The sequence below is a fragment of the Silurus aristotelis genome, assembly GCF_946808225.1.
Source record: "Silurus aristotelis genome assembly, chromosome: 10".
Lineage (NCBI taxonomy): Eukaryota > Metazoa > Chordata > Actinopteri > Siluriformes > Siluridae > Silurus > Silurus aristotelis.
In genome coordinates this window covers 27,622,412-27,910,769 of record NC_139583.1, presented here as the reverse complement: position 1 = coordinate 27,910,769, position 288,358 = coordinate 27,622,412, and the positions used below count along the sequence as shown (strand labels likewise).

Sequence of the window (288,358 nt, the reverse complement as noted above, 5' to 3'; positions counted from 1 at the left end):
CGGGTGGTTTGTCTGCGTTATGTCTGCTACTGTCTGCACCACCACAAATTAGAACATCCATCTCCGAAACGGTGTACGTGGACTTTGGGATTAGCGCTCTGTCCTCCGCTTGTACAGCACCTGTCCTGGTGCTCACGAAGGGTTTGTGTTAAAGAGGCATTTTAATTACTGTTTTGACATCGGGTATCCCTCAGAAAAAATGAGGACGTCTGATTGGATTAAGTGCGATTTTGGAAACGAGAAAAGACTCCAGCTGGGCATGGAGTCACATTCCACATGAATGCTAAGTGTCTGTGGGACCTTGGGAGGAACTCTGGGAGGAACTGTGGGACATTTCTACAGGATAGTCTGTAGCTTTAATAGATGAGAGTTCCATTACAAAACATGTACTGTTTTAAAACTCGGGCTGTTTTGCTTTTGATTTGGGTTTTTCCGGGGGGGTTTTGAGTTGGTGGTAGACACGACAAGCATGCTGGGGGTTTCCTCTAGAACGTTTCATTAATAAAGAGCTCTGGCACCTGTCCAACAATGGAGCTAAAGGGAGATCCTGGGAAATATAAGAGAGGAATAGCTCGCCTAGCTAACCAATTATTTTATGATTTGAATTTCTATGTAGCAGGTGATTGATTTTCACATAAAAGCATTTTAGTGACTAAATTCACTTCCTGTAAAACAATCGAATTCGCATCTCGACATGCGCCTTCATTTAAGCCATTATTAACCTGCCTACTGAAATCTGTGGTTTTTCCACTGCATGCACTTTGGCAAAAAGGAACAAAAAGCACTACATCTTTCATTCACAGTCACACTTGAGTTCTTTTCTGACAGTAAGAGCAGGATTATGGTTTAGCAGCAAATCAAAGCAAACCTACCATTTTCTGCATGTTGGCCGCCATGGGCTCGACTCGACCCCGCAGCCGATTGTGTTGTGTAACGATCTGAAAACGTTCCTTCGCCCCAAATCCTGGAAAGAAAAGCAAAGCGTTACAATTACCCCAGTACACCTCTACATCAGATCTCAGTGCAAATGTGAGTTCGGGGTTAAGCTCAGGGGTCAAACCCATTGTGCAGATGATGACAGTTTGATAAAAACAATGACTGCTTCTAGTGCTACAACAATAAATTAATCACACTGACCTGTTCTTCTTTCTGCATATTGTACATCACATCACTGATATCAACTTTCACGCAACTTACAACTTTTCCGGGCATAATAAAGAATAGAATAAAAACGTTTTTGTATTTATTTTCTTTTTTTATTTAAATTTTATTGACTTTGAAAAAAAAATCTATCTATCTATCTTGGACTTATAGGCACTTATAAGCTTCTACATTCTTTTATACAATGTTATAACCTGTTTATCTCTGTAAACCTGCTTTGATGCAATGTCAATTGTAAAATGCTAATAAAAATGAATCGAATTGAACTGAATAAAATGTTTAAACCTGTAATGGTCACAAAACAGCAGAAAATGTCGAGAAAACATACTTCCGGTCATCATTTCATCAGTTCGTTGTATAGACTACGATGTTTTTAGCTTTTGTAGGAGAAAAATATTTTTCAACATGTTTATTTGATACATAAGGATTTTCTTGCAATCAGCATTTTTATTTATTTTCCTGAGTAACTTTACTCCATGCATTAGTTAGTTGATTTTTTATATTATTATTAATAATAATTAGTAATAATAATAACAATTATTATTATTATTATTATTATTATTATTATTATGATGCATTAATGCATGATGATGCAAGTTTACCTGGAGGACTGATCAGGCGCGTGCAACTCACCGCTCTCAGGTGCATCGGCTCTTCGGGTTTCTCCGTCAAGCGCGCGGCTCGCGCAGGTGTTCAGCAATAAAAACACCGCTACAAGCAGCGCAAAGGAAGCCAGAGGTTTCATGGTAGTGAGAAGTTTCCGAACATACTGTAGGGCTAAAAAAAAAGGTAACGAGGGTCTGTATTCTTTACCCCTCCTCATTTACTCGCTCACAACCCCCTAGTGCGCTCGAGCTCCTGTTTTCCCTTGTCCCCGTGACGTCACGGCACCGCTGCGTCCATGGGGGGCAGCACTACCGCCCCAACATCCAAACCTTGAACAGTTTTACAGTTATACAGTTCCTGTATAACATCATATTTAATGGCTTTTGAGAAACCCATGCATGTTCGTCTGTCAGCTCCTCATGAGACAGAATCAGATTCTGATGAAAGCAACTGTGAGAGGAACATGCATGAAAGGAAACACAAACACGACAGCCTCCAAAGCTTAAACTTTCAACCGTGAAACACCATCATGCTCATCATCATCTTTGACTTGGTGGCATCTTTTTCTTCTCTGGACTTCTCATGAATATTGTCATTTAAGGAAATTCTTCAATGTGAAATTGCATTCTTTATGCTGGAGATCAGTCAGTTCTCCTGGTAGTACTGTGTCAGTGATGAGAAGGTCACCACTGTAATGTTTTCTCACAGCAGGAAATGAACCCCAGCACAGTTTTAGTATTTCCTGATATAAAACTACAGTTTGGATTCCAATGATTAAAAAAGAACGAGGCTAATCTTCTGTTTGGCATCTATGAATTTCAGAAGCACAAATGTATTTATTTGACTGCATATTTGATTTATATTAATTGCACAAGACCGAACAGGATTCACACTTTTACCGTATTGTAATAGCGTGCGTTTATTTCCTGGTTTTTCATTCATTTTTAGATTTTGTAATTTTATGTTTTGCTCTGTTGCCAAATAAAAGGGCACAAGATTCACCTTTGACCTGTTTTACAGAACTTGTTGATCATTGTTCGATCTGATGCTGTTCACTCGCCTTCATTAGTGACGTTCAAGATTCATCTGCACAATTCATCAATTCTACACATTTACCAAAAAAAATAAATTTTAGGTGACAGATGATTAAAACTGGTTTGATTATTGTGCCTTCAATGACATTTACATTGAACTGATGCTGAGATGTTTTGGGTGTTAAAACTATTCAGGTGAAACCAGTAGAATATATTTTGATCAACATGAACATGAACAACTGATAATGTAGGAAACAGCAGACAAATACACAATACAGACACAATCAGTTAAATTAATGTACAAAAGCGTTCGCGATTTGATCAAATTTCATTTCTGATCTGAGAAACGCTCAAAAGCAACTGAGAAAAACTGTAAGACAGAAATCCTAAAAGGCCATAAATTCACATTTAAATTAAGCTTTCTGAATTTATACCTAAAGTTTGGACGGATATGATTTAACAATAAAAAAATATATAAATATTTTCAAGTATTTATTGTGTAAAATACACTACATCCTCCCAAAGCAATTGTGATCTTTCTGTGAGAAATCCTCTGATCACAAAAACATCTGGACATAAATTAAAATCTTCTGCATGTACACATCATGCATCTGGGTGTCAGGCTGAAATCCCCTGAATAAAGAATCTGTGATGAAGGAAAGATTTTGCAGTGTGAAGTTCATAACTTCTTTGTCCAACATCCTGCAAGTTCTTCTGATCTAATATGCACTTAGGAGAGAAAAGATTCCCCTGCAGAGGGCAGAATGTTTCTACAGTGTTGGTAGAACCTCTCAGGGACAGTGTTGTTCTTGGGCAAAATCTCTCCTGTGATTATGGAAAAAGGAACATGTCTGTTATGTCTTATATGTTGTATTATTACTGTAACATATTTGATATTTAATATCATTAAAATAAGGGTTTACTTGAGTACTTTATGTGGATAGATAGATAGATAGATAGATAGATAGATAGATAGATAGATAGATAGATAGATAGATAGATAGATAGATAGATAGATAGATAGATAGATAGATGGATGGATGGATGGATGGATGGATGGATGGATGGATGGATGGATGGATGGATGGATGGATGGATAGATAGATAGATAGATAGATAGATAGATAGATAGATAGATAGATAGATAGATAGATAGATAGATAGATAGATAGATAGATAGATAGATAGATAGATGGAGACAGACAGACAGACAGACAGACAGACAGACAGACAGACAGACAGACAGATGGACAGACAGACGGACGGGCGGGCGGGCGGACGGACGGACATACATACAGACGGACGGACGGACGGACATGCATACAGACAGACAGACAGATAGACAGACAGACAGACAGACAGACAGACAGACAGACAGACAGACAGACAGACAGACAGACAGACAGACAGACAGATAGTAATGCAATACACATTTTATTATATTGTTTAAGTTGAGTAATCAATTAAATTGGCACAAATTCATGCTCAATTGAGCATTGTACCACAACAGCACCAAATCTGTACTATAATGTTTCAGAACAATTAGACTGAAACACTTAATGCTTGTTATTCCCACTTACAGTGAAAAACACAAGAAAAAATAGGACCAGTGCTGAGATACGTGCCTGAAATGTTGTTGAAAAGCCGATTTTATATTCCTCCAGGTTAACAAATGGGCTACTAGAACTGAGTGGCTTTTATGAGGAGAAACTTTGGCATGTGCTTTCCAGGGAAAAAAAAGGAAAAGAAGAAAAACAGCAGTCGACGGTGGCGGGTTATAAAAATGAGCTCTGCAGAGGGCTTTCATTTGGACGGCTTCTGAAATGTACATTGTATGGACTTTCATGACTTTTCCTGGATTTCCCTGATTGTTTTGATCACAGTTTTAAAAAGAAAAATGAGTCAACTTTGCATCCTATTCCTGATCTTGTGTATTAATCAGATTCACAGCATCTATAGCCAGGTGAGTAATACAGATACCAAACTTTTATTCTTCACTTTTGTTTTTTATTTAAACTTTGAAACATGTTGCTCATGATGCAACCAAGAATTTGTGTCTGTACTTTATTCATAGTCTTAATACTAATGAAATAATGCTCATAAATGTCAACTTTTCAATAGAAAAATTGTACAAATATGTTATTTTGGCTATGAATAAGACTAGAATATCCAAAAATATATACCTAGATTCACGTCAAAGCAACATTCATGCTTTTAGGATTTCACGTGTAACCCTGGCATGTAGATTAATATGTTCTGCTTGAGGCAAAATATTTGCACAGGAAGTGTTTTAAGGTCAAAAATAGACCTCAAGACTGTGTGTGTGTGTGTGTGTGTGTGTGTGTGTGTGTGTGTGTGTGTGTGTGTGTGTGTGTGTGTGTGTGTGTGTGTGTGTGTGTGTCTCCGGAGAGGACTGTCACTCATGCAGTTAGAAAAGTCTAACTTTATTTTTTGAGCATATTTATTAGTTAACAAAGTAAAAATCTGAGTAATAATACATTTATTAATAAATAAAAGCAATAACAAAATTTAATAAAACAAAAAAGAGTAAATTAATAATAATATATTATAATAAACTTCCCGTGGGCTCACCACCTGCAGGAGGGACCGTAAGGGACGGTGCTATGAGGATTGGGCAGCAGTTGAAGGCGGGGGCCTGCTTAGACTGTTGCCCCCGCGACCCGGATTACGGATAAGTGGGAGAAAATGAATGAAGGATGAATGAATATTATAATAAACAATATTATTTTATATAGTATATAAAAATATAATACATATAAAATATATATTTAATATAATATTATTTCATAGAATTGTATTATATTTTTATATAATACATTTAAATAATTTTTTTTATATATAAAATACAATTATACAATATATAATTGTTTACTTTATATTATATAATTTTATATATACAGTATATCCGGAGAATATTCACAGCGCTTACTTTTTCCACATTTCTTTATGTTACAGCCTTATACCAAATCATGTCCAATCAGCTGAATTTACCACAGGTGGACTCCAATCAAGTTGTAGAAACATCTCAAGGATGATCAGTGGAAACAGGATGCACCTGAGCTCAATTTTCAGTGTCATGGCAAAGGCTGTGACTACTTATGTAGATGTGAATTTATTTTGTATTCATTTTTTTATACATTTGCAAAGATTTCAAACAAATTTCTTTCATGTTGTCATTTTATTAAATGAATTAAATCTATTTTGGAATAAGACTGTAACATAAAATGTGGAAAAAGTGATGGCCTGTAAATACTTTCAAGATGCACTGACAATAAAGTTCTATCTATCTATCTATCTATCTATCTATCTATCTATCTATCTATCTATCTATCTATCTATCTATCTATCTATCTATCTATCTATCTATCTATCTATCCATTCATTAGCCCACCCACCCGCCCACCTATCCATCCATCCACCCACCCATCCATCCATCCATCCATCCATCCACCCACCTACCTACCTACCTACCTACCTACCTACCTACCTACCTACCTACCTACCTACATATCCATCCATCCATCCATCCATCCATCCATCCATCCATCCATCCATCTATCCATCCATCCATCCATCCATCCATCCATCCATCCATCCACCTACCTACCTACCTACCTACCTACCTACCTACCTACCTACCTACCTACCTACCTACCTACCAATCTATCTATCTATCTATCTATCTATCTATCTATCTATCTATCTATCTATCTATCTATCTATCTATCTATCTATCTATCTATCTATCTATCTATCTATCTATCCATCATGTTTTTTATAACTATGCTAATATACGCAGGCCTTGGAAAGAACACTATTTCTAAATAATATTCACAATCTACATTAGGAATACTCTCATCCCCCACTCCCGTCTGAGCATTCTCAAAAAGAAATGCAGTAGATGTTGTGCAAACTGCCGAACTAAGACCTATAAATATTTCTGACTAAATTCTAATAAATGAGGTTTAATGTCATTAAGATACTCAGGACAGTACGATTCCAAGAACAGTTTTAGTATTCTGTGATTATGGGTACTTAAGAAGACTATTTGCGTAAATGAAATGTTACAGGCTGAGTCGTGTGTAGTAATTGTACTGTAAATAAAATGAAGTGTTTCTAAAAAGTAAGCAGTGTGTCACCCTTCCATACCCCTCCCCCCCTCTCTCTCTCTCTCTCTCTCTCTCTCTCTCTCTCTCTCTCTCTCTCTCTCTCTCTCTCTCTCTCTCTCAAAGCAAGAGTGTCCACTGATCCATCATAACTCCATGCTTTTTAATCAAGGAACAAGATGTTTTCACAGGATTGGCAAATATTTAGCTTACTTACATAAGTAATGTACATGTGCAAAAAAAAGTGCCCTTCCCCTTGATGGTAGCCAATGAGAAGCTCTGCATGTACAGTATTGTGAATTAAACTAAAACTCTTCATCCCAGAGCATTTAACAAGAAGAACATGCTTTAACACTGACTCCATTTAGAGTCAGTGATGTTTCCTCAATCTGTCCCAGGAACATTGCCTTCAAGACTGCTAGTCCATTCATAGTAGTAGAGTTTCACATCTTCTCCCAAGTGTCTGTTTGGGTTTCCTATAGTTTCCTCTAAGATGGACCACTGTACTTGATAAATTACACTTACTGAAGATGAAGGAGTAAGAACACTATATGGCCCAAATGTGTTTTTTTCACAAACAGTTGCCATAATATGAAATGTCAGTGAACATTGTAGTATTTTCTGAATTTCCCTTTATGAAGAGGAACTGAGAGGCCCAAAGCTGTTTATCTATGACAATGTGCAGGAGCACCTCCTAAATTTCTCTTTGACGTCTGATTTCCTCAAACCCCAATTGAACACCTTTGGGATAAACTGGAAGACCTTTTAAACCCTAGACCTCCAACCCAACATCAGTACCTGATCCAGTGATGGATGAAGTACTGAAACCATGTAATTAAAGTAGATATACACTCTGTAAAATGTGACTTCAGTAACAGTAAAAGTGTCCCTTTGAACATTCACTCGAGTAAAGGTACAAAAGTTTTTGCCTTCAAATGTGCTTAAGTTCAAAGTACAATCATTTATGGCTATAAAGTTCCTATTGTCATTTTTGTCACAAAACTCTTTACTTATTCAACTCAGTAAGTGGATTTTCAACTAATGCTGATACATTGGGCCAAGTATTGCATTTTCAATCAACTCCATTGGAAAATCAATCAGCAAAACAGAGTGATTCCTGTGATTGGATGCCATGTGCTGATTAGTGCTGATGATGTAGAAAAAGTACTGATGATATTGATGCCAAATTTTTTTTTAAATGTATTGATTATTTTTATGTCAATTTATCTTCATTTGCACCAATCCCAATGTGTTCCCAATACTCTGTAGTTGCAGGTTGAGAGTCTCACATTTTGACACAGCACTGGCCCTGTTTCCAACTTCAGAGCAAAATTATCGCAGGTTCTTCAGCTGAACCGCATCATGACTGGCCTTCCTTTCTGTAAGCGGCAAGAATTTTCTCGGCGCGTATAAAGTTCTGTGTACACTCGGTCCATTCATCTCACCAGCACAATCTAGTCTTTCAGCCTTTAGCTCCATCCTCCACTTACAGGTGACGTCATGCACTACATAAGGCCAGACACTGCATCATTCACGACTGAACAGAGTCCATAGAATGAAACCACCTCCAGCTTTAATCGTTCACAGAACTGCCAATTAGAGGGATAGGGAAGTGGAAAAGGTAAAGTTGAAATAAATGTATATGTTTTATTGCTTAATCCCAAATAAGAACCTAATTGTGCGATAATACCCACTGATGTAGGAATATGACTCAGTGCTTTTAACACTGTGATAAACAAATATATCCAGATCCAAACAGTGGTCCGCTTTCATACAGGTTTGTATTAACGAGCTTGTTTTAATAAGTTAGAAATCTCCAGTGTCCACATTTGTTCTTATAATATCCTTCCCGCTTCTGGGAAGATGTTTCACAATATTTTGTAGTGTGCTTGTGGAGATTTGTGGCCATTTATTCAAACACAAAGGTGTTAGCAAAGGTACAGATGTAGGTGAGAAGGTGAGGAGGTCTGGGGGTGCAGTCAGCGTTCACATTCATCCCAGTGGTGTTCAATAGGGTTAGAGCTCTACAGCAGGAGATCTTTTACTTTAAGTCATGTAAATAATATCTTCATGAAGCTGGTTTGTGAACAGATTTGGTGTCCTAATTTAATTGAAGGAAAAGCTGCATGCTAGCACATCCAAAGACGTCTTATACAATCCTGTTTTGTGGAAACGGGTTAAAAAACGAACCACGTGTTGCCTGAAATGTTGGCATTTTGTCCATAAAGTGAAACTAAATTGAATTTTTTTTTAAAGTATATTTCATTAAAACAGGACAAACCATTGGCAAATTGCTGCTATATACACCGCAAAGTGAAATAAAACACTTCAGGGCATGCTGTTATTGACACACCTTCATATTGGTCCATTGGGTTTTCCTACTTTAAACCCAATTCAACTTCTAAAAACTGTGGCTCCAGATTTCATTCCTATTAGTTACAAACAAATAACACATTTGTAAGCCTGGAGCTGAAGGAGTTGTAATTATGATTATCTTGGCTGCTTAGGATATCACAACATTGCGTCTGCTCCTGTAGGAATGTCCCAGCACTCAGGAGCTGCAAAATTCCCTACGCCAAGCCCAAAAGCTGCTTGCATCCCACGAGGCCTCGTACCTGCAGGGTCTCCGCAACCTGAAGAGGAAAATCAGCCAGCTGCAGAACAGCACGACCCGAGTGACCAGACCCAGCGATGGTCAGAGCTTCTCTAATGATTATATACTGTTGTTTGTAACGGATGTGATAATACGTTGAGTTTTTTTCTTTTACAGCTTCCTGCACAAAACTGGATGCTCCTCTCAATGGACGAAAATTAGGAAAGATTCTACTGCCAGGTCATGAGGTTCACTTCCTGTGTGACTCAGGCTATGAGTTGGTGGGCTCTGAGACGCGGCAGTGTAAAGACTCATTCACTTGGAGCGGCCAACAACCCGTCTGCAAGGGTCAGTGCGGAAATGAATATGTACAGCAACATTATACCAACAAGAAGTTGTTATAAGAATACATGACCCTGCATGAGCTTTTTTGCATCAATCATGCAATTTATTTGTATTGATTTCCTGTCGAAAAATTGTTCGGGGCATAAGTTATGACACTGTGTTCATAAGGCTACATAAGACCTACTTATGCCCTATATAAGTTGTTTTGTGGTATGACGCTTGTCTGTGTTTACATTCTTATATTGCAGCCAGACAATTAGACATAAGGTTGACATACATCTGTGTGACATCATAATATACAGTGGTGTTATGACATTTGTGATCTAGAGCTACACAACACCTACATAAGACCTATATGACAAGTGACATAATGTTATTTAAAACAATTGTAAGTGTGGTTTAAATGTTTTGGCGGTTTTGACACTGATATAACAACCCAAAGATTTGGGGTGGTGGTAATTAGTGGTAAAAGCTTCAGACTTTGGATGTAAAGGTTGTGAGTTCATGTCTCTTTATCACTCCTGGGCCTCTGAGCAAGACCCATAACCCCATAGCTGGTCAGTTAAATGAAAGAGATAAATGTAAGTTACTTTGGTTAAGGACGTCTCCCAAATGCCATGAATGTAAATTAATTTATAGTGGCATGAAGCTTTTATGATATTTGGCTGTCAAAAGACAAGACAAAATTATCTTGTTATAAGGTCCACATGGCAACTATTTAACTATATAACAACTGACATGGTTAAGACATTCAACTTTTGATCAGAAGGTCATGAGTTCAAATCCCAGCACTACCATATCGACATTGCTGGGCCCTTAAACAAGACCTCGTACGTCTGGATCTGATTGTTAGCCATAGTTCATTTAAGACTATAACGTTTTTGTTTAGCGATGTCAGAGCTCGCAGAAGATTGTTACGCAAAAGCTGCTTGTGCTCGCAACTCTTTAGCTCCGCCCACAACACGCCTCCAGGAGCTTGGCTGTTTCTGCGGAGAAGCGTAAAGTTGTATCTTTCTTTTATAAATCTGATCAAACTAAAATCTCTTCAAAGATAAGAAGAATGGAGTGCTACTCCTCAAGATTAACATGAAACTCGATGTATGTCCCCTTGACATAAAGCAACATAAACCGACATAGGGCAACCTTAATAAAGGTTTATAAAGTGTCATTACATAACTCTTATGTATGGCCATTATATCTATAATCTAACATATCCTGATTAAGATGAGGACGTTTTTATGACAGCTATTGGAACTAGGCTTTATAAACGTTTATGCAGGTTTATGTCATTGCCATAAAGATTTCATGCGGCTGTTTGAACACCACCCTGGAGTTTACTTTTTATGAACATCTACAGAGTTACAAAAGCCTATCTTATTTTGGAATTAGGTCCTGGTCACAGATGCTTCCAAACTCTTCATACTCGTCTAGCCTCATTACTCATCTTTTGTTTAAATCCACCCGTCACCCTCATCGGGGCTTTTATTTTTTCCCTGTCTCTAAAATGCTCCTTTACAAGTTGCTTATGTTATCGCCCACATTACTCCTCAGGAACTGGCGTTTTTAATTTCACATGCTCCTCAGCATGACTGAGTTTCATTTGGCTTCTGTGGATTTTTTTGGCCCGGCGCATTCTTTTACACACCATTTCATCCCAGATAGCAGTCCAACAAGTCGATTAGTTTTAGCAAACGCTCCATAGACACAAGAGCGTTTGGCTGTGAAAGCTCGGAGCACGGGACATGCTTTACTTAATCTCTGCATCAGTATCGCAGTATAAGGTTACATAAAGCTGTCAGAGCTCTGCATACCTTAATGCATCTGCTTGGTGTTAGGGATAGATTAATGACCGAATTCCTGTCTTTCCACAGAAATAAACGAGTGCGCCTCTTCACCCTGTGCCAATGGGGGTTCATGCACTGATGAAGTGAATGGATTCACATGTGCATGTGCCAGAGGATGGGCTGGACCTACGTGCCAATCTCCAACACCAATATGTGAGGCTATTGAGAGTCTTTTTTAAAAACAATTCATACTTCATATTTCATACATACTTTTATTACAGGACACTACTCATTTCTACTCATAATGTCTTTACAACACTAATATATATATATATATATATATATATATATATATATATATATATATATATATATATATATATATATATATATATATATATATTTAATATTATATCATTTTAGTGCTGTAACCCAGAGCCTTAACTATTAAGCTATATTTTGTCATTTTATACAACTGAGCACAGTTGAGGGTTAAGGGCCTTGCTCAAGGGCCCAGCAGTGGCAGGTCTATTTAATATTCATTAAAAGATTCATTTTTTTTAACCTTTAATAGACCTTAAAGGATATTAATAAACCTTTGATAGCCAACATAGCGATCTGTCTAGCATCTCTATTTTAGACTCCTGTTTCACATTCTTCTGGAGAGGAAATGAGCTTCAAAGTTTCATTCATTTCATTCTCTTTATCTAGTTTTTGCCACCACAACAAACATCTCTGCTGCCACCACTGGAGCTGCAACTTCTACCTCATTCCCTTTAGCCACCCTGCTTCCATTTGTCCAGCCGTCTAAGTGTAGCCAAGTCCAGGGCACCACGCACTGCACCTGTGAGGCAGGATATACCATTTCAGGCCGAGACACCAGCACATGCACAGGTAAGTGTTAATCAGACGAGATAAAAATCAAGATATCACTGTTAAAAACTACACACACATATTCTGTAACTCTTCCAAAATATTCCTGGCCAAGGCTCTTGAAAAAATCTTGACATCTGGCAGAAAAATCCTGAAGAAGTTTGTTCTCGAGAAGTTATCTATAATTAACTAGTTTGACTAGCTAACACTTCAAATGCCATTGGACGTAGTTGCATCGTTAAGATGTCACTGATTGTGTATTTGTACAGACATGGACATTTACACATCTTCTGTTTTGGACCAAATCAACACGTCATTGACAATGTCACCACCGTCAACACGTGAAATGTTTTCCTGATCATTATCTGCACTTGTCAATTTGAACAGTTGCTACAATTTGAACTGGTAGATGGTAGATATATCTATCTATCTATCTATCTATCTATCTATCTATCTATCTATCTATCTATCTATCTATCTATCTATCTATCTATCTATCTATCTATCTATCTATCTATCTATCTATCTATCTATCCATCCATCCATCCATCCATCCATCCATCCATCCATCTATTTTGTCGATTAGTGTGAATTAATAATAATTAAAAGAGGATAAGGATCTTCACCTTACTGCAATCTTATTCATTAATTAAGTTCTGGATAAATTCTTCGGTCAGATTATACTCATCGGGCTGCTAGGATACACAAGTCAAAGTTTTATGCCACATCTTGTTTTACTTATAAATACATATGCTGTGTAACTACACAGCTGGATTATGGCCTCACTCATTCCAGTTCTCTTAAAGATTAAACAGGGAACATTGGGGGGTTTTTTTGGAATTGGAAATGGTATTTCTTTCCCGAATAAAATTAGAAGCACAGCCTCTTTAAACACATGTTGACGATTTCAAGGCCCAGATCATCAAATCCTTTAAAATCCTCTTGTACATCTTCAAACCTACTGTACGTTAGACTGCAAACCTGGGATTATGTGTAGCGACACTTTGAAAGAACGCCAGCCTTCCTAAACTGGATGACAGACATCTGGGTCAGAAACCAGATCAGGATACACAATATCCTTTATTTATAGTTCATTACAAGTTACATAAAGTACATGTCATCCATGGATAGTATTATGCGCAGGATTGTGGAAAAAGGATTTAGTCTGATAGATACAGAGTGTTGTGAGAAGCTTGTTTGAAGACCCTCACCCTAACACTATAGCAGAGCTTTGGAATAACTTGGAATCTGCTTTGTGGCTCACCATGTTTCAAACTCTAAAGCTATGGACTTGACTTTGACTCTGCTTCTCAGAACTTGGGAACATGGTTCGGATTCTACTGCTTGGGACTGTAGGCGAAATTCTACAGTCTATTTGGAATAAAAAGCTCTAGATTGAATTCCAACTCTAGAGGTTACTATAGACTTAATCTGCTTATATACAATGTGACTTAACTTGAGTCTACTTCAACTCTGGACTCAACTCAGACATATAATAGACAATTGATTTGATAAACTTAGGTGAATTCGGGTCTTTATAAATATGACCTACTGATACAGAATAAAAGACAAAGAAATGTGTCCTGTCATTTGGAGCTACAGATCATTTAGCTCAGCAACATCAAAATACTGATCTTGTGTCACTGTTTCTGATCATCTCTCAGACATAGATGAGTGTGAAGTGTTCCACAATGGGCCAGCAGGTCGTCTGTGTGTGCATGCTTGTATTAACACTCCCGGTGGCTATCGCTGTTCATGCCCAGCTGGCTACGATCTGAGCCGGGACGGACGAAACTGCAAAGGTGAACCACCTCATTCTGCCAACATTTGCATTCTTTTATGTTAGGCAGAAAGTACAAAACCTAGGAGTTACTTGTTGTGCACATAAAACACTTTCTCCTGATCCTGAATCCAGATATCGATGAGTGCACGACAAGGCAGCACAACTGCACTCGTGATCGGCTTTGTATTAACACATATGGAGGTTTCCGGTGTGTTAAGGTGGAGTGTCCACGCATCCGAAATGCGACCTACGGCAAAATTTCACCCACGTAAGTACTTTCTGTGACACAGAAATTTACTGATATGTTTAGAGAAGTATAGTTCAGTGTCTGTCAAACATATTGCAGACCGATTCATCTGGAGTCAAATCCAAACTTATTTACTTATTTACTTTAACTTATATTACAGTTTTTCTCAGCTGCATCATTTTTAATATTTGCAAAGCAGTAAGTACATTTTCAAACAGCACAATACATTGGATTTCTTGCAAAAACCTGTACTTTTCTCAAAATCCTTAGTTCATCTCTCAAAAGTAAGTATTTGTGCTCGTGAACATCTCATTGCCATCAAAATGAAAAGTCATTTTGTCATTGTGCACAAACAAGATCGTCATGTTGTCAGTATATTTCAATGTTTCTTGATGTAAACTACAGTTTGGATTCCAATGATTAAAAAGGCACGAGGCTGAATTTCTTCTGTTTGGCATCTATGAAATTCAGAAGCACAAATGTATTTATTTGACTGCATATTTGATTTATATTGATTGCAAGAGACCGAACAGAATTCACACTTTTACTGTACTGTAATAGTGTGCGTTCATTCGTCCATTTTAAGTCATTGTAATTCTGTGTTTTGCTCAGTTGCTAAATGAAGGTTCACAAGATTCACCTTTGACCTGTTTTAGAGAACTTGTTGATCATTGGTCGATCTGATGCCGTTCACTCGCCTCCATTAGTGACGTTCAAGATTCATCTGCACAATTCATCAAATAAACACATTTACAAAAATATTATATATTTTTATATAATATATTAATATATTATATAATATAAATTTTAGATGACAGATGATGAAAACTGGTTTAATTATTGTGCCTTCAATGACGTTTACAATGAACTGATGCTGAGATGTTTTGGGGTTAAAACTATTCAACTGAAACAAGTATAATATATTTTGATCAACATGAACATGAACAACTGATAATGTAGGAAACAGCAGACACTCGTACACAATCCATTCAATGAATGTACAAAAGCGTTCGCAATTTGACAAGAAATTGCTTTTATGATGTGCACAAGTGATGACATGAGGTGGAGGATGACCAAGTAGTTTTAAGAACTGAGAAAAACTGTAATATCAACAGCATCAATTCTCAGTTCTGATTGGTCAGAAGGTTTTGGCTGCAATTCAGATTTACAATTTTTCCCAGTTGCTTTGGAGCATTTCTCAGATCGGAAATAAAATTATCCAAACTACTTGTTCAGCCTCCACATCATTTGTCTGCTGTTTCCTACATTATCAGTAGTTTGTCATGTTGATCAAAATATATTATACTGGTTTCACATGAAAACTGTAATGCATTGTTGCAGTGCATTATTATTTGTGTGGAAGTTCACAGAGACACTGGTCTTATGAACTTCATGAGAGAGAATATTAGAGTTGTTGAGTGTTTCATAAGTGATAAAACCTCAGGGACATTCCACAACATGAATGTAACTGTAAATGGATAAAAAAGCATAATGTACCATTGTTTGATAAATATAAAAATTGAATGCATTGAATGCATAATTTTGCTATTCGGATTGTTTTGCTCGAACCAGGCACTGTGAAAGGAATCCCTGCCCTGTGGAAAACAAAGCATGTGCTCAGACTCCCAACTCCATCTCCTACCACCACATGGCTGTGGTGTCGAATCTCTCGGCTCCGCGGGTCTTGTTCCGGGTTTCGGCAGTGCGGATGATCGGAGATACTCTACGTTTCGCTGTGCTGGGGAGCCGCGGCAAAGGCCATTTCAGCATCCAGCGTTCAGACCGGCAGACCGGTGAACTGCTGCTGCTCAGCCCCATGAAAGGTCCTGAAACCCTTGAGGTGGAGGTAGAGATGAGCGAGCTGGAGAAGCGGGTGGTGATCGGGCGCTACATTACAAAAATCACCATCTTCATCTCACAATATGAGTTCTAGATCCAGAGTTCAAAAAGAAAACTCAAAAAAGAAGAAGAAGAAGAAGAAGAAGAAGAAGAAGAAGAAGAAGAAGAAGAAGAAGAAGGAGTAAATCAGATATTTTGTATGACAAGTCCAGTTGGAGTTCTGGCTTATATAAGGGTCCAAAATTTTGAGTCCAGTCTTTATTGAGTCTATTACTCCATTGAAATCACATTTCTTTGCTGGTAATTTTGTATATATATATATATATATATATATATATATATATATATATATATATATATATATATATATATATATATATATATATATATCAAATTTTATAGCAAATAAAATTCCCAATTCTTATATTACATCATGTTGTTCTTATTTAAACTAATTATTTCTATTTTTTTTTTTTTTTTTTTTTTTTTTTTTTTTTAAAAAGAAATTAGAGGGCTGAGTATCTCTGTTCAGATTGGAAATAGTACCAATATATAGGCCATATAAATAAAATAAAATTCAATTCAATTCAATTCAATGTAATGAAATGTAATTTATATATATAATAAAATCAAATTAAATAACTGCTTGGCAACATTGCAAATCTTTCTTTCTGAATTAAAAAATTTTTTTATTCACGACATTGTTGATTTCCACTGATCTGTAAACACTTTCAGAAAATGACAAACTGCTCTTTTAGGTCTCAAATATTGCTTACACATTTAGTCGTTATCAGGTGATGATCGTTAACTCTAATAATAATAAGTAATACGATGAGAATGTGTGTGTACATGTTGCCAGTGGAATAAAAAGAAAATCCTATAATAATAATAAGATAATGAGCGCAAGATTTCCTCAGAAAAGTGCTGTGATTTGTGTGTGAACCGGAACAATCAGTTTCAGACTAGTTTTTAGTGTGTGTGTGTGTGTGTGTGTGTGTGTGTGTGTGTGTGTGTGTGTGTGTGTGTGTGTGTGTGTGTGTGTGTGTGTGTGTGGATTCAGACAACTGGACTTTTAGTAAGCATTTAGTTCTACATTTAGATCTTGTTCAACAAAAAAAAATTCACATTAATTATTTACTTTTTGTGTTTAGTTTTTTTCTTCAAATGTATTGTTTTCTGTGTTAGAAAGCAAATTAGTGTGTTACTCCAACATTTGGTGACTTCCATTCGGATTAAAGCTTTGGCTGACATCTGGATCACCTCTGCACTTAATCAGAGGAAGAGACTAACCCTAGACTTGTGGAATGGGATGTACAAAAAGTACAAACCAACCTGGTTAGGTGTCCACAAACATTTGTGCATATAGTTGTATATATGTATACATTAATCTGCCATAACTTTGTGTGAAAATGTTCCTGAATTTTATACAGGACACATGAGACAGTAGTCTTTTATAGCTTTTCGTGGCTGAGATATTCTACAGATGTAAAAAAAATCAAAATCAAAGCTTTTTTTTGGGAAATTGCAGAAACCTAAGAGCCTGAAACAGTTCACATTGTGGTCATGTGCAGGATGAGAAAATACATGCATATGTTTAAAACTCAATACAAACAGACCAATCAGAATGTGGCCACTGAAAATCGCAGATGTTTCTGGTCAGTCAGGGGTCATTTGAGTTCTTTTTTTTTTCATGGCACCTAAAACACAGACTTGTGGTAGTGTTACATGAAACATTGGACACCACTGGATATACTACATAAATGATAAAAAAAAAAAAATGAGTAATTCTGAGAAGTAGAAAAAGGCTGTATGATTGTGCTTGAACATGCAGGAGGAGATCTTCGTGGTAAGAGATCAGACCAGGCACACAGAGCTCCGCTTTACTTCACTCAAAGAGCTGCTGTGTTCTTGCAGTTTTGCACGTGTTTGTGTAACGGCGTTTGTAAAAACAGTGTTGCTCTGAGGGATATTTCCATAAATCTGAGCTGTGTGTGGTGTCCGTGAGGGTCATTGAAAATGTGTGTGTGTGTGTGTGTGTGTGTGTGTGTGTGTGTGTGTGTGTGTGTGTGTGTGTGTGTGTGTGTGTGTGTGTGTGTGTGTGTCTGTGTGTCTGTGTTGACATGACGAAGAGGTTTTAGTTTTGACTCAAACTATTAGTCTGTGTATGAAGGTAAAGAATGTTTGTAACCCCTCATGAACCCGAAACTAGTTTGGAAACGTAATAGGAAAAAAATGTGAGCTAACGTGAGGTCGTTAACGTGTGGTCGTTAACGTGAGGTCGTTAACGTGAGGTCATCATGTGTTGTATGATCATTATATTTTCAGCACATTGGGACAAATATTTCAGTTTTATGATGTGACGATCTGTCTTCTCCATAACGAAGGAGAGAAAGAAGACAGGGAGAAAAGTGTGTGAGACAGAAATATGGAGCAAGAATTGTAGACAGAGAGCGAGAGGTGGAGAAGAAACAGAGAGAAGTGGGAGAGAAAAATAGATAGATAGATAGATAGATAGATAGATAGATAGATAGATAGATAGATAGATAGATAGATAGATAGATAGATAGATAGATAGATAGATAGATAGATAGATAGATAGATAGATAGATAGATAGATAGATAGATAGATAGATAGTGTAAGACAGAGACATGAAAGAAAAAAGCGCAAGAATTATAGAAAGATATAAAGAAAGAGAGAAGACAAATAGAGACAGAAAAAGACAAGGTCTTTTAAAGAGAGATAGCAAGAGAGAATGATAAAAAAAAGACAGAGGAACAATAAAAAACTGAGAGGGAAGAGAGATAGATGAACAATGGTAGAGGAAAAAAAGGAGACAGACAGAGAGAAAGAGAGAGAGAGAGAGAGAGAGAGAGAGAGAGAAAGAGAGAGAGAGAGAGAGAGAGAGAGAGAGAGAGAGAGAGAGAGTGAGAGAGAGAGAGAGAGAGAGAGAGAGAGAGAGAGAGAGAGAGAGAGAGAGAGAGAGAGAGAGAGAGAGAGAGAGAACAAATTAAAGATTTAAAAAAAAACAAAAATTTGATGCCATATATATATATATATATAAACTGGTGTATTTGTTGTGATTTCTTTTCCCTCCATCTTCCCCTGATCTCTCTCTTTATTCATTTACCCCTCTCTTATCACCCCACTGCCCCTCTCTAAACCTGTCTATCTGCTTCGCTGAGAGAGACGGAGGGAGAAGAAAGCGTCTCTGCAGCACACCTGCCCCGTCCCACTAACCTGCTCCTGATAGTAATCCGACACCAAGATTCCCACAGCATGATGGGAAACCTGGCACACACAGGCTTCCTCCCTCAGCACGCCTCTGACCTCCACAGCCACCCGCGACGTGATCCGATCAGAGCCGGATCAGATTTAAGGTGAGACTCATCACGCTGTAGCGCTGCCGGAAATCCTCACTGTGGCAGGACAGTAACGGGGGGAAAGTGCATGTGAAGATGTGGAGATACCAAAAGGTCTACAAAGGAAACAATGAACACGGCACAGAGAGACGAAGTAGAAGCAGGAAAAGTCTCAGAATTCGAATTTGGACTGTTTTTAACACTGGTATCGGCAAAATGCCTGTAGTATTGGAATAACTCATCCTGAGGCTTTTCTTTATTGCTTTATTTGATTTCCGATTTGAGAAACGCTCCCAAGCAAATGAGAAAAACTGTAATACAGCATCAATAATTCTCCGTTCTGATTGGCCAGAAGGTTTTAATTGCTTTTCAGATTTACAGTTTTCCTCAGTTGCTTTTGAGCAGATCGGAAATGGAATTTTCTTGAATGCTTGTTCAACCTCCACCTCATTTTGTCAAATTTGCTCATCATAAGAACATTTTGTGTTGCTTTGATCAAATCGCGAACGCTTTTGTACATTAATTTAACTGATTTTGTACGAGTGTCTGCTGTTTCCTACATTATCAGTTGTTTATGTTCATGTTGATCAAAATATATTATACTGGTTTCATCTAAATAGTTTTAAGCCCCAAAACATCTCAGCATCAGTTCATTGTAAACGTCATTGAATGCAAAAAAAAAATTCTATTTAGCTTTTTTGGTAAATGTGATGAATTGATGAATTGTACAGATGAATCTTGAACGTCACTAATGAAGGCGAGTGAACAGCATCAGATCAGATCGACCAATGATTAACAAGTTCTCTAAAACAGGTCAAAGGTGAATCTTGTGAACCTTCATTTGAAATGGCAAAAAGTGACTTTGTTAGATAGTGTGTAATGTTTTGCAAAATGTGTGAGGCTGAAAAATAGGCTTTTTGTTGGGCATATCTGGGCTGAGGTTTTGATCATTAAGTGTAAGGTTTCATTAACTGTGTTATTCTTGATTTTAGTGTGTAAGCAATCGTGAAAAACTGTAAACACGTGCATGTTGAGTTTCAATCATTTTAGGCGAAGTTACACTGCCCCCTACAGGAAGAATCAAGACAACACATATCAAACTAAATACAAATAAAATGCAGATCTCAAGAATTATAGGTTTAAAAAAAGTGTGTGGGGTTTAAGATACACAATATATGCAAAAGATAGGTGGGGACCAACAGAATATTAGGCCGGTGTCCATAAAGCCTATGTGTGTGTGTGTACAAGTGTGTATTTATACACATATACACACACACTGATTTGCAGCAAAAACAGTCCTGAACCATCGAGCATTAACAGCATGAACTTCTTCAGCAGTTAGAGCTACAGGAGCTCGTCTGTTGGATCAGACCACACCGACCAGCCTTCGCTCCTCACGTGCATCAATGATCCTCGGCCGCCCACGACCCTGTCGCCGGTTCACCACTGTTCCTTCCTTGGAGCACTTTTTGATAGACACTGACCACTGCAGAATCTCTGCAAATCTTTACGCTCACCCATTTTTCCTGCTTCTAACACGTCAACTTTGAAAACAAAATGTTCACTTGCTGCCTAATACATAAATCCACCCACTAACAGGTGCCATGATGAAGAGATCATCACTGTTCTTCACTTCACCGCTCAGAATGTCAGTGTTATACCTGATATATAAATATATAAGAGGAAAAAACACACATCTTTAAAGTTTTTTGTAATGGTATGTTTTAGCATTTCTTTCCTCTTCTAGTTCCCAAACACCTCAGAAGGTGAGCCTGTAGTTAAGGCTTTGTGAAGGGGACATTGAGTTTCAGGGGTGCTGTATCACGGTTGACCCTGCGCCCTGACCCCCGCTTCCCAAAACAGACCTGTTGTATAACCTTGATTTGTATATCATAGCTTTAAATCCCTAATAATTGTATTTCCAGTTAAACACCAGATCATTGATTTGTTTGTTCATTGATTTATTATACAGATACAAGACAACTGTACAGTATAGTATGAATATATGAAATATGCTGAACAGCCTTAACGTGTCTCCGTTTAGAAAGACAAAAGGACAAAGAGTTGAATCTAAAATGGCCTTTACAGCAGCCGTATAACAAAAACGGGACGGACGTAAAACACGTGTCTGAGACAGTGGCGAATCCCCACACGTTTTATTTCTTTACAGCTCAGTTTACCAAATACTTTGAAAATATTGAATAATGAACAGGTTGCATCATACAATAATGTATTACAAAACAAAGCCACCACATCCTGGGTGTGTTTACTGACTGTCATGAGCAAAAGATTGCACCCCCCGCAGGGTGTGGGTGGAGTTTACCATTGTTTATGGTAAAAAAAAAAACTTTACAAAATGTTAAAAATGAAATCGGACCGCAATCTAACCACAAAACAGCCTGCAAATGTATTAAAGATGATTTATTCTGTATTCAAAAAGAGAGATTGTCTAGAAGATTCATATATGCATTCTGGAACGTCCCATTCCACATTCAGTTTCCATTTACTGTTATAAAAAGCTCCACTTTTCTGGGAAGATGTTCCACTAGATTTTGGAGTGTGCTTGTGAAGATCTGTGCGAGATTGATTCAGCCATCGGTGTGTTAGTAAGATGGGAGGAGATCTTCCGTTCCAAACCATGCTAATCTTCATGGAGCAGGTTTTGTGCACACGTCATGCTGGAACAGGTTCAAGTTCAAGTGAAGGGAAAATTTCATGCTGCCACATTAAGAGACGTCCTATGCAGTTGTTCCTACAACTTTGTGGGAAGGAAACACAAATGGCTGAAAAATTCGGGTGTCCCAATACTTTTGACCAAATAGTGTATCATTTTTGTGCGCTATGAAAACTAATAGCAACAAATAGCATTCTTGACCATGTCACAAGGGGGTGCAAACTTTTGCACTCAACAATATCACCAAATCTGAAAGGTCATGTATTGAATATTTAAAATGTTTAAATGGGAAACAAACACACACACTCGAGATAGGAGACTTATAAAATGATGCAAAAATGGTTTCAGTGATGTCAGAAATTTTCTATCATTTAAAAACCAAAGATAAGAAAAAGACAACAAAAATTTATATATATATTTAAATTCTTGACAGTGCCATGTTGTCATTCATGTACAAACCTATCACTTGTGTAGAATCAGTCACACACCAACACATACTGTACACACATACACGCATGTATGTGTATATAATTTATACACACACACCAACACACAGACACAGAGAGAGAGAGAGAGAGAGACGTTACTAAAGTGGCTCTTCAATGTGTAAATGTAGGAGTTGAATTTGAAAATAAAAAGACAAAACCCATAGAAGAAGAAAGAAAAAAACGAACAAAACAAAAAAAAAAAACGCACGATAAAATCCAGACCTTGATGCACGTATACGACCGAGATTCTCCTCAGTCCATCACTGTGCAACAAAACCAATACACCATTCAATACAAAAACCACTTCAGACATCACAGTGCTTCAGTCCCTAGTAGGAGCTCTACGATGCATTATAACACATTATATACAGTATAGGGTTGCAAAATAAAAAAAATTATCAAGACAGGAAAATTTCCATGGGAATTAACGGGAATTTACTAAATTATAACAAACAGGGAAGTTAAATGTAGTGTAATTTTGGTAAAAAAAAATAAAATAAAAAAAAATGATTTAATGTGATGAAATTCAACCTTTACATTCATCAATCACATGCGCACATCGACTGCAATGCATGTGCGCTAATACCCAAACCAAATGTTTATGTTCCTTTTCACGATACCGTGTATTTACATTTCCGCAAATTTTCTAATCAATTTTCTGTAAATTGTTTCCAACTTGGAATATTTTCCAAAATCCCCATATAAAAATCCCCATAGAAATTTTCCACCCCTTTTGTAACCCTAAATTTATTAAATAATACAATATTAATATTAATGTGAAGTGCATGGAGCAGGCATGGGGATTAGCTACGAACGCAGGATATACAGTAAATACACTAGTCTTCGTTCCATCGGTGTGCAGGATCTATATATAAAAATAAATCTTTATTCGATATGATTTTAAAATGAGATCATGTGCACCACTACAAACCCCTCACACTCCGAATTCAACTGTCAAAAGTTTAAAAAAAGAAATATATGTAAACTATAATTTGCTGTACCAAAACAGAAGAACGTCTCCTTTATCGGAGAAAGTAAAGACCTGGTCAGATCGCAGGACGGATTATTAAAAAAAAAATTTTTTTTGTTCATCTCATGGTTTAACCATGGACATGAATTAGAGCTCAAACAGAGGTTATATAACATTCTTATAACATACGACAGATCAGATTCTCAATCCGGTCCTCGGACCGCCAGCTGGTTCACCTCCAGTCACACCTGAGCAGGGAGAGAAGATTGTGCAATGTAAATTGATGTGTTTTAGAGATCGAAAGCTGGCGTTCCAAAGGACAGGATTGAAACATGAATTCTACAACACATATAAAGATGTGTATTGCACTTAGGAAGCAGGAAGGGAGAAAAAAAAAAAAAAAAAAAAAAAAAAAAGAAAAAAATGTAAATAAATAAAAAGACAATGCTGAGGTCGATTTCTTCCTCTTTAATCCCTTACTTGCCCTGAAAGTTGCTAAGGCCCATGTCGTCTTTGCGGCGTTTCTGCTGGGCAAACAGCGAGCTGAAGGGGTAAAGCTTGGCCTTGGCGGGGTACCGGTGTCCGGCGATGTCCACTTCATACTCGCCGCGGTTGATGAAATCGGAAGTGACGATGTTGGTGCTGCCGTGAGCGCCTGGGGAGGTGACGAAACCCAGACACACGTGGCGCTCCAGTGTGTAGCTGAAGGCGCTGCTAGTGGTCACGCCCACCAGCTCTCCGTTACGGTAAATGGCTTCGCCCCACCACGGCCACAGGTCCAGCTCGGCGTCGTGATCTTCTAGGACCAGCATGATGAAGCGTCGCGTCAGTCCTTCCTGACGCTGTCGCAGCAGAGCCTCCCTGCCCAGGAAATCCGTGTCCTGGAGTGAAGCGAAAAAAAGATTGGGTGTGGCCTTAATCAGTAATTAATATTAATTAGCAATTAGCCTTAAGTAATGAATTAATTAACTGTAAAGACAGACAGACATTCATTTACTCAGCTTTGAAGCTGTTCTTTGATTATTTATATAAAGAATTTTTATAATTTTATATATATATATATATATATATATATATATATATATATATATATATATATATATATATATATATATATATATATTAAATAAAAATTCTTGACAGTGCCATGTTGTCATTTATGTACAAACCACATTTTTAGTTCACAGCATCATGGAAATGCCTTCAAAGCACGAACCTTGTCGAATTTGACACGAAACTCGCGACCGCATTCGAGAGGCGTCGTGAACGAGTCCAGATCCTGCCCCCAGAAGGCGAAGAACTTTTCGATGCGCAGGCTGCGCAGGGCGTAGTATCCTGCGTTCCGGATGCCGTACTTCTGCCCCACCGACACCACCTCGTTATACACATGCAGTGCGTACTGGGGAGAAAAAAAAAAAAAAAACACATTCGGATATTAATCCAGTGCATGGAGTCGGTGTCGATGCAGGATATTTAATATCGCCGTACCTCTATAGGGATGTAGAGCATGAAGCCTGGCTCTCCTGTATGAGTCATACTCATTACTCGGATTCCATTAGCATAGCCCACACTCATTTCCTGTAACAAACACAGAAAACAAATAAATAATAAAATAAAATAAATAAAAAATTGATGAGACCTGAGCGAGACACATTTACCTTACAAAACAGTGAGGGGAAATGCTCCGGAGTCATCGAGACGTAAGAGAGCTCAGACAACACGTCCGTTGCCCGAGGACCAATCAGATTAAGCGCTGAAAGGTGCAACAGATGAAATGGCATCACGCTATCATTTAACAGATGATTAAAAGTTAATAAATTAAGTCTATTAAGCATCTGGTGACGTACCGGTGTATTTCCAGCTGACGTCCTCTAGATGGAGCTGTGGGTCAGCCGGCATATGCTTCTTAATCCAAGACCAACAATGGACTTGCTGATCCGTCGGCGAGATGATGAAGAAACTACAAAAACAGGAAACACGTGTTTGAATTATTATAGATAGTAAACAGGTTTGTGGCCCTTTCACCCATTTGTGCTTCGTCCCAAAACTATTGCTTTGAATTGGAAGTATAAAAACTATAGAGAAGGTCTTTGCGAAATTGTGTCTATAGTTTAAAAAAATAAAAAAAAAAAGAGACTTGTTTGTTAATATCAAACACTCCTAGTGAGAAACCTTCCCAGAAAATAACGCTTATTAATACAGTAAAGACTCTTCCCCATCAAACAGTCTGGATTTGTATTAAATCTGTAGATATGTTTAAAGTTTAAATGCAGAATTTATGTATTAAATCCCTCTCTATGTCTGTACAATTCAACCCTCAGCTTCTCCAATCAAAAAGTCCTAGTCGTTAGAATTTTCCATTCAGTTAGTATAAATTTTTCTGTGTGCTCCGTTTCTTCCTCCTGACAAACCTGTTCTTGCTCAGGCGTACCACGCTGCAGTCATTCTCGTAGCCCCCTTTCTCGTTCAGCATGCCCGTGTGCACGATGTGTCCTACTGGAACATCCAGATCATTAGAACACAGCCACTGGAGCAGCTCCATGGCCTGGTCGCCGGATGACTGGAGGTCAGGAAACACAAGGGGAAACATCAGTGGGTCGATGATGCAGTTGCATAGAAATACATTTTTTAATTTAAATATAAAGAAATAAATAAATAACTTACTGTGAGCTCAAACTTGGTGAAGGAGGACATGTCGATGACACACGCGGCCTCCTTACAGCACTTCACTTCCGCACCAACGATATCAAACCAGTCGGGCTTGTAGAAGGTTTTACTCTGATCCAGGGCCAGCAAATCTGAATTAAAGGCAAAATGTCTATGCAAAATCTGAAGCACATGCAAGAAATGTTGTAAGGCGAATCTACCTTATATGAACGAAAGTCTGTGGGCACCTGACCATACAATTTGTATGTGCTTTTTAAACATTCCAGTAATAACCTCCACTCTTCTGGAAAGCCGTTCCACTAGATTTTGGAGAGTGTTTGTGGAGATTTGTGAGATTCATTAAGCCTGAGGATGTTAGTAAAAGTCAGGTGTTGATGTAGGTTGAGAAGGTGAGGAGACCTATGGTGCAGTCAGCGTTCACATTCCTTCTAAAGGTGTTTAATAGTGTTGGAGATCTATAGCAAGAGATCTTCCACTTCGACCAATGTAAAGCAGATCTTCATGGAGCAGGTTTTGTGCACAGGGGTATTGTCATGCTGGAACAGGTTCATTCCTCCGCATCCAAAGACGTCAAATACAATTGCGTGCCTCTGACTGTGCTAACAGTTTGTGAAAGAATAAACAAAAAAAGGCTAAAAACCAGAAAAAAAAAAGCCAGGTGTCCCAACACTTTTGTGCATACAGTGTAGCTTCAAAAACAATGCTTCAACATAAAAGCATGTACTGTCCGAAAGCTGCAGAAAAGAATGAAAACTCGGATCCCTTTTCCAATCTCAAAGTTCACAAAAAAGAAACAAACTTCAGATAACCTCACCCTTTCCTGGAGGGACGAAGTATTTAGCCCGCTCAAAGCCGTGCTTCTCCATCCAACGAGCCCCTTGCGTGTCCAGACGATCATAAAGGGGGCTGGTGCGCAGCTGTCTGCCCGTCTGGAAGTCCCATCTCGGCACTTTCAGCTCATAGAGCAGGGCTTAAGCAAAATGAGGGGGAAAAAGACAGAAAACTGTAACGCACGGAGGTGTGGAAGTATCTTTCACATTTTAGGGAAATAAGTGGTCAATTATTTTCTTACACCGTTTCTCAAAGCTGCTCAGGCGCAGACGCAACCTGGAAAAACTATCGGTATGGATTTTTTTTTACAAAAGCGAAAGTTCCAGCAATCAACTATTGACCTCTAAATATAAATACTACTACTTACGCATGACCTCCATCACACGATGGCGTAGAAACGTACGACTGCTCTGCAGATTACCGAAGCGCTTGATATCCAGAGGCCACACATTGGCGCTCGGATAACCGTAAGTCATCCATTCTGCCAAATATCTGAGCACAAGAAAAGCACAAAATTTCAACAGACATAAAAAAATAATAATAATTAAGGAGTAGAATTTTACAGCGTAGCTTCTTGCTTACTTGCCAGCTCCTCCTGCGAAAGACAGACCCGAGGAGTTCATGCCTGCCAGAACAAAGTAGCCGTGCACCCCCGGAGTCTCGCCCATGAGACAGCGCATGTCTGGGGTGAAGGACTCGGGGCAATTCACCAGCTGATGGATCTCGCATGAATCCAGGCTCGGCATTCTCCTCAGCAGGGCGCTCAACATGGGTTCTGCAGGAAGATAGGATTTAATAATGATCATACAAGCTTCAGTGTGACTGTGATGGTGCTTTAGAATGTATTAATCGGTTTCTTCAGCTGAAAATCAAGCAAAATTGACACCTTCAGTTCATTTATTTGGTCTGGATTCAGATTTGGTGGAATAAAACCACCCAAGAACAAAATAAAGAACACACAATGGATAAAACACTAGAACTGCTCTAAAGGAACCTAAAACATATCAAACATCTCACAATGTTAAACTCACCAAAGTGGTCCCAGTCCTCCTGCATGTTTTGGATCTCCAGCTGATTACGACCCTCAGTGAAGATGGGTTTGGGGTTCTTCTCGAAGCCTCCTGCCAGAATGCCGCCCTGACAGCTCCGTACATAGATCCTCCCATCCATATCCATCACCACTGCACAGATTCACATTCAAGCACGTTCAGTTCAACCTCCACATCAGCCCAGTAATTTTTACTCACATTCAATGTAGAATCTAAAATTTTTAGATTAAATTAAAATAATGATGTTAGTTAGATAATTAGAGTGTATGTGTGTGGTGTTTTACCAGGTGTTGTGGGTTGCAGAGGTTCCTGTAGAGGTTTGGTGAGGAGATAGAAGTGCTCACAGCCATGCAGAGGCACAGACACCTTTACTTCACTGCTCTGGCCCAGTTCATACGCCCACTGCAGGAACACCAAACGCGGCGAAACGCAATATTAAGCTGTACTTAATAACTAGTCATCAATTTCACTGGATGTACAATATTCTTTTATTTAAAAAAAAAAATAAATAAAAAATAAATAAAAATAAAAATAAAAATAAAAGATGCAACAGTTCGGTTCGTAACTGAGAGGAAGCTCCTTTTTTGGTGACTGGAACTAAAAGTTTGCACTTGTATCACCATGGTTTCATTTTTAACATCTTTATTAACATATGCATTCAATATTCTGTGATATTATTAACATGTATTTAACAGTATTACTTATTAATACTATTAAAATCACTAAAAATGGGTAAATATCAGCATGTTTGTTTAAAATGATTTTGCAGATACCGATAGCCAGGTTGGATCAGACTTGCTGATAACCGAATAATCAAATGACCATTTTTAAAATGGATACTGGATTTAAAAAAAAAAAAAAAAAAAAAAAAACTCTTTGAAAAATAACTCAATGTATTACTTCACAAAAATGAAATAAAATAGTACTAAATCATAAAAGTGTGCTAAAAATATCTACTGTAAATATGAATATATGAATAAATAAATAAAAAATAAACAGTTACATCCAAAATAAAAAAAAAATAAAAAACTTCAAATGAACAGAATGTGGCAGTGATTCGCCTCTAGAGGCCGCTCTCGTGCATATATAATGCATTCTGGAAAAAACTATCAATATGGATTATAGTTCCAGTTATCAACTATTAATGCTGATTAATTGACAAAAACAATTAATTGGTCGACCTCTAATACTTTCCCCTTTAATTTTTTCCAATTAAAGTGCACAAAAGTATTTGTCCATTAGGCACCGTCATTCAAATATATTTTAATTGAAGAGTTTCTATATTACATTGTCCCAACTTTTTGGAACTAAAACGACTCACCTGTCCTGCACAGTTGACAAAGTACTCGCACTCAATGGAGCCTCGGTCTGTCTCTACCGCTTTGACGTGACCCTTTTCAACAAGAACTTGGTTCACACTGGTTCGTTCGTGGATCTGGACTCCTGAAATGAAATTATAATGGCATGTTTAAGAAATAAAAAGTCGCTTGAACTCTTTTTTTTTTTATGTAACAGTGAGGTTTAGAGACAAAAACGTCACGTATCTTACCGTGCCTTGCTGCTGCCACGGCCAGGGCATGATTGACGTCTGGAGAAGACACGACGGCGTCTCCAGGCAAGTGTAGAGCTCCCACCAGGTCGTGAATGTTTACCATTGGGTGAAGCTTGGAAACGTCTTTGGGTTTGATGATGTTACAGGTTATACCCAAGACACTAAAAAAAGTAACCGAACAAACGACATAACAATCGAAGAAAGTTTTATGCTAAGAATAAACCATTTTTATTGACGTTTTCTTATTTGCCTCCCAAAAAAAAAAAAAGACCTTGATGTCATTTGATGAGTGAAATCAACCATAGTATTTTTTTCGCTTTCTGTATCCAAACCACAAATGACTCAAAAGTACTGATTTTTTTTTTTCTCCTACCTGAACTATGGCACAGAAACTTACTTGAGCCTGGATGCCAGCCGCTTCAGCGACAGGAAACGGTCCTGATTCTGAGCCAAACAGAGCGATCCCGTCCGGGCAAAAGCTTTAAAACATGCACACAAAACCTCATCACAACCCCATCGCCTGTATTTATTACAGAAAGGTGCGTCTTTCACACGCTCATGAAAGTTATACGCACCCGTTTTAACGCCCGTCTCCTGCTCCAAGCGCTCGTACAGGGCGTTCGAATAGTCTGCCATCTGGCTTTCAATAAAAATGGGTTTGGCGACACTTACTATGCCTGCACACAGCCGAGTCGTGCCAGCTCCGAGTCTACACGAAAAAAAACACACAAACACACCAGCTTCCTTGTTAATGGAAATTGCAAAGCAGCCTTAAGGAAATCTGAAATGATCTGTATGAACCCGAGTGTTCACAACACATTTCCAGATCCTACTTATTTGAGTGAATTGTTGACTCTAATGCTCGCTCAATATAACAGAAAAGGGAAGATTTAATTCATGAAAAGAAGCTGGAACACAAACAAACCTGGGTAAAACTAAATGGAAATGGAGGGAAAGAAGAAAAAATGCAATAATATGAAAGAAAGACAAATAATAAAACAAAGAGTAAATACATGTGCTAATAAAAATACTCAAATAATACAGATTAGACTAGAACTAAGAACTATATAACACCGCAGTTGGAACCAAAACCCTTTGCCCAAGCACCACATTCACCTCCCCTGCTCCAAAAGCACGATCTCCGTCCAGCCTAACTTGGCCAGATGATAGGCGACCGACGTTCCCACGATTCCGCCGCCACAGATAACGACACGGGCCTGGCCGGGCAGAGGTGCGACCTGGGCGTCCGGAGCCGTGCTGAAAAACTGGACCGAGCTCCACAGGCCATTGCAGACCGCACGGGTTCTACAGCACAGAGAGTGGGAGAGGAGCCGGGGGAGCAGAGCTGGAGACAGAGCTCGAAAGCTCGACACACAGCCACGCATGGCACCTACACCTGTAATAAAACAACACACACGGTTACAGGCAACATCATTGCTTAATCAAGTCAGATTAAATCAACTTATGGCTCTTTTTTATGTTTTAGAAAACACCTCTCTAAATTATTCTTTATACACTCTCTCAGCATACGGACAGTTCGTTTCCCTAAACATTCAGCTGAAACACTCCGCCGTGCCTCTTGGAAATTTCGCCAAAGTTGGAAATGACGTTCTTGTGATCAAGTTCATCCCAGAGCAGTTTGATTTAGGTGCAGTCACCGGGCAGGCCGTTCCCTGATAGATATCACTCCAGACGACTGTCTGCTTTCTATATACAGAGCTCGGATGTACCTTCGGCTCGTCGTCTAGCTGTATGGTGGTCCCTTCCAGTGACATTTTTGCAATACGATGAAGTACGGAATGGTTGCCATGTTGATTCCTTTCACCTCGAATAACTCTCCAACCTTCTCCGCTACAAAACAACCATTAATCTTCCACCTCCATGTTTAACTGTGGGGGTAAGAAGGTCTGTCAACATCTTTTCTGTTCTCCGTCTTACAGAAGTTCTATTGTTACAGGTGACATTAAAAATTGGACTCATTTGTTCAAAGAAACTCCTTCCGTTCTATCATTGTCTGTTTTGTTTGTTTTTTGCATAGAAACAAACAGAGCACGGATGCGTCTCGAAAAAACTAAAAGTGTTTACATGCAACTATAAAATAAACCAAAACAATTTTGATTTTCTTTTTACAGGAAATTCATTAATAGATTTATAAAATATATCTAGTTTATAATGTACTATAAATGTATGCTGTATCTACATGACAGCTTGATTCTATCTTTAATGCCATTCCTTATTATTTTATTCGAAAGTTATTTGGTTTATAACTTTAAACTTTGGGTTAGAAATTTGGGGAAATATGTTTAGGAACTGTTGTCAATAGTTAGCCTGCTAGCTCACAGAGGTCGAGCGAAACAAATTCCGAATACATGGTTAGCATGTAAGCTAAGCAAGGTCATATTTTCTTTTAAAAAAATGTTTAGCACTTCCATTAAAAAAAAAAAGTCCAAAATAAAAATTAATAAATGATTAGCCAAACTAGCTTTACCGCTAACCAACGCTAATGCGTATAGGAGTTGGCTAGTGCTAGCATTCTAATGCTAACATGCTAGCCAGCTAGCAACCATGGGAATAAATCCAATGTTGTTCAATGCAGGTTGCTTTCTAGGAGCAGTAGAAGTGCTTACCTGGTTTGGCAGCTCGAACTGAGTAATTTTCTATCCGTTTAGTGTTACTTCTGACCTCAAATCTTATTATTTATTCCTGGACGATGAGCAAAAGCTGAGACTTTTACCACCTTGGTTAGTTTTGCTCCTTGGGGTTACATATCTACAGGTATTGGTCCTGCATGCATGCTTTGCCCTGCTGCAGTATAAAGTCATTAATAATGGGCTTGAGATCTTCTTTTCCTCTCCAAACTGTTTGCAGATTCTTCAACGCCCCTGTTCAAGCATTCAACCAATCTCATAGGTGCCCTAAGTAGTGCTTACTAGCAAGGGGAGAGCTTTTTAAAGCTGTATGCACAATGCAAATTTAAAAAAGCATCAGGTTTATGAGAAGGTGTTGGTTCACTTTTCCATACCAGAAGCTCAGACTCAAGTTCCAATAAGAACATGTTGTTCAGGAGATAAAAACGTGTAATCAAGTTAAAACCAGTTCATTTTACTGTTAGGGAAGGAGTCTCCAGTCTCAGCACCATCGGAAGAGTTTACCACTTCAGTTTTACACCTCATGATTTGCAAGTTCTCAAATGTTATTGCTTTATTAATCCCTAAGGGAAGGTATAATCTTTCGAGGGTGACACTTACCTATTAATATCTATAACATTTGCATTCTACATAATACACATATCCCAACAGGGTCAGCTATGGTGCAGTGCCTCTTGGAGCCGTGAGCTTTAAGTGCCTTGATCAAGGGCTGAACGGTGGCATCTTGGAGGTGCTGGGGCTTGAATCCTCAATCTCATGATCAATAACCCACAGCCTTAACCACTGACCTGCAAACGTGTAAGTCATTCATATTTTATATAGAAAAACTAAGGATGAATGAAAAGTTTTATTGAATGCAAAATGTAATTGCTGTCATGTAAAATTAATAAAACAATTCAGGATATGCTGAAAAATAATAAAGTTATTAAAAGAGAAAGACTGGTGAAAAAAACTATACACCAACCAGCCACAACCACATTAAAGCCACTGACCAGCGAAGCAAGTAAAACTAATTATCTTGTTATCCAGGCATCTGTCAAGGGATGGGAGATATAAAGCAGCAAAATACACATAGGTATAAACTATTCAATTGAGATGTTATTCTGGTTCCTGGGTACGAGTGCTTGGACCCCAAAATTGCTATTACTGATTACAGTGCAAATCTACATTCAGAAGTATTTAAGTCAAAACCTTGATTTGTGTTTTTGAAGATGCTGTTTTGCTCATCATGGTGATTGTGATTGTCTGAGTGATTGCCTGAGATATTTTTATCCAATATATACATATATATGATCATACGTTTCCTCTTGGATGTTCAATTGTTCAATGTGAAGAGGTGAAATAAATGCTCATGACAAACAAATGCATGCATTTTTTGCCTGCTCCTGCTACCAAATTATTGTCTGGTTGGATTTAGGAGGTTTACAGGTGTTCCTAATAAAGTGGTGCCGAGCATACTGTATATCACCTATAGAAATTTTTTTTTAATATAGATAATATCAAACTATATCATTACCATTATAGTCAGAGTAGGCTGTGTATGATATTCTACTATTTCTGGGCCCTTGAGCAAGACCCTTAACCCAATGGTTGCCCAGTTAGATGAATGAAATAGTCACTACATTTGTAAAAGCTGAGAGCATGCTGTGATTAGTTCCTGCCTGTAGGGGGAGCTCAATGTCTATTAATTAAAAAAATTAAAAGAAAGAAATCTGGAATAAATTGAGTCTAAATGGAAATAAATATTTTTTTGAAATCATTCCAATTCTATACAGTATAGCAGGAGGTGGGATTTATTGATAGACCAATATGGAATTATGACCTTTTGTTATCTGTATTGACTGTAAATGCATATTGTCATTGTTTTTTCCCAAGTGATTAGTTATTTTCCATAATGACATTTATATTTCTCATAATCACGGTTACCTTTCAGTGTCATGACTGTTTGAATTCCACAAAAAAAAATCGATGTTAATTTGTATAAATTTCCTGAAGAATTGCAATTTAAAATGCTCCCGAATTTTTGGCAATAAACTTTTGATCTTCTTCTTCTTCTTCTTCTTCTTCTTCTTTCGGCTGCTCCCATTAGGGGTCGCCACAGCGGATCATCCGTCTCCATACCACCCTGTCCTCTATATCTGCCTCTTTTACACCAACTACCTGCATGTCTTTCCTCACCACATCCATGAACCTCCTCCTTGGCCTTCCTCTTTTCCTCCTACCTGGTGGCTCCATCTTCAGCATTTTTCTACCAATATAATTCATGTCCCTTCTCTGCACATGTCCAAACCATCTCAATCTCGCCTCCCTCACCTTGTCACCAAAACATCCTACATGTGCTGTCCCTCTAATAAACTCATTTCTAATCTTGTCCATCCTCGTCACTCCCAACGAAAACCTCAACATCTTCAGCTCTGCTACCTCCAGCTCCACCTCCTGTCTTTTACTCAATGCCACTGTCTCTAATCCATACAACATCGCAGGTCTCACCACAGTCCTATAAACTTTCCCTTTCATTCTTGCAGATACTCTTCTATCACAAATCACTCCTGTCACTCTTCTCCACCCACTCCACCCTGCCTGCACTCTTTTCTTTACTTCCCTAACACACTCTCCATTACATTGCACTGTTGACCCCAGGTACCTGAACTACTCCACCTTCTCCACCTCTTCTCCCTGCAACCGCATCACTCCACTGCCCTCCCTCTCATTCACACACATGTACTCTGTCTTACTCCTACTGACTTTTATTCCCCTTCTCTCCAGCGCATATCTCCACCTCTCCAGGCTCTTCTCAACCTGCTCTCTACTCTCACCACAAATCACAATATCATCTGCAAACATCATAGTCCAGGGAGACTCCTGTCTGACCTCGTCCGTCAACCTGTCCATCACCACTGCAAACAGGAAAGGGCTCAGGGCCGATCCTTGATGCAGTCCAACCTTCACCCTGAACCAGTCTGTCGTACCTACTGCACACTTTACTGCCGTCACACTGTCCTCATACATGTCCTGCACCACTCTCACATACTTCTCTGACACACCTGACTTCCTCATACAATACCACAACTCCTCTCTCGGCACCCTGTCGTACGCTTTCTCTAAATCCACAAATACACAATGCAGCTCCTTCTGTCCTTCTCTATACTTCTCCATCAACATCCTTAAAGCAAATAAGGCATCTGTGGTGCTCTTCCTTGGCATGAAACCATACTGTTGCTCACAGATGGTCACCTCTTCTCTCAACCTGGCTTCCACTACTCTTTCCCATAACTTCATGGTGTGACTGATCAACTTAATTCCCCTGTAGTTACTGCAGGTCTGCACATCTCCCTTATGCTTAAAGATCGGTACCAGCACACTCCTTCTCCATTCCTCAGGCATCCTCTCCCCTTCCAGAATCCTGTTAAACAATCTGGTTAAAAACTCCACTGCCATCTCTCCTAAACATCTCCACGCTTCTACCGGTATGTCATCTGGTCCAACCGACTTTCCATTCTTCATCCTCTTAATCGCTGCTCTCACTTCCTCCTTACTAATCCTATCTACATCCTGCTTCACCAACTCCACATCCTCCAACCTTCTCTCTCTCTGATTTTCCTCATTCATCAGCTGCTCAAAATACTCCCTCCATCTTCTCAACACACTCTCCTCACTAGTCAACACATTTCCCTCTCCATCCTTTATTGCTCTAACTTGCAGTACATCCTTCCCAGCTCGGTCCCTCTGCTTGGCCAATCGGTATAAATCCTTTTCTCCTTCCTTAGTGTCCAACCTCTTATACAGTTCCTCATATGCCTTTTCCTTGGCTTTCGCCACATCCCTTTTAACCTGCTGCCGCATCTCCTTGTACTCCTGCCTACTCTTCTCATCACTCTGTCGATCCCACTTCTGTTTTGCCAACCTCTTTCCCCTAATGCTCTCCTGCACTTCCTCATTCCACCACCACGTCTCCTTGTCTTGCTTTCTATTTCCAGATGTCACACCAAGTACTTTTCTAGCTGCCTCCCTCATCACTCCTGCAGTAGTTGCCCAATCATCCGGCACCTCTTCACCACCACCGAGCCCCTGTCTGACCTCTTCCCTGAACCTCACACTACACTCTTCCTCCTTCAGTTTCCACCATCTTATTCTTCTTTCAAACCTTACTTTCCTCCTCTTCTTCTTCGCCTCCAAAACCATCCTACAGACCACCATCCCATGCTGTCTAGCTACACTGTCCCCCGCCAACACCTTACAGTCTCCAATCTCCTTCAGGTTGCATCTTACACAGAAGATAATCCACCTGTGTGCACCTTCCTCCACTCTTATACGTCACCCTATGATCCTCCTTCTCCTTAAAATACGTGTTCACCACTGCCATTTCCATCCTTTTAGCAAAATCTACCACCATCTGCCCTTCCACATTCCTCTCCTTAAAACCATACCTACCCATCACCTCCTCATCACCTCTGTTCCCTTCACCTACATGCCCATTAAAGTCTGCCCCAATCACCAATCGTTCTTTCCTAGGTACACCATCTACCACTTCATCTAATTCACTCCAGAATCTTTCTTTCTCCTCCATCTCACAGCCAACTTGTGGAGCATAGGCACTGATGACATTTATCATCATCCCTTCAACTTCCACCTTCACGATCATCACCCTATCAGAAACTCTCTTCACCTCCACTACACTCTTACTGTACGCTTCCTTCAGAATCACCCCTACACCATTTCTCTTCCCATCCACACCATGATAAAACAGTTTAAACCCACCTCCAATGTTCCTGGTCGTACTCCATTTCCACTTGGTCTCCTGAACACACAACACATCTACCTTTCTCCTCTCCATCATATCAGCTATCTCTCTCCCTTTACCCGTCATAGTACCAACATTTAAAGTACCAACCCGAACCTCTACTCTCCTACACTGCTCCTGTTCCTGCCGTCTCTGTAGACGTCTTCCTCCTCTCCTTCTCCTCCTTCGGCCAACAGTAGCCCAATTTCCACCGGTACCCTGTCGGCTAACGATACCTGTGGCGGTTGTTGTTAACCCGGGCCTCGACCGATCCGATCTGAAATTCTCATTTGTGATCCGCATATTTGATTTGGCACATGTTTTACGCTGGATGCCCTTCCTAACGCAACCCTCCCCATTTACCCGGGCTTGGGACCGGCACTAAGAGTACACTGGCTTGTGCCCCCCTAATGGCTGGGTTGCAATAAACTTTTGATAATATGTTGAATTTCAAGAAATAAAAAAAAATTTAAAAAATGTCTCTAGTGATGATTTTGGATTGAATGGTTTATTCTTTTGTCACCTGATGTTTATTTCTTGCATTTCCTGATTTATAAAGTAAGTTAAGGCAGCCATTTGATTTCATTTCACTCACTTACAATAAAAAAAAATAAAAAAATATGCATCCGTAAAAAAAAATGGATTGCACCAAGAAATATCATAGCCATTCCAAAAATATATTTCTTCTTTATTCTGGCTCTGTAAATGCTAGTTATCTGTTCGAGGCATGCCTTGGCCTTTAAATGTCATTGATTTTTTTTTTTGCCCTTAACAAGCCCTCACTCCAGTCAGTATGAACTCGTGAGTCACAAACCACAGCAGGGAGGCTAATTAACTAAACTTTAAGCCTTGGGCAGAAATGATCGCATCTCTAGGGTGGCTATTCGGGTCAGTATAGACTTTATTTAACAATATCAGGTACAGAAAGAAAAACACTTGTGATCTTATTGAGATAAAAGAATATAGGACTCTTAAAAAATACAGCAGAAGAGGAAGAAGTGTCCACATTTAGAGTGCCTGTCAAAAGTTTCTTTCTATGCAGAGATCTGGGTAAACGGCAAAAACACTCAAGAAACAGAATAACTTGCATAAGACCAAAAACAGGAGAGAAGATATTAGCAGACTGCCTCACCCCCTTAGTTAAACATGAAGTTGGAAACTTTTATGGTTTGTGGTTGTTCTGGAGCAGGGAAAGTTGAAGAATTAGTCCATAACGTGAAAGGAATACTGAACCAATATGCGTACCATTCCATACTTCAACACCATACAATTCTAAATAAACTGCAGCTCATTGTAAATGATTTACATACAGCACACAGCCAGACAATGACTCGAGCATATGTCCATCTCTAGAAGCATTATTTAGAGAGCAAACAGTCTGGAGTGTTATCTATCATAGAATGACCTCCTCAGATACAGCACCTAAATCTTAAATATACACACACACACACACACACACACACACACACACACACACACACACACACACACACACACACACACACACACACTATATTTCCAAACGTATTGGGTCACATGGTCATAATCATGGTATGTGATTTCTGAGCATTGCATTCCAAATTTAGTCCCAATTTGCTCATATATTTCCCTCCACTCCTCTCTTCTGGGAAGATGTTTCACTGGATGTTGGAGTGTGCTTATGGAAATTTGTGTTCATCAGCCACAAGGGTGTTACGAAAGGCAGGTACTGATGTAGGTGAGGAGACCTGGGGTGCAGTAACCATTCACATTCATCCCAAAGGTGTTCAGTAGGGATGAGATCAGAGCTCTATAGCAGGCCAATCAAGCTCTTCCTCGCCAAAGCATGTAAACCAGACATCCAAGGAGCTCACTTTGGGCACAGGGGCATCGCCATGCTGGTTTGGGTTTCTAAGTTCAAGTGGATGCAAGATTTAATAATAGCGCCATCTAAAGACAGCTGTACAATTGAGTACCTTTAGCTTTGTGGTAACAGTTTGGAAAAGAACCACATATAGCAGGAAAGGTCAGGTGACCCAATACTTTTGGAAATATAGTGTGTGTGTGTGTGTGTGTGTGTGTGTGTGTGTGTGTGTGTGTGTGTGTGTGTGTATGTGGGTGTGTGTGTGTGTGTGTGTGTGTGTGTGTGTGTGTGTGTGTGTGTGTGTGTGTGTGTGTGAGTCTGAAACACTAATATACTGATAATTCTACTATTATTAATACTATTAATATTACTTCTATAACTAGTTTAAATTAAGTCAAGACAAGTCACGTTTGTTTCTATAGCGCTATTCACAATGGGCGTTGTCTTGAAGCAGCTTTACAGAATTTAAGAGTTCAGGGGAACGATGTGTATTTACGATCTTTTACAATTAATACTACTGTTACTCTAATCAGGCTCCAGCTACCAATCTTGTATTGTACTGCATTTTCAGTGCATCACTGAAGTACTTGTGTCCCATTACTCAGGAAGCTCTGCTCACCCTGTCCAAGTTTTCCTCAACAAGCACTAATGAGTCTCTGACACTCGAGCAGCACTCGCCTCTGCTTGGAGGAAAGATAGGTGCTTGATGATGTAACCATGGTGATCACTCAATCCCTCACTCTCAGTGCACTAGGAAAATCAGATATTAAAACCTTAAGCAAAAAATAAAAATAAAAAGGAAGAGAAGCAAAGATGAGTGTGTAAAATGAAATAGATATGTAAACAATGAAGCTCTTTGTTTTTACCCCTGTACATATATAAGGCTGTGTGTGTGTGTGTGTGTGTGTGTGTGTGTGTGTGTGTGTGTGTGTGTGTGTGTGTGTGTGTGTGTGTGCTAGCTTTCAAAATTGTATACAGATTTGTTTTATTTTTATTTATTTATTTTTGATGTGGTTGTAATATGCTAATTGTGTAATTGTGTATATTGTGTACGGTAAATTTTTACTCTGTGGACAATAAATGTTTTTAACCTGCTTACTAACTAACTTAAATATAATCCACGTCAATGACAATTTCAATAAATCGAACAAAATTTTTTTGAAATACGACTGTACCTCAGATTAGTCTGAACTGCTAATGCTAGCAAAAAACTCCCATCTCATGCTAGTATGCTAATGTTAAATATTCACATTAATGTTAATAGCTAAAGTTTTTTTTGTCATTAACAATTAAATAAAGCATTCAAAATAACTAAAACAAAACAAAAGAACTATGTACATTGAGTTTAGCCTGTTAATGCTAGGTATTTAGCCAAACATGTCACCAATATTCTACTTTAATACATATTTAATGTTTGTCTACATGATAAAAGAAGTAAATTTGGCTAAATTGGAGACGTGACTGATTTCCTGCTTGAATGTGAATGTTTCATATTTCCTCTTGCAATCATTTTGTCTCATGTTTCAAGCAATTAAATTATTACTGTGATAAATATACATATAGACATGAATGTAATAAACATTTCTTTATCCTAAATTAACTTCCTAAATGAATCCATACATGTATCATTTTTTACATTTTTTTTTCCTACTTGTCATTTTTTTTCATTTTTTTTGGTCTTTGTACAGTGACCTTTAAAGTGTCCATTACAGGAAAACGATTAATTTTTTTCCTCTCACAATTTCGCCAATGAATTAATCATTAAATTATTTTAAATACAAATCGTATACCAGTGTTTGTGTGTAGTAACATTTAACATCTTGAAGCTTCTTCATGATTTGTTAACCTACAGCAGTTTTTAATGTATGTATTACAAGCATCCGATTGCGTAGCATCAATAAATCCTTGCATTTTGCCTTAAAGCCGGCACTACTCTATAAGCTGCTGTCAATCAACATCTTCTGCTTAATGAGCAGCTTATTATTAAATAATGTAAACGACAAAAACAGGAAAGGGCAGGTGCCCATAATCCTTAGAAAAAAAAAAAATCTGTCAAGCGTATACATTACATGCACATACACTGTCGGACAAAGACAAACAATTTCTTCACGTTTTTTTTATTGATATAAATATATTTTGTATGTACACTATTTCAAGATGAATATTGATTATGTACAGATTCACTATACAGTCAATGCTTTTACAGTGTGCGCATTAATGCCTAAAGTCTTATGGTACGATCTACAGGGGCCTTCAATAGCACTGAGGAACAACTAACAAACTGATACGACGTGAGGATGTGATGAGTCTAAAATACTGGTTCAAATAAAGACTAGAAGAGTAAAACTGTCCAGACGGTTGTCGTGAATTAGAGTGCTGTGCTGTGCGCAGAGCTAAGAGCATTGCATTGGATTTTAATGGTGTATCTGATGCTCATGGAAATTTTGCTGTCAAATTTGAAATCTGTTGATGTGGAACAGGGTTTGATGTTTTTTGGGGTTAAGGCTTTAAGCAGGGGTGTCAAATTTACAGTCTATAGGCCAGGACTGATCCGAAACTGATTGCATGGTAAGAGGGTAACCCTAACCAGGTACCCCTTTAAAGATCATGTGATGACCTCCCTTTAAAAAAATCAGTACTGCATTGTCAGAAGTTTTAGACGCAAGATTTTCAAACACCAAACAAAACTTTTGAAAAAGTTTTCTTCATAATTAAGTGTATTTTGTAGGTCATTAAACATGTTCAAATTGTTTGTATTTATTCATATAAGCTCTTTTCATATATTCATATAAGATCTTTTTGGTCCATGACATCTTCAATCTTCTGACTTTACAGAGAGATTCTTCATATTTCATAAAAATGATTTTTTTTGTTTCAGGAAGCCACACCTCATGTTTACATATAATTTTATGAACAAACATTTCTCCGCAAATTTTACAAGGTTTTCGGTAATTAGTTCGATAAATAAATAAATATGACATACAAATGAATACAAAATCAAATAAATGAATATAGGAAATGTACTGAAAATGAATACATAATAATTTAAATATATAAATAACAATTCAATTCAAAGTTTTCGTTCTGGGAATGTCGTTCAGGTTTTAAAGTAGCATAAAGATATAAAATGTTCATAAAAAATAGACTTGTTATTCATTAATAACCGCCAGGTCAAAAACTCAAGCTGCTGTGCAGATGTGCTAATAATACTGTATGTAGTTCTTCATTAGCAAGCGAAAAATTCATTCGATTGATTTATATTAGTGATTCAATCCAATTCTGGTCCAGTTTTTAACACAAAACAGAATGAAGTAAAACTATGATTTGGAGAAGTTTTCTTCATAATTAAGTGTATTTTGTAGGTTATTAAACATGTTTGTATTTATTCATATAAGCTCAAGAAATATAGCTTTCAGAGCTTTCGCTCATGTGTTATCTGATCTGGGTTTCTTCTTTACAGAGAGAGTTACTGAAAGACCATATAAATCTAGGATGGAGACATGCTTTTCTCAATGTTTCTGTACATGAGAACTTACTAACGATCCTCTAGAGCCCAGATAATCCGCCTACTCACTTTGTAAACACTTCGTCTGGCGTGATTTGTTGTTTTTTCAAAAAGAAAAAAAAAACAAAGTATCGTCTCCGATTGTCATTTGATTACAAGCCCCTCTCTGTAATGTACACTGTAAAAACAAAACTGGCTTAGGGTTGCCAGTACTGTCAAATTTACAGTAACAACCGCAAAACATATTCACTGTAAAGTTTCGTAATGTTTTACAAATTATAAAAAACAAAACCTAACCTGGTGCATGTGCTTATTGGGTGGATGTGTTGAAATAATCGCAGGTGACTTACACAATAAGTGAAGGATTCAACAGAGGATGCATTAATGAACATTCAATTCAGTTTCTTTTCTAGACTATGTGCCTTTAGATGCATTTTTATAAACTTTACAATCATAGGTGTGTTGTTTACAGTAAATATAATTAAATAATTTTTTCAAAGTTTACTTAGTAAAGTTTTTACTCCAATTTACTGTTTTATATAGAAGATAAGCCACTTTACCTGCATATGATAACCCTATATTATCAAAAAAATGCAATATTGGCAATTAAAATTAATTATTACAAGTTTTGTTTGTATAAACATATTATATAATTGTTGTTTTTAAATTTGATTTGCTATTTCCACATTAAATATTTGTAACTGCATAAGATTGGCAAAGCATAAAAGGGTTAAGAAATCAACCATGACAGTATGTCAGTTCAGGGATTTGAACACACAACCCACAACTATTCATTCATAACAATCGACTTCTACTACTGAATTAATTGACAATCAAAATTGACTGAATCAAAGAAATCCATGATGATTTTAGTGCTTAAAGTTTCTAAATTATAGATTAGAAGGTTGTATGTTCAAATCCCTTCACTTCAGAGCATCAGCCAAACGAGCAAATGTACTGGATTGTGTGTTAATTTATACTACACAATACATTAAAGTGCATTACAATAAATATATGCCAATGCTTGCATTTAACACTATTTTTATTCAATTTTGTTCCATTATAATGTTATTTACTTTTTTAAATGATGTCTATTTGATAGCGATTGCACATTTTTATGGCCTATAGCATTATTCGTTTGTTTGCTGTGTATATATGTAACTATATGGACATATTCAAGCCTGCATTTTGTTCATTTGTACAACTATTTGCACTTTTGGTTGCAGTTAAATTGCATTTTTTTTTGCAGTGGAATGGCAGTGAATATGGTTTGATGTTGTTCAATGTAGATAGTGCAGTACTGTACTGCCAATATATATATATATATATATATATATATATATATATATATATATATATATATATATATATATATATATATATATATATATATATATATGTATAATATTATGTAATTATTATTGTTTGTTTTTTTTACAGTGCATTAATACTGAGTTAGAAGGAGGCCCATGGATTCATTACATCCACAAAAGCTATCAGATTAACTTCTAAATAATTTCAGGTCCAAGACACACACACACACACACACACACACACACACAAACACATATACACACACAGGTGAATATGTGGGCTGCAATAAATCCTGCAGGTAACCTCCAATTTTTGGTGTTTTTTGCTGTTCACACAATTCATTTTCAAAGATTGACGACCAGATACCCCAGAATACCGGCGATGAGTAAAACCACAGTGAAAATGATGCCTGCAAAGATCCTCATGACTCCAGCTTCAGCTTCACCTTCATCCTTGGGTTCTTCTTCGCAGATGGAGATGACACCAACGGACGAGTTTCCCACGCTGACTGTGGATTTGAGTTCAGCTCCAGCTTCCTGCTTGGCCTCCACTGCCCACGGCGCCACCTGCACCTTCATCTCCATCTCCTCCATCATCTGATCGAGCTGAGCGATCTCGGCCTCCAGGTCTTTTAAATCGGCAGTGTCGATGCCCGGGTCCGCTTCGTACTTCATGCTCTGCATGCTCATGGCGCGGGCCGCCACCGTGCTCGTGCTCCCGGTCATGCCGGTCTGGATGAAGTGTCGCGTGGGCACCTTGATCGGAAAATCGTGCCCGATCTCCAGCGACCTCCTCATGTCCACCTCGAGGACTTCCACGCTGCTCGTGAAGAGCACCCACAAGCGCTCGTACTCGGCGCGGTCATCTCCACTCACGCTCTTGTCTTTGAGCAGCGCGGTCAGGCGACTCCGGTTGGCCGCCGCCAGCTCCTGCGCTTTTCGCCGCGTCCTCCGCAGCTCCTCGCGCAGGTTCTGCGAGTCCGAGGTGCTCCCTAAAGCGGACACCAAGTGCCTGTAGCAAGCGGTCACCTTGTTCAAAGCGTCCAGCATGGTCTTACATTCGTCTTTGCCCATAATGGTGGAAAAAACACACACACAAAATAAACGAATAGATGGAAAGTCGTGGATGAGTGGAGTGGAGTGGAAACGCGCCTAGTTTCCACGGCAGCACCGCATCCACGCAAATCCACTCAGCGCTCGCGTCACGGCCGATTTCTCTCCAGCCATGTTCCTCCTCTGGTTCTTCACCAGGCAGCGCACAGGCTTGGTCTGTAAACAGATTTACTTTTGTCCTTCGGAGATTACAGTCGGTTTCAGTGGCCTACACAACACCACCACCCCACCCTATACCCCACTATAATGTTCCATAATACACAACACTACTCCACAGTGACACCTCCAATTCCAACATGATCAGGTTCAACCTGGATCAAAAACAATCCCTGGATCATAATCCTAATAAAAAAGGAAATAAAAGACGCAACGTGTCCTCAGATGCTCATAAAAAACCTTCTACATCCCAATAAAATCCTTCTGATGGATGTGCATGAAACCATCTCCCTGGTGCGCGGTCTCCTTGTTCTCCTTTCCCCCTGAAAAAAATCGTGCAAATCATGGATTATATATCTCCTGTGTTTCTGCTTTGTTTCAGGGAGATGTTCACTTTCCAGATGCGCTCCATTAAATACCGCTGGAAAGCTCACGTGGACGCGCATCACCGACACAACCAGTCAATCTCGCGTTCACGAAGAATAAATAAATAAAACGACGTCTATGAAATACTACAAGCTGATTGGTTGTCCAGGACGATCTTGGTTACACCTCGATACTGATTGGCTCATGTGCATGTCAAGCAAAGTATCACGAGCAACTGTTGGAGTGTGTGCTAATTTAAGAGTGTGTTTATTCCCATCATCAACATTGTGAAGTGTGTGCATGAAGGCAATGGCGGAAAAATGATAAATAAATGCAATAAATTGTGGCATGTAGAAATGTTCTTATTTATTGTTTATTTGCATTTTTATTTATTGCTGCAAATTGCTGATGCTTTTTCTAAGAAAAAAATATTTATCAAGTGCAATGCAATGTCATATTTCCATGTTTTATGCTAATATATCTGTAACAAATAATATATAATCAATATATACATTTATTTACACACTATGCACTAAATATATACACACACAAGAGGTTCAAATTGGAAGCATGAAGTGTTTTTTCCTTATGGAGAATCTTTAAAAGTTCTTTGTTGAACTGAGACGCTTCCAAGCAGCAATGTATTAGGAATCCTAAAATAATCCCAGAAACCTCAAATTCTATTTATTATTAATTCAGTCGATTTACACTGAAAAAAAAATATAAGCAAATATATAACAATAACTTTTTAAGCTACATTTCACCAAACTTAACACTGCCCTCGTTCCAGCTGGTTCTTCAGACTGATGTTTTATTTTCTTTTTCTAATGGATCACATTCACAGTTTTCCCACAGCAAACAATCTATATCTCCAAAACTCCCATAGACGGACACTAAAGGAACGTTTGGTTTGAAGTGTTCAGGATTCTAACTCCAACTGCCAGAACCCTCACACACACACACACACACACACACACACACACACACACACACACACACACACACACACACACACACACACACACACACACACTTAAGGTCTGAAGCACCGTTCTCTTCTTTACACTCTGTTACTCTACCTGTAAGACACACTTTTACATCATCTAGCATTCTATCAATCTACTCTCTCTACTCTCTCTCTCTCTCTCTCTCTCTCTCTCTCTCTCTCTCTCTCTCTCTCTCTCTCTCTGTCTTACTTCATCTTTCTATCAATTAGCATCTTTCTCTCTCTCCCTCTCTCTGACTGACCTGTAACACACACTCTTACATCATCTATCTTTCTAACAATGTTACACACTCTCCCATCCATATGTCTCAATCTATTAGGTTTCCAATCTCTCTCTCTCTCTCTCTCTCTCTCTCTCTCTCTCTCTCTCTCTCTCTCTCTCTCTCTCTCTCTCTCTCTCTCTCTCTCTTATTTTTACACATTTCTTCCTTTCCTTACCTATTGTTATTAATATAAACTTATTACAAATTCCTAAGCCATCAGAAATCATCTTTAATCTTGAATTTATTATTGTGTGTATGTTTACTGTGATTATGTTTAAGTCCTGAGACAAGACTAAAGAAATCATCACTGTTCAATAGTTTTTGTGATTTATCTATAATTCTATAAAAATGTATAAAAAAATAAGATTTTTAATTGTATATGGTTCACGTATTATAACATATTACACTTATGTTAGACTAAAATGTAACACTGCAAAAGCAAAAACAAAAATTTCATATTTTATTTTACTACAAAAGTATTAGTAATTAGAAGATAACTCATTAGTAAATAAATTCCTTAAGACTCATTTGAAGAAAAGAAAAAAAATCAGTCAATACACAAAATCTTCTTGTAAAACAATCACATGGCATCAGTTCAGCTCTCTCTGTATGACTAATCAGTGATTTTAATCTCTCCATGCCTTCATAGACGACACAGTACTCTGGTAACAATTAAAGTCGTGATGACTAAGAGCCAGCCTCTGCTGGGACGCCCTGAAGGTTCTGCACAGGGGAAAGAGCTCCACATTAACCTGCTGCGTTCATGCAGAACAGAATGCCGTCCCTGCTCTCGCCTCATGAGGGGAAAAACAGCACGTCCCTGCAGGCCTCTGCCTGAGCCTGCTTCCTAAAGCACATTTGCCAGCTGTGCCACCCTGCCAGCACGGCCTTCCGAAAGTTTGAAAAGGATTAAGATGACTATAGAGAGAGATGGTGTTTACTGATTCATCTCTACCTTTTAGTGCTGCAGTATTCACTAACCTCGTTTTAAAACAAACCACCAGGAAGAACCAAGAAGGCTAACTGTAAATACACCGATCAGGTATAACATTATGACATCATAACATTCTGAGCGGTGAAGTAAGTAACACTGATTATCTCCTCATCATGGCACCTGTTAGTGGGTGGATATTTTTATTAGGCAGCATGTGAACATTTTGTCTTTAAGGTTAATGTTAGAAGCAGAAAAAATGGGCGCGTGTAAGGATTTGCGAGCTTGACAAATTGTGACGTCTAGACGTCTAGACGTCTGGGTCAGAGCATCTCCAAAACGGCCACTCCTGTGAGCTGTTCCTGCAGTCATCAGTGTCTATCAAAAGTGCTCCAAGCAAGGAACAGTGGTGAATTAATAAACTTAACTTGGTCCGTGTGGTCCGGTCCAACAGACGAGCTCCTGTAGCTCAAACTGCTGAAGAAGTTCATGCTGTTAATGCTCGATGAGACGGAATTGTTTTGGCAGCAAAAGGGGGACCAACACAATATTTGTCAGGTGGTCATAATGTTATGCCTGAGTGGTGTATGTAATGGGTGAGAGTTAAATATTGTGAACTATATTGTGAAGACTCAGCTTTCTGCTTGACCCATAAAAAGCAGGAGCATCTCACTGCCTGGCTTCATGAGACGCGTAAAGATTTATCCATGCTGCCGTATTAACAAACGGTTCGAGTGTTTGCTCCAGCATCTGTAACGAGGTCACAAACCTTGTGGTTTAAATGTGAATTTGGAATCACGTGTACAGTGGAATGAAGAGACCTCTCGTCCTGTCCTTAGGGTGAACTTCAGGTGCTGTTAGATAGATTAACAGGTTCCTAAGACTCCTGGGATTAGCGCTATAATTCCCTCTAATTACACTTTTAACAGAAACAGCTTCTGTTTCTATGTAGTTGTTTCTTTACTCAAATTCGGACAAAACTATTGGGACACCTGGATTTTCCAGCCACATGCAGTTCTTATACAAACTGATACCCCAAAGTTCAAGACATACAACTGTCTTTGGATGTTAGATATTTCATTCACTTGGAGTAGGAGATCCAAACTTGTTCCAGCATGATACTTCTCCTGTGCAGATCTTCTGCTATAAAGCACCTATTGAACACCTTTAGAGAAATAATAAAAGTATAGCACATCTACTAATAATTATATATAAATAAATCGTTTTTTACCGATGTAAGTATGTTAAAAATGATGCATCGCAATATAAATTCCAACTTGTATTTGATACATACGTTTTAAAATCTGTAAATCACACAGTTACCTTTTATGCCGATGAACAGATGCGAATCGATGAATCTTACCATCTCTAACATAGATTTTCTACATATGAAATGCTGTAGAATGTGGACCTTCTAATGATTTTCAAACACTTTAAACAAACAAACAGTTTAGTTTTTATACTTTACATGACTCCTGTGAAAAAAAGGAGAAGTGCACATTAGTCCTTCATTACAGTTATAAACATGTCATTGGTTTTAACCTGGTTGACTTATGTGCTTCTTACATAATAATAATAATAATAATAATAATAATAATAATAATAATAATAATAATAATAATAATAATAATAATAATAATAATAAGTACTAGACATTGTATGAAGATTATGCATTTGTCATTTCTCATTTGTCAAATACAAAATTGGTCCAATAAACTAAAAAAAATTGTTTTGCTAATTTGTGGTCTCTTATGTGTTAAATTTGAAAGCTTAGCGGATAGCTTCGGTTTTACCATGCGAACTACAGAGATGTTTCATAATACGGGATCAGGAGAAATAATGTTACTGAATGTACACGCCAAGAGTAAAGTTACAAGCTGTTATAAAGCCTAATATAATCCGTTAAATTATTAATGCCCTCCCACCACTCAGGAAAGGCGACCCGGTTGATAGATGGAAGATTACATGAAGAGGCAGTCTGATAACATCTTCTCTCCTAATTCAAGGTCGTACAGAAGTGCTTCTGTTTAAAGACTTGGATTAAACTGAGCACAGAATTTTCTTCATCCAATTCTTGTGTTTTTGCCTTTTAGCAAGTTTGTTGCATAGAAACAAAAGGAACATGCATACAATGGTGCTTTAAACGAACCCTATTGATGTAAAGTTGTTCTTGATTGATACAGATTCCACTGATTTGCACAAAAAAAAAGAAGGCATTTTATTTGCATTATGCAGTGCTGTAAAGTATTTGAATAAATTTACTCATTTACTGTACTTAAGTCATTTTTGCCTACTTTCTAATTTTACTGAGTATGAAAGATTTAAACGACATTTACTCCCTACTGAAATACATTTATGATTTGATGACAATCGTAACCAATTACATTTTGCAATCAATCATTCAGCCCTGAATATTTGTTTTTACTTTATCTAAAATGATTCACTTTATCGAATGCTATTGGCTTTTCTACATTGTGATACTGTCATTTTATTTGTGAACTGAAGATCCTTTTTTTGAAAGACTGCTTCACTACTTTGTCTTTGTTTTGTTTCAATTCGATTTGTATTTTAGGAAATAAAACCGCACAAATCAACTGTTTTTGGCTTTTCACTAACATGCGTCTTGCTGTTGAAGACTAGTGCATATTTAAACCTACGTTTAATACGAGTCAAATATCTACGTACTGTTCAAATCAGATACTCAAAGACTTTTACTTAAGTCATATTGGAATTATTGACTGAGTAAAATTTTCAGGTTCCCTTTACACCATATGTAAAATGTTCTCATATAAAGCCCCTAAATAATTGATCTATTCACTGTATTCTAAGGTGATCTGTTACTTTAAATAAACCTCCTCGCTGGGATTGAGAGCTTTACCCTCTAAACCCAGATCATCCTAAAGGCTCTGCTGCTTCCAGTTTAAGTGCTAATCCAATCACACATTCAATTACAGCGAACAAAACTCCTCATTCTTTTTCTATTCCTCCTCTCTTCCCTTAATTCATCCTTCATTCACTTGATCCATCTCTACGTTTTCAGTTTCATCCCTGACGGAAAACTGCTGTTGGCCGTTTCTTTGCATTTCAGCTTGAAAGAAAATATCGAGCTGTGGCCACAGAAGAATTGTACACCAGGCTGTGTGTGTGTGTGTGTGTGTGTGTGTGTGTGTGTGTGTGTGTGTGTGTGTGTGTGTGTGTGAGAGAGAGAGAGAGAGAGAGAGAGAGAGAGAGAGAGAGAGAGAGAGAGAGAGAGAGAGAGAAAGTTGCCTTTATGTTCTAAGATATATATTTACTCCATGTTCAGGATTTATTTTTGTCATTTTCTCTGCACAGCTTCATAAATATTGGCACCCACTCCCTTATAATAGACCACACTCTAAAACATGAGTCTGGCAGTAGGTAGCATTTACATTTTGTTATAATGTAGAAGTTACTGCATTAAAGGTGAGAAGGCCTGCGTTCAGTGAGCGTTTTAATTCATCCCAAAGGTGTTCAGTAGGGCTTATAGCAGGAGATCTTCCACTCCAACTCTTGTATCTTAATGGAGCTGGCATTGTGCACAGGGGCCTTGTCATGCTGGAACGGGTTTGGTTTACCACATCCAGAGACATTCTATGCACAGAGGTGGGAGGTGGTAGCTCAGATGTGTGTGTGTGTGTGTGTGTGTGTGTGTGTGTGTGTGTGTGTGTGTGTGTGTGTGTGTGTGTGTGTGTATGTGTGTCCTGATGTCTTCATTCCTTCCATTCCTTATTCATTTATTCCTTTGATATGCAAAATTGTCAGGATTTTTGACCTTTTAAGAGAAATTCTTGAAGCTAGACATGAAAGGCAAAAGAATCCATATCGCAAGACTGTTGTAAAAACTGAAGTGCCACGATTTCGCACGTGTGCTAAACAAAATCTCGCACTACAGATCGTTTTTCTGGTACTGAGTGAGTCTCCACAGTGACACTGCGCTAACTATAGTTCCTCAAAGTGATAGACGGCTTCTAAACAAATTTGCCTTCTGCCACTTTTTACGTTTTTGAGGGAACTCAGATTTTAAATATGTTCCGAACATAGGAAAAGGAATTGCATGTGGTACACATGTGCACCGAACCTAAAACCCTGTACAGAAACGATTCGCTACAAAGATTCTGCACACTGATCCTACGGCTGCAATTAAATGAACATGGATGGCAGTAACAAGCTGAGATATTGATCTATCACCATGGTGGAAGAAGGCATCCTCTGGTGTAAATGATTCATAAGTAAACATAAAGCACTTTTATACCGATGCGGTGTTAAAACGCGGATTCTCGGCAGTCACGTGATGCGAAAGGGTGTGAAAGATTTCATACGCTGTATTAGCTCGAGGAAAGGAACTCATAATGCAGAGCGAAGCATTGAATTAGCGGGACAGTTTATTATCCACCAGACCGAATGTGTGTCATGGATGTGGACAGCTGCGAATGCTGAAAGTGGCAAATCTGAATCAGTAATGAGCACATCATCATCATCATCCTCTTCATCATCATTAGCATCCACATCATGATTATCATTAGGACTGCTTGTGAAAAAATTACTGAAAAAAATCCCTGTCGCTAATCTCTAAAGAGATGCCCAAACCTTTTTTTTTTCTTTCCAGTCCATACTGGTGTGATTTCTGGCATATTATTAGGCTACAGGAATTGATTCTGGATTCGGATTGAGAGTCCATCCTGGAGTAATCGAGAGTGGCAGACTGAGAAAGGACTCTTCAGCCTTTAATCTGCTTTTTGCTGGATTGCTAATGCATGTCTGTAAGGGGAGAAGGAAAAAAGAGAGCAACTGTCAGGTCACGGTTTATCGTGTGTAAATCCTCTGGGTGACGGAGAGAGGAAGAGAGAGGGAGGGGAAGTAGTGACAGGAATTTCCAGAGAGTCAGATCATTACAAGTCACTGCTATATTTTGATCATTAAGGACATTAGTGTGAGGCTGAGGACCCCAAACTCTGAGTCATGACCCAGTACCAGACCATGGAATAGATGCTATTGGGTTGTTCTAGAAAAAAAAAGTCTATAGATACGACACTGTGTTTAAAGAGCCACCAAACAAACTGTATGTGAATTTACACCAATCAGGCATGTCATTATAACATTATAACATTATGACAGGTGAAGTGAAGAACACTGATGATCTCTTCATCATGGCACGTATTAGTGGGTTGATTTATTTATTAGGCAGCAAGTGAACATTTTGTCCTCAAAGTTGATGTTAGAAGCAGAAAAAATGGGCTGGTCTGCAGTGGTCAGTATCTATCAAAAGTGGTCCAAGGAAGGAACAGTGGTAAACAGGGTCATGGGCGGTCCGAGGCTCAATGATGTATGTGGGGAGCGAAGGCTGGTCCAACTGGTCCGATCTAACAGAGGAGCTGCTGGAGTATAGGTTTCCTTTAAGTTCTCCAGTTTCCATCTCCTACACCAAAAGCATGCCTGAAATACTCAAATGAAGAATCTAGGCTTCATTAGGTGTGAATGTATGAATGTGTGTGTGTGTGTGTGTGTGTGTGTGTGTGCGCGCGCAAGTGTTTTGTGTTTGTGTGTATTACAGTATATTGTTATAGATTTCAATTGAATTGCTTAATTATTTTTTTCAACTGTCCAAGTTTTTTTTTCAGGTCATTTATAGCTTGGTAGCGCCACCAAGTGAAAAATAAGTACATACACAATCCAGGGCAAAAAATCCCCAAAACAAATAAATTGGTGAAGCAATAAATGGCAAATATTAAGTTTTTTTATGGTCTAAACAGAAATAATTAGTCAAAAAATTAACAATGAATCATCTGCTCTCATGAGACTCTCCTTTTTCCGTACTCTTGTCACAGTAAAGTAAAGAGAAAACGCTAGAAACGAGGAAATAACCTGATTTCTTGTACACAAAAGTAGAACTTATTATTATTATTATTATTATTATTATTTTTTTTTTTTTTTCTGCTGCTCCTGTTAGGGGTTTGGGACCATTTTTTATTCTGGACAGTTTTTCTAAATCAAAGCATTTTATATATAAATTGCTTTCAAAAAACAATCCAGGAACCAACAGCCAAATCACAGGTGGAGCTGGTTAGAGTTGAAGACCACCAGTTTGACAGATGCATATACTATATTAGTGATGTGCATCTCCATAACTGAGGCTAATGTGATTCGCATTTTGATGCATAGCCAAAGATACAATACATTAAAAATACATACTGTATGAAGTAGCTACCAATGCCATGCGATAAGATTCCCCCTAATACGATGATTTTTATTCAATTCAACACTATGCGATTTATTGCAATATGGAAATATGATGGTATGCAATTCAATATGGTACAAATAGTTCACTTTTATAATTTTTTTGTCCAGACAGACAGCAAATCATCAATTTACTAAAAGGCCTTCTGACTTCTAACGCATGACCCCTTAGACAAACAGTTTAAAAAAAAAGGTTAAATAAAACCAGACATTTTTTTTTTGTTCTGTCTCCAGAAAGTTGCAGCTCTACCTCTGCCATGTTGATCTGTATTTTATGTGATTCTCATTACACACTGAGAGCTCGAAAAAAGAGGGGAAAACGATCTACTTAGAAAATATTGGTCACAAATTATTATTCACTTTCTATATGATACAATTATAGAACATCTACTAATAATTATATATAAATAAATCTTTTTTACTGGCACGAATATGTTAAAAAACGATGCACCGTGATACATTTTGATCATGTGACGAATAAATCCAGCCTGTGGCTCGGCATTTAAAATGAAAAGAGTCAAGACGGTCAGATCCAACTTTCAAAATTTTACAAAATTTGGTTCAGGAAGTCAATTCAGTTTTATTTGCAGAGCGATTTTAACAATTGTCCCAATGCAGCTTCACAGGGATACAAAGGTTATAACATTTCTACATAAGTGCGGGTTCGGGAACCTTCTCCATATGTCCAGTAGATACCGCAGACCTGTCTTTTGTTTTGCAAAACAAATTATTAAACTACCAAATATCCACACACACACACACACACACACACACACACACACACACACACACACACACACACACACACACACACACACACACACACAATGGTAAATGTAAAGCCATTATTTTTATTAGGGTTTTTTTTGTATACAGTATGTAGGTCCTCGAACCCCCTCAGATCAGCCATGTGAAACCCAAAACAGCTGAAATATGTCTGGAGCTTTTACGAGACACCTTATAAATCAGCTTATTCACATTAAAAATGAGTGTTTTCAGTGAAGAAAGAAAATGATAAAATACAGTTCCAGACAAAAAGTTTTGCCAGTTTTTCTCCTTCATGGCTTTTTCTTTATTTGTATTATTTTTAACATTGTACATTCAAACTATTAAAGAACACGTATACTGTAGTAAACAAAAATTCAACAATTAAAGATTGTTTAATTTTGGAATGGTTTTCAGCTCTCACGTGTGTTTTATCGGGAGTTCATTTGTAAAATTTCTTGCCTTTTAATATGATTTAGACCATCAAGTGTGCAGAGGAAATGGCGAGTCATATTAGTGCTACTACAACTACTGCACAAATCCATATTATGGCAGAAAACACTCAGATAGAAATTAAGGTCAGTCATTCCGAAAAAATCCCAATAACTTTAAATGTATTTCTAAGTGCAGCCTCCAAAACTATTAAATGCTATGATGAAACAGTCTCTCACAAGGACCACCCAGGAAAGGAAGACCAGGAGCTACTTCTGCTGCAGAAGATGAGTTTGTCAGGATTACCAGATTCAGAAATAAATCTGTCTCGGAGTTCAAGTAGCAGACATATTTCATAACATCCACTGTTCAGAGAACACTGCGTGAGACAAGACACAGAAATGCACATTAGATGAGTGGAAAAGTGTCCTATTCCAGGAATTTAAGTGACAATTGTTGTTCAACACGTTTCCTTTTACTTCATAATTCCATACGTGCTCTTTCATAGTTTGGATGTCTTCAGTATTAATGTACAATGTTGAAAATAATTTTAAAAAAAATACAGAAAACCCCCTGAAGAAGAAGAAGAAGGTGTGTCCAAGCATTTGACTGGTGCTGAAGATCAAACTGAACACAAATCAGTTTCATAAAGCCTGAAAAGAGCATAGCAGATGGTGCAGCATCACTAGAAGGCCAGTAGATGGCAGCGTGGCGCTGTTTATCCTCTCAGCTGCAGGAAGAAGAAGAACCGAGAGGAGAGGAACCCGGAAGTGTGTGCCTCTCGTTTCTAGTCGTTTTTTCAAACTATCCGGGCTGACTCTAATGATGAAATCCGGTGTGCTTGTTTATCTTTCGCAGATTTCGACAATCAGGCACCGAGCGAATTATTTCGGTAAGCAAAAAATGCACATGAGAGATTTCCTCCAGACATCATCGCGTGTCCTGTCAATAGGTAGAGCATTTTTGTAGCCTAATAGTTAGCTTCGTGGCTAACACAGTGAATATCCGGGTCTGATTAAATACCTAATTTATAATCATTATGCCTGCGATGATATTTTTAGTATTATTTAATTGATATTACATCAGTTTGATGCTGTCAGTTTGACCACAGCGTTTGACTATAAACCGTGATTTAATCATCGGATCACTCTCAAATGGATTTCTCGTGTGATTGTAGTGCACTACGTTGCCATTATATTTGACCCCTTTATAGGGCGCCTATGAAGGGAGAGTGGTGCTATTTGGAATAAGAGGGCAAGATGGTTGTTTCATTGTTGGCGAACGGCTCGATGAGTGTGTATGGTTATAATGAGCAATATATAATTTTTGTTTGTTTGTTTGTTTACTTATTTATTTGTATATAATAAAGGATTTAAGCAGCTAGCAAGCTAATACAAGTGTCTGTTTTAGTAACTTCCCCTGGTAATATAATGAACAGGCAGCAAGCAACCATGTTTGTAATAGGAGATGTCATAAATGAAGGGTGTGTGTGTGTGTGTGTGTGTGTGTGTGTGTGTGTGTTGTTACAAAACCTGAAAGAAAAGCTAATAAATATTATCTGTATCGACACATTTGGTTGGAAATATTGTATTTCTATTTAAATAAACGAAATGAACTAGTGTGTGTGTGTGTGTGTGTGTGTGTGTGTGTGTGTGTGTGTGTGCGCGCAGGTTGATCCTCGTATCTGCTGTCCACTTCATCATGTCAGTGTGAAATCTTCTGTCTGAGGTAAACCCAATGCTATTCATTAGTTTATAACATCACAATAAATGTCACGTCGAGGGAAATTTCCGAATCGACTTCAAACTCGACCTTCAGAAACCCGAGCCTAAAATCAAGTTCACTCGTGTGTGTGTGTGTGTGTGTGTGTGTGTGTGTGTGTGTGTGTTTGTTTGTTTCATACCACATCATATTCTTTATCATATTTAATCTTTTGCACTGGTCAAGTTCCTGTTTTTTTCTGGGCCAGATTGTGGTGCAGCATAGAAGCATGTTATGATTCATTAATTATATATATTTTATTTATTTATTTTTGGCCCAAGGGTGAAGAGGTTCGAGTATCCTCCCTGGGAAATATTTCCTCCTATGCAAATCCTGAGCGCTCGAACCAACTCATGTGCAAAATATAAACACATTCAAGTGTGTCACATTCAAGACTTTAGTTATTTCCTATTCATTATAAATTCCTGCCACAGCGTTTATTCATGAGCACTTATTTATACGACATTATCCATCTTGTGTTTAAATATTAGGCAATTCTTTACTTTAAAAAAAAACTTAAGTACAGTTTTTTTGTCTCTCCTGCTGTTGTTGTTTTGTTTTTGCTAATTTGGCTTTTGTCCACTGGTCTTTCTGTTTTGCCCTCTGGCATTTCACTTTGCTCTCTGGGTTTTTCCCTTATGGTTTAGTTTTTGCCCCTATGTCTTTGTGGTTGTGCCCTCTGGCTTTTGGTGTTTTTTCTCGTGGTTCAGATTTTGCCCTCATGTCTTTGTTGTTTTGCCCTCTGTTTTTTGCTTTTGCCCTCATGGTCCAGTTTTTGCCCTCATAGCTCTGTTTTTGCCATCATGGTCCAGTTTTTGCCCTCTGTTTTTTAGCTTTTGCCCTCATGGTCCAGTTTTTGCCCTCATAGCTCAGTTTTTGCCATCATGGTCCAGTTTTTGCCCTCTGTTTTTTAGCTTTTGCCCTCATGGTCCAGTTTTTGCCCTCATGGTCCAGTTTTTGCCCTCATGGTCCAGTTTTTGCCCTCATGGTCCAGTTTTTGCCCTCATGGTCCAGTTTTTGCCCTCTGTTTTTTAGCTTTTGCCCTCATGGTCCAGTGTTTGCCCTCATGGTCCAGTTTTTGCCCTCTGTTTTTTAGCTTTTGCCCTCATGGTCCAGTGTTTGCCCTCATGGTCCAGTTTTTTGCCCTCTGTTTTTTGGCTTTTGCCCTCATGGTCCAGTTTTTGCCCTCATGGTCCAGTTTTTTGCCCTCTGTTTTTTAGCTTTTGCCCTCATGGTCCAGTTTTTGCCCTCATGGTCCAGTTTTTGCCCTCTGTTTTTTAGCTTTTGCCCTCATGGTCCAGTTTTTGCCCTCATGGTCCAGTTTTTGCCCTCTGTTTTTTAGCTTTTGCCCTCATGGTCCAGTTTTTGCCCTCATGGTCCAGTTTTTTGCCCTCTGTTTTTTAGCTTTTGCCCTCATGGTCCAGTTTTTGCCCTCATGGTCCAGTTTTTGCCCTCTGTTTTTTAGCTTTTGCCCTCATGGTCCAGTTTTTGCCCTCATGGTCCAGTTTTTGCCCTCTGTTTTTTAGCTTTTGCCCTCATGGTCCAGTTTTTGCCCTCATGGTCCAGTTTTTTGCCCTCTGTTTTTTGGCTTTTGCCCTCATGGTCCAGTTTTTGCCCTCTGTTTTTTGTCTTTTGCCCTCATGGTCCAGTTTTTGCCCTCATGGTCCAGTTTTTGCCCTCAGGTTTTTAGTTTTTTTTTTCTCTCATCGTTTAGGTTTTGCCCTCATGTTTATGTTGGTTTGCTCTCTAGTGTTTTGGTTTTGCCCCCTGCTCTTTGGAACGTAAATATTTTATTATTTTTTTGTTTCACCAAAACAAATTAATACATAAATTAAACATTTAAAAATTAACAAATTAAATAAAACCCACCTTCACATCAGCTTCAGAGAAATCTGATTCATCACTGCTTGTTCTGATGTATCTGAACTCGTACCAGGGAAAAGAACCAGACAAAGTGAGTGTTTTGGTGGCAGAGACTCTTCCAGGTTTATTGGGATGGAGATTGCAGGATAGATTGAGAATCTGGAATACACTAGTTTATCAAAACCACAGTTAAGTGAAAGTACAGAGAATCCAGAGATCCCATTTTACTGCTAAAATCCAAGTCGATTCATTACATAATGAGCTTCTCTGAGCTTCGATTGTGAATTTACTGTGAGCTGCATCTTCTCAGTTCAGAGATTCCAGAGAGGTCAGCTCCTGGTTTTCTCCCAACGCAGCAATTCTTTCTGCTGTTTCTTGTGCGGAAAACAGACGACAAAATGTAGAAACCTGACAAACAAACCAGCAGAAGGAGGACGAATCCAAAACTGTTTCTGGTTATAACTTGTGTTTTAGACTTTGTCATTGCCATTGCTCTCGTTATTGGTGTTCCCCTTTTATCTTTTTTATTTTTTTCCTTTAGCCTTCCTTCCTTTTTTTTTTTTTTTTTTACCCTTTTTTCTATTGATTTATTCTTATTTTAGATTTTCTCCTATGATTTTGTTGTTTTGCTCTCTGTTATTTTGGCTTTGCCCTTTGGTCTTTTGGTTTTGCCCCTGTGGTCCAGGTTTTTCGTTCATGTTTTTGATGTTTCCTCTGGTCTTTGTGTGTTGCTTAATGTCTTTTGGCTTTTTCCCTCTGGTCTTTGATTTTGCTTTATGACTTTGGCTTTGCCCCTTCAGTCGTTTGGCTTTGGGTTTTGCTCTTGTGGTCCAGGTTTTTCCTTCATGTTTTTCTTTTGCCCTCTGGTCTTTATGTTTTGCCCTCTGTTATTTTGGCTTTGCACTTTAGTCTTTGGGTTTTGGGTTTTGCTTTTGTGGTCCAGGTTTTTACCCTCTGGTCTTGGTGTTTTACCCTCTGGGCTTTTGGTGTTGCCCTCTGGTCTTTGTGTTTTGCCCACTGGTCTATGTCTTTTGCCCTTGTGCTTTAAACAATTTCCCTATTGGATCAATAAAGTATTCTGATTCTGATATAGTCTTTGGGTTTTGCCCTCATGGGTCAGGTTCTTGTCCTCATATCTTTGTTGTTTTGCCCTCTGGTCTTTGGTTTTGCCTTCCGGTCTTTTGGCTTTGCCCTTATGCGTTTGGATTTTGCAACAGGACCCTCTGGTCCTGTTAAACCTTTTTACCACAATTTTAATATCTTTTCCTTTGGTTTGCACTCTTTTGTTTGTTATTGTGGTTCCAGTGGGTTTTTTTTGCTGTAATATTGATGTGTTAATAAATTTACTGCTGCAAGTTTGACCAATCAAAATCCCCTGAAGCAGGTCTTTTATTACTTTTTTTTTTTTTTTTTTTACAGCTTAGAGCAGAATGCAGACTTCAGGGCACCGGCTACGGGATGTGGAGCAGCACCATCCCTTGCTGTCTAGCGGGGAGGAGGAGGTGACCGTGGGCCGGGTCTGGTTCATCCAGGATGGCTGCGGCATGGTGTGCGCCTCCATGACCTGGTTCCTAGTGTTGTATGCAGAATTCGTGGTGAACTTCGTCATGCTTTTGCCCTCCAAAAGCTTCTGGTACTCGCTCACCAACGGCGTGGCGTTCAACTTCTTGGCCGTGCTGGCTCTGGCGTCCCACCTGCGCACCATGCTGACCGATCCGGTAAGATGTAGAAGTAAATGATTCCGAGTGGGAATAAAAAGTCAGGAAGGAGTGCAGCGATCGACGGCAGGCAACACGGACGCTGAGGTCATACAATACAGCAGTTTTTACACCGAGCTTCACGAAGGGCAAAAAATGGTCATTGTTTCACGTGTTTTTCAGCCACGCTGGAAAATGACGTAATTCCAAGTTCCTATTTCCGAACTTTTGAGTCATTTTTCTGGAACTGTGGTGCAACCCTGAGTTTTAGTCACTCATTCGAGGAGCTTCATAGGTGGCAAAGTTGTCTTCATGATTAAGTGGAAGACCAGAAGAGTGGATTATTTGACCTTTCAGCAACCATTTTTTTTTAATTATATCTTCTCAAGGGAAAATGGTGAATTTCCGGAGGATTAAAGGACATTGCACATTGACTAAAACATATTCAAGCTTCATTTCTATAGTATTGTCACTTGAGAAGATACTGAAATGGTTGCTGGGTGATACTGAAATGGTTGAAGGGTGTACTTACTTTTGTGAGATGCTGATTTATTTATTTATTTGTTCATTCCTTTTGAACACCAAGAAATCTTCAGGTTGCAATTAGACGACACAAAATAATCCCTATTTGCATATACACATTGAGCAGAAACTTTTGTTGTGTTTCAGGATTTGAAAGTCGAGGCAGAAGGAGGCGGCGCCGGAGCTCATTTGCAATTCTTAAACGTTCGCATCAGGAAAATGCGCTCCTGGGGTTCGGCCGCCGCCGAGTTTCTCTGTAGCGCAGTTAAATATATCTCGTGCCGGAGAGGTTTTGCATAGGCACCGAAGGACAGGGTGCATTAAATACAATACAGATTCCACACCAAACTCAGATTATCAATCGTGTTTTAAAAGCAACCGCGCTGTTTACTCTGGGTGAATAATACCGGCTGTTTAATCACGTGTATATACACACACACACACACACACACACACACACACACACACACACACACACACACACACACACACGGAGTTACATGCAGTATCATATTTACAGTAGGAAACTGTAGTGTTTCGGATGGTAAATGTTAGTAATCTGTTGCTGTTAAACAAAATTGTCAAAATCTCGTTTCACGTCTGTGGTTTAGGGAGGTGGTTTTAACTCTGTGGTTAAGGCTCTGGGTTACTGATCAGAAGGTCAGAGGTTCAAGCCCCAGTATCACCAAGCTGCCACTCTAGGGCCCTTAACCCTTTGTGCTCCAGAGGTGCTGTATCATGGAAGACAATGCACTCCGACCTATTTCCTAACATGGTGTATGTGAAGAAAGAATTGTACTGTTCTGTAATATACTCATCACATGTACAAAGCACCTTTTACCTTTCTGACCAATCACATGGAAGCCTTCTGGTATCATTAGCATTGGTTTATTAATTCTTCTTCTTCTTCTTCTTCTTTCGGCTGCTCCCATTAGGGGTCGCCACAGCGGATCATCCGTCTCCATACCACCCTGTCCTCTATATCTGCCTCTTTTACACCAACTACCTGCATGTCTTCCCTCACCACATCAATGAACCTCCTCCTTGGCCTTCCTCTTTTCCTCCTACCTGGTGGCTCCATCTTCAGCATTTTTCTACCAATATAATTCATGTCCCTTCTCTGCACATGTCCAAACCATCTCAATCTCGCCTCCCTCACCTTGTCACCAAAACATCCTACATGTGCTGTCCCTCTAATAAACTCATTTCTAATCTTGTCCATCCTCGTCACTCCCAACGAAAACCTCAACATCTTCAGCTCTGCTACCTCCAGCTCCACCTCCTGTCTTTTACTCAATGCCACTGTCTCTAATCCATACAACATCGCAGGTCTCACCACAGTCCTATAAACTTTCCCTTTCATTCTTGCAGATACTCTTCTATCACAAATCACTCCTGTCACTCTTCTCCACCCACTCCACCCTGCCTGCACTCTTTTCTTTACTTCCCTAACACACTCTCCATTACTTTGCACTGTTGACCCCAGGTACCTGAACTCCTCCACCTTCTCCACCTCTTCTCCCTGCAACCGCATCACTCCACTTCCCTCCCTCTCATTCACACACATGTACTCTGTCTTACTCCTACTGACTTTCATTCCCCTTCTCTCCAGCGCATATCTCCACCTCTCCAGGCTCTTCTCAACCTGCTCTCTACTCTCACCACAAATCACAATATCATCTGCAAACATCATAGTCCAGGGAGACTCCTGTCTGACCTCGTCCGTCAACCTGTCCATCACCACTGCAAACAGGAAAGGGCTCAGGGCCGATCCTTGATGCAGTCCAACCTTCACCCTGAACCAGTCTGTTGTACCTACTGCACACTTTACTGCCGTCACACTGTCCTCATACATGTCCTGCACCACCCTCACATACTTCTCTGACACACCTGACTTCCTCATACAATACCACAACTCCTCTCTCGGCACCCTGTCGTACGCTTTCTCTAAATCCACAAATACACAATGCAGCTCCTTCTGTCCTTCTCTATACTTCTCCATCAACATCCTCAAAGCAAATAAGGCATCTGTGGTGCTCTTCCTCGGCATGAAACCATACTGTTGCTCACAGATGGTCACCTCTTCTCTCAGCCTGGCTTCCACTACTCTTTCCCATAACTTCATGGTGTGACTGATCAACTTAATTCCCCTGTAGTTACTGCAGGTCTGCACATCTCCCTTATGCTTAAAGATCGGTACCAGCACACTCCTTCTCCATTCCTCAGGCATCCTCTTCCCTTCCAGAATCCTGTTAAACAATCTGGTTAAAAACTCCACTGCCATCTCTCCTAAACATCTCCACGCTTCTACCGGTATGTCATCTGGTCCAACCGACTTTCCATTCTTCATCCTCTTAATCGCTGCTCTCACTTCCTCCTTACTAATCCTATCTACATCCTGCTTCACCAACTCCACATCCTCCAACCTTCTCTCTCTCTGATTTTCCTCATTCATCAGCTGCTCAAAATACTCCCTCCATCTTCTCAACACACTCTCCTCACTAGTCAACACATTTCCCTCTCCATCCTTTATTGCTCTAACTTGCAGTACATCCTTCCCAGCTCGGTCCCTCTGCTTGGCCAATCGGTATAAATCCTTTTCTCCTTCCTTAGTGTCCAACCTCTTATACAGTTCCTCATATGCCTTTTCCTTGGCTTTCGCCACATCCCTTTTAACCTGCTGCCGCATCTCCTTGTACTCCTGCCTACTCTTCTCATCACTCTGTCGATCCCACTTCTGTTTTGCCAATCTCTTTCCCCTAATGCTCTCCTGCACTTCCTCATTCCACCACCACGTCTCCTTGTCTTGCTTTCTATTTCCAGATGTCACACCAAGTACTTTTCTAGCTGCCTCCCTCATCACTCCTGCAGTAGTTGCCCAATCATCCGGCACCTCTTCACCACCACCAAGCCCCTGTCTGACCTCTTCCCTGAACCTCACACTACACTCTTCCTCCTTCAGTTTCCACCATCTTATTCTTCTTTCAAACCTTACTTTCCTCCTCTTCTTCTTCGCCTCAGTCTCCAATCTCCTTCAGGTTGCATCTCCTACACAGAAGATAATCCACCTGTGTGCACCTTCCTCCACTCTTATACGTCACCCTATGATCCTCCTTCTTCTTAAAATAAGTGTTCACCACTGCCATTTCCATCCTTTTAGCAAAATCTACCACCATCTGCCCTTCCACATTCTTCTCCTTAAAACCATACCTACCCATCACCTCCTCATCACCTCTGTTCCCTTCACCTACATGCCCATTAAAGTCTGCCCCAATCACCAATCGTTCTTCCCTAGGTACACCATCTACCACTTCATCTAATTCACTCCAGAATCTTTCTTTCTCCTCCATCTCACAGCCAACTTGTGGAGCATAGGCACTGATGACATTTATCATCATCCCTTCAACTTCCACCTTCACGATCATCACCCTATCAGAAACTCTCTTCACCTCCACTACACTCTTACTGTACACTTCCTTCAGAATCACCCCTACACCATTTCTTTTCCCATCCACACCATGATAAAACAGTTTAAACCCACCTCCAATGTTCCTGGCCTTACTCCCTTTCCACTTGGTCTCCTGAACACACAACATATCTACCTTTCTCCTCTCCATCATATCAGCTATCTCTCTCCCTTTACCCGTCATAGTACCAACATTTAAAGTACCAACCCGAACCTCTACTCTCCTACACTGCTCCTTTTCCTGCCGTCTCTGTAGACGCCTTCCTCCTCTCCTTCTCCTCCTTCGGCCAACAGTAGCCCAATTTCCACCGGTACCCTGTCGGCTAACGATACCTGTGGCGGTCGTTGTTAACCCGGGCCTCGACCGATCCGGTATGAAATTCTCATTTGTGATCCGCATATTTGATTTGGCACATGTTTTACGCTGGATGCCCTTCCTAACGCAACCCTCCCCATTTACCCGGGCTTGGGACCGGCACTAAGAGTACACTGGCTTGTGCCCCCCTAATGGCTGGGTTAGCATTGGTTTATTAATGTTAGTTATAATATGTGTGATTAAACATGAGCATGGATTGTCTTTTTTGTGCAATTTTTTTCGTCCCCTCTTTACTGAGAGAGGTGTGTGTGTGTGTGTTTGTGTGTTAGGGAGCTGTGCCAAAGGGAAATGCCACTAAGGAATACATGGACAGTCTACAGCTGAAACCAGGGGAAGTCATTTACAAGTGCCCGAAATGCTGCAGCATCAAACCTGAGAGAGCTCATCACTGCAGGTGAGACGGGACGGGGCAGGATGAGACTGGACTGGACGGGGTGTTGTGACCTGCTGAACAACTTTGTATAGTATTAACGACAATCAGCTGAACAAAATATAGGCTGGGATCCCCAGGTGGAAATCTTTCTGGTCTATACCAAGGTTATAGTCTGAATAACTTGGACAGAAATCTTAATAGTGTCTCTAAAATAATAAAAAACAAAATGTGTGGATGGTGTCTGTCTATCTGTCTGTCTATAACTCTAATTTCAAACACTGTGCACAAATGTAAATAAAAACAGAATGCAATGATTTGCAAATTTCAAAGTCACGCTATTGTAATAGATGCAGCATGCCGTTAGCATTGTCTTGCTCAAATATGCAAGGTTTCCCTGAAAGACATTTTCTGTATGGAAGCATTTGTTGCTTTAAAACCAGTATATATTATTCAGCATTGATTCCACAGGCACTAATGCACTTTTTTGAACTGAGCGCTAATAAGAAACCGGATGGTCCCTCTCCTCTTTAGTCTGGAGGACGTAGTGTCCATGGTTTCCAAAAAGAAATATAAAAACGCTTCACGCATGCCTTCTTTTTTTGCATGATCGAGATTAACGCTGCATTTGTGAATGACATGGCAAACTGTGTTCACGGTCATTGATTTCTGGAGGTTTTAATGAGCCCATGCAGTAATTTCCATTACAGAATTGTGACCGTTTTGAATTCTGTGCGGCCAAAGAACATCCAATATTGATTTTCCGCCTCGTCCCTCGCGCACAAAGATTTCTCCAGATTCATGAAAAATTTGAAGGATATTATGTTCTGTAAATCACGAGATATTCAACTATTTTGCAATTTGATGTTGAGGAACATTATTCTGAAATTGTTCCAGAACAGTCTTTTATCGATTGGTGAAGCTCCGCCCATCTTTACTTCTGAGAGACGCACTATTTATACCCAATCATCTTACTGACCACCTCATTAGAAAATGTTTCTCTAAATTTAATAAGACAAAAGTTTCGACAGGGCAACAAAAATCTGGAAAAATGAAGTGAGACGCGTTGCAGCCATCAGTGACTTTTCCTTAGAATGGTACATTAATTCAGTTTAAATATTTGATGTTTTCTATGCTTTATCGTGAATAAAATATGGGTTTAGGAGACTTGCAAGATCATTGCATTCTGGTTTTATATACATTTTACAAACTTTTTTAGAAACCGTCTGTCTGCGTGTTTGTCTGTCTGTCTGTCTGCGTGTTTGTCTGTCTGCGTGTTTGTCTGTCTGTCTGCGTGTTTGTCTGTCTGTCTGCGTGTTTGTCTGTCTGTCTGCGTGTTTGTCTGTATCGTTTCCACCTGTAACGGTACAAAAATCCCCCCCCCCCCCCCCCTCCAAAATTTGTTTCAGCATCTGCAAGAGATGCATCAGGAAAATGGATCATCACTGTCCCTGGGTGAACAACTGCGTCGGAGAAAACAACCAGCGATACTTCGTGCTGTTCACCGTAAGCATCTCGACAAAGTCATAAACTTGGTTTTAACTGAAAGCCTCCTGTGTACGTCCTCCTTCCGTCCGTCCGGCTCGTACTAGTCAAATAATGGTTACACAACAGGACCGGAAATTTGTATGTTTGCGTTGCGATTGCTTTGATGGGCTTTATTTGGTATCTAAATGCTTTAGATAAGTGCAGGAAGTACGAATGAGGTCAGGGTTTTGACACCTCGTTTTTTACACACACACACACACACACACACACCCACCTTGTCTTCTCAGCTGCGAACGCATCCGCCTTATGTCTTTGCAGATGTACATTGCTTCGATCTCCCTGCATGCCCTCTGCCTCAGTGGGTTCCACTTCTTCACCTGTGTCAAAGTCCAGTGGAACGGTGAGTCATTGGGGTATTAATGATTTATTGAGGGCATCTTCTGGTTGTTTCTCATCTACAACAAATGGATGATGGAGCACTGGTGAAAAAACTATTTCAAATACAGCAATCAAGACTTTATGGCCAAAGTTTTGGGCCACCTGATTCATGTGGTTCTTTCCCAAACTTTCCACAAATTTAGAGGCACACAATTATATTGGACGTCTTCGGATAGATTTTCCCTTCACTTGAACTAGGAGACCCAAAACCCGTTCCAGCATGGATTAAGTGTATGTGGAAGATCTCCTGCTATGAAGCTATAAAACCCTATTGAAACAATTTCATGCCGATTTCACCTACATCAGTGCCTGACTTTACTGAGTGGCTAAATGAATCTCCACAAGCACACACTTAAATCTAGTGGAACATCTTCCCAGAAGAGTGGAGTTTAATCTCACAGCAAATAAGAACTAAATGTGGAATGGGATGTTCACATACTAATCTTATGGTCAGGTGTCCATAAACTTTTGGTCTATATAGTGTATATATTGCTCAGATCTCGTTGTCTTTCTGTGGTTATGTTCTAGAAGCCTAACATCAGCATTAAAAAATTTTGCCCTCCGGCTCTGTTTATTTATAGAAAACAACCGAGAAAAGAAAAAAAAAAACACAGTGTGAAGGCAAAAGAAAATCCTTTAAACTTCATCTTTGGCAGATGTGTTGCGTCAGCTGTTTAAAAAAACAGAAAGGTTGCTTAAAAGGGTAATGAACGAGAAGTCGGGTCTAATTGCGGGAACGCGCGCAGCGAGGCGGAATAAACGATTTATTGACGAAGGAGGTGAAACGTACGCCGATTCCGACTGTATCGCTTCTCCCCACGCCGATTTTCATATCGATTTGCTCGTGCATCAAATGCTCAGCATTAAATCTATCGGTTTCACGATATCATAAATCGATTAAATTCGACTGTTTATTAAGAAACATTTCAAATAAAAAAAATTTTAAAATACCGAAAATTATGAATTAAGTCTAAACATTTTTGAGTGCATGGAACTGAATAAGTTTAGGAGGCTGAAAATTGGACAAAGGATCACTAGATTCCAATAAACAATTCTTCACAAAAAAAAAGTTTTGCGTTTGGTAGCATTGAGTGTCATTTTAACCGCAAATAGAGCTCCAAAGTCGTCTAAAATGGCAAACTTCTGTGCATGCGCTCTTGGGCTGTGTAGACTGCACAACGTTGGGGTTGCGGACTTTTAACTATGTTGAGTTAAAGTCAACCCTTCTTTACATCAACACCTTCTGACCAGTCAGATTGAAGAATCTGTGCTTGTATAAAACAGAGTAGAGTCACAGAAACGGCTTCTTGCTTCCGTTTGAAGACTGGAACAGGCAGCTTTACATCGACCGGTGCATTTTTATCATCAAAAGGAGCAGTTGACGGTAATTGTGTACGTTACAGAGTGTAGTGACTTCTCCCCTCCGGTGGCGGTCATGCTCCTCATTTTCCTGTGTCTGGAGGCTCTTCTCTTCCTCACCTTCACCGCCGTGATGTTCGGCACCCAGATTCACTCCATCTGCAACGACGAGACGGTGAGTCGCTCTGAGCCCAGTGTTCTGACTTTACACCACGTCGACTGCTGATGGAAAATTGTCCAATTAGTTTCATTTACTAATATTTAGTTGCGTATATAGTTTACACTCTCTTCTCCTCATTTTAGAGTCCATGTACTGAGTCAGAAGGTAGTGGGTATCTTTATTAACTAGTGCCTCAGTACATTAGATTGTACAGCGAGTACTAGTGTATATCAGTACTAGAAAGATATTGCGATACCCTGCTTTTAAATACGATACGATTTCCTCCCGTACTTTACAGAATGACAGCTGTAGTTCCGAGTCTTCGACAATAGAGGGCAGTGTTTGGGCAGCGAGCGCCCTCAGATGCACTCCGACTTTCATGGTGAAGAAACTAAAGGCATCAAACTTAATCCAAAATTCACATTTTTGTATTAATATATATATATATATATATATATATATATATATATATATATATATATATATATATATATATATATATATATATATATATATATATTTTTTTAGCTTTAGGGAGTTTATTAATAAATAATAACTATTTTAATTTTAATTTTTGGCATAGTATCAGTCTGGTATTTTTATCATGATATTTAATTTAGGTATCATATCGAGGATATGATACCACAAATTTGCCACTGCTGGGCCCTTGAGTAAGGCCCCTACCCTCTCAACTAGCGCTGGATACACAGCGTCTGCCAAATGCAAATGTTATGTTACAGCTTTATTTCATTTTGGAGATGCACTGTAAAGTAAACCCTTCAATTGTTCTAAATGATTTATAAATTTAATAAAAGGGTAGGAAAAGAGCATAGAATAGTGCTAATATACATATTGTTGATTTATATATTTACATTTTTCTCACGTGTACACATTCTTGTGTCTGTTTTATGCTCTTTTTTTGTATTTAAATAAAAATACGCTGTGTATGGTTGTGTCTGACAAAATATCATTTTAAGTTAATAATTTATTCCCCACTGAATAAAGTAATATTCAGAGGTTTAGTAATAATAATAAAAAAAAATAGTTAATAAGAATATGATTAGGATTTAAAACAGTTGTGATTTTACCGCCCTCTGCTGCCTGTGGAGTGAATTGCACCTGCCGTCCAACCATAAACAAACTCTCTTTTTCACTATTCTGTTTTCTCTGACTTTTTGACTCCATGTCTCGAAATCCTAATTGATCCTGTGATTTACTCAAAGATGGAATATGGAAGAAGAACTTTTGTCCATTTGTGAAAAAGAATAATTTGTATACAGCGTCATTTTATTAGTCAGGAGCTGCTTGTAATATTCGTTTGTGCAGTAAATGAAAGATCGTGCATTTCTCTCACAGCCTCGTTCGTAGTTTGGGACATGCCTTGTCAAAGCAACCGGTTCATCTGATCTAGAAGGTCGATCTAATACCCGGTGTTGAATTTTCCCTCCCGTAGGAAATCGAACGTTTGAAGAACGAGAAGCCGACATGGGAGCGGCGAGTGCGCTGGGACGGGATGAAAGCCGTGTTCGGAAGCCCTCCGTCTCTGCTGTGGTTCAACCCGTTCGCCGGACTGAGACTGCGACGCCTCCTGATGGTCCACGCTCGGAAGGGAGGCTCCGAGTTCGCCGTCTGAGCCTCCGAAAGCTCGCGTTTCTCCGCACGTCATCCGCGCCGCCGTACCTGTTTTAGACCCCATGCATAGAGGACACGACCACGGCGCAATGACGCAGGTACTGCGAGCGACCCCCCGGGGACGAGAACATATAATCAACCCCGGAGCCCTGGTGTGGAGGAGAAGGGCCTCAATTTGACAAACTACCTGATAAAAACCACTGGACCTCAAACGCAGGATCGCTTTTAGTTCGGCTTTTCTCGGCTCAGTCCGCCTTCTTTTTGTTTTAGTTTTTAATGGATTTTTGTCTGGGTTTTTTTTGTCTTTTTTCTAACAGCATTAATATCAGGATCTTAATCAACCCACCAAATCTCACCTGCCAAGAACGTTCTGGAAACTTCTTCTGCGTTAAGATTTATCTTAAAGAAATCTTAAAAAAAAAAAAAAAAGATTATGAAAGAATTATTCCTAGATTTAGAATCAAGAACAATGAAACTTATTTAACTTTATAATAATATAGTAGAGATGAAGAAGATGATGATAATGATGAAGCTACCTTTTTTTTTCTTTCTACATCCTACTAGACGGCACTGAATATATATACAGCGAAAGCGTTTACCTTCCGCGATGCTGCACGCGAGATCGTTTTAGAAATCATGCCGTAGTGACGACACGTGACTTTTTTGCACACACCGGGTTCGGAGCGTCGCGAATCGATTTTGCCGAGTCGTTCGGAACCGACGTTTACTGAAGTTGTTCCTTTCGCAGAGTTTCCAAACGGTATTGCGTTCCGACGTGAAGAACCTTAAAGAAAGCGTCCGTTTTAGTTTGAAGTTGCGTTGTGTAAATACAAAGAAAAGGGAATACGTTTATTGATTTACACTTTCCTACACGGAAAGCTTCAATATTTATAATCTACGCATCTCTCCTCCTTTCTACTGGGACGTCGGCTTCTTCCGTGCCATCGCATTTTAACAGTATTGGTTTCTATTCGTTCTGCATATGATACATTATAATGGACAAAAGTATTGGGACACCTGACTTTCCCAGCCATGTGTGTGATTCTTTCCCTTTAGTTGACTTAGGAGACCCAAATCTGTTCCAGCATGACGATGCCCCGGTGGATAAGATCTTCCGTACATGGGTCGAAGTGGAAGATTTAATGTGAACGCTGACTTTAGTACCTGACCTTACTAACACCCTTTTAGCTGAATGAGCACAAATCTACACACAAACATTCCCCAACATCTAGAAGAGCATCTTCCCAGAGCAGTGGAGGGAATTAGAAGAGCAAATTGGGATGTGGAATGCGACGCTCAAAAAACACAAACTGTATTAATGACCAGGTGTCTGCAAACTTTTGGCAATATAGTGTATATGGGTTTATTTCTCCCTCTATCGGTGTAGACCCAATATTTCCTACCTCCAGTCCAGAATGAATTCTCCCGACCTGGATTTTACTTTTCAAAAGTTGTTTCGTTGAATCCCTCATTCTGCCTTCACAAAAACATAATATTGAAGAAAAAAAAAGAAAAAAGGGTTGTGATGGATTTTCGTTTCTTCAAATTCTTCCCTGATCTTTAGAAATAGAACCAAAAACGTCAAATATGTATAATGTATAAACCGCTCGAGTCGCATCTTTCACAATTCAGCCACTTCTTTTACACTGATGTCAGTCTATACAAATTCATAACTATTGGCACCCTCTAATAATAAAAATGGGTGTAAAAATAAAAATTACAAAAAAGTGTGTGGGGGGGGGTGTTTTGCATTGCGGATAATTTGCTTCGTCTCACAGTGAGATTGAGACACATTAACCTCTGATTGTAGTACAGTAATTCTACGTACTTGTGTGCGTAATTTCAATCACGGGTAGAGCTCCAAGGTCGGCTAAACCACCCGACTTCTGTGCACGCTTTCTTAGGCTGTGTAGACTGCAAAGGGTTGGGGTCTGGGGTCGTTTAGAAGCTACTGAAGAACTCATGTGGAGTCGACTCTTTTATTACAGCTGCTAGAATAAAAAATAACGCAGCACCTTCTGACCAATCAGAACGAAACATTTATAACCGTATAAAACGCAGTGTCACTTCCTTGTTCATCAGAAAGTCATCATTAGGCTTCGTTCTTCTGTTTGAAGACTGGTCCAGCTTTTCATCATAAAACAGCGGCGTTCAAACGTTTCAAGACGTGTTTACAAGAAAGTGCTTTATTTACACACTATCACCTTCAAAACAACCCCCTTTCACAGTGTTCCTGCCGCTTCCAAAACGTGTCCTGAAACACGACCTTCATCTTCGGGAAAAGGGGGGGGCGAAGTCCGCAACGTTTTTAGAATAGCAGACTTGGTAACGCAGAGAGTTGCACTGCTCCTGATGTACACAGGACCATGTCTCTTGGCGCACTCAGGAAGGTTGGCGCTCCCTGTGACTGTGCCATCTGTTACACAACTAGTCTCGAAACTTCTGATTGTAGTACAGTAATTCTAATTACTTGTGTGCGAAACCTGAAGCTCCACACTCACGTTCTTCCCCCTCGTTCACACTCAAGGCAGGATTTAGGAATCCCCCGGTTTTCCGACTGGACTTTGAAGGGAATAAAACGCTATAAAGGCTGTTCTAGGATCTGAATTTACATTATATTATATTCGAATGATCTCCTGACAACTGAGCAGTTGAAAAATCAGGGCCTCGCTCAAGGGGACCTTGGTGTTGAGGGGATTTAAACTCGCAACCTTTCGATTAGAAGTCCAAAATCCGAGCTAGCACTTCCAACAGTTGATATTAAAGTACAACATGAAGTTGTTTTTCCTTAACCGCATTCCAGCTTTATTCTGCTTGTACGACGCCACCTTTCCACAAGGTTCACTTTTTTTTTTTGTTGGTTATTTTATTTTGACTCCTACACCAAGACATTAGGAATTCTATTGACGAGAAATATTTCTATAAGGAGACGCCTCGCTCACGGATCGTCTTTATGTCTATATCAATAAAGAAAAGGGGAAGGTTGTGTGTGTGTGTGTGTGTATGGGGGGGATTATAAGGAAAGTGTAAAATCCTGTTGATCAGCTGTACGCTTTAGACAATGTTTTAAATATGAATGTTTGCTGGAATACAGGACGTGTAACGTGCTGTCTGGTTGAAAAAAAAAAAAATCCACTTCCTGTTCACAATCTGAACGTCAAAACCATTAAAGGATTTTTTTTTTTTTTTTAGCATGTCCGTCTTTAAGAATGTATATAGTGCTTTTTATTACATTTTATTGCTAAAGGAATAAAAGGATGAACCATGTTGTTAACACTAATTTGCAACACCTGCTTTCCGATCGAGTTCCTGATGATTTCCTGAAAAACGTGTAGCAGGAGTGTGTAAGTGTATTAATATATATGTAACGTCAGTATACAAAAAAAAAAAAAAGAAGTCAAGGAATTGATTACAAATGCATCAGGCTTCATCGATTTATTCTAAAACCCTGTGATGAGTGGAATCACTGTTCTGTATGATGATAATGGAGATTTGGTCAGAACGTTTTCAATTAAATTCCTTAAAACTGAAACGTGAACGCAGGCTGTATGACATGCGGTGAAAACGTTTCTTCGTTTCTCTTTCATTTGCCATTGAATAATTGTTTTCATATGTGAAGCTCTTTTGCATAATAAAGTCGTTAGGTTCAGAACTAGTCGACTTTTTTTTTCCCCCCTGTTCACCTTTAGAGATGTTTTATAAAGACAAAAGTATTGAGACGTCGCACTTTTTCCAACCAGATGTGGTTCTTTCCCAAAAAATACATCTTTGTGGAGCTATGAACATGAACTAGGAGACCCAAACCTGTTCCAGCATGACAAAGTCCCTGTGCACAAAGCTAGCTCCATGAAGTTCTGGGTGTGTGTGGAAGATCTCCTACTATAGAGCTCCAGCCCTATTGAACACTTTTGGGAAGCACGTAAACCCTGACTGCACCCCAGACCTTCTCACTTTTCCACCTACCAAACTACCCGACTTCTCACACACATCCTCACAAGCACAGTCCAGAAGAGTCAAGGTTACTTTAACAGCAGCAGGATGTTCAAGAAGCATATTCTCAGCTCAGGTGTCCACAAACTTTTGTCCGAACTGAACTGATCTATGATTTAACAATAAAGTTCCTGCATTTGAAATTCAGTCACTGAAATCGAAAACTTTCACATATGAAAGACACATTATTATAAAGTCGTATTAAAATAGCACACGTGACCATTTTGGAGAAAACAAAACAATATATTTAGAACAGAAAAGCTCCATTTGAGAGAATGTTGACGATGTTGCAGTCGGTCACGTGACACTTTTTCCAGCAGTGAGAGAAGATGATCACTGAGTTAAATGAAAAGAAACAGTCTATTACAAAAAAAAAGGAAAAAAAAAGCGCGGTCCGAGCGCGTTAAGTGAGGGTGTCCTCATTCCTGATGTACTCTCCCACATCGGCCTGATGAAACACCACGATGGCCATGGGATCCACTCTGCGGCATTCCTGTGTGGTCTTCGCTGCGACTCCAAAACCCTGTGGAGCGACGCAACAGTCAGAAAACATCCTCTAAATGTGTACATTTTCGATTATAGACACTACACATTAATCAGGGATGACATTATAGCATTATAACACCACGAGCGATGGAGTGAATAACACTGATTCTCTCTTCATCATGGCACCTGGTCAACATTTCAACAGTGAACATTATATGCTCGAAGCAGGAAAAATGGGCGAATTGTGAACGTCTAGACGAATCATGATGTCTAGACGTCTGGGTCAGAGCGTCTCCAAAACTGCAGCTCTTGTGGGATGTTCCTGGTCTGCAGTGGTCAGTATCTATCAAAAGTGCTCCAAGGAAGGAACAGTGGTGAACCGGCGACAGGGTCGTGGGCGGCCGAGTCTCATTGATGCACGTGAGGAGCGAAGGCTGGTCCGTGTGGTTTCGATCCAACAGACGAGCTCCTGTAGCTCAAACCGCTGTTGCTGTTAATGATCGACGGGTCACGACTGTTTCAGCATTACATATTAAACGGGTGGTCTTAATGTTACGCCTGATCGGTGTATATTAACGTGCTACTGACCAGTGGAACGTCTGCCATCGAGTAAACCACCACTCCTTGGTACTGAGCCGTGTTTTCCGTGATCCTGCCCAGACCAGACTTCATGACGTGGTTGCCGTATAGGAAAGACTGCTCGGCTCCGGGCTTCACCCACACTTTATACTGTACACGAGACACAGGAAGAGGGCATTAAAATACATGTGAGGATATTAGAATTGACGTTAGTGATGCAGTAAGAACATTTCTTTCCTGATTTGACACTATTATAGACCTACACTATATGGACAAAAGTATGTGGACACCTGAGGAGAAGATTGGTATGTGCTTCTGGACATCCAAATTCACATTTAATCCCCATTTATTAAAATAGCTCCACTCTTCTAGATTTTAAGGGTTAAGGGCCTTGCTTTAGGGGCCAGCAGTGACAGCTTGGTTATGACCTTCATCAGAAGTCAAAACATCTTATCCACTGAGCTACACACTTCCCCTTAATAAAGATCTAAATAGGCTTTAGAGCTCTATAGCAGGAGATCTTCCACTCCGACCCACGTCTTCATGGAGCTGGCTTTGTGCACATCTAGAGACGTCCTACATATTTGGGTGCCTCCAAACAATTTGTGGAAACGCATACGGCTGAAAAAGTCCGGTGTCCAAATACTTTTGGCAAAATAGTGTATTTAATTGTTCTTGGCTGAAGAAAAAAAAAATGCAAAACACAAATGGATAATTATAATAGTTCATTAATTTACATACGTTTTATATAAACGTTAGATTTAATGGTAGCTGAGTTCTGAGAGGAATGAAAGACCTCAAGACGTGCAGTTGAAGGAAACAGTTACAGTGTAACGAGACGTAGTTACGCCGAACAGACACGTTTAATACCTTTGCGTAAGGAGCGAGAAAATCCAGAGCCGTGATGTGCAGCCGAAACTTGTGCGTTTTGGTGAACTTCCCGAAACACGTGCCGACCGACACCAGCTTGTCGCGAGAGATATTCGTGGCCAGCTTCAGCATCTTCTCGCTTGAACGACAAACAGCAACAGATTACAGCGAGTTCTTTAACGCAGTACGACACTGATGTAAATACCAGATGGCTGCGTCGTTACCTGATGTAATACACACGATCGTGGTGCAACCTGAAGCAGTAAGTCCCATCAGGTCGATCCACAAGGAGCTTGATGTTCTCTCCGATGCTGACAAGAAAACCGTGGACATTTAATTAATCATACAGGCACTTTAAAAGCCATCAGATGTAGCGAGGTGACGGATGGAGCTGTTTTGAGGTTTGTTTTATTAAAAATGTGCATTATGATTTTATGTGGCATGTTTTTGCACCATGAGCCTGGCAGAGAATTTCAGGTTCTGCATAATGACTTCATGGTTCCTTTTCGATGGCACTTCCAATTTTATGATAACAATATGGAGCGTTTTATGTCCAGCTTCAATAATTTTTCTTAAAATAAGAAATTCCAGATACCGTGGGAGTGAATGAATGAATGATGGAAGGAATGAAGACATTTGTTAAAGTCTGCTACAATGAGCAGAACAGTTAAGTAGATCATATATTTAGAAAATGTTATATTACATGTAAAACACACACACACACCTGTATTACCCAAATGGGTCTAACAAATGTAAACTAAGTTACTTATTCAATTTCATTTTTAGATTTTTTTAAATAAAATATTATATATTGATTAGAGTATTAAAACCTTGAAATGTATTCATTGACGGTACATTCCAAACAGATAAAAATATGCAAGTAATTTCAATTAATCGTGAATAATAATAATAATAATAATAATAATAAAGGTCCCCTGGTGGTCTAGTGGTTAAGATGCAGCGCTCTCACCGCTGCGACCCGGGTTCGATTCCCGGTCAGAGAACCATCAGAACCACCATCAGAACCACCCAGCCACTCTTAGTGCCGGTCCCAACCCCGGATAAATTGGGGCAATAAATTGGGGAGAGTTGCGTTAGGAAGGGCATCCAGCGTAAAACATGTACCAAATCAAACATGCGGAGGATCCGCTGTGGCGACCCCTAACGGGAGAAGCCGAAAAGAAACTATAATAATAATAATAAATCGTGTAATCTTCTCCAGAACTTCATCAGATTAAATTCTATTAAATATCTAAGAATAAACCTTAAGATGATTTATAAGGTGTATATGCTTCATTTTAACCCCCAAAAGCATATTCTGCTGTTAGCTGTTAGCCTGCACGTTAGCGTGAAATCGATCAATAACATGGTGCCAGTTATCATTTTTTTTATTATACTCACTACTTGGAGAGCTTTTCGAACATTGTTTTCGTCTCTTCGTCTGTTAAAGGCCGCATTTTTAAATAAAAAATTAATAAAACTGCAACCTGAGCGGAAATACACTCTCACACACACACACGTGGGAAAGAGTGAGAGAGTTTAAACTCGCCGTCGCATAGTAATGACGTCACCAGCAATCGCCCAAAATGTCGCAGATAAACACAGTACTCCGGCAAAATATTTAAGATATTTCATCCTCAAAGAAATTAAAATCTGTTAAGATAATAAACATTCTGTAATTTAACAACAATTGGTGATTTGCTTTAATTAAAAATGTATTCAAATACGTTTTGTTTTCTTTTTTCACGTCATGTATCTATATTGTTTATGTACTTTTATAAACTTGCTTTGTATTTATATAATCTGAGACCTTGGCAATAAATAAAGATTAATACTGTACTGTATAAATATACAAATCAATGCCTTTTATTTGTAGTGTTCGGTTAAGAAAAAATAAATTATGATAAAAAATAAATAAAACCTTATATTATTCTTATTATAATTATTACAGCCTTCCTGGCTTGTTTTTTTGCTGTTGTTAAAAATAATTATTAATTATTTCATTTCATTCCTTTTTTTCAATTGGAATAAACAATACTTTTTGTATACAAATGTAGTAATAATTACTCTGTCTGTATTAAAGTATTGTATTAATGAGAAAACCATAAAACAAGGTTAATTAATGTGTTTTAATGTATTTAAAGTCTTTATTGTAGGTTTTCATTTATTGCCAAATTAAATCTTTGCTCAGAAATTATAACTAAATCAATCAATCGAAACATGTCGCAAGTTTATGACGTTTTGACGTATGGTAGTGACGTAAGAAGCGTAAAGATGGCGGCTGTGGACGTGGAGGACGAGAGTATTTTGGTGTCGGTGTTTAAAGACAGTTTTCCGGAAAACTGGAGGGAGAACCCGGACTTCGCGACGTATCTGCTGGAGCTGAGCTCGTATGGAGTTGAAAAGTTGAACAGGGAACCGGAGCGCCTGTCGGAGGAGAGGGCGCAGATCCTGCAGCAGACCCGCGAGCTCGCCTTCTCCAACTACAAGACGTTCATCCGCACCGCAGACTGCACCAAAGAGATCTACCGGGACTTTGGGCGGGTGGAATCCAGTTTGTCCAAACTCCTCGAGAAATTGCCGAGCTTCGGGGAAAAATGCAGGTTAGTCTGAAACCCGGTCGCGTACGCGGAAGTGGGTGTGGTTTGTTTAGTAGTTGTAGTGGTGGTCGATATGATTCTGACAATCACATCGCGATATGCAAGCACGATTCCACAATCATTGACTTGCGTTTTCAGATATTTTGTCCATAAACATGTATTAAAATATTCCTAATAGTCTGTTCTTTTTTTTTTATAGCTTTCTCCTGAATGCACTGCTTCATGTAGTGTTTGTTTACATTTATATCCAATCAGATTTCAGCCATCACATCACGTGTTTTTAAAGAAATCAGCTTTAAGCCTTTAGATTCAGCACTGTAGCATAAAAGGTATTAGAAGGAAGCTGTCGCTGTAACCAATCAGATTGCGAGTTGACACCAGGGTCCTCTAGAAGGCGTACGATAACGTGGGTCATATGGTGCGATAGTCAGAGCTCGCAAACCGCATCAGTAGCAAACTGCACAAGCTCAAATCTATTTGTGTGGCTTTAATAGCTGGATATTGTTTCATTCCACAATGACTAACAGAATGTGCACAGTAGAAAATGAGCGAATTGCTTTCCGAGTCGACTCGTTCTTCTGACACACTTCAAAGACTCGTTCAAAATGAACGACTCCTCATTAATAAGCATTCCTTGATCACATTAAGTTCACATTACAATCAGACGTTTAGCGCTTTTAACGTATCAGAGTGTCAGGATGGTAATAAACGTACTCTGCTGTATTTTTTTCCCCTTGAATGTAATAGAGGATTTGTGAAGGAAGCGGAGGAGATCGGGGTGAGTCGGCGGATGAACAGCCTGACGCTGAACCGCCACACAGAGATCCTGGAGATTCTTGAAATTCCGCAGCTGATGGACACGTGCGTCCGGAACGGCTACTACGAGGAAGCGCTGGAACTCGCAGTGTATGTGAAGAGGCTGGAGAAAAAGCACTCGCTGTCACTCCCTGTCATCCAGGTATTGTCGGATATGTCGGTACGCATTACTAATAAGGAGTTATTGACAGTAAGTACAGTGTGTGTGTGTGTGTGTGTGTGTGTCTCGTTAGGGCATCGTGAACGAGGTGCGTCAGTCGGCCCAGCTCATGCTGAACCAGCTCCTCCAGCAGCTGCGCAGTAACTCTCAGCTGCCCGTGTGCCTGCGCGTGATCGGCTACCTGCGCAGGATGGACATCTTTACAGAGGCGGAGCTGCGCGTGAAGTTCCTGCAGGCGCGCGGCAGCTGGCTGCGCTCGGTTCTCGCCGCCGTCCCAGACGAAGACCCTTACGTCCATATCACCAAAACGGTGGAGGCCTGCCGAGTGCACCTCTTCGACATCATCACGCAGTACCGCGCCATCTTCTCGGACGAGGACCCGCTGCTCCCTCCCACCGAGCAGGCCCTCAACGAGGGCACCATCTTCCATGGCTGGGTGGTGCAGCAGATCGCCCACTTCCTCGAGACGTTAGAACGGGACCTCGAGCGTGGAGTAGGAAGCCGTCTGGACTCGCTCCTCGGACAGTGCATGTACTTCGGCCTGTCTTTCAGCCGTGTGGGCGCCGATTTCCGCGGCCAGCTCGCGCCCATGTTCCAGCGCGTCGCCACGGAGACGTTCGCCAAAGCCGTCCAGGAAGCCGTGGACAAGTTCAAGGATGATATGAACATGTATACGCTCATTTCCCTGCCGTCCATGCTCAGAAACACCATCCCGACCGTGAGCCCCGGAGTTCAACCTGGCACGCTTCAGCCCCCGATGGGGTTGTTGGACTTTCCTCCTTTAGCCTGCTTCCTGAATAACATCTTAACAGCTTTTAACGACCTGCGGCTGTGCTGCCCCATAAGTTTAGCTGAAGAGGTTGCCAAATGTGTCGAAGAAGCTCTTTTGAAGGTAGCACGTGATCTGTGGTTGTCTGTTTTTCGCATGTGGATTTGTATATTTCCAGACCCGTCTTTTCTCTGATGCGCTTAGACAATAATTATCAGTGCGTAAAGATGCAGTCGAGTGAATTAAGCACGAGGAAGCTGATGTTCAGAATCTAAACAAATACGACAGTCTCACCACGACTCCATGATAAATTGCTTGTCAGTGGTCCACATTGAGTCAAACATGCAGTTGGCTGGGTGTTGTTGTTTTTTCCCCTGTCCCATTTTTATTGTTTAAAATGGAGTCCCTAATGATTTAAATATTAATCGAAACTATAATGTAAAAAAAAAACCTTAAAAAGATTTTAGAAACAGGAAATGAATTGAAAATGAAAGGAAAAACGAAGACCTAGGAGAAGTTCTTCTTTAGTGAGCACTGGGTTTGAACAATCAGATAAAACTACTGGCTGCACCTATAAATCCAGTGCTTTATCATTTCAGGTTTCTGTGCTTGTTTTACACATGTTGATTAAGTATTAACCTCAAATACACCCATTTCTGTCCCACACAGGTGACTAAACTGATCCTGGTTTTCCACCGGGCGGAGGAGTCGGCCTTCAGCAGCCGCGAGCGCGATTTGTTTGTCCGGTTCTGCTGCGCCTTCGCAGAGGACATGGTGCCCTTTTTGAACCGATGTCTCCAGGTTCTCTTCCCACCAGCGCAGCTCGCACACATCCTCGGTAATCGGATGGATTAGATTTGATTGTAAACATTCTAAGTGGTGGTTAGGTTTGGGGGTTTACGCCCTGGCACTGCCCAGTTGCAACTGTCGGGCCCTTAAGCAAGGCCCCTAACCCTCTTCGCTCTGACCCTGTTTTCTAATGTGTGAGCATCAATCTGCTGTAGTGTACATGTGACAAGTAAAAATCTGGAAGTCATTTCATGAATGAATGCCGTACGTCAAACGTCTGTGTCAGATTTCACGTTTGCTCTTCGTTCTTACTCGCTGTTCATGATGAAATCGCAGACGTGGTCAGAATAGCACCAGTTGCACAGCTCTTCATTTAAACATCTTTTGGCACATAAAGGTCGGTGCTCCCTGTGACTGTGCGTCCAGCCTTTTGCTGCTATCTGTTGGAGTATTACAAAACTAGTCTGGAAACTTTTTGATACCACCTTGAGAATTGATTCTCCAAGTTGCATCCTGAGGTGTTTTATTTCCTTTATTAATTAAGGATTTATTTTATCCTTTTATAGCTACATTCATTGATGTTATTAAGCAAGTGAATTCCTGTTATGACTTCGTAGTGGAAAACTTTTATAACTATTTGATCAACTCACTGAGCTCCTGCTGCTTGTTCCTAGGTGTTCCTCCAACCCAGGTTCATAAACACGGTAACGTTGGGTGCATCGACGTCAGCGCTGTGCTGGAACCTTTAGACTTCGTCCTGCCTAAACGAGAACCCGTGTCCCCGGTGCTGGATCTTTCCGTCGAGCTGAGCAGCTCGAGTATTACCGAAGCCCAACCTCCAGCTCCAATCCAGACTTCACTTTCTGAGACGGTGGAATCTCCTGAAGTGACTGCACCAGAACATGGAACAGACCTGGACTTCCACAGCTCCAAGCCTTTACATGCAGAACAACCCAGAACACAGGACACGGAGCAAAACGATCCAGTAGACACGGCTCTGAGCAGCACAGATGATCTGAACGACACACTGCAGCCACTTTCTCTAAATTAAATGGCTTCTTAATTTTCTTCGAATTCTAGTTAAAGTCACTCTGGGGAAGTTTTACTTTTATTTAATGATGTATAAAATGTATAATGAGTATTGTATTCTCTTGCATTGTTCCTTTTGAAGCTTTTGTCATGATTAAATCTTGCAGCGGGAGTGGATGAATACAGGATATTTAAATATTTTTTGTTTGTTCACGTTGTCATGATTTCAAAGGATTTTTTTTTCTGAAGCTTCTGCCTGCCTACATTTTCTCCATCGTTTTTGCTTCTCAGATGCCACATTTCGATTTTCTGTGACACACGGCAGAAAAACTGGGGACACAGTTTCAGCCAATCTCTTGTGAATCTTAAGTAACCCATATAGTAGAATCGCTTCCTTCATATCTCCATAGTGTCTTTAGTTTTATCAGTTACAGCCTCGGCCGCGCACGCCCCTGTCGCGGGTTCACCACTGTTCCTTCCATGGAGCACTTTTGATAAATACTGACCACTGCAGACCAGGAACATCTCGCAAGAGCTGCAGTTTTGGAGATGCTCTGACCCAGACGTCACAATTTGAAAACTGGCTCAAATCCTTACCCATTATTCCTGCTTCTAACATCAACTTTGAGGACAAAATATTCCCTGGCTGCTTAATAAATAAATCCACCCACTAACATGTCCATGATGATATGTAGAAAAAATAACTTCTGGCTTCATCACTGCATGAAGAACCATACTCAAACACAAACGTCTACAAACCCAGGATAAGTGTATTCGGCTCGGAAATACTATTCGTCTAAATCATTACTATTTTTGAACTAAGGTCAGGTTTAACGTAAGAATCAAAGTCTGACAGTATAAATAATTTCGAATACATGAAATAGAATTTGACTAAAGTACGATGTTTAATGAATGAAATCGGTTTGGAATCAGAAATGAGTGTAAATCATAGATGATGAAATGATGGGACGTTCTTTCTACTTACACACATCATATGGCACCTGGTGCTCGATTTTAATCACCAAACGTGTGTGTTCTACAGGTTACAAGCTTTATTAAGGATACTCTACATCCCATGCAATTTTATCAGGTTACTCATGTTGAAAGATATCTTTATCTTTATCTCTCCTGATATGTTTACAGAGTCGGAAATACATTGACTGCTATTTCGGGTCGCCTGGTGTATACTGCACGATTCTCAATGACATCACGAACATCAAACATCAAATTCCGTATCGCTACATCCCTAATCACACGTCAGTTCATGCTGTAGTTAAACTTTTTTTTTTCTTTTTTCTAGAAACAACAACTGGTACATTCATTTCCTTCCTCACTCTTTGCCCTTGATGGCGTTAAATAAAAGGTCTGATCACTTTTTCTTCACGAATTTCTTGCGAGAGGCGTTCGGGTTGGTGCGCCTTCTGCCTCCTCCGCACTGAGCGTCCCGCAGCTGTAAACCCGCCGCCCGGCTGTAAAGGTCATGCTCTGAGAACGGAGAGCTGCCGGCGAGGTAGTCCGGGTCGAACACGTCTGTCTTCCCCCGAGCCTTTTGGGAGAGTCGCTGCTGAGGGAAACGCTGATCATCCACCAGGTGCGGGTTGTTCGAGTGTTTGCCACCTTGTGGGAGAGGAACAGAATACTGCAAAAGGGGAGAGGTGGGGGGAAAAGAAAAAAAAGGGATTAGTGATTTGGCAAATCCCAAATGAGTGACTTTTTTCCCGGACTGAAATATGCAGACTTCCCTAACATAAAGACCGTTTGTGCCACGAATTAATTAAATTAATTCGATAATTAATTCGATTTAAACCATCAAACCAAACAGCAAAGCACAATACAATCTAAATAATTGCGTGTTACATCGATATTTTGCCTTTTTTGATTGAGTGACAGATGCATTGGCTTCATCGTGTATCATCTGTTGCACTGCTGGGTTCGGGAAAAACGTCAGAAATAAAAGTCAAATTTTTTCCTGGATGTATTCGGGATCAATGTGGACGTAACCTTTGTTTTATTTTTATTTTTAAAAAGTAATTTATTTTTTTATTTACAAATTCAGATTTTTTTTTATTTTTAAAAATATTTACAAATATTTTTTTCAATACTCACTATTCTTTTAATTTTTTCTGCATACTAATCCATACCTGAAAAATTTAATTCCAAATCAACAAACTAAGAAATGATTTGTATTAATCTGATTGCAAATAAATAAGCTAAAAAGTGTGCAAAAATAAATACACTCCCTAAAAATGTACTAAATAATTTACATTTATTTTATGGAGGTTCATTAATAATTTTTTCCTCACATACGTCAGAGCACACTGGAATATTCCGTGAAATATCCCAGTTTAACAGGAAGCTGGGGTCGAAGCACAGCATCAGCCATGAGACAAGGTTAAGGGCCTCGCTGAAGGGTCCAGCAGTGGCAGATTGGTAGTGCTGGGGCTTGAACCCCCGACCCTCTGATCAGTAACCCAGAGCCTTCCACTCTGTCTGAGCCAGAATGAGAACATACCCTCTTTCCTTTGGGATTGAGCACTTTGGGGTTGCTGGAGAAGTGCATTTGCACGCTGCCGTCCTCGCTGAGCGTCACGGCCACCTTCTTCAGCGTGCTGTTGCCACAATGTGGACAGAACGCTTTGCTCATGTTTGTGGTAGTCCTGACAGAAGACAAAAAAACCCTCATGTACAAATGAACGATTGATTTGAATAAGTGGATGAAAAACAAGAAGAGGCTGATTGATGATTTAAAAATCCTGATTAATTAGTGTTATTATTGATTTCCCCCCCCCGATTAGATATTTAGGGTTCTTTCCTACCATCAATAACACACTGACTAGCGAGTAATGCTAGTACATGACTGGAAATCTACATGTGCACCAATGTCTATAGTTTAAATCAAGTGCTCATTGAGATTATAAAAATACATGCATATAATATATATATATATATATATATGTGTGTACACAAATGCATAAACATTCGCTGAAAACCACAACAGCAACTAAAAATTGAATCGTTTACTGCTGCGGTTATTTGCTGCTTTTAGATTTAGTTGAATCCATCACCCGATGCTCGCGAGTCACGACAGAACCGATCCAGCGTGACTGTCCAGAAGTTAGCAACCGGTTTACAGAATAGCATTCATTTAACTTTACCATTCTCACATAATGAGGATTATATCGTTTCTGCTTACTGTGCTGATGTTTCGCTTGCATCCGTGACACCAGTGCGTTTTCTTTTTACGTGCTCGTGCATCACTGTGCTACTTCCGTACTCCGCTTTGCATAACTTGCAGGTACAGTTTTCTTTGTTGCGTTTAGTATAAAATGCTTCCATGGCCTTGAGACGCACACTTTACACTCTACTGTCTGCGGCTGTGTTATCTTACAGCACAATAATAATGTCTATATATGTATATGAACCTTTAATAGTGTCTATATATGTATATGCCCTTTAAGAGCTTTACATACACCAAGAAAAGAAAAAGAGACGTTGAGAACGAAGAGTCCGCTTCCGACGCCAAAATGAGAGGGAATAGAAGTAGCCTTTAATCAAAAATATGACGTCAGTAATTTTAGTCTCACTGTTCACATGCTCTAAATCCCACGTGTGTGATATGAAGACAGATGTTAGATAACGATAGATGCATGTGTATATAATAATATACAGGTAGTCCCCGAGTTACGATGGTTCAACTTTTGAGTTTACGATGACGATATTTATTTTTTCATACGTCACATTAAGATTCTGCCAGGATGTAGGCATCTCCCGCCCATTTCAAAGACCAATTTTAACTCGTCTCTCATACACATTACGCTTCTGTAAATTGCTCTGGTTTGCCAAATTATATACCGTAACTTGTTAAATTATGAACACGTTACCGGACACTACCCTCATTACTGATCACTGTTATTTTAGACTCCTGGGTAGGCTGGGCCATGTGTCGACTTACGGTATTTTTAAGTTACGGCATCGGAGTCATCGGAGCATCTTCATCGTAGGTCTGGGACTACCGGTAATTTTCAAACCGAATCTGGTCTGTGGTGCATAAAAGCTTGGAGATCCCTGCTGTACATGACCTTCAGATACCACTCACTTAAAGCAGGCGTGGCAGCGGAGCACGTAGTTTCTCGTGTGTTTGATGAGCATGCCGTTCACTGCCAGCGCGTTTAGGCCGATCTGAACGAGCACGTTCTACAAGAAACAAAAAACTGAATCAGCATATTAAAACTGAACGAGCAGAACTGTGATTTCCGAGCCGGGGTGTTCGAGTTCATGTGTAGATGTTCCATGGAGGGAAAATATCTCTACTTCAGAACAAACCAATTAACGTAGTAAACAACTATTCACACGTTCTTCTTATGGCATCTTACGCACCTGCATCGCGAAGTCGGTTGTCAAGCAGCCCACTGTGATGTTTTCCGACACCTGATGTTCTCCGGCGTTCATCTGGATTTGTTTTATATTACCGGGAGTGATCCAGCCGCCTCCATCCTCCTCCTCGGCATCTTCCTCTTCAATACCCACATCGTTCTCTTTTTTGTCGCTCCGTGACGTCCGGTCTGTGCGCTGCACTCTCTCGGCCCCGTCCTAAGACACGGTATTTGGCTTTTTACATTTGTTCACAGAAAGCACAAATGGAAAATGTGTATACGGCCGAATGCAAAAGTTTGTGCACCCTTACCGCAAAGAGATCCGTTTTGTGTGTTCATAGATTTTTTTTTTGGTGCAGTATGTGTAAAAAGGAATAATAATAATAATAATAATAATTAATAATAATAATAATAATAGGTCTGAATATGTAACATTTTCATATCAAATTCCACTTGGAGAAGATGAGCGAGAGTAAGCCCCTCCTACCCAGACACCACAGTCAGCTTTTTCACTTTTTTGGGACCAGAATCCTGTTGCACATGAACATGAGGCACAATATATCGATAGGGTTCATCTGCAACATTTCTAGCTCTGGGTTTCCTCCCGATGGATTTCCAATGTATGAAGTTTCTAGAGTTTAGGCCACACCCACTTCGTTAGTTTAAGATCTGAGAATGCGATACGAATGCGGATGTTTGCAGTAAGCGCACCCTGACTGAGATAAAGCTTTTACAGAAAATGTAATTAAATGATCATTCTTTTTAAACCTAATTTATATTTCGGAGCCTTTTTATAGAACAACCCGACATTTCATTCACTTTTATTTCCAAAATCATTTATTTTTCTTCAGAAAAATCATAAACCTTGAACATTTTACTCACCACTAACTTTAATAACTCGTCGTCGATGCTGGGTAAGGGCTCTCTCCAAAACTGGAAGCTGTTAAACTCGGAGCTCTCTGCGCTCGGAGCTTCATGTGACGCGACGTCATGCTGAACCTCGGTGCCTGAGCTGCCTGAGGTGTCCTGCTTCAGTGTAAAAAGAGCGTTATTTCCTTTGCTTAAACCAAGCGAGGAGACGGTCGAGTATGAAACATAATTGTCAAAATCCACACCAGCAGCTTGAGCAGGTCATCGTCGATGTTGGGTAAGGGATCTCTCCAAAACTGGAAGCTGTTAAACTCGGAGCTCTCGGCAGCTGGATGTTCACGGGAGGCTAACGGCTGCTGAACGTCAGGAACCGACCTGGATGATGATTTCTGCTTTAAAATATTAATAAAAGTTGTGTTTTTATTCCCTCATTTTAAATGAACACAAGCCAACGGGGTGTACTTACTTTTAATTTCTGTTGGAAATGTTTTTTTTAATGCTTTCGAGACATTTTTATGCAACAAACTCAAATGCCAAAGCAGTGAATGACTGAAAGGACGTTCTGTGGAATCCACGTGTGACACTTGTGTCTATTACAGAAGAACTTGTGTATGTAAGAAGGAGAACAGGGGAGAAGATGTGATCATGATGGTTTCGAGGTTGTTTAGTGATATCTAGCATGAAATGACCTGCCCAGTCACCACACCCAAATCCTATTGAACTGCTCTGGGATGAACTGGATCACATGTAAGTAATCTCCAACTAGTGAAGAAACATCTTTGGCAAGTTTTACAAGAGCTGAAAGTTTGGAGAAACAGGAGGATTTTTCAATAAAATCATGTGGAACATCTGCCATTTATATATTTCTCTGATCACGCACGTGGGCTCTCAAAAACAACAAAACTGTGTTTTCGCACATTTAACAGGTTCTGTATATGATTCATTTATGTCTTAGAACTTTTTCAAATGAGTTTAAATGTTTCAGATCGAGATCAAAGAATATAGTGCTTTGAAAAATACAATATGAAAATTCCAGACATATTTTGAAAAATAACTTATAAAGTCTTACTTTAGTAGGAGGAAGGTGAAATCCAGCGATGTTAACCGGAGCTTCTGGGTGTTTCTGTGTGCTGCAAACTTCCACCTAAAGCGCAGGGAAACACACAATGTTAATCCAAAACACAGGTTTTATTTTCATTTCATTTCTCTCAGGAGAATTTCACCACTAATACCTGCACTGCTGGGACCTTCCTCAGGTGAGCAGCTCCACAATGCTCCAACTCCAGCTGGTAGGTCAGAGCCAAGACCTTAATGTCTGTAGCTGACAGGCTCGGATAATCTCCGGTCTTTTTGGCAAAATCGGTCACTGGAGGACAATAAATGAATAAAAGTCACAAATAAAACAAATCAGACTCGCTTCGACCGGAAGATTAGCGAACTAGAGTACGAGCGACTCACCGAATCGGACGTGTTCTGGAAACGGTTCTTTGAAGTTGAGCTTGTAGGGTAAAAAAGCCAAGTTCTTTTTCGTTTGTTTGTCCCGAATTTCATTCACGACTTCCTTCAGTGTGTAAATATTCCTCCCAATTTCCTAAAGCGAAGGAAAAACACAACTAACTGATCAGCACTCTCGCATTCTGCTTGGTCAGAAGGTGATTCATTTTCTTCAGGAACAGCTCAGACAGGCGATATAGTATAGTGGATTATTTACATAATACCAGACTAAAAACATGAAATCATGCTCGCTATTATATCACAAAGAAAACCATGTCCATTGTGTCATTATTTTTTTTAAACGGTCATTAAGCATTTACAGAAGGAGCCTCCGGTTTCCACCACAAGACTTTTGGAAAAAACACCTCAAAAAAAGGAGTTAATTAAAACATTGTTGAAAAAGGTATATAATGATCATGCACAGTATGTGTTCTTTATGCTTACAATACCGACACAATGGACCTGCGTGTACGTTCTGCGCTTACGTGAGTGACATAACTCTCCCATACCAGTAGGTGGCAGTAGTCTATTCCACATTTGAACAGGGAAACCGGAAAAGTTTCAACTGTAAATATATAAAGCTAACAGCGTTTATACACCTGCCACGGATTTGTGTTTCTTTTTGCAATGATGTCTGTCAAGTGCTCTTTCTCACCGACGCCAATTCGAGTGCAAGTAAAATTTTCCATTTTGTACACACAGGTGACAAAACAGAAGAGGGCTCAGTGCCGATCCTTGAAGCAGTCCACCTGACTTCCTCATACAATACCACAACTCCTCTCTTAACCCTGTCGTACGCTTTCTCTAAATCCACAAACACACAATGCAACTCCTTCTGATCTTCTCTATACTTCTCCATCAACCTTCTCAAAGCAAATAGGGCATCTGTGGTGCTCTTCCTCTGCATAAAACCATACTATTGCTCACAGATGGTCACCTCTTCTCTCAGCATGGCTTCCACTACTCTTTCCCATAACTTCATGGTGTGACTGATCAACTTTATTCCCCTGTAGTTACTGCAGGTCTGCACATCTTCCTTATTCTTACAGATCAGTACCAGCACACTCCTTCTCCATTTCTCAGGCATCTTCTTAACTTCCAAAATCTTGTTAAACAACATGGTTAAAAACTCCACTGCCATCTCTCCTAAACGTCTCCATGTTTCTACCTAAATGTAATCTGGTCCAACCGATTTTTTAACTCTTCATCGCTGCTCTTACTTCCTCCTTACTGACTCCTATCCACTTCCTGCTCCACCATCTCAAAATACTCCCTTCATCTTCTTAACACACTCTCCTCACTAGGGAACACATTTCCATCTCCATCCTTTATTGCTCTAACTCACAGCACATCCTTTCCACTCTCACTGTACTCTTCATTCAGAATCACCCCTTCACCATTTCTCTTTCCATTCACACCACAATAAAACAGTTTAAACACCTCCAATGTTCCTGGTCTTACTCCCTGAACATACATCATCTACCTTACTTCTCTCCATCATATCAGCTCCCTCTCTCCCTTTACCAGTCATAGTACCAACATTTAAAGTACCAATCCGAACCTCCACTCTCCTCCACTTCTCCTTTCCCTGCCGTCTCTGTAGACGTCTTCCTCCTCTCCATCTTCTCCCAACAGTAGCCCAGTTTCCACCGGTACCCTGTTGGCTAACAATAGCTGTGATGTCTACGCTGGATGCCCTTCCTAACACAACCCTCCCTATTCCCTAGCCTGTGAGGAGCAGCTCTAAGAGTGCACTGACTTGTGCACCACTGATGGCTGGGTTCCATAATTATTTATATATATATAGTACATATAATACCGTTTAACCCAGTAATGTGACAGCACATCAATAACGTGCCAGGTCTTTCCAAAATTGTCTAAAATCATGGTAAACCTATTAAAACCCTTATTAAATATACAATAATTACATTAATTGTTAATATAACCCGAATCCCTGAATAACATTAGTCTTAGCATGTCCCAGTACACCACAATCTAACACTAATCCAAGCTGATATTACAATAAATAATTAAAGAAAAGGCAACATAAAACGTTTCGTCGTGATTACGGGAACCCACGAAGGCTTACATGCAATGCGGCGTTTTTTAAGAAAGCCCCAGCGTCAGCTACGACATGCTCAACCATGGTGGTCGCCATCTTGAACACGTGTGCCGAACAGCCAATCAGCGCGGCGGCTCGTTCAACAAAGGCGAATCTCGCGAGAAGACGCGGGAAAAAATCCCGCGAGATCTCCTGATGTCATTTGTTGATGTTTTAGTGGGAGAAACATGGCGGCCCGGTGGAGCAGCGAGAATGTCGTGGTGGAGTTCAGAGACGCTCAGGTATAAAAGCATGGATGGGACGTGATCATTCGGATCCTCAGCATTATTTACACTTCAGACTGAGGACAGACTACGCAAAGATTGTTGGAAAGTTAATCCAGAAAACAGGACAACTTTATGTACACCTTTTATTTATTTTCTCAGTAGGGTCCATGCTGATGCGAGCTGAGTAGTCTGACAATGATTTATTTACTTATTCTTATAATTTGTTTAGATATTTCTAATATAACTCTGATAAGAAAGAACGGGTTTAATGTAATTTCCGGATTGAATTGTCAGTGCTGCCATTTATAACAAGCATAATTACTATCATAACCATTGAGTACTTTGAGGAAGTGTGTTGTTCTTGTGCACTTCATTTCTAATTCCTTGTGTTTTCCAGGCTACTGCGATGTCAGTGGATTGTTTAGGGCGCTATGCTGTGCTTTCAGGGTGTGTACAATCCTGCCACATACCACAATGTCCTGTTAAAATACTTTCACACACACCAGTCCTTTCTACGTCCTTCTGCACATCTTTGAGACCCTGTTTCACTTTAACTTTCTTAGAGGGATTAAGAGTCTGAGGCTTTTATTCATCATAGATGCATAGAGAACTATGATTTTTTTTTCATAGTGGCAACGTAGTGGTTAAGGATCTGGTTTACTTATTGGAAGGTCAGGGGTGCAAGTCCCAGCCCCAGCACCTTCAAGCTGCCACCCCTGAGGGCTCTTGAGCAAGGCCCTTAACTCTCTGTGTTCCAGGGGCAGTGTGTCATAGCTGATCCTGTGCTCTGATACCAGCTTTATAACATCACTTTCATATGAAAAGAAAGAATTTCACTGTGCTGTAGATGTACATGTGACATATATATAACTTCTTTCTTTCTTTCTTTCTTTCTTTCTTTCTTTCTTTCTAGAATGAAAGAAAACAAAGAATCTTCTACATGAAAGCTGTAATATATATGTGAAAAATGCAAGCTTTGCTTTCTTTTCTTTCTTTTCACCCTATCTGCTCCAATAGGACTATGTCATTACAGACCTGGGCTCTTTTCTCTTCCACCTTCTAAGAAGTTGGTATAGAAAGAGAGAGAGAGAGAGAGAGAGAGAGAGAGAGAGAGGAAGAAAAAGAGAAAGAAAGGAACAGGCTTTTTTACTTGTCATGTGTATATTATTTCGCATATCCCATGCTGTTAGCGAGCTGTGGCCAAAGCACAGGGTCGGCCAAGATGCAGCCTTCATGGAGCAGAGAGGGTTAAGGGCCATGCTCAAGGGCCCATCAGTTTCAGCTTTGAAGTGTCTCTCTCTAGGGTATCTGTGACATTACATTTACATTTTGCTGTTCTGCCAATGTTCTTATCCAGAACGACGTATATTTGTTACAGCTAAACAGTTGAGAATTAGGGGCCTTGCTCAAGGGCCCTATAAAGGTAGCTTCCTAATAAACTAGGATGTGAATAAAATAATTTTTACCTCAATATGGGTTTTGGGCCTGGGAGAGCAAAATTAGACCATTTGTGTGGATTCTGCCAAGGACCAGATTGTTAATAAAAACCCAGATGTGCAACAACATATATTGAATTTTTTTACGTTCTTGTATTTAAATAATTGTATTTTTTATACTTGGGTTAGGAGGCGTTTTTTGTACGTTGTGAATCTGGAGGCGCCGTCAGAAGCTCCTCGGAAAATCGGCCGTCAGAGCAAGTGGGACGTCGGCACGGTCCAGTGGAACCCGCACAAGACGGAGGCTCACTTATTCGCTGCATCGGTAAGCGCAGGTTACAGTACTGAGGGTTTAGAGCAACCGACTAACAGGGCACATGATTACAACATGTCAGATGTGGTGATGTCAGCATGAGGAGATCAATCATTGTCATTACACCATCCTGTTGGCTATTGTTTTACTATAACGGCAGGTCCTGAGCTGTTTTATTGTTATGTTTAGATGATGTTTGCAGTGTGGTGAATGTGGAGTGTTTGATTTGTAGTGTGTGTATGCAGAGCAATCAGCGTGTGGACCTGTACGTATGGCGTGATGGATGTGGGGAGTCTCACACGTCCCTGCAAGGCCACACGCGGGTCATAAGGTAATGTTCATGCTGTAGATCTGTGATCTTGCTGAATATATATATATATATATATAAAATAAAAAACATCTGTCTCTGTATGTCTGTCTGTATATCAAACAATGTCTGTCTGTCAAAAAATGTCTGTCTGTCCTGTCTGTCTGTTTTATCTATCTGTCTATCTAATGAATCTGTTTTGCTGGTATCACAGTGATTTGGATTGGTCGTGGTTTGAGCCAGAACTTCTAGTCACAAGTTCAGTGGACACCTACATCTACATATGGGACACAAGGTAAGGCCCCAGAACAGGTCTACAGTATAATGTCTGTGTAGTTCTGATTAAAAAGCACATAAAGAAATGTATAGTCTAAGCATATGAATAAAAAGGGAGATTGCACTATAAGGATGAATTATTCGAATAGAAACCAGTTTTGTTCTTATTTATCTACAAGATCTACCCACAATAATGTTTTTTGGTTGTTTAATAGATAAAAAAAAAAATCCACCATTATAAATTAGCAGTTTTGAAATATATGTGTGTGTGTGTGTGTGTGTGTGTGTGTGTGTGTGTGTGTGTGTGTGTGTGTGTGTGTGTGTGTGTGTGTGTGTGTGTGTGTGTGTTTTGTCTTTCTCTATTTCTTCCAGAGACACACGTAAGCCTACAGGAGCTCTATCAGCAGTGGGTGAGTTCACAACGCAGAATAATTCACTATCACTGAGCTCCAGCAGTTCTTTAAACACACACTCATCCTTGTTTGTCTGTAAATGTAATGCGTCTGCAGCCGGAGCATCTCAGGTGAAGTGGAACAAAAAGAATCAGCACTGCTTGGCTTCTAGTCACGACGGAGACGTCAGGATCTGGGACAGACGGGTGAGTTGTGTTCATGAGTGACTTTGTGTAACGGCGGTGTGTGTATCGCGCTGCATACATGAGAGAACAAGTTCTGAGATCCCACAACAGGAAAAAATTCTTGTGGACTCAAGCTTTTATTGTTACTTAGTAATCAACAAGCAAGATGTCTGTCATTTCTTGTGGGACATTATATTCTTTTTATTTAGCACTATTTCTCATCTTTACATGGTATATGGCTGAAAAGACACCTGTGTGTGTGTGTGTGTGTGTGTGTGTGTGTGTGTGTGTGTGTGTGTGTGTGTGTGTGAATGTATGTATGTGTATATATATAAAACAGTGTTCTTAGTCTTTTCTTAAGTGGGTTTATGTTTGAGAAACACGTCTCTAATTATTCATCAGTCATTGTGTGTTCTGTGTTCCAGAAACCCAACACTGCTGTTGAATATGTTGCCGCACACTTATCCAAGATTCACGGTTTGGACTGGCATCCCGATAACGAGTACATACTAGCAACCTCCAGCCAGGACAACTCCGTCAGGGTGAATATGAACCCAATCTCAAAACTCAGAACAATAAACAGAAATGTCACATGGTGTGTGAGATCACGCTATTGACGATCGTATGATCTGCGCAGTTCTGGGACTACAGACAACCTCGAAAGTACCTCAATATCCTGTCCTGCCAAGTTCCGGTTTGGAAGGCCAGATACACGGTGTGTTTCTCTTACTTCAGTATATCCATCCATCCATCCCTCCATCCATATATATATATATATATATACAGTGAGGAAAATAAGTATTTGAACACCCTGCTATTTTGCAAGTTCTCCCACTTAGAAATCATGCAGGGGTCTGAAATTGTCATCGTAGGTGCATGTCCACTGTGAGAGACATAATCTAAAAAAAAAAATCCAGAAATCACAATATATGATTTTTAAACTATTTATTTGTATGATACAGCTGCAAATAAGTATTTGAACACCTGTCTATCAGCTAGAATTCTGACCCTCAAAGACCTGTTAGTCTGCCTTCAAAATGTCCACCTCCACTACATTTATTATCCTAAATTAGATGCATTTGTTTGAGGTCGTTAGCTGCATAAAGACACCTGTCCACCCCATACAATCAGTAAGAATCCAACTACTAACATGGCCAAGACCAAAGAGCTGCCCAAAGACACTAGAGACAAAATTGTACACCTCCACAAGGCTGGAAAGGGCTACGGGGAAATTGCCAAGCAGCTTGGTGAAAAAAGGTTTACTGTTGGAGCAATCATTAGAAAATGGAAGAAGCTAAACATGACTGTCAATCTCCCTTGGACTGGGGCTTCATGCAAGATCTCACCTCGTGGGGTCTCAATGATCCTAAGGAAGGTGAGAAATCAGCCCAGGACTACACGGGAGGAGCTGGTCAATGACCTAAAAAAGAGCTGGGACCACCGTTTCCAAGGTTACTGTTGGTAATACACTAAGACATCATGGTTTAAAATCATGCATGGCAGGGAAGGTTCCCCTGCTTAAACCAGCACATGTCGAGGCACGTCTTAAGTTTGCTAATGACCATTTGGATGATCCAGAGGAGTCATAGGAGAAAGTCATGTGGTCAGATGAGACCAAAATAAAACTTTTGGGTCATAATTCCACTAAACGAGTTTGGAGGAAGAAGAATGATGAGTACCATCCCAAGAACACCATCCCTACTGTGAAGCATGGGGGTGGTAGCATCATGCTTTGGGGGTGTTTTTCTGCACATGGGACAGGGCGACTGCACTGTATTAAGGAGAGGATAACTGGGGCCATGTATTGCGAGATTTTGGGGAACAACCTCCTTCCCTCAGTTAGAGCATTGAAGATGGGTCGAGGCTGGGTCTTCCAACATGACAATGACCCAAAGCACACAGCCAGGATAACCAAGGAGTGGCTCTGTAAGAAGCATATCGAGGTTCTGGCATGGCCTAGCCAGTCTCCTGACCTAAACCCAATAGAGAATCTATGGAGGGAGCTCAAACTCTGTGTTTCTCAGCGATAGGCCAGAAACCTGACTGATCTAGAGAAGATCTGTGTGGAGGAGTGAGCCAAAATACCTCCTGCAGTGTGTCCTGTCCTACAGGAAACGTTTGACCTCTGTAATTGCAAACAAAGGCTACTGTACCAAATATAAACATTGACTTTCTCAGGTGTTCAAATACTTATTTGCAGCTGTATCATACAAATAAATAGTCAAAAAATCATACATTGTGATTTCTGGATTTTTTTTTTTAGATTATGTCTCTCACAGTGGACATGCACCTACGATGACAATTTCAGACCCCTCCATGATTTCTAAGTGGGAGAACTTGCAAAATAGCAGGGTGTTCAAATACTTATTTTCCTCACTGTATATATATATATATATATATATATATATATTATAGAGAGACTGAGACTTATACACCTAATAAAGTGGACTATGATATTTGACTTCTTGTATATAATTTTTGCGTTGTAGATATTTGTTATGCTTTGATGCTCTACATTACAGTGATGTGAATTTTTTTTTCCACCTTGTGGTTCGGATCAGCCGTTTTCCAATGGGTTGGTGACGGTGATGGTGCCGCAGCTCAGGCGGGAGAACAGCCTCCTCCTGTGGAGTACTCTGGACCTCAACAGCCCCGTTCATGCCTTCGTAGGCCATGACGACGTGGTGCTCGAGTTTCAATGGAGGCCTCAGAAAGAAGGTGAGCAAGATTGACCTTCAAAACTCTTGATTTCTGAGGGCAAGGTTTAAATGGTGCAGTCTGTCTGTCTGTCTGTCCACCTTTATCTATCTATAGTGCTGTGAAAAACTATTGTTCCTGATGTTTGGTTACTTTTTCTTATAGGTTGTTAGGGGGCAAGAACTTTTTCACATAGGGCCAGAAAGCTTTGGGCAAATTTGATTCTCCCTAAATAAATTAAATCATCATTTAAAAACTACATTCGGTATTGTGTCTGTCTGTCTGTGTGTCTGTCTGTGTGTCTGTCTGTGTGTCTGTCTGTGTGTCTGTCTGTGTGTCTGTCTGTGTGTCTGTCTGTGTATCTATCTATCTATCTATCTATCTATCTATCTATCTATCTATCTATCTATCTATCTATCTATCTATCTATCTATCTATCTATCTATCTATCTAAGATTTGTGTACAATTACCCAACAGTAGAGTAATAAAAATCGTTTTTATGAATGTAAACAGAAATGTATTATGATATACAAAGCTATTAAAAAATCTTATTTATAAATAAATATTATTAATTAAATTCAACTGTAAAATTTAAAGTTTATAGAAAAGTTTTATCAATGCAGTGATGTTATTTTGCCATAGCCACGGCAGAGTATACATACTAATAACTAATATAATATTAATAATAACTATTAACTAATAATGGGCTGAACACAGAACATGTGCACACATGAAGAAAGCAAATCAGTGATCATGGGGAAAAGATCAGACCAATACAGAAAGCATGAAGGGAATTACCACATATCAATAACATGATCTGTTTTGTTCTGTAGGATCAAAGGACTGCCAACTAGTCACATGGTCCAGAGATCAGACGCTTCGGATATGGAGGGTGGATCCTCAGTTACAGAAGGTGAGGGCTGTAGGAGAAATCGGTATGATGTGGTGTAATGACCTGCGAAGCCACTAATGATTCGGTCACTCACTTCTGCTTTATTGGTTTCGAAACAGTGGAACTGAGAGCGCGAGAGCAAAGAATCTAATCTACAAATACACCACTTTTCAGCAGTAGTTGAATTACAGGCAACCAGTTTACATGAGACATGTTTAGAACCTGAGGCAGGGGAAGAGATCAGGGGTCACTACATGAGAAACAGTTCACAATCCACCTCATAAGAGCATCATTATGATGTCACGGCTATAAAAATGATCGATATTATAGAGAAACGCAGCGCTGCATCACAGACAGGAACCTCATACAGCGAGAATGACTTTCATTACTAAAGCAAGAAAACCAATTCAAGTGTTTTTCAAGCGATTATCTTTAGCGTGATATATCAATAAATGAGAGATTTGTATGATTATGAGAATAATCAGCAGACTGTTTCGGAATTTGGAATTGAGCCAAGCAGGGTTCAAGGTCAAGGTCATGGCAAGGTCAAATGTCTGAAATACTTCTAAATGAAACAAAAAGAAATTACTGACAGCTCTATCTCTCTCTGTGTGTGTGTGTGTGTGTGTGTGTGTGTGTGTGTGTGTGTGTGTGTGTGTGTGTGTGTGTGTGTGTGTGTGTGTGTGTCTCTGTCTTCTAGTTATGTGCTAATGACAATGTGGAGGAGTTGATGGAAGGCATGACTCTCACGACAGAGTCTGAGAAGACACTCCGCTCCCAAGAACCTCCACTAAGCCCCAGTCTCACCACCAACGAGCTGCAGGGTAAAACCACATACACACACACACACTAACCATCCCCTTGTTTCTGTTATAGACCTGTAATCAATATGAAGACATTAGGGATGGAAAGATTCAGAGATTTACATCGTAAAAGTTAACGATGTATACAAAAATTTGACGAATATGACGCATCACAACACTACGGAGACCGAGGCGTGTCCTGAGAGTCACATAGAATACAGATTAACATGGCAGAGGTAGAGCTGTAACTTCCTGGAGACAGAACAGGAAAAAAAAATGTGATTGGTTGTTCTTTTTGGAGGGCGTCTAACAATATGAGGCAAAACCGTTTATTATAACTATAAATGGATAAAAAGTACAATATATTGTTTAATTGGAGCCATATTGCTGTTTTGAATGCAGAACAAACCACTTCTGTTTATATCGTATTTATTATTTTTACTGCACAGCTCTAAATAGTTATAAGACGTATATCATCTGATTGCTTTAACACCAAATAATAATTGTTAATATTTTCATTATTATTACAATCATAAACCTCTACTCTTTATTTATTGTTCCTCTGTAGGTCAGTTTGAGGCGTCCAGCGGTAGGCAGGACCCCGCAGGCCTCGCTCAGACTCTGCAGCAGGAGTTCTCGCTGGTCAACCTGCAGATCCGCAACGTCAACGTGGAGGTCAGGAACCGGCAACTTCTGTACATTTCTATTGTGTATAACCCTAAGCAATAAGGAAATATTAAGTGTGTGTTTGTGTGTAGATGGATGCTGTGAACCGCTCCTGCTTCGTCTCGGCTCACTGTGGAGCAAATCAGGTCAGGCTGGTAGTAAAATTTCCCGCACAGTATCCGAACAACGCAGCACCGTCTTTCCAGTTTGTTTCCCCAACAACCATCTCATCCTCCATGAAGACCAAGATACAGAAGGTACCACATTATAGGCTTCTTTATAGCACCATGGATCTTTAAACAACATAACCAGCTACTATGTAGTGTATATTCATTCATGGATATATATTACCTCAGATCATACAGTATAGAAACACATTATTTGGACAAACGTATTCGGACACCTGACTTTTCCAGCCATTTGTGGTACTTCCCCAAAAAGTTGGATTCAAACAGTTGTCAAACATCTTCAGATGTGGTAACATTAAATTTTCCTTTCACTTACAATCTTCTAGCATGACAATGCTCCTGTGCACAAAGCCGGCTCCATGAAGATCTGCTTTACATGAGTTGGAGTAGAAGATCGCTACAGCTCTAAAAACCTATTGAACATCTTTGGGATGAATGTGAACACTGACTGAACCCCAGATCTTCTCACCTCACCTACATGACTTTACTAACACCCTTGTTTCTAAATGACTCTCACACAAATCTGCACAAGAACACGCCAAATTCTAGTGGAACATCTTCACAGAAGAGTAGATATTTTTTTTTTATAAAAGTGAAAGGAGTCTCACTGTGGAATGGGATGTTTAAATACCAATTCTATGGTCAGGTGTCCAAAAACATTTATTATTATCGTGTATATGAATAGAAAAATAAATACTACAAACTTTTTCGTAAGTTTTAACTGCCAGCTTGTTTGATTTGCACGTTTATTCATTTTCTTTCTTTTTTTTTTTTTTTAAACCAACACTAATTTCTAACCTGTCATGTTAACATTTATAACTAGACGATACGGTGTCATGTCATTTTTGTATTTTTGTTTTGTCTAGATCTTGACAGACACTTCACTTCAGAAAGTGAAGCGGAACCAGAACTGCCTGGAGCCGTGTGTAAGGCAGCTGGTGTCCTGCCTCGAATCTGACTTGGTTAGTGCTGGATATTTTAGGAGGTTAAAATAGTCATGTATTATATGTCCCTTATTCATGACCTGTATGTGCACTGCAGGAGGACGGCACTAATCCCCATGTGTTCGGTAACTCTGTAAGCCCGGCTCTTCCTGCTTTCCCTCGCGTCACCAACACATACGGGTCTTACCAGGATGCTAACATCCCTTTCCCTCGTACCTCAGGCGCCCGATTCTGTGGCACAGGTGAGCCATGAGTTACATTGTGCGTTTTACTAGTGTACCGAATTCTGAGACTCCTTGGGTTTAATGGGAATCGTTACAGAATACACTATACGGACAAAGGTTTGTGGACACCTGACAATTCCACATTTAGTCCCCATTTGTTATTATAATAACCTCCACTTTTCTGAGATGTTCCACTAGAAACAACACTTAAATTCCTTGATCAAGACAGAGGTTGAAAGACAGTGGATTTTACCGAATACCGATGGCGAGTTTGGTGTCTGTCAAGTAAAATACTACTGAACTTTATTACAAAATTAAACAATAAAAAAAACAGTACTAAATCATTAAAATGTGCTAAATAAATATGAATTATAATAAATATTGAGAAAAATAAGATGTGCATTCAAACTGAAACATAAAAGTAACACTTCATATAAATAAAAAACTTGGTGTCAGTGATTCGCCTCTAGAGGCCACTCTTGTGCTGTATAATGACAGCAGACCTTCTCAGCCATTCCAACAACCTGGAAAAACTATTGATATGGATTTTTTTCCCAAGGGCCGATAGTTTAAGCAAACAATTACCTGTGCCGAATAATCAGCAAAATTCGATTAATCAATCGACCTCTAGTCAAAAAGGCTTTTCTTCCATTTGTTCTATTTGTTTCAGATAAAATATAAAATGAGTTTTTCCAGACAAAAGTAACAATATCAGCAATTGCATTACAAATTTTTTTATTTCCTTTATTATTTCCTTATTTTTTTATCCCCAAAATCCATGTGTATGGTGCAGTTGCCATACATGGGTAAGCTGTTATTGTAGAAACGTTGACCTGTGATTTGGATCTGCGTTATATACAGTATTCTGAAAAAAAATTCAAACACCTTCGGACCAATCAGATTTAAGAGTTTGTACTAGCGATATACTAATAGATATGTTCTCTCTATCTCTTGCAGGCTCTCTGGTTTATTTCACTCGGCCCATGTCCATGCATCGCACCGTCCCTAATACAGAACCAACACCTCGGTAAACCTGTAACATTTCCTTCAAAATAATGTTCATGTTGATATTTAAGTATAATGAATGAGCGTGTTTTTTTCAGATCACTCTCCGCTCTGTCTGCGTACCACAGTGGCCTTATGACCCCAATGAAAATGCGCAGCGAGTCTCAGTCCACGCTGCGGTTGTACAGCGGGAGTCCAACACGCTCTGATAAAGAGCAAGTGTCCATCTCTTCCTTCTACTACAAGGAACGGGTAAGGCGGGCTTGCGGAGCGCAAAATTTGAACGTATTTGGAATGTCTGAGTGAATTTGTTATGAGGAATATGTGGCAACCTAGCTACTGAGGAACACAATTAGAATTGGAAGGAGTGCCTTCAGACAGACTGCTAAGGAGAACATTTATATATTATATTATATATCATATCAAATATTTTATTTTGAATTATAAATATTGAGGAAAATATAAGGCATGCTAAAACAAAAAGAAACTCACCAAATGAATAAAAATGGTTCCATGCAAAACTAATAAAAACGGCACTTCAAATAAACAGCACGTGTCATCAGTAATTCGCCTCTAGAGGCCGCTCTCGTACTGTATAACGCAACCCGGAAAAACCATCGCTATGGATTTTTGCTAATAACTGATCCAGCAATCAACTATCCGTGTGATTAAACTGCAAAACCCATGAACCGGTTGACCATTACTAAACGTTTATTGGTATCTGGTTAACTATATGTGAACGTAGTAATAAATTGTCTTTCAGAGCCGTAGCTTTAATCCATATTAATGATATCATCGAGTTATCCATTACTAACAAGGATTGTTTTCGGAAAAAAATATAGTGTGAAACAAGCAGTATTTACACTTTCCTGAAGCGTTTATGGTGACTAAGTGCTATCAGAGCCACAACATTGCTGGTGGCCCTCAAAAAAGTAGTCCCATGCGTGATTAGACCTGCTAAACCACTTATTCTCGCTATTACTCGTTTCTGATCTGGGACTTGGTTCTTCTGAGACACGTTAAGCCATCCAAGCAGAACTTTGTCAACCTTCTGCTCATGCTGCGTCACCTGGGAGTGTAGCACTCTCCGAAGAAAGCACGGTCTGTCCTCGTATGCATGCATTTGAATATCTTTCTAATCTTTTAGAGATATTAATGAAAATAATTACTACACAGAAGTACAAAAACTGATATTGCACCTGCTCCAATCAGAGGTTCGAACTCATGATCTCCTAGTGAGAGCTTTTTTTAGATACACAGTTTAGGAGACCAGAAACATCTCTGAGCAAAGATTTCGAGTAAACTGTCCTTAAAGATGCTGTGAATCAAGATCGGAATAAAAAAGATTATTTCTTTAATCTTTAAGTATGTCACTGAAATCACTGGATTATCTCCACAAGATCCTGAGAGATCTTTATCCAGCTCTCCAACAGTCAACCAGTTCTGATCGTTTGTGCTCCTCAGATGCTACATTGTCAAATTTTCCAGATATTCCCTAGCCTTGGTTTGTGTTCACTCATTGTTTCCTGTATTGTATCCTTCTTTTCTTTTTTTATTATTTTTTGTTTGATTTCTTTTGTGGTCTGATGGATTGCACCCCCCCTTCACACATGTCGCTGTGGTCTGTTTTACCCCCAAACACCAATCAGAAGCCTCTTTTTGTCCATCGGCGCTGGTCTGTGCAGACTATTGCAGACTGTCCGGTACTGATCTCCCCCTATCCCTCACTTCCTCCATCCATTCTTCTCTCTCTTTCTCTTTCTTCCTGTTTTAACTCTTTCTTTTCTTCCGACCGCACGTGTAGCCGAATCCTTCAATCAACGACTTCTAACAGTTTCAGTTTTTTTTTTTTTTTCTTTGCTGCTCGTGTAATTTTTGCCAGTTCCATAATGCCTCGGAGGGACACACCGATCGGTTTTACTAACCAACATGTACCGAGTGCAAAAGTTTGCGCACCCTTTGTACAAAACAACGAAAAACGGGTTTTTGCCAGATTTCATTCAATTTAACACTTAAGAATTAAGGGCCTTTTTTAAGGGCCCAGCTAAAAAATTAGTGCAACTTAATGGTGGTGGGATTTGAGCTCACGACTAGAGGTTGACCGATTTTACAGCTACTGATAGCTATGTTGGATTGTACTTGCTGATAATCGATTAATCAACCGATAGTTTTGAAAATGGATACTGGATATAAAAAAAACAAACAAAAACACTCCATATAAAATAGTTCTGAATTTTATTACCAAAAAAAAAGTTCTGAATCATGAAAATGTGCTAAATAAAATGCACAGACCTTCATAAGTCAACGTGTCAAAAGCGCTTTTAAAAGAAGACTTCAGGACACATTGCACTTTACACATTGCGCTGCATTACTGTGCAAGGGGACTATTTTGAAGTTAAAAGTGTGTATGTAGTCTCGAAATTGTCGTATAGCGCTCTCCATGCAGCATGGCGGCGTTGGTGATTCGCCTCTAGAGGCCACTCTTGTAATGACAGCGGGCCGGAAAAACTATCGGTATGAATTTTTGTCGATAGATCCAGCAATCTACTATCGGCGCTGATTAATCAGCAAAACCGACGAACTGGTTGACCTCTACCTCGATCAGTAGTCCAACATCCTAACCCCCTGGTCAGCCCCTTCCCTCCAAAAACGGTGTGGAAAACCTTATCAAACTTTTGCACTCAACTTTAATTCCGATCTCGATGCACAAAATGTGTGAGATCAAGTCCCATTAACTGTTAGTATTTCCATATTATGTCTTTTTAACGACACATAATGTTGTGTCCATTCAAAAGACGCTATGGTGCAACTCTGAGTCCTTTAAAGGAACATTTATATGAGATTCTTGCTTTTTCTTGGCACATGAGGACAACTGGAAATATAACACAATCCTGGTCTAATTTAGCGGTAGAGATAATCCAGCACTAACCACTTCTAAATATCCATCCTGGATCATGATGACCTGATTGTTCTGTGTATTTTTGTAACGTGAATCAGAAATCCCGACGCTGGAAAGGGAAACGAGAGGGAACAGACTACAGCAATAAAGCGCTCAAACTGGCTGGTAAAGTAATCATTCAGGAGATTTCCTGTCTCCTCCCGATACACAAAGCTCTCGGAGAGGCCTACATGTGAGTACCTTTACTTACAGTATTTGTATTAAAGCTTGATTTGTTGTTTTAAATTGTGGATTTTTTTCCCCAGATTAAATATGAACGACATACGGGACACGTGTCAGAAGAACGCAGCCGCAGCTCTGACGGTCGGGCGTAGAGACTTGGCAAAGGTTTGTATCACGCTTTTAAACTAGGTTTTTTGCAAAAAAGTGTTGATGTTCTGACCACTTGGTGCACAGTTTTTAGAATTAATTTAAAAGCTTATATAATGCCACCGATACAGTAGATGTTTGCAAGTTTGCCGAAACGCGGTTAGCTACAAACGTGCGAAACCTTAAATCTTCCAGCGGCAACTGCAACTCCTTCCGTAGCGTTCTTAGAGCATTCGTAGGGCTTTAAGGGGGAAATTCTAGATTTTCCCAAAACAAAGAGATTGTTTCTGTTTCACTGAACCAGGTCGGTTAGCGTCCCAAAGCCCTCCTCATTTGCATCTGCAAAATGATGCAGCTCAACAGAAATAGGCTGACCAAAGCTTTCTGGCTTGAAAGATCAGTCAACTCCAAAGCCACTTAACTGTTTCAGACCTTGTATCGATTGGCACCACTGTTAAAAAGCTTTTGCTAAATGTTCTTGGCAGATAAAATGAGTGGTGCAACAATTCCCAAGGGATCATACACTGAACTTAGCATGGACAGGGTCCCTCTTCTAGTAGCAGACTTGCTTTGGATGACAATTCCGATCTTGATCTGACTGGATGCACCACTGCGCATCTAACACTCTTTCCATGGGAAATGCCTTTTGATCCAGATCCTTTACTTCCACTGCTCTTTCCTCTTCCGGAATAGCTGCTAGCACTAGCAGACGGAACTATGGCCGGAATATTGTCCGTATCCTCGGCCCCACTGGCCATATGTTTATTTGCTGACTGTGTTCACAAATCCACTGGTGGATGACGGTTCCTTGACAACCTCTGGCAGTTTTTCCTTAAAAGTGGTAATGGGTTTCTGCAAGGAGTGCCCTCAATTCTGTCACCAGCAAAGCACGCCTACACCTTCACACCTCCTCCTCCATGCTTTACAGTAGGAACCACGCGTTCAGGAACCGTCTGTTCACCCTCTGTACTTGCGGCAATTATGGGAAAATAATCAGTTTCAGGGTTTTCTCCATTTAGACTCTATTGCATCACACAAGTCTGAGTGTTTCATTTCCTGCTCTGTAGAAGCTTTTCTAAACTTTCCTGTGTGTTTTTTTTTATTTATTATTTTTTTAAACTCTCGCTTGAACTCCTGTGCTGAAGGTTTGGGCGTTGGCCTCTGCAGCGACCAGCCTTGACCTGTGCCCTGACTCCGATCCTGACGCAGACACGCCCTGGGCCCGGCACCCGTTTGGGCGACAGCTACTGGATACTCTGTGAGTTTTACACTCTGTTTGTATATCAGCAGATATGAATAACAGCTCTGGAACATTCTAACAATGACAACGGTCTCGTTCTTATACTTGACAGTATCGGCTAACTAGATTTGCTGTCTATCTTTCACTCCATGATTTGATTATTATCAGCGGTGGACAGTAACAAAGTAAATGTAAATCGTTATTGTACTTGAGTAGCTTTTTCGCGACTTTTACTGTTACTTCACTACATTGTGAAGTGAAATATTTGACTGTTTACTCAACCACATTTTGCGAAATCAGTCGTTTCTTTGTATTTATAAGGATAAAAACGTAACCGCTCCAACACGCAGCGAGTGACCAATCAGGATCGAGCGCTCGCTCTGTTTTAAACCGGTTTTGATCGGCGCTTGGTGTATCTACTGATCACCAACACACAGTTCAGCATCAGTTCAACAGCAAGCAGAACATTTAGAGAGGAATAAATAATTGAAAGAAAAAAGGTTTTGAGCTCATGACTGAATTGATTAAGCAAAACTGTGACAGAAACTATAATAGGAACATTAAAGCCATAATAAATCATAGTACTTTGGATACTTGTGTACATTTGAAGGCAAATACTTTTGTACTTTAACTCAAGTGAAAGTTTAAAGGGACACTTTTATGGAGTCTTTACAGAGTGGATCTCATCTTTATCTCAACTACTTCATCCACCACTTATCATCAATACGGCAGTGGAAAAAATATGGGTGTTGGGAGGTTGGAGAACTGTGTGTGTGTGTGTGTGTGTGTGTGTGTGTGTGTGTGTGTGTGTGTGTGTGTGTGTGTGTGTGTGTGTGTGATTGCTATTAACAAGAAAGATTGGTTTTTAGGATTGTCATTGCCATTACAACGCACAAAAAGCACAAAATAAGACACTCGCACTGTCTTTTAGTCTCTCAGCAGCTCTTCATCATGCTGATTCTCACGTGAGGTTCTGAGACGTGATGTTTCTTTATCTCTCCGCAGGCTTGAACACTACAGTCAGATGAGTGATGTTCAGAGTCTGGCCATGCTATGCAGTGTGTTCAGGGGTCAGGGAATCCCTCAGGACTATTTCACACTGTACGGCCCACGCAGCTCCGGCTTCACCCTGCACCACTCGCGCTACGTGAGTCCTCTCACCCTTTACATTCTTCTTTAAATACAGTCGTGTATAAATAAATCTTTTATTCTCTTTATAAGCAGAGAGAGAGAGAGAGCTGTTTTTTATTTTATTTTTTTTTATATTTTTTTTTTATATATAAGTACCAACAAACTTAATTTGATTGGTTGTTTCTGAGCTTATAGAAAGCCAAACGCATTTAAGTACCTCTGTTTAAAAATAAGTCAGGATTAAGGCTTCATTAGAGTTTGAGAAAAGAATGACCTTATTATTATTTATTTATTTACATTTTTATTATTAATTTATTTATTTGTGTGGGGGTTTTTTTTGTCACAGACAAGCATGTGTTTTTTTAATTTTTTTAATTTATTTCCTTAATTATTTATTTTTGTTTGTTTATAAATTTGTTTGTCATAGTTACAGCATGTTTTTCCCTATTTTGGTTTTGTTTGTTTGTTTTTATTTGTTAGTCACAGTTACAGCATGCTTTATCTTCTATTTTTTTATCGGTTTATTTAATTATTTTATTAGCAGTTGCATGTTCATTAATTTATTAATTTATTTATTTATTGTAGTTTCGGCCACAGTTACAGCACGTTTTTCTATTTCTGTATTACATTTATTTATTGACTTATTTATTTAATTTATTTATTTATATATTTGTTATATATATTTGTCTTATTCATGTATTCATTAATTATTTATTGTATTATATTATTATATTATATTTATTATATTTTATATATATATATATATATATAATATTATTATTATTATTATTATTTTTTTTCAATGACTTTTTTTCGTTTGTTTTGTTATTTCTTCCTTCAGCCCAGCTTCACTTCCAGCTCATTGACTTCTGGTTCCTGCTCCAGTACCTCCGACTCCATCAATGCTGCATGGAACATGGGTGAGTGATTCACCTCAGATTCCCTGCTTTTCTCACTTTATCTTCTGGTACGAATTCAGCACTTTCGAGGAGAATGCCTGGAGATCCACACACAAGTACTTGATCTGCTGTCATTTCATTAATTTTTTTCGTCAGCTGGACGTGAAGCTGAACAAGCTCCACCATGGGGAGAGTCCTCTCCTGACGAGGTTCGCTACGCTAACCAGGCTTACACAGATCCCCGGGAACGCGAGAAAGAGCAACACGACATGAACAAAAGGTCATCGTCCTGCTATGGCACTACAGTATATCATACGCCCTTCTGTTTATACACTCACATCTGTACACACTCCTTAGCACTGTGTGTGTGTGTGTGTGTGTGTGTGTTTACAAAAAACTAAAGTTTTTAACAATTCTGCAACTTTATTTCCTGATTGTTTTATAATTTAATTTGCTTTTATGTTCATTGGTTGTTCAGATTATTAGACCCGGCTAACACCTTGCAGTTTGACGACTTTAAGAAGTGTTACGGAGAGATTCTGCACCGCTGGGGGCTGAAGGAGAAGAGGGCAGAAGTTCTGAAGTTTGTTTCCTGCCCTCCAGAGCCACACAAAGGGATCGGTGAGTTCATATCTGTTATAATGAACCAGGCCAAAAGTTTGTAGACACCTTACCATTGGATTGGTGTGATGTTTTTTTTTTAAAGATCCTATTCCATATTTATACCCTATTTGCTGGTATCGTAGTCTCCAGTCTTCTGGGAAGATGTTCCACAAGATTACTAGTTGTAAGATACTGATGTAGGAGAAGTGAGGAGACACAGTCAGTGAAATATTCATATGTTCAATAGGGTTTATCACCAGGTGTAAAGCAGATCTTCATGGAGCTGGCTTTGTGTGCTTTGTCCATCATGCTGAACAGGTTTCGGGCCTCCTAGTTCGAGTGAAGGGGAAAATTTCAGACCACATACAATTTGTGTGCCTCCATCTTTGTGGTAACATTTTCGGGAGGAACCACATATGGCTGGGAAACTCGGGTGTCCCAATACTTTTGTCCGTGTGTTGGCGGTTCTGGTAGGAATCTTTTGATGTAGGAAACCTTTGAACAGCAAGTCTTCATATTCATAAAGCGCTGCCTTCTGGCTGCCTTAATATAGTCCTGAAGCCAGGGGTATTTCCCACTGCATTGTGGGTAATAGGGGTGCGACGGTACACAAAATTCACGGTTCGGTATGTGACTCGGTTTTAGTCACGGTTCGGTTAGATTTCAGATTCGGATTGGGGAAGAAACGCAAAACAGAATGAATTGTCGTTATTTATTTCTTTATTTTTTATATTTAAATTTGTTAATAACAATAGTTTACATGTTTAAAACTATTCAAAATAAAATGGTTAATGTATAAAATATTTTATAATATTTTATAAAAAATAATTATATATACAAATAAGAGAATAAATCAAATAACTACCCTTTTTGATTATTTTGATTAAATTAAATAATCTATTAAATTGGCACAAATTAAATTGATTAAATAAAATAAATAAATAAATGTAATTAAATATTTTACATTTGTTAGACCCCATTTAGGTAATACAGGTGTGTATGTAAGTGTGTGTGTGTTTTTACTTTTATTATTTAATTTTCTATGATATTTTCGATTTAACTGTTTTTTTATTTTTTTTTTCCGCAGACTTTAACAAATGTCTTCATTCTTTACATCCTTCTTTTATTTACTCCCTCGATATGCAGAATTGTCAGGATTTTTCTCCTTTTAAGAGAAATTCTTGAAGCTGGACAGAAAGCGCTCAAGAATCCATAGCGTGTCGTAAAAACAGACGTGACAGCGAATTTGTACGACTCGCTACAAATCGTATTTCCAGTACGGAGCGAGTAGCCACGGTGACACTGCGCTAACTATACTTTTTTTTATATATACCTCTGGAATGTTCGTGTATAGTTTTAAGTTTTATCATTGAAAACAAAAATTGTAAAGAAAAAAAAAAAAATACCTGACCCTGTGTTTAATACGTTTATGAGGGAACTTGTAACTACGTTCCTAAGGTAAAATGAATGCGTGCACTGTTGCACCCCCTAGTGGGGAATGTAAGGTAATGAAAGCTATTTAATGAAAAGCTATTCAGAACGGCGCCTATCATCCAAACTCAAACTGCCGCAGTTTATTCCTCTGTGAATACTAATGGATTTTTTTCCCGACCCAGATTTTCCTGCAGATCATATTTCATAGCTTTCTACGGGACTCTCCCAGTGACGTTGTGTTTGTGTCCTGCAGAGTTTGGCGTGTACTGCTGCCACTGTCGGAGCCAGGCCCGAGGCACTCAGTGTGCCGTGTGCAAGCGCTTCACCTTCCAGTGCGCCATCTGCCACGTGGCTGTCCGCGGCTCGTCCAACTTCTGCCTGAGCTGCGGCCACGGCGGCCACACCAGTCACATGATGGAGTGGTTCCGCTCACAGGAAGTCTGTCCCACAGGCTGCGGCTGTCACTGTCTCCTCCAGAGCACTTTCTGAAGCCTTTTGTGTCTCTTCACCAACACTGGAGGTCTCAGGAGATCTGTCTCGAATCTCTCGGTACTGTAAAAAACAAAAAAACAAAAAAAAACTGTTGACTTTTTTTTTTTTTTTTTTTTTTTTTTTTTTTTTTTTTTTTTTTAAATGCAGCACTAATAACAGATCTCAGATTTCTATGCTGCTCTAACAGACCTTTTATGATGGTGGTCTTCACAGTATGCAAGACACACAGTTTACACCAGCCTTATACAGTAATAATCACTTCATATAAAGGAAGTGGCATTTTATTTCCAATCCTGGTTCGCTGGTTCGGTTACATTGCAGGGTTTTCTTCAAAAAAATTGAAATCCGTGAAAACAAGACCGAGAAGAACTAAGGGCCGTGCTCTTGTATAAGGGAGTAGTGTGTTAAATGATTAACCAGCGCACACACACACACACACACACCGTTTCTGCTCGATATGAAGAAACACATTTGTAAAGTAACCACACCTTTTCCTGCACAACAGTTCTTCTCTCACTCTTTCTTTCCCTCTATCTTTTTGGTACATGCAATAGGTTCAGTATGTCACTACCATCTGATCCTTGATAGAGGGTCTGGACAATCAATGAAACATAGACTCGAGACACTAACTCCTGGGACGCACTGGTATATCAGTGTTAATATGCAAAACGATTGCAGTGATAGGAATTATCTTATTTAAGCCACACACGGGGTCCGGCTGTGGGTGCGTATAATAATCATCAAAAATATTATACATGTTCAGTATTTACCTTTACTTTCCTTTTATTTTATTTGTATTACAGGGGTAGATTTTCGTACTTTTTTTTTTTCACCGGGAGTGCAGGATTGTGCTCTGGAATGTGCGTAAATGAGACCACAATGATCTCGTGCATTTTTATTTCAATAAAGAATGGAACGATTTTTCACAGATTATGATTAGCGTATATTTTTGATAAGGTTTTCCAGGGTGTATTTGCATCGTACACACGGTTTTCATGGAATACAATGCAACAAAATGACTAAAATAATCCTGAATATATTTGAATTAAGTTCCCCCCCCCCCCTGTAATTCTATATACATACACACACACACACACACACACACACACACACACACACACACACACACAGTGTATAAATAAATAAATAAATATATATACTGTATCTTACAAAAGTAACTATTTTAGTATCATCTTCTGAAGGGACAATACTATAGAAAATAAACTTGGAGATATTTTAGAGTAGTCAATGTGCAATAACTGGCAACCTATGTGTGTGTTAGAGAAGTGAAGAAAAGAGTGCAGGCAGGGTGGAGTGGGTGGAGAAGAGTGATAGGAGTGATTTGTGATAGAAGAGTATCTGTGAGAGTGAAAGGGAAAGTTTATGGGACTGTGGTGAGACCAGAGATGTTGTATGGTTTAAAGACAGTGGCATTGATTAAAAGACAGTAGGTGGAGCTGGAGGTAGCAGAGCTGAAGATGTTGAGGTTTTCGTTGGGAGTGACGACGATGGACAGGATTAGAAATGAGTTTATTAGAGGGACAGCGCATGTAGGACGTTTTGGAGACAAGGTGAGGGAGGTGAGATTGAGATGGTTTGGACATGTGCAGAGGAGGGACATGGGGTATATCAGTAGGAGAATGCTGAGGATGGAGACACCAGGTAGGAGGAAAAACAAGGAGGAGGTTTATGAATGTGGTGAGAGAAGACATGCAGGTAGTTGGTGTGAAAGAGGCAGATGTAAAGGACAGGGGGGTATGGAGAAGAATGATCCACTGTGGCGCCCCCTAATGGGAGAAGCCAGAAGAAGAAGAATATATATATATATATATATATATATATATATATATATATATATATATATATATATATATATATATATATATATATATATATATATATATTTGGGAATATAAAGAATGTGTGTATGTTTCAAATACACAAGGGAATCAATGAGTTCGTAGCTGTTACTAAATAGAATCATGAAACGAATCACAGATGTCCAACATTTCCCTAAACAGCAGGTCAATTGGTGTAAAATTATACAAAAAAAAAAAAAATATATATATATATATAAAATATAACACACATTTAATGCACTATACGGACACCTGCCTATAAGATTAGTACGCTTTTTAACATCTAATTTCATATTTAGTCCCCCCTTATTGGTCTCCATTCTTCTGGGAAAATGTTCCAGTAGATTTTGGAGTGCGCTTGTGAAGATTTCTGAGAGATTCATTCAGTTACAAAGGTTTTAGTAAATTCAGGTACTTTCATCATTTAAAGTAAAAATCATCTAAAAGCAGGTGTGTTATATGAGCATAAACTCCATCATAAAATGTATCTTTACTTGTACACAAATTCATGAAATTGTAGCGTAGATCATCACACTACTCCACAGGTCTCAACTCTATAAAATACTGTGTAAAGTTGAGCAGAATTTGCACAAAGATTGAAGATATCAGAGTTCAGCTCAAAATAAAGGTTCTGTCTTCACGGATACTCGAATTTAAGGATGTTAAGCTTCAGAAACCTTTTTACTCATAAAGCAAAAAAAAATTCTTGTTTTTCTTAAGGATTAAGGATGGAGTTCAGCCTCATTGTGCAATTGTGTCTTTTTTGTAATTATTTTTTATTTTATCTAATTGGTCATCAGAATAAATATCCTAGACCTGAATGTTAACCATTTTTCTTACTTTAAACAACGAGAGATTCAGAGGTTTTATCCACTTTTTCTAACTTCCTGCACAAGGACAATTTACTGACTTTATACTGTAAAAAATTATATAATCAAATTTGGTTTATGGGCTGCTTTTTCCTAATAATTTATAAAAATTGTATATTGGCAGATAATATTTTAAATATATTTTTTGGGCATCCTTACTGACCATTTACATTTGTGTATATAGAACTGAGCTAATAATATTAACACATTTTGCATAAAAATGTGACTCTTATCCTTACATTTTTATCAACAAAGTAAATAAACATTTAACCTCAATCCAAAAAAATTGACACACCGAAAAAAAAAAGAGGCATAACAGAATCCCTCACTCATTCACTCAGAACGGAGAGGTGGGGGGTTGGGTGACGTCATCCTTAAGGGGTTCCAGTGGAAGAATTGACAATGGAGTGACGTCACGTCAGTAAGGAGAGCTGAATCCAAATTAAAATATAGATGATAAAAAAGGATTAAACCCTCAGGAGCCCAATTCAGAAAAAAAAAAAAAGAGGAATAAAGTAGAAGGTACCGTGAGAAAGATAAAGGTGTATGCAGCTCTATCACTCATCTCTTAATGAAGATCGTATAATAGTTTTAAGGAAATAGGCAAAAACTATATCACTAACTGCAAAATATAATTTATAGTATGTAGTTTATCATAATGTGTGTAGCAACAAAACAATTACACTCTAACGAGTTGATTTTGTTACCTTTAATTGAGGTGACGTCATAATGGTTGTATGTGATTGTACTGAAAAGGTCAGTAATGTGAATCTAGAAAAATAATATACAGAAAAATACAGAATTTTTCTGACACCATCACACAACACAGTGCATCACTACAGTATGCTTTATGATCTATTAAGGTTTTATTAAGGCTTCATAATATTTCAAAATGCAAAAGTACACCAATCAATTATTAGGTTAAAGCAGAACCAGGTGAAGATGATAACACTGGTTTTCTGGGTACAGGGGCATCTCCAAAGTGGTGCAAGACACCATAAGCATCACCTGGGCTGAGTGCAAATAGCACTGGTTTACAATAATGATGATATTTTGTATGATACTTACGTATTATATTTGTGTAAAAAAAAAAAAAGAAATGATAAACACATCAGTCAGTGTGTGAATGAAGTAATTCGGGTGTAATTACTATACAGTTATATAAAAAAAACACAGCAGGAACTCTACAATGTCTCCATCAAACGCTGGAGGAGTTCAAACACAGGAGACCTGTTCAATACAGGAGCCAGGATCAGGGTAATACAAATATATGACGGCTCCCTAGATTGGTGTCCTATATAGACATTAAAACGAGCGGACTGATTCGCCCTATGTAGTCGCTTATGTGTGTATTTGGAACGCGTCCCTGAGCAGAAGCCGCTTTTTAAAGCCGCGCAGCTGCGCTCAGGCTTGTTAGAGGAAGATGGCGGCGGAGAGCGGACGCGTTACCCTTCTCCTGCGCTGCATCCTGTCCCTGAGCCTCGGCGCGCTGGCGGCGCACGGGCTCAAACCTGGAGCCAATGGGAACCTGCATCCACCTCCTCCTCCGGTCGTGGTGGTGCCCGTGAACCGGCAGCTGAAGCTCGGAGCGCCGAATCCGGTGAATGTCGGAGGAGCAGCGGCAGTATCGCAGGCGAGAAGGGCGCTTGGCTGGAAGCTGGCGGAGGAGGAGGCCTGCCGGGACGATGTGAACCGGCTGTGTCCTAAACACACCTGGAGCAACAACCTGGCTGTGTTGGAATGCTTACAGGACAGAAAGGAGGTGAGAGGGGGACACCTGGGGGACACCTGGGGGACACCTGGGGCACTTTGCTCTCCATCACTTATGCGTGAATATGTTCATCATTCACTTACCATTAAAACACACTGACTCTCCATAATGTTAATGTTTAACGCTCCTTCCACACCATGAACCCTGAACGTCCACTCTGACCATCTAAAATATGCCTGAAAGTCCCTTCTAACTCCAAACTTATCCAATCACCTAAAAGGATCCAAGTGATTAGACTTGGATATGATGTCTATAAACATGTCATAGAGTCAATACAAATTGTTTCTCTAGAAATTAACGATAGACATTAAGTCTATAAAAATAATAACTAAACGTAAATACATATGAAGAAATGATATTTATAGACTTTAAAGTTCTAGACGCAATGTTTACATCAAGGAAACAGACAGGAATTATATCTAGAGTAATAACTATAGACAAATCTATAAACTAACGATATTAATAATGATAGAGTTTAAATCTGTAGAAATGATGTCAATAGACATGAAATCTATAGACCCCGTGTCTGCATAAAAGACAAAATCTATAGAAATAATAGCTACAGAAATACTGGTAGAAAAAGTCTATAAATATCTATAGAAATAATAACAATAGACATCAAATCGGTAGAATGTCATAAACACAATGACTAGACAAAATGTGTAGAAACATCTATAAAAATAATAGAAATATTATCAACAAAATATCATTATAAGCACAATATTTACATACATATGACTTGTTTGTAGATATAAAATTGATAGAAAGGATGTAGACAAATTTAATAGAAATAAAAAAAAATGCTATGTATAGATGTAAAATCTATGGAAATGATATAGACATGAAGTCTGCAGATATAAAATCAATAGAAATGATCTTTATAGAAGACATTGGGGAGACAGTTTGATTGATATCTTGGCTGTATATCAGTAAATTTATTTATTTTTGTTATGGTTATATATTTTTTTAACTGATGCTCATTGGTTGTTGTAACACACTCTGAGGAGAGGACCGTCAGCCCTCTTCTGCATACTCCTGAGCATGAACAGCTACGAATCGTCAGGACTCAAATCCCTAAACGCAGGGCAGATGCTACATAGCACTGAGATACGCTTCAGAGATTTGAATCAGCTTGTTTTGTGTGTTTTATACAATCGCGAGAAAGAAAGAGAATAAATTGTGAATAAAAAAAACCAAACGAGTGAATTGACTCGGGTCACATGTCCGTGTCTTGTTTGCACTCGTATCTGATTACACGCACACGTGATTCGGATCGTCCCTCAGGCCTGAGGAGTGCTTTTGTGTGTTTTTCTGGTTTTCAGGAACAGAGGTGTGTTCAGGGTTAGTCATTTCCAATATTAGTTTCCGTCTCGGCTGCTAAAAGTCAATATGACCCAGGAAAATTATGATGAAATCTGTATTAAAGTCGGGATAGTTTTTGGAGAATGAGTTTTCTGTAAATTTCATACATTGGACCATATGTTTCAGACTTTTACTCAAATTGTGTGTAAATTCTAATGGCATTAGCCAAGGCGAAGTGACCCTACTCTCGTGCGAAGCGCAGCCCTGAGCCACAGCTCATTTGCATACTGTCACACCCACAAAACTCCATAAAAGGTAAAGTGCATAGACAACTGGGATGAAATGAACTCTCAGAGTAAAGGCTGACAAACAGAAATGGAAGTTAATCAGATTTACTTTTTTTTTTATTTCCTCTTATTAATATAAAATGCTTGAAATGTACTTGGTTTTCTTCCCTGGTTTTGAGAACTAGCATGAGGATGTCCACGAAAAATAAAAGGTTCTCGGACATTGAATCCATTTATTGTTCCTCATGCACATGATCACCTCCTGAATCTGTCAGTCAGTGAAGGCCGATTGATCGATCAGGGAAAGAAGTTGATCATATTACGATCACTCTGCATGGACATCCCCATTTCTTCACCAACATCCATCCCATTACACCTCCCCGACCCCCTATTCCTAGTCAGAAATCAATATTAACCGTCTAGCGTCTGAGCTCTGATACCGTTTGGACAATGACGTCCTTTTGTTAAACAAGCTGAAACTGAAATCTCGCACCTACATGTAATTTGTAACCTCCATTCTTCTCTGAAGGCCTCCACTAGATCTTTGGGTTTGGCTGGGGCTATCAGTGCTTTTATTGAGAGCACTGGTGTAGGTTTAGGAGGATTGGAGTTCAGTTCCTTCTGTTCCAATTCATCCAAAAAGCGTTCCATAGGGTTGAGGTCCAAGATAGAAGGTCACTCAAGATATGGACCATATCTTTATTTAGCTGGTTTTGTGCACAAGGGCATAATCATGGTCTGGGGTTCAGTCAGGATTCTAGTCTATTACGAAGGTGTTCAGTAGGTTTGAAGAGGTGCAGAATACTCGAGATCTTCCACTTCAGCTTTGGCAAGCCGTGTCTCCATGGAGCTGGCTTTTTGCACAGGGACTTGATCATGCTGGAACAGGTTTGGCTTTGGGGTTAAGTCAGCGGTCTATTCCATCCTGAAGGTGTTCAGTAGGTTTGAGGAGGTGCAGGACACTATGCAGGAGAGATCTTCCAAGTCAAAGTTGGCATGTCTTCATGGAGCTGGTTTTGTAGCTTTGGAACGGCTTTTTATTTCCAGCCAAGGGAAATCATAAATCCACAGCGTACAAAGACAGCTGTGAGGTTTCAGCTTTGTGATGAGATCGGGGAAGCACCACGTACGTCTGTGAAAGCCAGGTGTGCGGCGTGCATTCATTATCGGCTCCGAGCGTCGTTACGTCTTCTAAAGGAATTTCTCTCGGAGTTGACGTGTGAGCCGAAGTGATTAACTGCACCACTCCTTCGGAGGATGTGTGGAGTGTTTATTGATTTTTCTGCCTGGTGCCAAACACACTTTCCATTAACACACTGTAATTCCTCTTAGGATATATGGAAAAAAAACAAAAAACATTTTGTAGCAAGATACTTTATATAGGTTCAGCTCGTCGTGGCCATGACGTCATATCGGACTAATCTGCCTTTCCTGCATCTTTGCCTTGTGGCGAAATGATTCAGTCCTCCTGCAAGGTCTTCTGCTGTCCCAATCAATACTCCAAAACATTCTACATGTGCTGTGTCTCCATCATTTAACATTTAAAGGCTCAGGAAATGGAGAAGTTGGTGTTGAATCTATAACGATCTCACATGTGAGCTTCAGGTTCCACAACTTTAACTGACTAAAGAAGACTGTAGGACATTGCTCATACTCATGATGTACTACTTACTCATTACTCATACTCATGATATTTCTCACTCTCCGCGGTTTGTAATGTTTGAATGATCAATGATCACACTCTTGATGTTTTGATGATGGTGGGTTGGTTCCCCTTTTGAGTCTGGTTCCTCTCAAGGTTTCTTTCTCATGAGGTTTTCCGTGCCCCAGGTTTGCTCATCAGGGATAAATTCTGTAAAGCTGCTGTGAGACAGTACATTATAAAAAGCGCTATAGAAATAAATTCGAATTAAATTGAATTCCACGATTTCCAGCATCGTGTGTTATGGAATTATCCAAATTCATCGTATTCAATTAATTTTTATTTGTAGAGCACTTTTTACAACGGACATTGTCTTACAGAGATAAAGCAGTTATAAGGTTGTATAAAATGAACGTTGAAGTTTATTGCCTATAAGTTGGTTTCTTATAATTGTTTATCTCTTCTGATTGAGCCAGTGGCAACGGTGGGGAGGAAAAACTTTTTGAGATGGTTTGAGGAAGAAACCCTATAAGGGAACCAGACTCCTCTTCATCTGGATGGCACCAAATGTCCATTCATTACATTTCCATTGTTAAGGTTGTGCAGTAATTATCACTTAAATGCAGAACCGTTCATGCAACCTGTGGTCAAGAGCCACTGTAGTAGACTGTTAATTACAGTCTGAAACAATCCTCAATGTTCTTGAGTCGCATGAGTAGATGTGAGCTTGAGAGAGAATAGTGAAGACATGAAGAGAGAACATAAAGATTGTTATGCATTCTTGGTATGCAAATGTTTAAAGACACTATACAATGTGATCAGGGTGTAAGTGGGGACTCTGGAGAAGTAAGACCTAGGATCTAATAAAGCCCTACTGACAAAAGGCTTGATTAAATAAATGTGTTTTTAGTCTAGCCTTAACACTAAAACCATGCCTGAGTCCCAAACAGATAGAGAAATCTTTGCCCCCTGCTGTAATCTTTTATTATTTGAGGTACCAACAAATAGCCTGCAGAAAAACATTTGCCCCGTTACTGATACGCATGGCCTGCTTTATCCCGCTGGTGTTTGCACACTTCCTGTGTGATCAGCTCTGCCTTCACACAAGGTTTCATCAACAAAGTGGCTGCCGGATGCAGACAATCTCACGCTCGTATATTGGTGTTGGGGCTCCATATCCTTTGTCATTTGCCTTGCGGTATTTTTAAACCAAGCTGTAGAACCTGTGATGAAGCGTGGTTAATGAACAGCAGTATTGTGGTTGATAGCTCAACAGCTCAAACCGCTGACGAAGTTCATGCTGTTGATGCTCGACAGCTCACGACTGTTTTAGCAGCGAAAGGGGAACCAACACAATACTAGACGTGGTCATAATGTTATGGCTGATTGGTGATATGCTCACTACATATTGTTATACAGAAAAGTATACACACCTCCTTGTGTTTGTCATTTTGTATGATTAATTAGACTCGAACAAAATAAAGTATTGGTATCTTCTGGTGTAAGTAATGAAGTAATGTTTACATTAGTACTCTTATGTGATCAGTAATAGAGACTGGGGCTTGACCAGAGTGTAGATGGCTCTGGAATAGTGATCGTCCCGTGCTGTTAAGGATAAAGCACTATGAAGACACGACTGAGATGTTGCAATGTGTCAACTTACAGCCTTTTTACGGGTTTACCAGGAACGCCGCATGACCGTAAGTTGCACTTTTGGCCGCTGGTTCCGTCTCGACCCCCATCTCCCTTACCTTTAGCTATTTACTGCTTCCAGTTGGCGCGCTCTCTACATCTTCAGGTAAATGATTTCTGCAGTAAGAATTTGCTCTCTCAGCTGCTGAATTCCTAAATCGTCTCGTACAGATGTCTACTTAAAGGCTTACAACGAACTCCTACAGTCTCAAAAGGCTTCACTTTCTCCCGAAGGCCCTTTAACACCTATTAGTCTGTTTGCGAGTCCAAATCATAGCAGAATGTTTGCTTTCTTTTGTTTATTTCCTTTGGGTGGTTTTCTCACCGGATATAACTTAAGCAGCGTAGAAGTAAAAATAGTTGTTCGAGAGATTTGAAAACGCATAAAACTCCTATATTCTTTATTTGAAATACAGTACAGCCGGAAAGTATTCACAGCGCATCACTTTTTCTACATTTTATATTGCAGATTAATTCCAAAATGAATGCATTATTTTCCTAAAGATTCTACAAACAGGGTATTTGCAAATTTATTAACACTATAAAATTTCACATGCACAGCTCCTTTGCCACCAGTTACAGCCTCAAACCTTTTTGAGTTTGATGCTATAAGCTTGGCACAATTATATTTGGGCCGTTTCTCCCCATTATTCTTTGCAGAACCTCTCAAACTCAATCAGGTTGCATTTTCAGATTTTTCCAGAGATGTGCAGTCGGGTTCAAGTCTGGACTCTGGCTGGGCCACTCAGACATTCACGGAGTCGTCCCATAGCCACTCCTTTGTTATCTTGGCTGTTTGCTGAGGGTCGTTGTCCTGTTGGAAGATGAACCATCGCCCCAGTCTGAGGTCCAGAGCGCTCTGGAGCAGGATTTCACCAAGGATGTTTTTGTACATTGCTGCCTTTATCTTTCTCTCAATTTTGACTCGTCTCCCAGTTCCTTCCACTGAAAAACATCCCCACAGCATGATTCTGCCACCACCATGCTTCACTGTAAGGATGGTACTGACCAGTGATGAGCGGTGCCTGGTTTCCTCCAGATATGACTCAGGTGGGCTGTTATGTGACTTACTGAGGAGTGGCTTCTGTCTGGCCACCGGCCTGGTTGGTGGAGTGCTGCAGAGATAGTTGTTCTTCTGGAAGGTTCTCCTCTCTCCACAGAGGACTCTGGTCGAAGCGTCGAGCGTTTTGCTCATGAACAATTCAGGGACGTGAGCATTTTCAAACAGTTTGGTCCGGGAAATCGTTGAAAACGATCGGTTGGAAGCGGAAAAAATTTTTTTGTTTGTTTTTGGACCGGAAGCCAGAAAAACGCTGGGATGAAAATGTGATTTTTAAAAAAAATTATTTTCAGTGTGGTAATGATTATGAATTGATTAATGTTGGTTTAATTCACTTCTTTTAAGCGATAAATCGGCAAAAGAAACGTGGCACTGTTTCATAGAGCTGTGAATCCGACTGCTCATCATGCAGTGGTGAACACAACAGCGCTTATCAGACGCATTATTTTTAGGAAAAGCTCACATCACTTGTCTGATGCACAGCGATGAATCATTATAACGTGTGCTAACAACAAAGAGTTCAGGTACAGCACATGGTGATGGCCTCGAATGATCCGACACTTTATTTATGGAGAAACAGCATCATGCCGAACACAATAATGTGCTGTAAATTACTCCTTTTTTTTTATTGTTTGCAGGATTTTTGCCTCGTTTGCGTTGCATAAAATGCAAGTGAACATAACACGCATAGTGAAAACCTCCCTGAATTGTGTATTGGATACTGGGGAGGGGCAAACGGGCAGTATCTCTGGACACATGGTCCCACCTTGGGGATTTCTCAACCAGAAGCCTGTCAGAAAAAGGCCTTCATGCATTCTAATGAGTTTCCTCAGTGCCATTATTTTCCTTTTTATTTTCCGCTGCATCTCTAATAGTAGGTGTTTAATACGAGGGTGAGATTTGTTAGTATTTCGGTTACTCTTTTGGTTATTTGTGAACCTCTGTTTGGCTTTCGGAGGCACTGTTTGACAAGACTTTTGCTACAATCTTAATTTGTTTTGGCTCAGTGGAGCTTCTGGGATACAGGATCCTTAGCAGAACGGCGAATCGCTCCTTCAGCATGGCAAAAAATGTACTAATGGAGCCATACCTGTGTGACGAGACGCTGCCAGAGGATGTGAACTCGATTCATCAGCAGTTCCTAATCAAGAGAAACTTCTCCACTGTCCTCAAACCAAGAACCTCCTCAGATAAACATGAATCCACCGCATCATTTCTGGGGGATGTTGAAATTAATCGTTTTAATGACTTGGACGTGGACGACTCTGCATCATACACATGATCTATTCTAGCCGAGTGGCATCGTTCATCCCATACGTCAAAGCAACTGCACCCAGTATGTGTGTGTGTGTGTGTGTGTGTGTGTGTGTGTGTGTGTGTGTGTGTGTGTGTGTGTTTTACATTTTATATTTAATTTTCCAAAGAGATAATCTAATTAACTGTCCTGCTTATTTCAGCAGACTTTAACGAATATCTTCATTCCTTCCATCCTTCGTTCATTCACTCCCTCGATATGTGAAATTGCCAGGATTTACTCCTTTTAAAGATAAATTCTTGAAGCAAATGCTGAAGAATCCATAGCGACAGATTTTGGGCAATTCGGGCACAAACTCGACACTGTACACTTTCCTAAACGAACCCTGTAAGGAAAGATTTCGGTAGAAATACGTGTACGACTAATATTTACTAGGGTTTATTATTTACTAGGGTTTAACCCTAATATTTACTAGGGTTTATTATTTACTAGGGTTTAACCCTAATATTTACTAGGGTTTATTATTTACTAGGGTTTAACCCTAATATTTACTAGGGTTTATTATTTACTAGGGTTTAACCCTAATATTTACTAGGGTTTATTAGTTCGAAATGCACCTGCTGCCTGCTGAGTTTTTTTCCAGCATTGTTTGCTCTATGCAGGAACATGCTACATGCTACATGCTTGTAGTTACTGATAAAAATGCAGTAATGTGCAGTAATGTTAAAAATGTATGATTATCGAATTGAACCGAGTCGTTGAAACGATAAACTTGATCGAATCGTGAAACCTGTGAAGATGCAGAAGCAGTTGAACGTGATTGGTCGATATTTTAACACTAAACGGATTTATTCGCTTTCATCGTCGGCCGAACTTCTCCTACGTCGCTGTCATCCCTATTTTATTATTATTTATTTATTGTTATTTTTTTCCTCGGCACGCCACAGAGCGCGGCTTTAATTACCGCCATAATTACTTCGCTTGTGCGCCGCAGCAGCTGTGGCCTTCTGACGAGCTAAATGGTGGCTATAAATCTCCAGTCCCCCAGGCCAGGAGGACGAGGTGGCCCAGACACAGCTGCACTGCGTCCATCGCTCGCTGCACACACTCCATCTCATTTGCATTTGGAGCCGCTCGGCGCTAATATGTGCCCGGTAGAACGCTCGCTGCAAAACAAAGGCGACCAGTGTGACTGATGGGATTTTCCCGAAGGACCGACCGGGAGTTCAGCCGAATCTCGGATCCTGACAGGAGGAGAAAAGACTTGTGAAAGAAATGATTTAGTTGTTTTGCTGTTGGAATGGAGAAGTGTGTGTGTGTGTCTGTGTGTGTCTGTGTGTGTCTGTGTGTGTCTGTGTGTGTGTGTGTGTGTGTGTGTGTGTGTGTGTGTGTGTGTGTGTGTGTGTGAAAACTGCATTTAAATGGTAATTGATTAAAAGGAATGCCATTTAGAATGAAGTATTTATAATTGGAGAGACTGGACAAAACAGGAACTACACTGTGAAGCACAAAAGTGATAAGGAGGAAGTGGTAGCTCAGCCAACCTGGGCCCCTGAGCATGGCCCTCATACCTGTGTGCTTCAGTAGCACTGTATCATGACTGACCTTGTACTCTGGAAGAAAGAATTCCACTGTGCTGTAATGTATATGTGACCGATTAATGCATCTATTCTATTTTAATCTATTCTAATCTATTCTATTCTATAAAAAGCAAAAAGTTACAGGATACACTACAGGATCCTTCTTACTCGTATAATGTAAGAACGTAAAACTTGTATAATAAAGGCACGTAAGCCATTTCAATTACTCATATCTTTAGTAACCGCTTGATCCTGGTCAGGGTCGCGCCAGATCCTCCACATATCCCGTGAACGCAGAGAGCAGCGCAAAGGAATTCTTCACAAACTAGTCCATCTCGTACTCGTGACCCGTTTGAATCACATAACCTTTTATTTGTAATGTGCAGGACACCAGAGAAGTCTTTGAGGAAACACATCTAAAAGGACTCGAAGTCCTATTTCCTGTAGGTCTCGAGTGACCGATGTCTCGTCCAATACGCAATATTCGCAAACTGTCCCTACCGTTTACGGTTCGTCTGAACTGTCTGTTCGTTTTCTGACTTGTTATTGTCTGGGCCACAAAATGTTATGGCCCCATCAACATCCCCATCCACTCTTGCATTACATATTCTATACTAGCGCCGAAACTTTCCTCGAGGAACTCGAGTAATTCAGAAACCAAAACGGATTGAGGCAAATACTTTGTTTAGTCCATTTACCTACCACACAGAGCACTGTGTTTCACCACGGACCATTATTACTGACGCACCACCCGCTAAAATAACTAAAATCTGAATTGCGAGAAAAAAGGTTGGAATTGGGCAAACTTTTTTTTTGCCTGATTACGAAATTGTGAATTTTGGTATTATTTCAAACTTAAACATAAAGAAAACCCTGTACAATGCGTTTAACTTAATCCAAGTCATTTGAAATAGATTTTTATATTTTGTTTATGAATTTTTCTTTTTCGATTTAGATGTAATATGGCAATTAAATGGGTTTAGTTTTCACAGATATTCGTGTATCTGTGTATTCTGTTGTATATTTAGTATCGCTGCAGCCCTCAAGGAGAAAACTCACGTGTCAAGTCAAAACTATATACTTTAAGCATTTCTGTATAAAACTATATTGAATTAATTTAATGATGTAATCAGTAATTTATGACTTTTATTGAAGTAACTTCAGGACTTTTCTGAAACCAAAACCGACAGTTTAGAAGTGGCATAAGAGTGTCGTATTCACAGATTTCCTTATAAACCGTTTACCCGCGAGAACTCCCGCACTTTCCGAGTTTATCTCCACATGCACCACCTGCTCCTGCTCACCTGCATCCATGTTCATTAGAGAACTCTCTCTGCACCAAACAGAAGCCACTATATGTCACTTCAACACTTTTTAATGAACTTTTTTCTTTCCCTCTTCCTTATACAGCAGGGCACTTGCAAAGCCTGAACTGCAAAAATGTTCCTGGTGAAGAAGCCAATTAACTATAATGAGGAAGGATGTGGGGGGAAAGAAAAAAAAAACAACAACACGATTTTGGCAGCAATTAATTTGTCCTCATGCGGCGTTCGTTTAGGTGACTATTCACGCAAATTTGCGAGTCGAGGGAACGTAACCTGAGAGAAAACACCGTGTGCTTTATTTAATAATAAATAAATATATAATGTAGAGTGATGCTAATGAGTAGTGATCATGCCGAATTTGTCTTTCACACTCGTTCTCTTTCTCATTTCTGTAGGCTAGAGTAATAATTGTACCCGGTACATACAGTTTTATTAAGTACAATTAGAAAATTTTCTACCTGATGCTTCAGTCTATGTGTATTTCTACTATTTTCTCGGAAATAAACTGCCATTATGTGGTACTGAGTGTAGATTAATGAGAGAAAAATTCTATTTGGACAATTGTAGTATCAGACTGAAACACAAAAACAAGGTTTCTGTATAGTTTCCGAATTCTCTGTATATGTATTTTTATATTTATCTGTGTTATAGGATGTAATTTTTTAGATAGATTTGATTATTCAAATAAAGGTTGCCCGATTTCATATAGTGATACTGATAGTTAGGTTGGATCTTATTGCCGCTAACCGATTAATCAACTGATCCATCAAAAATGGATACTGAAGAAAAAAAAAATCACTCTATGTTAAATAGTTCTAAACTTTATTACAAAAATGAAAAAGTACTTATTCATAAAAATGTGTTAAATGAAGTAAAGATAAACATATTTATTTTATAAATAAATCATTATAATTATATAATCAAGAGTCAGAATCAGAGTGCAATCTTATGTAATATCAAACAGCTTGTGGTGTCGGGGATTCACCTCTAGAGGCCGCTCTCAAAATAACAGCGGACCGTCTCTGCCGCAACCCGAAAAAACTATAGGTATGGATTTTTGTCAATAGCAATTAATTGTCTGTCCCAATTCCCTGAGTTTTGAAGACTGTCACTGTTTTTTAGTTAATCACAATAAAAGCCAAGTCAAGTCAGAGAGTGTGAGATATTACATTGTAATGCTCCTTCAAACTTGTAGCCCATGACCAAATTTCTGAACACATCTGATCTTTAGTGTTTCTTCTTTTTCCGTAATCAACTTCAGCATGCGTGTTTGGGAATGGGGGAGCTCAGTGGTTAAGCTGTTGAATATCTGAACAGATGGTCGTGAGTTCAAATCCCAGCACCACCAAGCTGCAAATGCAAATATTGCAAGGACCAATACATTTCTGTCCCTTCAAGTGGTTAAGGCTCTGGGTTACTGATCAAAAGGTCGGGGGTTCAAGCCCCGGTAACGCCAAGCTGCCACTCTTGGGCCCTTGAGCAAGGCCCTTAACACACTGTGCTCCAGGGTCACCGTATCATGGCTGACTATGTGCTCTGACCCCAACTTCCTATCGCTGGGATATGTGAAGAAAGAATTGACCTGTACCATAAAGTACATGTGACACATGAAGTTCGTTCTTTCTTTTTCAGTTTGGGTAAGAACCACATATGACTGGAAAGTCAGGTGTCCCAATACTTTTGTCCGTATAGTGTATTGTGGTGGTGCCAACATGTTGAGTTTTACGGAGCATTTTTGACCTCAGCAGCAGGACGAAAGGAAATCCGACACTGTAGATGAAGTGAACAGTCAGAACCAACATGAATCCAAATCACTCAACAGAGAAGACAGTTATTTCAGTAAACAGAGAAGGATGTTGGACGTGAAAGACGTGCACGCTTACACTCCCGTCAGTAATGACTTTTACTTTGCACCGACTTTATCTGACTAAACTTTGACCTGTGAATTCACAAACCTTGGTCTCATGAGGAAATAAAGTGGGAGAAAAGAAAGAAATGCCCCCCTCTGATTTCTGTATTTCCTGTTAGGCTAGGATTTCATTATTATCCACGTCGACTGTCAAATGTACAAAACAAAAAGTGACATTTTCCACGTGCGTCAACACGCCTGCGATTTCATCGCGGACAGCAAGTTAGAACAAAAGAGCAAACGTGAAGTTCTGCACGAAACCGGGCGAATCTGCCACCGAGATGTTTGTTTAAATACGACGCTGCTGCGACGAGGTGTTTCAAGTTTCACGTGCACTTCAAGAGCAGAACAACATCACTGGAAGATGACGAGAGATCAGGAAGGCCCATCTTACCTTAATCCTGCCATTAGCATTGCCACTGATGCAATGCAATAAAATAAACAAATGATCAAATCCCAGCACCGTTAAGCCACCACTGCTGGGTCCTTGAGAAAGGCCCTAAACCCTCACCTGCTCAATTGTAGGTCACTCTGGATAAAAAAAAATCACCAAATGCCCTAAATGTAAATACAGGCCAGTTTTTTTTTACCTCTGACCCGTCACTGATTCACAGCTCGGTGCTTAAACATTACAGTTGCCATGCGTTTCAATACACTTTTAATAAATGCTTGTGAGCTGCTGATGACTGGAGTTTGTACGTAGCGGAAGCTGTGATTAAAATAATACTCTGAGTAATTAAAGACACTCTGAGCGCTGAACAGTCGTACCTTTGGGAATTCTCAGGAAGACCTGTCAGAAAACGGGCTTTTATTCGTGCTAATTAGCTTCGCGTTCAGTTTAGTGTGACGCATCCTGTCTGTCTTTTTTTCTTTTTTTTTCTTTGTCTGACCGCATCTCTATTAAACCTTTTAGCTGCTCAGACACAAGTTATTTATTTTATTTTTTTTTACATTTAATTGTCATTGCTTAACACATTTTGGTTTAATATTAAAATCATGCTGCTCCGAGCTAAAAGAAATCATTTCCTGACCAAGTTATTGACACACGAGTCTAGAATGATTGACAGTTGTGTCGGTTTCTCGAACTCCGCCCTCTACACCTATGGCAGGTTAGTATGTTTAGTTGGTTCATTTAAATGGGTTGTTTATTCTTCAAATAAATAAGGAATGAATGTATTATACAACAGGAACGTGTTGAATGTTAGAAGGCTGAGAGATACGACAATTATCACCATTTTAAAAAAAAAAATGTATCGGCGAGTGAGACAATAATTGGTTAGTTGTTCATAAACATTGATATTTAAAAAAAAAAAAAAATTAAAAATTTTATTTAGAAAAAATTATAAAATTCTTTGATTAACTACAAAATGTAATAATAGATAACCAGTTTTTAGTCAGTATGTAATAAAATCTTTAAAGAATGATGTCCACAATTACACACATCACCATTATACATTATATTCTCAGAAGTATTGACTTTTCCAGCCATATGTGCTTCTTCCCCAAGCTGTGAACACAAACCTGGAGGCACACAATTGTGTAGGACATCTTTGGCGGCTGCTGCATGAGATTTTCCCTTCACTTGAACTAGGAGACCCAAAACCTGTTCCAGCATGACGATGCCCCTGTGCACAAAGCCCGCTCCATTAAGATCTGCTTTCTATGGGTTGGAGTGGAAGATCTTGAATGGCCTGCTGTAGAGCATTATCATCTACATCATCTTTTGTAGCACCCCTTGTTGCTGAATGAGCACAAATCTCCACAGAATCTCGTGGAACATCTTCCCAGACTAGAGGCCGACTTGGCCACTCGAGACCTTCACCTACACAGCTCCTTGTCTCTCTTGTCAGGTTCCTTTCACTAATGAACACATCTTGTTGGATTGCAATTTTTACGATAGCGCAAGGAAAATCTTTTTTCCGGAAACATGTTTACTGGGGATTTTTCATGGATATGGATTTGATGATTATAATGATACAGTAAATGGCAATATCATTGTGACTGCCTCTCTGATACAATCAGCTGCGTCTGGGGGGGGTTTCATCAAGATGGCCCATACAGGAAGATAAATCTCACAGACGGATCTGGGTGAAGATATGTAGGAGACTTGACGAGCTAACATCATTGTTGAAGACCCGCTACACTGCTACCTTCAATTAATTCTTCTCCTCACAAGAACTCTGGCCCAGCTTACCTATTTTATGTAATTAGAGGAATCTAATACTTTGGCGATCCACCCACACCACTGCTCAACCAAATGCCACCAAATCGAACAACCGCAATAATCAAACGAACAAAGATCTTGGGAAAGACTGGCCTTCGGTGTTGTTCGTGGTTACCTCTTGGTTTAAAGCGCTTCATTAGAGCCGTTTCACGTGTTTTCACGCTTCATGTGTCGACGTTTTTCGGTTGAGTTATTGTAACGATAGAGGGTTATTTCCGGCAGTGTCCCTGACTAAACATCTACATCCGTGTGTGCAGCTGTCTTTAGTTAAGCCACAGGGAACATCGATATAAAGTGTAGCCTGACATCCCAGTCGATGTTTGCGTGTCCCCTATATTTACATCCTGGTGTTTAATTTCCAGTAAAGCCACTGGTTAGTAGCAGGACGCCGTTTGTTTAACTGCAGGGAGGATCGAGTTTCCGTCGAACCTTAGGTGGACTTCTTATTAATTTAACGTGGATAAATGGCTCGATACGTTACAGGAAATCAGGTGATCCATCCTGAGGAGCGAGGTCCGAACGCTCTGGGAATGGTCACAAGGTCAGCGAGCTGAATATCTTCCTAAGAATTTCTCAAGGCCCTGTCACTCTGCTCACGACCGGATGTTTGGTCAGAATTTGGTATGTGAATGATCGGTTTTCGCGAGTGTTATGTGGAAGCAGATGGTTGATTTGGGCGTGGCTCTGGAGCTCAGATGGCTTCTGAGTAATGGCAGCTCTTCGAACTCTATTTACGTTTGCGAGGGTGTGTTTGGTATCTCCGGTGCTGGCATGGCTCCCTTCTGCACGTGTCCTTCATGAAGTCGATCCATTCTCCGTTCCTCCTGCTAAATGCTTATGGCTCTTTAGTTGTTTTGAGAAGAAGAGAACGCTTTTCTTAATTTTTTTTTTCGGTTAAAACGTTGAACCTCAATATGGTCAGAAGAAGAGATGGCAGGGGTTGAAAAAACACACATTAATTAAGAACACTGTTTTAATAAGTAATGCATTAGTCCTGTAAGTGAGACCTCCATGGACCAGACTTGTTTGTCCAGAATGTCCCAGAAAGATCTGGGAGGTGTGGAGGCCAAGCCTACTTCCTGAACTCTTTGTCCTGTTCCTCAAGCCATTCCTGAACAATTACTGTAGTGTAGCAGGGAAATCCTAACAGGACATTCGTTATAATATCGGATATATCTTCTCGTGATCTCGCCGTAATGCGTTGCTTTCTCTGGATCACAATGAATTTTCTCTGCCACGAACGGTTACGGTTATAATCCATGATGCTGCCTCTAGAACGTGTTCTTATGTCGAATACATGGTGGTATGTCAAATACATGAATGCCAGGACCTAAGGTTTCCCAGCAGAACATTTTGAATAGATAGATAGATCAATCTCAGAGCTCACCTTCTGCTCATTCTGGTGTTATCTGTTCCTTTCCCTAGTGAAAGACCACATTCGGTAGGTACTGACCACTGTTTACTGGGAACACCCTACCAGATCTGCACAAAGTGTGGAAAAATGGCAGCTTTGTGGTTAAGTTGTTGGACTTCTGATCAGAAGGTTGTGAGTTCACATTCCAGCTCTACCAACCCGCAACTGCTGGGTCCTGGAACATAACTTAATTATTAATATATAGATACAATATAATTTTTCTAATCACTACATTGTGGTTTTGTTTAATCAGTTAGTGGAAACGTTGGCCTTCTAGCGCTCACATAACGGTCATCATCTTCTACAGCTTTTATTTGGGTTTTTAATCAGTTCATGTTGACGTCAGATTAAAGCATCTGCCAAATTAAAAAATATTTTATTTTTTGGGTTTTTTTTTTTTTTTGCTCTGCTTCTGCCAATCTGTTGAGACGAGCACCATCTGAACCTCTTTTTTTTTTTTTTTCCCTGTTACAGGAAACTGAGATCTCTTCTGATTGCAACCACGTAAGTGCTCAAACACTCGAACTTCCACTAACATCCCCATGTCTTTAAATAAATACACTTTAATGCATATTACAGTCATGTCATATTTGGTTTGCTGAATTCTTAAAAAATTGGTTAAAAAATAAAGCCGATTCAGCTTTTTTTGATGCAAAGCGATACCTGTTATAACCCGTATAGAATTGGATGAGTATTGCAACAATATGGCTTTCATCCTTATTGTTCAACAGCTTATAAAATAGCACTTATAAAATAGCACTTATAAAATAGCACTTATAAAATAGCACTTATAAAATCGCACTTGATGCAGCAAAAAAAAAAAAAAAAAAAAAGGGAGTAAAACCAGACGTTCTTTTCCTGTTGTGTCTGCAGGAAGATGCAGCTCTACCTCTGCCATGTTAATCTGTGTTCTATGTGACTCTCAGTATCAGAGGAGAAACGAGGAGAAATTATTCTACATATTTAATTTCGCTCACAAATTATTGCTCACTTTAATGATAATAAAATTATAGAGCATTTTTTTTTCATTAAATTATTTAATTTTTTTGTTAAATTTGTGCCATTGGTTCTGATTTGAACTCTTTTTGCTCCTTACAGTTGCTCTGGAACTACAAACTGAACTTGACTACTGATCCCAAGTTCGAGTCCGTAGCAGTCGAAGTGTGTAAAAGTACAATATCGGAGGTGAGGACTTATCCCTCTTTTCATTTCTACACTCGAAATATGTGTTTTGTCCCTTTTTGTGTGCATGACATTATTGCTGAAGAGTCAGAATGCTGTATTCATGTAAATAGTTTGAGACTGTTAATTTTTTTACCTCTCCAGATTAAAGAATGCGCGGTCGAGGAGCGAGGTAAAGGCTATTTAGTGTCCTGCTTGGTGGATCACCGCAGCAACATCACAGAGATCCAGTGCAATCAGTACATCATGAAGATGACCAGCATCATCTTCAGTGACTACCAGCTCATATGCGGCTTCATGGACAAGTGTCGGGAGGACATAAACACCCTGCACTGTGGAAGCATCATCACTGGGGAGAAAGTGAGTGTGTGTGTGTGTGTGTGTGTGTGTGTGTGTGTGTGTGTGTGTGTGTGTGTGTGTGTGTGTGTGTGTGTGTGTGTGTGTGTGTGTGTGTGTGTGTGTGTGTGTGTGTGTGTGTGTTGACCTGTGTTCCACTGGCGTGTCCATTTTTGGTGTATTTCGCAGTCCTCCATCTCCGGCTCCATCATCACCCTGACAAATTTATGGTTGAACATACGAGGTGGTATCAAAAAGTTTCGAGACCAGTTTTATAACACGCCATCAGATGGCAGCACAAGCCTGCACGCACAGTCACAGGGAGCACCGACCTTCATAAGTCAGAGTTTGTCAAAAGACAATGTCCCAGGTACATCGGGAGCTGGCGCTATTCTCTGGAGACATGCGTTATCACGCCCTCGGTTCAGACCACATGCGGACCTTGTAGATGAAGGTCCAGCTCAAAGTTTGCCGTTTTGACATGATCCAGCACAAATAGCAGAAGGTGCAGAACAGGTTCGAGAAGCGGCAGGAAGGCTGGGAGCGCCGTATTGGTGTGAAAGGGGATCGTTTGAAAGGTGATAGTGTGCAGATAAATAAACTACTTTCTTTCTTGAGCTCATCTCAAAGCTTTTTGATACCACCTCATACATCGATTCATTTTGACAGCCCTAATAACTGTATTTCATCACAAAATCACAAAAGCGCCACTTTTTCTCCCCGAATTTGCTTCATGATTAATGGATTAGCCTTTGACTTGAACATGTGGCTGGAATCGTTATTGACTGATGGAAATCATGGTTTTCCTTTCTCAGGCAGGGTCGATAAATACCATCTTCACATTCAGCCGATCCGTCTGATATTTGGGGGTCTCACTATTCTCACCAGTGCTGGGAACACCATATTTGACATAATGGTCTTTTATTATTATTATTATTGATTTCTTCTGTTCACATTGGATAGATTTTATCCGAATCCGTAATAGTTACCCTTATAAATACTGCTATTTTTTTCTATTAGCTACATACCTGTTTGATCCTGTTTACTTTTCTGAAATGGGAAGCTCAAGTTTAAAATTTTTTTTTTTTTTCTTTTTTTTTTCATCCTTCTAATTCAGGACCTGCATTCCCAAGGTGAGGTTATTTCCTGTCTGGAGAAAGCTCTGGTACGAGAAGCAGAGCAGCAAGACAAGGTTCACCAAATTCGAGACGACTGCAAGAAGGCCATCATGCGAGTGGCCGAGCTTTCGTCTGACGACTTTCACCTGGACCGCTACCTCTACTTTTCTTGTCGGGACGATCGAGAGCGTTTCTGTGAAAACGTATGCACACACACACAAACGCTGCTTGCTTTATATTTTCCCAGTTCTAGCTTTTAAGGTTGCCATGTTCGTATGATGAATATAGACTACTGCCCCCTGCTGGTATGGGAGAGGATTGGTTACGTTTGGTGCTTCAGATCCCAATTTGCAGCACATTCGATCGAAGCCGATTTATACAAAAATCGGCCCGATTAATCGGTCGACCTTTAGAACTGACTGATACACACGAGTGTGTGAGGATACGAAGCCGTTCCAATAATGCATGACTTTGCATGACTTGAGCCTACACTGCATATGATGTTCAACATATTTCCTTTGTTGCAGACCCAAGTTGGAGAAGGCAGAGTTTACAAGTGTCTCTTCAACCACAAATTTGAGGAAGCGATGTCCGAAAAGGTAGGCTGTCCCTTCATCACGCACTTCTCCAGAAATGGAATTCAGCTTTGCATGCAGCAACGACTGCGAGCCTAAAATCACGAGGCAGCATTATGCAGAAACCGCTACATGCACAGCCTGGAAAAAAAAAAAAGAAAAAGAAAAATCCACAGGAATGTTAATAGCAAACGGATCGCTGCTTGCGTGTTTGTGTTGAGCCTAAATAAGCACGTCTGTCCGCAGTGCAGAGACGCCCTGACCACCAGACAGAAGCTGATCGCTCAGGACTATAAGGTCAGTTACTCTCTGGCGAAAGCGTGCAAGGCTGACCTCCGTAAATATCACTGCAGCCTGGACGCCAACATGCCCCGAGCCCGAGAGGCGCGACTGTCATACTTACTACTCTGCCTGGAGTCTGCAATGCACAGAGGTCAGCGTGTGTGTGTGTGTGTGTGTGTGTGTGTGTGTGTGTGTGTGTGTGTGTGTGTGTGTGTGTGTGTGTGTGTGTGTGTGTGTGTGTGTGTGTGTGTGTGAACTCCCAGTGTTCCAATGTATAAGTTGTTCATTACGTTACATTTTAGGATTCTGTGGACCGAATAGATAATTTTACAATAATTTTATAATTTATAATTTATTTTTTTTAAATGATTGTTTCGAATCCTGTTTTCTTCAATGAAATCAAAACTGCCCCCTTACACTCACACACACCCCCCCACCACCCCCAACCTGGACTTGACTCCTGTCCTTAATGATTGCGCAATTCGTCTCTCATGGTCGGCACAAAAACAAAATTCTTCATCAGCACGCTGCTAAAAATAAACACGGCCACTTCCGCCCAACCTCTGATCAGCCTGTTCGACTTCATGGTTCACTTTCACCGTCCTCTTCTCACCCACACCGTGTTATCACGGAGCAGAAGAGTCAGCTCGTGCTCCAGGACTAACACCACCACCACCTCCTCCTCTCACACAGAGGGCGAGCTGCCCTCTACGGATATCCCCAGGCTGCCATTTAGATTGGTGTGCGCGTTATGAGTTAATTAACACACACACACACACACACACACACACACACACACACACACACACACACACCACACCCAAAAAATTAAAAACTTTTTGGAAAGAATTCATATTTCATGTTCTCCAAGCTCCACTGCTGATTCGGGTTCGCGAAGCTTCTGCGTTTAAACTCAGGAGTTCCAGGGTACATGTTTTACTCACTCGTAACATAGATGACCCCGAATCCTTGTTTATTTATCGTGAAGAAAGAGCAGTCGTTTATTTAAACCGGTAATTCCAACCTCCTGTTTCGTTACGGCGTTCGACTCTAGGACGCACGGTGAACGGAGACTGTCAGGGCGAGATGCTGGACTACCGGCACATGCTGATGGAAGATTTCTCCCTGAGCCCGGAGATTGTGCTGCACTGCCGGGGCGAGATCGAGGCTCACTGCTCCGGCCTGCACCGTAAGGGAAGAACCCTGCACTGTCTCATGAGGGTGAGCCGAGGAGACAAGGGTCCGATGGACAGCCACTGTCAGAACGCTGTAAGCTCTCACGCACTTGTGTGAATTTTTACGTGACTTCCTTTTAGAGTTCACAAGAAAAGGTCTAATTATGGTGTGTGTGTGTGTGTGTGTGTGTGTGTGTGTGTGTGTTCTGCAGCTCCAGGCACTCATCCAGTCCGCTGACCCTGGTGCTGATTACCGCATTGACCGTGCTCTCAATGAAGCGTGCGAGTCTGTAATACAGACAGCCTGCAAACACATCCGCAACGGAGATCCCATGTGAGTTCTGCGAAATCCATCAAAATGCAGAAGTGGTGCACGGACTGCTGTCTCACGTCGCATGTGTGCCTTTTAATAAAATGTAGATGTTCATGATGTGACCAGAGCTGTTTTGCACCTGTGTGTGTGTGTGTGTGTGTGTGTGTGTGTGTGTGTGTGTGTGTGTGTGTGTGTGTGTCTATAGGATCCTCTCATGTCTAATGGAGCATCTCTACACTGAAAAGATGGTTGAAGACTGTGAGCACCGGCTGCTGGAGCTGCAGTACTTCATCTCCAGAGACTGGAAGTGAGTCATCTAATGAAATCTATTCCAATATACGGTACAGGATGTTTTTTTTCTTTCATAAAGAGCTCGAGTAAATTATTAAGGAGCTTGAAGTGTGCAAAAATGTGTCCCCATGTTGTCTGTCTGCAAGAATAATTATAACATTGAATGCAGCATCTACAACATTTCTATGATTTTAAAGCCGTCATGAGCTAGTTATATCGAGCACCAACAGAATTAACTTCTTCAGCGGTTTGAGCTAAAGGAGCTACACTGTTTCTTCCCTATAGCACTTTTGGTAGATACTGAGCATTGCAGACCGGGAACAGCTCACAAGAGCTTCAGTTTTGGAGACGCTCTGACCCAGACGTCCAGACATCCAGACGTCACGATTAGTCCAACTCACTCAAATCCTTACGCGCGCCCATTTTTCCTGCTTTTAACACGTCAACTTTGAGCACAGAAGTTTCTAGTTCTAAGATCTCCCTGCACCACCCTGTATTTGCATGCCCTGTTTTTTTTTTTCTTTCCTCAATCGCCCCAAAAATTTACGCATTTTCGCATTTTGTGTCGCATTTTGTGACAAATTCGCATTTTGTGACGCCGCCCAAAAACTCCATAAAACTTCACAAGGGCTAAAATTCCGTAGCAGCACGTGAAAATCTGGAAACGAATTACAAAAATAGGTGAATTGCTTATGAACTCTAAGAGCTTATGAACGAAGAAACCGAGGGAAGGAAAGACGTCGACGCTGTACCCGTAAAAACCCCACGCAGGGAAGCTGCCGTGTCTAATTGCTGTAAGTGCGCCCGTGCCTGTCGGCCTCTCGGCACTCTGCGTGACTCTCTACTTTCATCTGTGTTTCCAGTTCACTGAATTTAACAGTTTCTATAAAAAAAACAAAAAAAAAAAAACATTTTCGTAAAAATTATTTAGCTTTCTAGCAGCGCCGGGATGGAATGCAGAACACTACAGTGACTACGTGTGTTGCATTAATGCCGTGTGTTGTTTTGAACACACCCCTAAACTGGTTTTTCTTTCTCCATATGCCCAGTATTGGGCCCGTACATGGTTCTTTTGCTGCAAGTGCACATTTGGATATACTGTTGGATATAATGTTTGTAATCACAATCCTCCGTGTACAAACTGGATGTAAATATGGGTTTGTCTCTGGCTGATGCCGATGGCGATATTTAGAAACATTTCGGTCGGTGGTTGGGAAATGTCGGGGGGGTTTTGAGTTTAGGTTGGATTTAGTTTTTCCGGTATGTTCCGGCTGTAGTCAGGTCGTGTCCAACTGTTTGTTTGTTTTTTGGCCAATTCTGCATGTCGAATCGGCGGGAAGAAGGGAACATGAACACTTCTGTCCTTCCTGCTCTTGTTTTTTGCAATTAAGCAGGCATTATTTTATTAGTAGTGGCAGGTTTATATATTTATATATTTACAGTTCTAGCTTTTCCAGTTACCTTGTTTGGATGCCAAATACAGACTACCGCCACCTGGTGGTATGGGAGAGTTCTGTTCTCTCACGCACGGTTTGGTGTGTCTGATGCGCCTGCATAATAATCTGTCTGATGTGCACCACAATTGGATGCTGAATAAAAAAACAAAATCGGTCGACTTCTAAACAAGCCTGATGATGACATAGTGAGTCCAAGATGTGGTAAAACTCCAGTGTCCTGCACAGAGCCTGGATCTCAACACCTTCTGGAGGAAATTGGAACGGAGACTGAACACCAGACTCTTCTCTTCCAACTAATGCCCTTGTAGCTGAATGATCCCACAGCGAAGAGTGGAGGTTGATCCAATAGCTAAAGGAGGAAACGACTGCATGTTAATGGACATTTTGTTAATTATGCTCTGAACTTTCTTGTTTAGATTAAGTTGACCCTCTCAATCAGTACATCGATCTCATATTTTAATGTGAAGAGGGACACGTTTGAAGAAGGACACGTCCTTCTGATGCAGGCTACATGCAGTTTCAATCTAAATAAATAAAAATATAACTTGAAGTGATGACTCGGCTTATTCGAAACAGACGGAGTAAATGAAATCGTTTTCTCTGAGTCATTGTGAGAACTCTTTCCTTTCTCACAGAGATGATTTCAATAATGACAAATAATGTCCAAAACTGCATGTGACAAGCTGCCACTGAGGTTCTGCTTCAGAAGCTGTAATAGATTTCGGTAAAAAAAGAAAAATAATAAAAAAAAAATTGAGGGGAACAGGACACAGGTTTGTGGGGACTTTTTTTCCCTCTTTCGTATGCGGATTGGTTTTGCTGCAGTATTTTTCAGAGCGCCTGTTTTGAGCCAGTGACACGCTTTGCCAAGTCCTCCATCTGGCTGACGATACCTGATTTAGACTGTAGTTCAAATTCAGGGAAACAGTCTCACACACTCGGTGTGTGTGGGCGGGGGATTGGAAAGGTGGGGGGACAGAGTGGTAGAGAGAAGGAGAGAAAGAGACCGAGAGGGAGCCTGAGAGAGAGTGAGGGGGAAGTTGACCTTCTCTTCAGTTGTGTTCTTCCAAATTTGTAGCAAATTGTAGTTTGGGGAAGAACCACATACGTGTGCGATGGTCAGGGGTGCGCATACTTTTGGAAATTCGGTGTAAATATTTGCAACCACGGTGTGTCGAATCCTGTGTTTCAAATCGGTCTCCTCTTTCAAATGTATAATTTCGATGTTTTCTAACAGACTCGACCCGATGTTATATCGGAAATGCCAGAACGACGCGTCCCGGCTCTGTCACACGCACGGCTGGAACGAGACCAGCGAGATGATGCCTCCGGGTGCGGTGTTTTCCTGCCTCTATCGCCATGCTTACCGGACTGAAGAGCAAGGGAGACGGGTGAACGCCTACACACTTGCAATAATACAGTTCTTCAAGTTCACATGTATTGTGGCCGTTCTGAATTCTGCAGCTCAGTCCAGAATAAAACTGCGACTGCACTTCATGTAAAAAGGACATAATGATAAACAACAGAAAATCCACGAGTTGTAATTTTAATAATGGAATCGGTTAATTAATCCCCAAAGCCATAAAATCAATAATTCATATCAGAAAATGCCGCTGCGTTTAGTTTGTTTTGCCAAAATTCATGTAATTGGTTGCCTACTCTTGTGGGTCTAAAACTGATTAAAAAAATGATTGCTGACTTTTTGTGTGTCTCCCTCTCTCTTTCTCTCTCTCTCTCTCTCTCTCTCTCTCTCTCTCTCTCTCTCTCTAGCTCACGAGGGAGTGTAAAGTGGAAGTTCAGAGGATCTTGCATCAGAGGGCTTTGGATGTAAAGCTGGACCCAGATCTCCAGAAACGCTGCATGACTGACCTGGGAAAGTGGTGCAGCGAAAAGACTGATACCGGTCAGGTGTGTAAAGCATGAAGAGCGTAAAAACTCTTTGTGGATGTTTTTGTTTGGTCTTTAGCATATGCAGCACTATCAGCTCGAGTCAACCTGCACATCCGTCTTTCAGACTCTGTAAAGGCGACACATACGCTCTGTGGCCTCGCAGGACGAGCCACTGCTGGTTTATTTCCTCGCTACAACAGATGAGAGGAACCCAAGTTGTTCTGTTCAAGTCTGTTTGCTTGGCACGCGTTTTGGCAAAGCTCCTAGGTAGTTTATTTTTATTCACACAAGACCAGGCTTCTGTCTGTTTAAATGAGGGGAGAACCACAAACAAGAAGACACGACAGGATGATGTTTCACACGTGGTTTTTAAAAACTCACAAAAATGACAACTAAAGTGTGATTTTTGGCTCTAGTAACCAAACATATTCAGGTTGCTCTGGCAACTACATAGGCTGCTTCAGACTCTGAGATGTGGAAGAAAAATTGTAAACATCTGTGGCACCATGAACTATTCATCTGTGCATTCTCTGTGCTATCCTGCTTTAACTTCAGGAATATATAATCCAAACTCCTCTCTTCTGCTCTGTTCAGGAGCTGGAGTGCCTACAGGATCATCTGGAGGATCTGATGGCAGACTGCAGGGATGTGGTGGGAAACCTGACCGAGCTCGAGTCCGAGGTGAGGGAGTAGAGCTATTTTTTCCTACACTTCAGTGAAGGACAATGCGCACGAAACCTGTAGAAGTGTATAATGCTCCCATGTTTATTTGTAGAAACTTTTTTTTATTTTGTATTATTATTATTATTATTAAGTTTTTTGTGCATATTTTATCCATATGCAAATCTTGATTTTATTTATTTATTTATTTGTAGGGTTTTTTTATAAATAAAAAAAAATTTAATGTATTATCTATGAGTAGGACTAAAATAATGTAAAATAAATATAATGTCCCAAAATGCTAAAATGTTATATATAAAATATATAAAATATATTTACTGTAGTGTGTGTGTGTGTGTGTGTGTGTGTGTGTGTGTGTGTGTGTGTGTGTGTGTGTGTGTGTGTGTGTGTGTGTAATAAAATGTAGTAAATGTAATTTTTTCTAAACCACTTTAAATAACGGCACTAATTTGGATAAATATATACACATATATATACATGCTTTTTTAAATTATATATTTATTTATATTTATTATTTATTGAGTGACAAATACTCTATAACTGTATTGATTTATAGTAATGGTCTCTAGTAATTTAGAGGTGATTTATATTATATATTTTCTTATAAATATTTCTTAAAGCCTAAAATGGATTCAGTTAAGGGTTCTGGAACCCAATTGTCTCATTTTAAATATATATATATATATATATATATATATATATATATATATATATATATATATATATATATATATATATATATATATATATATATATATACAGTATATTAAAGTGAATTCTCTCGCAGGACATCCAGATTGAAGCGCTGCTGATGCGTGCGTGTGAACCGGTCATCCAGGCCCACTGCCACGTGAGTGAAGCTCCTACTGCTTTACTGCAAGTGAATGGAATTTTGTTTGTTTACTTTAGTTACACTCATGTTAGGGGTTTTCCTGCGTACAAAACAAGTTGCACGAGTTGCTGGACTCTTTTAATCCGTATGTGGTTCTTTGCCAAATTACACACAATTGTATTGGACGTGTTTGGATACGTTTGCATCACATTTTCCCTTCACATGCAATAGAAGACCCAAACCTGTTCCTTAATGACAATACCCCTGTGCACAAAGCCAACTCCATGAAGATCTGCTTTACATGGGTTAAAGTGGAAGATCTCCTGCTATAGAGCGCCAACCCTATTGAACATGAAGGGGAACCCTGACTGCACCCCACCCACCCTCCTCACCTTCTCACCTACACTACATCAGTACCTCATTTTATTAACATCCTTGTGGTTGAATTGTTCTCCACAAATCACCACGAGCGCACACTAACATCTAGTGGAACAGAAGAGTGGAGGACAGTAAATAGGGAATGAGATATACAGTATAGAAAGAATTAATCTTATGCTCAGGTGTCCATAAACTTTTGTCCATATAATGTATAAACACATACTGTACAGTAAATTATCATTTTCGCACATCACATTTTTGGACTGAAAGCCTGAGAAGACTGAAACTTACATTTTGCTTATTTTCATTCGCACCCTGAGCTGTGACCCGATTGGTCGGTTCTGAAAGATCGGTTCCAAGAGACGAGGAACAAATTAATGTGTGTATTTCGGTTTAAAATTCAGGTCGTCTTGTCGCTGCTTTTTTCCCCCTTATAGGACATGGCTGATAATCAGTTGGACACGGGGGATCTGATGGAGTGCCTGGTGCAAAACAAGCATCAGAAGGAGATGAACGATAAGTGTGCTGTAGGAGTGACGCACTTCCAGCTGGTAAGCTCGTACATGTAGAGTAGGACACCAGGCTGCTGGATGTTTATATGCACAACATGCCACGTAAAATATCAGTCTATTAATCAGTTAGGTTCAGTTTGGATCTCGTAAAATAATGGAAAAGATTATAGAAATAATAGGGCTGTGTATCGGCAAGAATACAGGGATTGCGATACGATACGTTTCTGCACATCGCGATAATGTAAGCAAGCCGATATATTGGGATTTTTTTACTTTTAAGAATAGGATATCATCAAAACACCTCCACATGCAAACTGTAGCTAATAAAAAAATATATATTGTGCATTAATTGCAAAAAAATCACATCATTTGATTATCGCATATCATTTGCATAAATTAAATCTAAAATCACACTAATCCTAAACTCTTACACCTACTCATACTGTGAAACCTGTGCCAGCATTTACCCTCACACCTCAGCGCCATCAAGTGTATTGCAAATCATGGTACCTAATTATTATTCTAGTAGTAGAAGCGCTAACTAGTGCTTTAAATCTAAAAGTGACAATTCCTCGAGAGGAAAGAAAGATGATTTGGTGCAGTCTGCTATTAATTTAGGTCCGTGTCTATCGCACTGTTCTTTTAGCCTCAAATTAGGCGGATTAAACAATAAGATGAGTAAACAATGTTGAAGAATAAATGCATTCTTTGCGTTTGCTTTTCCCAGATTCAGTTGAAGGACTTCCGTTTCTCCTATAAGTTCAAGATGGCCTGCAAGGAGGACGTCCTCAAACTGTGCCCTAACATCAAAAGGAAGTATGTTTCTCTCCTTCTGTTGTTTTACATCCCCTTTTAACGATGGTTTATTTTTACAGCAATTCAGAGGCCAGATGCAGGAAAAAGCACCGGATCAATTTTTCATTTAGTAGTTTGGTTAAAGACTGGTTTTTGGGGAAAAAAAAAACCCTGAAAAGAACCAAAATGTTTGTTTAGTCGCCAAGGTTAGAAAAATATTATTAATATAGGATTGCATTAATTAGCTAAATTAGCAGACAAGTGTGTGTGTGTGTGTGTGTGTGTGTGTGTGTGTGTGTGTGTGTGTGTGTGTGTGTGTGTGTGTGTGTGTCTTCATCATCTCTGTTGCACGACTCCACCATCTCTTTGTTTCACCTTCTTATGCTCTTTACTTTTCCTCCAGAGGTGATGTAGTGATCTGTTTGAGCACCACGGTGAGGAACGACACTCTCCAGGACGTGAAGGATCATCGGGTGTCTCTGAAGTGTCGCAGACAGCTCCGGGTGGAAGAGCTGGACATGGTGAGAAATGTGCACTGGTGCCGCTTTAATGTTGGTAAAAGAGGAGTTTTAAATGTTAGTGTTTTTAAAACAAACAAAAAGTTAGAAGAACCTTTTAATTGTCAATATACTGACGCACAGTGAAAATTCATTCTTCGCATATCTCATCTTGTCAGGAAACTGGGGTCATGGGTGATATTATGCAGCACATCTGGAGCAGAGTGTGTTAAGGTTCGTTTAGAACAGACAGAAATGTGGGATTTGAATTGCAATTAATTACAACTTAACATGACAATCATGCGATTAAAATATTTTCACTGATTGACAGCCCTAATAATGACCTAAATTATAAATATGATATAGCTCTCTTCATGCAGCATGCAGTTTCATGTAAAAAAACAAAAACAAAGAGCATGTGGCATCAGTGATTCGCATCTAGAAGACGCTCTCATAATGACAGCAGACCGAAACCTGGAAAAACTATCGTTTGCGATTTCTGCCGCTTTTTTTTTTTTTTTTTTTTTTTCGTTCTAGCAATCAACTATCGGTGCCGATTAATCGCTTGACCTCTAATATCCAGTGCGCCATCAGGTCACGGATACTGCACATTTAGAGCTTTAAATACCTTAGACTGAGCAATTATTTAATAATCCTTTCGCTGCTCTCAAACTCAATAACCTTAATTGCGGAAATCGCTTGTCCAGGCATGAGCCATATACAGTGATTAATGGGGTCAGCATCATACTATTGAGTGAACACGATTACCACAAATGTTTAACCACAGAACAGCATTGTTCCTCCAACCATTTAGCCTGGAAATATATGTGTGTATGTATGTGTGTGTATAATATATATATATATATATATATATATATATATATATATATATATATATATATACATATATATAAACCTCAAATCTGTCCAATAACTTTCCAGAGCCACTCGTTCGCCCTGGAGCCAAGAGCATACAGTCATTCTTCCACTCCAAATAAAGGAGCTGTCACTTCTTTTCTGTATTTTTGCAGTCAGAAGACGTTCGACTAGATCCTGAACTGCACACTGCGTGTAAGAAGGATATCGAGAGGTGGTGCTCTTCTGTTTCATTCGGCAACGCTCAGGTAAGCCCAGATCGCATGGAGTGTTAATAAATAAACCAATCAGACATAACTACTCGTCTAGACAGCACAGTTTGGCTCTTGTTAAACTCAAAATCTTATGCTCGCCCATTTTTCCTGCTTTTAACACGTCTACTTTGAGGTCAACATGTTCACTTGCTGCATAATAAATATATCAATGTTATACCAGGCAAAGTCACACGTCCTATTCATCATGTTCATGTTTTCGTCTGCTTGACAGAACCATACAAATGTGTGTATCTTGTAATAATGAATTAGATGTTCAACAGGCACCTCATGGTAAAGACTCTCTTGAGTATTTGAGAATTAGAATTGTTGCTCTACACAAAGATGCTGAGGTGATAAGAAGATCAGTATTACCCTGAAACTGAGTTACAGTACAGCAGCCAGGGTCATACAGAGGTTTTCCAAGACGGGTTCCACTCGGAACAGACCTTCATCAAAGAAGAACCAAAATTTGACAAGAAAAATAGCATAAAAGAAGATTAGTATTCATTCAGACTCCTCGTCGTGTTGTGGCTTCAGAATTTTTAACATTTTCACCTCGGTTTTCCACTGGATTCTCCAGTTTCCTCCCTTTATGAAAGTAGATGAATTTGCAATAAATCTAAATCACACCTAGGTGTGTGAATGCGGGCGTGTGTGAGGTGCTCTGTGACACACTGAGTATGCCTTGTAGCGTATCTTTGCATGTTTTCCCAATGTCTTTCTGGCTTTTCTGTGTTTTTTTTTGGATATTCTTTGACTGTCCCCGAGGTCAGAAAGATCATGTAAATGAATGTGTCACCCGGACCAGATCCACTACTCAGTGAAGATAAATGAACGAAGATCTCATTTCTCCCTCTGCTGCTTTTCCTTTTCTCAGGTCACCGAGTGTTTGAAGGAGAATAAAGAGCAACTGTCTCACACATGCCATCAGAAAGTGTTTAAGCTTCAGGAGATGGAGATGATGGACCCTGAGCTGGACTACCAGTTAATGAGAGTCTGCAAGCAGATGATTAAGGTGAGTGAAAGATTCAGCAGTTCTTCATACACCTCCTCCACTGAGTCTCTTAGAGAAAGGTAAAGAAAGGTACACTATTAAAAAGATAATGAACGAACAAAAGGTGTGCTACACAAATCTTTTTCTTCCTGTTTAATGTTTTCTTAATGTTCCTGTCCACCTCTCGTCCTTGTGTCAGCGCTTTTGTACGGAGTCTGATGCCAAGAACATGCTGCAGTGCCTGAAACAGAACAAAAACAGTGAGCTAATGGACCCCAAGTGTAAGCAGATGATCACCAAGAGACAGATCACTCAGAGCACAGGTGAGTTTAGAGCAGAGATCAATATACTACACATTAAAGATCAAAGCCGATGGAATGATTTTGAAATCTGTATCAGAAACACCAACTCATACATCTCATACTTTAGGTAACCAGTGGTGTTTGTGTGAAAACGAACACATTTATTTATTTATTTATCTGTGGTGACATTTTCCTTATAAAAAAATAAATAATTATTTAGCGTATTATAACTTCAATAATACACTTATTGATGTAAAGGATACAAAATATAAATACAAAATTATATTCTAACCTCTAATTATTTAAAATTTTAAATAATAATAAAAAATAAATAAAAAAAAAAGAATATAACATGTGCCCCTGATAAACTAATCCAGACTTAATAGGGCTTTTGGCTACAATAATGCAGAAGTAGATTGATGAAGTGAAGATCGACTGAAGCAGCTCTAAATACTACTGTAATAAAAATTAAATAGGTTTTATTTTTGTATTAATTACGTTCTTCATTCAAGGATGCTTATGTAGATAACGTGGTGTGTGTAAATACCAGGCTTCTTTCACTGTTCTTCTGTTCCTGGCGTTTAGACTACAGACTTAATCCTGTGCTACGGAAGGCCTGCAAGGCCGATATTCCCAAATTCTGTCAAAACATCGTGAGCAAGGCCACCGACGACACTGAACTGGAGGGCCAGGTCATTTCCTGTCTCAAGCTCAAGTATGCCGATCAGGTACTGGATATATAAAGGGAAAAATTTTTTGGCAAGTGGAATTGAGAGCTGTTAATTAGCTGTTAATCGTTTTGATTTTGTAGAAGTATTTAGGAAATTTGAATAAACCGCATTCGTTTGCAGTGTCACTTGAATGAGCTCATTATTGCACTTGTCATGATCTGAATTCACATTTTTCTGTCACATACACATTCATGCAGTGAAATGCTTTTTACGACGGAGGGAAAAATTAAATAAAATTAATAGAATATAGGGATAAAAAAATTAAGTAAATACATTTTTTTTTAATTATAGAAAAATATTTCGCTTTTTAACGATTTATATAACATCTGTTTGGGGTGGGAATCTTGAGCCAGATTGTTAATTGTTTTACTATTAATTAAACTATGAATATTAAATCAAAACAAGACACTGATACTAAAATCCTACTACCGGTTTCAGACATTTTGCATAATCATAACCTTTATATGGAGACTTTTCTTATGGTTTAAAAATTATATTCTTCGCCAGCGTCTGTCTTCAGACTGTGAGGACCAGATCAGGGTGATTCTGCAGGAGTCGGCTCTTGACTACAGACTGGATCCTCAGCTTCAGCTTCACTGCAGTAAGGAGGTGAGCGAGAGGCGTGCACATTTCACTCGTTTTATCCCGGCTCTAAAGCAATACGAGCGCTCACATAACGCCCACTGCTTTCATTAGAGCACAATTGCCCACGTCGGCAGACAGGCTGCTGGCTTTTTTTTTTTTTCTTCTTCTTTATGCGAAGACTTAATAAAAAAAAAATAGTTTAACCATGTTGGAAAAAGCACTTATCACCCAGAGTGTGAAGTGTGTTAATGAGCTTCCTCCTGCCATGAACAGATCCACCTGAGTGGAAGTAATGAGGAGACAGCAAGGGCCTTTTAGACACCTCGAGCTGTTCTCCTCGCGTCCTACAAAAGCACACCGAACGCCTATTAAAGCTACTATTGCACTTTGGTGTGTGGAGAGATCACATTACATTTCAGTAGGGACATAGGAAATGTGGCAACAAAAAATAATAAAACCGTGTGAAAACTTTCATTAGATTTTTGCTCATCAGTCTTTAGTGAAGACATTGGACCCCGTTTATCAGACCACAGAGAGCAGATGTAAAAGGTATCAGTTGGTTATGAAATTCAGCTGGTTTTCAGAATTGAAATGGTTCTTTTTCCAACATATGCATCAGTAGTAACAACTCGGACGGATTCGTACAGAAGATCCTCACAAACGGATTTTAATTGTTAATATGGTGAAATCCTCAGTAATGTGATCAGGAAATGACTTTATAAAGGATTTCCGCAAGTCTCAAATCTAAAAACGAAAATTTTAGGCCTTAAAAAGTCTTAAATTCTTAAATAATTTTAAACAGGTCTTAATTTTCTGATGTTTATGTAACTCCACCTCTGATGCTCGTTAAAGCGAATCCACACAGGGCAGGCCTTCAGGAACAAGATCAAACCTTGTGAAAGCAGTGTAGTGAAGGTTTTTTTTTTCCTTTCCCCGTACCCACACATTAATCCGGTGTAATTAATGCCTTTTAGCATGCCATGAATTCCTCTCCATATCTTTCAGAAAGAAACGAGTAACTGCTGGTGCATCAGGTTTCATAAGGACTATATGTCACATTTAGGGGTCGAAGCCAAACATGCTGAAGAAACCTGATATGATGGATCTCTGTATAAATAACTCCATTCCTCGCTTCACTGCTTCTCTTGTGCCTTGGTGTTTTTTTATTTCTTTTTGTGTGTGTGTTGTAGATTAGGGAGTTATGTGCAGAAGAAGCTGCTGCACAAGAACAAACAGGCCAGGTGGAGGAATGTCTGAAGACCAACCTACTGAAACTCAAACATGACATTTGCAAAAAGGTAAGAAACCAGAAAAGCACGCAGAAATACGATCATGAGTTCTTTATTCACTAAAGTCCTGCGATGCAAATACACAAGCGTAATTATATAATGCGATACATTTTCAACCGGAACTACTTCTAATGCGTCTGTAGAGCTTGTGTGATGATCTCACGTTAGTTTGCGCTGAATAAAATGAACGTTTCCGCAAAAATGGCGCTCTGTTTTTCAGTATAAGCGAGTTACTATTTATTCTGTAGTGCAGGGGAAAAAAATCCACTCCCGCTCTCTGCATGGTTTCGTTTCTTTCGTCACTCATTTTTCTGAGAAGTTAGAGCTGTTCTGTAACTTTTAAAAAGCATCTCTCCTGTCTGTCACACGGAACGCTTTCAAAAGGGACCGTCTTGCATCCGCCATGTGACCACTTTCTCAAAGAGTGCATGTTATATCTGCTCTTCTATTTAGAGGGTGGGGGGAAAAAAACCTCATAGGGGAAAAAAGTGCGAACGGCGTCTTAAATCTGTCTGAAAATCAGCGCTGCACTTTTAATGCGTCCTCAACGTCCTCGTTCTCCACCGAATAAAATAACACCCATTGTGTAGTAAAAAAAACACTCGTGTAGTGCGCAGCCTCCGGGTTGAAAGTAAAGTTCAAGCAATGAGAGCAGTTTTGAAGTTCCCAGTGTGTACTTGTTCCCCACTTACGTCTCTGTCTAGGATGTCTTGAACATGCTCAAGGAGAGCAAAGCAGACATTTTCGTCGATCCCGTCTTGCACACAGCGTGCGCTTTGGACCTGAAGCACCAGTGCGCGTCGATACCGCCCGGCCGAGGCCGACGTGAGTGCAAGATAGATTTATCTGTGATCGGTGATATTGAATCTGGTGTCCTGACTCAATTTTTCATTGTTCCTCCTCATTTCACAGAGATGTCTTGTTTGATCGAGGCTCTCCAGGACAAGCGGGTGAGACTGCAACCTGAGTGTAAGAAGAGACTGCAAGACCGGATAGATATGTGGAGTTATGCAGCCAAGGTAGGTCCGAGTGTGCGTATGAAGGTGAGGAGGAAATGGGGTCAGTCTGGGAAAACTCTTTTTATAATAGGACCTATAAAAGACCTATTTTATAATAATATAATAATAACAGAGCGCGTCCAGCTCCGCCCTTCACTCGCGGACTAGTGCTCGTCCACACGTCCGCCGTCACATACATACAAATTACAGTATACTTCCTTATACTGATTACCACTGTTAAAGACTCCTATGTAGGCCAGGTTAGTCATGATAGGGTTTTCACAACGCATCTCCATCGGTCCAAGTCTGGGACTACATCTTTTTCCTAGCATTAAAACAATGAAATATCATATTTAGCCGTTACATCTTCATTTTTACATCCAACTTTTTTTCCAGGCCACCACACGCTCAAGCTCCATTAAAGCTCAGTGCTCTATTAATATTCAGCTAATGTTGAAACTATAGACACTTATAGGAAAGACTTCTATATGTAGGAAGAGGTGGAGTCATTAGAGACCCCGGTAACTTACATGTTATAAATTGTTCTCACATTTAGAAAGAATTTTCCAGATGCTAATTTGGACCATTTTGAAACACTAACATGGACCCTGGGTGTGAAGGGGGTTCTGGTTTATGTGCTTATGGATTATGCTGTCTACAGAAATATATGGAATCTATTCAGGATCTCACAAAAGTTATTACATGGAACAATCTCAAGGAACAATACAATAGATATGCAACTTGGATATATTTTAGAGTAGTCAATGTGCAGTTTGTGTAGCAGTACAGATTCACTGTCCTCTGAAGAGAACTCAACATACAGCCATTATTGTCTAAATAACTGGCAACCAAAGTGAGTTAATCCTCAGTGAAACGAAAGCGTCCAAAGTGTGAATATTGTGTGTGAGCATATTTTTTGCTGGGTATGGAATTCGACAGAGCTGCACAGGTTGTTGCTGGGATCCTCTTCTACTCCTCCATAACGATTTTACAAGCTCACAAATCTTTTCCTCCTCAGGTGGCCCCAGCTGAAGATTTTGCAGATCTGGCCTTCCAGGTGATGATATCACCGTCCAAGAATTACATTCTGTTGGTGGTTGCGCTGGCCGTGTGTGCACTCTTCCTGGTCGGCTTGCTGTGTGGCCGCATCACTAAACGTGTGACACGGGAGCTGAAGGACAGGTAGAGCCTGGATCCTGACCTCATACATCTCAGACTCGTCTAGGAACAGACAAAAAGAAGGAAGGCCTCAAAACTTTTCACCACTTAACCATCGTTAAAACCCTGACCTGAGTGTCCTGCTTTACCATCCATGAATGGGACGCTGTAAGTAAACTCGTGGTGGTAGGATCGGGGCCTTGTACTGCTCTATGCTGCCCCCTGCTGTGAATGTCCCAGAATGATGTTTTTGATCGAATGCTTAATTGATTGACTCACTGTGCAAACGACATGCCATGTTGGTCACAGATTTTCTCAAAACCCCCTTTTTTTCTAGGATTTTGGGCACTCTGAAGCAGTGTATGCCCATTTTCCTCTCAGAAGTACAGCCATATGATTTCATTATTAAAAAATAGTATACAAATAGTATAAATAAGGGCTTTCGCTGTCCCAAACCACTGGATCCTAACATGTAAACAAAATTATTTGAAATATATATTCATGTGAAAATGTGGACCGGAGATGATCATGGGATATTTTTCAAATAATTCAGTAGCCTATGAAGAAACGGTTATAATCTATATAAATATAAATATAAATAGAGACGGATTATTACTGTTTTTAAAACACATACATAGTGAATTATTGTCTTTCTGAAGCTAAGGCTATGGGAAAGAGTTGATTATACTGTATACTCACACAATAGAGTCAAATCTGGAGAATTTCTACTCTGGTTGCTTCATCCAGTCCTTCAATCCACACAAGCACCTCATGAAGAGTTTGGGTTCTCAGAGGAAATGGTTCTAAAATATATTTTTTCCACTTTTAAGTTGAAAGAGATACTTGCTTTGGTTTTTGGTTTTGCTTTTGTGATCTAAAAACACAAATTTAATTTATGGTCGCTTTTATCTACCAGGGGTTTGATGTTTCTTTTCATGGGAATTCCTATTTTTTTTAGTTTCCAAGTGATTGATGTGAAGAAGTTACTACCTATTTAGAATTTATTACCAAACCTATAGGTGTGTGTTGTCTGTAAAAGGAAAAGAAAAAAAAAAGAGCCAAATTTCCATCTCTGATGAGGACAAACTCCAGAGTTTTCTTTGAATGTTGATTGAATTCTTGCATCCTTTTTGGCCCGGGATCTTATTTATTGTATATTCTTTTATTTAATTGATGTTTTCCTTTATCCCATGCTTTTTTCAGTCCATCCAACAGCTTCTCACATTGCTTTGCCAGAGCTCGTTTCAGCAGCTTTGTTTTGCCTTCTTGACATCACAGAAAGTATAAATATGTGCACCTTTCTTCTGCATAATCCATCAGAATATGGCCTTTTTGCAGTGTAAGGGGTTCTTTATACTGACCCTGGGAACTGCTGTCCATATTGAACACTAGAGGTCGCTGTTTGACACATTTATATAACGATCACCTGATTATTTGTGATGCACTCTAGGGTTGTTCTTTTATGTGCTTTTACATTTTTCTTCTTCTTTTTTTACTCAAAATTAAACTTTTTCCCCCCCATGAATATACAGTGGACAAAAAATGTGTGTTGGGGTGGTGGTGGTGGTGGTGGTGGTGGTGATGGGACAAATTTATCTTTGAAATGTGGAACTGGAGGCACTAATTCACTATTTCACTTAAGTGAAAACCAGAATCTCCCGATCTTCTGTACAAAGGCATCAACAAGACCAGCGTCCGCTTTAAATCAGAATCTGCTGAATATAAAATTTTCAAGATGCAGATTTGTGGATCTTCTCCGAGGGTAAGGACACTGGGAACAGTATCATGTGCAATAATATCTCACCTTTTTCAAGAATTTTGGACAAAAATCACACTTTCCTCAATATGGCCAGATAAATATATAAGAATTACATCAACATTTTATCTGAAGGTATTTGGAGCAGTTTCAATGCACCATTTTGGCAAAAGTTTGTGGACACCTGAGCATAAGTTCCCTGTGCTTTTTGAGCATCTCCTTCCACATTTAGACCTTATTTGCTGGTATATTAACCTCCACTCATCTGGGAAGATGTTCCACTAGATTTTGTGCTCATTCAGCTGCCATGGTGTTGTAAAGTCAGGTACTGATGAAGATGAGAAGGTAAGGAGATCTGCGGCGCAGTCAGCGTTCACATTCATCACAAACATGTTCAATAGGGTTTAGAGCTTTATAGCTGGAGATCTTCCACTCCAAACCCATATAAGCATATCTCCATGGAGCTGGCTTTGTGCACATTGGATGTGATGGCATGGAAATTAAACACTATTAGACCAAAACCTGTTCCAGCATGACGAAGGCGTCCAATGCCTCCATTGGGAAACGAGTACAAATGACTGGAAAAGTCTAATCTCATGCCCATAAAAATGTGATTTTTATTCTCTGAGCTTTCCCCCCCCCCACACAGTTTATTCCTTCATTATCCCTTTTTTTTATAAGCAGTTTGAGGATTCTTCTTGTTCTGATTACACGGGTTTTTCATGTCGTTCAGACAAATAATTGGTGGTGTTCTGTAAATAATAGATCTTCTGTAGACGGCCCCGTTTTTGTCGATTTGTTTTAGGTTTCTGAAGTCTGATTACTGTACATGCCTATATTTTGTAGATAAAATGTCCTGCCTAAATTGTACATAAAGGTCATGATTGTATGGAAAAAAAAAATAATAGTTTTCCCCTCAAATATTTGAAATTCTGATTTTATTTCTACTCTGGTTATTTTTTCCTCGAACGCGTGGAGACGGACTTCTGACACAGACTGCACTTTTGCTTTGTTTAGTTTTTTGTTCGTTTTTTTCCATTTATAACTCTAAAGTGCAATGATGAGTATGATCACACAATGTTTGAAAGTGCGCAGAATCACGTGCAAGAATGTGTAATAATAAAAACGAAGTGATGATGAAGTACACTGTGGAACCCAACCTGGAAATCCCACTGATTCTCGTTTCCGTTTGTAACGACTGAAAAAGTTTCGTTTCTTTTTCTTTCTTTTGTACTGTGTCGAGTTTGATTCCGAAGTGCTTACATGACCTAAACCAGCCTGTAAAAAAAAAAAAAAAAAAAAGCTCTGGCTGTGACATTTATTTTGCTGTGTAAAATGGAGATGGAACAAACTGAGCAGATGGTGGATTTTTTTAATTGTCTGTACAGATTATGATTTGTGAGTTTAATAAGACAATATTCACTTTTTCTTACTTCTGGTTTCTTGGTTTTGTCTGATTTTTGCATCGGTGCTTTGAACACAACGCATTCAGTACACAGTCTTAGAGTCGACTCCATAATTGTTGGCACCCGTACACTTACACACTATAGCAGGAGTTCCCCAAACTATGGCTTGTTCTCAATCTTCTCAAATCTTCTCAAGGGACAATACTATAGAAATGAAACGTGGATATATTTTAGAGTATCAATGTGCAGCTTGTGTAGCAGTACAGATTCACTGTCCTCTGAAAAGAACTCAAAATTCAGCCATTATTGTCTAAATAACTGTAAAAATACATTTGAATCTCCTCTATAACACTTGTAGTTAGATGTTATTTCCTGTTACATACCGACTCAAGACCCATATTAAAGAAACTAACCATTATGTGTCCCTCACAAAACAAAGTTTTGGACCCCTTCTTCATGGGGCTTACCTCTGTTATTACTGGCACTTTACACATAATATGTACGGTATGGTTCTCTTCGATTGGAGGCCTCTCGCTTTACAACCCTGAGCTCCATAAAATTACAGGAGCTTTGAGGATGGATTTGGACTGTACTTAGTGTCAGCAGTCTGCTACACTGAATCAGGACTGCAGTTTGCTTCTGATCACCATCACTGCACACATCAACATTGTTTATCTGTAATAAATGGACATTGGGTTCCACCCAGATGAGGACGAGTTTCCTCTTGAGTCTGGTTCCTCTCAAGGTTTCTTCTTTATGACATCTCGGGGAGTATTTCCTTCACCACAGTCGCCACCGGCTCGTTCATCAGGGACAAACATACACTAATAAAGAACATATTCACTCTTTATCACCTCATTATCTGTGTAAAAATGCTTTGAGATAATGTTCATTGTTAAAAGCGCTACACAAATAAACATTAAATTGAATTGAATATACAGTATAGAGTCAGCTCCATAATTATTGGCACCCTACATTTAACACATTCAGCCCTCATTATAGGTTCAACTCTGTAAGACAAAAAGAGAAACGTGATTGGTTAAAAAAAAAACATTTCGTTTCCAGTGAATACCATTCTGCTAGTATACTTTCATAATCTTATTTTTAAAGACAATGGTGTTTATATAACCTAAAGAAACCTATAACCTGAAGAAACATAACATTTTCATCAGTTTCATGAACAACCCCAGTGTTTACTGTGGACAGAGTTTACGACTCACCAGGATGTGTGTGTGTGTGTGTGTGTGTGTGTGTGTGTGTGTGTGTGTGTGTGTGTGTGTGTGTGTGTGTGTGTGTGTGTACAAACCTTTATTTAAATCACAGGATTATATTCTACTTTATTATGATTATGATTATGATTATGATTATTATGATTATTATATTCAACTGCATTTCTCCTGCATTGACTGACTTTAACCAGCAGATGGCGGTATTTGTCACTACACGCCGTTAACTAACCAGGATTTATCTTTGGCACACAGCTATAAATTATATCATTGTTTATTTTATTTTATTTTTTTATTATACAATCTTTGATTTTTCTTCATGATCTAAAAACGAAATTTATGACGTTTTTGTTTTTTAAAGGTAGTTTTCTGTTTAAATAATTTGTTCATGAATAATAGTTCAGTATGCATATAAGTATATTCTATATTGGAAATGCATTCAGGCAATATTTTTCTAGCTCTGTGTGTGTGTGTGTGTGTGTGTGTGTGTGTGTGTGTGTGTGTGTGTGTGTGTGTGAGACAGTCTGACACGAGGGGGGTCTGGCAGGTTAATCAAAGGCATTGTAGTCCTGAAAGCCATGAACTTGGCCCTTGTTGCGCGTGCGTGTGTGTGTGTGTGCGTGCGCGTGTGTGTGTGTGTGTGTGTGTGTTCCCCCTTACAGATTCGCCTCGGGCAAAGCAAGTCCATCTGATCACGTGATCTCGGTGATCCGTTCTTCACGTCTCTAAAACACTTTCTGGTGTGAAGGTTTCAGAGCAGGAGCAGGTCTGATCCACTCACTACAGCAGAAGTAATTCATCCAGGATTTAATCCTGTATTAATGCTTTACCATGCAATCTCACACACACTTACACACACACACACACACACACACACACACACACACACACATCTTATTAACACATTACAATCTAGGGATGGGAGTGAGACTGTGGTGTTGATAAACAATTTTCTCCTGCTACAATTACAGAATACTGTTCTCTCTTTTTTTTTTTCGTTTTGTTTTGTTTGTTTGTGTGTAAAATATTTTTATTTCATTAGAAGGTTAGAACTAAAAGAACCAGAAAAACTGCAACCAGTCACACTGGAGTTAATTTGTAAATCAATCTACATAATAATAACAATAACAATAATAATAATATTAATAATAATAATAATAATAATAATAATAATAATAATAATAATAACAATAATAATAATAATAATAATAATAATAATAACAATAATAATAATAATAATAATAATAATAATAATTTTATGATATACAGTTTATTGATTAGGTATTATCATTATTATTGTTTTTGTAGTTGTTATTAATAATAAATTTTTTGTACCCAATAACACCAATTTTCAAAATACTACAACTACTATTAATAATAATAATTAATTAATTTATTATTATTATTATTATTATTATTATTATTATTATTATTGTTGTTGTTGTTGTTGTTAATATTATTACAATTTTTAATAATAGTGGTTTTAAAAGCAATAGTTGTTCTAATTTATATTATAATTCTTTCTGATGAGTAGTAATATTTGTTGTTGTTGTTGTTGTTGATTGTTGCAATAATGAAAATATTACTGCATATTATAATAATAATAATTGTTTCTAGGATTATTAGTATTTATCATTCTTGTTGCTGTTCTCTTTGTTCTGCTGAAATCATGAAGTCATCCGCCAATAATTGTATGTAATAAGACATAAGTAGATTATTCTTGCTGTTGGCTTCACCTCAAAAGCCCCTCAGAAGCCCCTCTGCCTCTCAGGGTAAAGTGTGTAATTAACAGCATCAGTGTGTAATTAAGGCAGTGAAAGTGTCATTAACATAATTAACAGAGTTCAGAGGTGAACTCCAGCACGCGCTTTATTCGAGCTCGTGCCGCCCATTGGACACAACTTATTCACATTTAAATCATACGGAGCTTGGCAGTGGGACAAACACACACACACACACACACACACACACACACACACACACACACACACACACACACACACACACACACACGCAAGCAAGCATCGAGTGGCTTTGAACCATGTTCACCGTATACGAGTCCCTAGGGTACACACCCGCGCGCACACACACACACACACACACACACACACACACACGCGCGCGCGCGGATGAGCAGCTCTCACAGCGGTAAGTGTGTTGATTTATATGTCTCTGTAGTAATACTGTATCATAATATTAAAACATCACACGAACACCGACAATATAGAAAATGTAACACAATCACCATTAATTCAAACTCTCATCACTCACACACACACACACACACACACACACACACACACACACACACACACACACACACACACACACACACACACACACACACACACACACCTTCATACCTTCATTTCTCACCTTTATCTCACACCGACGTTCCAGCAAAATGGTACCAACAAAAACACAACGCAGACTGCAGATGTAAGACACACACACACACACACACACACACACACACACACACACACACACACACACACACACACTTTTTCATTATTATATTTACATACAATCATTAACATAAAACACTTTCTTCATACACAATTATTATTATCATGCAAGGAAAAAAGATGATCAGATGATTTCAGATTTAAGACATTAGATTCAGAAAAGGAAAAAAACAGACAGAATGTTGTTAAAATATAAACGTGTTATAACAGAATTTTATTTGTGTTCGGGATCTGCATCTGTTTTTCTTGGCAATAAAAAATCTAAAAAAAAAAAAAATACAATATTATAATTGAATATGCAAAAAAAACGCCTTTTAAATACTGATGTTTAAGGAACATGGTATTGGAGAAAATATACGAAAATCTAAAGGAACCTTAAATACACGAGTTTTAGATTAAATGCATGAAATAATTCAGAATCTGAGTTTTAAAAAATGTACATTAAAAAGAAAGAAGGAAATAAAACAGATTTACAACAGATTGGATCAGTATTACTATTGATAATAATAATAATAATAATAATAATAATAATAATAATAATAATAATAATAATAATACATTGACATTTATTGTATTTTGCAGACCCCCATATCCAGAGCGAATTCCAATAATAACCACAATAAGATTAGTATTAATAATAATAATAATAATAATAATAATAATAATAATAATAATAATGAAGAAGAACTGTTTCAAAAGACAAATAAATCAGCACACATTTTCTTCTTCATCTAAAGATAAACAGCAAATAAGGAAAAAATAAAGAAAATTAATCTAATTTACAATATTCTGAAGTCTAATAAATAAATATTTTGACTCTCCGACTTTTATTTTCATCCGATTTTTTTCAACCAAAAACCGACCTTTAAAGTTAATTATAAAAATCAGGGAATTGTTTTTGGTGCTCGAATATAATTCCCAATATTTACAGCGGGACAGAAACCCGTTTTGAATCAACAGAAAAGGGAATAAAGTCTGGTATCGCGCTGTCGGATTTGCAGGTCAGTGAAGGTCAGTGAAGGTCAGTGGAGGAGGAGCGTCACGTGTCATTTCTGCCTTTTTCCCCTCTTTCTCTATCCGTCTGTCTGAATGATCTAATTTATATTTATAAAGCGTGTCTGGCCTTTACTGTGGAGACTAAACATTTATTTATTTTGTCGTGTAAAAAGAAAACTCCCCAAATATAATTTTTTACTGAAATGTTCTCTCTTTAGACATTTTTTATGATTCAAATTAAAATAATTGTTGGGCAAAATAAATATTTAAATTTGTATTTACATTTTTTTAAATCTATATATTGATATTACTATAAGGATTGTGTTCATCTTAATGCTGATTAATTTCATGCATGATGATAAAACCAATGAGAAAGAATCTAAAAAAGGGGAATAATGCAGGAAAAATGAAGGATATATCAGGAATTCTATGTATGCATAGTAATCATATGGGTACGGGTGGACGGATGAATTCAGTGTGTGTGTGTGTGTGTGTGTGTGTGTGCGTGTGTGTGTGTGTGTGTGTGTGTGTGTGTGTGTGTGTGTGTGTGTGTGTGTGTGAGGATGTGCTTGAGAGAATATGAGAGGGTCAGCCTATAGGACCAATTACCTCGTGTTACATAAATCTGCAAGAAAGATCATTGAATCACAGCCTTAAGGCACAAAGAGGAGAGCTGGCATCATTCCAGACACACACACACACACACACACACACACATACACACACACACACACACACACACACACACACACACACACACACACACACACACACTTGCAAAGTTTGTTTGTTTGCATTTTTTCTTTTCTTTGTTTATTTAACATATGCCTCATGTCTTCTCTTACACTCCTCTCCATCCACCTTCTCATATATATATCTCATGTCTCCTCTTACACTCGTCTTCATCAACCTTCTCTTATATGTCTCATGTCTCATCTTACACTGCTCTCCATCCACCTTCTCATATGTGTATCATGTCTCCTCTTACACTCCTCTCCATCCACCTTCTCATATATGTCTCATGTCTCCTCTTGCACTGCTCTTCATCCACCTTCTCTTATATGTCTCATGTCTCATCTTACACTCCTCTCCATCCACCTTCTCTTATATGTCTCATGTCTCATCTTACACTCCTCTCCATCCACCTTCTCATATATGTCTCATGTCTCCTCTCACACTCCTCTTCATCCACCTTCTCATATATATCTCATGTCTCATCTTACACTCCTCTCCATCCACCTTCTCATATATATCTCATGTCTCATCTTACACTCCTCTCCATCCACCTTCTCATATATATCTCATGTCTCATCTTACACTCCTCTCCATCCACCTTCTCATATATATCTCATGTCTCATCTTACACTCCTCTCCATCCACCTTCTCATATATGTCTCATGTCTCCTCTCACACTCCTCTTCATCCACCTTCTCATATATGTCTCATGTCTCATCTTACACTCCTCTCCATCCACCTTCTCATATATAAATGAAACTTGGAGCAATACATTTCCTTTCCTACGATCAGAAACATCTACACTCTCACACAATGCTATTAACTGTATTTACTTGTCACTTGAGTGGAAACTTCATCCTTATTTTACAACTTTAATAAATGTTGCACCTGTAAATATAAATATGGGGAAGTTTTAAGATGTTTAGATGTGCACAAGCTCAATAATCACACAAATACAATCACAATAAACTCGCCAGCATATTGAAGATAGATGGTCCATAAACGTTCCTTCATTCAATCTTAAAGGTTCCTGCATGGAACAACCACAAGAAAAGATCTTTCTACATACTTGATGAGAGGATATATCAAATAAAAACCGCAGCAAAAATGACAAGAATCAAGAGAAATACCAAAAACTCATGTAGGACGTTTCTAAAAGTAATAAAATGTTCACGTGTAAAATATTTTTAAACTGGTGTTTTGTACAGAAGATGTGAAATCGCTGAGGTTTTATTATATTATTAGTATTAGTATTTTATTTAGCTTGTAATATTCAATATTTAAGAATACAGCTACGCGTCCATTTCCAAATTATACTGTAACACATTTTTATTATAATATTTAAAACAACTTTAGTAGATTTCCAGAAGATTTAAAATAAAAGAGAAACATCCTCAAATCTTACAGGTAAAATTTTATAAATAAACCGATGAACAAAATGTAAATTGTACAGTGGTTTAACTAATAACTGCGAAAATATTTTCACAACTTATCTGGTCATGCTATGATACGAAATATAGTTAAATATTCACATTTACTTAAGTGGAATCAATTAAATATGAGTTTAAATTAAAATAATTTGTCGCGTTTTGTCTGCGGGAAATAAAACACCTGCATTTCTTGTACTGAACAATAGAGGGCGCTGCAGGAACACATGACCTGCTCTGTAGGATATAATGGACTACAGTGGATAAAGAATGACCAAATATCCAAATGTATGATTGCAATTTTTGGTCTTTTATGATTATTATTTGATGCTGTTTCCCCTAATCAGTGAGTTTTCTGTTTTGGGTTAAAATAATGCAATAATATTACGAAAAAAAAATCATCTTTCCAATATAAGTAATTGACCCTCTGTATCCATGGGGTGGGGTTGAATGGTCCTTGTAGTTAAGTGAGTAACACAAGGGCTACATTTTTACAAGCCATTTTGACAAGAGATGTGTAAATTTATTGCTGGTGGTAGGCTACAAATTGTCTTCTGAAATGAACTTAATCGAGCTCATGGATCTCTCAGTAGAATAAAGGCAATAATAAAACATTAATGCACTGGATATAACAACATAAATAACCAAAGAAAATCAATAACGAATAATTGAACCTGGATTGTACACCCTAAATTGGAGTTTAACACAAAAATAAGGAGGAATTAGAAAGGTGCACCTTCGCATGTTACAAATTAAGACGTGAAAATGCGTAAAAACGTGTGCATCTCGAGTAGTTTCAGGATGCATCAAACAGAAAATATTGATATACTCTTATGTGAAATTTTCCAAAGCATGCACGTGCTGCATGAGGTGAAAATTGGGTAGTTTTTAAGGTTATAAATAGTTGCGTAAATAAAAAGTGATCAGAAAGTGATATTCAAGATGTTGGAAGAAAAGAAGAAGAAGAAGAAAAGAAGCGTTGCAAAATGTAGTGCACAGAACCAGAATCAAGGTTTGGGTCGGTACAGTGTGTCTGCTTTCTTCTTTATGACTTTATGTTTAATTCTGGATTTTTTTTCTCTCCATCAAAGAGAAACTCGTGGTGACTTTGCGATGGAAAAAGTAACAGATTGTCAGTTTAATTAGTGCTGCAGAAGCGCAGGATGGACACTGGAGCACTTCAGCACAAAGGGATTATCATGACAAAAGCTGGGCGAGTGGAAAACCGGGTCAGAAGAAGAAAAACACACACACACACACACACACACACACACACACACACACACACACACACACACACACACACACACACACAACAGAAGTCAGAAGCTGATAATGAAATGGTGTGATGCGCAAAACATTTTGCGCATTTGGAAATATGCACCAGGTTTTGCACCTCTTGGACGCGGATACTGAGCACGAAGGCCTGCAATATTTCTTTCTGTTTATTAAAGAACACTGTAATCAGTATCCCCCCCCTCCTTTTTTTTTGATAATCAATAGATTTTTATAGAATGCGCGTGCCACTGATTGATTATTCAATATAAACATATGTGCAAAAAAAAAGACAATTAGACTCCAGACGATATTCATGTAGTGCAAAGCTTTAGATATAAATGCAAGACTCATGGCAAATATAACACTAATAATAATAATAACAATAATAATTATTATAATTATAATAATAAATATAAAGTCAACATTGTGAAATTGTCCAAGGAAAAAGAAAGAAGCAGCGTAAAGATCTCCACAATATTTCCATCCATCCTGACAAATACACAATATATTTATATTATCATACATTTCTAGCGTTTATCTGGTTATTTATCGTCATAAAAAACGTATAAAATTTAATATTTTTGTTTATTTGTAACCATGTACTTAATTATTTTGTTCTTTCCACCCATATTTAAAAAAACGTAGCATAATAATTGGCTAAAATATGCTGCAAAATGATTATTACATTCAATATATATATTAAAATTAATATCAGATGAACACAGAAATGTTCATAATTACACTTTACACTTCCAAACCTCCGCATTACTGATATCACCATCCAATATTACATCTAACATCATTATTTTTGCATCCTTATAAAACATCTAGACCTTTATATTTAATAATGGATTTATTTGATCGAGTCCAGTTGCAATGACATTGGCTTTAGTCTGGTAATAATAATAATAATAATCAAGCGTGATTGCAAAAAATAAATAAAAACAATATAAATACGAGTAAAGATAAACATGGCATGTCCACTGCTTTGATTCACTTTGTTAGGTGTCCATTTATTGACCAATATGAACATATCGATTATTGAAATAAATCATTAAAAACCCCTAAATGGAGAAGGAGATGTGATCCAGGCTTTCGAGTGTGTTAGTTTAGTGAAATCATCACGCAACCTTCATTCGACTCAATTTTCTTTATCGATGTACATTTTTTTTCTGCATGTTTGTTTTGCAAAATAAAATATTAGACGCCTAATTCCATCACTTCACCCCCCCCCCCCCCCGCATAACCCCCCCCCCTCCTTTTTTTATTCTAACCCCCCCCCCCCCCCCTCCCACCCCCGCTACAATCTCATTGATCCAGGAGGAGCTAATTAGCCCTTCCCGCCGTGACTGTGTAATAGTGCGCATGCGCACTGGGCTAATTCCAGCCATTTTTTGCAGGAAACTAATTAGCAGGAATAAAGACTGAACGGTTTTTTTCCTCCTTCGGTGTCGCCAAACACCGCTTTCTCCTCTTCCCTTCTAACCAAGACAAGTCTCCTGCGTTACAACCAAATACTGCTCTTTTTTGTTGTTGTTCTTTTAGTTTTTTTATTTTGTTTTGTTTTTAAGAAAGGCTTTAAAAACAACCCCCGTGTTACGGATATATACCTCTTGATACTCTTTTTTTCCTACTAATAATCTTAGAAGCTATCAGACCAAATGGAAGTACGCGGGTGGGATGTATGAAAGCCGGATCAACGCAGGGGCGTCGAAAAATGTAAGTTTGTTTCCCTGTTGAATGGGATTTAGTGTAAAGTCTGTGGTTTTTCCGGTGGTGAGGGTTTTGTGTTTTACATGTTTTTTTTATTTCAGCTGCATGAAGATGTGCTTCAGGGGCACAAGTTAGTCTCGCGAGCGCATTCTTTCCTGGCATGGTTAGTTAGTTGGTTAGTTAGTTAGTGGTGTGTTATGTTGTATCTTGAGTTATATGTTATGCTGTGTTATGTTACCTCATTGCTCAGTCAGTCCCTGCTCGGATTGGAGAAGCATGAAATCACATCCTGGATGTTTATTTTGGGCGGTGTGCAGTCGAGCAACAACAACAAGGAGTCTGATGAAGTAGGAAAAAAATAACATTGTATCCGATGCAGCTGGACGTCTTTCCGGTGGAGCCAAAGGCAGAAATTCGGTCAATACACGAATAGTAACATTGTATCAAGTAGGTTAGGACGCAGAAACTCCGATCAAAGGTCCGATCACAGTCCAGGACTACTACTTCTTCTTCTTCTTCTTCTTCTTCTTCTTCCCCTTCTACTTCCTTACCCTTTCTCGTCCTTCGGGTGTGTTTTTGTGCTGCTTTGCACACGGATACAAAACGCAACTTTGTGTCTTTCCTTAAAAAATAAACATATATATACACATACACACAATCTGCCTTACATGCAACTTTACCATAAGTACAAACAATTTATTACACATTTTATGTTTTTTTTTGGACCAAAAATCATAACTATAGTTTTCCATCCTGGTAAAAAAAAAGTCCAAATCCAGCCTTTTCCGTATGGAGAGCATAAAAATGTTCCTGTGTATAGGGAGGGGATGGTGATGTGGGTTTCACACACACACACACACACACATACACACACACACATACACACACACACACACACACACACTGGGTCACTCCACGATCAAGACACTATGGTAGAGAGAGGAAAGGAGGGAGGGTATGCAGGGTCAAAAAGCCCAAACTCGCAGGTCAGAGTTCACCGTGTTGGAGAAAGAATGGTGTAGAAAAAGAAAGACGGATAAGTTGTCGTGAAAGAAGGCGAGAGTGTAAAAGTCTAAAGTGACAGCAGGAGGGGAAGGGTTGTTATAGATACACTATGTATATATACACACATTTCCATCGTACTTACATTCCGAGCCGTGATATTGTTCTGGATTAATTTATACTCTGGCATGAATCATCGGACTGAGTGATGTTATTGTTTAAAACCAGCATCACAAGGAATGATCGCCTCGGGCTAGGTATTCTTCTATAACTTTGAATCCATTGGCGCTAGAAGGATGTTAAGTTATTATTGCTTTTACGCCGTGTCTTAAAACCCTTAATTTTCTCTGCTGATTAATTATTAATTTTAGTATTTTAAATGTGTCATTCTGCAAGTTTTAAATGCCAAATTTTTGGAGTTGCGTCAAATTTCACGTGGTCGTATTTGACTTTTTGCCCTTAAAGAATCAAATTAGGTGGCCAGGAAAAAAAATTAAATGTCATGCATTCAGGACTGTAGTATAGAATCATACAGTCTGTGCTGGTCCTGTTACAGAGCAATCTTAAATAATTTATGTCGAATCTGTAGGACACGGCTTCCTTATCGGAAACCCATAAAGAACAAATTTTAAGTGTGTAGCTACTAAACATACATGTTAATACATAGAGTGCAAGTCAATCCCAACGAAGCAGTTATTTCTGTGTATTTAGCACAGTGTGGCTTTGGAATAATTAATAAAAGTATTGGAGGAGTACATATTTTCTGACGACAAGGCATTTCTCCGTTTGCAGACCATCTGCTCCAGTGGTACTTGATATTGTTTCATTGAACCAGGTTTAATTCCTATCATTCCTCAACATCTACCCGTGAAACCCACCTGCCTGAGGTTTTAACTGTGCAAGACCACTGTAATTATCATTCCTTAGTACTTGTTGTGTTGGTACCTGATTTAAGCAATAACAGTGGAATAAGTAGTGCTGGACTTTGGAGTCTTTTTCAGCACGAAACATCTACACATGGATGATGAATTAAAAGAAGACGCAATTGTGTTGCACTCAATAGGGTGTGTTTATTCATTCATTCGTTTCACGGGTCGCCTCGGACTGAAATGTTCCTACAGATTTCTGATAACAGATCACTTTATTGATGAAATATTTCTATCCAGGCGTGGTGGTCTATTCCAACATGACCCCACCCCCTTATAACCAGGGCTCGAGGGCTCCCTGAACGCTTTAATAAGGATGAAAATTATGCAAATCACATTCTATGGCCTTCAAAATCACTAGATCTCATCTCGGCCAAACGGATTTCGGTGCTGCTCTGGTACCATTGTCCAAATCGACCGAGGGAACACTTTTCGGATGAATTCCGTTCCTTCTGACGTCGTTTGTCGAGGTGCCGAGGGGCACCGGAGCTGTTCTGGCAGCTTAAAATCTCACTGACGTTGTTTTTTTTCCCCCCTTTCATTTGTCACACATCTCTGTATGTCATTGTACCTATCCGAGATCGGATGACACATTAGCAGGGTGCCCATGTTCCTGTGTGCCACAATTTGCATCCCGCTGAGATAAAAGTTAAAGATGACGTGTAGTTCAGCTGGAAACTCATACGTTCAGGTGCATTAGAGAGAAGCTCAGCGGATGAGTGGGGGGGGGGGGGGGGGGCGCTCTTAATATGCAATTTATATGTAAGTAAATAGCGTGAAAATAAAATGGTGATCGAATCAGTGAAACAGTTTTGTTTTAGTTTTGAATTTTTTAATACGTGGGACCCAAAAGATCACAGAAGACCTTAAGATGATATTATTTTGTGGGGTGGTGTAACAATACAGTAGATAGAATATAAATATGAATAAAATCCTAGGAAAAATTTGATATATATATAAATTGTTTTAAATATATACATTAATGCTATTAGAACACATTTAAAATACATAATTTGACAATATTCTAACTATATTACTATTATATTACTCTATTATATATTCACATAACTATGTTATTATTATTAATAAAACCAATGTAGGCTTTGCAGGTCTCCTAACAAATACAAAAAATAAATTAATTAATTAAAAAAAAAAAAAAAAAAAAAAAATATATATATATATATATATTATATATATATATATATATATATATACGGTGTACTCTAGTGTACCGTGTTCAGATGGAAGTGCACTTTAAGAGATTGCAGTTGTTTGTGACTGAGATTTTCTCTGTAGCTTTTTAGCACTGATTGCTGCTGAAGTGTGTAACTGGTCAGTCATTATTGTGTTTGTCGAGTGTGTGTGTGTGTGTGTGAAGTGTGTGTGCGCATGCGTATACTGCTGCAGTCTCTGCTTATCATAACAATGGCTGTGGTTAGTGTGCGAGCTGAACACACACACACACACACACACACACAAACACACACACACACACTCGCTCTCTTACTCACTTGCTCTCTGTTGTCACACCACATACAGTCCATGGGGCCCCTGCTTCTGAGTTCATGCCCCACTGTGTGTGTGTGTGTGTGTGTGTGTGTGTGTGTGTGTGTGTGTGTGTTACATTACACCGCACACTGTCTACACAAGTTTAATAAAGGCAGACGCATAACAGAACCGTTTTAATGATTGAGTCTCTCAATTCTCATCAGATTCCTTGGCAAATATTGAGCCATACTGTGCACTCTGAACAAAAGCGTGGCGGAGAAAGAGAGAGTCTGTCGCTGTGTGTATGGTGTGTGTATGGTGTGTGTTTGCTGTGGTTCTGTGAGGTTTAAATAGAATTTGCAGCTTATCACAGAAGCTAAAGCTGGAGTCAAACAAGGGTCAACACTGTTGTGTTTAGAGCGAGTGAGAATTTGAAAGACGCGTTTTCAAGCGGCTAATGTGCACGTGGAAAAGACACACAATCACACACACTTATGATATTCAATTCAATTCACGTGCTGGTTAGATTCTTCATAATGAAACCTTAGTTTTAATGAGTAACTGTTCTGAATGATTCAGTAGAGTGAGACTAATAGGTGTGTATTTATGAGGTTCAGGATCAGTTTTTGGCATATTGCTTCTAAGCAAATTCTCTTTCAAATATACAATGAAAGAATATACATAGTATTTTTTTATTTGTTTGTTTGAGTGATTTTTTTTGCCTGTAATATAGTAATAAGTAAAAAAAAAAAAAAGAATAATTAAAATTAACTGATGGATTAAGGCTGCAGGTTGCCAAATATTTGTATATTTATACTATAAATCTTATATATTGTGGTGCTACATTTCAACCACTACGGTGAATATTTATAGTAATATTATGGTTTTAAAATGAATTTATTTTATGTATGACGTGCCAAAAATGTACAGCACACAATATAGGGTACACTATAAAAATAAATAGTGAGGGACACAATGTCTTCTGAAACCACATTTAATTGTAATGTAGAAGTGAAGAATTTCTGCTTTAAAGGTAAACATACTTGTATTGTGCAACCCAACCCTTTTTTTTTCCCCCTCCAAAATGTGTCATTATTTCTTGCACAAGAGTCGTAACAAAGGTCTGGTATTTACTGTAAATGCGGCATCTGTGTTTGGGCAGCTGTCGTGTCTGAACACGAGGCCTAGAAGAAACGACTTGAGTGCAATCCACGTGTGAGTACATGGTTATTAAGCATGAATGCACAGTCGAGCAGCAATAATGTAGAAGCTGGGAGATTACAGACGAGCACACGAGTGGATCGCTGTGGAATACATTCAGCTATGAAGACCAGGAAAGTGCTGCTGGCGTTTAAACACACACCAGAGGTTTCAGCTGTAGATGCAAAGCTGAAGAAGGGGAATGCTTAAAGAAAAAGCCCCCGATTAGTGCTCTGCTCCTGTCTCATAGAAATGATACGATACAATTTAAACTGTACCAGAGTGATCGAGTCGAATGCAGTCGTAATTCAAAAGAAATTTTATCTGTGAGATACGATGGCGTCTGAATAGCACCAACCCAATGCCTTACAACTCGTAGGACAGTGTTTCAGCAAAGACAATGACCAGAAACACACTGCTGAAGCACTTCAGAGCCAAAGGGTGGAATGTTATTGACCGGCCAAGTCACGTCATCTGAACTAAATCCCATTCTCTCTCCATTCATTTACTGATGACAAGATAGAAAGCAGTAAAATTCCAGAAACACACAAAAAACTGAAGAAATGCACACCATGAGGGTCAGATACTGTTTAACATTCCTTAATAATTTTGATCTAAATGCTGAACATTGTGATTTTATTTATTATAAGATGATTATTTTGATTTATTAAACCGAGGGGAGAAATAGCCTTAAAAACGCCAGATAGTAATAAACTGGTTATATGTTTTCTGATTTATGGAATTACATTTTTTAGACTGATAAGTGTAAAATCCACATTAGATGACAAATTAGCTGCTGATTGTCCATATACATGCTCCCTAGTGCAGATTCAAGCATAAATACAGCACATTTTTCAGGGTGCATCAAGAGTAATACACTGTGTGTGTGGATTCAATGGGGTTTTTTCTCTCTGAAAGAAATGCATCATATAAATAAATCATATAAATCCAATTTATGTTATAGAACATTACACAGGAAGTGAAAAAGAAAATACCTTAAATTACTTTTAGTATTAAACTGAAAATTAAACGTCAAAATGTTGTAAAACTGTGGTACTTTGGGTACCATTGCAACTCCTGATTCATAATTAGTCTGATAAAAACTACGTTCTGATTCTAACAGGATGCCGTCTTATTTGTTCTCGGATCTGAACAAGACGTCAGAATTATATAATAAACACTTTTTACAAAGTAGAATTTTTTCCTTCTTGACGGGATTGATTGACGTTCCATGTAGCTGTAAATGATTAACCAAATTGCTATGGTTTTCATGGCTTTCCATATCACACTACCCTGTTGTTGATTAATTTTCTATATCAGCCTATTTAGTCAGTAGTTTGATTATATTGTTGCTAGGATACTCAAACAGATGTTTTAAATAGTTGTACAGTTTATAGCCCTAGCACTTGATCTATGAAATGGACAAATGAATGCATTGCAACGACAACAATGATTGGACAAAAAACTTGCACCATTTAGAGACAACATATTTATTTAAAAAAGCATTCAATTGAATAGGATTCAAGCTCAGGAATTTAGTCCTGTTAGCAGTTTATTTGGCATCACAAGTTATTCAGGTCACCGCCAAAATCCTTCAAAGCATAAGTTGATAGTATCTTTGGAGGATCTGTTCATTATGTTGAAGATTCGCTGGGATGGGTTCTTGTTCTTCGTTGGAGCACTAGCTCAACGTTCAGCTAACTAGCAAAACGCTAGCTAGCTGAAGTTAGCAATGTTTCCTCTACAATCAGAAGGAACAACTACTTTGTCATTGTCTTTCACAAATTTCCGCTGGCTGTTCAAGTTTCTGTAAATGCGAATCACATTAGTAAAAAGGTGTCTAATGAAAAGATTTGGTGTCCAAAATATCGAAATGTTAGGGTTTAGGGTTTATCTTTTTTTTTTATGTCGAACTCCCTGAAATTTTTTAGAAGCACTAGTTTTATTTTAAACTGATTCTTGAACCTTTAAAAAAAAACTGCTTTGGCCACAGAGAGTCTCTCCTGAGCTCCACTTTCTCGTTTCCTGTTTCAATCCTTTTGACCCTCAGTGTGCATGTCATTTTCTTTTTTTATTGGGCGTGTCATTCAAGAAACACACCAGCTTTCCATTTTCAGGTCTCGTCCTTTGTTTGGCTTTCAAGGTATAAAATCTAGAATTACAATCTTTTTGTTCTTAAAAATAGTGTAAAAGCTTCTTTTTCACCACAGTCCCACCTATTCTCTCTCTCTTTCTCTCTGAACCTAGCCTGACGGATTCAGTGTTTCTTTTTCTTTTTTTTTGTTAAGTCTTGCAGCCATTCTCTCTCCCGGTCTCTTTCACTTTTTTTTGAAGTCTCTTTTGCCTCCTGAATGGACTTAGTGTTTCTAATGGAAATGGTGCATTAAATCAGAGATCAAAGGCGAGCGTGAAGCAGAGGGGCAGCTGTCCAAACAGACAGGGGGATGGAGGGTATAGGGGTTACTAACGCTTGAGTATACGCTGACTGGTACAGGTATTAATATTGATTATTTGTGAAGCTGGTCGTAGCAGCAGGATTTTTACTTCTGTATATTTTATCTTCAACACGATAAATTCACTGTATATTCATTTAATCTTTTTTCGAATTTCATTCGTGTAGTGATTATGACAGAATTAGACATTGGATAAAGACTTTGTTCCAAGCCCACTTCTGCGTTTAATGTATCAGGACAGGGTCATCGATATTCACAAGAAGTGTGTGTCTGACTGGTATCTACATAGCATGCTTCATATGAGCACTTATTCTTGCTATGGTGATACTGCATGTTTGCCTGCTATGCCACTTTATCTAGGATTGGATTGAGCATCAGTCGGCTAACACAGCCGTAGCACCGTGCTAGCATCCTGCTCTGGCTTTCCAGTAAGTTGCTTAGCATTTAAACTATTGATTTTCCTATAAGCACTTTAACCCTCTCCAGCAGCCAGGATCAGAAAGAGCTCAATATAACCCTCTGAATCTCAGCACAATCTGCAGTTTTACTGCAGGGTTGAGCAATTACCCGTACGTGTGTGTAGGTACACACACACATTCAAAAGAACACACACGTTAATAAGGGTACCCACAACCTGCTACAACAATGTGCATGTTAATGTTTGCTTTAAACCCAGATGTCATATAATTAACATGTTTCAGTAGACATCCCTCACCTTTAGGGAACCAGGAAAGCTTCTGTGGAGACATCTACAGCAGGGTGATGGAGATTCTGTTTTTTTTTAAAAGGGTGCTAATTTCTGAACACAGGTTCTGGGTATTACAGTGAAATAAGTTGCCAATTACTTGGAGTTTGTGCCCAACTTTGTTTTTAGGTTTAAGCTGAACTTTGTACATTTTTGTAGATGAAACCCCACAGTGAAAGTGTTTTTGCTTACTGGAAAGTTATTGAAGTTGACCGATTTACAGGAACTGACAGGCAGAAAAAAAGAAAAAAGTAGAGATTTTCCTGATTCCAAGAAACTTTCCTCATGTAATATTCAGCTTTCAGGGATGCAAAGTGTTTTCTGTCTCCTTGCCCATTGACATTCATTCTCTCTCTCTCTCTCTCTCTCTCTCTCTCTCTCTCTCTCTCTCTCTCTCTCTGTATCTCTCTCTCTCTCTCCAAATGATTTCACTGTTTGGGTTTTCAGTTTAACGAATATCCATGGTTTTGTTTCTGTGGCATTTATTTTTGTGTACAACGTATTTATGATCTTTATCTAAAATTGCTTCTGTACCTCTTTTTCTCTCTCAACAGGTCTGGGTGAAATGAGAATGTCCAGTAACTGGGAGTATGGAGCGCTGTGACACTGTCTTAGATGACGAAACCTCTGGCTCTTGTATCAACCAGCCTCCAGGGATCTGCAGCCCACCATCTTCCATGCTACTTCTACTACAGAGGGAAAGCACCTCTCAGCTTAATTTGGCCAGCCCATCCACTCAGGGTGAAGCAGGGTGGAATAAAGAAGTGAAGGGGCAAAGCAAGGGAGAAAGGAGGGCTTTCGTAGAAGGACATGAAGAGGAAGAGGGGATTGATAACAAACCGGTCGATGATTGTGCTGAGGGTGAGTTCTTAGAGCGAAGAGAAGATATAAGTGAAGGACACAATGCTGGTGGTGATAAAGCTGATGAAGTAGAATGTCAGATCATCTACCAGGCTGATGGTTCTGCTTACATCCTTGAGAGCCAAAGTCAGCTGCCATGCAATGTGGTTCCATCCTCATCTCATCCACCTTTTGTCAACACTTGCTATTTGTCTTCTTCCCAAAGTTCTACCTTAAAAAGCTTCCATGTCTTCCACCCTAAGAACCGGTGCCACCTGACTGGTGATGTTCTTGCTTTGCTGAACTGCCAATCCAAAGATAGAGCTCCTGCCAGAACGAGTTCTTCTGAAGCAGAGCTGGCACTGCTTGGCAAAGAACAACCCGTCTTGGTGTGTTTTTTGTGTCGCCTGTCATTCAGTCACACGCATGCTTTTAGAATTCATGTTTCACAGCACCACAAGATCATGCTTACCAAGGAGGAAAAGCAGTTTCTTTCACTCCAGCCCACCTGTGCCATTTTACAGCCTGTAGGTCCCAGTAACCACCCACTCCTAAGCTTCCTACAACCAAAAACTAGCAACTTGCCAACCCAGTTAACAACAACAACAGCTTTAGAGCACAACATGGTGGCTATGCTAAGTCAGGGGGACAGGGAGCACCTCCAGATCTCTGAGCCAGGACTTCCTCTTCAGCCCTCTTTACCCAGAGTCCCCCTTCCTACCTCAGTGTTGAGCCCTGCCAAAGACCCTTCAACCCTGGGCAGAGAGGGCCCAAAAAGGAGTAGTGATGATGGCGGAGGTAGCAGAGAAGGAGAGGAGAGGTTGAGTTCAGAGGTAGTTTCCACTGTGGAGGATGGTACAAGCAGTATTAGCAGCAGTGGTAGACAAGGGCACATTACTGAACCGGCTCTTTCAAACCAAAGCAATCCCAAATCTCCCAACTCTCTCACAGTAGCAACCAGCTTTATGAACAACACCAAATCTCTTACAGACTCTGAGCTAGAGTGTGGAACAAGCTTTAACTGCCACGGCCCTTCTCTGGTATCCTCTACTGTGCAAGCCTCATTCACCGCCACTATTTCAAAAGAATTTTCCAACCAAGAGATTGCGATGGAAATGGAACCAAATAACTCGTCAGAGAAGGGCAGTGCCATGGCAAAAGAACCAAATGGCAAGTTGTGCAATGACAACACGGCAGATGTCACCAACTCTGACCTACCTAGCAACCATAGCAATTCTCATTTATCCGCTGTTACGCCTCCTCTAACCCAGAATATCAAATCTCAGTTTGATGATTTACAGGTGGACTCTGTTGGGTCTAGAGGAAGTTTGTCTTCTGGGGGTGAACATGATTTTGTTGTTGGTCAGGACATTGTCCAGGGATCCTCTTACAATTTTGGGAGCCAAGTAAACATGACACACTCGCGCAACTCCTGCAAAACGCTAAAATGCCCCAAATGCAATTGGCACTACAAGTACCAGCAGACTCTTGAGGCTCATATGAAAGAGAAACATCATGAATCTGATGATGGACAGTGTCCATATTGTGTCAGTGGGCAGAACCACCCACGACTGGCTAGAGGGGAGACTTACACTTGTGGGTACAAACCATTTCGTTGCCAAGTGTGCCAGTATTCCACCACCACCAAAGGCAACCTGAGCATCCACATGCAGTCCGATAAACACCTCAACAATATGCAGAATTTGCAGTCGCAGACAAGTCCAGATGCTTCAACAGTACAGCCTAACTCCATGTCTCACACTCCTCCCACCCAGACCCCCTCCCCAGCTCCTTCTAAAGTACAGGGTCGTGCATCATGGCGGTGTGAAGTATGTGACTACGAAACCAATGTAGCACGCAACCTTCGTATACACATGACCAGTGAGAAACATACACACAACATGCTCCTTCTGCAGCAGAACCTGGCCCATATGCAGCGCCAGCACCGGCAAAATGCCGCCGAGCTCTACCCATACTGCCAGCCCCAGACCAGGCTTCCCGAGCCCACTAGTGTGATGCAACCGGGTGGAGAAATCATGCAGGAGTCACCTCTGAAGCCAGTAGATGAAGACCCTCCAGAGGCACTGTTTGGATGTGCACTGTGCAGTCATTTTTCCTCAGACAGCTTGATCACTCTCGGTCAGCACCTGGCAACGCAACGCTCGCTTCCTGACGCTGATTGGAGAGGTACAACCGGTGACGCCCACCTTTGTCGGCTATGCCATTATGCCACACCTCTGAGGGCTAACTTCCAGTTGCACTGCCAAACAGATAAGCACCTACAGCGTTACCAGCTTGCAGCACACCTTCAAGAAGCCAGCAGACGCCATGGAAATTCAGAGGAAGAGGAGGAGTGGATGCTCAGGTGTGTTGCTGCTGGTGTCCAAGTGCAACTAAGGTGTAATGCATGTAGATACGAGGCCAACAGCATGGAGAAACTGAAACTACACACAATGAACTCCAGACACAAGGCCAGCTTGAGACTGTACAAGGTAAATTCTTCTCCAGTTCTTCTCAAAATATGCTTTTAAACCAAGAATTTTTTTTATTTAAAAACAATGGTAATCCTTTTCTTTTTCACATCCTTTTGAACTGTTAACCGTCAAAACAAGTCTTGAGGAACTGTCTTTCTTAGAATCTATTTCCATATTGCTTTTATAGTCACAGCTCACAGGATACACCACATAACCTAAGGCTAATAAGAAATGGAGTGAAAAAGTGTTATATAACAGGAAAAGTCTAAACGTTCAGATGTTTTTGTAAGATGTATATTAAACATTAATAAAAGGAGTCTCAAATGTTGGCGCTAACAGACTATAAGTTTCCTGCCATAGACATTACATACATCACAGAAAGTTTAACTTTGAACTGGAATCATACTGGACAGCATCATATGCTCAAGCACACCATTGGCCCTTTTTTTCAAACAGCACAGTACGAAGTTTAATTCCTTTCAGCTTTTGTGCTCTAAAACAAGAGTTATCAATCACTAGGTTATTATTGTCAGACTGACATCAATCATTCGCATGAATAATAGTTTATATCTGCCTGTTGGATGGTTTTACTGCAGTGTAGTCAGTCACTTTGAGGGTCAAATATATGTTAACCATCATCTGCTGCTTCACACCAGACAGCGTTTACGTGCTCTTGTCATTCCTATCATCCAGCTGCAACCTGCAGACGGCCACAAATTCTACAGTTAACCTTCTCTAAACAAGTAATCTGGAACTTTTGCTTTCCATCAACTTGTTATAGGTAAAACTAAGACCTTCTTGCTCATTCATGGGACTGCCGGGACGAGCTAAGCAAGCTGAGGATGAAATTGCGATCTTGCCCTCAGGCCTCTGTGGTCTGTTTAGTAATGGAGATTGATGGTGTGTTATTTTTCCCTCCTGCTAATGTGACCCATTAGCCCAGTAAATATCCAATGAGTTTAGCGTTCAGTAAAGCACGCATACCTGGTCTTTCTCCCCGTGTGTGCGAATGTGGTATAAGTAATAACCTTGTTTTTTTGCAGCTCACACAAGACTCTATAATGTTTGGATTGCTGGATTCAACATTGCTAAATTAGCGCTGTAGGGAAACAAGTCAGCTAAGATCTCTAGCTAGTTCAGAACACACTGTATTGCAACTATACACTAGTTGCAATACACACTTATTTTTTAACAGTTTAAAAAGTGAATTCTGTGATTGTTATTTTAGAATAAGGGTCATAAAAGGTATAATCTTAGTATACCCGCTATTAGGTTTTGAAGGTAGAATGTGCAAAGTATTTTTTTTTCCTCATGGTAAGGCAACGGCTACACTATTCCAGATAAATCTAAAATCGTTCTCCAAAATTTGCTTATCCACACTGAAATGCCTGAAAACGTGTACGTGTGGTACTGCCTGGTAACGCTTCGACCTGCGTCATTTCCGCCTGGTGTTGATTTGCCGTCCGGCTCTTTGAAACGTTGCGGCATATCGAGCAAAGGCACCGTCACGAGTCGTCTTTTTTCAAAAGCCTTCGTTTTCACAGTCCACACTGCGACGCGAAAACTGCGATTTTAAATGGATGCACTTCGGAGATGGTTTAAAAAAAAATAATATTAACTTATTGTGGACGGAAGAAAAATATGAGCGAGAAGTATGCATTTTCGAACGAAAACGTATTAGTGTGGACATCGCTAAGTGTGGTTGGGTTTTAGTATGTATTCTAAAATTTTCACTTAAATTAGTATATAGTATGCTGTCGGATCAACCGTCCTGAGGTCTAACGATTTAGGTTTATAACGATATAAGTGTTTATTTTACCTTCATATGTTACTGCCTCTTCATAGATGGTTCACTGTAAGACTGATGTATATACAGAGTTAGTATATTTCTTTATTAATGTTTGTTCCTCGAGATACACGTCAGTAAACAAGCACCTGACCAGCACGTCTCACATCTTTCCTTTTTCCGCAGTACCTGCAGCAGTTCGAAGGAGCCGTGTCTGACGGTGGCTCTCTGCACTGTGTGCTGTGCGATTATTCCACCCAAAACAGCCTGAGCCTGGTGCAGCACGCCAATTCGCTCAGCCACCAGAGAAGGGAGGGACTTCTGAGACTGCAGCGAATCCAGAGCGGGCTCCAGGATGAGGAGGAGGAGTTCAGTGCCATCTTTGAGATCAGAAAGGATCATGCTAAAGATAACGGTAAGTGTGGGACATGCACACGTTTCCAACAATAGAAATATTGTATGTGAAATATGCGGCGAACATTCAGGCCAGGGCTTTAAAAACAACAACAACAACAAAAAAGCCGAAATTTCTGGAAAGTTCTGGAAATTCCTCTTTACATTTTGCATACTTGGTTGAACGGAGTATAGATAAGTGTTTGGGGATGATCATGGAACATGTTCGGGGAAAAAAAAGCCAAATATAATACAATATATAAAAATAGTTAATATTCCAGTTATTCAATTATACTTAATTATACGTGTTTTTTTATTATTATGTTATTGCCAAGAATCATTTGCACAATCTTCATCTACACAAACGCTAACGGTTACAATTTTCAACAAGATTTTTCATATATCATTTGGTATAAATTAATGCGCAGACAGTTATTGACATTATGAGGCCATACAATGTCGGACACTTTGAGCTTATTCTGCTGGTGTGTAGTATTTTATAAATCAATTCCTATTAATGCATATGAATTCGGTAGAATATCTGCCAAACAATTAAAGATTTGTGTCGTTTGTGTTGATTTGTATATATATATAAATATAAATTACATAGTGATGTCATCCAGAATGTAGAAAATATTACAAAATTATGCTCTGGTTTGCTCCCCCATATTGTGATGCTGTTTCTTGGGAGCGTCTGTAAAAGATGGAAGAACAGCCGAGGGGGAGGGGGAGGGGCCGGGAGACAAACAGCAAAGCTGGACGTAAAGAGAACAAGGAAGTGTGTGGTTATTTACTGTTGGGTAAATCGACAGGAGCGGCTGGTAGAGTCAATTAGCATTCGGTTCAAACCTCAAATCGGTTCCACTAATAGCTTAAACAAAAGCTCAATCCCTGCATTCGGACCGAGGAGGAGCAAGAGAAAGAGGGAGTGAATGGGAGTGAGAGATTTTTGTTGAGAATGGCAGGAATTGATTGTGTTAATTCATCTGCCAATAATCAGACTTGTTACATCCTCGCTGCCCAGAAGGAAGCCTTTACCACGGGCAGTGTCCAGTCAATGCAGCCGATAAAGGCCTCACCTACTAATGAGCAATGAGTTAATTAATGCTATCTAATTAATCTCGAAAGGGAAAAATTGATGGTGAAAGAACACAGATGAGAGACACTGGAGGCCCGTGGAAGTGTGCATCCAGAGGTTTGCTGCGATTTGCAAGTTCTTTTTAAAAGAATGCGTTCAATTGTTCTGTACTGAGAATTTATTTAATTGATCATTTTTACAATTTGTTAATAAACCGATAAGCACTTTATCCTGGTCAGGGTCACACAAGTTCAGGAGTTTGTTGATAAAACCTTTTTCAACCGGATTTCCAGTGAAACGTTATTACTTTCGCACAATACGAGCAATATTGTGACCACAAAAACGCTTTGCAGCTTGCTACATTGTTCAGTCGAATGCAAAATTAAAAGTAGTGTTCTTTTAACCCGAAAAATAGCGTCAGTTTAGAGAAGCCTCATATGATGCGGTGCGTGATTTATCTAACCCTCGCAGTAATAGCTGGTTAAATGGCTGTGGGAGGTAGACCCACCACATGGAGATTTGTTCAGCGATTTGTTCGAGGTCTCGTTTGCATGTTACAGCCTTCTGTAATGCCAGTAATTGAAAGCCAACATTGCGGTAACCATTTACAAACATGAGTCCTAATGCCAGCTTTTGTTGTTGCCAAAAGATCATCAAAGAGCTCTGGCAGACGTTCTCCCGAGCATGCGAATTTCCTTTAATTCGGATCAAAATCCGTAATAATAAAATGACACAGCACAGTGAAGACATAACGAAACGAAACCTTTCGGCTTACGTTTCCGTGTGGCGCATGAAGGGAAAGCCGTGATAAGTGACTGGCTGAGTCTCTCAGTGAAGCAGCGGCTGAATAAACAGCGCTGGAGTGGATCACTGTGCCTCAATGGCTCACTATTGATCTCTGTAAGAACACCAGGGCATTTCCTAATTTTTAATCAATAACGGATCAATGGCGCAAAGCATTTGTATACCGATCCCCGAGCCGAGCAGGAAGTGCTGATGAGGTGTGTGCCGCCAGTGCGTATGGAGTCTGTTAGCACGTGTGAGTGCATTTTATCACTTCATTATTAGCCAGGCTGACCTCAGCGCCCCGATGCGGATTCATTTGCTCTTTATTCCCTTCTTTCTTTTGTGCAAAAATGAAAACAAGCCAAAAGAACCGCACTGCTTTGATTATGGAAGTTTAATCAGTCCAGACGTTTGTTTTTATAGCTGGAGAAATTAGATCTTTTTTTTTTTTTTTTTTTCAGTGAAAGAAAATTGCTTTGCAGATTCTCCACTAATGATCTAAATGGTGGAAATATGAAACATGCATTGTGCTAAGTGATGATAGCTGCACATCATTATCACCGAATTTGAAAGAAATTACTGTCACTTGCTTTGAATTTCATTAGAATAGATATTAAATACAGTCATAACCGGAGCGTCTTAACCGCTATTAACGACTCATTCTCTTGAGTGCATCCCATTTTGTAGAAATTCAACACATGCCTTATTTTTTGGCGCATTTTCTTTCGGCACATCTCGTAATTTTTACATTAATGCGCTTGTTTTTCTTGTCATTGTAATTTGGTAATGTTTAAAATGTCCAACTAAAAGAATCCACCAACAAAAAAAGCGTTTATTTGTGAGTAAGAGTGTTCGAGTGTGTGGCATGACCAGCGGAGCATTCATAAGCAGAGCGGATTTGACTCTTTCAGATTATGTGTCCTGTGTTTATGGCTGTGTAAGTCTGATAGGAAATCAATAGCACGGCTGTCAGGATAATTGGTGTTCAGCTGGCCTCTCCCTCAGTCCGTCTTTCTCTTTGTTCTAATCAGGCTCTCTGAGAACGGCTAGTGGATCCCTCAGCTGCTCTTTGATTGGTCTGTTATGACAGCCCTCATGGCTTTTTTGTCTCCTCTGGCTTGGCCGACTTTAATCCTCAAACACCTACCCAAATCAGCTCTTCTCCTCTCCACCCCTCCCCCACGTCCACGAACAATCACTGCGCTAAAGAAGCAGAAAGCCAGAAAAAAAAGCAGGCGAGAAAGGGGACGGCTGAGAGGGGTGGGTGCTGTGGGGAGGACGGAGTGAAGTGCATGTCCTGAGGCACTGTGTCTTGTCCTCTTTTAGACACTGCAAAAAGAACAACAGAGTATCTTTCTGTCCTCTTTTGTAAAGGTTCGGCTTTCAGCCGTTACGAAGGAAGAAGAGTGAAGAAAAAAACATACAGTGGCAGAGTTGTGAACAATATGAATGTTCTCGTATTTTTTTTTTTTTAGAAGCTGCCGAGCCTGTTATCACGTTTTACAAATGATTTTACAGTTCGCTCCAATTTGTGCACCGCGAGTGAGGGACTCTCATGACCTTGTGCACTATTATCCCCCTCCTGTGACTTTTAAGCTCCTTTGGGTTAGATGAGGCTGCTGACATCATGACAACAGACCCCTTTTTTTATCTGTTATCTCTTTCTTTTTTTCTATAGAATGGCGTCTGTGAAGGAGTCACTTGTCTACATAAATTGCGGTTGTTCTCCGTGTGTGTGTGTGTGTGTGTGTGTGTGTGTGTGTGTGTGTGTGTGTGTGTGTGTGTGTGTGTGTGTGTGTGTGTGTGTGTGTGTGTGTGTGCGCACGTGTGTTTGAACCATTTGTATCAAAGCTAGTGAGGACCCTGATAGTGCAGACTGACCCCTATAGGTTAGAATGTAATCTCACGCTGCCAAAACAAAGAAAGTCAGACACTCTTTTCCAAAAAAAAGATGACCCATTTATTTATTTGTTTGTTTTATTTACTTAGTTATTTATTTCATTTACTTTCCGAAAAACAACAACAAATTGAATGCATAATAACGCATTTTGAATGCATACTGAATAAAAATAGATAGTAAAACTGTACACAAGTTAGATTGTGGTTAAGACTTTCTCTTTCTCACCTCCCATCCTCCCCCTTTTTTTAGGAGACGTGAACGAGATGGAGTCACCCGCTGAGATCACCTCGGACCAGACGGACCAGACCAAACGCGCAAGCAAAGAGGGGGATAAAACGGGTCAGAATGAACTCCCGAGTGGCTTTGCTCCTAAATCTGATGATACAAAATGCTTCTGAAATCGGCGAATCGATTGTAAATTGTACGTTCCAGACAATGCGATGAGATTCATATCAAATATTTTTTTCTTCCCTCATCAGAAGCAACCATGCATGAACATAAGAAACCGAATGAGCTGTGTGTCAGTCCCAAGCGCTCTGCGTCTGGAGACATGGGCGACATCGTGCCTGCCAAACGCCCTAGAGCGCAGGATGAGATCTCCTCAGAGCAGGTTAGATAAGACCTCCTCCTACTCCTAAAAAAATTTGCTTTGTATTATGGATCAGTGTTTCATGACACTTTTGTTATCAGTGAATCGAACGTCTCCGATTTCTCTTTCTCTCGTTTCACTCTCAGGTCCGTCAGTGCCCATTCTGTCGCTTTTGTCACGCTGATCTCAGCCGTCTGAGGAACCATGTAATGATCCAGCATGCTGTGCAGCCCACTCTCCGCTGCCCACTGTGCCAGGACACACTCCGCAGTGTGGCTCTGATGCGTTCTCACCTCACACACCTGCACAGTGTTACCGCAGACTGCACGCAGAAACTCATTAACGCGGTGAGACACAGTAACGGAGCTACGGCCAGATACAGCCAGCATGCACCTTAAAATACACCATTAACAGATGATGACCTGCTTCAGTGTTTAACTAGATTTTGGTGCAGGTGTTTGCATAAATGGGTCACAAATATGAAGCATCGGATGCCCTCTATGTTCCACATGCAAGTTATTATAGATATTGAAATGACAGAAGCAGGAAAAAAAAAAACAGGTAACCAGAAACGGGGGCAAAGCTTTAGAGAAAAAAAAAAGAAAGAAAAGGAGACATACTAATTGGGGCAAATGAGGGAGTGAGGATTTCAACAATAAAACACAAAGAGGTGGAGACTGGAACAGGAAGTAAAATGGTTCTGTCTCTGTGACAACCATGATGCACAGCAGGGGGAACCGAATCGTGACAAAATGGATTTCAGGTTGCATTAAGAAAGTGTCATTTCAGTCTAAATGACCCCTGCACAATAAGAAGTATCTTCTGGTCTGAAAGGCTCTCACACAATCCAAAGCTCTTGATGGTTGTCCATATTATTTATTTTTTATTGGTTACTTAGGTTTGCATAATCGCTGTCTTGTTATCACAATAACCAGAGTGATTGGCCTTCCCTTTAGGAGAACGAACAAAAAAAATATGGTGTAAAATAAACACACACACTTAAACTGATCCATGCATCAAGGCTGAACAGATGTCAATATTTCAAAAATATACATTTTGTTCACATACAAATACGAACAAGCCGTAGACAAGAGTTACCAGGACAAACTCCTTTAGCAGACATGAGCTTAAAATGATCTGTTTCGGAGCAGAGTTTATTCTTTATGCCTCTCCAACCTGGTCAGACATTATAAGACTTTACTTTTTTAATGTCCCCAGGGTAAATTTGGGCTGCAATTAATGTAAACAATCTGCCAAAATTGGCTTTAGGCTGCAATTTCCATGAACAGCTTTACATTCAAGTACCATCAGTGATAACTTCAACAATGATGGAACTATAATGAATGAAGATTTGGTGTCACCCAGATGAGTCTGGTTCCTCTCAAGGTTTCTTCCGCATTTCGTTTTAGAGAGATTTTCCTTGACACCGTCTCCACTGGCTTTCTCATTAGGGATAAAGTTATAGGGACTAATTTATCATTAAAAAAGCGGCATACAAATTGAATTAAATTGAATTGAGTTCTTACCAAATAACAACTATAAGAGTGGCACTAATCTTGGAACCTTTACGAAATAACCACAGAAAAAATGTCTGCCTTTATATGACTGAAGGAACACAAAGAAACACCTCTTATGAATTTTTTTGTTATTCATCAGAATCAGGCACATAAGATTACTTTCATATTAGTCATAGCACTTGTTAATAAAATACATGAATATATTTAGAACCACCTAATTGTATATTTTTTGTATCGAGCTCTTCATCATGTGTTTATTTATCTGCCCTGTCTGCTTTATATATTCATCTTTTAATTCTCCCCACCCTCCCTACATCCCCCCAGACCTCCTCCTTCGCTGAGATAGGGTAATGATAATAATTGAGCTTCATTAGTCCTGATCCAGTGCTAGGTGGTTCTTGTTACGAACTGTGCTTCCCAATTATGTGCTTTAATTTAAATGTGACCTTGAGAAGGTCTCTATGCTTGGCTTCTATCCTCTAATGAAGCATCTTCCTGAAATGGCTGGCTTTGTGATGATAATGGCAGCCATTTTGTTTTGTTGTGTGCCTCTCTAGCTCTCGTCCCGAACATCCCTCTGCCACACAGATACATTGATTTCCGTGTTTTAAAGGCGAGGGGGTAAATGATAGGCCGATTGGGAATAGAGATGTCTAAAGACATTGTTATATACTAGGAAGGGCTTCCTATTACACTTAACCTGCAAACTCTGTTAAGTGTTGCTCTCGTGACCACACTTCCATTGTGATGTCTAATTGAGGGTGTTTTTTTCACTGCACATTCAAAAAAACAAGAACTGGTCCAAATGGGAGACAAGAAAATAGGGGTTATGATTCAATTTCCGATAACTTTAGAGACTAGAACAGTGACAGCTATGACAGCTATATAACAACGGGGTTATCACTAGAGTGTGTGCTGTCTTGCACCGTTGGTAAGTCTCTGTGTGCTAGTATATGTTTAGATTTTTACAATTTTATTTGCACTTATTCTGATTGGGTGCATGCTAGCTTTTATATTGTCACTATTTGTCATATTGCTAATGCAATTTAAATAGATACAAGAGATGTGCATCTCCGTAACTGATACATAACCCACGATACATTAAAGATGCATATGAAGCAGCTACTGATGCAGTGCGATCCGATTTCGATTTAATTCAACACAATGCGATTCAATGCAATACAATGCAAAGGAAAAAAAACAGGAAGCGATGCAATTCAATATGGTACAGATAGTTCACTTTCAATTATTTGGTTCAGACAGACTGAAAATCATACATTCACTTAAGTGCCTTCTGACTTCTAACGCATGACCCCTTTCACAAACGCCTTTGTAGTGCAAAAAAGAAATAAATGAAATAAATTCTAGACGTTGTTTTCCTGTTGTGTCTCCAGGAAGACGCAGCTCTACCTCTGCCATGTTAATCTGTATTCTATGTGAATCTCGTGTCTGTAGTGTTGCGACACGTCAGATTAATGTAGCAGCAGTGGTGCTGAGAGAACGCGCTCCAGAAACTGTTTAGCGAGAAGAAATCAATCTACATAAGAAATACTAGTCACAAATTTTTGGTCGATTTCGAAACAATAAAATGATAGCGCATCTACTAATAGTTATATATAAATAAAACGTTTTTTGTTAAAAAAGGATGCATCGCAATACAGATTGCAACTTGTATCTGATGCACACTTTTTTAAATCGGTGCATCGCATCACAACTTTTATGCCACTGGTAATCATCTTACTATTCCTAATATATACCATTATATTTTACTCATCCAAAAATATCTTAACTAGCCAAAAAAAAAAAAAAAAAAAAGATAGAAAAGTAATTGACGTTCTTCCTTCTCTGGGTTTAATACTCATCATGTACGAGAAAGTCAATTCTGAGTGGCAGCATTTCATTATATAAAGAGGTCTAAAGCAGAAGTTAAAACAGAACCTTTCAGATTTTCTATTGTAGTCAATGTAATGAGAATGTTCATTTTTTTCAGAAAAAAACTCCCAAAACTCTAAAGCTGTTGTTTGGTAAAAAAAAATTTCTCTCTAGCTGGGAATTTAGCTAAATTGCATCCCAAACCACATGCTTTATTGTAATGCCTAGCTTGTTACAATTGATGTCCAGCAGTAAACACAGCACAGCAGTTTTCTTTCTCAGTATTGTACATCTTTGTTTGGTACTCTTGATACTCTGGCAAGCACAGTAAGCAATTCTTATTCTATAGGTAAGGAAAATAATGATCGCATTTTTATCAGATGAATAAAATGTAGCAAAAATGCAGCTTCGTTTCTTTCACTGAAAGTTCCAGCGCATTATTAAGTGAGCTTAAATAGTACCGTCTAAAATAGATAGATGTTCACCTGTTCCTGCAGAAGTAATAGTATAATTACACTGCATAAATCACAGGTTACTCTGAAATTACTTAAATGCCTGGCACGCATTTATGTTTTTTTTCCGCCTCTCCATCCTGTTCAGGTGATTGCTTCAGATGTGCTGCCGGAGAAGATGTTCCAACCGGCGCCAGACTCGCATACCCAGCAGACAAAGGCAGATTCCAGCTGCAATGGAATGAAAAGACCTGATGGTAAGTAGAAGCACAGTCTCTACTAATTAAGAGCAAGCAATGCTGCTTCACTATGAGAGTGCAGTGAAATGTAACAGCAAAATAGACACTGCAGAGCAGCACATGCACTCTGTTATGGCCATCTTCTGCAATGAATATTTTAATCCTTTAAACGTTCGGGCGGATAAGCATAGCGGAAATTGAAAAATTACATTTTACATTTAAATCTCTAATGCCGGGCTCACATTGTGCAATTTTTATAGTCCTTTGCAATTGTTGCCTGTAAGACTATATGTCACACCATAGAATCTGAGTTGTCATAATGTCAGACGGTAGGCGGTCAAAATATTTAATAATTGGGAACAATTTTTAATAAAAAAACCTACAGCACCCTTTCATAACAGGTGCTTGAACTGTTTTCATGAGTTATGAGTTATGCCGGGCCCACAATATGTTGCTTGTCAGACTGTGCGACTGTGCGAATAATGTCAGACTGTACGACAGTCAAAAACTGAGGCACACAAGAAAAAGACTTGTCTAAATTTTTACCTCCTGAATCCGTGACATGTTCAGACACGCGTTCTCTCGCTAACGGTAGCTAGCAGCAAACAAAAAATCTGACATGTCTGTATAATAAAAAACGTCACACAAAAAAAGTTTCTCTTTTTGCTGTACTGTCCACCTGACTCACTTCCACATTTTCCCTGAGGTGGTTTAAAAGTTCTGCACTTCTATAGTCCTTGTAGGAGAAGTCACACTGTGGGAAATTGTCTGAAATCTTCTGCCACTGCCAGAATTTCATCAGAGGAAATAAATGATCGCAACAGCCATTAAACGGCTGCCGGTGAACAACCCAGCGATCAAAGACTACAGATTTTAGCCTAAGATTATAAAAAATATTTTAGGATTCTCTAAATTTCTTGTAGAAGTCCAAATTGTGGCCAAAATCGCACAGTGTGAGCCCAGCATAAGTCATTTCTTTATGTGCTCAACAGAAATTAAATGAAAAGCGCCGAGTTTGAGGCATTTGTACCTAAAAATTGCGGGTGTTCAATTGAGAATTCTTTCTACAATTGGAAATATTATACCTGTAAAAAATCTTTTAGAGATTACTCTTTCAAATGTTGTATTTTGTTTATTAGAACAAGGTGAAGATGAAGAAGAAAGAGTGACCACATGTCGCCCAGAGATAGCAAAAACACAAAAGCAGCCCGTAGAAGATGCCGAATCTACAAAGGAAAACAATGCTGCATTCCCTTGCTGGCAGAAAGGCTGCAACAAAGTCCTGACATCATCTAGTGCCCTTCAGACGCACATAAACCATTTTCACAGCCAGAGATCTCAAATGCCGATTTCTGACCGCCATGTCTACAAATACCGTTGCAGTCAGTGTAGCCTCGCGTTTAAAACTGCTGAAAAGCTACAACAGCATTCTCAATACCACGCCATCAGGGCTGCCACTATGTGCTGTCTTTGCCAACGCAGCTTTCGAACAATACAAGCCCTGCAAAAGCACTTAGAAACAAGTCATCTTGAGCTTAGTGAGATCCAGCTGCAGCAACTCTGTGGCAGTCTTTTGATGACTGAAGACCTCTTAGCATCCGAAGTTCAAGGACTTGATGAAGACCAAGGAACCTTCGAGGAGGAAAAAGTGAAAGAAGATGAAGAAAGTGACCTGGAGGAGAAAATAGGCCCACCTGACAGTGTATTGAGTTCGGCTCGAGAAGATGCTGATCTTAATCCAAAACCTTCAGTTGTGCCTCTAAAAAAAGGGCCAAACCTTTCAACCGAGAAATTTCTGGATCCATCAAGACCTTTCAAATGCACTGTGTGCAAGGAATCTTTCACACAAAAGAACATACTGTTAGTGCACTACAACTCCGTCTCCCACTTGCACAAAGTGAAGCGTTCGGTGCAGGATTCTTCGGCTCCGTTGCCAGAGTCTGTTAGCAGCAGCACTGACCACAAACCCTTCAAATGTAGCATTTGCAATGTAGCATACAGCCAGAGTTCCACCTTAGAGATTCATATGCGATCTGTACTTCACCAAACCAAAGCTCGTGCAGCCAAACTTGAGTCATCAACAGCTAGCTCAGCTTCTGCTAACCCTTTGCTTCGTAAAGCAGTGTCAGATAATGCAACAGCCAGCTCTCCCACAGTTTTAAAGCCTGCAAATGCTAAAAACAGCACAAGTTCTACTTCTTCAGCTCTTGAACAGACTCAATTAAAGCACCAAAAGAACAATGACCACAATGTTGCATTATTAAGCCAAGCTATCAGCGTTTCCTCACACTCTGAGGAGAATGAAAAGAAACCAGTGGTGGATGTAATACCAACAACAAACCAACATAAGTTACGACAACAGCAGCAATTACAACAACAGTTAGTTCAGGCTCAAGCACAGATCCAGCAGGAGCTACAAAAGAAAGCAGCTTTTCTTCAGTCCCATTTGTTCAATCCAGCACTTCTCCACCATTTTCCCATTGCAACAGATACACTTCTTCCGCTGCAGCAGCAACAGCAGCTACTCCTTCCATTTCTTATCCCAGGAGGGGAGTTTCAGATTAGCCCTGAGCTAAACCTAAAAGGCCCAGAGTTAAACCTAAGCAAGACAAAGCCTGTTGCACTTGAAAATCTTTCAGATACATCCCAGCAGGGTAGCCTTATCTTTTCTTGTAAACAACCACTGAACGCAGTTACAGCTACAAGTTCCCATCAGACTCTGTCTCTGTTTTCTGAGGAAAATGTTTCCATTTCTCAGCAAAAAGCTGGTGGAGATGTACTGACCTCTGAGCCTCAGATTCACAAAGCCATGGATGGAAGCATTAATAAAGAACTGAAGAAGTTGCATAAACTCTCCTCAAATAATAAAATCAATGATTTCAAAGCACAAGCACAAGATGAGTTTGAGGATGAGTTTGAGGATGAGGATGAGGATAATAGAGGATTCTGCACAGATTTAATTCCACCAAGGATAGCTCATGATGCACCCGGAAATGTTTCAAAGGCTTTGCTGGAGAACATAGGGTTTGAGTTAGTTGTGCAGTTTAATGAAAATAAGCAGCAGTATCAGAGAACTCAGAGTGAGGTTGAGCTAAATGGACAGACAAAGTACAACACCAAAGAGGTGCATCATCCAGATTCTGCTGGGAAGCTAGAGTGTGAGTCCTGTGGGAAGCTTTTTTCAAATACATTGATACTAAAGAGCCATAAAGAACACATTCACCAAACCTTTTTGCCAATACAGTCAGTGGAGAAATTTGCCAAAGACTACAGAGAACAATATGACAAGCTTTTTCCTTTTACTACTTCAACTCCTGAAGCCTCCCCCCCTTTGCCTTCCCTTGCTTCACCTCCACTACCTACAGCAGATCCAGCTCAACAGAAACCGGTGTCATGCATTCCTTCATCCACAACCACAGTTACTCCCCCTACTGTCTCAACATCCCAAGTTCCTTTAGCTTCAATCCCCTTACCCATTGACTTGCAACTTTTTCCCCCACTCCTCATGCACCCCATTCCCCTCCCGGCACTACCCTCTCAACTACCTGTTCATTTGCAGACAGTCGAATCTGGCCTCACATCCGACTTAGCCCAGCTTTATCAGCAGCAGTTAACCCCTTCTATGTTACAACAGCAGGGTAAAAAACCTCGAACCAGGATCACTGACGATCAACTAAGGGTTCTGCGGCAGTACTTTGACATTAATAACTCCCCAAATGAAGACCAAATCCAAGAGATGGCCAACCAATCTGGCCTGCCAAATAAAGTTATAAAACACTGGTTCAGAAACACACTATTCAAAGAGCGCCAGCGCAATAAGGACTCCCCGTATAACTTTAATATCCCACCTATAACAACATTAGAAGATGTCAAGGTGAATTCCAGGCCATCGTCACCTGAACTTTCAAGACAAGAGTTTTCAGGTGGGAAGAGATCCTCAAGAACCAGGTTTACTGACTACCAGATAAGGGTTCTTCAAGATTTTTTCGATGCAAATGCTTACCCTAAAGATGATGAATTTGAGCAACTCTCAAACCTACTTAACCTTTCTACTCGTGTCATTGTGGTGTGGTTTCAAAATGCCCGTCAGAAAGCCAGAAAAACCTATGAGAACCAGGGAGAGGGTGTAAAAGAGAGCGAGCACCAAGAGTTTTCTAATGACCACTATATTCGTACTGCCAACAGCACCTATGAGTGTAAGAAATGCAACATGGTGTTTCAGCGCATTTTTGATCTTATCAGTCATCAGAAGAAAGTATGCTTTAAAGATGAGAGTGAGGACCTATCCTATCAAAACGAGCTTTTATTGGATTCTAAACCTTACAGTCCACCTGATACCTCAAGTCTTATTCCACCACCCTCCAGTTCGAGCCTTTCAAACTGTACTGAGCTAAGCACAGATGGAAAGTGTACTGAAAAAGAACAGTCCGACCCTGACACAGATTCCTTAACAGAGGATCTTAAAACCATTACAAAAGCATCTTGTGGCCCTGAACATTGTCTTGAAAATTCCAAGTTTGAAGCAACAAATAAACAAACAAAGAGTCCTAATGAGGAAAGTATACAGTCTTGCTCTAAAATTCATTCCCCATCCCCTCTGCATCAACACCAACAGACTAATCCACCTATGAACCAGACAAGCCCAGTTCCATCACAGAGTTCACAGATAAGTTCAGCAAGTCCTTCTTCTCAGCAACAACACATAAATCAAGTGCAGGTGACTCCTTACCATTGCATTCAATGCAAATTGAGCTTTCCATCTTTTGAGCATTGGCAAGAACATCAGCAGATGCATTTCCTCATTGCTCAAAATCCTTTTGTTCCTCCACAGTTCCTGGACCGCTCCATAGACATTCCTCTTATGCTTTTCGATTCAAACAATCCTCTGATGGCAAGGCAGGTACTTTCTGGTGCTTTTCCACAGATCTCACTCAATTCACCCACAACTGCAGCCATTATTGATTCAACCAATAACTCTGTGAAGAGAAGGCTCGAGCCCAAATCAGGAAACAGTACCATGGAAAATGACTGGGAGCACAGTGGGGATGATTCCCAGAGGGACAAGCGAATGAGGACCACCATCACCCCGGAACAGCTGGAGATATTATACCAGAAATACCTTTTGGATTCAAATCCAACACGCCAAATGCTTGACCACATTTCTCAGGAAGTGGGTCTCAAGAAACGAGTGGTTCAAGTGTGGTTCCAGAACACACGAGCACGTGAAAGAAAAGGCCAATTTCGTGGTCTGGGTCCAGCCCATGCCCATCGGCGCTGTCCATTTTGTCGTGCACTATTTAAAGCACAAACTGCCCTTGATGCTCATATACGGTCACGGCACTGGCACGAAGCAAAGAATGCAGGATTCAGCATGGCAGTAGCGGGTACAACCCAGGACCAGGAAGGGTCTCAAATTAAAATGGATTTGTTCAATTTTTCTAACTCTTCACAGATGCCAACAAGTGATGCGTTGAATGGTCCAGACTCTCCAATGTGTAAAAGCATGGATCTGTCCTTACATGATCGGGATCCTATTCCAAAGCCTCTAATAAATAGAGGAGTGAGTGATTTAGAAGGATCGCCCACCTCAGTCCAACAGTCTATTGAATGTGGTGACCTAGATAACCATAAAGGTACGTCTATGAACATAGTACCTAATGGAACCATTACTGATGAAGAAAATTACTCTGAGGGAAAACAAAATAGTGATCACCTGTCCTGTAGTTCTGAGAGAGAGGCATCTTCAGAAAATGAAGACAAGATGTCCTCAGGGCTGGTTAGCCCTGCAATGAGCTTCAATGCGAAGGATTATGAAAATGATTTGGTCTTGGATTATAGTGAGAACTCCAGTTTAGCTGACCCTGCCTCCCCATGTCCTGGGGGATCCAGCAGTCAAAGCATAGATGATAGGCTTGGTCAAAAACGCTATCGCACTCAGCTAAGCAACTTGCAAGTCAAAGTGCTTAAAGCGTGCTTCAGTGATTATAAAACCCCTACCATGTTGGAGTGTGAAGCTTTGGGAAATTACATTGGGCTTCCCAAGAGGGTTGTACAGGTGTGGTTTCAGAATGCACGTGCCAAGGAGAAAAAAGCCAAGCTAAGCCTTGCCAAGCAATTTGGAACAGAGAGTACATGCACTGAAAGGACTAAAACAGAATGTAGTCTGTGCAGTGTTAAGTACAGTGGTTGTCTGTCTGTGCGGGATCATGTCTTCTCCCAGCAACATCTTGCAAAAGTAAAAGAAGCCCTGGGGGGACAAATCGACAGAGACAGGGAATTTGTCGATTTTGCAAGTGTTCGTCATCTGATGGCTGAACAAGAGATGAGTAATCTAAAAAAGGCAAATGAGATCCTGGCAGTTGTCCAAACACAGTCTGCAGAGTTTTCAGTGGTGTCCCATCACACCTCCCCTCAGCATTCAAACTTACCGACTACTGGTGTACCAGGGACTGGCAGCAAGTCATTATCAAGCTCTTCTTCAACAAAATCAGGTATTGTATTTGAATAAATGAACCCTCTCTTATGGAATTGTTGGAACATTGTTATTGTTAGATGTAAAAAAAAACATGACTTTAAAATGTACTGCTTTTTATTTTGACTAATGACTAAAAATGTCATTTTTATTACTTTTGAATAGATCCTATTGATCTCCCTTCAAATGGACTGATTAGCAAACCTAAGACTTCGTCTTCATCATCCACGTCAGCTGCCATTGACAAACGCCCAGTCAGCGCAAACAACTCTGTCTCATCCTCTAAGCCTATAGAGTCAGAATTGCAACTCCAGCTATCCAAAGAGAGCAACTTGGAAAATGGCAAGAATCCCCCTGAACAGCATGAAAGGGCTTCTGCTGACGGTGCACCTCATTCAAACCATTATATCAGTAAGGAAAAACAAGACTCTTTAACACCAGCTGCATCTACACCAAAACCTGCTAAGGACTACAGCATTGACCCAGGTCAGCTCCAGGCTCAGCAAGCAGTAGGAAACACAGATCAGACAGCTTTTATCCAGAATCCTCTCCTGCCCTGTCTTATGCCAGGATTCCCTTCAATGTTCTCTCCACAGATTCCCACAGCTCTCACTGGAAGCTTTCTGCAACCTATGTTTGGTATGGACAGCATGTTTCAGTATAGCCCGGTCCTGCCACAGGCTTTAATGGGTTTGTCCCCAGGCTCCATTCTCCAACAATATCAGCACAATTTGCAGGGTGCACTAATGCATCACAGGCTGCAGCTCCAAAAAAAACAACTAATGCAGCAATCGCAAAAACCAAAAGCTAGCCAAATCTCTGCTACAACAAACTCTCAGGACATGGCTTTTAACAAAGACCTTGTCTTGAACTTATCCAAACCAGCAGAGCAGCAAACCAGCTTGGATGTAGAAGGTTCTTCTTCCTTCTATTCTGGAACCATTAAAAAGCAGGACAATAGCCAATGTATCGTCTCCAAAGGGACATCTAGAGAAGGAGGCAAGGAAGTTAGTCTATATGACTGCCTTGCCTGTGAGATCTCTCTCAATGGGAATAAAGAGCTCATCCAGCACCTGGAAAACCGTCAGCACAGACAGAGAGCAGTGGAGCACCTGAATGCCAAAGAGCATGCCTCTCGCCTCTTACCTCACATTAGTCCCTCATCTACCTCGCAGCCGAACCCTCTGAGCAACCCAATATCCCCGTCAAAATCTCTGCCCAAGCAGTCCGCTTCAGAGAGTCCCTCTGCCATCTCCTGCCTATCCAGACCAACAGATCAGCGTTCCCAAACTCCATCAACTTCTACAGCTTTATCTGGGGCAGCACAATTCGCTTGTACCCCAGCCTCTTCTTCAGTACAAGTTTCCTTACACTCAACTGTTACCTCATGCCTGATTGGCAATGTAATTAGTTTAAAACCAACAGACTCTGCTAGTGGTTGTTGCACCAATGATGGAGCAGCAGAGGAGAAAAAGTCCACATAGTATCCTGCAGCCAAAGGCTACATGCAGACTATTGCAGTTATGGCTGTAATTTGATCTGCCTTGCTTCAGACTTATTGCGTTGGTAAATAATAAAAAAAACAACTGGAAACCATGATGGAAGAAAACATGAACAAGAACCTAGTGATAGATGGAAAGACTTTTAAATGGACTGGATCCTGTAGGATATACCTTACGTTTCCAATGCTTGTAACCAAAAAAGTGTCAGTAGAATGTTTTCTCACGTCAATATGCTGGTCAATTTAAACTTGAGAATACGTAAACACTGTTTGGAAACTAAAGTGTGCACAGCTAAGGACTGGAGTAGAACCTAAGATGGTTTTATAATTACCTAATGACTAACTAACCAAAAGTCTGTTTTTTTTTCTTCTTCTTCGTTTTAAATACGCTTCAAATTGTTTAAATAATGTAATATTGGCTCACTAAACTAATGTAATGTATTTTTATGTTGTCGACTCTCAGGTCAACATGTATTAATTTTTTTTTTCTGCTACTGAAAATTGGTGTTTGGGGAAAAAAATAAAAAAAGAGTAGATGCATACCAACAGAAAAAAAAAACTGAAATCCAAAAAAAAACCCAACAAAAAAAAAAAAACCTAAAAAGATTGTTAGTATTGGAAATGTTACATACTGGTTTGCATTGTCATCTTATAAATGTTTTTTTTTCTATATTGGACAAGTGTTTGTCCAGACACAAAGAGTAATGCAGACTTTAATTGTGAGCAAAAGGATAGATTTTTATGGGGTGGGGTGGGAGGGGTGGGGCATTGTGTTAATGATAGAAACATGTATTGACATTTTGGTGTTGCGTAGTTTGTTGAATTCAATGACTTAAGTGTATGGTAGATTGAAAAGAAATGACTTGTATATTTAATTTTTGTACCTTCCCTGTCAAAGACACTTGAGGTTGCTTCCAGCCATGCCAATGTTTAAATTTACATTTTACCCCTTTTAATGTGGTTCGACATTGTTACTGTACAACCTTTCCCTCCTGCACTGAGCCAAGTGAAAAGACCTTATCTGTAAATGAACTTCTTTCGATGCAGATTTAAGAAATGTTCTTCGTTTGGTTGTCTTTTAAACTCCTTTAATTTGTGCACTTAAACTTTTTTACCCTCTTTACTCTAACTCCCTCTTTTTTACTTTGAAATGTAGTTTCTTACTCCTCTTTAGCAATGTATTTGTTTTTGGGTTTTTTTCTGAATGTTTCTGCACTTGCCATATATGGTGACAACAACAATAATGTAACTGATGAATACAATAACTCTCAATATTGCTTTAATGGAAAAATCCAAAGATAACGTACCATTGGTGCATACAAAGGATGGGGAAAACTCTATATTTGAGAAAAAAAAAATATTACTGTTTTTAAGGAATGGAAACCTTTTTAGATGATGGTGCCAGCTAGGAGAATAACATTTGTGACCTCGTATATATAAAAAAACAAACCGAAAAACCAAAAACCCCGAAGCCTCTTTGCTGAGGGTATGGGACAGAACCGTAGTTCAGCCATTGCAGTTTATAAAATAGATGGAGTTCACTTTAACGTCTCCGTGACTGGCCTGTCATTTTTGTCTTGTTTGTTTTATCCCTTTTTTTTTGTTTGTTTGTTTGTTTGTTTAGTTATCTGTTCTACTAAATGTACTGGGATTTATTTTTGACGAAACACAGTGTGCTGCTAATGTAGTTTTGTATTGACACTAAGATGCATGCTTGATTTCGCTTTTTTGCCGAAGCTTTAATGACTACAGACGGTAGCCAGAGCCCCCCCGTCCCTTCATCTCGCTGCAGCTCTGCCCACACACTCCCAAGACTACTGTGAAGACTGTGAATAAATCAACATAACACCCATGTTCTTTCCTCCTCTTCGAAACAACCAATGTTAAAACTGAACCAACAAATGTTTAAAAACCAATGATGTTATATTTATACAAAGTTTGCATTCCAAATATCACATTGTTTCAATGATATATATTTTTTTTCTCCTTCCCCCTCCATGTTCTCCTGAGTAGGGGAGCGTTCCGTGTACTCTCCTATCCGAGTCTGGACTTGATGTGAAAGACTCTTTGTTTACTGTATGTGCTCCTGGGAATGTTGTTACTGTTGCAATTGCCAAATAATGTACATGTTCATTATGCACTTGTGTTTATCATGCGAGTCGTTGGGCTAGTGTCTCTCCTGTCCTCTCTTATACCAAGCATTCAAGTTCAATAAAGTCTGTTTCATTTTACTAGACCATAATTTAGTTCTGGTTGTTGCGTTTGCAAAATAGTAACCATTGAACGCGAATCTGCTCAAAGGTCTTAGCAAAGGGGCTGCGGTTTAGAACACTTCCTCAGACTCCGTTTGGATAAAATGAAAAGACCTTCAGTCCTCGTTTATTTCAGGTTGTAAGAGTGTCTTCTAATGCTGCTGATCTGCTTGTCAGTAACCAGATTACTGTACAATGAACTTGTAGGAAACGGCCGATTGGCAAGAGGATTGGAAATCAATGAAGGTTAAACTGAGACAAAATCAATCGAGCTACGGTTCAAACTGAAATTCAAGTTCATGTGCGAACGTGCATTTGTGTGTATGTGGGTTTTAATATTTTAGTGGGGACCGGATGTCCTCACAAGGATGGGAATATCCAACATTTTTGGCACGATTTGTTTGATCACCAAGAAGAAAAATAAAAACAACAACTGAAGCTTTGTTTGAAATAAAAAGTAGATTAGATTTATCTGTAGCATAAAATTGATCTGTGTTAGTAATTTAAAGGACGGTCCTTACAATGTTTGTAAGACAAATGTGTGTGTGTGAGAGAGACATGGTTTTTCATGTTAGCTGAGGCTGCAACTGCAGTAAAATAGAATGCAGACGTTTATCTGGCTTTATTCTTGTGCATACGCGAGTGTGTGTGTGTGTGTGTGTGTGTGTGTGTGTGTGTGTGTGTGTGTGTGTGTGTGTGTGTGTGTGTGTGTGTGTGTGATTGCCTGTTGGGGTGCTGGGAGATGAGGTCTAAATTACATCTCACCTCCAAATGATTTCTTCGCATCTCATTAAGATGGAAGCAGAGGGGAAGGGGGGAGGGGTCGGGGCTGTGGGGGAACACTAGAAACAGGCGCTTCGGTTGAAAGCAAGTGGTTGATTGTGTTTGTAAGAGAGCAGTCAGTCACAGGCACTTTGTTTCCACATCAGCGCCTTCAAAAAGGCTTTGAAATCAAATACTGATCCGATAGGATCAGACATCGCCACAGAAATGAAAGCGGGCGAGTCAGCCAGAGAATCATGGGTAATGGGGAGAAGGAAAAAATGCCCAAGATGGATGAATTTTACTTGCTAGCTGTATGAACATTTTTAATACCTGCGCTAAGGCAGGAAGTGCACACGCTTTAATCCAGGTCCCATGTTTAAATGTAATCAATACGCACCCATTATGGCTTGGCACTGGAGAAAGCATGTTTTTTTTTAATCCCTAATGAGTCCTTAAGCTGTTTATCCCCTCATCAGCATCACAAGACAGAGACGAGTCTGTACGTAAAAGGGGGGTTGGCCAGCAGGAAGAGTGTCATTGGCTACTGCAGAAGGTTAATTGACTTTGTGTTTAACATGCTAAATTATTCCAGTTTGCCTGCATGGCATTAGCATTAGAGGACCTCTCTTACTGCCGAGGTCAGCCAAGACCAGTCGTTAATTAAACTAGTGACATTTAACCAGATGAGTTTCCTTTGAGCGAGGATGATATTATTAATATTAACGGCCTCGTGTGAATAGATGCTGTTCACCAGCCGTGTTTTGTAATAGTCTTTATGGCCCAAGATTTTTTTTTAAATAAACTCCCCTGAAGCTGAGATCCGGACGAGCTCGCGTGATGCGGCAGACATTTTGTGCGTTGTTCCGGCAGACATGTTACGCCTGAGCGTTGTGTAGTCCGAGCCAAACGAGCGGTTGAAGATAATCTGGAAGGTACTCGGAACTGCTTATGAATTGTAAATCAGGTTTTAGGGAAGAGTCTCAAATGAAGAACTGGAGGTAATTGATGTTTTGTAGGACGTTCGGACGAACCTCTTGAGGAGCTGTTCATTCTCGTCATCTTTACTCAATTTTCTGGCAGCGGGCCTGTAAAACGATGATGGATGAGTTTTAATTTCACAGCTCATGCTGATCAGTGGGTGAAATGCATCTTGAGCGATTACCCATCTCAGGTAGAGGTGCTTCTGGTATAAGCGGCGGTGAGAGGAAGCAGAAAAAGGGAGCATGCTGCATGACTGTAACCCTCCCTTCCTCCCTCCATTTCTCCATTCCGCCCTCCCTCCCTCTTTCTCTGGTATTAATATTGGGCAAGACAGGGCCATGGTGGTGATTTCAGCTCCTCTCTGCCTCTGATAGATGGCTTTTGCTGATATATGATCTATGGTGCATGTGCAGAAAGGCCAGCTCATCTTTATGCATGAGCCTCGCGATGTCATTTCGTTTTAAAGTCGCAGAACCTCGTATTCACAGCTGGATGTTTTATTTCTATCAACCGCCAACATACATATGTGTATGTGTATATTCTAAAAAAAAAAAAAAAAAAAGTTTTCTTTATAATATTAATAATCCAGTGGATTAATGAAGGTTTCATCACGTGCTACATGTTTGCATATTGTTCGCTTCTGATCTCATGATATGCTTTGCACAGAAGATTAGCTCGCGCTGGCATCGCCATTATTTTTCAGTTGAGTCATTAATGAACTGGCCAAGTGTGTACTGTGCTCCATGTCGTCTCTCTTCACTGAAGCCGGGTTTTTTTTTTACCTTCTTTTTCACATATTATTATGATCTTCTCAGAGCTTAGATGCTCCACCAGGTCCTGCTCATTAAATGCCAACAGCACAGTCCTGGTATGATTGGGAGGGGTGTGTGTGGGTACTGTTTAAACTTCTACAATAACACACACTATAACACATACAGTTGTCTTTTTTATGTCCGGAAATTTCCACAACCTCTGAGTTTTTTAACCTCTCTCTCTCTCTATCGTTCTCTCTCTTTTTATTCACTCTTTCCCTCTGAGAGCATTAGTTTCCCGTATTAGACGTAGGAAGAACCTGCCGCCTATCTGTCTCTGAAATGACTTTTTAATGGCCAACTGGATTTGCTCATCTATCAGGGGCTCGGGCCTTTCCTGATTCTCAGATAAACTCTAATGGATTCGGTCTCTAATGTTCACACAGTCACCGAGCTTCATGTGTAGAATGCAAAACGCAAAAAAGTAGGTTATATCAAGCTGGAAAAACAGTGTGACAAGGAAGCATGGACATAACGGTGTAATTATCCATAACGTATCTCTATTTTACAGAAACCTCACCTCCCCATTCACACGTGACCCAGTTTACACACGTGCTTCTGTGAGTAAATTTTCTTATTTCAACACACAGCCTGGAAAACACACGTGACAACGTGTGAACGGTGCGTGGAAACGAGAAAATCGTGTCCGGAGTTCAAGTAAAACACCACGTGACATCGTGGCAATGATTTGGTCACGTGATCAAGAAAGAAATACGATAGTCGACATTTAAAAAAACACGTTAAAAAAGTACAAATTTATTGATTTGAAAGTACACGCACTTTGTGAGAGGATAATCTTATCGTGTGTAAATCAAGTGTGAAAAAAATCATAAAATATTTAGAATTTAAAAAGAATAAACGTGGAGGAAAATCATATACAAATATATTTTGTGCAGAAAGGGTTAAAATGTGAAAAATAAAACGTGACGTTCACGAAATAGAAAATAAATTATAACTGTGGAAAAAACTTTAATAGCAAACTGAAAAAATTTCTTAAAAACCAGGCTGAATCTTGTGATTGTTCACGTATGAAGTTTGTATGAAGTGTCAGGCCTGCTTTACCCTGCAGTACTATTAGTAGCAGTGTTTTATTATTTATTCACATTACTATTATTAATATAATGTACACGAACACTAAAAATATGATTTTTCATCTATATATTGTTGGGGTTAAGCTCAGCAGGAGCAAAACAACAAGGCTGGGGGGGGTGTATTAATATTATTATTATTATTATTATTATTATTTATTTATTTATTTATTTTGGAAAGTCAGCCGTGTGAAATGAGATGCTAATCAGAAGCAGCAGGAGCGTGAACAGGCTGCGCGTGGCCACCGTGAATATCTCACACTGATGCTGATGTGATAAATTATGTTAAATCTCTGACCCTGTGTGTGTGTGTGTGTGTGTGTGTGTGTGTGTGTGTGTGTGTGTGTGTGTGTGTGTGTAAAGAGCTGAGAGACAGGCGTTGTAGCCACAGCATGGAGAGAGCCACAATGGATGAATGTTCAGGTGCAAAGATTAGCAAAGGGCTTCAGAAGTTACAGCGAGGAGACACTGAGGTGAAAAACAAAAATGGTTGCAGTAGTAAATGTAAGAATTGGGAAATATGAGCATGGTGGTGTAGAGGGTGGAGATGGGGAGGGTGGAGGAGCTCATTAGCATGAGAAAAGCCGGCTGCATAGTAATAGTAGATGTTTAGCTCTGTCCGGGGTTGATAACAGTGAGAAGTGTGCCAGACAAACATACACTAAATGATACATGACATCTCACCAGGTGGCTGCCAGGCACCACATGTGTTACTCTAGTTTCTTTTCTTTTCTCTCCCTTTCTTTCATTCTTTCCTTCTTCGAGTAAATTCCCAATTCGTGCCTGGTATTTGTCAACGCTATCCAGACTCCACGCTCCACAGTTCGCAACTGGGAAGTGATTTGTGTTTTTTCTAATTGTGATTCAGGAAGACTGTTGCAATATCATTCACCGTATTCAGCCTACGCTCCGCTCGCGGTGGAAGACCTAACGCGCGAATATTTTAATATAATTTTATATTAGTACCCCCCCTCCACCTCCACCACCCCCTTCCTTTCCATCTCATATACACATACACATACTGTCACTTCTTCATTATGCATGATGGATAGCCCAATTTAAAAAGCTGCTGAGGGAGTCTAATTTAGGCATGAGATTTTTAACGAGATTAAACATCTCACATTCATAGCGGGTAATCGATGCAGACGTTTCTATCATACACACACTTCTCCCAGCTCATTGTTTACACACACATTTAAATACATCCGTCAGGGCGTAATTACATTAAGGTCACAACTGACGCTTGGTCATTTATTTGTTTTAGACGTTATCTATGGAAATGCGTGTAAAATCTTTGTGTTGTTTTTTTTTTCTTAGGAATGAACAAAGTCAAGGATTCATATTCCTCTTTTTATTATCAGCATCACTATTGTTTACATGAGTCACATGCTTTTGCCAGATTCCTCTTTTCCTCATGTTGCTTGTATTCGGCCTGCAGAGCGAGGCGTGATTTATTTTAGCTATGTGTGGATGTCCAGTTGCAGAATGGCCCATTGTGCTGATCACAAAAGAGAAAGGCCAGCCTCAGCAGCCGGGCAGATGGCACATTTTAGTATTAGAGACAATAGTGTTCACCCGGACTTCTATTAAAGAACGCACCGAGCTGCATACTAATCGCGCATACATTACAGCGGCCGCCACAAGCCACACATCAGGGGTTTTACATCTCCTTAACATAATTTCATGAACCGAAAAAATTCCATGTGGAATTATCGTACCTTGATATGATTATAGGCAACGTATTTGCTTTTCTTTGTTCATCGTGTAAGACCAAATCAATCTTTTTTTTCCCTATTATGTAAGCAATGTACAGAATGGACATGTTATGTCATAGGTTTGAGGGCTTCCCCGGAAAATACATAAATAAAAAAAAACAAGAACAACAATAATCCGAGCCCCAAACAATTATAAAGCCCCTGAAATTGATTCGGCATGCGCAAAAAAAAAAAAAAAAAAAAAAAAAAAGCACAGTTGTGAATTTAGATTATGTATTTTAGCTACAAGTCATATCTCCAATAGAGCTGCCTTATTTCTATTCTAAAGCAGCTTCACTCTCCTCCCCCTTTCAGCAGGTGCAATTTAATGAGATGCAAATGAGACATGCGTACAGCCAATCTCATGTGCGATGATTAAGCACAGGATATTAACCATTCTCTCCCTCCTTTTAATTTGGTTAATTCCATCTTCTGTTCTGCCCCTTCATCACACAACTGGTGCAACAGTCGTATCCAGGTGGGAGGGGGCTTGGGGGTGTTGGCGTTTGTTTGGAAAGAGCAAAAGTATCCTCTAGAATAATCCTCCATGTTGGTAGTCGTGAACGAACAAGAATAATTCGCCTGAGCTTTAAATCAGAGCAGAAAAACCCACCATTCTGAGCAGTATTTTCTCATCTCCCTACTTGTCCCTTGTCTCTATTTTGGCTGCACCCTCCCTTTATGTTCGTCCCTTTATGTTTTTCCTTTTAAAATCCATTTGCATAATGAAGATGAGGTGAAATTAAGATCCCCAGCCGCGTTGAAGGAGAACGCTGATGATCCAAACCTCATTAACGCGACACGATTAGCATATCCACGCTTAAATCCTGCTCAAACGGTAAAAAAAAAAAAAAAAAAAAAAGAAGAAATTTCAGGCATGACGAATGAGTTCGCTAATTTCGCAAGGTCGTTAACGTGTGTTTTTCAAGCCGCCGTGAGCGAGCTTCCGTCGATAAACAATGCAAATTCCAAAATAAATTGTTCGCCTCTGACAGTCGCTGCTCTCAGACCCTGGACGTGGCGAGGTGATGCCAACGCAACGTTCTAACAGAAAGCACGAATGTCAGGAAATCCCTCCCTTTTGAGAGTACAGAGATGAGAGTGAAGGATGAAGAGATAGGGAAAGAAAAAGAAATGTGCATTATTCATACACTGAAGCCATGCCAAACATTAAGAGTGCGGATCTCGGAGGATCTCGGAGTGACTACATGTTCACGTTGATTCTCTGAGCAGAGGGTCATCAGGCGCCGAGAAGTGCTCTGGTCTCCTAATAAACGTTCAAGTGTTTTCCATGATCAACACCTGGAGAAGTCCCAACGAAACTCCAATCCTGCTGGAGAGATTATCCTTCATGTTGTCAATCCAGTCGACTGATTACCTTTAACAAAAAAGTGCAACCATTACATGATGTCTCCATTTTGCTGAATCATTGTTGTGTAATAAATCCAAGGCCTTCCTGGTTCTCCTCCCAGGCGCTTTTGTCTCCTCCCCCATTTTCAAACTGTTCCCACATTCCACGAGCTAAGATCGTACACATCTGTTGATGAAGCAACGTTTATCCCAGTACGTGCTACACAGCGTTGGCACCAGACTGCCAAGGGCACAGCTCGACTCACAGTCCTGGCATATCGCCGGCATTCCTTCACGGATCTGTACCCGCCCATCGTTTTCCATTCTCGCACTCGTTGCTGCCACATTCCTCCATCACGACCGAAATCTGTCACCCTAATTAACCCAACAAACTCCACTGGTGTTAATTAAGCTGTCGGATCAGAGTGTTTGTCGCTCTTTTGTTTTCTGTTTCTTGTCCCTCGGGCTCTTTGTCTTTGCCAAGCGGCACGTGTCACGAGCCATCGCCGCGGAGATGCTCTGGCACCGTGCCATTCCTGAAACGATGCCACGATTCTGGCACCAGACGGCACAAGGGAGAACCTGGCACACCGCCGAACATTAGCAAGTGCTAATTTGAGGTGCCAACACAAAGATGCAACGAGAAATACTTAGGCATGCGACCGCATCACGCGCCCGCGATACGGATTAGCATGTCGCGGAGAAGAACCGCGATGCCACACAGAACGTTCGGAGAGGTCTTCACAGATGTGGAGATCTTCCCAAAATGGCAGTAATCTCTGTAAAAAAAACACACACACACACAAAACATTGTAGTACTGAACCACACATATTCGTCACACTGTGCAAACACCAACATCCAAAAGTTTTTTGATGAATTCCGGAAGCACCTTGAACTTTTCCCAACTTCCTTTCTTCCATCAACCTCACAAATCACTTCTCTGTTAGTGATGCCAGCTGGTTGACGACTCTTTCTCTTTCTGTCTCTCCTCCCTTTCCTCTCCCTGATGCCCGCGTGCCTACACTCGCTCGCTAGCGCCCGCGCTGAGTGGATGGCACTGTGCCAACCTCACACGACCGCCGAGCTCATTCGCCGCTCTGCATCAGGCCCTTCCCCCTGCAGCCTCTCACTTTTCCTAATGAGAGCTTGTTCTCATCTCCTGTCTTTCCTTCTCTCGTTTCTGTTTTTCCATTTGTATTTTCTCTTCTTTTTTGATGAACACACATAAACCCTAGATGTACAGATGCTCGCTCGTGAACGCTCAGTCGTCTTTCTTGTCGTGTCTGAACAGATGGTGTTACTGTGGATGTAATTAGTTCACCCATTAAGACGCAGATCCTCGATTCTGAACTCCTGTCAAATAGGCCTCAACAAGTTGTTTCACCCTTCTGTCCTCTTTTTTTCTTTTCTTTTTTTGCTTCATTCAGACAAACTGAGCGTGAAGCCCCCTGTAACAGAAGGTAACCATGATGCAAATGAACTTTATTAGCAAGTGGGTGGATGGCATGAATATGCAACGCTCTAAACCAACACATCCATCACTCGTCAGAAGCTCAGGTACTAATCTAAAGCCTGATGGCACAGATGCATGGCACTGGGAAATCTTTTGCATGTTTCAGTAGAATATAACTGCACAGGAACATTGTTAAGGAACATAATTGGACTTTAAAGACGACTTACATTGTACTTTAGTTTGCATTCCCAAGCATTCACAAATCCTATGTCTATTTTCATCCTTCCCTTTAGTTTCCGCCATCGTATCTCTTACTCTCTGTCTCGTTTCTAATAATTTCCTTGGAACCTTGTGGGCTGAAATACTTAAAATTATTAAAATATGTGTCATTTTGCACATTCAGAAATAAAATTACAAAATGAAAATACAATACGAATGTATTTGTTTTTAAAATAAACAAACATGAAACATAAGTGTTTAAAAAGAACAAAAAAAGCAAAGCGTCTTGGCTTTCAGACCCCATTTAAAGATGAGTAAAGACAGATATTTGAAGAAATTAGGGAATTTTGGGAGAATATTATAATAACTAAGAGAATCCAGAAACTGTTCAGACAATACAGTACAGTAGAGGTTATAAAAGCAAACAAGAGAAACAAAAAGCAAATATAAATCGAATCACTTTGAACTGATAAAACTGACATTTTTAAGATGTACACTGATCAGGCATGACATTATGATGTTCTGACATTCTGAGTGGTGAAGTGAAGAACACTGATGATCTCTTCATCATGGCACCTGTTAGTGGGTGGATTTATTTCTTAGGCAGCAGGTGAACATTTTTTCCTCAAAGTTGATGTTAGAAGCAGGAAAAATGGGCGAGCGTAAGGATTTGAGCGAGTTTAACAAATCATGATGTCTAGACGTCTGGGTCAAAGCTTCTCCAAAACTGCAGCTCTTGTGGGATGTTCCTGGTCTGCAGTGGTCAGAATCTATCAAAAGTGGTTCAAGGAAGGAACAGTGGTGAACCGGCGACAGGGTCGTGGGCGGCCGAGTATCATTGATGCACGTGGGAAGCGAAGGCGGGTCCGTGTGGTTTGATCCAACAGACGATCTCCTGTAGCTCAAACTGCTGAAGAAGTTTATATATATATATATATATATGATCTTATTCATGCAACTGAGCATGTATGGGGTTTGGGGGCCGTGCTCAGAAGCCAAAGAGTGGCAGCTTGGTGTGGCTGGGTTTTGAACTCGCAACCTTCAGATTTAAAGTACAATGCCTTAATTGTATCAGCTTGCAAGGTGGCATTCCTTCAGTATGTCTCGTGTGAAGAAGCAGGAAGCAGATGCAAGTGCAGTTATTTTAGAATCACAAAGACGATGTTAAGACAACAAATGAAAGACTGTTGGTTTAATCACAAGTGTGAATTACTAGTGAATGAAAAATAGGTGCAAAAACCCCCTGGGAAAAACAATGTGACTAGGTGCAGGGCATTCTGGGAGATGTAGTTTTTTTTTTTTTTTGCTATAGACATCATTTTGAATCTAGGTCTCTATGAGTGGTCTGTAGGTCCTGAGTATGAGTATGAGGTATTATTAATATTGATTAATATAATAAGATGAATAATTATTACAATAGGTCTATATCCTGACGTCACAGTCTGCGCTGTAATTCGCTCTATGAGAGGCAGAATCAGATATTCACAATCTGGTCAATATGAGGAAATTGTTCAGGTTGTGCCTGTGGACTGAAACACGCAGATTACGTCATCCTTACTGTTTATGTCTCTTGAGGGAGGCGAGGTTCACACACACACACACACACACACACACACACACACACACACACACACACACACACACACACACAGGATGACTTACAGTAATGGGTACTAGCGGGACCCAGCGGTATATAAATCCCATTTCCCATCAGCCCCTGGCCTGACCCTTGACCCAAAAAGTCATATGGTTTTCAAGAAGGTGTGTGTGACCTGGTCGATAGCTACAAGATCTCTGCTCCTCTACATCATATTATTCTCACATCTCTCTCTCCATTAGTGGGGGAAAGAGGAAGAGTAAATCTCTCTCACACTCCTCTTCTGTCTTTCTCTTTCCTTATCTGTTTTTATCTGTCTCATAAAAAGAGAGAGAGAGAGAGAGAGAGAGAGAGAGAGAGAGAGAGAGAGAGAGAGAGAGAGAAAAAAGAGAAAGAGAGAGAAAGAGAGCAAGCATGGAAAATATTAAGAATAGCATGGAATTACAATTGCCATGCGTGTCACGGGGCCTTCAGGTAGCGTTGCCATGGAGATCAACACGAGTAGGTGTACTAATATGCAGAGGTATCATATTTGAGGTGGATGCTGGCTCTCGCAGGACACCGTGTGTGTGTGTGTGTGTGTGTGTGTGTGTGTGTGTGTGTGTGTGTGTGCATGTATAAATAGTCTTCAGTGCATGAAAATCCTTGCTTGTGGGGTTTTTTCTGACTGATTCACTGGCTTGCAAAACAAGAAGCAGGAGCGAGATCTTGAGACTTTTTAATGCTTTATGCACAAATTTGAAGCCTGAAAATCCCTAGACCTGACGATCATCCTTTATTCAAACTTAAAAGATTTCCTGTCAGGTATTACTACATAATTGACCGTCCTTGTTGCAATAATATGAATTTTTTAGTGCGGGGAACGTCAGTCAGATGGAAATTGTTTAACCCCTTAAAGTACAGGTTCTTCGTTCATCTGAGATAGTATTTACGATGAAAGATTCAGTGAGTACAGTAGTGAGGGTGTTTAGCTATTAATGTGAGGAATGTAAATCTCTACACACTACAGGATCCTGGAGAAGGATTTAAAATATTTGTGAAAGGTTTAAGGATTGAATATATTTTTCCCAACACGTTCTGGGCAGCATGTTTATTTTACGACAAAGTAAAAATAATATTTAATAAATAGAACTGTGGTAAGTATCTCTCAAGGGCATAATGTTATAGGAAAATAATCAATGGTGTGGTGGTGGGATGCAGTGAAGTTACCACATCAATGCTGATTATTGTCCTATAACTCCACATCCAGAAGTGTTTTATTCCTTTCATAACAATTTGCCATTATTACACTTTATTATGCAATAAATAATGACATTGTGTGCTTTTAATGTATTTTTATTTAAAGGTTATGCTTGTGGAATATCTGTGCAACAAAACACACTCTGTGCACATTCTGCAAGTTGATATACACTGCATTGACAAAAGTATTGGCACACCTGTTTTTTCCAGCCATGTGTGGTTCTTTCCCAAAACGTTTACCACAGATTTGGAGGCACAAAATTGTATTGGATGTCTTTGGATGTGTCAGCATGAAATCTTCCCTTAACTTGCACTAGGAGACCCAAAACCTGCTCCAGCATGGTAATGCCCCGTGCACAAAGCCTGCTCCATGAAGAAATGCTTTACATGGTTGGCGTGGAAGATCTTGAGTACCCTGATATAGAGCTTTAAACCATATTGAACACCTTTGGGATGAATGTGAACCCTGACTACACCCCAGATCTCCTCACCTCACCTTCATCAGTACTTGAATTTACTAACACTCTAGTGGTTGAATGAATCTCACACAAATCTCCACAAGCACTCTCCATAATCTAGTGGAACATCTTCTTTGAAGAGTGGAGGTTACTGAAAGTGGAACAGTGTACACACACATATATATATAAATATATAAATTAACGCTTTTTGTTAAAAATATAAATAAATAAATATAAAAGCGGCAAATTTAAAACCTTAAACGCAACACGTGTATATATAAACTCCACTGAATTTTTTTTAATCACCAAACATTTGTTTTGTGCCAAGTCTCAAATCAAGCACCAAAATCCACCATGATGCACACATCCAGCAATTAAAACAGTCCTTGTGGAAACATAACAAAAGTTCTGTTTGGTGTCCTGTTGATTTACGTCATTTAAAACCTCATAATTAATTTACAGGAATATTTTGTCTTCATGCTCTATGTTCAGTTTGGTTTCACTAATAATAATCATACATTTGCATAAAGAATCCGTATTTGTTCATGCGCATGTTGATTAGAGTATTAAAAACTTAAAAAGTATTCATTTAAGGTACATTTAAAATGTGTAACTAAGTTGTGATTAATCAAGAGTTAACTCATGACAATCATGCGATTAATCACGATTAAATATCTTAATTGATTGACAGCCCTAATATAGATAGATAGATAGATAGATAGATAGATAGATAGATAGATAGATAGATAGATAGATAGATAGATAGATAGATAGATAGATAGATAGATAGATAGATAGATAGATAGATAGATAGATAGATAGAAGTATCATGGGTCGGCTCTGAGCCCTTTCCTGTTTGCAGTGGTGATGGACAGGTTGACGGACAAGGTCAGACAGGAGTCTCAATGGACTATAACATTTGCGGATGATATTGTGATTTGTGGTGAGAGTAGGAAGCAGGTGGAGAAGATCCTGAAGGGTTGGAGGTATGCGCTGGAGAGAAGGGGAATGAAAGCCAGAAGGAGTAAGACAGAGTACATGTGTGTGAATGAGAGGGATGTGAAGTGGTGTGGTTGCCGGGAGAAGAGGTGGAGAAGGTGGAGGAGTTCAGGTACCTGGGGTCAACAGTGCAAAGTAATGGAGAGTGTGTTAGAGAAGTGAAGAAAAGAGTGCAGGCAGGGTGGAGTGGGTGGAGAAGAGTGATAGCAGGAGTGATTTGTGATAGAAGAGTATCTGTGAGAGTGAAAGGGAAAGTTTATAGGACTGTGGTGAGACCTGAGATGTTGTATGGATTAGAGACAGTGGCATTGAGTAAAAGACAGGAAGTGGAGCTGGAGGTAGCAGAGCTGAAGATGTTGAGATGTTCATTGGGAGTGATGACAATGGACAGGATTAGAAATGAGTTTATTAGAGGGACAGCGCATGTAGGACGTTTTGGAGACAAGGTGAGGGAGGTGAGATTGAGATGGTTTAAACATGTGCAGAGGAGGGACATGGGGTATATCAGTAGGAGAATGCTGAGGATGAAGCCACCAGGAAGGAGGAAAAGAGGAAGGCCAAGGAGGAGGGTTATGGATGTGGTGAGGGAAGACATGCAGGTAGTGGGTTTGAAAGAGGCAGATGTAGAGGACAAAGTAGTATGGAGACGGATGATCCGCTGTGGCGACCCCTAATGGGAGAAGCCAAAAGAAGAAGAAGAAGATAGATCGATGAGCAAAATGCATATAATAAAATACAACATTCTACTAGTTCCCCCAAGTCCAAATAGATATCTAAGCTTATAGAGTCACATTAGTTAATATATAACTATATTTCCATTTCAAACAAGTAGTCTCCTTCACGCTCAAAGACACTGGAATGCATTAGAAATCCCCACGGCAATGAAGCCCCACTAGCACAGATTTTTAATACGTGTCCCCTCTGAGAATCTGTGAGATCCAAGTCTTTATCACTTTTACTTGTTCCTTTCTTTCTGGACCTTCTGTCTGTCTACGTTTTTGTCAGGATCTTGCATATGCACTGGTGTTTTCTTCAATGCCTTTTGTTGAATTTGTTACATAAGGTCTCGATAGGTTGGTTTACTGCCTTTAGGATTAAATACCTGCTCTTAGAGACAATATCTGCAATACTTACAGCAATATGTTACAATAAAGTGGCTTATTATAACACAGGACACAGTAACTTTAGAAAAATATGATATTTCTAGGAATATGCTGCATTCTGGGAAATGTTAGCTGTTTCTAGCAAATAATCACTCGTGTGAAAAATACTTGAACATTAACATCAATCTAATAAAATGTGGGATTGTGGGATTTTGAGCCGCTTTGTGATCTTACAGAAATGTACAATATTGTATTAGCATGTTTTTTTTTTGTTGTTTTTTTGCACAAACAAACTTATTGCCAGGAATTACCTGTCAAATCTACATTTTCTATTTGTAACATATAAGTTACAGGAGCACAACAGATTCCTTTTCACTCACACGAGCTACAAAATCCCTGCAATTTAAACCACTTCACAGCACGTCTTCAGCAAATCCTTTAAGAAAAATCTTTGCGTTTGCTTCGTACTTGTATCGATTGATTGGTACCCAAGTCATTTTAGTCACATTTAGTGCACTCGCTTCTTTCTCGGTTCAGTTTCACTGCGGGTAGAACCCGTTTTTATAGAAATAAAGAAAATCTAGACACAATGTCTACTCAGGTATCGAGTATCGCATGCCCTTTTGAATATACGTTTCAAAGATTGAAAGTGTGAGCTGAGTATTATAGTGTAGGAAAGACATATTTAACTATTAAGGTCTGAGTAATTATTGAACTGCAGCACTGTTATTACCTTTAATATTGAATCCATCCACTTTCCCATAAATTACAATGCACCACTATGTAATAGACTTCAGATGTACCAGATATTACATGTAAGTATTTAATAAGTTAATTATATATAACAGTATTAAATATTATGTAGTTAGAGGACTATCGAATCAAATGCTACCAGATTTTTCTACTAAAAAGGTTTGTTCATTGTTCATGTGTGTGTGTGTGTGTGTGTGTGTGTGTGTGTGTGTGTGTGTGTGTGTGTGTGTGTGTGTGAGAGAGAGAGATGTGGTCGATCGTTACAAGTAAATGTCAATGTATATTTGTGTGTGGTAATCTTTTTCTCTCCCCATTTCCCACTGTGCCCTAAAGGTAATGCTATAAGTGAATACTGAGAGGATGGGGATCAGCGAGCGAGCAGATTCATGGATTATCTGAATTAAAGGAATTATTACAGGATGAGTGGACATTCGCAGGGATTGCAAAGAGATCTGCAGTGATAGCACTCGAGCACTGTGTCTTTATAAGCACCTGGAGCTAAATATTCGTGTGGAGGTGTGAGAGGTGTGTGAGGATCTTTTTATATGCAAGTGGGAATGAAGTATCTGGAAAGAAAATAGGAATGTATATGTCAGGTTTGACTGTGTGGGGGTTATCTGGCATGGAACATTTTCTGCATATATATATATATATATATATATATATATATAAAAATACAATAGAAAAAAACCCTGCTTTCCTTTTGTTAGACTTGTTAGAGACTTAGGTGTAATATAGGATTTATTAACCTTATGTAAATGTGTGTGTGTGTGTGTGTGTGTGTGTGTGTGTGTGTGTGTGTGTGTGTGTGTGTGTGTGTGTGTGTGTGTGTGTGTGTGTGTGTGTGAGGGAGATTGAGAGGTTGATTGCTCAAACTTGATTTGCTTGGTTTCCAGAAAGCAGAACTGAAAATAGACATTATATATGCATACATATGTGTGTTTGATTTAATATTCACAAACTCTGCAGTGTACAAGGCTGTGATCACTCATAAAGAAGGGGGAAAAAAAGAAAATGAAAAAGGCGTTGCAGAAAACACACCTTCAGACACACTTATTCACACAAGCACAAATGATGCTGCTGTCCCCAGAGGGCGAGTGTGTGTTTGTGTGTGTGTGTGTGTGTGTGTGTGTGTGTGTGTGTGTGTGTGTGTGTGTGTGTGTGTGTGTGTGTGTGTGTGTGTGTAGTGAAACTGAATTCGGTGCTATTGTGAGAGCCCCCTCCAAGTGAAGAAAAAGAAGAACAAAGAAATGTGGTCTTTCTCGTTCATCCTCTCCTCCCTCATCTCTCTGTCTCTCTCTCTCTCTCTCTCTCTCTCTCTCTCTCTCTCTCTCTCTCTCTCTCTGTCTCTGTCTCTCTCTCTCTCTCTCTCTCTCTCTCTCTCTCTCTCTCTCTCTCTCTCTCTCTCTCGCTCTCTCTGTGCTTTTTTTCATCCTCTGTACTTCCATTTTTTTCTCTTTAACACATTTCCAACAGCTATTTCTCAAAACATGGACAAAAACAGACACACCGCCTCTTTCTCCATCTTTCTCTTTGACACACACACACACACACACACACACACACACACACACACACACACACACACACACACACACACACACACACACACACACACAGCAGGTATCTTTTTCCACTTTCCCTACCTAGGCTATCAATAAACAGTCCACTGCTGCTGTGTAGCAAACTAATGAACATGATATACTATAATTTACTAATTTCTCATGTGGGTTTTTCAGTTGTGTTGAAATTACAATGCGGTGTTGCTCTGAGCAGAAATGTTGGACCTCTTTATTATAGAAATGTAATACAGAAATGTATATTAATATGCAAATTTTGTACCTTTAGGTACAAAAGATCTCCCCAGTTCATATAAGTATGATATGATGTGGTGACTTTATTCCAGCCTGCTTTTTTTCTAGCTTTTTATGCTGTTTTGGTAAGTAAACTTTAACTTCACTCTCTGTTTTAGCAAAACATTTTAATTGCAATCGACAACTATAAAGTTAACATTATTAAACATTTATTCAAACCCACATATAAACCTGGAAGGTGGAAAAGAGATTTTCATTGACAATGATTTCTGCGAAAGAGTGTAAAAGTCTTTTCATGACTCTTTTTTTTTTTTTAGAGAGATTTATGTTATTGTTTTAATAATGTCATGTTTATGTAATATTAGGTTTTAATACAACTGGATCGAAAACACGTTTAAATGTAGAAAAGGGTCGAAATATTAGCATAGAAATGCTTTTTTAATGATTGTGTTCTTACAGGCAGAGAGTGCCTTCTAGCGGCAGCGTGTGGTACTGCAACTTGCTGCAATACAGATGCTGTACAAGAATTCAGCATGAAATAAAAAATAACAGCGTTACATATAAAAAACTCAATCAATCTTAAAATCATTAAAATAAGTTATGCATGAACATTATTAACATCTATCTATCTATCTATCTATCTATCTATCTATCTATCTATCTATCTATCTATCTATCTATCTATCTATCTATCTATCTATCTATCTATCTATCTATCTATCTATCTATCTATCTATCTATCTAATCATGGTAGTGCAAAAGTAAATGCCTCGTTCACATATTAAAATTGTACAAAATATCAAAACATATTCTAAATACAGGAAAGTAAAAGGCATTTATGTTAAGAATGATGAGGAAAAGACTGCTGTTCTGTCATTTCCTATATTACTTACAGTTCATTAATGCCAACTAATCTAGTAAATAATGTTAATTAGAGGCACATAAATATTCTTAATTGACCACCGAGAACATATTCATTAGAATATTAGCTCATTTTGAACTCATCCTCGCTCATGGATGAAATTAATGATTTAATTTAAAAAGATTTCTTTCATTTCTAACATTTCCCACTTAATGAACTATTATATTTTAAATAATGTTTACTGTGTAATGCTATCCCAGTTAAAAAAAATATATACAATTTAAGAAAATGTAAAATGCCTGTTGTATTTCTATCAGTTAAAATTAATTGAAAAACATTTAAACAGAATAAATGATAAATATAAAAATGTTTACAGATGATAGATAGTTTAAATCACATAGATTTTTAAAGACACACAAAAAAGGGGGGGATTTTAATCAATCTCTACACATTGAGCATCAAATTATCATATATAGTTTGATTTATGAATCATTAATCATAGTCTGATTTTTAGAGAAATAAGAACCCTAATCGCTCACTACACGTGAATGTAAAATATTCATAATATTATTATTGTATGAGGAAATCACAAAAAAATATATGATATTATACAAAATATGGATAAAAATGATCAAATTATGCATGATGACTAATTTGGGGATGATGGACAAGCTTGATAGCTTTAATATTTTAAATCCAATGGAGTATGGTGATTCTTTTAGCGTGTTTTTACTGTGTGTCATTTTCAGGCCATGTCTCATCTCGGTGTTGCTTCGTCTCCTTTCCCTCCCTCTTTCCCCTTCACTCGTCCTCCCCGAAAGGCTGCAGTAATGTGATTTCTGTAATGTAATTTGTCTGTGGTGTGTGTGATGTGTGGTGATGTGTGTGTGTGTGTGTGTGTGTGTGTGTGTGTGTGTGTGTGTGTGTGTGTGTGTGTGTGTGTGTGAGATGTGTGGACAGTTGGGAGGGATCTTGCTCCAGCCTGGATGATTTATGATCTGTGCTCTGCCGTTTTTCTAAAACACGTTTCTCTTCATTTATTTTTAATCTGCAGAGTGATTAGTTCTCCCTGTCACCTGCTACAGCACGTCTGAGCTCCGCGTTAATGAGACGGAGACATGAATTCAGAAAGAGAGAGAGCGAGAAAGACGGGGGGAGAAAGAGCAGTAGATGAAGAGATTCGGGTTTATAGCGCAGAAGCATAGATGAGCTGATGAAATCTTGAAAATGAGACACACTGTGTTCTTGTCACTGGTGAAGCTTGTGTGTTTTGTATGTGTGTGTGTGTGTGTGTGTGTGTGTGTGTGTGTGTGTGTGTGTGTGTGTGTGATTGTTCGAGAAACAGGCTGAGCTGAAGATGTCCTCTGCACTGTGAGGAGAAAACGTGCAGAGACAGTGATGAATCAAACAGCTGTTGATAAACTGTGTCCCTTTCTATGTCCCTTTAAATGAACAATCAGCAAAAGTGGAGGTCACCCGCTGCGTCCAATTCAAACCGTCCTCATTATTTCCATGGCAACACCTTCTTCTGAGCAGTAATTGCTAGGTTTTTTTGCTCACAGTTCATCCTCTGTTCTTCTTTGGTTCTCATGTCAGGCCATCTCACTGTCCTTCTCTCAATCGTGTCTCGTTTGTCTCAGTGCACTCGGATAACAGATTTGGTTGTATGCAGTGGCTACAATATAATCCATTTCTACAGGAATCGCTTGGAGATTTGAAGGCCTCAGTTCACATTGAAGGTCCAGATGCATACATATAGCCTTAATGAAGCTGTATCTGTTTGTTTTTCTCCTCCGCTAGAGCCTGATTAAAGGCCATAAGGTCATGATATTTCCATTGATTTTCCCATTTCATTTAAAATTCCACCAGTTTTATTGTTCATCCTGCTCTGTTTTCATTTTTCATGCTTTGGCCTCCAAACTATGTATCATCCTGCTATGCAGTACACTGATATACTATCTATTCTTTATATTATATTACATCTTTCTGCATTTTTTCAATATTTCTATTTCTTAATCCTTGTATAAGTGATCCAACCGAGCAAAAATCTGATCTAAAATCTAATCATATCACATTCATTGCAGCGTATATATGACAACAGGGTTTGTTTTTACTGAAGCTCTTTTTCTTCCTCACACACACACACACACACACACACACACACACACACACACACACACACAGAGTCTCTCTCTCTTTCTCTCTTTGTAATTACTGCACACTCACCTCACTAGAGAGCGAGCTTTAAATAAAGACCTGATCAGATCCTATAAGGTCAGTAGAACAGACACACACACACACACACACACACACACACACACACACACACAAAGAGAGAGCGAGAGAAAGAGAGAGGGGGCGTTTCTCCTGTATTGATCTGCTGCCTGTAAGTCTTGTTCTGCTGTCTAAACATTATTGATTACTCCTCCCTCAGGTATAGGCTCCCTGTTCAATTTTCATTTTCCACCTATTTGTTCCTCTTTAAGGAAACTTGATTCCCCTTGTAAGTCAATACACATGAAAGAAAAAGACTGTGGGTTTGACAGGAAAGTGAAACCACTTAACATTTCTCTCTCTGCCTTTATTATTTGAACGTCATCCTAATTGTGCCACAAAGGAAAAAGCTGCCCAGGTTTTTTTTATAATATTATCATCATTCTGCTTATGATTATGGCATTTTAGCAATAAAAATATTTTACGGTTAAAATAATATAAGCGCCACCTACTGGCCTAGATTATGGCCTACTCTCTATGTGTATGTAGCTCAGTGGTTAAGGCATTGGATTTTGGATTGGAAGGTCACAAGTTCAAATCCCAGCACCACTAAGCTGCCACTACTGGGCCCTTAAACGAGACCCTCAGTTGTGAGTTTCTCTTGATAAGGGTTTCTTCCAAACGCTGTAAATGTACTGGATGCATTTTAAACACCATATACACTCAATTATTGGTTTACATTTCCAGTAGATAAAAAAAAAAAATCACATTTCTGATTTTATTATGAACTGCACACATTTTTTGCCTAAAATATAACAACAAAAGGTCTGTCAAATCACGTCAAAATGAGTTTTTTTACATTCACAGGACAGCGTTTAAATATTACAGCAATATTATAACAACTCTATTAGTGGCGAACTGTGCATTGAACACCTAGGCTTCCATTGGTGTTCTATCCGAATCAGTCCACCTTTTACCACGCTAAGATGCCAAGGCTGCAGAAACCATCAATATTATAGAGAGACGCAGTCTAACAGAGCGCTGCATCACAGACAAGAATCTCATGCGGCGAGAATGAATGTCGTTACTAAAGCAAGAAACCTCAATGAACGCAATTTAACACGTCTCCTTTCACTGTAGCCACAACTGCACTGTAGAAGCATCGATATGAACCACATCAAATCATTTCAGGTTTTCCTCCGGTTCTTTATGTATTTTTTCCCCGTGCATTACAGTTTTCATGGCGATTTGAAATGGATTTTATTTGTGCAAAATATTTTGCTCATGATGTCCATCTTTTCTTGAAAAGTCCATCTTGTAAATGTGCTCGTAAGTGTATCTGCGACCAAATCAGTTTGATTGAATGAGATTAAAGCCGCCACAAATATATTCGAGCTTGTGCAGTTTGCTACTGATACGGTTCGTGAGATCTGAATAGTGCCCTCTCTGAACATCCAATCAAAGGGCGTGAAAATGCAGATTATTACAATCACTGTGTTTTCTACACAGGTTTTTTTTTTTATTTTCCTGCTTTGTTTAATATATTGTTTGATTTTTTTTTTAAGGTTAAAAGATAAGAATGAACATAGAATGGCTAATTGAGATTTATTATGGTTTAATAATTAGTATAAATGGTTAATAAACCACTTGTCCCACTGTAACAGGAGCTAACAAGAGAGAAGTAAAGCTCATATTATATGAAGTATTTGAGTCACAATTGCGTTTGAATTTATTTGCAGAAAAATAAATCAGACACAAGATTCAGAAAATCAGTAGTGTTTTAATAAGAGTTAGTAATCTTCCCCTACCAGCTGCTGACTCGACACAAAAACACGAAGGTTCAGAACATAAACTGCTCAACAAAACCATAAAAATATTGAGTCAGCATGCAGATTGTGTGTCAGACATCCCATACACAGTCTGGACCATAATCATCTTAATAACTTCAACCTGGAATGCAGTAAGAGTTCACTGAATAATTCATCACCACTGGATCATACAGCGGGTTCTTTTGGTGAATTTATTGCCAGAAATATTCCTCTATAGCTGAACTAAAGCAGTGGGCTTTAATTAGACAGAATCAGTACTAAAGAATTAGGCAGTTCACAGTCGAATGTATTGTCTTTACTTTTCTCCCACAGGGGAACGTGAACGTGTCGAATTCATGCATGTGAGGTGGTTTTTGGATCATTACTAGTCCTCTATGGATTTGATGTATCTCTCATACGCTGCTTCATCCATTAAACTGTCCAGTTCTTTTGGGATTGATATTGTCATTTTTATCAGCCAACCTGAGGGGGGAAAAAAACAACACTGATTAATGAAGCACAGTAACACATTCACAGTCCCCTGGAAAGCATCTGAAGCTTTCTGAATATTTTATCTTCATGCTTAGGGTTTAAGAGTTATTTAGGCTCCACCCCTCTTAAAACACTGCAAGTCCAATTAGGTTACTTATCAATTTTTCATAGTCTATAATGAGAAAGCCTATGCTGTGAGTGTTGCTTTGAAAATCTGGAAGACTTAATTAAACACAATTAAAAGAATGATAATTGAATACAGCTCTCAGAGGTTCCCTGGTTCAAGTTATCATTGCTATTTGACAGGTATTGTGACGTCTAGACGTCTGGGTCAGAGCATCTCCAAAACTGCAGCTCTTTTGGGATGTTCCTGGTCTGCAGTGGTCAGAATCTATCCAAATTTCTTCAAGGAAGGAACAGTGGTAAACGGGTGACAGGGTCACAGGTGGGCGATGCTCATTGATGCATGTGGGACTATTTTGTCAGGTCTTAATGTTATGCCTGAGTGGTGTACATACACACACTGGGTCCTACAGGCTCGAACGTGTGAGAAAACATCCACAAAAGTCCTCCAGAAGACAAAAACTGTTTTGTTATGTATGAAAATGTATGAAACGTATGATACGTTATTATATGTGCTGTACAAGAAGAGTGAATGTCGCTGTTCTTTGAAGTTCCAATTTTGTTAAGAAGCTGATATAATGTCTCTGGAACATCGAGGATCAAAGGTCATTGGCAACTTGCTATTGCTGGGGCTTGAACTTACACCCTTCTGATCAATAGTTTAAAAACTTAACTATGATCCGCAACTACCCTTTTAATGTGGTCTTACGCCTTATTTGTGAAAAAAATTATAAATCTGAAATGATCAAGCTCACCATCTTGGTAGCAGGACTTATTAACCAGTCCGGGATTGTCAGCAAGAGCGTGGTTAATATCAGTCACCTCTCCTGTTAAAGGAGAGTACAGATCGCTCACTGCCTTCACACTTTCCAGAGCACCAAACTCTTCTGCAATGGATTGAATGCATGGATTAATAAATATACACACACACACACACACACACACACACACACACACACACACACACACACACACACACACACACACACACACACACACACACACGTGTGTATAAAACACTCGCTACTGATTCTTACCTGACTGTGAGAGTTTTGTGCCAACATCAGGGAGCCCACAGTAGACCACATCACCCAAAGCTTCCTGGATAAAAAAAAACAGAAGTCAGAACAGCATATAGAGCATATGCATGAATTTATCATTACTGACACGTGAGTTGATTCTACTCACCTGAGCAAAGTTACTGATGCCTACAGTGCCTGTGCCATTTTCCACTCGCACCCACTCATGCTTATTTGTAAACCTCAGTGCTGTGGATTGAGACAAAAAATGGACATGGTGTGACTAAAGAGATTCAAACTTTTTCCAAATATCCGTGTTGGGAGACTTGTACAAGGTGTATTCTCAGTGTTGCCAGAGCTAAGAATATTACACGGGATACACAGGGTTGTCACACACCTCTCTAATAAACGTGACATGTTAAAGCATTTTAATTTCCCTTCAGTGAAATAAAGATTATGGTGTGTTAAGGTTGACGTGTCACAGTTGAATGATTTCAACAAACAAAACAAACAGATAATGAATATAAATTTTGAATGTATAAATGAGTCGCTAGAAGTTTAATCACTAAAGAGCACAGCAGTGGTGATAGTGGCGAAGAAAACCCTGAGATTTTATGAGAAAGAAACCATGATAGGAACCTTTCTAAGATTTTTTTTTCCCCACTTTGTCCATTAGTGTATGTAAATACAGTATATATATATCAGATAGACACAGATATATAAAACAGGCAGGCAGATAGACAGAAAACAGGCAGATAGAGATTAAATAAATAGATAGATAGATAGATAGATAGATAGATAGATAGATAGATAGATAGATAGATAGATAGATAGATAGATAGATAGATAGATAGGCAGACAGACAGACAGACAGACAGACAGATAGATAGATAGATAGATAGATAGATAGATAGATAGATAAACAGACAGGCAGTTGAACAGACAGACAGACAGGCAGTTAGACAGACAGATAGATAAACAGCCAGCTAGATAAACAGATCAATAGAGAGACATGCAGACAGAGAGACATGCAGACAGAGATAGATAGACAGACGGACGGACGGACGGACGGACAGACAGACAGACAGACAGCCGGCTAGTTATATTTTTCTGACCTGCATCTCATGTTCCAAGGTTATATAAAATATTGCTTAAAGACGCTAAACCCAGCAGAGATCCAGCAGCTCTAACCGATTCAGCTGTTTGTGTTTATGATTTCACTTCACCAGCTCTTTCAGCACGAGGCCAAAGTGTGTCATGTTTTCTGAAAGTTTCTCAGCACAACCTCCTATCGGCTCCGATCAACACCTCCATATAAGATGATCGAATACCTGTACAAAAGCGCGGAGTCAGTGACAGATCTCGTCTGAAACATGTCCTCGCACAAAGTCGCGCAGGAGAGAAAGCATTTGGATGCAAAGCCCGGGGCAGGGAATTAGTTAAGTTTGCAGAAACGCGTCTTAGCAGAAAACACGCCGCCATTTTCTCCAGTAACGTCGAAATGAGTGGACCGCCAGAGTCGCGCCTTGAATACGTCACAGTCTAGACAACGTCATAGTTCAGCACATCACTGTCATTTAGCTCCCTTTCTGTAGATTTATTTACTTTTTTTTCATTATCATTTTAATATTATTTATGTATTTTAAATACCTTCTCAGTTCAATTTCAATTTGACCACTTCTATATAATGTATATACTTTATAATCATGTCTGCCTGCTATATTTATAATTGTGTAATTGGACCTTTCTTTCTTTCTTTCTTTCTTTCTTTCTTTCTTTCTTTCTTTCTTTCTTTCTTTCTTTCTTTCTTTCTTTCTTTCTTTCTTTCTTTCTTTCTTTCTTTCTTTCTTTCTTTCATCTGTTCATTTGAAGCCTGTTTATTTATTTATTTATTTAATTTTTTTTTTTTTACATTTTTCAAAAATGAAAACTGGGTTCAAAATAATATTTTTTTGCTTTATTGGATATGATGGACATCCATAGTGACACTTTAAAAGATTTGTTTGTCATCCTAAAAAATATAAATATATCACTGTGTTTGAGAACTTATTCCATTAAGAGATCAAAAATGTGACAGCGTGTAAATAAGAAGCATCTTCACTGATAGTCTTCAGCCGAATCTACTTAGAAATCATTATATTTTTTAAAAGATTTTGATTTAAATAAACTTAAATAAAGATAAAGTGATAAGAATTTTCAGTTTTCCCCAAAGTAAAAAATTGAATTGTGTTTATAGATATTTATGTTCATCAGACACAAGGGTATTATGAAAGGCAGGTACTGATGTAGGTGAGGAGACCTGGGGTGCAGTCAGCTTTCACATTCATCCCAAAGGTGTTCAGTAGGGATGAGATCAGAGCTCAATAGCAGGCTATTTAAGATCTTCCTTTCCAAAGCATGTAAACCAGATCTTCAAGGAGCTCACTTTGTGCACAGGGACATCGCCATGCTGGAACAGGTTTGGGTTTCCAAGTTGAAGTGAATGCAAAATTTTATTATAGCGCCATCTAAAGACTATAATTGTTTGGAATTGTAAAAGACTATAAGTGTTTGGAAAAGAACCACATATAGCAGGAAAGGTCAGGTGACCCAATACTTTTGGAAATATAGTGTGTGTGTGTGTGTGTGTGTGTGTGTGTGTGTGTGTGTGTGTGTGTGTGTGTGTATATATATATATATATATATATATATATATATATATATATATATATATATATATATATATATATATATATATATATATGAATCCATTTAAAGAATTCCTTAGATTCTTATTTGGTTTTGAGGAAAGCTCTTGTCAGTTTTGTGAAAGTGATCCTAACCCTAAACCTGTATCTACTCAAAGCTGGTCTCATTTCAATAACAGAATATCTTGGGTCAAAGTCCAAGTAAACCCACATAATGTAATTCTAAACAAATTAAGTATGGTGTGTTTAAAAAGAATTATACTGAACATTACTTGATTAACAACCTGAACTGATTTGCTAAATACTTTATTTATAAGTATAAATATAATAAATATAAATATATAAATAATTTATTAGTGTCGATTTTCCTTTTATTACTTTGTAAATGATCTGATATATACTGTATATACTTATACACTTATATATATATAATGGTGTCTGCCTGTTGTATTTGTAATTGTGAGTTTCATTTTTGTTGTTTATTTGAAGCAAAGTTTTCCACACAATCGTGTAAAGATGTTACATACTATACTGAGTCTGATTCCAGTCTTTATATTCTTTGTTTATATTTAATAGAATTGGTAATAGCAAAAACAGTGCGTATTTTGCCAATAAATTAAATAATTATTATAACAAAATAATTTACAAATGTTAATGTAAATAGAATAGAATTCTAAACATGTACTGATATTTTTCAAAACAAATAAATTATATACATTATTCCGTTCTTTTCTTAATTTTTAAAATTTTCTCTTCATTTATCTTTTCTTGTTTAAATGCTACATTCAATTATTAATAATAGCTTTCTATAATAGTACCGGTAGCAGTTTGTAGAAAGACACTCCACCCATGAGAAGGTGATTGAGGTTATTGTGGGGTTATTATGAAGCTGTTCCTGCACTCAGGTAGAGACTCCACCCATGAGAAGGTGATTGAAGTTATTATGATGGAAGCTGTTCCTGCACTCAGGTAGAGACTCCACCCATGAGAAGGTGATTGACATTATCATAATAGACACCATACCTCAGTCAGGTAGAGACTCCACTCATGAAAAGGTGATTGGGGTTATTATGAGGTTATTATGATGGAAGCTGTTTCTGCTCTCAGGTAGAGACTCCATCCATGAGAAGGTGATTGAGGGTTATTATGAGGTTATTATGGACCTGTTTCCGTACTCAGGTAGAGACTCCATCCATGAGAAGGTGATTGAGGTTATAATGAAGTTATTATGAAGCTGTTCCTGCATTCAGGTAAAGACTCCGCCCATGAGAAGATGATTGAGATTATGATTAAGGTTATTATGATGGAAGCTGTTTCTGCACTCAGGTAGAGACCCCACCCATTAAAAAGGTGATTGGGGTTATTATGAGGTTATAATGAAGCTGTTCCTGCACTCAGGTAGAGACTCCACCCATGAGAAGATGATTGAGATTATGATTAAAGTTATTATGATGGAAGCTGTTCCTGCACTCAGGTAGAGACTCCACCCATGAGAAGCTGATTGAGGTTATTATGAGGTTATTATGGACCTGTTTCCGTACTCAGGTAGAGACTCCACCCATGAGAAGGTGATTGAGGTTATAATGAAGTTATTATGAAGCTGTTCCTGCATTCAGGTAAAGACTCCGCCCATGAGAAGGTGATTGAGGTTATAATGAAGTTATTATGAAGCTGTTCCTGCATTCAGGTAAAGACTCCGCCCATGAGAAGATGATTGAGATTATGATTAAGGTTATTATGATGGAAGCTGTTTCTGCACTCAGGTAGAGACCCCACCCATTAAAAAGGTGATTGGGGTTATTATGAGGTTATAATGAAGCTGTTCCTGCACTCAGGTAGAGACTCCACCCATGAGAAGATGATTGAGATTATGATTAAAGTTATTATGATGGAAGCTGTTCCTGCACTCAGGTAGAGACTCCACCCATGAGAAGGTGATTGAGGTTATTATGAGGTTATTATGATGGAAGCTGTTCCTGCACTCAGGTAGAGACTCCACCCATGAGAAGGTGATTGAGGTTATTATGATGGAAGCTGTTTCTGCTCTCAGGTAGAGACTCCACCCATGAGAAGGTGATTGACATTATTATAATAGACACCATACCTTACTCAGGTAGAGACTCCACCCATGAAAAGCTGATTGAGGTTCTTGTGATGGACGCTGTTCCTGCACTCAGGCAGACTGAGCAGCTCCACTCTAGATGAAGATGGGAATTGGCCGCGAGCCTCTGAGGATAAAAACTCATCCCAGCGCGTGACCCTGATTCACACTCCTCGGGGGATTTCTCCTGCCTGCTCCCACAGAGCGCACCGCGGCTTTCGCATTAAAAACCTGACCGAGAAAAGAAATAAGAAAAGAAGAATGGCTTTATAATTTTAACTTGTTTTCATCCGGACGCTGCCCTGAGATGAACGAACAGCGGAAAGTGAAGCTGTTTTCTCTCTGGACGCTTGTTTTCTTCAGACTGGTCGTATTTCCAGGTAGGACGCATTTAATTATATAGTGTTAATGAGCATAGACGCACTTAATAAAAATCACAATTAGCACACAACAATTTCAATTAAAGATATTACAGATATTAAATATATTTCCAACTTGTTCATCGTTTCCTTAATATAATACTTTAAACTGCTATTTATATTTATCAACTTTTTTTTCATGGTTCGTTTGATTATACTGGTGTTGAACTTCATTTCTGTTTCATAGGATTCTTTTGCCAGGTGTCAAAAACAGAAAATAACTTGAATAGGTGAGTAAATAAAAATGTCTTTTATATTCAAGACTTTCATTTAGAACCTTCATATTGTAATTAATATTTAGAAAATGAGTTATTTTTGCAGCATTAATGAACCCAGACTGTGCAGAGGGTAGATGGAATGAGGAAAGGGGAAAGAAAGTTCTAGAAAAAAGACTCATTAAATCATTTATGCCTCTAAAATGTTCCTTAAATTCAATGTAATTGATTAATTGATAATTTACTTTAGCTTTTTATGTTACTTTTTATGGGATTGAAGTTGTGTGTGTGTGTGTGTGTGTGTGTGTGTGTGTGTGTGTGTGTGTAAGAGAGGTGGGTTTGACGGGTAAATTGGCCCCTATCATAAAGTGCATCACAGTCGAATTGGCCCTTGTTATAAAGTTTGCAGATCGATCAGGTAATGTCAGTGTCAGTGATAACACGAAGCTTTCTCCAGCATCTTCACCGTGCTCCTTCATAAACGTTTCTGTGTGGCATCTTAAGTAGATCTAATGGTGCGCTCCCACCGTCACTGTGCTTTTAATACTGCTCTCTTTGTACTGTTCCTAAAAGGAGAGTTAATGCACTGCGCCAGAAACGAGATCTCTTCCGTGAGGAGGTGAGTACACCTAAGAGAAAATGTCTAGGGAGAGAGTGGAGCAACCACACACTCACAAACACACACACACACACACACACACACACACACACACACACACACACACACACACACACACACACACACATACAAAGTCCTGAGCTATTCTGCATGTTCACAAAGCTGTCTTTGTAAACTTAACACAAATGCAATAGCACTAAGAGTCCAACTCCCAAACGTCTGTAGCCGTCACACCATTTTAAGGAAACTCTGACTCCGCACTCAGAAATCCGACATGACCCCGTGACATCCGTTCAGCTCGAAAACAAGAAGAAATGTGTCCATGCTTATACGTCATTTCCATTTGCAGGCCGTCAGTGCAGTGCTGTCTGATTCAGCTCTCCATCGAAGCGTCCTGCATAATTATACGTCTCGAGATGCATCCTCAGGTAACACAAATTCTTTTAGTTAAGAGACTGTATTTTAGTCACATATTGTTGAGTGCAAACGTACGCAGACTAGACGTTCAGTTCAATTCGTCCTTTCAATGTGGTGTCCTTCCCAAACATACCCAAAGGTCCCAAAAAGAGTGACTTTACATGGAGGTGTCAAAGAAGATGAGTGTTTTTACACAGACAAAAAAGAGCACAAAAATTATTACAATATACATTGAATTCTTCACCAACATGTAAGTTCCAAAAAATAATCCAGTTTAAATAGGGATTAAGAGTATCATCGGTATATCATCGCTCAAGAGAACACAGTTAAATTGAGTTTATTCATTCGCTGAATTCAGTCACTGATCCTGAACATGGCTCAGTATGTCTGTGGATGATCTCATGATAAAAAAATCATTATTTAGTTAATAACTTGGCCTGGAAATAAATGATTTATGGTGGAAATTAATAACAGCATATGATATGCTAATATTTTGTGATTACAAAGTTCCTTCCAGCACACATGGCTTGAGTTTGCAGTATACAGCTGTGCAAGAATAATAAATCCTAATCCCACTGATCTGCGTTCTCTGGATGTTCCTGGCAGTTCTTCCAATTTACTTTTACCTTTAAGCTTGTTAGGGATCCAAATCCATATTTTTGGAAATCTGTTTTTTTTTTTAACATTGGCCATTGTTAAAAGTGCGATATAAATAAAATTTAATTGAATTAGAGGGAATATCGATGTCAAAACTGGTTTATAGGAAGATATATAGATAAAATAAATCTGCAACAACAATGCTATGTGAACTTATTTTTTAATGCGGTGGAGTAAATAATAAATAAATATGTTATATAAACATATTTTAACCTATAAGTCGCCATATTTAAAGCGGTGTTGAATAAATATTCAGTCATATGATAGGAATAGTAAACCTCTAATAAATAGTAACCCCAGAGGAGTTAAAGACTATAATAGTACAATAGTTTTGCTGTAAAATTTTGAATACGTGTATGTTAATGTGTGTTTGTGGTTGGTGTTTGAAGAGTATTGCGGGTGTCTTAATGGAGGCTGGTGTCAGGACGGGGGTCAGTGTGACTGTGCACAGTTCCAGGCTCTGGGGGACCGCTGTCAGATCAGTGAGTAACACACACACCAAACACATACACCATCAAACACGTTAAAGATAACAAACCAGCTTAGGCTCTTAAGAATCATGTTAAAAGTATTGCTTTATTGGGAAACCTTCTTTCAGAAACCTGGAAGTAAAGAATTTTGGGACCTTTGCATATTAATAGAAAATTGTTGATTCACAGAAATTCAGTATTTGCAGAAATTCGAGATGTTAAAGTTTCTTTAGAGAAAAATAGCAGTTTTAGGATCCAAACAGAAATATTATTTAGTTATGTTTATTTATACCCCTGATAGTACCCATGGTATTGGTGTAGCTTCTAAAATGCCTTCACTGCCATTGTTAACTGATCATAGATTACCTATGATGCATCTCTTTTAAGTCCTAGGCTTAAAAAACATCCAGTTTGGCAGTATTGACCTCTAGTAATTAAATATTTTCTCTTATTCTCTCATTTTATATACTTTATCCTCCCTATTAACCCAAGCACTCTGTTTTACACTATTAATTATCATATTGTATCATTCTTTCAAATTTTGGCAAAAGGAAATTTCAAGTTATCATTCACTGTTTATTGATTTTCATTGCCATTGCACATTAGTGTTATTCTCTGAAAGCTTATATTGATCTCAAAAAGACTCAAAAGCAGCAACAATGTTCATTTGGTCAGTTAAAAAAAAAACCCCACCAGGTTTTCTAAGTATATTTATGAGTTAAGTTTTCAGCCCTTGTTTTTTCCTTTAGATATGTTAGCCAAATGCGGAACCTTAGACAGCTGTCCTTATGCTGCCCTTCAAATGGGAAAGACTTTATCTTAGGAACACTCATACTGCAAAATACAGGCTATCTAGACAACTTCCTGCCTTGTAGAACCTAGGCATTGTGACAAGTGTTTGAAAGCTGGAATATTGTGTGATGGTATTTAACCCGTTATTTGTACACATACTGTATGTTACTAAAGAATATATACAGTATATTATTCCTCTGCAGCTTCTCTCTGGACTATAATAGGATGATTATTCAGGTCCTCAAAAACTATTAGGAAATGTTGTTTTTCCAAAATTAGAAACTTACAGTACTCACAGTTCACCAATCAGCTGCTCTTACTGAGGGTACTGAGGTTAGAAGTTGCAGACAGATACAGAAGCAGAAGAGTTTAGATAAATTATTAATTAATTTTTATAGTAACACATCAGAATAAAAACGAAGTTGTAACCTTTTTTAAATTTTTATATAAGTAAATGATTTAACATGCACTCATGCTAATTATATTGCAGTTTTTTTTTCTAATGCATTAGCTACACACAAATGTCTCATCAGTATAATTTAATGATTGTATTTTATTTTGCACCGAAGATATGCAAACTTTTCAACTCTATAGTTATGCATCTGTATATTCTACAATTATACAATCTTTGCGTAGGGAAGCTGTAGTATTTATCTTATTTTGAGCATATTTGCAAATGCCGTACAAACGAATTTAGTTAAAATTCAGTAAATATTATGTTTTTCAACCGTGTGTTTCACTGTGTGGCTATTCCCAACATGTGGCTTCAAAATGTAAAAGTATTTAAAAGTTTCTGTCTTTTAAAATAAGATGTAGGATGCAATCACTAAAACTGATGTTTGAGAAATTCTATCATTCAAAAGCAAGAAAATAAAGTACAGTAACTAGTAAAATTCTGTCGATATCTAAATTATAGAAATAAGAATAAAAAGTGTTTGAAATCATGCTAGGGTAATGAGCAGAACTGTTACCTGATGTAGCTGATGTGATGACATACATGTGAGAAACAAATTGTTAAAGTTGTGATTGTCATCATGGCAAAACACTGAATTATTATGAATTGAGAAATGGTGAGCCTGTAAATAATAAAATTGTGTTATAATTTCTGAATGCCTGCTCTGAGCTAGCCAGTATGCATTAAACAGTTGTCCCAGTTTTCAAAACAATTATTTTGGACATTTATCAGGAATCATAGAAATAAACAAGGGTGCAGCAGAACCTTAAATCTCGAGCTTCCTCTGTAGGCTGAGCCTAGAATAAAATTGCCTGAAGCAAATCAACCAGCAAATAAAATAATATTTTTGATAAACTTAAATGATAAACGTGTTTATCAGTTTTTTAACGCAGTATCATCTTTTACTATGAATGAAATCTAAAGCACTCACTTTACTGTACACGGTATCTTAAAACGAATCAGAATTGTAAAACGGTAAGGTCAGTATAAATGACTTAATCGAATGTAATGCACAGTGTACTTTTATCTGTGGCCAGCAAGTATGCTTCATTTCTTCTGTGAATTTGCTGGCATTGGGTTACAAATGTGCTTGGAGCAAAGTGCTACTGACAAAGAGCCTCTGTACATATGTTTAATTAACCAGGTATAGACCTACCATAAAGCACCCAGGTGTGTCCAGGGCAATAACAGGTCACAACAAAAACCATGAGACTGATGCAGGAAGTTTCCCTAGGACCGACTTTAGGCATCAGCGATCAATAAATACAGTATGAAACAGTGCAAGTGTGAAAATATTTGTGTTGATTTGTTTGCATGTTGTCCTATTCGAAAAAAAAAACGGTTATTCTCAAAAGGGGTATATGAACTCCTAGGGGTACTTAGAGGTACTACAAATAGTACTTACATACAGACAGTACAGATATACAGTGCATCCGGAAAGTATTCAGAGAACTTTATTTTTTCCACATTTGTTTATGTTATGTCTTATTCCAAAATGGATTATATACATTATTTTTCTCAAAATTCTACAAAGACCCCATAATGACAACATGGAAGAAGTTTGTTTAAAATCTTTGCAAATGTATTGTATCACATGTACATAAGTATTCACAGTCTTTGCCATTACACTCAAAATTAAGCTCAGGTACATTCTGTTTCCACTGATCATCCTTAAGATGTTTCTAAAACTTGATTGAAATCCACCTGTGGAATATTCAGTTGATTGGACATGATTTGGAAAGGACACACCTGTCTATATGAGATCCCACAGTTAACAGTTCATATCAGAGCACAAACCAAGCCATGAAGTCCAAGGAATTGTCTGTTACCTCAGAGACAGGATTGTATCTAGGCACAGATCTGGGGAATGGAACAAAAAAAAAATGTCTGCGACATTGAAGGTTCCATTTATAAATGAAAGAAGTTTGGAACCACCACGACTCTTCCGAGAGCGGAGCTGCCCGGCAAAACTGAGGAATCAGGGAGAAGGGCCTTAGCCAGGGAGGTGACCAAGGGCCCAATGTTCATTCTGAAAGGGCTCCAGTGTTTCTCTGTGGAGAGATCAACCATCTCTGCAGCGCTCCACCAATCAGGCCTGTATGGTAGAGTGGTCAAATGGAAGCCACTTCTCAGTAAAAGGCATCTCATGTGCATTATACAAATAGCAATACAGGACCAGTCACAATGACCAGAAAAGAAAAATGTGGATAATCACTACAAATAATGTTTATTACTATTTCATTTCCCTCCTCATGTTTAAGCTCAGAGTTAGAGGCTTTATTGCACTGTAGACGTTATCTAGAGATGAGTATATGCAGTAAATAAAATAAAACAATTTCTTTTTTTTAGTTCCTAACCATGGGCAGGACCGGGATGGAATTTGTCGTTCATGGGGTCAGCATCATTTTGAAACATTTGATGGAATGTACTACTATTTCCCTGGAACATGTTCATATATCTTGGCCAAAGACTGTCACTCAGCAGTGCCCCGGTTTACCGTGTGGGTGAGTTATATACACTTTAACAGCACCCCTTTCAGTTACAGACCACTGAGCCACAGAGGCACTTAACTTATAGAGTCTCTTTTTACTTTGGGTGACATTATATCTTGAGAAAAAGCCCTTAAAGTTAGGCCCTTCCTGTATATTGAATTTAGATAAGCACTGTTTGTGTACAATGAACAAATAGTAAAATTTTTACAAATGACATCATTCTGAACACTTTGCTGTTTTTTTTCCTTTATGGATTACTTCTTTATCAGTCAGCAGATTGCCTCCCTATTCCTGACTTTCTTGCTCTCTTTCTCTGAATGGCAGGTTCACAACTGTCATTCCTGTCGTGGCTCAGTGTACTCTTGCCCTCGTTCTCTTAGTCTTTTTTTTGCGAACGAAGAGGAGATCCACATTAGAGGCTACCAGGTGCTGAAGGGGGAACAAAGGTGATCTTAATTGGACATATTTTAAATAAAATTAATATGCACACTAACTAAAAGACAATACATTAAGAGTCATTGATGCTGTTGAGACTCAATGTCCTTTTATCTTTTGATATGCTTTTCTTGTTCTGTTGCTGTAGACTGACCTTACCCCAGACGGTCCATAATGTATTTATCGAGCGCCTTGCTGACTACATCCTGGTGAAGAGTACGTTTGGCTTCTCTCTGGCCTGGGATGGAAGCTCCGGCGTCTACCTCAAAATGACGGAGGAGCACAAAGGCCGTCCTTGTGGCCTGTGCGGAAACTACAATGATGACGGATCAGATGATCTCAGCAGTAGCTACGGTGGGACAAACAGGCTGAGACACACTTATCAAATCCATCAGCGACCAGTTCAGATCTATTCTATCTGCTCTGCATGCAACTGCTAGGGTTTACTAATGCGGCAGAGTTTACTTCTCTTGTAACAGGGTTAATAAAGATAAAAGTCAAAGTTCATTGGTTTCCAAATATATTATCTGTGATAAAATGCATATATTAGTTGAACAGGAATTGACATAATTGTAAGATGATTCATCTATTTTTGTTCCCAACACCCTAGGTTCAGATACTGTACAAACCTCTATATAAAAAGCTTATCAGGTTGAACATATGATGTTTCTTCCATTCCAATGGACATGCTTAAGGCTGTGAGTTGTATTTGTAGGTATAAATTCTGAAGATGTTGCTGAGTTTGGTAACAGCTGGATGGTGGAGCTTCCTCATGAGCCTCCGTGTACTGCTGTAGAAGATGACTTTCCTGGACCATGCTCATCTGAGTCTGAAATGGATGTGAGTGCATAATAGAAATATGATGGTGCTTCCATGCATTTTCTTTTTTTAAGCTTCGTAAAAAGTAGTAGCTAAATTGAAATAATGTAAATAAAGTTCCCTTTTTTTTTTTTTTTTTGCTGTAGTAATTTGGATTTCTGTTACTTGCTTTCTTTGTAATGTCGCAAATATGGTAGAATAAGATGAAACCATAGTTGTTTTTTCTTCATTAAACAGTAAATGGGACAGAGATGATCTGAAGAAATTTTAGACCACACAAGCTATAGGATTAGTCTGAGGAATCATTCAGGCCAACAGCCTTGAAAAAATTCATTTGAATAAAGAAATCTGACTTTTCCTACCTTTTCACACATGCGAAAACAAAAAAAAAGAACACACACGCACACACACGCGCACACACACACACACACACACACACACACACACACACACACACACACACACACACACACACACACACACACTATGAGTATTAAATCACACATTCTGAGTTGCTAATTTATTAATACTTTTAGTTTTATTAACATTTATTTACTTAAAAAAAAAAATTATACTATTACTGCATTAATTAACATTAATAAGTATTTATATTTTACTGTAGTATATATTTAGTATATATTTAATTAACCAAAATAAATAATAAAATTGTTAAATAAACAGTATCCCAGATCATTAAAAATTTCATAGGAACAAAAAATGTATTTTACATTTCTAAACGTCTAATTAAGATTGTCACTACATATAGATTTATTTTTATAATTCCGGTTTATTTTCCTGTATTATCGATTATTTATTTGGACCTGTTTTGTTTACTTTCCCTCGCACAGGACGCCATCGAGAAATGCAGCGCTTTGCTCTTCTTTCCTTTCATCTCCTGCCATGAGAACATAGATCCCAATCCATTTGTTGCCAGCTGTGTTTCAGATCTTTGTGTGTAAGTAAAGTCAATGAATGTATGCTTGTGTTTGTATAACCTGTATAATTAGATGCAGAATAACATGTTTTGCCAATGTTCAGTTCGAGCGTCTGGATTAGAAATCATATTGTTCTGTGTATAACGGCTCTAAAATTCAAATCAAGTGATTTATTCAACAATTTATGAACTGTAAATATTATATTTCTATTGATAGAGTAAATATTAGCAGTAGCTCTGCTGTAAATGAGATGGCAGGGATTTTCCTCTTAAGGTTCACTTATTGTATTTTCTTTAAATGACATGTAGAAGATGCATAAACAACAGATGTATTGCTATTTTGACCATGTAAAACTGCATCTTTCTTCCAGCTCGTACGACGAAGAGACATTTTGCCGGACACTGGTCGAATACACCAGGGCCTGCTCCCATGTTGGTTATCCAGTTCGAGAATGGAGAGACAGTTTCCCTTCATGCGGTCAGTCTAGCTCATTCCATTTATTAAACATTAAACAGATTACTGTTTACTTGCAACCGTTGCTTCTAAGCTTTATGACTGTTTTTCCTGTGTTTTAGTTTTAGCAAAATCAAGCATTTGTTATATTTAATATTCTTATATTGTGTGTAATAGCTGATGGCTGTGAAGACAGCTTCGTCCATAGAGACTGTATCAGTTGCTGTCCTCCCACCTGCACCTTTGAAAAAGAGTGTCTTGGTACCAACCTGCACTGCCTGGATGGATGTTACTGCCCTGATGGTAAATGTTATTGCACGGTTTTCCTTTTTACAGTATGTTTTTTCCTAAACAGAACACAGTGCACACACACACACACACACACACACACACACACACACACACACACACACACACACACACACACACACACACACACACACACACACACACACATATAAATATTCTAGGCTGAACCTATTATAAATGACTGGGTGCTTTGTATATAATTTCTAGAGTAAAATAATCTCCTATATTATAGTTCCAGTATTAAATCACCTTTTTAAATGTATGACCTTCGCAAAATCTGAGAACTGGTTCCTGGTGCTCGGTAATGTTGCTGGAAATAAATATTCTGATATCTATTCACAAAAGTATATTTTATTTTTAATTTCCCAGGGATGATTCTACAGAACGGAACGTGTATTGCGGTGTCTCACTGTCCGTGTGTATATCATGGAACAGCTTATCCTTTGGGACATGTCCTGGAGCAGGGCTGTACTGTCTGGTAAAGAACCTATACGATTTACATGAGAGTTAGTGACCTCTAGTGTTCAAACAGTAGAATTGCATTCAATTGAATTTATTAATAGCACACATTTCCATGTTAGCATTATGGAATTGGGATGTATTGTGCTATTACATTTATATAAACAAGTGGATGTATATAGATTGTTTTATATCCTTTAAATTTGTGATGTAATGGCATTTAATCCAGAATGTACTGTATTTTTGTCTCATCATATTTTTAGTGTCTGCATGGGAGGAGTGTGGAACTGCACTGAAAACAACTGCACTTGTAAGTTTTTCTTTTGCGTCTTCCTACTCTTCGGGTTTAATCTTTGTATGTTATTTAATGTCCAAAATAGCTTACTTGAGAGTGTGTGTGTGTGTGTTTTAAATTCCAGCGGAGTGTACAGTAATGGGTGACACACACGTGACCACATTTGATGGGCGCATCTACATGCATACGGGCAAATGCCAATATGTACTCGTGAAAAGCCGTGGAAACACCAAGTTTACTGTGACTGTGCAGTATTCAGCATGTGGAGAGGTGAGTCTGAGGGAGTGTGTGTGGGTCTCTTGAATCCACCATGTTTAGCTTTTGATATGATACTAAATCCTGTTGAAAAGAGTTTTATACAATTTCGATCGTGGTCAAATCCTATCATGTAAAGTGTTAATATATATATATATATATATATATATATATATATATATATATATATATATATATATATATATATATATATACACAAAAATCTAAACTAACAGCTAACAACATAAAATGTGCACATGTGCAACCTTTAGTGCACACAAAAACAAACAGAATAATAACAAGGACACAGTAAACACAGTGACACAGCGACACTGTAGCACCGACCACTACGGTTTAAAAGGATTGTGCAATGGAATCGCCATATGAAAATATATACTGTACATGTTAACATGGAGTTCTAGCAGCAAAAGATTTTGCAAAACTGCTATTTTTGTTCATTTATTCATTTTCTCCCGCTTATCCGTAATTCGGGTCACGGGGGCAGCAGTCTAAGCAGGCCCCCGCCTTCGACTGCTGCCCAATCCTCACAGCACCGTCCCTTACGGTCCCTCCTGCAGGTGGTGAGCCCACGGGAAGGTGGCCCCACGTCACTCCGACGTCACGGACCTTGATATTTCCCTCGTAATATTTTTGTTCAAAACAGAATTTTTACCATTGATGTGTGTGTCAGTCAGTCCATCCCCTTCCTGTTTGTGGAAAAAGCCATCAGGCTCATATAGTAGCTACACTTTTATTTTGCATCAATCTACAGTTTTAAACACTTTTTTAACTTTGTGTTAAGTATATCTCATTCCTGTTTGTGAGATTGTCGTATGTCATGCGTGCCAATGTGTGTTCTATGTTTTATTTTCTTCATGTCAGTCTCAGGAAGATTCCTGTGGTCACTCGGTGACTCTCGTGGTGGATGAAGACGTGAGCAGGCAAGTTACTCTCAACAGAGAAGGAAAGGTCATTATTGGAGCCAGCATGGTCGTTAGTCTTCCTTACACAGATGGTAAGATTAGTATTGCATATATTTTTTATTACATCATTCTCTTCTGGTTGTTTGGGGGTACTTTTCCCTTTTTTCTTGATCATTTCTTTTGTAGTGAATGTAGGATCACTCTACTCGTCTTCCCTCAGATGGTGCCATTTCCACCTATTGCTATTTTCTTTATTTTATGTTTACTACTAGACTTGAAGCTGTAAATGCAGATTATTTTGCTCTGGTGTTAAGACTGGTATCGAATGTGCATATGTATTTTGTATGTAGACGTAGTTGCTGTACGCAGGCTGACTTCTGTATTTGTGGGCCTGCGAGCATCCTTTGGACTGAAGTTGCATTATGACTGGCGAGGTGGTCGGATCTACCTGCAGCTTGACAGCACATGGAAAGGTGGCACCCTCGGACTCTGTGGAACGCTTAACGGCAACCTGCGAGATGACTTCCTGTATGACACTCATTTTAATGATGGTTATTTAAGTGTGTGTGTTTTTGTGTGTGTGTGTGTGTGTGTGTGTGTGTGTGCGCGCTGCAGTAAGTAAATGATCTGTGCTGTGTACTGATTAGCTCTCCAGCTGGTATGATAGAGGGGACACCGCAGCTTCATGCCAATGCATGGAAACTGTCTTCAGCGTGTATCAGTCCTGTTAACGTGCCCATAATCGACCCCTGTGAGATGAACCAACAAAACGGTGTGTACATTTATTCATATACTGCATTTAGACATCTCATCAAAGCAGAATAATACAAATCTCTCTCTATATATATATCTCCACACACACACACACACACACACACACACACACACACACACACACACACACATACACACACACACACACACACACACACACACACACACACACACACACACACACACACACATATATATATATATGAGCGAGAGAGATTAGGCATTTAGACAAGATACTGTTTTGTATGTGTCCTATTGACTGCGCTTTATTTACTTTATTTATTGTTTTATTGTGTCAAAGAAGTGAAGTAAAGTGAAGTGAAGTGAAGCAAAAATGAAGAAGACAATTAGGACAATAAGCAGAAAATCTGCATTAATGAACATCTGGATTAACCATTAAGGAATAATAAACTTTAAAGACCCCTATTTGTTTATTCAAAGCAGATTTTCCAAAGTATAAGACCATTTATAAAATACAGGCCCATGCTACAGTTAAAAGATGTTCTATAATCTTTGTGCATCTGAGTTTGCTTTGTGCATTGTCATGCTGGAACAGATTTGGATCTCCTAGCTCCTACACAATTTTGTGCCTTCAGATTTGCTCTCTCAGTTTTAGAAAGAAACACATGGCTGGAAAAGTCAGGTGTCTCAATACTTTTGTCTATATTATATAGTTTTAGGAGATTTAACACCAGTGCATAGATGTCCAATTACACCCTAAAATGTATTATTATTTTTATTTTTTTTTTTTGCTTGGTGTTTTGTAATAAAGCTAACCGACTCTGTTGTGTTGCAGCATTCTATGCGTCACTGTGTGACGTTTTGACCGGAGAGGTTTTTGCGGCATGCCACGCGTACGTGAGTCCTGGTGTGTACTACCAGCAGTGCCGCTATCAAGCCTGTCGGTGTGGCAGTGGCTGCATGTGCACTGCACTCGCCCATTACGCCTACATCTGCTTTAAGCACCACATCACCGTCTACTTCCGAGCACATGTCTCTGAATGTGGTTAGTTTATAACTGTACTTTTTCTAATTAGCACTTAATAAGGTTGTTTAAGAAAATCTACATCGATCTAATCGACTTTTTTTTTAGCAAACAATTAATTAAAAATAAAAACAATTCCTCATTGATAATAAAATAAAGCCTTATTTACAGCATTTAGCATGTGCCCTTATCCAGAGTGAATTATAGTTTTCTCATTAATAAATGCAGCTATAGGGTTAGGGGTCTTGCTCAGGGGCCCAGAAGTGGCATCAAAAATCCAATACCTTAATTACTAATGACTAAGTATGACTGCTGCGCTGCTGTTAATTGGACAATTAAGGCTGAATGATGCTTTCTAACATTTACATTCAGACAAAAAAATTTATATAAAATGTATGATCATTTATTTTAAATTATGTTACTGATAAATCGAAAGTATTAGTTTATTCATGTGTGTGTAGTTATTCAACAAAAATGTATGAATGTACGTTAACTTCGGTGCATCCAAATTTACTTTGAACTAGTTATTGTATATTAATGTAAAGTTAAAGGGTAACAGTGAAAAAAAACAATTCTTTGTGTGTGTGTGTGTGTGTGTGTGTGTGTGGTATGTAGGCATGATATGTCTAGGGGGAATGATGTACCACCCGTGCACGACGTCATGTGGAAGAACATGCCAGTCAGTGAGTAGTGGTGAAGTGTGTGACGGAGACTGTGCTGAAGGATGCGGCTGCATGGATGAGATGTTTTACGATCACGCACGTCAGCGCTGTGTGCCGCTGTAAGCAGAAATACACACTTTTGTCACAAATTGTCACATTCGTTAGTTTTATATGTTGGAAGGTCAAATAGGATTCTTCTTCTTTAGATCTCAGTGTCACTGTTACTTCATGGGTTCAGTCTTTCAGCCAGGGGAAGTGTCCTTCAGCTCCTCTGGGCCTTGGTAAGTGTGTGTGTGTGTGTGTGTGTGTGTGTGTGTGTGTGTGTGTTTGTGTGTGTGTGAATTTCAGTGATGTGTTCAGATATATAATGCAAGGAAAAGTTATAGCATGTAGTAAATTGTTCTGCAAATCTAAATTGTAGTGTATGATACTTCACTGCAACAAGTATCAAATGTTTTGTTATTTCTGTAACGTGTATTACAAGCGTATATCATAAAACAGTGAGTACAGTGTAGGGAAATGTAATGCCATTTTTCTATCTTAAGTCTCTGCAGAAATGGTCGAATGGAATGTGTTCCTGAAGAAAGAGGTAAATCATTTTTATAAAATTTTACAATTTTACCTCATAAATTAAGCAATTTTTACAATTAATTTATTTACTGAACTGGTATATGTAGCATATAGTTTCATTTCTTCGAATCTTTGGTGTTCATGCTAATTACATAAGTCGTATTTAATATTACAAGGTTTAAATTTTTATAATTACCTTCTTTGGTGTTTTGAAATGATGACTGCTTAAAGATTATTAATAAATAAGCAATTTTTAATCAAACAGGTTGCATTTCCTGTACTGGAATTTCACACACTCCTCTCCTGACTTTAATATTCATTCATTTATTTATTCAGAGCCTGAGACGGATGATTGTCCAAATGGAAAAGTGTACTATAACTGTAGGGGTCCCCAGGGTTCAGGGCCATCTGGTGTGGGCGTGGCATGTGAAGGCACTTGTAGGAACCTAATGCTGAACCTCACCTGCCCTCCTATTACCCCCTGTGTGTCTGGGTGTGGATGTCCAGCAGGGTCTGTATTTGTCTATCAGACTCGATAGGAATTGGATTGAATGATTGGATTGTACAACATTATATAATAGTAAAGAAAAACATATATGTGTGTGTATGTGTGTGTGTGTGTGTGTGTGTGTGTGTGTGTGTGTGTGTGTTTGTGTTTTATATATCCAGGTTAGTTGGTCATAATGGAGAGTGCTATTATCCAGAGAACTGTCCATGTGCATGGCTTGGTCTGGAGTATCTTCCAGGAGAGACAGTGGACACTCCGTGTTATCGCTGGTCAGTGTGTTTAATAAATATTGATTATTTCTTGTTAACCATGTGTCTTTATTGGCATTTTTTTTTTTAATTATGTATGTATATTGATTTTGTTTTCAGTGTGTGCCATCGTGGGTTCTTTAACTGCACGTATTTTCCCTGTCCTGCGGTTTGCACCATTTACAGCGACCGTCATTACTACACGTTCGATGGCCTGGAGTATGACTATGCTAGCGATTGCCAAGTTTACCTAATAAAGGTACTGTTTTAAATCTGTGTGTGTGTGTTTGTGTGTGTGTGTGTGTGTGTGTGTGTGTGTGTGTGGGGGGGGGGGTTGTTTCAACTAATGACCTTAAAATAGCATGCAGTATGTTAGACGAATGTATTTTCACCAATACATAATTTATGGATTACTTGGACCAATTTTTGTTCCACAATGTAGTCCTGTTATTCATTAAATGTTTTTTAAATTAATGCAACACATACTGCAGTTATGGAACCTTATAATAGAAGTATTCACCCGCTTTTATACATTTTATCGTGTTACAAACAGGAACTAAAATGGTCTCAATTGGGCTTATTAGAATAAGTGTATAATATTTAGTGTGAGGAAACTCAATATAAAAGCCAAATTTACAGACTGTGCAAACTAAATAAAACCCCTGCTCTAGGATATTTAGTGTAGATCCAGGATATGTAAATCCAAACATATCCATTGTTGGTTCTATTTGTAGAAAAGTTGAAAGGGTCCGAATAGTTTTGCAAGACATTTTGAACATAGCCCAAGTGTGTCAGCTGAGGAAAAGAGGATCAAAGTGTCACCCATTGTTGACCATTTGCGAGTAAATCGGATTTATTAGCAGAAAGGAGCTTACCAGCTTCCACAAGTGGAATGTTTTATCACATCTACAATGACACGCCTTTAAACCTGCCAAAACGTTTTTAATACCAACAAAGAGGCTAAGAAGGTGTGTGACTGAGTGGGCTTTTTTTCCCCCTTTTTTAGTTTTTTTTTTTGAGACTCGCTGTCAGGGTGGATAGAATAGCTAGAAAGGATTGGCTCCCACTGCTCCTAATCTTGGGAAAATCAGAGTGGATTTTTAATTAGAGCAGGATTGCTGTAATGGAGCCCGGCTGAATGTCAAACCTGCACGAACACAGCACACAAACTTTGCAATAGCCCTCGGTTAACAAAGAGCAATCTGTTCCCAATCAGCCTACACACTGGAACACACCCTGCTCCTGCCTCGAGTGTGTGTGTATGAGTGTAGGTGTGTGTCTGTCTGTCTGTCTGTCTGTGCAGGGTTAGTCAAAGGACTTTGGTGTCTGTTAAAGGGCAGTAAGTCTCGGAGGAGCCCATTGATCTACTTTGGGGAGAGAGCCCTCGGCCACTACAAAAAGACCATACACACACACACACACACACACACACACACACACACACACACACACACACACACACACACACACACACACACACACACACACATTGAGATTACATTTAATATACTAACTTTACTTTACTTTATATGTAACAGCATATATAGTGGATAAAGTGGATAAAGATTTTTTTTTTTTTACATTTTGCCTGTTTTCTGTTTTCTAAAATCTAGAGCGTAGGCGATACAGATATTTCTATTACTACCCAGAATAAAGATTGCTACGAGAGTGGAATAGTCTGCATGAAGAACCTGCTCATCTATGTTGGCCTCACTAAAATCTACTTCAACGATAACTCAGGCAGACCTGTAAGTCTTTTTTCATAGTGACTAAATTAAACCCTCAGTTTGTGAATGTACACCCGCTTTGTTTGTGTGTGTGTGTGTGTGTGTGTGTGTGTGTGTGTGTGTGTGTGTGTGTGTGTGTGGTGTTCATTGTTTGTGTTGGACTTTCAGAGCCCCTCTACTGTAGTGGGACGCGGGTACGAATTTGAGCTGTGGACAGCAGGCTACTACACAGTGGTCTATTTTCCCAACCATGACTTGATGGTATTGTGGGACCGAAAAACAACCATTCACATACGCGCTGGGCCACGATGGAAGGTTAGAGTTGCTGCTTCAGCTTTTATGATTTACAAACAGTTGAGTTAATTCTAGAGGTGTTGCTTTATGATTAGGGAATGAGAAATACCTTTAGTGAGTCTCTTGTGTCACAGAGATATTATTCATAGGTATGGCTCCAGGTTAAAACACTGTACAGCCAAATGTTTGTTGACACTGGACTTTCACATGCTTTTTAAACACCGTATTCCATATTTAGTCCCTACTTTAAAGAGAATTAAAGGATACTACGGCAGCAAAGTTTTTCCATAAACTTTTAGGCTGTAGCCTTAAAATCAATTCAGAAGGCTTGGTGTACAATCTGTGTTCTAGTTCATCCCAGAGGTGTTCATTTAGGTTCACGTCAGGGGTGGATGTTGGACACAAGTTCTTTCATTTAAATGGTAATGCATGCCATTGCCGATTATTAATTTGCCGATTTGTGCACAGGAGTACTGTCACGCTGGAACATGTTCCTGGTTTTTTGCAACAGTTTGGGGAAGAACCACATACAGGCGTCCACAAGCCTTTAGCAATATAGTGGGCATCAGTGATATTCAATTGTACATTCACAAACAAATTTGACCAAATTTTCTTTACGAATGAACAAATATTAATACTATTATTACCTGGGAAAAATTCTCAAGCTGAAAATGGGCTAAACAATACCAATCAGTCTAACCTGCAACCTCACCTGTACTATTCCTGCTGTATTCCTGTATTAACTGCCCCATTAAGTGCTTTACAAGATGAGAACATTTTCCCTGTTTGAAGTTATTTGTTTTAATCTTTTAATCTAAGCTGTCAGCGCTTTTAATTTCCAAATACTGCATACGTATCACTGGAGTACACTCGATCTAAGCTCGCTTGTTCTAAAAACGTGATCTAAAATCAACTGACGTCATTTATCTCAACTTGGAAAGCTGCCCCATAGAAAGTGGTGGTGCAGCTGACATGTCTGGCTTACCTTTGTGAAAGATCTACTTTTTCATACCCATGACTCACATGCAGGTTCAGCAGAGACGTTGGGTAAGTCGAGGGGCAAGAGAAAGCTTGTGAATGTTTTCATTGTAATTGTACCTCCCAGGTAATACGTTTAACAAAACTGTTGTTCAGAATGCAGTTTTCTGAAATAAATAAATACGTTCCTGGACTGCTTCACTCCTTAACTCTTCACATACAACAAAATCAACACACCGTGGTTGGTTAAACATTTACCAGTAATCCAAATGGATGTTGTGTGTGTGTGTGTGTGTGTGTGTGTGTGTGTGTGTGTGTGTGTGTGTGTGTGTGTGTGTGTGTGTGTGTGTGTGTGTGTGTGTGTGTGTGTGTTTTGTTTCTAGGGTCAGTTCAGTGGCTTGTGTGGGAACTTTGACATGGTGACAGTGAATGACATGACCACAGCAGGGCACATGGAGGTCAGCAACGCTCAGGCTTTTGGAAACAGCTGGGCTCTTGGCCAAGTACGTGAGTGCAATCAGGCATGCTCCTCACCAATAAGATAGCATGGTATTAAGAGGGCAACAAAGGAGGTTTTGGGGGGGTGGGGGTTGTTATGTTGTCAGCATGTTGTAGGCAGTTTAAGATAATGATAGGAAGGCATGCTGACTTTTCTATTGAAACTCTTCTTTTTAACATTGGACTCCACTGCGGCTTGAATGTGAACATTAAAAACACACAAAGCACAATTTCTTTATTCCCTAATAAAAGCTGGCAATGGAAATGTGAATGGTTGATAATCATGTTTCGAATGGGCACCCCTGAATGTGGAATGATTGACAATTATGTTTCAAATGGACACCCTAAAAGCCATGTCCCTTTTCCTCATTCAGCATGATCATAATCATAATCATTTTTTTTTTTGGCCAAGTGTGTTGATACACATACACGGATTTGATTCCAGCTGACTCTTAAAAGTACAGACATAAATAACACTATACATTTAGCTTGGACTATACAAGACTATACAAACAATACAAATTAAACAACAACACAATATACAGAGTATATGACAGATCAACAATAAGAGGAATGTAAGAGTATGTATGGTAGTGCAAATAGCAGTATTGTGTGTGACATAAGATAAAGAAACTTTTGTACAATATACTGTACAGCAGCAATGGTGTGTGTTTAACATTTGCGGATGAAGTGATGCATGCAATACTGATAGATATGAACAAAGTTCTGTAGTGCCTGCCAGAAGGGATAAGTTGAAGGAGGTTGTGTTCAGGGTGCGAAAGGTCAGTAGAGATTTTTCCTGCCACTTTCCTGGTTCTTGTTTGGTACTGGAAAGTGGGCAGGGGAGAACCAGCAACTTCAAAGTCTCCACAGATGACACAGGGCTGTCTTGAAAGTAGGGAGTAGTGTTGAGGGATGTTTCCTAAATTTCACTATCATTTTTACAGTTTTGAGCGTATTCAGCATTAGGTTGTTCTGATTGCATCATAGCATCAGCCGCTTCACCTCCTGCTGATATGCAGACTCATCGCCTTCTTGAATAGTCCAATAAGTCCAATATCATCTGCAAATTTGAGTGTCACTGGATGTGCAGTCATTAGTATAGAGTGAGAATAGCAGTGGGGAGAGGACACATCCCTGATGAGCACCAGTGCTGACTGTCCAAATACTGAAGGTAACCCCTCCCAGCTTCACCTGTTGACCTGTTCACCTGTATCCTGCCAATTGTCAAGCACCTTCTGCTATTCGTGCTGGATAAAATAAGCTGATTTTCATCTTCGGGAAGAAGGCAACGTTTGCAGAAGCCCAGTCTGGCAGGTAGGGCTGTGGAAGTGAGGTCCTGTTTCCAGCGAGAAACTCACGTGTGAGGAGGACCCGGTGACAGGGTGCGCACGTGGTCAGAATAGCACTAGCTGCACAGCTCCCGATGTACACAGGATGATTTCCTTTGGCACACTGACTTATGAAGGTCGGTGCTCCCTGTGAATGTGCGTGCTGCCTTGTGCTGCCATCTGTTGGCGTGGTTACAAAAATAGTCTTGAAACTTTTTGATACCACCTCGTATAATCATATCATATAAACCAAAGTGGTTTTTGAATTAGCTCCTGTTATAAATATCACAAACCCCTATGTTTATAGAATTTTGGTTCTGTAAGTAGATTTGTCTGATTTTCAACAGGAAGTTATTATGCTCCTGGTGTTGTTCACTGTCATCTGATCAGAAGGCACTGAGGAACATCAGGATGTTTTGATGATGTATGATATTTAAGTTGATTCTGTTCTATTTTGTATGTGCTGTACGCAGTGTGAGAGTGATTTTATAGTACGCAGACCATGCGAAGGGGACCTGAACAGACAGCCATATGCTAAGCGAGAGTGCGGCCTTCTCTACAGCGACGTGTTTGCTTCATGCCACAATGTGGTAAGCGCCGACTCTGGGAGTTTAGTGACATATTCTGGGCTTTACAAAAAAAGGTCATTGCTTACCCACGGTACACACACACACACACATTTACTCACACACACACACACACACAGATACACATGTCTGGTAGTGATGCACCAGCAGATAGCAGTGTGGTAAAGGGTAAGATTCCCCACTGATGAGAAAATGCTTGGCATAATATGTCCAGCAGGGGGTGGGCTTTCATAAGAAAACCGAATTAAGATGATGCAGTGCATTCCTCAAATTTCCTTAGTTTGCCAAAAAGTTAAATAAGGTGTAGATGATAAATCTGTGAATACATGTTATTTTTTTTATTTTTAATAAATTTGCAAAGATTTTAAATAAACTTCTTTCTTGTTGTCAAATGAAATGAATACTTTCCAGATGCACTGTATATCAGGTTTCTATGTGGTATATTAATTTAACCTCACTGAAGTCAACTTTAGGTATATTTATATTGTGTCAGTGTATATAATGATGATTGGCATGGTCTGAATAGGAGTGTAAATCAAGCTAAGCAGACGCTTGGTGTCTTGACCTGCTGCATTGTTCCATGCTCAATGGAGTGACTAATCTCTGACAAACCCCCAGGTGGATGTGACCTGGTTTTATAAAAACTGCCTGACAGACACATGCAACTGCAATCGAGGGGGCGACTGCGAGTGTTTGTGTACCAGCATCGCTGCATACGCACACAAGTGCTGCCAACACGGCGTCACGGTACAGTGGAGATCTCCTACTGTCTGCCGTAAGTACACACACCGTGTCTGTGGATACACGCCTACGTGTTCCTGTGACCTGTTGACCTCTGCCTACTGTCCATAATTATAATCAGTTTAATTGGTTAGCAAACATCCTGTCACGAAAAACACAGCAGTACATGTTTTTTATATGGAAATTAATATTTCTTTTTTGTTTCTGTTGCAGCCTATGACTGTGAATACTACAACCAAGGTATGTCCTCTAGATTCTTCATCTTCTAAACACATTTTTTACTTACATAAGGTCAGTTTGTTTGTACCCCCAATAAATAAGATGAAAGGATTGTAAAACTGTTCAAAGCTAATGAAAGAGGTTTGATTCGACCGATAGTTGATTGCTGGAACTATAAAAATCCATACCAATAGTTTTTCCGGGTTGCATTATACAGTACAAGAGCGGCCTCTAGAGGCAAATTACTGATGCCACATGCATTTTTTTGTTTCATTCATTTTTATGTAACTGTATTTATTTGGATTGTTACTTTTTGTTTCAGTTTTAATTCATGTTATTTATATTATGTATAATTTATATATTTATAATTGCGCAAATCTTCATGATTCTGTAAGTTTTTAATTTATTTTTGTAATAAAGTTCAGTACTATTTTACATGAAGTGTTATGTTTGCTTTTTTATCACGTATCCATTTTGAAAACTATTGGTTAATTATTCGGTTATTGGAATGTGAATATGGCTCTTAGACATGATTGAGAGTCTTTATAAAATATATATATTTATATAAAACACTATACACACCAGTATTATATCTTTTTTTCTGTGTCTGTGTTTAGAACTGGGTGAGGGTCCATTCACTTTGTATGCCACTGAACAGAATGATTCAGTGTGTGTGTTTGGCGCGAATACCAGCAGTGGAGAGGTGTTTCCTTTGCTGAAGACGAGCGCTCAGCCAACTGCCATCTTCAACCTCATGATTACCAGTGGACTTTACAAGGAACGGGCTTCACGTGAGAACCGTTTTATGTTCTTTTTTTTTTTTTTTTTTTGGTGCCTATCAAAGCTGGAAATAAACACCTGCAAGCCAGCTGACAAGCCAAACATATTTTTCTTGGAAGAAAAAAAATAACATTGAATTATTAGTTAATTAATGACCCCATCGAGAAAAGTTAAGACGTGGCCTAGCCTTTGCATGGGTTTAAAAGAATGGTCTTCTTTCGGCTTCTCCTATTAGGTGTCGCCACAGCGGATCATCGTATTTTGTAACAAATTACGAATCATAATTTAGCAAAACAGAGCAATTTATGGTACTGTATAAACTATACAGTATAAACGTACGATTGGAGGAGCGCTCGTTTGATTGTTTGTAGTCGAATTAAAAAAAGTCTTATTCAGAAATGCTAGGTGATACCACAACATCTATCAAGCATTACAATTGCACCACAATTGCACCACCGGTAAAACAACCGGCTTCAAAGTTTCTAGTTTCTTGTGCTGTAGTTATCGAAGGTGAGCAGAATGATAGAGCATCAATGATATTTTCATTTTTCTGCTATGGTTTCAGGAGTCCCCACTGTCTCGCTGGAATCTGCTGAGCGCCCGAACTACTTCCTGTGTGTCACACCCAGTCGCGCCATACGCCTGGAGCGCTGGAGATCAGATGAAGACTTTCGCCGGCAGGCAACCTTCATTCATCACCAGGGCTTGTGGTTGCCTGGGCGATCTTCTTTTGAGCTGCACAGCCAGAAGGGCGTCTTTATTACACTCACACACACACATGCACGTGCACAGAGCTACGACAACTCGTACTCTTTCAAGGCCAGCAGCAGTTTTACCATTGAGGGTGAGAAAGTTCCCATAAACACATTAACCAACATAAAGACCATGAACACCTTTGACCCTTCTTATGTGTTCAGTGCTTATTAAAGGACACTGGTTCAGCTAATCTCCCTTTTTTTTTTTTTATCATCCTTCATATCACCAAAATCTTTATGGTGATGGGCATATGAGCACTCTTCCTGTAGAAGTGCCCAATACAAGGAATTCCATATTCAAAAATAATCTTTAGAAACGTATACAAACCCAGAAGGAGTGCATTTGGCACAGAAATACTCCGTCATAATGACATCCAAATAATTTGAATCATGAAACTTTGGCCTTGTATATCCATGAGAATCCAAATCTAGCAGTGTGAATAACTCAGAGCTCATGAAATATCGAAAGACTTCAATAAAGAGGATTTGGAAGTCATTATGATGGCGTATTTCTGTGCCAAATGCACTTCCTCTGGGTTTGTATTAGTTTCTAAAATACAGTTTTGTTGCACCTAATACAGTTTTGTTAATGTGACATTGTCTGTATCTTCGCTCATGTTTCAGAGAGCAGTTTTGTGATCCCGTATCGACTGATGTGCGAGTGGAAATATCACGCATGTGCCAGCGCATGTGTGAAAACATGCGCCGATCCTGATGCCACACGCTGCCAGTTTTTGCCTCTGTAAGATTCACAATTTGATGCATTCAAGTCAATAGTATTTCTGTCCATGAATTTCCAGATTAGTACCAAAAGCTCTGCCAGGTTAAGTGAGAATCACCTGCCAGAGTTGTGAGGAACTGACATGGTTTAAGACTAAATGGAAAGGTTTTTGGAGAGTTTAACTGGAAAATGGCATTTTAGTGCAGTTCTTAGAGGACAGGTAACCTACAGTTTACAACATATTCACATGCTGCTATAGGAATAGCTTCATATAGTTTACATGCATACATAGTGAGAAGAAGGAGGAGAAACATGATTGTGAGAGCAGTAATTATTGCAGATATAAATACTGCATCATAGGCCATTTTGTGATGCTGTTAAAAGGTCACAACGGTATCTCACATCTGTACGTTAAGGCAAATCTGCACATAATCTGTAGATATCCATGTGATTGTAATTGTCCCAACAGATTATTGAATTATTATTTTATTGAATGAGAAACTTTTTTTGTTTGTGAATCTGCAATAGAATGACCTTATTTGTATCTTTACAATGACATGTTTTTCAAACTTATTGTAAATGCATGAGGTACTGCAACATAAACCCTGTGTGTATGTGCAGTGTGGAAGGCTGTTTCCCGCGCTGCCCGAAAACCATGGTGCTGGATGAAATCACGAGGAGGTGTGTGTACCAAGAAGACTGTGAGTACCACCAACATCTGCTACTTCAGCGTTTATCTCCTCACAGTGCAAACATCGTGGTATTCTGCTTATGTTTAAAATATTTGCTTCGCAGGCTCAACACTTCCTCCAACTCCGACTCCTTACATGTTTGTAACTCGGTCAAACAGAACCACCACAGTTCCTACCACAACTGTCTCGACAATTTTGACAACCACCTCGACCACCACAGCTACCACGAGTGCTCCCACATCGACATCTCCTCCAACCACCGCATGGACGACTATCACGACTGCAGCTCCAACTTCAGCCTCCACCACAACTACCTTTATTACAACAACTCCAGAAATCTTTACATCTTCTCCATCAACCACAGAAAGTCCCTTTATTACCTCAACCCTGCCCACCACTATGCCAACCACACCCCCTACGACTACTTCTGTTACCACTACATTACCGCCCCCCACCACTACAGAGATATTGACCACACCTGTGGAAACAACTACTTCCGCCATCACTACTACAATTTTTTTCACCACTCATTCCACCACAATAACAACTCCACTTATCACTACAGAAACAACCCCCCCTTCCACAGTTACCGAGGAAGAACTTATTTTGACATCAACAGCAGAAACATCCCCAGAGCCACCTTCTACTACCCCCTCCTCATCTCCAACAACACCTAGTACAACAACCACACTTCCTGCATTCGTGATCCCTACTGGACCATGCACGGTGAGCTATATGTGAAGTTTTCAGGTTTCTGTGTGTACTGAGCGAGCTATAAAATATCAATTATATCTAATATGGCATGGGTTTTTCCGTGGGGGTTTTGTCTGTGTTTAGCCTCCATTTTCTGTGCGAGTTGATGACTGCAGTGAGTACATCTGCTTTAATGGCCAGCTGATGCTATACAACTCCTCCCAGCACTGCCGATTCAACATCTCCCAACCGCAGTGTAACCTGCTCGGCATGCCCATTCAGATCAACACAGACCCCTGCTGTCCTCTGTGGCGCTGTCCGTGTAAGACACAGGCCCTGTTTACATGTTGCATTGGCTGTAGCCCATTTGCAATTCCTCAGGAGTAGAAAAGATTATTGTATACACACCGGTAATGCTACCGAAACGATTTGATGTAGACTGAAAATCACCCACCTAAAGGTAGACACTGTGCATAGCAGCATACGGGCTACAGTCATGATTTACTATTGCAGTCTCCAATATAATTTGCATTTGGGTCACATGCATTAATAAACACAGTAGTATGTATACTATATTACAATTATACATATTATATGATTTCATTATTCATTTATTTATCGCATATATAATGAAAATGTAATTCATTATATAATAATATATGCATCAAAAAAATTTATGAAAAATGCACAAATGCAACTGAAAAAAATTCGACTGAAACAAGTGTGGGAAATTGGCATAGGCGGAAGTGGTCATCTTCCAAAATATGCGAATCATTTAAAATTGATCCAGTTGCAACACCATATCATATAAGCATAGACAGGTTTCCAAAACTCGTGCTTTTTTATTTTTCTTGGCAACATCGTTACGGGTTAGTCAAAGAAACTTGAGCATCAAAAATAATAAGGACATATTCCTCGGTCTTGCACACATGCAGTAATACCGGAAATAACGGTAATATCAGTTATTTTTTTATATTTTTTAAAGTCTGGATAAATGTACCGATACTGTGTGTACCGTCAGGCCGCTGCTCTATCATCTCAGATCTACGCGTGATCACATTTGATGGGAACAATGTTGCTCTGTATGATAACGGGTCCTATATTCTGGTCCACCTGCCTCGAGAGAACATTGTCGGACATGTGGAAAAGTGCCCTACCAGTGAGGTAAACAATGCAGACTGTACTGTAAAATATAATATTCTACATAAAAATATGAATACCTGATGCTTTTTTCCTGAAGTTTTAACTCATTCTGTTTAAATTTTAGAGCGTTAACTACATACGACGGCCTGTAAGTTTACTGAATGTTATTTTCAGTCTTACAGTAATTAAAGTTTAAGTTTAAATTGTGAATTTGTACCTTAACACTGTCTCTCTCTCTCTTTATCTGCCTTTTTCTATCGCTAGACTCCTACAGGTGGAACGTCTGGCCTGTGTTTTAAGAAGTTGAACATAACCACTCATGCCTACAGGATCATTATCAGTCGAATTGACCGCAAGGTACACAGCGATAAGATACTTTAGCTAGCTAGGAATTTGCCATCTGCCGATGCATTCCATTCTAACTCTGCGTGATAATCTGTAATGTTTCTTTGCCTGGTTGTGTACAGGTTTCTGTGAACCAGATCACGGCTCGCCTGCCATTCACCAGACTGAACCTGCATATCGATGACACAGGAACCATGTACAGCATTCACACCCCCAGTGGAATCAGTATTCAGTGGTACCACAGCACCGGCATCATGGTCCTACAGTACGGCGCCGCTGATAACACCTCCACAAGAGGCCTCTGCGGTCAGTGTGTGTGTGTGTGTGTGTGTGTGTGTGTGTGTGTGTGTGTGTGTGTGTGTGTGTGTGTTTATGTGCACACATTCCAATGCAGATTTTGAATTGGTGCTTAAGGACCCTTATAAAAAAAATTATAATAATAATAAATCAATTTCTTTCATATAAAATGTATTTCAGTATTAAAATATGGTTTGGTATCCACAAAATACCAATCAAAATACATATCAAAATAGTTACTATAAAAACATGCACAGCAAATCGCAGGTATTATCATAGTCAAGCAGAAGTTGAAAGTAACAAATACTTCACTACTGTACTTAAGTAGATTTTTTGTCATCTCTCTTCACAGACACCCAAATAAAACCGACTCCCTGAATCTCAGTTAATATTTGCCACACAGACATAATAAATATATGTATAGAAAGCTCGAAAAGTCTACTTTTTAATAAACTATTCACATCAAATGCAAATATTCTCCGATTATGTAATCTGTTTGAAAGTTATAAGAGGTGCAGTTTCTCCTGTATCAACCCATTAACCGTCCGTGTGGAAACATAGCAAAGGTTCTCTTTGGTGTCCTGATAATTTATTTAATTTCAAACACTATAATAACTTTAAAACATTTACAAGTATATTTTGTCTTCATGCTCTATGTTGAGTTTGGTTTCATGAATAATAAACATTAATTTGCATAACGCATCAATATTTGTTCATGCCCATGTTACTTAGAGTATTAAAAATTGGAAAGTATTAATTTAAGGCACATTTAGAACAGCACGATTAAATATTTTAAATGATTGAAAGCCCTAATATTATGATGTGAGGTCCAGTTACCAGCGTGACACTAAAACAGGTAGTAGGAATGACCACTTTTTACCGAAGTACATTTCGGAGCCCAAACTTCTTTACTTCAACTTGAATAAAAAAATATAGTCAATACTTCAACTGTTACCCGAGTATTTTTTTAAACATAAGTATCTGTACTTTTACTTAATTGAAGAATGTGTGTATTTTAAGGAAACCATAATTATCATAAATTAAGTGAATCCTTAGGAAACAATAATATATTTGTGTAAAGCAAATCCTAACCTCGAAATTCCAGCATCCTGATCAATGGAAAGTTAAAATCTTTTTCTTATTCTCAATTTCCAAGCCCTAATGAGAAAAATGTGTGCTTTCTCTCTCAGGCTGCTGCGATGGTAACCCGGCAGATGACTTACGTTTACCCAATGGGACTGTGATGCGAAACGTGGAGGACATCCCTGTGTTTCTTCACAGCTGGATGGTGGACACATCAGAGGAGACGGAGTATTTCCGGAGAGTTGGGGACAACTGCACCACGGGAAACTGCACCAAATGTTTTCAAATGCTGAACCAGAGCCCCTTTTCTAACTGTCACCACCAGGTCCTGGGCACATATAAATATTTATCAAACTATTGAAAATTTTATTGCATATTAATTAGCTAAGAGGCCCGAGTGTGAATGAGGTGCAGTAGAAACACAGTAAAGGCAAAATCGCTAAAAAATATATATCGGCCTGTAGAGAAAAATGCAGCATATTAAAATTGTGTAACTAAAGACGTCTTTGTAGCATTGCCCAGTGCCAGGAGTCCACAAATGGCTTGCATTTAAGCAACAGTTTCAGCTTAATATTCAGTATTTCTTCTTTAAATACCGTATATTAGTCAGTAAAGAGTATAAATTACTTACGATCTACGACACGACTAGTAGAGTGTATTATAGCTTCGTTTGGATGTAATAACAAATGTAAGGAGTTAAATTATTTTAATGATAATCGATTTAAAACAATACATGCAAGTCATAAATTAAATTAAACAAAGAGTGGATTCCTTCTACCTGCATGTCGGTGTGCTGATTGCTCTGAATTATAATAATAATTCATTATTATTAATCACTAATTAAAAATATAATCAGATGTTTTTCAGTAATGTTTCTACTTATATGGAAGCTAAGGTTTATATCTGCCATATCATTCTCTAATCATTTAAATGTATTTGCAGTATAGAGACAATTTCTGAGACATTCAATATATTTATAGTTTCTAATTTATAGAAGATGTACAGTGTGTCTTGTTTGCCCTCAATTAATGTCGAAGTGTACATTTGAACGTAGGTTTCACCAGAGCAGTTCTGCGAGAAAATCTGGGCTGGTGACCTTCACTACAAGGAGCACGAGTGTGACTTTCTTGCTGCTTATGTGGCCATCTGTTACACTCACCAGATCTGCTTTAGCTGGAGGAAAAGCAACTTCTGCCGTGAGCTGTCACATACGCAACAATATACACACATAGATATTCACTTAAGAGCTCATGTCTTCCCAGTTTGTGTTCACGTTCATATACATGTTATTTTATGCCTTATTTGTTGTTCATGGCAGCTCTGAAGTGTCCTCCTGGTAAAGAGTATAAGCCGTGTGTGAACACGTGCAAGACGATGACCTGTCAGAATCGAGATTATTATGAAGAGAGTACCTGTTCATCTATTCGGGAGGAGTGTGTGTGTAAGAGTGGGACAATCCTGCACCGAGCTGACTCTGCGTTCTGTGTCACTGAGGAGCAGTGTGGTGAGAAATCAAGGGCTCATGTTATAAATCATAATGTAAATGTAGGAATAAAGAAGAAAGTCTTTGTTTGGTTGTTCCAGCAGCAAATATGATGTCATTTGTCATTTTTTGTGAACTGATGTCTGTGTGTGTATATTTAACATGTGCATTACAGTGTGTACGGACAATGATGGTTCCCCTCGAGCCCCAGGGGAGGTGTGGAACGGTTCTCTGCGTGGCTGCTGTCTCTTCACCTGCCTGGAAAATGGTAGTGTTGTTCCGGTGGAGCCCGAGTGTCCTCCTGAGCCTGCCCCTCTGTGTGAGCGTGAGGGCGAGTACTACATTGATGTGCTGGAGGAAGGAGCTTGCTGCCCAAAAAAGATTTGTGGTATATACACACACACACACACACACACACACACACACACACACACACACACACACACACGCACGCACAAATATAAACAAAATTTGTGCCATCCTCTAAGCATGTATGTCTATAGGCTAATATGTGTATATGTATGGATGTTTATAGAGTGCAACCAAACCATTTGCCAGAATGATGTTCCTTCCTGTGAGATTGGGAACAAGCTGATGATTGGCTATAGCACGTTCTCCTGTTGTCCTGAATATCGATGTGGTCAGATAAGTTCTAATCGATTCAGCATTAATTCACGTTCAAAGTATGATTGCTTTTTTTTTATTTTTTATTTAGGTTGAAATAATAAATCAGAAGTCATTTTGTTACAGAATGTGACCCCATGTCCTGCCCCAGTGTACCAATGCCAGAATGCAAAGAGGACCAGTTCTTGGTGGAGGTCAGAGGGCAGCATGCCTGTTGCTATAACTATCTATGTGGTAAGATGCGTATGATTAATAAGCGTACTGAGCTAAATATTCAATCAAGCAATCAAGAGATGGCTTTTATAGCAATTGTTTGTCCTAGTGAAGTTGGACAAGCAGATGCTGGAAAGTGAAAATTGATAAGGAAAAATTTAAATACAAAATTCCGCTTCCTCTTCTTTTTCTTCTTCTTCTTTCGGCTGCTCCCATTAGGGGTCGCCACAGTGGATCATCCGTCTCCAAACCCCCCTGTCCTCTACATCTGCCTCTTTCAAACCAACTACCTACATGTCTTCCCTCACCACATCCATTAACCTCCTCTTCGCTCTTCCTCTTTTCCTCCTTCCTGCCATGAGTGTTTGGGCTTCCTGTAAAAGACTTTCAACAAAACAAAAATTGTTCTTTCTTGATAATAGTCAATACAAGTACTTCCCGAGTTACGATGGTTCGGCTTAGGATTTTTTGATCCTATGATGACGATAGTGATCACGCTGCATTTAAATTTTTGGGATATGTACGAATCTCCTGCCTTGTGAGATGCTTTATCCTTTCCAGTGGTGGACAGTGTTCAGTTTTCTTGTTTTTTTCTCTCTTTGGTGTTTCAAAGCCCAATTGTAGCTCTTGTCTCTAACCTTTTTATCTGCGTCACCAGACACTGAAACAGAGCATGTCTGGCTCCACCCTCCACTCATGACCTGATGCTCATCCAAACACCAGCTCCCGCCAATATATATATATATACACTGTAAAGGTTATACATTACATTAATGTAAATTGCTCTGTTTTGCTCAATGATGTACTGTAAATGCTTAATTATTAAAATGACCGTATATTACCCCATACTGATCACCATTCTCTAAGACTCCTGAGTAGGTTGGCCATGTCTCGAGTTACAATAATTTCAAGTTACAATGAGGTCTTTAGAACACATCATCATAACTCAGGGACTATCTGTATTGTCTCTATGATCTGAGTCTTTATATTGTAATATGTATTATTCTATGTTTGTACTACAGTGTGTGAGTCCTGTATGGATCCCATCCCAGTTTGTCTGCCTGGAGAGATTTTGGTTGTGGATATGAACACTACTCACGATTGCTGCCCTCATTATAACTGTGGTAATTTAACAAAATCAAATAGTACGAAGTGGTGATGCAGTCAAATATAACACAAATGTATGCTTTAGACATAGAAAGGTGAATATAAATAAGTACATGATGGTTTTAGCTTGTTAGCTCAGTTTTTATTCGGTAATCTACTAAGAAAGACGGCAAAACTGCATAGTACTCTTTAATCACAACTGGGAGAAATAGTAATTAAAATTAAATGTCAAAATATTATTTGTTAAAAAAAAATTATAAAGAATTATTATTAACTCTAACTGTTAAACCTGAATATTCAATGTTTTTTTTTTCAGTGTGTGACACGAGCCTGTGTCCCGAGACCAACATTAGCTGTGCTACTGGTTCTGCACTTGTTAAGAGACTTGTACCTGGTAGCTGCTGTCCAGACATCCACTGTGGTAAAAATGGCAGCCACAAAGACCCTTATATATATTTATACAAATGCATTGCTCTGATTTGTCCACATAACTGTTGTCTCTCTCTTCAGAGTGTCAGTGTGACAGTATCACACAGCCTCAGTGTGCAGTGGTGAGTTGCGTTGTTGTGTGTATCTTGTTCTGCATTATTCTGTAGGATCAACATGAGTGGTGACGTCATGAAGAAGAGACAAAGTGTATACACACTTAAATATACATATAGAAATCTAAACATTGTTTATTGGTCTTCTCTTGGTTGTTGGAATTTTCTTTACATATATCAAATATTTTTGCCTTATATATAAAAAAAAAACTATTTAATGACATCTAATTAAGTTTAAAAAAAAACATTAAATATTCAACAGACTTGCCAAACAATTTTGATTATCTATCGCATGTGTTAAAGCGATTTTTGACTTCATGGGTTTTTTGTCTTTGTCAGGGAGAAGTTCAAGTGGAGGAGGCAGATTACAGCAGTTCCTGTGGCTGCACTCAGTACTCATGCAGTAAGAAACACACAGACACACACATTATCAATCACTCTGCTTGTGCATGTACATCTGTTTGCATATACGTGTGTGTGTGTGTGTGTGTGTGTGTGTGTTTGTGTGTGTAGAGAAGGCAGATGTATGTTTATTTCAGGGAGTGACTGTGCTGAGTCCAGGCCAGTCCATGGTGCAGTATGTAGAAGGAGAGCTGTGTTATACTGTGCAGTGCCTCACACACAGAGACTCTGACACGGGTTTCTTTGCCATGGATGTAAACACTTCGAACTGCTCTGAAAAGTGTGAACCTGTGAGTCCTAAACACACAATATGTACCATTTTCCATCCTATATAGAATGTATTTTAGTTATTATCTTCAGTAATAAAGTTTCTTACATATACTCTTGAAGTGTATTTAAAGTATATAAACAACAGATTAACAATAAATAAATATGAATACACATAAAACGTGTATAAGACTGATCTTTAAGAACTCATCAAATGGGAAAAGTATTGGGACACCTGGCTTTTCCTGCCCTATGTGGTTCTTTTCCAAACTGTAACCACATATTTGGAGGCACACAGTTGTATAGGAGGTCTTTGGATATTGAGTATTCCCTTCCATGAACTAGGAGACCCAAACCTGTTCCAGCATGACAATTTCCCTGTGCACAAAGATATGCATTACATGGTTTGGTGTAGAAGATTTTCAGTGGCCTGCTCTAGAGGTCTGATCTCAACCCTGTTGAACACCTTGGGGATGAAGGCCTCCTCACAGGCCTCCTCACATCATCCTACATCAGGAGCTGACTTTACTTTACTGTAACCCTTGTGGATGAATGAAATCCCACACACATTTCCAGAAGCACACTCTAAAATCTAGTGGAACATCTTCCCAGAAGAGTGTCAAGTCAAGTCAAGTCAAGTCAAGTCAAGTCAAGTTTATTTCTATAGCGCTTTTCACAACAGACATTGTCTCAAGTGCAGCTTTACAGAATTTAAGTAAAGGTGAATGGTGTGTGTTTATCCCCGATGAGCAGTCAGGCGACTGTGGCAAGGAAAAACTCCCTTAGATGTGATGATGAAGAAACCTTGAGAGGAACCAGACTCAAAAGGGGAACCCATCCTCATTTGGGTGACATCAAGACTGTGATAGTTTTTAAACAGAAGTGTGGAGGTTATTATAACAGCAAATGTAGAATGGGACATTAAAAAACCCCCACATACCAATCTTATGGCCAGGTGTCCACATGCTTTTGTCCATATAGTATACGTTAGATCCTGTGCATTAAGGTGTGAAGATGAATCAACCTTGTGTTAAAGTTTATTTGTGACGGATTGCAGCTAGAAAAATGCATAATGTTTTAACACAATTACATATAGTATATTTTATACAGTATTATATTATAAATGTAAAGTGTATATTATATTATAGTACATATGTAGATCCGTGTGCTGTGTATGTTTTTGGTCACCTGTATCTTGTTGGTTTTAAAGCACCAGGTGTACGTCCCATCCCCTGACCCCTACGTGTGTTGTGGATCATGTAAAAATGTCTCCTGCTCATTTACCAATGAGAACGGAACTACAGAAGTATTTACGGTAGACCTGAGTCGTCTTTATTAAATATGACGCACATCATATTTATATTTTAAACCTCATTTGAAGCTCAGCTGTGTGTGTGTGTGTGTGTGTGTGTGTGTGTGTGTGTGTGTGGTCATGTGATTATAGGCAGGCAGTTCTTGGGTGTCTAATTGCACACGTTTCGACTGCATCGAGACAGCGGTTGGAGCGGTGATTCTCGCCTCGGGAGTCGTCTGCCCTCCTTTTAACGACACAGAGTGTATTCAGGTCTGCAGGTATTTTAAGTCATTCTGAGAGCGGATGATATTATAGACCCAGGTTTATAATCCTCACGATCTCTTTGCAGAATGGAGGTGTGGTGCAGACCTATGTTGATGGCTGCTGTAAGACCTGTAAGTATTTAGGTGGGGTGGTGGCTTCTTGTGGTTTATGGGTGGTTGCTGTATGCTGATTGTGGATGATGGAGGTGGCTGTAGTGGATTTTTGGTTTTGGCTGCTGGTTTCGCTCTGTGGTTGAACTAAATCCTGCTGTCCGGGAGAAAATGAAGTCCTTTCTCACTCTTCTTTGTCTCTGTCTTTTTTTTTTTCCATTTTCACTAAATCCTTTTGTAGAAAATTTTTTTGTAGGAATAGATTAAAAGATACTCTGTAGCTCTACTGACAGGACCTGAGTGAACAGTTGAAAGATATATTTAATTCTTAATTCCTTGACTGTATTTTGTGTTTGCTGTGTGCATTAGCTTTGGAACTAGATGGGTTCTGCAATAGGTTCATATGATGGTTAAGTAGGGCTGCCTAAGAAAAATGTACCATGATTCTTTTGCTCAGTTTCTGAATTTCTGATATTTTTATTATATCATTTATTATTGAAAATAAACAAAAAAACCTCTCATCATTTCATATAATTTTGTCTGAAATAAATGATAAACCTAATTTATTGAGAGTCAAATATAGTGTTGGAAATTATAATACTATTACAATCCCAATTCTAGAAATGTTGGCACACTGTGTAAAATGTAAATAAAAACAGAATGCAAAGATTTGCAAATCTCCTAATCCCATATTTTATTCACAATAGAAGATAGAAAACATAGAAAAAGTTTAAACTGAGGAAATGCACCATTTAGAGGAAAAAACAAGGTAATTTCGATTTTGATGGCTGCAACACGTATCAAAAAACATGGGACGGGACAACAAAAGTCTGGAAAAAGAAAGTGTTATTAAAATTAAACAGTTGGAGAAACATTTCGCAACTAATGAGGCTCATTGACAACAGGTCAGTAAGATGATGGAGTATAAATAATTTATCTAAAAAAATAGTCTCTCAGGAGTAAAGATGGGTGGAGCTTCACCAATCTGTAAAAGACTGTATATACAAACTGTGGAACAATTTCAGAATAATGTTCCTCAACATAAAATTGTAAAAGAGTCACATCATTTACAGAACATAATATCATTAAAACTTCTGAATCCAAAGAAAGGCACGAGGGTCAAGAGCGAAAATCATTCGATGTGTGTGATTTATGGGCCACCAGGAGGCACTGCATTTAAAACAGTGATGATTCTGTAATTGATCAACGAAATCATTTCATGGGCTCATGAACGTCTCCAGAAATCATTGTCTGTGAACACAGTTTGCCATGTCATCCACAAATGCAGGTTAAATCTCTATCATGCAAAGGAGAACGCAGGCGTGAACATGATTCACAAATGCAGCCATTCTCTCTTTTGCCAAATTCAAAATGACCTTATTTGCACATCATCGCATTCTTTTTTTTATTTTTATTTTGCACGGTGCCCCAACTTTTTTGGAATTGTAATTTCGCAGTCCTAATGTGACGGTTTAAGACTGATTTTGTAGGATTTTAAACCATGAATTCAACTTAAGGTGCTAAATCACAAATAGACAAGTTATAGGTCACTTGTTTATATACAGAGTTGTCCAGAACTAGCAGGACTAGCGGTGTGCATGAATCTATCCCTAATTATCTGTTCATAAAACTCCACCATGATTTTTTTTTGATTAGACTGGAATGTGCATGCTTGGGGAGCTAAGAGATGGCATTGAGGAGACGCTCTGGCATGTGCCCTTTCTGTTTCGTATTTTTAATATTTTTGTAAATTGCTAAATGTTAAAATGTATTTTTAAGTGAATGTTAATATGTGATGCAGTGAGCGTTTTGTTGCCTGCATGCATGTGAGTGTGTGAGGGCCTGTGGTTTAGTAGTTGTTGCAGGTTTTTCCTGTGGGTTGGCTGCTGTGCTTCGAATACTCTGAGGTGAAGAATGAGTTGCGGGCTTTCTGTCCAGCTCGGCACAATGCATGCTGGGAAGGCAGCGTTTGTGACCTATGGTCAATGTGTGAAATTGTAAATATGACCATGTGTGTTTCTCAGGTGCTGGACTTGGTTTGTTACCTTTTTCCATTAGTCCTGTAACTCCCACTGCTAGTACTAACTGTGACACAGGTACTTTCCAATCCTTTCCTCATGTTTATTATACTGTGTGTGTAAGTGTGTTTGAGTGTGTGTGTCTGTGAAAGCCGTAGTATGTTATACATCATTTTCATTCTCATCATATTCAATGAACACGTGTTCTGTGTGTATGGGGTTTAACCTGAAGATACCACCATCAGTTATGAGATGTTTTCAGCTCAAAGAAAATAGATGAGGTCTTTCCTAAACTGTTTCTCCCATAGCCCCCTTGATTATTAAGTATGAAGGTGCTTGACAAAATGATCAGCTAGTTTTCTTCCTGGTTTCTCAGATGTATGTATGATAAGTAAGAAAAAAATTAATGCTTAAAAGACTGTAATATTGGTAGCTATATAAAAAAAAAAACCATAAGCAGGACAAGACTGATCATGCACCATTACTGTGGTTTTTATTTGGGCAGATTACCAACAAGAATGTCTTTGTTCTGTAGCTGTAATAAAAGATGCATTAAAGTTAAATTCAAAATGGAAATTTCTCAAAGCAGCTTTACAGAATGTAAGAATTGTAGAACAACACACTTGTATATTTTACTTTGTGTATTTATCCCTGATAAACAAACCTGGGATGACTGTGACAAGGAAAAACCTCTTTAGATGGTATAAGAAAGAAACCTTGAGAGGAACCAGACTCAAAAGGGAAACCCATCCTCATTTGGGTGACACTTAAAGTGTGATTATAAATCTCTAAAACATTACAATCACTACAGAGGAAAAAATATCATGAACACCAGAGTGTGTGATTATCAGTTATATCCTTTCTACAGTCTTATACAGATATTTGGAGTTGTGGAACCAGGTGCTTTTGAGCAACTCATTAAAAGTGAAGTACACAGATTGGAAACAGGATGTGTTTGGTAATACATAAAAATTTATTTGAAAATTTGGTGAAATGTTTTATATACTTAAAATTATTAAGAATTATGCAGACAGTAACCCGAAGTTCATACACAAACAGAAGGCAGTGATTCAGTTGTTAAGGCTGTGGGCTACAGATCATAAGGTAAAGGCATTCAGGGCTGCACCGACAAGCTGCCACTGTTTGGGCCCCTAAAGCAGAGCACATGCTCAAGGACGCCATATCTTGTCTACCCTATACTCTCACCCCAGCCTCTGGACAACCTCGGATATATGAAAACCTTGTTAAAAGGACACAGTATTTTAAACATCTAGGTGTGGATTTTTAGCTTTCATATGTACAAATTTAGAAAAGTTTCAAAAAGAGGTTTACCCATTACATCATGAATTGAGAATATGAACACATTTAAACTTTACATGTAGAAAGACATGCACTCTGCATACCACACACCCCACACACTTTCACCACTTTTCCCTCCCGCTTGGCACAGAGGGAAAGTTCAAATGGCATGTTGTTGAAATGTGCTGATATTCCTGGCAAAATCGCCTCACGTGTGTGGGTTTGAGATGCACCTTTAGTGTCAGATTTTGCGAAACTTTTAATGCAGGGGCCTTAGCAGAGACTACAGCTAACAGCCATTATGGAGCTAGAGCTGTAAAGCCAACGAGTTTTTGCCGTGTCTATGAGTAAATAAAGTATTACATGAACTATATGTAATAGTACACTTTAACAGTCTAAAGCCATTAATTTAATTAAACAATCCAAAATTAGACTAAGGCATAATGGCATTGGTAAGTATTCCTGAATTCTCATTATTATTTCGTCTATTTAATGTTGTCATGTATTTTGTAAAAAAAAAAAAACGAACAACATTGGTCTTTTTTTAGATGATAGATTTAATTTTTTTGCTTTCTTCTTCTGGACTGTTTGAATGATACACGGTCATATGATATTTTATTAGTTATTATTATTATTTTTACTTGGCTAATATTCTCTTCATGTTACATCATGTTCAGCAGCTGCTATAGACATTAATGCCAAGCATTGTAAAAGGCCTCTGGGCAATTATGCAGTAGCTGCAGTGATGAGTGATTATAGGACATTAAGTATTTTATAATGCGTAATAAATTGTCATGGAAATGCTTCACTTTGTCGTTCCTGTCCTCCCTTTGATGATGATCCCTGTTCCACCACTGTTCTCAGGTTGCTTGAACGATGCCCATGTTTTAATAATAAAATGCTTACCAAGAGGTGTTTCAATAATAAAATCATGTTACCATTTTAATTTTATTTTTAAGTTTGGATCTTTCTATTACACTACCCTTCTCCATGTGCACAGGTAAAGAGGATGGGAAAACATGCAAAAGGGTTGCCATCAGAACCACTATCAGGAAAGATGACTGCAGAAGTAATGCACCAGTAAGTTACATTCTAACTTCATTCCAACACTGGCTAATCATATTAATCATCTGATCCTCATTTCTCATTCTCTCTCTCTCTCTCTCTCTCTCTCTCTCTCTCTTTCTCTCTCTCTCTCTCTCTCTCTCTCTCTGTTTCAGGTAACAGTTTACTCCTGCGATGGCAAGTGTCCTTCAGCCACCATATTTAACTTCAACATTAACAGCCATGCGCGTTTTTGCAAGTGCTGTCGTGAAAATGGCCTACAGAACCGCGTCATCCAGCTGTACTGCACTCGCAACGCTACTTCTGTGGAATACAACTACCAGGAACCGATGGACTGCTCGTGCCAGTGGAACTAATAAAAGATAACAGTGTGTAGATGTGCAGTACCTTGGCACCCTATATACCAACTCAGTGAATGTGCTCAGTTACAACACACACAAAACACACAGATCAGTACCCCCCCAAACTACTAACTCCATGTTTATATATATATATTTATATTTGAAATTTTTGAATTAACAATCTGGGAATATTACATTAATAATCACATAGTCAGTAGATGAAGGTATGACTAATAATCAGTCCGATTTTATACATATAAATCTTTATAAATATCTATATCTATCTATCTCTATATATATATATATATGGCAAGTACAGATTATATACATTTTGATATGCAGTTTTGTTTCTTAGCAATATTTTGAAGCAAAATTGATTCTTGCACATTGCATGTAATTCAGTAACCTGGATACTGTATGTCGGTAGTATTTTAGATGCCTTTTAGGATTTTTTGTAACTTTTTTAACCTCTTGTATTATTTAAGACATAACTTTTTGAACAATTTGCCATCAACATTAAAAAAAAAAAACATTTTAACCCCATACAGGGATAAATAAATAAGCCAGATTTGTGAAAGTCTGAGTTCTATTAAACTGATAATGTGCCATTTCTCTTGTGATCTGAGATTTGATGGCTTGTCTTTTACAGATGTACTGTAGATAAGTTGTGAGAGCTCATTCCAGGGGTCCAAGCTCTAGTACACAGACAGGCAGGCAAAGATCAGGTGGGGGAAATAACCACAATCATGAGTAAACAAGTATAAGTTGCAAAATAAACATTATTTTGGCTATATATATATATATATATATATATATATATATATATATATATATATATATATATATATATATATATGGTTAGGTTTATACACACTTACATGATAGATAACAGAAATCTCATGCTAAATGTCATGTTATGTTCCTTTTAGCTTTGAGATAACAATTTGGGAAAGAACCACATATGACATATGAATCATTTGGTTACAGTGTAGAACTCTTTACTGTACACAAAGAAAGAAATCAGAATTAATCAAATAGCAATAAAAATAAAAGCAAAACAATGTTTCACCCTGAACCTCCTACACTTTTGCCTGCAAGCTGTGTAACCGAGTGTAAAAAGTCTCATACAATTCACTTGATGAGTCAGCAATTCTTATACAGTGATCTACAAAGACAAGCCTGTGGATGAAGACCACTTTCTTCACCACTTTCCCCTGAAGCAGTGACCTGCTCTTCATGTCCTTATCAGCTACTTGTTGATGAATCATCCCACGCCAGGGCTGAAATCTGTCCTGCTGAGCCTTGCGTTTTTTTTATAGAGAAGTAATTAAAATTGCTGGGAGGCTTCAACTCCTTCTCGAGTGAAACTGCTGTGTCAGGACTTCAGATGAGATTGGTCATGGTCAACAGCCTTTTACTTTAGTGGTTGAGATGCCAGGTTCCGTCAGGTCTGGTTATTGAATAGAAATACGACTTCATATCAGCAAGAGATTATTGTGAAATGTGGGTTTATTTTTAAGCTTGGCGCATGCAACAGAAATGGCTTTCTCACGTGGGCTCACGTGACCAAACGGTATTAAAACGACTAAATCATGCAATACAGATTCTTCTGAATTCAGGAATGTGATGGTTAAATGCATTACTCCTCTCATGGAATTGGTTTTGATTATAGATACTACGTTTGTAGATCAAATTTTCTGAGTTTGATTCAGGAAACTTTTAGCGACACAGACCCTAGAGGCTTCTTAAATCAAAACAATTTGAGTCACATTTGACTGCCAAAGCAGAAGGTGCAGCAATTTAAGCATCTATATGAATTGTAATTATATAAATAAAGATTTATTTTTTTCAGGGTGGTGCAGTGCAACGTGCTGAAGACCTTACAGGGTCTTCAGTTTAATCCCTTACCATCTTTGTGCTCTGCATCTCTCAAACCAGAAAATCCTCCAGGTTCTCTGGTTTTATTCGACTTTGATAAAACATGTTGGTCAGTTATTCTAAACTTCCTGTCGGTGTGTGAATGGTGTCCTGGGTACCATCTGACCAACTGACTGTTGTTCTACACCGGCACTCACACTGCATGTTCCTGGGACAGACTGAATGGTAAAAATGTTCGAAGGGAGAAAAAAAAGCCAAGAAATCTAATCTGGGGTTAATGTTCCAGAGTAACTCTTAAATTGGCTTAGAACTTCATTAGATGGACACCTGACCATGAAATTCCACATTTAGTCCCCATTTGCTGTTCTAATGGCCTCCACTTTTCTGGATAAGATGTTCCACTAGATTTTGGAGTGTGCTCATGAAGATTTGTATGAGATTCATTCAGCCACAAGGATGTTAGTAAAGTCAGGTACTGGAGTCCAGTCATCATTCACATTCATTCCTAAGGTGTTCAATAGTTTTGAATTTTTCAACTCTGTGTGTAAAGCACTGTCTTTGTTCACAGGGGTATTGTCATGCTGAAACAGGTTTGGGTCTCCTAGTTCTAGTAAAGGGGAAATTCATGCTACCACACCTAAAGCTATGCCTTCAACTTTGTGGTAACAGCTTGGAGAAGAACCACATATGGTTGGAAAAGTCCCAATACTTGTGTCCATATTAAAACTGTGTTAGGGTTCTGTAGTAATGATGCTCAGGGGAATCTTCTAAAAATTCCTTGCTTTAAAATGTGGTGCCTAAAGAGAAGGGAGGGCGGAGCTAGTATCCATGACAACGACTTACCTCGAGTATGCAACCCCTCATTTTATAGGCTACATATTACTAAACAGTAGCACGTGCAAAACAAAGCCCCGCCCCTTTTATTTATTATTACCTGATGAAGAGACAAAAAGTCATTACGACATAAAGAAGAAATTTGAGTTGGTTTAGGAGACACAGGCATGCAAGTGAAAATATTTTCTTTTCATCATGAGGAAGGGAATGTAAAATATTCAGGTGTGTGTGTGTGTGTGTGTGTGTGTGTGTGTGTGTGTGTGTGTGTGTGTGTGTGAGTGTGAGAGTGTGTGTGCAAACCTGCAACGCACTCACACTGAGAAGTTCAGGATTCAATTAATTCAATAATGAATCATAAAAAACGGTTTCTGGTTCAATGAGAATGTCTGGTTAAGATTGTTTTATTTATGGATTTTTGAGACACAGGATTTAACTCATGGGTCAAACGGTTCCTCTGAGACTGCTGGGGTTTCTAATACAGGTAATTAATTTCATCTCATCTCATCTCATCTCATCATTACAACACTGCATGACTTCAAATCTGCTTTGCAAACTTTTTACCTTCAAGAAATGCAAGGAATAGAGACATGTTGTCCTACATGGAAACCAATCACTCCTTTAAAGCAGATGGGTTGAAAACAGCAGGCATTGTGGAACACTTATAAAACACATCTGGGTGTGTGTTCAGGGCATTTTGGGTTACTTTTAAACACATCTAGTGTGTTGTTATATTTCTCCTGGGCAGATGTTGGTCTTGTATTAATGAAGACCTGCGTTACGAAATTCGAGTTGTGAAAAATGTTTCTGAACTTATTGGATTTTTAATCACGTTTTATCGTAGGATGCGCTTGTTATAAAAGATGGAGTTATAGTTCATATTGGACTCGTTTACACTTTGATGCTTCTAATCAGAATCAGAATACTTTATTGATCCATTTGGAAAATTGGCGGGTGCAGTTGCTCAGAGTCGAATTAAACTAATGATTGAAGTAAAATAAAATATAAGAAATGTAAATACATATTAAGTTATATATCAGGTGAAATGAAATAAAATGAATGTGTAGCAAAGAGTGAAACAGATGATGGAGTTATTGCACAATTGTAACAATTATTATTATTATTATTATTGCACTGCAATTGTTGCACACTGCACACTGCACACTGCAGAGTTGTAACTTAATGTTTCAGGTAAAAAAAAAGTTTCACTTTGAATAAAAAATTCTGACCAAAAAAATTAGCTTCGTCCCCAGCTAGATAATAAATTGTCAATTTTTTCAGAAAAAAATAACTTAAATATCATTGTAGTTGCGGTTCACGTTTCATGCCTCATGGGGTAATAAAAGTTATAAACTACCTGCACCATCGGCTCTTGAACATTTTCAGTGTCAGGACACATCTGTAAACACTAAATCTCACTGCTGCCTCACAAATCATTCCCTTTAACACAGGTATCATTTGGCTGCATTCACTTGGCTGAGGATTTCTTGCAGCTCCCTATGAACCTGTCCAGTGTACAAAACAGAGATTCTTCTAAACACTGCATGTCTTAAATTATTGTTAAGAACATCCCGGGTCATGGAAGAGTTGTTACCGGGCCGCAAAAAAAAAAGTGTATACTGTAGATATGCCACTGTGTTATTTATTGTGTTTTGCCCTGTGTACTATCCACATTATGGTTTTTCATGGAAATTAAATGTTAAATTAGCAAGAATATAAAAAAATATATATATATGATGAAAACTGGTTTACAAAAGATCTGAGACCTCTGCCCTTTATTAACCCCTTGTTCATATTACAATAAATACCTGGATTAGAATTCCAAGAAAAAATCTTACAAATAAACAGATAAAATAAGATTCAAAAATACAAAATATATAACCAGTGTTTTTTATTCTTTGCTCAGGTTGTAAGTTTTCATTGTCTGATTGGTTCAGCGTCTGTTCAAGTCCAGGTGAAGTTTTGCCGGTTTCCACTCAACCTTGAGCCCGATACGTTCTCACTTTTACTGGGGAATAAGGTATTAAAAACAGCACCCACAATACGGAAAATAGACCTGTTATGATTCTGTACCTCTGAGTATTGTAATTAACCTTTCAGGATATTTGATGCCCCTGTTCTAATTCTAAATGTGTAATTACATCCATGTTACTGAACATGTGTGAACTGTGAATAAAAGTTTTTCTACTTTTATAATGTAAATATAGAGTTTAAGACTTAAAATGCTCGACTTGGACTTAGAATGGTCCCCTTCCCATTTATCCGTGCTTAGGATCGGAAGTGAAATTATATAACGTACATGAATGATGTGCTATTAAACAGACCTGTCATATAGTTAACATGAAACTATGTACACAAACTATGCACTTAAGATAAAGTAGAGATACTTGAAATGTGGCTATATATGGCTATAATGTTCCTATTGTCATTTCTATCACAGGACTCTTTACTTAATCTACTCAGTTTATGTGAAAAGACTCTTAACACATCGATCTATTATTAGAATGATATTAATGAGTCAAACACTGATATCTATTCAAAATGATTATAATCCCAAAACTTGCTTTTTAACTACTTTTTGAAAAATCACAAATAAAGTGTTCGAGTCTGGAGTTTCTTCATTATTTATTCCTCGGCTTGCTGTTGAACTGATGATGAGCTGTATGTTGGTGATCAGTAGATCCACCAAAACCGGTTTAAAACAGAGCGAGTGCTCGATCCTGATTGGTGGATTGCTGCGTGATTGACCAGATTTTATCCTCATAAATAGAAAGAAACGACTGATTTCGCAAAATGGAGTCGAGTAAAAAGTCAAATATTTGACTTTACAATACAGTGAAGTTAAAGTAAAAGTCTCCCCAAATGGAAACATTTCAGTGAAGTACAGACACGTGAAAAAGCTGCTTAAGTACAATAACGATTTACATTTACATAGTACTGTTCACTACTGATAGACAGTAGATTGACTGAGGCACAAAACTAAACATTCATTATATGGTGGTAACATAATGGTTAAGGCAATGGAGAATGTATGAACATTCAGAATAATAGCTGACTTTAGCTGCCAGAATGAGAAGACTTGAGTTGACATTAAATAAAACTGCAATAAAAAAATGTGTTTACTGTTTTCAGCTTTCTGGTATAGGACATGTAAAAAACTCCCATATTCTCAAATACTTTCTACAATAACTCAGGTGTGCATCATGTCTCATATGGTCTCTGTATCAGGTCCTGAGCAGCAGTGTGGTGTGTCAGAGTGTGTGTGAGTGTATCATGGACGTTCATGTACCACAGACGCCTCCTGAACTAAATCTGTCTTTACAATCGTACAAATTGGACCGAAAGCTGGAACAAAAGCTCCTGCTGGGTGAGATCAGCTCCACACATTGCGATAAAGATTTTCTTAAGTGCGCAACTGATCGGTTTAGAACATTTAACGTTTCTCTGTAGTTCCTCTGCAGAGCTCCTTTCTGAAGGTTGAGGTCTCCACCACAAGCGTTGTTCTGAACTGGACTGACTGGACCAAAGCGCGCACACAGCACGTGTGTCTGGAGGGTCAATGTTGGACCCTTACATCTTCTCAATCATCACGCTTGGTGTCGGGACTCCAACCTGGAACACGATATGGCGTTACTGTGGAGCAGAAAACACACATTCAAGATGTCAATATCACACTCATACAGAAGCTTCAGCTAGCTATTAAGACAGGTGTGGGTACACACGCCCACACACGCACACACACAAGCACACACACACACATTCCATATTTTTTTAATTGAAAGTCTAAAAAGCACAAAAATAGAGAACAGCAAAATCAGGTCCCAAAAATCCAACACAAAAGCAGAGCAAAAGACAATCCACATCCCAAACGCAAAAAACAAACCCAAAACAACAATCTTCTCAAGAATTCAACAAGAACTTACACAGGACACAATAATGTCACACATCAGGCAAAGAAACTGAGCTCAAAGGGGAACTTGAATATCCTGTAGGTGATTGGATACAGGTGAAAACAATCGATAGCAAAGGAGGGACGAAGGGGCACAATGGCGACATCTAGTGGTGAAACAGAGGAAACATCAGGGAAAGAGGAACAAAAAAATGTAGAAACCTAACAGGACTCTCCAAATCCTAACACATGCACATGCTCGCACATTCAATCAGATATTTTAAATGCATTAAACTATTCTAAATGCAGAGAACCTTTACCTCTATATCTACACCGTCCTAATACCTTCCTGATACCTTTTTTCACTTATGGCATGTGGTATTCATATTATGGAGTTTTTTATGGGTGCCATTCATTCTGAAATTAGCTATACCAGGAAAACAGTCTTTTGTACAACCAATCTGATGTTCATATTCAGATCCACGCTAATCCTACTGTGTATTATTCATATCTCTGACTCAAATCCTCACTGTGGTCCTGCAGGCCGGTGTCCTGTAGGCTGGAGAGCAACAGGGTGGAACTGTTTCCGGGTCAGACAGGATGTAAGGACATGGTCTGAAGCACAGCGGGTGTGTGAGAGCGCTGGATCAGGAGTCCACCTGGCGAGTGTGAAGACGGACACTGACTTTTTGTCTCTTTCTGCCAAACTGCACTCCCACAATCACCTGGTGCTGCTGTGGACCTCTCTGAATGACCGAGGGGTATCTTTCTCTTTCTATCTTTTTCTCTCTCTCTCTCTCTCTCTCTCTCTCTCTCTCTCTCTCTCTCTCTCTCTCTCTCTCTCTCTCTCTCTCTCTCTTTGTCTCTCTCTCCCACACAAACACACACACACACTTCTGCAGCTAAATTATTGAGCTAGACATTAAACTCTTGGAACTTATTGATATTGATAGTCAGGGCTGCAGAAAGCTTAAGACTATGTGCATTACACATTGAGTCCCACTTAGCTGTTATAAGAACCTTCACTCTTCTGGGAAGATGTTCCACTAGATTCCGGAGTGCTCTTGTGGAAATGTTTGTGCTCATTCAGCTACAAGGGTGTTAGTAAAATCAGGTACAGATGTTCAGTAGGGTTTAGAGCTCTATAACTGGAGATCTTTTACTCCAACCCATGCACAGCAGGGATGTGATTCCCCATAACAGGCTGCTGTGATTCGCATTTCTATGTATGGCCAACGATATGATAAATTAAAGAAACACATAAAGCGATACAGTAAAGTTTTCTGCGAAAAGACATTTATTTAGCATAGATGTAAGGAGTCTCCAGTGTCAGCACTTTGTTAGCAGAAAGATAAAAGAGTCGTGGTTACCGTTTGTGTCTCTCGACAGGAAGAAGGTCGTCTGTACTGGGCTGATGGCTCTGAATATAATCTGAGTGTTGCTGTAATATCATCGCTCTCAGCCAATCAGACGGACTGTTTTGCCCTTCAGAGGAACGCCACAGGACCAGGCTACTTCTTCACCTCTCTACCGTGTGATGTTCAGCTTCCCTTCCTCTGCCACATGACATGTGAGTAACAGATCGAGAGAGACAAAGAGAGGAAAAGAGGCTTACAGTGTGTGTGTGTGTGTGTGTGTGTGTGTGTGACCTATGTGTGTGTGTGTGTGTGTGTGTGTGTGTGTGTGTGTGTGTGTGTGTGTGTGTGTCAGTGTTACAGGAGTCTTTCTCTGCACTTTATGTGGACAGCGTGCAGGAGACTAAAGCAGTCTTCAGCTGGTCAGACAATTCGCAGCTCCTCTCAGCTCTTGGCTCAGTGATCAGCCTGTACGTTTGTGATAAATCCGGTAGTCGAGTGTTCACACACACTCTGGTTGGACACACACTGAATAAGACGTGTGTGCATGGACTCTCACCTGGACACATCTATGACGTCTCGCTCCACCTTACACACCCTGGTGGAGCGTCTCAAACCCTCGGTCCTGTTTTCTTAGTTAAAACCAGTGAGTGCAAACACACGCGCGCACACACACACACACACACACACACACACACACACACACACACACACACACGCACAAGTTCTGCATTTTTCTTTTGTTTTCAAGTTTTTATATTCTTTATGTATATTTTTAGCTTATAGTCAAGAACTAACTAAAAAAATACATAAACAAGTACATGAATAAATAAATAATTGCCTGTTTTTATTTATTTTTTTACAATATATATTTTTTTACAGGACCAAACCCTCCACAGAACATCACCATAACAAATATCTCACCCAGTCAGATTGCACTATGCTGGGCTGCCCCTGATTCTACCCATGATGCTTTGTTTGAGCAGTACTTCCTGCACTGGATGGAGGTAAAGTCTGGAAAAGGGTGGAGCTTGTGGTTGAACAGAGGAAATCTCAGTGCTGTGATTGGTGAGCTGGAAGCTTATCATGTGTACAGAATCAGTCTGGTGTCAGTCACAGCAGAGGGGATGGAGAGCTATGAGGCCACACCCCTGGTTGTCTACACAGGTAAGATCTGCCACCATCTGGGCTAAGTGGTATCTTAGTAGTCACTATGCCTAAGGGTTCCCGTCAATGTAAAATGTCACCATATTTATTGGCACCCTGTAAAAAAGAGCATGCAATGAGTGATATTTTGAGATTAAACATACAGGGTCCATATTTTACCTTTGAAATTTTAACCCTTCAGTTTAAGACTTTTACAAAAGTTTTTAGTTAATTTTGAACTCATGGTTTGTACGTATATGTGGTGCAAAGATTCTGCCAGTTCTGTTGAAGGGTGCCAATATTTTTTGGATCTGACTATATTTGTGTTAGATTTTATTGGGACATCAAATTTTATGCTTTTCAGTCGCTTTAGTTGAATTCGATGTGTGTGTGTGTGTGTGTGTGTGTGTGTGTGTGTGTGTGTGTGTGTGTGTGTGTGTGTGTGTGTGTGTATGTTTTAGAGGTTAGTCCTCCACACAGTATTTCAGTATCAGATATCGGAACAGAAAACATTACTGTGTGCTACAAACAGCTTGATGACGAAAAGGATGCTAAGTATCACATCCAGCTACGGCCACAAGCTCTACATCAGGAGCACTCTTCAAAACCCGGGGTAAATAGCTCAAAATGTACTACATTTACCAAGCTTGTACCTGGTGAGACATATGATGTGGGCGTGGCTATAGAAAGGAGCAGAAACAGGAGCCAGGAGAAAACACTACAAATCACACTAAGTAAATATCTAAGTTTCTAAGTTTCTTTTATTCAATTTTTTCCCATGTGTTATTGCATAGACTGACTCAAAGGCTACGTCTGTTCGTCTGATTATTTTAGAGCCGGAGATGGTCAGAGACGCCGTCCCATGCGCAGTGGACACGGTGTCTGTGCTCCTGTTTGTCCAGATGCCTACGAGTGGTGTTTATGATGGTCTTGCTGTGGCTTATAGTGGGAACCGCACCTGGATTCCGATGTCCAGGGAGACGAGTAAAGCAGTGGTGGGAAATCTGATTCCGGGAACAGTGTATTATTTCCAGCTGCTTGTCACCAGCAGAGGTGTGAGCAGTGACGGCTTCAGTTTGCTCCCGGTCAGAACCTGTGAGTGAACGAGGAGCAATATGGGATGACCTCCTCGCTCATACATGTGGATGTGATTTGTATTCACTTTACAGGATCTTTAGTTAGAAAAAAAAAGTAAAAAAGTGATAATGCAGTAATCTTTAAGATTAGCTTAAAGCTCCTAGTTTTAAAACCATAATGACTGTAAAAGACTGTAGAAAGAACATTACTTATAATCTTACACTCCAGTGCTCATGTTAGTTCTCACTCTCCAGTGTTCGGTAATGCTTAGGGATTTATGATCACACTCTTGATGTCACCCATATGAGGATGGATTCCCCTTTTGAGTCTGGTTCCTTACAAGGTTTCTTCCCTATAACATCTAAGGGAGTTTTTCCTTGCCACAGTCGCCACGGCTGCTCATCAGGGATAAATACACACCATTCACCTTCACTGTTGATTTCCGTAAAGCTGCTTTGAGACAATGTCTGTTGTGAAAAGCGCTATACAAATAAACTTGACTTGGCTTGTATGTGTGTAAAGGTTTGGCGCCTCCAGTGCATGTGCGTGCCGGTGTTGTGACAAACAGCTCAGCAGAAGTGCTGTGGGATAGAGCACAAGGCCATGAACACACGTATGAAGCCCTTTGCATCGGCTGCACTGACACCATCAAGGTAGGATCTATTGTAGGATACGTTGCCAGTTCAGTCAAGATTCAAGACTTTTGTTTTCACAAATATTAACGTTATATTGAGAATACGACTTGCAAATCTAAAAAAGAAAAGAAAGTATAAAAAATAAGAGAGAAATATGAGAAGAATGAGAAAATAACAGAAAATAAGAGAAGACACGGTAAAATAATTAAGTGGTATTTAAAAAATATTTTGGATGTGCAAAAGGAAATACATAATGATTAACACTTAACAATAACAGTACATAAATAAGCACGTACTAATATATAAACCAAATGTTACTTTATTTTTAAATAATAAAGAGTTAAGGCACACAGTGGTGTGAGAATGTGTTCCCGATTTCTTATTCTTTTGCATGTTTGTCACATTTTTATGTTTCAGATCATCAAACTAATTTGAATATAAGTAAAAGATAACACAAGTGAACACAACATGCACTTTTTAAACTTCATGGCAAACACTTTTTCACACCACTGTATACTAATCCGGAACTAATCTTCACTACACCACGATTTATGTGTGAACAACAGCTACCTCAATTACATGTTAATACATATTTGTTAATTAATAAAACACTTTAGGTTAGGCCAAATGCAACTTGCTGTATGAGAATGAATATAAATTGAAAGTACATTATTTACATACATTACCAATTGATAATGATGAAATATTTTAAATAATGCACTTTTTATTCATATTCTTTCCCTTGATTAGTATATGCCTTAATAGTGATATTAAGTGTTACCACAAAATGTAATGAGGTATAACAATAACAAACCAAAAACAGTAACAATGACAATACAAGGTGTGTGTAAATGCAGAATGAACATGAGTATGACGGTAAAAGTAAACTGAACATAAGAGACGTATGGGATAAGTGAGATGTTCATGTTCGCATTAAGAAGTCTGATAGTTTATGGGAAGAAGGCCATCAGACAGCGGAAGCTCTTGTCCGATGGCAATGGATCTGAACAGGTAGTTACTGGGATGATTCGAGTCTTTGATAATCTTAACAGCCCTGTTTCTTAATCAACCGATGTATATATCCTGCTGAGAATGTAGAGCAAACCCTGAGATGTGCTTTGCTAAATACTCGACTGAGTCAGAATGCTTTCTAAAGCCAGCAGGTTTTCAGGATTACAAGCAGTAATAATTGTAGCAGAGGTCCATGAACGCAAAATTGTGTGTTTTTGAATGTGATTGTGTTTTGCAGGTGCAAAAAGTGTCCCAGACTCGGGTGGTATTTCATGGTTTGATCGCAGGAAAGCGGTGTAACATCTCAGTGCGTACAGAGAAGGAATCTTTTAAAGACAGCGCACCTGTTTTTATTACAATCAGAGTTTGTATGTACACACTAACACACACATGCACACACACACACATGTCTACAGGCACACACACCTTTTCAGGTGTATCATCATCAGACAACGTGCATAAGTATGAGAAATGATCGTGCATACTTGTGTGTGTGTATGTATATGTGTGTGTGTTTGTGTGTGTGTGTGTGTGTGTGTGTGTGTGTGTGTGTGTGTGTGTGTGTGTGTTTGTGTGTGTGTGTGTGTGTGTGTGTGTGTGTGTGTGTGTGTGTGTGTGTTTGGACCCAATATCATTATTACACTAATGTATCTCAAGATCTTTTTTTTATAATCAATTTTTTTTATGTTTTTAAATAACATTCAGCTGATTTACTATTATACCAAAAAATATTGTAAAATGTTCCAAAAAATTCCAAAAAAGTGTGAAAATATGAAGTAATTCATTGAAGATCAATAATTTTAAAATAGGAAATACTCTACTTTAAGGGGAAAAAAAATCTAACTTGTATTTTATTGCATTAAACACATTTTTTTAATTAATTCTAATTAATTGGTTTTCACCATCTCGGCTCACCACTAGTCCCCAGCTCGGTCACATTACGGCTTGTGCGGAGGACAGCGTCGTCTCTGTGTGTGAGCTGGAGTGAGGGACCCGGAGTGTGTAACTCTTTCATGCTGTCCATCAGAAATTCCACCTACAACCTGCAGATGAGGCTCAGTGTCTCTGATGAAAGGTCTGAACGTCAGAAATCTCATCCGTCTAAGCATTTTTCTTCAATTTCATTCTCTGAATTGAGTTTTTGTACTCAGGTGGTATAACTTTAACCGTCTTCCTCCTGGAACTGTTTACACGGTTGAGGTGATAAGTGTGAGTGAAGAGAGATACAGTTTTCCCACCAAAATTACTCTTAACACCTGTGAGTACACGTGCACCACACACACACACCGGACACACACACACACACACACACACACACGCACATCTTAGCAATTGAAGACACGAACTGTATAGACAAAAGTATTGGGACAACCGACTTTTCCAGCAATTTGTGGTTCGTCTCCAATCTGTTTCTATAAAGTTGTGTGTGTAGGATGTCTTTGGATTTGGTAGTTTAACATTTTCCCTCCATTTGAACCTGTCCTGACATGTCAATACTCCTGTGCACATAGCCAGCTCCATGAAGATATGCTTTATAAAGCTTGGAGTGGAAGATGTTGAGTTATATTTCTTATTTAATCATCTCATAATAAGGATTTCACATTTAGTCCCTATTCGCTGTTATAATAAGCTCCAGATTTCTGGTAAGATGTTTCAGTAGCTTCCATTCTCATTGGTGTAGATGATGTGAGGAGGCCTGGGGTGCAGTCAGTGTTCATCCCAAAGGTAGTGTTTAATAGGGTTTATAGCTCTATAGCAGGTAGAGATACAGATACAGTACATTGTTACTGTATTTAAGTAGATTTTTCTGGTATCAGTATTTTATTTCACTCCATTTTTCTTTTTACTTTCACTCATTAAATTTTTTGACACAAATATCTGTACTTTTTACTTTGTACATTTTCAAACCAGCTGTCAGGCTGCTGACGCGGAAGCAGATATAGTCCGATCATTGTCTTTATTGACTAGCAAAAAACAAAACACTCACAAGCCGAGGAAAACAACAAACAAAGACATCCGCTCGAAACGAGTTATCCATCATGAGCGCGAATGTCCAAAGCATAAACCAAAGTAAGCAAAGCCAGTCTGTGGGGGGCGTGACAGGGAGATCCCTGACACCAGCCTCGTTACATGATCAATATTTATTTCTTCTTACTGCGCCGTTTTCAGACCATCAACCGATTTCTTGTCATCGTACAGCTTTTTCAATCTACTGCTGGTGTATAATTTCCTGGTTTATTTAGTATTTCAACTTTTACCTGAGTATTTTAAAACATGAGTATCTGTACTTCTACTTGAGTGAAGGACGTGTGCACTTTTGCCATCTCTGATAGCAGGAGATCTTCCACTCCAACCCATGTAAAGCATAGACTATATGGACAATACTATTGGGACACCTGACCTTTCTTGCCATGTGCTTTGTTACCACAAAGCCACAGACACACAATTGTATAGGACGTCTTTGGATGCAGTACAATAAAATTTTGCTTGGAAACCCAAACCTGCTATGATATGGCAATGCCCCTTTGCACAAAGCCAGCTACATGAAGATCTGGTTTACATAGTTTGTAGAATAAGCTATTAAGTCTCCTGCTATAGAGCTCTGATCTCATCCCTACTGAACACCTTTGGGATAAATTGGAACGCTGACTGCACCCCAGGTCTCCTCACCTACATCAGTACATTACCTTACTAACACCCTTGTGGCTGATGAACACAAATGTACAGAAGCACACTCCAAAATCTAGTGGAACATCTCCCCAGAAGAGTGGAGGAAATTGTAAGAGCAAACAGGAGCTAAATGTCAAATGTGATTCCCAAAAAGAACATACCATACGTACTTATGACCTCAATATAGTCTTCATGGAGCTGGCTTTGTGCACAGGGGCATTGGGTCTCCTAGTTCAAGTCAAGGGAAAATGTAATTCTCCAGCATGCAAAAACATCCTATACAACTGTGTGCCTCCAAATATTTGGCAACATAACAAGTTTAGGAAAGAACCTCATATGGCTGAAATATTGGCGTCCCAATACTTTGGGGCAGAAAATTTTGTTCTGGTCACACAGGACCATAAAGATTTAGGTGTGTACGTGCATGAAAGTGTGAAGCAGAAAAATATATTTATATATATGCTAAAATAGAAATCCAAGAACACAAACCATAAAATGCCATTTATTGTGATTATTTAAACTAAACAAGATCAATTTCATAATTTAAACAATTATCAATCAAATTAAATGAATGTTCTTAAATGGTTTGTACTGATTTTTTAATACCCTTCTTTATAAAGTACTGAATCCCTCATATGAAATAAAGCTTTAGGTCAAGTTTTACTTTCCAAAAAATCCGATTAAAATAAAAGTATAGAAATGTTTAAGTATAAAGTATATCGTTTATAAAAACCATTATATGTCATTTATTTTAACAAGTCATACTATAGTCACATTGATACTATAAATCATGTTGTTTTTAAATGCAGTACATTAACTTTAATTACATTAACAAGGCTAGAGTTTGCTTATATTCATAGTATTAGATTATCCTTATCGTTTCTGTGCTGCAGTTCCAGCACCACCTGACGGCGTCACGTTTATTGAACAGGAACGGAACGCCGTGTACGTCACCTGGACACGACCGCAGGGACAAGTCACGGGCTACAGGGTACAAACACATACACAAACAATTTGCTGATTTTTTAATTGACATACTAACAGGAGTGTTAAAATGTCGACATACACTTTATGGACAAAAGTATTGGGGACAAATAGGGAGTACATGGGGATAACATTCTTATGTTTAGGCATCCATAAACTTCTGTACATATGGTCCATCAGTGGTGGGCCGTGTATTTGGTACCCGGGCCTTCAGTGGGGACGTACCAGACTTAATTCACCTCTTAATACCACCACTATCACGTCGCAATTATAAAAACTATCAAAACAATACGGAAACACAATATAACAACACGTGGCATTACAGATATGGAGGGTAAAAACTATTTTACTGAAAAAAGAAACCCAGTTACGACTCCAAACCTCTACTCTACAACCGCAACTGTGCACCTACATCATCTGGAGCAGTTCAGAATCAATATTTGTGTAATAACATGGCAAAAACATTCAAATGTAAATAAAATACAACTTAGTCGTCAGAGATGCAGACTCATAATGTGCAGCGCTCCTCAGAGGCTGTAATCCAGTGGTATCGCTCGTATTCACTGGTCTGGAAGTGGAGAACAAACCCTTTCCCGGGCTGAGACACGCTAGCTAGCTTCAGGGTTGGACAACCTCCTCACCATGTCTAGCTTTTCTTCAAAATGGATTTTTAAGTATGTCCGCTACCAAATCAATTTCTCTTCCTCCGTAGGCATAAAAAAGTCTAACTATGATGTATCAATATGTGCAGAGCTACAGACGTGTTTTGCCAGTCGAACTTAGCTGTACCAGTTTTACTCTGAGCAACCAATCAGAGGACGGAAAAATGCTGACGTTATTCTGGGCCAGATAGCTGCCCTGTGAGATGAATATGATCTGATTGGATAAAGAAACAGAGCTATGTATCAAGGACGCTATGGTAAAAAAAAAGGTCAGCAGTACAGATTCTAAAGGGCAGATTAGATTGACATGGCAGCACATAGAGACTGAAATCTGATTGGTTGTACTAGAAGCAGTGCAGAGAAGAGAAACGCTACGAAATGAGGAGAATAAACTGTTGTGAATAAATTAATACAATTTCATGGAACAAATATTCTAATTTACATTGTAAATGTAGGTTAGTGCTTCTGATAGTGTTTAGGCCAGCAGAGAAGGTTTTGCTGGCCCTGACCGCCTGCCACTGTGGTCCATGTAGATACATTATGAATAAATAAAACATATTTAAACCATAAAACATAGACAGAGGCTCAAACTCTCAAGCAGTCTGCTGTAAAGAGTAAATAAAAATCAGGAAAACAGTTAAAACATAATGTTAAGCAACAACTTCCAGCTATTAAACTCAAACAGCAGGAGAGCAGTTGAAAGAAAAAGTGTAATACATTTTTGTATGAAATTGACTTCCATGTAAAGGTTTTCCTGTTAAAAGAAATCAGCAAGTGTGTGTGTTTGTGTGTGTGTGTAGCATTGAGTGAGTTTTAGTGTAAGCAGGACACCTATTTAAAATTTCATAGTAAACGCTGCCTAGCAACAACTCACAGCCGAACCTGCTCAGGTTACTGACGTCCTCAATAATACACAACCCCAAACACGCTTTATACCACACAGCAAGAGAGAAAAAAACAAAACTGTGTGTGTGTGTGTGTGTGTGTGTGTGTGTGTGTGTGTGTGTGTGTGTGTGTGTGTGTGTGTGTGTGTGTGTGTGTGTGTGTGTTTGTGTATGCTTTTATACTTCACCCAATAGCCTGCTGAAAAAAACATCAGAAACCCTCACATTGTTTTAATGGTTTTAATGGCCATTATATTGGTTTTAATGAAAACAGTAATGTTGTGACCTTATGGGTCTCTGCTGGTACTGATATGTCTAGTGGATACCATCAAGAAACAGTATAACACCCTTAATCACTGTAGATCACATGTAGCTATCCTCTGGCTACCAATAGAACATTAGGACACCATTAAACATACAGATGCTACTATTTATTAGATTTCTTCGGTTTGATTCTAATAATTTAATGTATACAAACACACTCGATTATGGAAATCGTTTGGTAACGGGTTCAACGGTCAACAGATGACGGTTTTTAATAGTATTTGAAGTCGAACCGTTAGATTTTCGCTGTTCTTTTTTCTTTGTTCATCAAAGGGTGAAGAAAAGAGAAATGGACATGCTCTTCTGCCATCTTATCGTCCTTTAATAAGCTTGGGTGCACTTTTATTGTATGTCTGAGAGCAGGACAATTTGATTTAGTACTAGCTAGCATTGTTTTAGGTTAGCTAGCTTGTTTACCTCGCACTTTTCATGGCTAAACGTTTCCATGTCCTGTGTCATTATACTCAAATAATGTGTCTCAATTTAAAGCTTTGCTTTTAATGTTTTTCTTATTTATTGGTATTTCTCATATGTAGCCCTGTCTCAGGTCAACCTTATATTCAAATATACTATGTATATGTAGCTTATGTGTATAAATAGCATTGTAAATATTTATATTCTGGGGAACCACAGACTGAATCACACAATGGTAATATATTATTTTATTTAGTTTCCTGCTATACAGACAATTATTATGTTCCATCTCACTCCCTACAGTTGTTTTATGGTCTCAGTTCGGACACTTCTCCTCCCAAACGAGTCGTGGTCCACCGCAACCATGTGAGGATAAATGACCTCATCCCAGGAACTGATTATGAGTTTAAGATCCAGTCTTTTCTGGGAAAAGATTTCAGCCAGAATGTCAGCAAGAACTTCTCCACTAGTAAGAGTTTTACCACTGGAAAACTTTCACTCTATCAGGAATGCGCTGGAATTAAAGTATGACTGATCTATAAAACACTCATAATGTAGTGTATTCTGATACACTGAGGGACGGCACAGTGACTACCAAAAGCTACGGGGGACTGGACAGGAAGTTGTGCACGTGTGTGTGTACATTCTCACATTATTCTCTGTATTCCCAGAATAGGGTTCTACCTTAGTAATTAAGGAATTGGACCTTGAGTTCAAATCACAACCACTCCAAACTGCACTCCTGGGCCCCTGAGCAAGGCCCTTAACTCTATAGCTGCTCAGTTGTTTCAGCTTAGTGTTTAAGGCATTGGACTTTGGAGCTGAAGATCATGACTTTAAATCCCAACCACACCAAACTGTCACTTCTGGGCCCCTGAGCAAGGCCCTTAGCCCCATAGCTGCTCAGTAGTATGACTGACTACTATGAGACTAATGATAAAGGGATAAAACGTGGAGGTGTGCAACTATATAAAAGTAATCAGCCAAAGGGTGGTCTGATGTTGTCTGATGTGAAGCAAAGTTTACACAAGTTTACCAAAATTTTAACCAATGTTGATTATCTTCTAATAGTTTTTTTCAATATTTTAAAAACAGTTACTAAGAAACTAAAAAAAAAAAAATCTGTCTGATTGTCTGAAAAACCTTCTCTGATTGTTACAAAAGCACTGAAACTGGAGACTCCTTCCAAAAATGTAAATAAGTATCTCACAGCATACTTCACCATATCAACAATAACAGTAATAACAATATTTTTAACAATATTTAAAAATATACATATTATTTGTATTATTATTATTATTATTATTATTATTATTATTATTATTATTATTATGTAAATATTAGTATGTAAATTAGTATTTATGTAAAATAAAGAAAGTAAAAATATATAATATAAAAATATATAAAATTAAAACAGTGATGATGAAAATAATATAACAGTAATAAAAATATATATTTTTGGAGTGTTCACTATATAATTTACAATGAAGGAGCCGTTACCATAGAAACAGGAGTGTATTAGAAAGAGCACATTATTATAAACCAGTGATTTGCCTCACAGTTAGAACTACTTTCCGAGCTGCTCTTATAGGAAATAAATCCACACCTTATGCCGAGTCTAAACTGCAACAGTGACTGTTGCATGCAGATGTTACAGCAGCAGTGTCAAGTTTCACACTTTTGTTCCCCCTAAAAACATTTAACCCAAATAAATATCAATTTAATGTGACTTTCTTGTGTATTTTTTACTATTTGCTTTACATATATTTTGTTCTGAACCTTTTTTTCCAGGTCCGGCAGGTGTGTGTTCTCTCACTCTGTCACAATCCAACTCCTCATCCTTCACAGTGACTTGGGACGTTGCGTTCGGCCATTTCGATTTCCACAGGGTGAAGGTCAGTGACCGTGTACGCCGATGGGCGTACGACGTGAACGCAGAAGCTCAGGAATACACAGCGAGCAGCCTTCGGGACGGGTGCTCCTACAACGCCACTGTAGAACGAGTGAGGAACATGCAGACTGGGAAAGCTGCTTCTCTCACCGTACACACAGGTTGCACTGGTTTATGGACATGTTTCCAAAGTCATAACTCTGTTAAAATTTCTCAGTAAATATTAATAAAAAATTCATCTCTTCCTTTAACTGATTTTCTTTTCCAGAAGCTGACACTTAAAAAAGTCAAGGATAATATTCACAGTTTAGGTTGAACTTTTATGTTTCTGTGGGAAGAGGAAGCTCAGTGGTCAAGGCTCTGGGTTACTAATTGGAAAGTTGGGGATTTTTTTTATCTCATTAACTCATAACATGTTAATCCATCTTTTATAATCTCTTGGCCTGTAATTATTGATTATACATTTTTAAAAGCATGACATGGAATGCTTTAGGGCAGAAGAGCTTAAAGCCAAAACTATTATGTAGCACCTCAGACAATATTTTCTGTGAGTATCTATTAGTACAATTTAGACAAGGCCCATGTTATATCACTCCATTTCTCAAAATGGTCTGAAGCTGTTTAATAATTTCTTTATTATCAGACGTTCTTTGATGTGTGTACTTTCAGTGTTTTCGGTCCATTGCTAATTTTGAGTCACTGTAATCTATATAATATAATATACAGTGGAACCTCGGAGCTCGCGGCCTCAGCGCTCGCGACCTCGCATGCTCGCGACTCTCATTAAGATCTCACCAAGACCGGTCGCGAGTTCCGAATTTTCGCGACCTTTTGATACGCCCCTTCCAACCCAGTAAAAACCCAAAGAACACTGTACGAAATCGATTTAAATGAGTAAATAACACTATTTCACTCCATAACACTTAATTATTAGACTATTTTAACAATACTTTATGTAAATTAACAGCAATTACAATGCTTTAAAAAAATTAAGTACAGGTACAGTAAAGTAAGCAGTAGAGAAGTACAGTATAATAATACATAATAAAAATAGTTTTAAAGCATTTTTTAGACAATTTTAATGAGATAAACCTTGATTAGAAATGTTAAAACTAGCGTTTTGAGCAGCTCGCGGTTGCTCACGAGCCGATCTGAATGAGAGTCGGCGGTCGGAATGAAAGTCGCGAGCATGCGAGGTCGCGAGCGTTGAGGCTGCGATCTCCGAGGTTCCACTGTACACTGTATGGACAAAAGTTTGTGGCCATAAGATTGGTATGTGCTTTTTGAACATCCTATTCAACATCTAGGTACTTATTTGCTGTTATAATAATCTCCACTTTTCTGGGAAGATGTTCCACTGGGTTTTGGAGTGTGCTTTTGTATAGATTTTTGCTTGTTCATCTACAAGGGTGTTAGTGCTGATGTAGGTGAGGTGAGAAGGCCTGGGGTTTATAGCTCTAACCCATTGACATGCTGGGACTAGTTTGAGTCTAGTAGTTCAAGTGAAGGGAAAATCTCATGTTACCACATCAAAAGACGTCCTATACAATTGTTTGCCTCCAACTTTGTGGTAACAGTTTGGGGAAGAATCACAAATGGCTGGAAAATCAGGTGTCCCAATACTTTTGTATATAAAGTGTATGTAAAAGTATGTATCTTTTGTGCATGTGTATCTTTCAGTCCCTGCTATTCCCAAAGACGTACATGTGATCAGTGTGTCTCCTCGCTCGTTCTCTCTCCACTGGCTGCCATCTTCTGGATGTGACCAGCGCTATTCGGTCCATCTTACCCCGAACCACGGCAATGTGACCCTTCTAACTACCCCAGATGGACATATCCAGGTCAGCATGGCATTCATGCAGGGTCACGATGAATCACAATGGTTATGTTGTTTTATTTTTATTCCCCACACACGTATTATGCAAGTGCTCAAGTGTGTTGCTCTCGTTCGTGGCTTCATGTGCCAGGTGTCAGGTGCTCGGGTATCTGTATCAAGTGGGCGGAGTGTAGAATGGTTGGAGAATGAAGGTTAGGGAGAGAGTCAGAGAAAGAGAGGACCATTAAGGATTAATGACTTTTAGTTGTGATGGTGCAGTAGATGTTAGACGGCAGGAAATTTTTTCCATCAGGGATTGATTTGGTTCGTAGCTTTTTTGCGCTCTTCCTGCGAAGAGCCACTATGCCACTGTGTGAGCTTGTGCTTCTCGGCCTGTGTCTCGGCATCGGCAGTGTTCAGGTAGGCCTTGGATGCTGATCTGGGACCGGTGTGCCGTCTTTCTCTTCATACTGTGTGCGCTTGATGGGTTGATGGAAGAATCTCTGGATACCACCCAGTTTAATTCAGGCTGCTAAGATGAGATTTCTGTACGCATGCCTGTTTTTTTTATTTTATTTCTACAGGCTTTTGGGTACGTTACAATTTTCTTTCATAATGTTAAAGGGTCGATGTCATGAGATCTAATAACATATAGAACAATCCTTGCTAGCTAATTATACAAGCTTTTATTCTACGACTTCTTAAATATAGATGCATCTTGACCCCTGTTTGAACCCGGCACCCTTTTTACCCATTCTGTACAATCTGATCAACAAATATATCAATATTATTTTCTCTTGGAAATGTTTTGGCAAGTTTTTATATATTTTTTCAAAGATATACACAGAAGGTAGTTTTATAAAGCTAAATAAAGCTGTTTTACATGTTTTTTCATTTGATTGGTCAGACAGTCTTGCGTTTAGATAGTCAAAAATCGTCAAGATATTATTTAGATTGTTGTCTGTCTGTCTGTCTGTCTGTCTGTCTGTCTGTCTGTCTGTCTGTCTGTCTGTCTGTCTTTCCGTCTTTCCGTCCGTCTGTCTGTCTGTCTGTCTGTCTGTCTGTCTGTCTGTCTGTTTATATGTTCAACTAAAGCATAATCATCTATCTATCTATCTATCTATCTATCTATCTATCTATCTATCTATCTATCTATCTATCTATCTATCTATCTATCTATCTATCTATCTATCTATCTATCTATCTATCTATCTATCTATCTATCTCTCTCTCTATCTCTCTCTCTATCTATCTTATATTTTTACAAGTGCTTATTTCTTTCCTGCATCCAGGGAATTATCAATAATCAATAGTCTATATAAATCAGTTTTTTCCTATGAGTTGTCATTTTTAAAGGGAGAAAAAAGTTCTCAATTAAATAATTTGCCATAAATGTAGTATTTATTGTGCTTTTAAGGTTTTCTCTTCACTTTAAGTGTTTAGTCATCATGACTGAGGATGTGTCGCAGCCTCTGCCAAAAGACAGAAACTGTTAAAGACACATGGACTATTGACTACAGATCACCAGAATCCCTTCTAATAAGAATATTATGTGAAGCTAGTTAGATTCTCTGTTATAGAGCTTTATGAGGGCTTTCCATGGAGCATTTCTCAGTCTGAAGAATGATTGGTAGTAGAAGCTAGTTTGTCATATAGATATCTACCCTTTTTCATGAATTAAAAATTATGATTGTTTTTTTTGTGGATGTCAATAAGTTGTATTTATGAAGTTCAGCTTTATTTATAGGATTTGGGTATTAAAGTTCAGGAAGACTTTTAAATAGTGGTTATATAAATTATATATATATATATATAATTTTTATATATTTCTTTTTATTTTTGCATTGTAATTTATTCTAGTATTTTATTTGGGTGTGTGTGTGTTGTGTGTTGTGTGTGTGTGTGTGTGTGTGTGTGTGTGTGTGTGTGTGTGTGTGTGTGCGTGTGTGTGTGTGTGTGTGTGTGTGTGTGTGTGTGTGTGTGTGTTTGTTTCACAGGCAAATGTGTCCAGTGTGACTCCAGGAACACAGTACACAGTAACAGTCAGTGCAGTTGCCTCCTCAGGGCTAAGCTCTGCCGTGAGCCGCTCCATTACCACCACTGAATCACGTGAGTGTGTGTGTTCATGTTTGTGTGTACGTGTGTGTAAGAATGTGCGCATATTTGTGTCAAGTGTGTGGATCACTGTTCAACAGTTGCCCGTTTGTGTATTGATTTTGAGACAGAATCATCATAGTAATGATCAGAAACCCTTTCAAGCAATCTTAAAGCAGAGGTTAGTGATTTTCAGACCCCTCTGCAGACTTTGTGGGTGGAGAAAATTTCTGGGCCAGAAATCTGTAAAACTGAAGCCTGAAATAAACGTATGAAACGTACAGCAGTATTTTATATGGCAATGTTTCGTTGAAATTACAAAAATTTTCCATGTCTATATACACTTCCACGCATTACATACCGCACCTTTAAATCTGGATTTTTTGTCACAGCGCTCTGTGTAAACTGTGGGACAGTGTGGGCATGCGACTGCTTTTCTTAGGAGCTTTTATGTATTATTGATAAAGAGTACAGTTGGAGTGGTATAGGTTTCAGATTCAGCTGTTCTTTCCTCTGAAGTGGTTGTACCAGCGCTGTCGTCATCATGTGGCATTAGAGCTCTAACTGCTCCTTTAAAAACTGATCCTCCTGCCAGGCACTCTGTGAATGGACCATGATTCAGGACCTGGCAATGACGATCATCAAGACAATGCTCGGTCACACGATCGCACTGGAAAGAAATAATGAGCGATTGTAAAGCCAGGACTGCTATTCAGGCAATTAGTTACCTTTTTTAAATAATGCTGAGGGGTAATTTTTGTTGTTGTTGTTGAGTCGGAATGATGAATGAAATGTGTCACTTTTTAATTGGAACAGATTCTTTGTCAAATAACACAATTACCAGTAAAACAAAAGCATCCTGTAAAAGTTGTAAGGATTAAAACAGCATGTATAATGTCTTGTCTTACTCGTTAGTAGTCTGTTTACATGGATCAGGCTTTAAACACAAAGAAAATGATCTAAAAATATTATTTCAGACATCTGACCTTGCTGTGACCTTGACCCTTTTTGGATTAATTCCAGTTCATATACTGGTTTCAGTAATAAATCTTTACATTCAACCGTTTGTTTTTAATTACGCAATATCAATTAGCAAAGAGACAATAATGCTGGACAGGGGAACATGCAACCCATAAATGCAATGCCTCCACCTTGTGGAGTGGAGCAGGAACAGAAATATGTGAGTAATTGATAGTCAGGACTTTTAATAATAATGGAAATACATCAAGCATAAACAACAAATTAGCCAAAATGTAAATGATATAAACACATAAATTGTTTAATTCTGGTAACTTTGGGTATTGAATTCTCTAACAATTCTTCATGAGTTCATGATTCTGGTTAGAAAGCAGGATTAGAGGACATACATTATATAGACAAAAGCTTGTGGACACCTGAACATAAGATTTTAATGTGCATTTTGAATTGAAATTCCACATTTGCTGTTATATTAAACTTCGCTCTTCTGAGATGTTCCACTAAATTTTGTAGTGTTCTCGTGGACATTTTGTGGAGATTCATTCAGCAACAGGGGTGTTAGTAAAGTCAGGTACTGATGTAGGTGAGGTGAAGAGGCCTGGGTGCAGTCATCATTCTAATTCAAATTTTAAGTCATCATTAAAGTTTTATAGGTCTATAGCAGGATGGAAAGATCTTCCACTCACATAAAGCAGATCTTCATGAACCTGGATTTGTGCACAATGGCATTGCCATGCTGGAACAGGTCTGGGTTTTTTTGTTCTTTGGGGAAGAAGCACATACTGTATAGCAAAATGCGTTTGTCCATGTAGTGTAGGTTTTTCCTGTAACATCAGAACTATTTCTTTCAAGAGATAATAAGTGAGCAAATGTTTAGATCTGTTGTTCTATGGATGTTCTACAACTTTAAATGTACCTATAAATGGATAAGAAAGTATCATCTGTTGTTTATCAATGCAAAGTTAAGGCAAATCACTGTGTTATAGATATATGAGTTTGAACTCTTTACACATTGATTAAACAAAACATGCATTTGAAGATCTCAGGTGATTTTTGCATGTAAAAGGTTATTAAATGTCAGTTTTTGAACTAAAAAATAAAAACTGACCTAAGCTCACTTTGTACTGACTTTGAAAACTGCACTTTTTGCAATAATGCATATAAATCAGAGGGGCCTAAAAGTTCATCTATAAAAGGGAAAAGAATCGAACTCGATCGAGGGTTATGTTTCTTGAAAGTGCTGCAAATGTTCTCACCACCACATTTTGAGAAAGCTGTAGAATGTTTCATAATGATGATGAATATAGTTTTCTTTAAAAAACAAAAACAGCAGATACATTTTTCATTTT

General features: G+C 39.1%; 14 protein-coding genes and 1 long non-coding RNA gene across 25 annotated transcripts in view; 8 read left to right on the top strand and 7 right to left on the bottom strand.

Annotated features, from left to right (window-relative positions):
* The window catches only part of LOC310732637 (C-type lectin domain family 18 member A-like), a gene marked incomplete at its 5' end in the record, with an annotated part of 14,776 nt that extends 12,870 nt beyond the window's left edge, over positions 1-1,906 (bottom strand). The window contains 2 exons of the mRNA XM_083553248.1: positions 873-964; positions 1,795-1,906. Of these exons, the coding sequence (XP_083409374.1) occupies positions 873-964; positions 1,795-1,906 (204 nt within the window). The remainder of the gene's footprint in view (positions 1-872; positions 965-1,794) is intronic.
* A 2,614-nt stretch (positions 1,907-4,520) lies between these two features.
* Positions 4,521-16,704, top strand: LOC310732717 (fibulin-7). Its single transcript, XM_083553332.1, has 8 exons — positions 4,521-4,764; positions 9,466-9,622; positions 9,699-9,869; positions 11,738-11,863; positions 12,362-12,544; positions 14,188-14,325; positions 14,439-14,574; positions 16,126-16,704. The coding sequence occupies exons 1-8, from the start codon at positions 4,636-4,638 to the stop codon at positions 16,484-16,486; spliced, it is 1,401 nt and encodes a 466-aa protein (XP_083409458.1). The 5' UTR covers positions 4,521-4,635; the 3' UTR covers positions 16,487-16,704.
* Positions 16,705-23,390: 6,686 nt separating this feature from the next.
* pdpr (pyruvate dehydrogenase phosphatase regulatory subunit) lies at positions 23,391-32,910 on the bottom strand. Of its 2 annotated transcripts, XM_083552554.1 has the most exons (19): positions 32,611-32,910; positions 31,100-31,379; positions 30,559-30,692; positions 30,381-30,462; positions 29,981-30,144; positions 29,753-29,874; positions 28,716-28,833; positions 28,414-28,563; positions 27,965-28,157; positions 27,750-27,874; positions 27,366-27,521; positions 26,549-26,682; positions 26,296-26,444; positions 25,732-25,844; positions 25,543-25,637; positions 25,373-25,462; positions 25,101-25,283; positions 24,365-24,765; positions 23,391-24,132 (listed from the first exon to the last, which is right to left on the bottom strand). In XM_083552554.1, exons 2-19 carry the CDS (start codon positions 31,366-31,368, stop codon positions 24,117-24,119), a joined length of 2,694 nt encoding a protein of 897 aa, XP_083408680.1. In that variant the 5' UTR covers positions 31,369-31,379; positions 32,611-32,910; the 3' UTR covers positions 23,391-24,116. The 2 variants fall into 2 exon arrangements, with proteins under 2 accessions (XP_083408680.1, XP_083408681.1); XM_083552555.1 differs by having other exon boundaries at positions 23,391-24,765.
* An 11,374-nt stretch (positions 32,911-44,284) lies between these two features.
* LOC310731710 (regulator of G-protein signaling 9-binding protein) lies at positions 44,285-45,806 on the bottom strand. Its single transcript, XM_083551522.1, has one exon. It carries the CDS (start codon positions 45,144-45,146, stop codon positions 44,418-44,420), a length of 729 nt encoding a protein of 242 aa, XP_083407648.1. The 5' UTR covers positions 45,147-45,806; the 3' UTR covers positions 44,285-44,417.
* A 10,260-nt stretch (positions 45,807-56,066) lies between these two features.
* On the top strand, positions 56,067-73,771 carry zdhhc7 (zDHHC palmitoyltransferase 7). Of its 2 annotated transcripts, XM_083553145.1 has the most exons (8): positions 56,067-56,251; positions 57,030-57,087; positions 60,403-60,701; positions 65,314-65,438; positions 66,824-66,920; positions 67,221-67,302; positions 68,744-68,874; positions 70,313-73,771. In XM_083553145.1, exons 3-8 carry the CDS (start codon positions 60,414-60,416, stop codon positions 70,490-70,492), a joined length of 903 nt encoding a protein of 300 aa, XP_083409271.1. In that variant the 5' UTR covers positions 56,067-56,251; positions 57,030-57,087; positions 60,403-60,413; the 3' UTR covers positions 70,493-73,771. The 2 variants fall into 2 exon arrangements, with proteins under 2 accessions (XP_083409271.1, XP_083409272.1); XM_083553146.1 differs by lacking the exon at positions 57,030-57,087 and having other exon boundaries at positions 56,083-56,251.
* A 140-nt stretch (positions 73,772-73,911) lies between these two features.
* On the bottom strand, positions 73,912-77,984 carry nip7 (NIP7 nucleolar pre-rRNA processing protein). Its single transcript, XM_083553192.1, has 5 exons — positions 77,818-77,984; positions 76,641-76,727; positions 76,417-76,555; positions 75,556-75,696; positions 73,912-75,004 (listed from the first exon to the last, which is right to left on the bottom strand). The coding sequence occupies exons 1-5, from the start codon at positions 77,871-77,873 to the stop codon at positions 74,885-74,887; spliced, it is 543 nt and encodes a 180-aa protein (XP_083409318.1). The 5' UTR covers positions 77,874-77,984; the 3' UTR covers positions 73,912-74,884.
* Positions 77,985-78,643: 659 nt separating this feature from the next.
* cog8 (component of oligomeric golgi complex 8) lies at positions 78,644-82,779 on the top strand. The gene is made up of 5 exons (XM_083553316.1): positions 78,644-79,019; positions 79,764-79,974; positions 80,066-80,884; positions 81,431-81,599; positions 82,225-82,779. The coding sequence occupies exons 1-5, from the start codon at positions 78,691-78,693 to the stop codon at positions 82,599-82,601; spliced, it is 1,905 nt and encodes a 634-aa protein (XP_083409442.1). The 5' UTR covers positions 78,644-78,690; the 3' UTR covers positions 82,602-82,779.
* An 834-nt stretch (positions 82,780-83,613) lies between these two features.
* nob1 (NIN1 (RPN12) binding protein 1 homolog) lies at positions 83,614-91,531 on the bottom strand. 4 transcript variants are annotated; one of them, XM_083551645.1, is made up of 10 exons: positions 91,406-91,531; positions 89,281-89,413; positions 89,055-89,188; positions 88,892-88,966; positions 88,068-88,214; positions 87,835-87,981; positions 86,957-87,169; positions 86,676-86,773; positions 85,092-85,236; positions 83,614-84,218 (listed from the first exon to the last, which is right to left on the bottom strand). In XM_083551645.1, the coding sequence occupies exons 1-10, from the start codon at positions 91,472-91,474 to the stop codon at positions 83,949-83,951; spliced, it is 1,431 nt and encodes a 476-aa protein (XP_083407771.1). In that variant the 5' UTR covers positions 91,475-91,531; the 3' UTR covers positions 83,614-83,948. The 4 variants fall into 4 exon arrangements, with proteins under 4 accessions (XP_083407771.1, XP_083407773.1, XP_083407772.1 ...); XM_083551647.1 differs by having other exon boundaries at positions 87,835-87,978; XM_083551646.1 differs by having other exon boundaries at positions 88,068-88,211.
* A 36-nt stretch (positions 91,532-91,567) lies between these two features.
* Positions 91,568-111,968, top strand: wdr59 (WD repeat domain 59). 2 transcript variants are annotated; one of them, XR_014535472.1, is made up of 26 exons: positions 91,568-91,659; positions 92,042-92,091; positions 93,270-93,405; positions 93,639-93,724; positions 93,915-93,995; positions 94,349-94,386; positions 94,486-94,574; positions 94,979-95,095; positions 95,191-95,268; positions 97,115-97,271; positions 98,085-98,164; positions 98,844-98,967; positions 99,515-99,621; positions 99,705-99,869; positions 100,667-100,762; positions 100,842-100,986; positions 101,926-101,995; positions 102,072-102,225; positions 104,971-105,104; positions 105,178-105,298; positions 106,309-106,499; positions 107,487-107,628; positions 108,454-108,532; positions 108,668-108,791; positions 108,990-109,132; positions 110,802-111,968. XR_014535472.1 is itself a non-coding variant. In XM_083552912.1 (26 exons), exons 1-26 carry the CDS (start codon positions 91,606-91,608, stop codon positions 111,035-111,037), a joined length of 2,880 nt encoding a protein of 959 aa, XP_083409038.1. In that variant the 5' UTR covers positions 91,568-91,605; the 3' UTR covers positions 111,038-111,968. The 2 variants fall into 2 exon arrangements, 1 of the variants encoding a protein (XP_083409038.1); XM_083552912.1 differs by having other exon boundaries at positions 105,178-105,259; positions 106,387-106,499.
* A 2,994-nt stretch (positions 111,969-114,962) lies between these two features.
* On the top strand, positions 114,963-153,918 carry glg1b (golgi glycoprotein 1b). Its single transcript, XM_083552864.1, has 26 exons — positions 114,963-115,530; positions 131,704-131,733; positions 132,328-132,414; positions 132,556-132,771; positions 133,865-134,068; positions 134,393-134,464; positions 134,687-134,873; positions 135,777-135,991; positions 136,110-136,231; positions 136,416-136,517; positions 139,196-139,349; positions 139,729-139,866; positions 140,443-140,529; positions 141,317-141,379; positions 142,177-142,290; positions 142,979-143,067; positions 143,450-143,567; positions 144,575-144,667; positions 145,551-145,688; positions 145,867-145,990; positions 146,555-146,697; positions 147,208-147,309; positions 148,476-148,583; positions 149,279-149,399; positions 149,487-149,593; positions 150,591-153,918. The coding sequence occupies exons 1-26, from the start codon at positions 115,192-115,194 to the stop codon at positions 150,756-150,758; spliced, it is 3,441 nt and encodes a 1,146-aa protein (XP_083408990.1). The 5' UTR covers positions 114,963-115,191; the 3' UTR covers positions 150,759-153,918.
* Positions 153,919-155,463: 1,545 nt separating this feature from the next.
* Positions 155,464-164,516, bottom strand: LOC310732573. Its single transcript, XR_014535506.1, has 2 exons — positions 163,974-164,516; positions 155,464-155,942 (listed from the first exon to the last, which is right to left on the bottom strand). It is a non-coding gene; the product is annotated as an uncharacterized lncRNA (long non-coding RNA).
* On the top strand, positions 163,334-195,690 carry zfhx3a (zinc finger homeobox 3a). Its single transcript, XM_083552799.1, has 9 exons — positions 163,334-163,741; positions 172,104-174,881; positions 176,836-177,064; positions 181,056-181,145; positions 181,286-181,416; positions 181,542-181,742; positions 185,385-185,493; positions 186,615-191,966; positions 192,113-195,690. The coding sequence occupies exons 2-9, from the start codon at positions 172,140-172,142 to the stop codon at positions 193,429-193,431; spliced, it is 10,173 nt and encodes a 3,390-aa protein (XP_083408925.1). The 5' UTR covers positions 163,334-163,741; positions 172,104-172,139; the 3' UTR covers positions 193,432-195,690.
* Positions 195,691-216,922: 21,232 nt separating this feature from the next.
* gcsha (glycine cleavage system protein H (aminomethyl carrier), a) lies at positions 216,923-220,127 on the bottom strand. The gene is made up of 5 exons (XM_083551563.1): positions 219,936-220,127; positions 218,774-218,853; positions 218,623-218,686; positions 218,341-218,472; positions 216,923-217,453 (listed from the first exon to the last, which is right to left on the bottom strand). The coding sequence occupies exons 1-5, from the start codon at positions 220,084-220,086 to the stop codon at positions 217,356-217,358; spliced, it is 525 nt and encodes a 174-aa protein (XP_083407689.1). The 5' UTR covers positions 220,087-220,127; the 3' UTR covers positions 216,923-217,355.
* A 3,471-nt stretch (positions 220,128-223,598) lies between these two features.
* otogl (otogelin-like) lies at positions 223,599-262,789 on the top strand. The gene is made up of 58 exons (XM_083553207.1): positions 223,599-223,772; positions 223,999-224,041; positions 224,600-224,645; positions 224,995-225,073; positions 226,109-226,201; positions 229,785-229,939; positions 230,252-230,373; positions 230,511-230,716; positions 231,078-231,202; positions 232,030-232,136; positions 232,487-232,593; positions 232,747-232,872; positions 233,248-233,356; positions 233,601-233,647; positions 233,757-233,902; positions 234,770-234,902; positions 235,161-235,338; positions 235,458-235,582; positions 236,381-236,590; positions 237,185-237,350; positions 237,438-237,512; positions 237,777-237,820; positions 238,138-238,312; positions 238,471-238,578; positions 238,678-238,816; positions 240,171-240,305; positions 240,453-240,599; positions 241,940-242,059; positions 243,859-243,975; positions 244,591-244,747; positions 244,927-244,953; positions 245,550-245,723; positions 246,278-246,556; positions 247,092-247,209; positions 247,810-247,889; positions 247,984-248,606; positions 248,718-248,895; positions 249,595-249,737; positions 249,841-249,864; positions 249,981-250,073; positions 250,184-250,367; positions 251,549-251,766; positions 252,496-252,637; positions 252,760-252,945; positions 253,100-253,312; positions 253,460-253,564; positions 253,675-253,782; positions 254,784-254,885; positions 255,185-255,289; positions 255,379-255,419; positions 255,750-255,813; positions 255,924-256,102; positions 257,290-257,394; positions 257,524-257,643; positions 257,723-257,768; positions 259,772-259,843; positions 262,065-262,144; positions 262,285-262,789. Exons 1-58 carry the CDS (start codon positions 223,700-223,702, stop codon positions 262,483-262,485), a joined length of 7,623 nt encoding a protein of 2,540 aa, XP_083409333.1. The 5' UTR covers positions 223,599-223,699; the 3' UTR covers positions 262,486-262,789.
* Positions 262,790-265,318: 2,529 nt separating this feature from the next.
* The window catches only part of ptprq (protein tyrosine phosphatase receptor type Q), a 52,810-nt gene continuing 29,770 nt past the window's right edge, over positions 265,319-288,358 (top strand). For 4 of the 5 annotated variants that reach the window (XM_083552804.1, XM_083552803.1, XM_083552802.1 and 1 more), the window contains exons 1-19: positions 265,455-265,663; positions 267,086-267,199; positions 268,408-268,546; positions 268,630-268,887; positions 269,612-269,829; positions 270,458-270,638; positions 270,779-271,069; positions 271,306-271,590; positions 272,031-272,303; positions 272,404-272,664; positions 273,169-273,299; positions 274,531-274,660; positions 275,214-275,367; positions 275,444-275,550; positions 277,856-277,953; positions 280,534-280,699; positions 282,022-282,282; positions 283,802-283,962; positions 285,935-286,046. In XM_083552804.1, the coding sequence (XP_083408930.1) occupies positions 265,619-265,663; positions 267,086-267,199; positions 268,408-268,546; positions 268,630-268,887; positions 269,612-269,829; positions 270,458-270,638; positions 270,779-271,069; positions 271,306-271,590; positions 272,031-272,303; positions 272,404-272,664; positions 273,169-273,299; positions 274,531-274,660; positions 275,214-275,367; positions 275,444-275,550; positions 277,856-277,953; positions 280,534-280,699; positions 282,022-282,282; positions 283,802-283,962; positions 285,935-286,046 (3,385 nt within the window). In that variant the 5' untranslated portion in view covers positions 265,455-265,618. Of the gene's footprint in view, positions 265,405-265,454; positions 265,664-267,085; positions 267,200-268,407; positions 268,547-268,629; positions 268,888-269,611; positions 269,830-270,457; positions 270,639-270,778; positions 271,070-271,305; positions 271,591-272,030; positions 272,304-272,403; positions 272,665-273,168; positions 273,300-274,530; positions 274,661-275,213; positions 275,368-275,443; positions 275,551-277,855; positions 277,954-280,533; positions 280,700-282,021; positions 282,283-283,801; positions 283,963-285,934; positions 286,047-288,358 lie in introns of those variants that run through there. The other variant, XM_083552800.1, reaches the window with a different exon arrangement.

What these genes read in the sequence shown, in the direction of transcription:
- cog8 (XM_083553316.1), top strand. Translation starts at nt 78,691, where the DNA reads ATGGCGGCTGTGGACGTGGAGGACGAGAGTATTTTGGTGTCGGTGTTT. An exon ending in AGCTTCGGGGAAAAATGCAG is followed by an intron (nt 79,020 to 79,763) that starts GTTAGTCTGAAA and finishes TGAATGTAATAG; the next exon opens with AGGATTTGTGAAGGAAGCGG. An exon ending in GCAGCTCGCACACATCCTCG is followed by an intron (nt 81,600 to 82,224) that starts GTAATCGGATGG and finishes GCTTGTTCCTAG; the next exon opens with GTGTTCCTCCAACCCAGGTT.
- pdpr (XM_083552554.1), bottom strand. Translation starts at nt 31,368, where the DNA reads ATGCGTGGCTGTGTGTCGAGCTTTCGAGCTCTGTCTCCAGCTCTGCTC. An exon ending in CGTGGCAGCAGCAAGGCACG is followed by an intron (nt 29,875 to 29,980) that starts GTAAGATACGTG and finishes ATTTCATTTCAG; the next exon opens with GAGTCCAGATCCACGAACGA. An exon ending in GTACGCCTGAGCAAGAACAG is followed by an intron (nt 25,845 to 26,295) that starts GTTTGTCAGGAG and finishes CTGTTTTTGTAG; the next exon opens with TTTCTTCATCATCTCGCCGA.
- wdr59 (XM_083552912.1), top strand. Translation starts at nt 91,606, where the DNA reads ATGGCGGCCCGGTGGAGCAGCGAGAATGTCGTGGTGGAGTTCAGAGAC. An exon ending in TGGAGTTCAGAGACGCTCAG is followed by an intron (nt 91,660 to 92,041) that starts GTATAAAAGCAT and finishes TGTGTTTTCCAG; the next exon opens with GCTACTGCGATGTCAGTGGA. An exon ending in CCTTCTACTACAAGGAACGG is followed by an intron (nt 102,226 to 104,970) that starts GTAAGGCGGGCT and finishes AACGTGAATCAG; the next exon opens with AAATCCCGACGCTGGAAAGG.
- otogl (XM_083553207.1), top strand. Translation starts at nt 223,700, where the DNA reads ATGAACGAACAGCGGAAAGTGAAGCTGTTTTCTCTCTGGACGCTTGTT. An exon ending in AGACAGTTTCCCTTCATGCG is followed by an intron (nt 232,594 to 232,746) that starts GTCAGTCTAGCT and finishes TGTGTGTAATAG; the next exon opens with CTGATGGCTGTGAAGACAGC. An exon ending in ATGTGTTCCTGAAGAAAGAG is followed by an intron (nt 237,821 to 238,137) that starts GTAAATCATTTT and finishes TTATTTATTCAG; the next exon opens with AGCCTGAGACGGATGATTGT.
- zfhx3a (XM_083552799.1), top strand. Translation starts at nt 172,140, where the DNA reads ATGGAGCGCTGTGACACTGTCTTAGATGACGAAACCTCTGGCTCTTGT. An exon ending in CCAGCTTGAGACTGTACAAG is followed by an intron (nt 174,882 to 176,835) that starts GTAAATTCTTCT and finishes CTTTTTCCGCAG; the next exon opens with TACCTGCAGCAGTTCGAAGG. An exon ending in CAAAGAGGGGGATAAAACGG is followed by an intron (nt 181,146 to 181,285) that starts GTCAGAATGAAC and finishes TTCCCTCATCAG; the next exon opens with AAGCAACCATGCATGAACAT.
- gcsha (XM_083551563.1), bottom strand. Translation starts at nt 220,086, where the DNA reads ATGGCGGCGTGTTTTCTGCTAAGACGCGTTTCTGCAAACTTAACTAAT. An exon ending in GACTCCGCGCTTTTGTACAG is followed by an intron (nt 218,854 to 219,935) that starts GTATTCGATCAT and finishes CTCAATCCACAG; the next exon opens with CACTGAGGTTTACAAATAAG. An exon ending in CACAAAACTCTCACAGTCAG is followed by an intron (nt 218,473 to 218,622) that starts GTAAGAATCAGT and finishes AATCCATTGCAG; the next exon opens with AAGAGTTTGGTGCTCTGGAA.
- zdhhc7 (XM_083553145.1), top strand. Translation starts at nt 60,414, where the DNA reads ATGCAGACTTCAGGGCACCGGCTACGGGATGTGGAGCAGCACCATCCC. An exon ending in GCACCATGCTGACCGATCCG is followed by an intron (nt 60,702 to 65,313) that starts GTAAGATGTAGA and finishes TTTGTGTGTTAG; the next exon opens with GGAGCTGTGCCAAAGGGAAA. An exon ending in GATACTTCGTGCTGTTCACC is followed by an intron (nt 66,921 to 67,220) that starts GTAAGCATCTCG and finishes ATGTCTTTGCAG; the next exon opens with ATGTACATTGCTTCGATCTC.
- nob1 (XM_083551645.1), bottom strand. Translation starts at nt 91,474, where the DNA reads ATGGCGACCACCATGGTTGAGCATGTCGTAGCTGACGCTGGGGCTTTC. An exon ending in CAACCGACTTCGCGATGCAG is followed by an intron (nt 86,774 to 86,956) that starts GTGCGTAAGATG and finishes TGTTTCTTGTAG; the next exon opens with AACGTGCTCGTTCAGATCGG. An exon ending in CGCTGCCACGCCTGCTTTAA is followed by an intron (nt 85,237 to 86,675) that starts GTGAGTGGTATC and finishes GTCTTCTGTCAG; the next exon opens with GACTACCACAAACATGAGCA.
- glg1b (XM_083552864.1), top strand. Translation starts at nt 115,192, where the DNA reads ATGGCGGCGGAGAGCGGACGCGTTACCCTTCTCCTGCGCTGCATCCTG. An exon ending in GCTTACAGGACAGAAAGGAG is followed by an intron (nt 115,531 to 131,703) that starts GTGAGAGGGGGA and finishes TCCCTGTTACAG; the next exon opens with GAAACTGAGATCTCTTCTGA. An exon ending in AGGAAGCGATGTCCGAAAAG is followed by an intron (nt 134,465 to 134,686) that starts GTAGGCTGTCCC and finishes GTCTGTCCGCAG; the next exon opens with TGCAGAGACGCCCTGACCAC.
- nip7 (XM_083553192.1), bottom strand. Translation starts at nt 77,873, where the DNA reads ATGCGGCCTTTAACAGACGAAGAGACGAAAACAATGTTCGAAAAGCTC. An exon ending in GATCGTGTGTATTACATCAG is followed by an intron (nt 76,556 to 76,640) that starts GTAACGACGCAG and finishes TTGTCGTTCAAG; the next exon opens with CGAGAAGATGCTGAAGCTGG. An exon ending in TTCTCGCTCCTTACGCAAAG is followed by an intron (nt 75,697 to 76,416) that starts GTATTAAACGTG and finishes TCTCGTGTACAG; the next exon opens with TATAAAGTGTGGGTGAAGCC.
- LOC310732717 (XM_083553332.1), top strand. Translation starts at nt 4,636, where the DNA reads ATGGACTTTCATGACTTTTCCTGGATTTCCCTGATTGTTTTGATCACA. An exon ending in AGTGACCAGACCCAGCGATG is followed by an intron (nt 9,623 to 9,698) that starts GTCAGAGCTTCT and finishes TTTCTTTTACAG; the next exon opens with CTTCCTGCACAAAACTGGAT. An exon ending in AGACACCAGCACATGCACAG is followed by an intron (nt 12,545 to 14,187) that starts GTAAGTGTTAAT and finishes ATCATCTCTCAG; the next exon opens with ACATAGATGAGTGTGAAGTG.
- LOC310731710 (XM_083551522.1), bottom strand. Translation starts at nt 45,146, where the DNA reads ATGGGCAAAGACGAATGTAAGACCATGCTGGACGCTTTGAACAAGGTG.